The sequence below is a fragment of the Loxodonta africana genome, chromosome 2 (genome assembly GCF_030014295.1).
Source record: "Loxodonta africana isolate mLoxAfr1 chromosome 2, mLoxAfr1.hap2, whole genome shotgun sequence".
NCBI classification, from domain to species: domain Eukaryota; kingdom Metazoa; phylum Chordata; class Mammalia; order Proboscidea; family Elephantidae; genus Loxodonta; species Loxodonta africana.
This window is the reverse complement of record NC_087343.1, coordinates 47,384,585-47,672,942: the sequence shown is the minus strand read 5'-3', so window position 1 is coordinate 47,672,942 and position 288,358 is coordinate 47,384,585. Positions and strand designations below refer to the sequence as shown.

Here is a 288,358-nt window from a genome sequence, read left to right as displayed (position 1 = left end):
TTTGGTTGGCAGCCAAGTTCCTTAACCCTAGATCTCCATATGAAGGCTTAGGGCCTGGTGATTATGTGTCTAGAAGAGCTTAATTTGAAATGAATAAAGATTTTCAGACAGAGAGTTTCCAGTCTATGCCTTAAATTCCTGGATCACTTGAAGTAAGAAAGCTTGTGCTGAGAATATAAGTAAGCCTGAGATCTTGAATACCAGAGACCCTTGGAGAACAGTTTGCTTATTATACTCATACTTCTGACTGATGGATTTACCACACTACAACCTTTCTCATTCACAATCAAAGTTTTGGGCCCCTGTTATTCTCTTTTATTTGAGAAAGAATAATGTCTTTTGATTGCCACCAGGAAACTTTCTTGATTATCTTCCGGGCTAGAATGGCCAGGTACAGAAGAATCTAGTCAAGTGTATCATTTAACCCAAAACTATGAATCTCCCCAGAAATTAGTAACTTATTAAACAAAAATAGACTGACCATACTTTTTTTTTTGCAGATTGAGCTGAGGTATTAAAAATAATAAATCTAAGCTGAAAAGCAGTACTACTTTTCCTTGTGATTTTATTCTGCATTCTTTTTTGATGCCCTTTTATCCCTTCCTCTTAGCCTTTTTTTGTAAAGTCAAGCTTACCTACAGCCTGTACATACATCAGTTGGCAGCACACTTTAATATGTTGCTTGGATACAGGTGTTTGGAAATATAGAAGCACAATTTATACTTGATACTGTTGCTAGGGAAGCTGGGGCAACTTTGGGACTTTCCTTTGGGAATCATGACCACAAAGTGGAAAAAAAAAATCTATTAAGAGCTTTAGGAGAAGAAATATATGTAAAATAGGATTTAACTGTATTTCTGCACAGCCAAGTTAATATTTATAAGCTTCTGTAGCCTTTTTCTGCCTGTGGTATAAATATTGTTTCACAAGTCTTTTCCAGTAAGTTTGATCACATTACAAGGCATGTGGGGGTGTCCAGAGTAATGAAATATAAACACAAACCACACTTGTAAAACATTTCACAAACAATCTATAAATAGCAACTGTGGTGTTTTCAGGGGGTACGGCTTATATAATACTTGTAGGATTTTAGTTCTATAGCCCTTCCTTTCACAATCAAAGAATGAGATTTGCAGGAGAAAGGCTTTGCTTATGTCAACCTGCTGGAAAATTGTCTCCAGGAAGAGCAAGCAAGAAGTTAATTTGCGGCATCTATTTTGTTTCTCCAGCTATGAAAAAACATTATGAGTGCCTGAGATTCCCTTCAACCTGAGCCCTGACAGGCTTGCTTTATATAATGGAGGCTGACAGTGAGAGAGGTAAGTTTAGCATAGCAGGAAAACTCTTCCTGCCCAGGTGAGCTGACAGAGCCTTTTTACATATGTATATAATTGTATGCTGAGAGATAGCTACTCACGAAAGTGAGAATATTCTCTCCCAGACGATGTCCTTAACAAAACTTGGTGTTCTTGTTATAGCTCAAGTTGTCTTCTAAAAACTTCTGCAGCCTGACTAGGAAGTACCTTGTCTGTGTACACAGAGCCCAAACAGTGCTAAAAACGGAAATGGAACATATGGTAATAAAACTCTCTGAAGCTTTGATGCCAGCTTATAATCAGCAACTAGGGCCAGTTCGGCACTGGAAACCACGGACTCTCCCTCCAGGGCTTCATTAACCAGGCCAACTGTGCCGCAGTGGAGGAAAACAGTATCACATAGTACTTGAGGGAGATGGCAGCCTTTCCGGAAGAAGCCTCGATTTTCCTTTGGCTGGAAGGAGAAGGAATTGGAAGGAAAGAAAGCTTCAATGAGAAAATTAAAGAAAAGCACTGCCCAAGTAGCACCTAAACTACAAGTGTCTCTGATTATGTGGAAATCAAATTTACAAGTGTTTGAAAGCTTATTTTGGTTAAATGTTGCATGCAGAGCACTGACAATATCGGTTATGAAATTGGCTTTTTGGCTACTTCTCTCTCCGTCCGTAATGGTGGCAGCGAGATGGGGATGCAAGGTTTAGACATGAGAAGTGGATGTATCTGGCCTCAGTGTTCTCTAATACCATTCTAAGATCTCCCCAGGATTCCCCTGTATGCAAGAACACTGACTTACTGATATTTTTTTTTTCCCCTGTATGGATTTTATGGGCACTGCCATAAACTGTATTTTGTTTTAAATTTCCAAAAGCTACCTTATGTATAAGTAGTTCTGGGGACCAAGATAAATTCTCAAAGTTCTTGCTAAAATGTGTGTAAAATACCCCAGGCAAAGAATTAGTTATTTGTAACATGGAAAGATATTATGTGATGGAGAAGGCACTCAGGGCTGTCACCATCAACAGCAAAGTCATTTATGTCTATGATGGCAATCATCTTTCTAAGAATAAAGTTGTATGAACCCTTGGGGGAAAAAATACCCTACCAGAGTACAATATGAAAGCATTCCAGATTGGATAATATCTCCGGTTCTTCCAACTGTCTTAGTCACAGTAAATTCCAGTTACTCATTCACTATCTTATTAACTTACCCATTTGTATCCAGGTTGGTTAGTTGGTTGGTTGAATAGGTGATTGCTTTTATTTTTACCATGCAGATCATAACTGTATCTTACCTCTTTGTCAACTTGTCACTTTATTTTGCAGCTCTTCTTCTTAAAGTAATAATCGTTGTTATTATTCGGTAGTTATTTAATCAATGTTTGCTACATTCTTTACATACAGCATTACATTTATTCCTCACAACAAGTCTTTGGTGTAGATACTAGCATCCTCATTTTATAGATAAGCCTCATAAAGTCTTAGTCAATCGCTCTAAGTCACAGATTTGGTGTGGGACAGTCAGGATTCAGAGACAGCTGCTTGACTTCAAAATTTGTGACCTTCCCATTATATTAGATTACTTTTCTTTCAAAGTGTCTAGAGATATTTTTAAGGCCTTAAGAGGATTTTATTGTAATTTTTCTGGAGCCATAGGACCACCAAATTTCCCTCCAGAGATAGAGGTTGGTGCTGTGAGTGTGACAATTATTGGAGATATTGGCAGCCATAATACTGACAGTGAAATATTGAGTAGGGTATGAAAAAATGGTTAAGAAGTCAAGACAGAGGCAGAGCCAAGATGGCAGAATAGACAGACATTTCCAGTGAGCCCTCTTTACAACAAAGACCCAAAAAACACGTGAAACGAGTATATTTATCACAAAGTAGGAGCCCTGAGCATCAAAGGCAAGCTTTAAAAATGAACTGAGGGGCAGGAGGAGGAAGAGACTGTTCAGAAGCAGAGAGGAGTTACTGGACCTGAATTGTGGGGAGCCCTCAGGTACCATTCCGGAGTGGCGATGGCAGGCTGGTACTAGCTTTTGGCCGCAGTTTGCTCAGCGGGAAGCAGCCAGCCACATAGCCTACTCACACATCTGGAATCAGAGAATAACGGCGCCCACAGCAAAAGTTAAGTACTTGCATATATTTTACTGTGCCCCCTCACCCCCGAGCCAGGTTCAGCGGCTGAATTCCCTGGGCCTGAGATAGGCACTGTTGAGCGCCTAGAGCTATCCTTCCAGCCTTTGAAAATGAAAAAATTTGCATTTGGGGGAGAAGATAATTTGCCAGCTCCACTAACTGGGGGAGCTCAGGACATAAGCGGCTCCTGTCCAGGCATGAACTGCCTGTGAACTTTGAGCACCTTTCCCCTCTGCAAGGATCTGTGTGGGCCTGTTTCAGGAGAATAGGCCCTTGTTGGCAGACTCCAACCATTTCAGCTGTGCGGTGGAGAGCTGGGTGTTTGATGTTTGACATTGCTTTGCCTATTAAACAGGGTCCTCACCTACCCACATCAAGGGCCTAAGGACTGGTAGCTACACTCAGGTCACCCAGCCACCCACGACAGGGGTCCAAGGATAACTGGTACCTCCCAGTCCTTACAACCAAAAATGTTGGGTGCCCATGGTCCATCTGCAGAATCCACCCCCCTGCACACTCTAGGGAACAGGGATGCACTATCCTCAGAGACACTTGGGGGTTGGTTTTCACCCCCGTCTTTGTTCAGAGAGTGACCCCCTGCTGCAATCAGATACTGGTACGTACACCAATCACTCCTGCAACTCTAAGACTGTAGGACAGAGCCTGTACCACATACTTGATGATCAGCTACCTGGACACCTGAGCTGAATTCATACAAGAAAACTGAACGGACTCCTAGACTGATATACCTGATAACAGCTCTAGCCATCTGGGGACAGGACATCAGATCTCCAAAGGTGAAAATAATCAAGCTAGCTCACTCAAGCAACCCATTTGGGCATATCATAACAAAACAAAGCAAGAAGCTACAACACAGCAAGCAAATATAAACTAATACAATAACTTATAGATGGCTCAGAGACAACAGTCAATACCAAGTCACACAAAGAAATAGACCATGATTACCTCAACAGGCTCTCAAAACAAAGAATTCAGGGATCTTCTAGATGAAAGTGCATACCTGGAATTACCAGAGCTGGAATACAAAAGTTTAATATACAGAAACCTTCAAGATATCAGGAAGGAAATGAGGCAATACACAGAACAAGCCAAGGGACACACAGATAAAGCAATTGAAGAAATTAGAAAGATTATTCAGGAACATAATGAAAAATTTAATAAGCTTTAAAAAATCCTTAGACAGCAATCAGAAATTCAGAAGATTCACAATAAAATTACAGAATTAGATAACTCAATAGAAAGTCAGAGGAGCAGAATTGAGCAAGTAGAAGCCAGAATTTCTGAACTTGAAGATAAATCACTTGGTACTAATATATTTGAAGAAAAATCAGATAAAAGAATTAAAAAAAAATGAAGAAACCTTAAGAATCATGTGGGAGTCTATCAAGAGAAATAACCTACGAGTGATTGGAGTACCAGAACAGGGAGGGATAACAGAAAATTCAGACAGAATTGTTGAAGATTTTTTGGCAGAAAACTTCCCTGATATCATGAAAGATGAGAAGATATCTATCCAAGATGCTCATTGAACTCCGCATAAGGTAGTTGTTAAAAGAAAGTCACGAAGACATATTATAATCAAACTTGCCAAAACTAAAGATAAAGAGAGAATTTTAAGAGCAGCTAGGTATAAATGAAAAGTCACCTACGAAGGAGAGCCAACAAGAATAAGCTTGGACTACTTGGCAGAAACCATGCAGGCAAGAAGACAATAGGATGACTTATTTAAAAAATTGAAGGAAAAAAGCTGCCAGCAAGAATCATATATCCATCAAAACTGTCTCTTAAATATGAAGGTGAAATTAAGAAATTAAGACATTTCCAGATAAACACAAGTTGAGGAAATTCGTAAAAACCAAACCAAAGGTACAAGAAATACTAAATGGAGTTCTTTGGTTAGAAAATCAATAGTATCAGGTATCAACCCAAGACTAGAACACTGGGCAGAGCAATCAGAAGTCAACCCAGACAGGGAAATCCAAAAAAAAAAAAAAGCAAGATTAAAAAAAAAGCTCAAAACAGGGAAAGAGTTATGTTATTATATAAAAGAAGACAAAATTAAAGCAATAAAGAAGGACTAAGAAATGTAATCACAGACCTTCCATATGGAGAGGAAGATACTGTGCTACAAAGAAATAAAAGCTAGGTTTATATTTAGAAAAATAGGGGCAAATAATAAGGTAACCACAAAGGTGTTAAACTATCCTACTCATCAAAATAAAATAGAAGAAAAAAATAGAGACTCAGCAAAAACAAAATCGACAACAACGAATATGAGGAAAGGACAATATATAAAGAAAATCTACTCAGCACATAAAATTAAGTGGGAAAAAGAAACTGTCAACAACACACACAAAAAGGCATCAAAATAATAGCACTAAATTCGTACCTATCCATAGTTACACTGAATGTAAATGGACTAAATACACTAATAAAGAGACAGAGAGTGGCAGAATGCATTAAAAAACAAGATCCGTCTATATGCTGCTTACAAGAGACACACCTTAGACTTAGAGACACAAACAAACTAAAACTCAAAGAATGGAAAAAAATATACCAAGCAAACAACAATCAAAAAAGAGCAGGAGTAGCAATATTAATTTCTGACAAAATAGACTTTAAAGTTAAATCCATCATACAGGATAAGGAAGAACACTATATAATGATTAAAGGGACAATATACCAAGACAATATAATTATATTAAATATGTATGCACCCAATGACAGGGCTGCAAGATACATAAAACAAACTCTATCAGCATTGAAAAGACAGCTCCACAGTAATAGTAGGAGACTTTGACACACCACTTTCGGTGAAGGACAGGACATTCAGAGAGAAGCTTAATAAAGACACGGATGATCTAAATGCCACAATCAACCAACCTGACCTCATAGACATATACAGAACACTCCATCCAACGACAACCAGGTATACTTTCTTTTCTAGTGCACATGGAACATTCTTTAGAATAGACCAAATATTATGTCATAAAGCAAGCCTTAAGCAAAAACCAAAACATTGAAATATTACAAAGCATTTTCTTTGACCATTAGGCCATAAAAGTGGAAATCAATAACAGAAAAAGCAGGGAAAAGAAATCAAACACTTGGCAACTGAACAATACCCTTCTCAAAAAAGACTAGATTATAGAAGACATTAAGGATGGAATAAAGAAATTCATAGAATCCAATGAGAACGAAAACACTTCCTAACAGAACCTTTGGGACACTGCGAAAGCAGTGCTCAGAGGTCAATTTATATCAATAGATGGACACATCCAAAAAGAAGAAAGGGCCAAAATCAAAGAATTATCCCTACAACTTGAACAAATAGAAAGAGAGCAACAAAAGAAACCCTCACATACCAGAAAAAAATAAAAATAAAAATTAGAATAGAACTAAATGAAATAGAAAACAGAAAAGCAATTGAAAGAATTAACAAGACCAAAAGCTGGTTCTTTGAAAAAAATCAACAAAATTGATAAACCACTGGCCAAACTGACAAAAGAAAAACTGGCGTGGAAGCAAATAACCCAAATAAGAAATGACGTAGTCAGTATTACAATAGACCCAACTGAAATTAAAAGAATCATATCAAATTACTATGAAAAATTGTACTCTAACAAATTTGAAAACCTGGAAGAAATGGATGATTTCCTAGAAACACGCTACCTACCTAAACTAACACAAACAGAGGTAGAACAACTAAATAGACCCATAATAAGAGATTGAAAAAGTAATCAAAAACTCCCAACAACAACAAAAAAGCCTTGGCCCAGAGGGCTTCATTTCAGAGCTCTACCAACCTTTAAGAGAAGAGCTAACACCACTGCTACTAAAGGTATTTCAGAGCATAGAAAAGGACAGAATACTTCCAAACCCATTCTACGAAGACAGCATATCCCTGATGCCAAAACCAGGTAAAGACACCACACACAAAAAAAGAAAATTACAGACCTATATCCCTCATGAACTTAGATGCAAAATCCTCAACAAAATTCTAGCCAATAGAACTGAACAACATATCAAAAAAAATAATTCACCATGACCAAGTGGGATTCATACCAGGTATGCAGGGATGGTTCAACATTAGAAAAATAATTAATGTAATTCACCACATAAATAAAACAAAAGACAAGAACCACATTTTACCAACTGATGCAGAAAAGGTATTTGACAAAGTTCAACACCCATTCATGATAAAAGCTCTCAGCAAAATAGGAATAGAAGGAAAATTCCTCAACATAATAAAGGGCATTTACACAAAGCCAACAGCCAACATCATCCTAAACGGAGAAAGCCTGAAAGCATTCCCCTTGAGAACGGTAGCCAGACAAAGATGCCCTTTATCACTGCTCTTATTCAACATTGTGCTGGAGGTCCTAGCCAGAGCAATTAGGCTACATAAAGAAATAAAGAGCATCCAGATTGGCAAGAAAGAAGTAAAAGTATCTCTACTTGCAGATGACATGATCTTACACACAGAAAACCCTAAAGAATCCTCAGTAAAACTACTGAAACTAATAGAAGAGTTCAGCAGAGTATTGGGATACAAGATAAACATACAAAAGTCAGTTGGATTCCTCTACACCAACAAAAAGATCATCGAAGAGGAAATCACCAAATCAATACCATCTACAGTAGCCCCCAAGAAGATAAAATACTTAGAAATAAATCTTACCAGACATGTAAAAGACTTCTACAAAGAAAACTACAAAACACTTCTGCGAGAATGAAAAGAGACCTACATAAGTGGAAAAACATACCTTGCTCATGCACAGGAAGACTTAACATTGTAAAAATGTCTATTCTGCCAAAAGCTATCTATACATTTAATGCAATTCCGATCCAAATTCCAATGACGTTCTTTAATGAGATGGAGAAACAAATCACCAACTTCATATGGAAGGGAAAAAAGCCCCGGATAAGTAAAGCATTACTGAAAAAGAACAAAGTGGGAGGCCTTACTCTACCTGATTTTAGAACCTATTATACTACCACAGTAGTCAAAGTAGCCTGCTACTGGTACAACAAAAGTTACATAGACTTATGGAACAGAATTGAGAATCCAGACATAAATTCATCCACATATGAGCATCTGATATTTGACAAAGGCCCCAAAACAGTTAAATGGAGAAAAGACAGTCTTTTTAACAAACGGTGCTGTCCTAACTGGATATCCATCTGCAAGAAAATGAAACAAGACCCATTCCTCACTCCATGCACAAAAACGAGCTCAAAATGGATCAAAGAACTAAATATAAAATCTAAAATGATGAAGATCATGGAAGAAAAAAATAGGGACAACAGTAGGAGCCCTAGTACATGGCATAAACAGTATACAAAACATTACTAACAACGCAGAAGAAAAACTAGATAACTGGGAGCTCCTAAATAGCAAACACCTATGCTCACCCAAAGACTTCACCAAAACAGCAAAAAGATTACCTATGGAATGGGAAAAAGTCTTTAGCTATGACATTTCCAGTCAGTACCTGATCTGTAAAATCTACATGATACTGCAAAAACTCAACTACAAAAAGACAAATAACCCTGTTAAAAAATGGGCAAAAGATATCAATAGACACTTCACTGAAGAAAACATTCAGGTAGCTAACAGATACATGAGGAAATGCTTAGGATCATTAGCCATTAGAGAAATGCAAATCAAAACTATAATGAGAATTCATCTCACTCCAACAAGGCAGGCATTAATCCAAAAAACACAAAACAATAAATTTTGGAGAGGTTGTGGAGAGACTGGAACACTTCTACACTGCTGGTGGTAATGTAAAATAATACAACCACTGTGGAAATCTATTTGGCACTTCCTTAAAAAGCTATAAATAGAACTACCATACAATCCAGCAATCCCACTCCTTGGAATATATCCTAGAGAAATAAGGGCCTTTACACGAACCGATATATGCACACCCATGTTCATTGCAGCACTGTTTACAATAGCAAAAAATGGAAGCAACCAAGGTGCTCATCAACGGATGAATGGATAAATAAATTATGGCATATTCACACAATAGAATACTACGCATCGATAAAGAACAGTGATGAATCTGTGAAACATCTCATAACATGGAGGAATCTGGAAGGTAGTATGCTGAGTGAAATTAGTTGCAAAAGGACAAATATTGTATAAGACCACTGTTATAAGAACTCATGAAATAATTTAAACAGAGAAGAAAATATTCTTTGATGGTTATGGGGGTGGAGGGAGGGAGGGTGGGAGCGGATATTCACTAATTAGATAGTACATAAGAACTACTTTAGGTGACAGGACACAAGAGTCGAGGTCAGCACGAGTGGACTAAATTAAAAGCAAAGAAGTTTCTGGAATAAACTGAATTTTTCAAAGGCCAGCATAGCAGGGGCAGAGGTTTGGGGACCATGGTTTCGGAGGACATCTAAGTCATTGGCATAATAAAATCTATTAAGGAAACATTCTGCATCCCACCCTGGAGAGAGGTGTCTGGGGTCTTAAACACTAGCAAGCAGCCATCTAAGATGCATCAATTGGTCTCAACACACCTGGATCAAAGGAGAATGAAGAACACCAAGGACACAAGGTAATTATGAGCCCAAGAGATAGAAAAGGCCACATAAACCAGAGACTTCATCAGCCTGAGACCAGAAGAGCTAGATAGTGCCCAGCTACAACTGATGACTGCCCTGACAGTGAACGCAACAGAGAACCCTTGAGGGAGCAGGAGAGCCATGGGATGCAGACCCCAATTCTCATAATAAGACCAGACTTAATGGCCTGACTGAGACTAGATGGACCCCGGTGGTCATGGCCCCCAGACCTTCTATTGGCCCAGGACATGATCCATTCCCAAAGCCAACTCTTCAGACAGGGATTGCACTGGACAATGGGTTGGAGAAGGATGCTGGTGAGGAGTGAGCTTCTTGGATCAGGTGGACAGTTGAGACTATGTTGGCATCTCCTGCCTAGAAGGGAGATGAGAGGGCAGAGGGGGTTAGAAGCTGACGAAATGGACACAAAAAGATGGAGTGGAGGGAGAGAGTGGGCTGTCTCATTAGGGGGAGAGCAATTGGGAGTATGTAGCAAGATGTATATAAGTTTTCATGTGAGAGACTGACTTGACTTGTAAACTTGCACTTAAAGCACAATAAAAAAAAAAAAAAAGAAGAAGTCAAGAGACTTGAATTCTATCCTTACCTCCATGGCTATCTAAATGTAAGAGTTTAGCAAGTCAGTAGCCGGGTTGTCCTCTTATTCCCCCTCTGTGAAATGATTAGTGATCTTTTTGTAGACAGATTTCATAAGTGCTTTAAAAGAGAAGTATAAACATTTCACTAAGCTGTGGCATAAAGAAATCAACTAAGGTCTGTATAACATTTTGCATTTTTCCAAGTATCGTCACCTATTATCAAAATTAGTTACTTAAATCTTCATAAACCAAAAACCAAACCCATAGTCCCTGAGTTGATTCTGAATCTTAGCGACCATATATATATATATATATATATATATATATATATATATACATATAAACCAAACCCAGTGCCGTCAAGTCGATTCCGACTCATAGCAATTGTATAGGACAGAGTAGAACTGCCCCATAGAGTTTCCAAGGAGCGCCTGGCGGATTTGAACTGCTGATCCTTTGGTTAGCAGCCTTAGCACTTAACCACTACGCCACCAGGGTTTCCAGCAACGCTATATAGCATCTCTTAACTCAGAACTGTGTTCTACAGAAGATGTGTGTCTACACTGAACAATTCTCCTGTCTTCCCTGTATGGTACTTTAAGTTCAGCGGAGAGAAAAGAAACAAGTTCATGGTTGAAAATGCTCCAAACCCCAAACTTGGACCTGAAAGTCATGATGACTTTCTATCAGTTTTCATAGATCATCAGCATGGGAGAGAAACAGTGAAAGTATAAAGGGTGTTATGGATTGAATTTTGTCCCCTAAAAATATGGGGTGTAAATCCTAACTGCTATTGCTGTTAGGCACCATCTCGTCAGTTCCGACCCTTAGTAACCCTGTATACAACAGAATGAAACACTGCCTGTTCCTGCACCATCCACATGATCGTTGTTATGCTTGAGACCATTGCTACAGCCACTGTGTCAATCCATCTCCTTGAGGGTCTTCCTCTTTTTTGCTGACCCTCTACTTCACCAAGCATAATATCCTTATCCAGGGACTCATCCCTCCTGATAACATGTCCAAAGTATGTGAGTCGAAGTCTCACCATCCTCGCTTTCGAGGAGCATTCTGGCTGTACTTCTTTCAGGACAGATTTATTCATTCTTTTGGAAGTCCATGATATATTCAATATTTGTCACCAACACATAATTCAAAGCCATCAATTCTTCTTCAGTCTTCCTTATTCATTGCCCAACTTTCTTATGCATATGAATCAATTGAAAAGGCAGACACATCCTTAGTTCTCAAAGTGACATCTTTGCTTTTTAACACTTTAAGGAAGTCTTTTGCAGCAGATTTGCCCAATGCAATCCATTTTTTGATTTCTTGACTGCTGCTTCCATGAGCGTTGATTTTGGATCCAAGTAAAATGAAATCCTTGACAACTTCAAACTTTTCTCCATTTATTATGATATTGCTTATTGGTCCAGTTGTGGGGATTTTTGTTTTCTTTATGTTGAGGTGTAACCCATACTGAAGGCTGTAATCTTTGATCTTCATGAGTAAGTGCTTCAAGTCTTCTTTGTTTCAGCAAGGAGGGTTGTGTCATCTGCATTTTGATGGCTGTTAAGGAGCCTTTCTCCAATCTTGATGCCATGTTCCTCATATAGACCAGCTTCCCAGATTATTTGCTCTGCATACAGATTGAATAAGTATGGTGAAAGGATACAACACTGACACACATCTTTTCTGACTTTAAACTGTGTACTATCCCCTTGTTCTGTCTGAACAACTGCCTCTTAACCTATGTACAGATTCTGCCTAATTACAGTTTAATGTTCTGGAGTTTTCATTCTTTGCAATGTTATTCATAATTTGTTACAATCTGCACAGTTGAATGACTTTGCAGTCAATAAAACACAGGTAAACATCTTTCTGGTATTCTCTGCTTTCAGCCAGGCTCTATCTGGCATCAATAATGATATCCCTTGCTTTACATCCTCTTCTGAATCTGGCTTGAATTTATTGCAGCTCCCTGTCAATGTATTGCTGATACCACTTTTGAATGATCTTCAGCAAAATTTTACTTGTGTGTGAGATTAATGATAAAAAAAAAATATATTGTTCGATAATTTCTGCATTTGGTTGGATCACCTTTCTTTGGAATGGACACAAATATGGATCGCTTCCAGTTGGTTGACCAGGTAGCTGTTTTCCAAATTTCTTGGCATAGATGAGTGAGTACTTCCAGGACTGCATCCGTTTGTTGAAACATCTCAATTTGTATTCCGTTAATTCCTGGAACCTTTTTTTTTGACATCTTCAGCGCAGCTTGGACTTCTTCAGTATCATCGGTTCTTTATCATATGCTGCCTCCTGAAATGATTGAACATTGACCAATTATTTTTGGAACAGTGACTGTGTTCATTTCTTCCATCTTCTTTTGATGCTTCCTGTATCGTTCAATATTTTGCCCATAGAATCCTTCATGATTGCAACTCCAGGCTTGAAGTTTTTCTTTAGTTCTTTCAGGTTGAGAAATACTCAGTGTGAACTTCCTTTTGGTTTTTCTAACTCCAGATCTTTGCATATGTTATTGTAATATTTTGTGTTCTCGAGCTGGCCTTTGAAATCTTCTGTTCAGCTCTTTTACTTCATTTTTTCCCTTCATTTATATATATATTTTTTATTTACTCGACTTTCAAGAGCAAGTTTCAGAGTCTCTGTTGACATCCATTTTGGTCTTTCTTTCTTTCCCATCTTTTTAATGGCCTCTTGCTTTCTTCCTGTATGATATCCTTGACGTCATTCCACAGTTTGTCTGGTCTTCAGTCATTTGCATTCAATGTAACAAATCTATTCTTGAGATGGTCTCTAAATTCAGGTGGGATTTACTCAAGGTCATACTTTTGCTCTTGTGGACTTGCTCTAATTTTCTTTAGCTTCAACTCGAACTTGCATATGAGCAACTGATGGTCCTTTCCACAGTCTGCCCCCGGCCTTGTTCTGGCTGATGATATTGAGTTTTTCCATTGTCTCCATCTACAGATGTAGTCAGTTTGATTCCTGTGTATTCCATCCAGCGATGTCCACATGTACAGTGACCGTTTATGTTGTAGAAAAAAGGTGTTTGCAATGATGAGATCGCTGACCTTGCAAAATCCTGTCAAATGATCTCTGGCATCATTTTATCACCACAGGTATGTTTTCCAACTACTGATTCTTCTTCTTTGTTCCCAACTTTCACATTCCAATCACCAATAATTATTGCTGCATCTTGATTGCATTTTGATCAATTTCAAACTGCAGAAGTTGGTAAAAACCTTCAGTTTCTTCACCTTTGGCCTCAGTGGTTGGCGTGTAAATTTGAATAATAGTCATTTTAACTGGTCTTCCCTGTTGGCATAAGGATATTATCCTATCACTGACAGCATTGTACATCAGGACAGATTCTGAAATGTTCTTTTTGATGATGAATGCAATGCCATTCCTCTTCGAGTTGTCATTCCTGGCATATTAGACCATATGATTGTCTGATTCAAAATGGCCAATTCCAGTCCATTTCAACTCACTAATGCCTAGGATATCGATGTTTATGTGTTCCATATCATTTTTGATGATTTCCAATTTTTCTAGATTCATACTTAAGTTCCACATTCCAATTATTAATGGATACTTGCAGCTATTTCTTCTCATTTTGAGTTGGACCATATCAACAAATGAAGGTTCATCCAAGTCATTAATGTTGACTCTGCTTTGAGGAGGCAGCTCTTCCCCATTTGGATTTTGAGTGTCTTCCAATCCCAGGGGCTCATCTTCCAGCACTATATCAGACAGTGTTCTGCTGCTATTCATAAGGTTTTCACTGGCTAATTTTTTTTTCCAAAGCAGACCTCAAGCTTCTTCCTAGTCTGGAAGCTCAGCTGAAACCTGTCCGCCATGGGTGACCCTGCTGGTATTTGAATGCCGGTGACATTGCTTCCAGCATGACAGCAACAGGCAAGCTCTCACCATACGACAAACTGACAGATGTGCTAACCCCTATAAAGATGGTTATAATTCCATTTGGAAATGGATTTTCTTTGTTATATTAATGAGGCAGTATTAGTGTGAGATGTGTCTTATCTCAATCTTTTTTGAGGTATGAAAGAGCAGATTAACCAAGAAAGTAAGCAAGCACAGATGGAGAAGATAGATGCCACCCTACATGAGATCTCCAAGAAACTAAGAAACAGAAGCTGAAAAGAGACAAGGACCTTCTCCCAGGGCCAAGAGAGAGAAAGCTTCCCCCTAGAGCTGGTGGCCAGAATTCAGGCCTCTAGTCAATATACTGTGTGTAAATAATCCCAGAAGTTGGACTATATGAACAAGAACGGGGCATCAGGATTGGAGGAAGACTCATTAAAAACCTGTGTTATGCAGATGACACAACTTTGCTTGCTCAAAGTGAAGAGGACTTGTAGCACTTACTTATAAAGACCAAAGACCACAGCCTTCTGTATGGATTACACCTCAACATAAAAACCAAAAACAAAACCAAACCCAGTGCCGTTGAGTTGATTCCAACTCATACTGACTCAACATAAAGAAAACAAAAATCCTCACAACTGGACCAATGAACTACATCATGATAAATGGAGAAAAGATTGAAGTTGTCAAGGATTTCATTTTACTTGAATCCACAATCAATACCCATGGAAGCAGCAGTCAAGAAATCAAAAGACGCATTGCACTGGGCAAATCTGCTGCAAAAGATCTCTTTAAAGTGTTGAAAAATAAAGATAACACTATAAAGACTAAAGTATGCCTGACCCAGGCCATGGTGTTTTCAATCACCTCATATGCATAAGAAAGCTGGACAGTGAATAAGGAAGACCAAAGAAGAATCTACACCTTTGAAATGTGGTGTCGGGGAAGAATATTGAATATACCATGGACTGCCAAAAGAACAAACAAATCTGTCTTGGAAGAAGTACAAGCAGGATGCTCTTAGAAGCAAAGATGGGGAGAGTAGGTCTCACATAACTTGGAGGAATCAGCCCCTGGAGAAGGACAGCATGCTTGGTAAAGTGAGGGTCAGTGAAAAAGAGGAGGACCCTCAACAAGATGGATTGACACAGTGGCTGCAACAATGGGCTCACCCATAGCAAGTATTGTGAAGATGGCACAGAACTGGGCAGTGTTTCTTTCTGTTGTACATAGGGTCGTTATGAGTCAGAACTGACTCCATGACACCTAACAACAACAGCAAACTGTGAGAAAATAAATTTCTGTTCATTAAAGCCACCCACTTGTGGTATTTCTGTTATAGCAGCAATAGATAATTAGGATAGAATTTGGTACCAGAGACAGGGGTGCTGCTCTAACAAATACGTGAAACATGGAAATTTTTTTGGAATTGGGTAATGGGTGGAGGCTCGAAGAGTTTTAAAGTGCCTAGTAGTAAAAATCTAAATTGCTTTGAAAAGGCTGCTCATAGAATTATGGATGTCAATGGTGATTCTGGTGAGAGTAGAAGGAAGTGAGAAGAGCAATAGAGAAAGTCTCTGTTGTCTTAGAGAATACATACGGTGCCGTCAACAGAATGTTGCTAGACTTGTGGACATTAAATGTGCTTCTGGTAAGGCTTTAAAAGGAAATGAACATGTAATTGGGCCATGGAGGAAGGGAAATACTTTTTATGCAGTGATAAAGAACTTGTCTGAATTATGTTAAAATGTTTGGTGGAAGGTAGGACCTGTAAGTGATAAATTTGAATATTTGGCTGAGGAGATTTCTAAGCAAGATCTTAAAAAGGCTGTGTGGTTTCTCCTTGCTGCTTATAGTAAAATGAGAAAGAAAAGAGATAGACTTAAAGATGAATCTTGCAAAATTAAGACAAAACTTAACGATTTGGAAAATTCTATTTGTACAAACTCAGTACATGTGTCCCAGAATTTTCTCCAAGGATGTGGCTATACAATCTTTTGTTAAAAGAGATTAGGCCTGTAACTGAAGGATCTAACAAACTACAAAAGCAGAAAACCCATTAGCTTACACTGAAGGGAACACAGGCAAGACAAAGGGAATGAAAGCTTTCTACCTCTTAGAATTCTATAAGCAGGAAACAGACCAAAGGAGGTATATCTGTTGTCCTCCAAGAAAAGAAAAGGACCACCCTGGAGCAGCTCAGAGATCAGTGGAACTATTGGAAGGGATGCAGGAAGCAGAGCTGACTAGCTTTCAAAGGGTAGAGCCAAGGTTTTCCTAGGTCTCAAACAGTGGAGCCACAGCCTCTTAGGTTGCAAAGTGTAGAGCCATGGTCTCTTGGGTTTCTAAGGTTAAAGCCAAGGCTTACTAGGTTTCAAAGAGTTAGATCTCCACCAACTCGTTTCAGAGTGTAGGTCTGTCTTTCAGGCTGCCCAAGAGGATGGTGCTGCTGTGAAAAGCAGAGGGGGTACAGCTGCCGCGCTGAAGGAGAATGAAGCCTACTGCGATTGAGGGAATGGGGTCGCCACCCAGGTAGACTAGCAGAACAGGGCCACCCAAAGCCAAGGGGCCAATATTTCCATACTTGTATGCGTGGAAGGTGGAGCTGAAGCCCTGGGCCAAGGGGCCTTCACCCAGAATCCAGAAAGTGTGGCTAACACCCAGAGTCTGGAGGGGAGGGCTGAACCTTTGCCCAGATGGTCATAGAGAACAGAGAATTATTTTCAAGTCTTGAGAGCTAAAATAATTTCTTCTGCTGGGTTTTGGACTTGCTTGGTGCCTGTCTTCCCTTCTTTCCCTCCAACTTCTACCATTTGTAATGGATGCAACAGAAATATCTACCTTGTGTCTGTTCCATCATTGTACTTTGGAAGTAGATGACTTGTATTTAAGATTTCACAGGTTCACAGATGAAGAGAAATTTTGCACCAGGATGGAATGCACCTAAATTCTCACCCATATTTGATTTAGAAGATTCAGAAGATGGGATTTTGGACATGGAGTTGAATGAAGACTTTGGGGATGATATGATGGGGTGATTGTGTCTTGCGTGTGGAAAGGACTTGAATTTTGGGGAGCCAAAGAGTGAAATGCTATGGATTGAATTAAGTCCCCCCTCCCCCAACTCCAGCATGTGTTATAAATCCTAACCCCATTGGTTAGGATTTACAACACGTATTTGGTTAGTCAAGTGATTATAATTCCAGTTAGGAATGTTTTTTCTTTGTTATGTTAATAAGGCAGTATTACTGTAGGATGTGTCTTAAGTCAAACTCTTTTAAGATATAAAAAAACAAATTAAGCAAGAAAGCAAGCAAGAACAGAAGGGGGAAGACAAATGCCATGCTACATAAGATCTCCAAAGAACCGAGAAACAGAAGCTGAAGAGACAAGGACCACCCCCCCCCCCCCGCCCAGCCAGCAGAGAGAGAAAGCCTTCTCTTAAAGCTGATTCCCTGAATCCCTGAATTTGGACTTTTAGCCTCCTAAACTGTGAGTAAATAAATTTCTTTTTGTTAAAACCACCCACTTTTGTTATTTTTTGTTATAGCAGCACTAGATAACTAAGACAGAGGGAAACATGCAAATGCACTAAATATTTTCCCTGAGCTAATTGCTTGATTGCAGCTCCACCCCACAGACCTACACATATGTACTTTCTGGTAGAATGAGATATTGTGATCATCAGTGCTATTGATGCCCCAGAGAACAGTCAGTCTTGCTGGAGAGCATGTGCTGGTTGGTGTATCTATCTTATCTTGTCAAGAGAGCTACTGTTTCTTGAGCCCAGGCAAAGCTACATTTCTGTCTCAAATTGAGGACAGGTCCCATATCAGGGCTAGTGTCAGTGCTTCATGAACATTTTTATTTGTTTATTGTCTGTCTCCTCCTTCCATGCCAGAGCCCATGGTGCCCTCTTCCATGTAAGGGATAAAGGTGAGCCTCCCACCACTACCCATTAAGGAATCACACTTCCTTCTTCCTCCATGGATATTTGGGCTAAGCTACTTCTGTCTTCTGCCTGAATCATCTCTCTTATCTATAATTTCTTATTCTAATAAAATACCAAGATCCTTTTCGTTATGCGCGATGGTTTAAGGTTTTTCATGAACTTGGCTAGGCCATGATTCTCAGTGGTTTGGCAGATATCATGTAATCATCCTCCATTTTGTGATCTGATGTGAGCAGCTAATCAGTTGAAAGGGGAGTTTCCTTGGGGGTGTGGCCTGCATCCAATATATATAGATGTTTTTGTAAAACTTGCTTTCTCTGGATCCTGCATCTGACTCGTCATTTTCTGACCTCTGGTTCTTGGGATGTGTGCCAGCAGCCTGCATCTGACCTGCCGATTTTGGGTTTGTTAGCTCCTGCAACCACGTGAGTCAGGAGATGCCTCCAGTCCTGATGTATGACCCCCGGATTTGGGATAAGCAAGCTTCCAGAACTGCATGAGCCATTTCCTTGAAATAAATCTCTATCTCAATATACATATTCACACTTCCCTGATTTTGCTTTTTTAGAGAACCCAGACTAAGATATTTGGTACTGAGAGTGGTTCTAGAACAGAATCATAAGGATGAGTTTTTTGAATTGGTTCTCAAGTCTGACATGTCTTAATGGCACTGATGACTCTGCCTCCAGTACTAAAGGGGGCACTGTTAATCCATGACATCAGGTGACAATAGAAATACACAAAATATCACCAGCAATGGATTAAAATTTGTGAGAAATGAAGCTCTGATTCTTCTTCTAAGAGCCTAATATCTGCACTGTGGTAATGAGAAGCAAAAAATAAATAAATAAGTAAAAATTGCAATCTACAAATAGTCTTAAGAATCTCTTGACTTTTAGATGATAGCTTAAATTCTCTGCCAGAATAACATGCCGCCTATTTTCTACCTTGTCTTCCTCACCCCAAGCAGAAGGGAGACGGGTTGAGATAGGTGAGCATCAAAGAGTAAGGGAATGATGGGTACTGGGTGTGTTAGGGATGGCAGCAGCTGGGTGAATGGCAGGTGGTGAGGTCTTCTCAGGTGGCTAGTGGTAGTAGAATGATCCAGTAACAACTGACTTGCTCTTCAGTTCTCTGTGACTCTGACCCTCCTTTCTCAGTCTTAAACCTTGCTTGAACGTTCTTCCTTTGTTTTTCTTTTTTCTCAGTATCGTCCTTTCCATCTTGCCTTCATAAATGGAACAGAAGACGATGCAGGCTCCCTGTGATAGAAGTCAGAGGTTTGGAGCTAAGTGACAGGGAAATTAAGTGACATATCTACATGGCTCACTCTTTACCTGTGTCTTATTTATCTAGTGCTGCTGTAACAGAAAGACCACAAGTGTATGGCTTTAACAAACAAATTTATTCTCTCACAATTTAGGAGGCTAGAGTTTGAATTTAGGGCACCAGCTGCAGAAGAAGTGCTTTTCTGTCTGTGGGCTCTGGGGGAAGGTCCTTGTCATCAGCCTTCCTTTGGGGTTAGGAGTTTTTCAGTGCAGGGACCCTGAGTCCAAAGGAAGTGCTCTTCTCCTGGCTCTTTTTTCTTGGTATGAGGTTCTTCTACTCTCTGCTGTCTTTTCCTTTTTATACCTCAAAAGAGATTGACTGAAGATATAACTTAATCCTGTAGATTGTGTCCTGCCTCATTAATATAACTGCCTCTAATTGTGCCTCATTAACATCGTAGAGGTTAGGATTTACAACACACCAGATCACAAATTGGAGAACAATGACACAATACTGGGAATCATAGCCTAGCCAAGTCAACACACATTTTGGGGGACATGACTCAATTCATAGCAACCTGTTTCAAGACTATTTCATATGTTACCTTTAGTTAGATCTATTCTCTTTTTTAATTTAATTTTTTGTTGTTGAAAATATGCACAGCAAAACATATACCAATTCAACCATTTCTACATCTACAATTCAGTGACATTGATTATATTCTTTTTGTTGTACAACTATTCTCACCCTCCTTTTCTGAGTTGTTCCTCCCCCATTAAATAAATTCACTGCCTTCTAAGGTTCCTGTCCCTAAGGTTCCTGTCTAATCTTTCGAGTTGCTGCTGTCACTTTGATCCCATATGGATAGTTCTTAAAAGAGGATAATGCTCAAGGCAGACATTTTTTACTAGTTATGCTAAACTGTTGTTTGGTATTAAGATGACTTCAGGGGATATTTTTACTATAACTTTTAAAGATTATTTCAGGGCAATAATTTCAGGGGTTCTTTCAGCCACCATGGCTCCAGAAAATCTAGAGTTCATGAGAATTTGAATTCTGTTCTGTATTTTTCCCTTTTTCATCAGGATTCTTCTACAGAATCTTTGATCAAAATGTTCAGTGATGGTAGCTAGGCACCATCCAGTTCTTCTGGCCTTGTGGCTACGAAGGAAGTTATTCATGTAAGCAATTAGCCGCACATTCCATATCCTCATCCTATTCCTCACTCTTCTTCCACTGTTGCTCCAGGTGAATAGAGACCAATCGTCATGACTTCAATGGCTGCTTGCAAGCCGTTAACACCCTAGGCACTAGACAACATACTAGGTGGTAGAACAGAGGCATTAAACATGTAATTGGTCAGTTAACTGGGATGTCTCATGAAATCATGACCCTAAACCTCTAAACCAAGGAACCAAATCCCATGAGGTGTTTGCTTGTGCATAAACAGCCTCAGCAGCTATCCTTTTTTTTTGTCATTGTTGTAAATATATGATACAACTTTTGCCATTTCAACTTTTTACAGGCATACAGCTTATTGACAGTAATTACAATAATCGGCTCTGCAACCCTACCCTTAATCAATGTGATTTTTCCATCACCATTAACCTCCCTCTCTCCCCTGGTAACCACTAATAAACCTTTATCTCTATACATTTGCCTTTTCTTGTCTTTTTATATAAGTGAGGTTAGACAATATTTGTGTTTTTGTGATTGACGTATTTCACTCAGCATAATGTCTTCAAGCTCCATCCATATTGCAGCATGTATGAAGACCTCATTTCTCTTACTGTCTGAGCAGTATTCCATTTTTTTTTTGTACCACATTTTGTCTATCCATTCATCTGTTATGAGCATTTAGATAGTTTCCACCTTCTGGGTATTATAAATAGTGCTACAGTGAATATTTGTGTACAAGTCTCTGTTTGAGTCTTTGTAAGACCTATTTTGATCATCTTAATGAAAATGAGAGGCTGCCTTCCCAGTCCTATCTATCCTCCTTATCTTGCCTTATGTTTTTTATTCTATTTTTTATATTTTATAGTATTTATCACCCTCTAGAGTCTCTGCGGAAACCCTGAACTTTTTTTTTTAGAGTCTCTGTGGAAACCCTGGCAGCATAGTGGTTAAGAGCTACGGCTGCTAACCAAAAGGTCAGCGGTTCAAATCCACCAGGCACTCCTTGGAATCTGTGTTGGGGCAGTACCACTCTGTCCTATAGGGTCTCTATGAGTCAGAATCGACTCGACGGCAATGGGTTTGGGTTTAGAGTCTCTGGGGAAACCCTGGTGGTGTAGTGGTTAAGAGCTATGGCTGCTAACCAAAAGGTTGGCAGCTCCAATCCACCAGGTGCTCTTTAACCCTATACTCAGTCGTATAGGATTGCTATGAGGTGGAATCAACTCAATGGCAAAGGGTATAGAGTCTTTGGGTGGTACAAACTACTAACCGAAACTAGTAACTGAAAGACCAGTGTTTCAAACCCACCCAGAGGTGCCTTGGAAGAAATGCCTGGTGATCTACTTCTGAAAGTCTTGAAAATACTATGGAATGCATTTCTACTCTGCAACACATGGGGTTGTCCTGAGTAAGAATTGACTCAATAGTAACTTTTTATTTGTTCTCATATACTATGCAATGTACTTATATATTATGATATTATGCATATGTCTGTGTCCCCACTAGAATTTAAGTCCATGAGGACAAGAATGCTTATTTATTTTTTTTGCTACTGAAACCCTAATGCTTAGAATAGTACCTGACATACAATAAGTATTTAATAGTATTTTTGAATGAATGTGTGACTCTATATAAAGCACTTAGCATAGCTGTGGAGATATAGTACATGCCAACGTATGGTAGTTATTTTACAGGACTGCAGGCTAATTCAATTAGAAACCTGATGGTTGCCTTGTTCTTCTGTTGTAATGAGAATTTATCACAGATCTAGGAAAAATCACCTGATGCCTGGATCCTGAGCATTTTTTGTCCTATACCCTAATTGTAGAAAATGGAGAAGTGGGCATGTTTTTGAATGTTATATAATTTAAAATAAGTAATGGCCTCAATAAAGTATATCATCATCATCGTATAATCAGATTATTGGATGTTGTTGATTGCTGTGATGGTTAATGTTGTGCGTCAGCTTGGCCACGATTCTCAGGGCTTTGGCAGTTATGACGTATTGTGGCAGTTAACTAATGATGTAATCACCTCCATGATGATATCTGATACAATGTAATCTCCATGATGACATCGGTTATGAACCAATCAGTTGAAACAGAGTGTCCTTGGGAGTATGGCCAGCATCCTTAGAAGCAAGGATGGCAAGGCTATGTCTCACATACTTAGGACATGTTAATCAGGAGGGATCAGTCCCTGGAGAAGGACATCATCCTTGGTAAAGTGGAGGGTCAGCAAAAAAGAGGAAGGCCCTTAATGAGATGTATTGACACAGTGGCTACAACAATGGGCTCAAGCATAACAATGATTGTGAGGGTGGTGCAGGACCAGGCAGTGTTTTCTTCTGTTGTACATGGGGTCACTATGAGTCAGAACTGACTCGACAGCACCTAACGACAACAAGGTGGCCTTCATATAATATATATGGACTTTCCCGCAAAGCTCTCTGGCTTTTGCTCTGCTCTGGATCCTATGTTCGGCTCATTATCATCTGAACTCTGATTCCTGGGACCTGCGCCAGCAGCCTGCCATCTTATCTGCCAATTTTGGGTTTGTCAGTCCCTGCAGTCATTATACCAAAAAGAATTAGTTGATGTTCGATCATTTCAAGAGGTAGCATATGATCAGGAACCGATGGTACTGAAGGAAGAAGTCCGAGCTGCTCTGAAGGCATTGGTGAAAAGCAAGGCTCCAGGAATTGATGGAATATCAACTGAGATGTTTCAACAAACAGATGCAGTGCTGGAGGTGCTCACTCATCTATGCCAAGAAACATGGAAGAGAGCTTCCTGGTCAACTGACTGGAAGAGATCCATATTTACACCTATTCCTAAGAAAGGTGATCAAACCGAATGTGGAAATTGTAGAACAATATCATCAATATCACATGAAAGCAAAATTTGCTGAAGATCATTCAAAAATGGTTGCAGCAGTATATCAACAGGGAACTGCCAGAAATTCAGGCTGGTTTCAGAAGAGGATGTGGAACCAGAGATATCATTGCTGATGTCAGATGGATCCTGGCTCAAAGCAGAGAATACCAGAAGGATGTTCACCTGTGTTTTATTGACTATGCAAAGGCATTCGACTGTATAGGTCATAACAAATTATGGATAACATTGCAAAGAATGGGAATTCTAGAACACTTAATTTTGCTCATGAGTAACCTTTCCGTAGATCAAGAGGCACTTGTTCGGACAGAACAAAGGGATACTGATTGGTTTAAAGTCAGGAAAGGTGTGCTTCAGGGTTGTATTCTTTCACCATACCTATTCAATCTGTATGCTGAGCAAATAATATGAGAAGCTGGACTATACAAAGAAGGGGACATCAGGATTGGAGGAAGACTCATTAACAACCTGCATTATGCAGATGACACAACCTTGCTTGCTGAAAGTGAAGAGGACTTGAAGCACTTACTAATGAAGATCAAAGCCTTCAGTATGAATTGCACCTCAACATAAAGAAAACAAAAATCCTCACAACTGGACCAATGAGCAACATCATGATAAAAGGAGAAAAGACTGAAGTTCTCAAGGATATCATTTTACTTGGATCCACAATAAACACCCATGGAAGCAGCAGCCAAGAAATCAAACAACACAATGCATTGGGTAAATCTGCTGCAAAGGACCTCTTTAAAGTGTTGAAAAGCAATGATGTCACCTTGAAGACTAAGGTGCACCTGACCCAAGCCATGGTATTTTCAATCGCATCATGTGTATATGAAAGCTGGACAATGAATAAGGAAGATCGAAGAAGAATTGACTCCTTTCAATTGTGGTGTTGGTGAAGAATATTGAATATACCATTGACTGCCAAAAGAACGAACAAATCTGTCTTAGAAGAAGTACAACCAGAATGCTCCTTAGAAGCAAGGATGGTGAGACTGCGTCTTACATATTTTGGACATGTTGTCAGCAGGGATCAATCCCTGGAAAAAGACATCACGCTTGGAAAAGTACAGGGTCAGAGGAAAAGAGGAAGACCCTCGACAAGGTGGGTTGACACAGTGGCTGCAACAAAGAGCTCAAGCATAACAACGATTGTAAGGATGGCACAAGACTGGGCAGTGTTTTATTCTGTTGTGCATAGGGTCGCTAAGAGTCAGAATCAATTCAGTGGCACCTAACAACAACAACAGCAGCCACGTGAGTGAGGACAAGCGTCCAGCCTGATCCCTGACCCACAGACTTGGGACTTTCCAGCCTCTACAAATGCATGAGCCATTTCCTTGATATAAATCTTTCTCTTTCTCTCTATATACGCTTCACTGGTTTTGCTTCTCTAAAGAGTCCAGTCTAAGACAAGGACTTAGATATTTTTACATTAGCCACTTAATCATCATTCTTTAGTTAATTGTGTGACTTTAGGCAAGCCATTAATGTCACTGAACATCAGTTTGCTCTTCTGTAACATAAGGATCATAGAGGTGACAGAAATGAGTCCCAGCAGATTCAGACACAGCTCTGGGTGTAGTCCCTGCAGGGCTAGAAGTCGTGCCATCTCATAGTTTCATGGTGTAACAAGATTAAAGATCTTCACTTAGATGCATTCTGGAAAGGGTTAAGGTTTGTGAATATAAATAAGTACAAAGTAACAGGTAAACTATGCCTGCCAAGTCAACCGTCATCTCAGCTAAATTTAGCCTCATGTGTTGGCCTTCTATAAACTTGTTCTGTGTGCTATGCTTTATTTTTCATTATTTTTCTCTCCCTCTCTTCTTTCCTTCCTTCTTCCTTCCTTTCTTTTCTCTCTCTTCTTGCTTCTTTTTGAAGGTGTTGCACTGGCTGTGTCTAGTAGCTCTAGCCCTTGGGGACTCTACTCCCCAAGATGTGGAAATTCACATTCTTATCTAGCTCTAAGTATTATCCTATGGACAATAAAATCTTGATAAGAGTATATTAGGTATACTTTCATGCAAGTAAATTTCCCAGCTTAGATGAAATAGATAAAATTTTTTAAAAGCACAACTTACCAAAACTGACACAAAATGGATGATCCGAATAGGCCTGTGTTGGCCCAAGAATTTGAATCCATAATCAAAATCTTTACCACAAAGAAAACTCCAGGCCTAAATAGCTTCGCTGGTTAATTCCATCACAGATCTAAACACGAAATAATATTGTATTTATACAGAATTTTTCAGAGAATAAAGAGAAAAACTTCCCAATACACTTTATTGTCAGCATGACCTTAATACCAAAACATGATAAGGACATTATAAGAAAAAGTAATATCCCTTTATCTCCCATGAACATAGACTTATGATTCTTAAGCACAATAGTAGCAAATAGAATACAACAATATAGGAGCAGCATGATGCCTCCCAACCAAGGGAAATTCATTTCAGGGGTGCAGTGATGGTTTAATATCTAAAAAACAATTAATCATATTATCTCAATAGATGCAAAAAAAAAAAAAAAGCATTTGACAAAGGTTAACATCTTTGATAGTTAAAAAAACAAAAACTCTCAGCAAACTAGGAATAGACAATCCGAGGTTCCTCGGAAGATAGGCCTGGTGATTCTACTCCTGAAAGATCACAGACATTGAAAACCTTACAGAGCCCAGCACTACCCTGAAGCACATGTGTTGTCATGAGTCAAAACCAACTCAACAACATTTTTTTAGTAATATTCTATGCCTTGTTCCTGGTGGTGATTACTCAGGTAATACATATGTCAAAACATATCCAGCTATACACTCAAGATTAGTGCACTTGTTGCACTTTAGTGTATGTATGTTATACTTCAATTAAAAATTAACTTTTAAAAATAGTGAAAGTAAATAGAGCCCGTTAAAAGAACATAATGAAACAGAGTAAGATAATGAAAGGGAAGTTGACAGGTCAAAGAACACAAATTCCACCTTACACAGAGATGGACAGACAACCAGGTTATGGTAGCTGCAGTGAAACAGGAGCCAGCGTGTGCTGAGTCTGTGCAGGACTGAGGTTCACTAGAGGTCTGCTAATTCCCTGAGCTGCAGGCTTCAGAGCCAGGTCCCTTCAGCTCTTGCCATAGCCTCAGCTAATACCAAAGAGGCATTAACGCCTCAGAGAAAAGTGCTCCCAGCCTCAGGCAGTCCAGCTGAACTCTGCAGTTCAGTAGCTTCCAGAAACCAGAAAAAAGCTTTTGACATTCGGCCCTCCTCCCCTTTGCTCACAGTAGACCCAAGGAGGATGCCTCTGGCATAAACTGACATAGTACCTTTACCTTTTGTCCATTATCCACAAAAAAGCAAGTCTATTCTGTGCATCCCTTCTTAAGGCTGTTTTTCAGGACATGGTCAATAGACTAACACCAGGTAACAGATTTAAGGGTATTGGAAAACTATCTGTAATCCATCCTGATGGAAGAATTTGTTTAAGATTTGAAGGAGCAATCCAAACCTGCATTTGGATTTCATATCACATCCTTAAGCTTTGTTGTGTAAACACGTAGATGGAAATAACCATCACAGAGCCCTGTCTCAACCATGCCTTTCTGTTGCCCTGTGCTTGCTCGGTGTGGATGCTGGCCCAGATGCCAAGCTCTACTGAGCACATCATCATAAACTTCTAATCTTCGGTGTCATAAACCATGATGACTAAAATAATAGCTCTGTGTTGATGGTGGCCATCTTGATCTCTTTTCATCTCAGGCAGTAAAAGGCAGCACATTAGTATTTGTGGTCACATATTGACCAGTTGAAACCTCATAGATTGCTTCCAAAAGCAAACGAAAAAGTGATTTTTAGAGATGAGGCATTATGAAGAGCACTGTTGGCGTTGTTAGTTGCCATGGAGTTGATTCTGTGAATCCCATGTGTTAAAGACTAGAACTGCTCCATAGGGTTTTCTTGGCTGTAATCTTAAGGGGAGGAGCCTTGATGGTGCAATGGTTAAGCACTCAGCAGCTAACTGAAAGTTTGGGGGTTCAAACTCATCCAGTGGCTCTGGAGGAGAAAGACCTGGAGATCTGCTTTCCTAAAGATTACAGAAAGAAAACCCGATGGAGCAGTTCCACTCTGTCACATGAGGTCATTATGAGTCAGAATGGAAGCAGATCACCAAGCGTTTTCTTCAGCAATAATGGTGGGTGAGTTTGAACTGCTAACCTTTAGGTTAGCAGTAGAGTGCAAACAGTTTTCATCACCTAGAGACCTTGCAAAGAGGATTACAACATTCTAATTGGTATTGCTGTGCCCAGCGCACGTTTGTACTTACTAATATTATATTTGTAGGGAGCTTTAGAATTTCAACATTGTCTCATGTGATCCTCAAATTTCCATAAACAGGTACCATATTCATTGGACAGATGAGGACGCTGGGTCTTAGAAATTGTGAAGTTCACCCAGTAAGTGGAGGAGTCTGCACTAGAACTCACACTAATGTCTGCGGTTGGAAGGCTGGACTTCCACAGGTGAAATCTGCTCTTCAAGCTTAAATCTTAGACCCTGAGCCAGGAAATGTCCTTTCCTCTTCTGTCTCATGTTGACACAAGACTTTGCAACTCCTGACCTGGACATAGGGGACTTTCGTCATACCATTCTATGAGACAGGTCATGTAAGGAACATGGACCACATACAGATTTGTTATATTTCCCAATTTGATAGGCACCTATGATCAAAGTAAAAAAAAAGAAGTAGGGGCCTGTAAAAAAAAAAAGATAAACATAAAGCCCCATATTTTGTTTTAGGTTTAAAGAGTGTCAGAAACAGTTCTGTTTAATCATTAGAAAGGGGAGATAAAAGCATACCCGACATTTGAAACACCTGAAAAGCAACCCTGGTATTTTTAATAAAGTGTAAAATACAGCACTTCATTTTAAGGAAGAAATGACTTAAGAAATTAAGTTTTCTGTAAGTTCATTCAACATCTGAAGTGATTAATAATAGATATAATTGGTGAACTATCATTACTTCTATACTGTTATTCTTCTCTGTTGTTTTATTAAAGTAAAATTTACAGAGAGCAAAACTCTTCCTTTTTAGTGTTCAGTTCTGCAAAGTTTGATCAACCCACAGTTGGATATCCACCATCAAACTCAAGATAAAGGATAATTTTGTCATCCCCCCAAATCTCTGCACTATCCATGTTTTATGGCTCTCTAAAACTACCTAAAACGTGTTTTATAAATGACATCGACAAGCAGAGAAGTTAAACTATGTATGTATATGGCAAATGTGCATATCTGGGCATTGTCTGTCCTAAATTTATAAGGAGCCCTGGTAGCACAGCAGTTAAGCCTTCGGCTGCTAACTTTAAGGTTCGTGGTTTGAATCCACCAGCTACTCTTCGGAAGAAAGATGTGGCAGTCTACATCCTTAAAGATTACAGCCTTGGAAATCCTGTGGAGCAGTTCCGCTCTGTCCTATATGGTCTCTATGAGTCGAAATCAACTCAGCGGCAGTAAGTTTTGGGTTTTTGCCCTAAATTTACAGCTTTAAGACCCCAAAACACTTATCACTTTTCCAGGGTATGTACTGTTGAGATCTGGAGCTGTAAAGCTAGGGACTACTCTGGTTTTTATAGCTGGAGCTGAGAAAGACCCTAAATCAGGAAAGTGGGACTTCTTGGAGGAGAGCCGTGGCTCCCTGGTTATAAAAAAAGATGATGCTCTCCTTTTTCTTTGACAACAACTCAAGCCCTTCTTCATGAATAATTTTTGACTTAGCCCAAAGAGACTTTTCTTCTCTGTGTGAATACAGTTCTGATCTTACAGGTGAAGTTTGCTAGAAAACAGAATATACAGCACTGTGCTGTAGTTTTAGAAATGGTAATTCCACAATTCTATAATTCTAACTGCAAATTGAGCTGGCATGTGCACAATACCCTGGAAACCACACAGAGGAAGAGGAGATAATTAATGAGACAAGTAAAAAGTTGCTTCTTAGGGTATCATCCAGCTGTGGATATAGCAAGCATTATTATATTTTGACATGCTGGGAACTCTAGTCCTCATTGAATCTCAGTCAATAAAAATTCCCTTTTAAAGAATTGCTGCTGTGGGGTCTGCTCTTATTTCCTGAAGCTACAGACACACACTGAGAACTCAAAGAAAAACATATTGTACAATACTTAATAAAGTGTTGTGAAGTACTGAGGAAGCAGTCTCTTGTCCATTAAAAGATGCAGTCAATTTTTCTGAAAATTAGATTTAATATCATGGGTTATTTTTCTTTTTTCTTCAAGCCATGGGTTACTTAAGTATTTTCATTAGCTCCAAGATAGATTGACATGAAGAAAATAATTAAATGAAAAAGTATAGCTATCCATTAGATATCAGCTAAAAGGAGATAGAGAGATTTATAATAAAAATAAAACTCAGAGGAATCCAAACTCATTCAATTTGCAATTAAAGCACACACTTAAGTCACTAGGTTATTCACCTTGGCAGAGTACCTAAGCTAATTTGTGGATATTTAACTCCACAGGTGGAGTCTCTTCTTGATGGGTTTTTCGGATATAATATTTTTATTGATAATTACAAAACTGATTTAAAATATTCAAGGAGACCTAACTGAATACAATAAAGCCCACTTTCTCTTAGACCCCTAATGGTTCATATCAGGTTGCAAACACTGACAAAATATTCAGCAAGAGTTTTTCTCAGGTTGGTGAGACAGGGGTGGAGTGAGAGAGAAGGAAAATGAAGCAAGGTACAGAAGGTCAGTGAAAAAGAGGAAGACCCCCAACGAGATGGATTGACACAGTGACTGCAACAGTGGGCTTTAACATTGCAACGGCTGTGAGGATAGTGTGGGAGCTTTTCGTTCTGTTGTACTCATGGCTGCTATGAGTCGGAACTGACTGGACAGCACCTAACAACAGCAACAGCCTTTCTTTTATGGGGTATTGGTGGTTCAGTGGTAGAATTCTTACCTCCCATGTGGAAGAACCTGGGTTTGATTCCCTACCAACACACCTTATGCAAGGCCATCCCCTGTCTCGCAGTGGAAGTTTGCATGTTGCTATGACATTGAACAAATTTCAGTAGAGTTTCCAGACTAAGACAGACTAGGAAGAAACTGTTGGTGATCTACTTCCAAAAATTAGCCAGTGAAAACCCTGTGGATCACAATGGTCCAATCTGCAACTGACCACGGGAATGGTGCAGGAGCGGGTAGCATTTGGCTATGTTGGCCATGAGGTCGCCATGACTTGGAAGGGTCACCATGAGTCAGCTAATATACCACCTTCCTTTTGTTTTCTTTTGTGCAGGGGGGAGGAAGAGGAATCTAAAGAGCGTCCTGTTTTCTTTTGGTGTCTTGCCTGAAAGGAACATAGGACACACCATAGGAAACGCCACCTCCTTTAAAAGATACCCAAACCAATCAACCAATCAATTAGTATTTATTCAATGTGTTTTTTTACTTGTCTCTCATTTCCCTCACTCTCTAAATAACCATATTTTTTTCCCCAAGTTAAAAGAAATCACATGAGTTTTGTCCCCTTTCTCTTTAATAACTGACTCAATTCTACAGTTCCCTCAAGAATCAGCCTATATAAGCCAGGGAACTCAGGGGATTATGGGAATGTCTGTGTTCTCCCAACAGCAGTGCACAACACTGTCAAGTGTTTTGGGCAGAACTCTCCAGACAAAGAATCCACTAAACTCCAACTTCATAGAGGAAGTAATGGGAATGTAAACAGGGACATTAGCTAGTTGACATTGTTTACTGAGCACTTAAGGGGTACAGCACAGCCAGAGTCTGACAATTCGCTCTAAGCTCCATCCTGTTTGTCCTTGGAAAGAAGAGTGGAAAGTGTTCATTTTTCTAAATTGCCTTGAATTTAAACTGTGATTGATAACAAAAATACTAGAGAAATTGCGTAGAGAAAGTATGTTCCTAAAAGAATAAAAACTCAGAAGTGTACACTTAAAGTCCAACATTTTATCTACTGCAATACCCAAATCAGAGAAGGCACAAGCAAAAACTTCCAGTTATTAATAACTAGTAGTTCTTTTTTTTAAACTAAAAATCAGTTTCTTAGCCTAACATTTAATTGAACCTCAGCTGAATTTCCCAGACTCATTTTCTCCTTTTTTTTTTTCAGTGAAAACAGAATAATAAAAGCCTACTTTTTGAGAAGAAATGGAAGTCAGAAATATGGGAGGCCATTTCAGGAGGGAATTAATTCTATTCACCTGTAACAGGAAATTCTGGAGCAACCACTTCAAAATTTGTTTATCCAGGTGCAGTGCAGTAGGTTCCAAAATAGTTATAATAACTGGTGCATGTTAGAGCCCATTGGGTAGATTCATTAGGCCAGTATCAATTGTCCCAAATCAGATTGGAATTCTTTATACTTTGCTCTTTTTTGTGAAATTTCATCAACCCTTACTTTTCTGACACTCAAAGTCCAATAAGAAGATACTATGCTTTCAAATCACTAATCTTTCCAAATATGCACAGTATCTATATTATATATATTTTAGATTTTCTGTAAGGAATGAAGAAGTAACTTCTAACAAGCAGCTTGAGAATGGTAGAGACTCAATAAATTTTCCCGTTGTAATAATAATTATCCGGAATATGTAATAGGTCTAGCTGCAATACCAAATTTAGTTAATTGGCACTGCTGTGTGTGTCTCAGATTAGAATCATGTAACTTAAAATTATCTTCTCCTAACGTATATTTCACTTAGAACACATCCATAAAGATCAGATTAAAAGTAACTCCCAGTTAAAACAGACACTGCTATCCAACACAAATTGTTCTCTACCATAAATTTTATTTATCATTCTAGCTTATATAAAACGAATCAATTCTGTATCTCCGTATATATGTATATATAAATAACCAGTAATATTTTTTGCTTAATTGTAAAAATTTTTAGAAAATATTATTAGTGACTCTCAAAGAACTGAAGAGTTTTGAGTAATAGAGAAAAAGTACCAGCAATTATGCTTCAGTAAATAACTAGTAATTCTATAAAATATATTTTCATCACCAGGTAAATTCTAGCATGTCAGAGCATCACAAGTCTCATGGTCACCATCTGCTCTAGGTAAATAAACACTCAAAGGCAGATAACTTATGCCACGGGAAGGAGAGCCAGGGCCTTCAGCGAGAGCCCCTCTGGCTTTTCCTCTTCCTTTAAAATCAGAGCTTAACCTTCAGCTATTTACACAAGATGAAGTGGAACAGATGAGTTCAGTGCTGTAAGGACCCTTCTAATACAAGGAAGCTGACATTTATTTGTGTGCTCACGATATGGCAGGCACAATTCATTTCATCCTCACAATCACATGATGGAGTCTCTTCTATTACCATCCCATTTAATTATCATCCATTTTATAGGCCAGGAAAGTAAGTCAAAGAGAGGTTAAGTAAACTGCTCAAGTCAGAGAAACATAAAGCAAACAAAAAACCAAACCAGTTGCCATGAAATTGATTCTGACTCAAGGCAACTTCATGTGTGCGTAATAGAACTGCTTCACAGGATTTTCATGGCTATACCATTTTGGAAGCAGATATACAGGTCTTTCTTTCAAGGCACCTCTGGATGGGCTTGAGCGGCCAACCTTTTGTTAGTAACCTTGTGTTAACCATTTATGCCACCCAGGGACTTCACTCAAGCTGTTGGTGTTGTTGTTAGGTGCCGTCGAGTGGGTTCCTACACATAACAATCCTATGCACAGCATAATGTGCCGTCCTCATGGCCCTTGTTCCGCTTGAGCCCATTGTTGCAGCCACTGTGTCAGTCCATCTTGCTCAGGGTCTTCCTCTTTTTTGCTGACCCTCTACTTTACCAAGCATGATGTCATTCTCCAGGGACAGATCCCTCTTGATAACATGTCTAAAGTATGTAAGGCATAGTCTCACTATCCTTGCTTCTAAGGGGCATTCTGGTTGTACTTCCTCCAAGGCAGTTTGTTCTTCTGGTAGTCCATGGTATATTCAATATTCTTCACCAACACCACAACTCAAAGGTGTCAATTCTTCTTCAGTCTTCCTTAATCATAGTCCAGCTTTTGCATGCACATGAGGCATTTGAAAACACCATGGTTTGGGTCAGGTGGACCTTAGCCTTCAAGTTGCTTTTTCACACTTTAGTGTCATTTGCCTAGTGCAATAAGTTGTTTGATTTCCGCACTGCTGCTTCCATGGGTGTTGATTGTGGATCCAAGCAAAATGAAATCCTTGATGACTTCAGTCTTTTCTCCCTGTATCTTGATGGTCCAGTTGTAAGGATTTCTGTTTTCCGTATATTGAGGTGTAATCTATACTGAAGGCTATAGTCTTTGATCTTTATTAGTAATTGCTTCAAGTCCTCTTCACTTTCAGCAAACAAAGTTGCGTTATCTGCATAATGCAGGTTGTTAATGAGTCTTCCTCCAATCCTGATGCTGTGTTCTTCTCCACAGAGTTCAGGTTGTCGGATTATTTGTTCAGCATACAGAATGAATAAGTGTGGTGAAAGGATACAACACTGACACACACTTTCCCGACTTTAAACCACAAGTATCCCCTTGTTCTGTCTGAACAACTCTTTCTTGATCTATGTACAGTTAATTGATTAACACAATTAATTGTTCTGGAATTCCCATCCTTCACAATGTTATTCATAATTTGTCGTGATCCACACAGTCGAATGCCTTTGCATAGTCAATAAAACACACGTAAACATCCTTCTGGTATTCTCTGCTTTCAGCCAGGATCCATCTGACATCAGCGATGATATCCCTGGTCCCACACACTCTTCTCAGTCTGGCTTGAATTTCCGGCAGCTCCCTGTGGATATACTGGTACAGCAGCTTTTCAATGATCTTCAGCAAAATTTTACTTGCATGTGTTATTAATAATAATGTTCGATAATTTCTGCATTTGATAGGATCACCTTTCTTTGGAATAGGCATAGATATGGATCTCTTCCAGTCGGTTGGGTTGGCTAGGTAGCTGTCTTTCAAATTTTTTGGCATAGACGAGTGAGCATTTCCAGCTCTGATCTGTTTGTTGAAACATCTCAGTTGGTATTTAGCCAATTCCTGGAGCCTTGTTTCTCACCTTTGCCTTCAGTGGAGTTTGGAGTTCTTCCTTCAGTACTGTCAGTTCCTGATTATATGCTACCTCCTGAAATGATTGAATGTCAACAATTTCTTTTGGTGTAGTGATTTTGTGTATTCTTTCTATCTTCTTTTGATGCTTCCTGTGTCATTTAGTATTTTCCCTGTAGAATCCTTCACTACTGGAACTCGAGGCTTGAAGTTTTTCTTCAGTTCTTTTAGCTTGCAAAGTGTCAAGCATGTTCTTCCCTTTTGGTTTTCTAACTCCAGGTCTTTGCTTATGTCATTATGATACTTCTTCTCCTCAAGCTGCCCTTTGAAATCATGTGTCATCCAAGATTGTAGCAATTGATGAATAGAGACGAAAGATGTCTTCCAATAGGCTTTATGTAATGTCACCTAGGACTCTTACCGTGTTATTAGAATAACGAAGAAAAGTAGGTCACAATCCTTGTTCTCAAGGCAATGATAATCTAACTTGGAAGACAGAACATTGACCAACATGCACAGAACAACTAGAGGAAAAGTAAATACTAAGAGTGCAGTAGTGACTATGATTGTATTAAAAATGTTGTAAAATATGTGTGATTAATATTTGGAGAGAGTTCATAAAATAGATAATATTTGTAATGGAGAATTACCAGAATTTAGATGTATAGAAGAAAGTAAGATGTATATTCCCTCTATTGGTCTCTTTGATATCAGTATATTATATATTACCTTAAAAGAAATGTATTTATTTACCTGGGACAACTCTACCAGGCGGTAAATGATGGAACAGCTTGCTGAGATACAGAGCCTACATTATAAAAGAAAGAAAGATATGGACAATTCCACCAGCAGAGGCCAGTGAAACACAGTCCATTTTTTATTCGGTGATGTTGGCAAATGTTGAGAAAAGCACTTATATTTGAAACTTACGTATTATTTACTCGGATTCTTCCTTTTTGTACCAATTACACAGCTTGAAGTGTTATGAAGGTGCCTTTGGTTTCAGTGATCCTAACTGATTCAAGGCTCAGATAAAATTCACTTGCGGTTTAAGCAGAGTCGTTCTGAAGAAATGCTCACGGCATGCAAGCATGGATTCTGAACAATTTCTGCTCTCTGAGACTAGAGATTGCTGAAATGTAAAAGTAGCTCATAGGTTGCTCTTCCCAGCTACAAGTGTATGCGTATTAAACAGCCTTAGATTATTCCTAAGGAATGAATCTCATGGCAGAAATTTTAAGTAATATGACTGGCTGGTGGAGGAAACATTTTGGAGTCAGGTCTTTTATCACCAGCTGCCTACTCTGCCTTTTTCCACTCTTCCTATGAAAAACCAGGAGGCCAACTGCAGGATTGATTCAGTCAACTTCAGGTTGGTTGCTTGGCTATGCAGAAACTCTATCAGCTAGGTGTTCTCAATCCCATCTGATTTAGTTTTGTGCTCCCCAAAGCAGAACCAGAGATGTGAACTTGGGTGCATATAGTTTATTTGGAAGGTGATCGCAGGAAGCCAAATGAGAAAGAATGAGAAAAAGGTAGGGAAGTAAGAAAAAATAATAAAAGGTACATTTTTGAATTGTTTACCACAGTGGGCAACCACAGAAGAGCAGAGTGAGCCTCAGAATTACCCCTCTGAAAAATGAGACACTAGGGTATTTATCTACCAACTCCTGCTCTTCACTGGTTGAGGGTTGCCCCTGGGGCATGTACTAGCCCATACTTCAGGCTTTGCCCTGTTTGCCACAGAAAAAGCTGTAAGGCATAAAGACAGTGACCTTGTAGCTTGGACTTAATACAGAATTCTAGCAGTGTGCAGGGAATTGTCCATCACAGCTGTGCTAAAATCAAGTGGCCAGAGGGATGTGGGACAGGCATAAGAAGCGTCTGTGACACATGCCATTTTCATAGATCCTGTCATTTGCAGATATACACCAGCCACTCTTCTGACTTCTTGATTAAAGTCAGGATCCACAAAGGAGGAAATCAGCTTAAACCTAGGCTTTCTCACATTCCAGGAGAGTGACTATTATATCTGCACTGAAAGAAAGAGACGCTGCTACACACATTACCATGGACCGTCAAATGATTACAGCAATAAGTGCCTGAACGAAAGTGTTAAAGGTCGCAGTTATTGGCAGTCAAAATCACCAAAGCTGATGGAAGGGGAGGAGAGATGTAGTGAAACGCACTCCCTTTTAAAGGGGCTGGCTTCTGTCAGGACTGTGCTCTGCTTATGAAGGCTGTGGTAGTGAAGTGATTAAGCCCGGATGAAATGAAACAATTCCACAGTCACTGAACCTCAGCTTAGGGTTTGTTTTGTGTGTGTGTGTGTGTGTGTGTATGTGTGTGTGTTAAAGACTAAACTACTTTTGCTAGACGTGTTAGTCTAGTCTATTTGTTTCCGCATATGCTTAGAATAGATGGAAGCATTTCAACAAAGGTAAGGTTGAACAATTTTGGTTGGAAGGAATATAACGTAAAACAAAAGGCTCTGGACTAGGAGTCAGGAGACCTAGTTCCTGATTCCGGTTCCAGGAATACCTCTACTTAGCTGGTGACTTCAGGTGAGTCACTTAATTCTTCTCGTGTCCTTGTAAAATGAACAAATAAATGGACTTAGAAGGAACCTAGTATCTTTTCTATCTTGATATTGAGGTACAGTGAGTATACTGTGAAACACACAGATCTTCAGTGTACAGTTTAGCAAATTTTGACAAATGTATACTACATTTTGACAAGGGTGTAACCATCACTAACATCAAGATAAAGAACATTTTCATCCTATGACGTTTCCTAAGGACTTTTTACAGTTCATCTCCCCACAGGATAGTAATCACTGTTCTGGTTTTCATCCCCACATTTTAGTTTTGATTGTTCTTGAACTTCATTAGTTAACTTCTGCATAAAAAGACAGCTGCAAAACTTAGTAACTTAAAACACCGCTTATTTAGTTCGCGAATAAATGGATCAGCAATCTGGGCTGGGTTCGCCTGTGTGATTCTTCTAGTCTCAGCTGGGCTTACCCATGTATCCATGATCAGTTGCTAAGTCTGCAGCTCTAGGATGGCCTTGGCTACGACAGTTCTGTCCATCACATAGTGTTTCATCTTCCAGCAGATTAGCCCAGACCTGTTCATATGGTGGGGTCCCTGGGTGGTGTAATCAGTTAACACACTTATTTGCTAACTGGAAGTTTTACGTTTCGAATTCACCTTGAAAGAAAGGCTTGGTGATCTAATTCCAAAGTATCAGTCATGGAAAACCCCATGAGGCACAGTTCTACTCTGACACGTGGGGTCACCAGGAGTTGCAACTGGTTTTTTTTGTTTGTTTGTTTGTTTTTTCCGGTTCACATGCTGTTCGAGCAAGATTCAAAGACAGAATCAAGATTCAAAGAAAGTGCACAATCTAGTCTCAGAACGTGTATACCATAATTTCCACAAAACAAGTCACAGTCCAGCCCAGATTAATGGGGATGAATAATTGACTTCCTTTTGTTGAAAGGTGGTGCAAAACATTGCAAAGGACGTGAATATAGAGAGGAGTGGTATGGCCACTTTTGCACTCTATTGCATTTATGTAACAGAATCAAACAGTATGTACTCTTTTGTGCCCAGCGTTTATCTCTCAACATAAAGTTTTTGAGCGTCATCCTAACGTTAGATCAATGTTTGTTCATTTTTATTGATGAGTAATATTTCATTGGAAGAATATACAGTGATGTTTATTCATTATTCAGTTGACGGTCAGTTGGATTGTTGTAGCTTGGGGGTAGTGTAAGTGAAGTACCACTGACATTCCTGTGTCTTTTTTGTGGGCACATGCGCTCATTATTTTGGAGTATATACCTAGGAGTGTATAACAGGGGAAGGGTATATTTAACTTTATTTGAAGCTACCGAACTGTTTAGAAAGGTGTAAAATTTATTAGTTTACACTTTTATTAGAAATGCATGAGCGTTCCAATGACTCCATATCCTCCTCAAGACTTGGTATTACCAGTCTGTTAAATTACAGACATTCTGTTAGGTGTGTAGTGGCATCTTATTTGCTTTTGAGTTTTTTCTGATGACTAGGAATGATAAACACTTTTTCATGTGTTTGTTGGCCATTTGTACGCTTTCTTTTGTGAAGTGTCTGCTTAATTTTTTTTTTTGCCTTTTTTTTTTTTCAGGGGAGGGGGAGGAAGGGTGTTTATCTCTCTGCCTTCAAAAGCTATAATTCAATGCCATGCTGTTTTGTTTTCTATTGCTGCTGTAACAAATTATCACAGACTTAGTGGCTTAAAACACCATGATTTTATTCTCTTACTGTTCTGGAGGTAAGAAGTCTGAGACGGGTCTTGTGGGGTTAATGACAATGTGTTGGCAGAGCTGTGTTCCTTCTGGAGGCTCTAAGGAAGAACCCATTTCCTTGCCTTTTTCTGCCTTTACAGGCCACTTGCATTCCTTGGCTCATGGCCACTTTCTCCGTCTTAAAAGTCAGCACTGTAGCTTTTGCCTCTTTAAATCTCTCTCTCTCGTCTTCTTTCTCTTCCTTTCTCTCTCCCTGACCTCTGCTTCTGTCATCATATCTCCTTCTCTGCCTTGTACCCTCCCGTTGTTGTTGGGTGCCTTTGAGTTGGTTACGACTCATGTACAACAGAACGAAACACTGCCCAGTCCTGCCACCCTCGTGATGGTTGCTATGCTTGGGCCCATTGTTGCAGCCACTGTGTCAATCCATCTTGTTGTGGGTCTTCCTATTTTTTGTCGACCCTCTGCTTTACCAAGCATCAGGACCCTTCTAATGGCATGTCCAAAGTTTGTGAGGCAGAGTCTCATTATTCTCATTTCTAAGGAACATTCTGGCTGTACTTTTTCCAGACAGATTTGTTTGTTCTTCTGGCAGTCCATGCTATATTCAATATTTTTCTCCAACACCACAACATGAAGGCATCAATTGTTCTTCAGTCTTCTTTATTTATTCATTGCCCAGCTTTTGCATACATATGATGTGATCAAAAACACCATGGCTTGGGTCGCGTACACCTTAGTCCTCAAAATGACATCTTTGCTTTTTAACACTTTAAGGAGGTCTTTTGCAGTATATTTGCCCAATGCAATGCATCTTTTGATTTCTTGACTGCTGCTTCTGTGGGTATTTATTGTGGATCCAAGTAAAATGAAATCCTTGATGACTTCAATCTTTTCTCCGTTTGTCATGACGTTGCTTATTGGTCAAGTTGTGAGGATTTTTGTTTTCTTTATGTTGAGGTGTAATCCACACTGATGGCTATAGTCTTTGGTCTTTGTCAGTAAGTACTTCAAGTCCTCTTCACTTTCAGCAAGCAAAGTTGTGTCATCTGTATAATGCAGGCTGTTAATGAGTCCTCGTCCAATCTTGATACCCTGTCCAGCTTCTCGGGTTTTTGCTTAGCATACAGATTGAATAAATCTGGTGAAAGGATACAACCCTGACACATACTTTTCCTGACTTTAAAGCACACAGTATCCCCTTGTTCTGTTTGAATAACTGCCTCTTGATCTATGTACAAGTTCCTCAGGAGCACAATTAATTGTTCTGGAATTCCTATTCTTTGCAATGTTATCTATAATTTGTTATGATCCACACAGTCAAATGCTTTGCAAAGTTAATAAAACACAGGTAAACATCTTTCCGGTATTCTCTGCTTTCAGCCAGGATCCATCTTCAATAAGCAGTGATATCCCTTGTTCTACATCCTCTTCTGAATCTGGCTTGAATTTCTGGCAATTCCCATCAATGCACTGCTACAACCACTTTTGAATGATCTTCAGCAATATTTTACTTGCATGTGATATTAATGATATTGTTAGATAATTTCTGTATTTGGTTAGATCATCTTTCTTTGGAATAGACATAAATATGGATCTCTTCCAGTCAGTTGGCCAGGTAGCTGTCTTCCAAATTTCCTGGCATAGATGAGTGAGCACTTCCAGTGCTGCATCCATTTGTTGAAACATCTCAATTGGCATACTGTCAATTCCTGGAGACTTGTTTTTTGCCAATAGCTCTATGCAACTTGGATTTCTTCCTTCAGTACCATGGGTTCTTCATCGTATGCTACCTCCTGAAATGACTTAATGTCAACTACTATTTTTGGCATAGTGATTCTGTGAATTCCTTCCATCTCCTTTTGATACTTCATGTGTTGTTCAGTATTTTGCCCATAGAATCCTTCAGTATTGCAATTCGAGGCTTGGATTTTTTTCTTAAGTTCTTTCAGCTTGAGAAATTCCTCTTCTAAGAATTTTCATGATTACCTCGGTTTCACCCAGGTAATCCAAGATAATCTCCTTATCTCAAGACCTTCAGCTTAATCACATCTGCGACGTCTCTCTTGCCGTGTAACACATTTGCAGGTTTTGAGGATTAGGATGTCGTTACCTATGGGGAGTCATTATTCCGTTTACCTTGCATGCCAATTGATAAGCTGTTTTTCTTTGGTAATGAATTCACTTTTCTAAACTCTGATTTGTGATACTGGAACTCTACAAACTACATTTCTGCTTTACAAACTGGATCCCTGCTAGATTCTTACAATAGGGGACACTAAAGGATGCCAGAAGGGAGAAAGAAGAAAGGAATTAATCCTTTCTGTTTAGATGTTCCTGCTGGCATTATTGTCTCAGCAATGGTCCTTCTCACTGGCATCAGCAGATGGTGGAGTTTCCAACTTTTTTCCACATTCCAAGAATGTCCACAGTCCCAGGAAGAATCTCATTGCAAGCCCTCAGAGGTACGCACACATGCTAGTCAGTGACTGTTCTTCAGAGGTCTGAGTCCCTGCTCCTCAGAGCCACTCCTCCAACCATCTTGGTTCAGATAATCTCAAATTATTTTCTTCGTTTTTCCAACCCTAGTGATGATAGCTTCTTGCTATTATTACCATAGCATTCATTTTTTATTTTTTTCTATTCTCCTACATCCATTTAAACCATTTTCCTACATTAAAATCTCTTGGTTGAAATACCTAGTGTACTTTTGTTTTTCTGGTTCATGTGGAACCTGATGCATACAAATGCCTTTTAAACCTAAGACAAAAAATCAGCTAGGAGAAGCCTGAAAAAGTAGAGATGGGAGTGGAGGATAAAGGTTGCTGTTTTGATCAGTTCCCTAACCCCCGATCAAAGGAGTACAGAATTAAAGAAGTGGGATAGTAGCCTAAACAGAAACAAATAGATTAGCTGTGAGGGAAGAGAAATTATTTCAAGTCTGTCTGATGCTGGTCCTTTTTCAGGAAACATCATGGCATAGAAAGACGGGTCTGTTTTCCCAACAAAACCATTTCACAAGACCATGAGGTCAAATTATTTTTCTTGTGGAGCCAACAAAATCCAAGACATTCACATTGTTTTTTATTATTGAAACAGAAAAATCACTTAAAGAAAAAAATTGAGGATTATTAGAATGTTTTAATCCAATTTAAAGTTAAAACTGCTAAAGACAGGTTTAGTTTGGTCAAATTTGAAATATTTGCATTATTTTTAATATCAGGAACTTAATAGTCTTAACGGTAGAAGTGGTGGTTCTATGGTAGGATTCTCACCTTCCATGCGGGAGATCTGGGTTTGATTCTGGCCGATGGGTCTCATGTGCATCCACCACTTGCTGTCATTGGAGGCTTGTGTGTTGGTATGACGCTGAAGAGGTTTCAGCGGAGCTTCTAGACTAAGATGGCCTAGGAAGGAAGACCTGCCGATCTGCTTCCAAAAAGCAGCCACTGAAAACCCTGTGGATCACAATGGTCCAATCTGAAACTGATCGTGGGGATGGCAAAGGACTGGGCCGTGTTTCATTCAATTGTGCGTGGGGGACACAATGGCAGCTAACAACATCAACAACAAAATGGTCCAATAGTCTTCTCAGTCAAGATCTTAATAAAATTGCATATGCATATGTGTGTATATATGTGTGCGTGCATATGTGTATGTGTGTGAGAGATTTATAAATTATATACAGTCTTACAGTCTTCAAATAAGCTGTAGAAAGAAGCTGTCCATTTATATTTCTAAATGTATGCTATAGTGAAACCACACTCACAATGTATGCACTCATTTATTATGTGTTTCAACGTCTTTAGACGACACTCTTGCCAGAGACAAAGGCACTCAGCATAAAATAATAACATTTCAATTATGGAAATGTGATCTTAATCATATTTAAATCTACTTTTTATATGCTGACATTAATTAGCAACCCAGATCCTCTTCTAAATTTCCACACCCAGCATTTGAATAGGTTATTCATCGGATAGGAATGATGTTTGTCTAGGAGTGCACTCCTCTTAATGGACTTAATATAATTACTTTTAAAATGTCCAGATCTGTATCACTCCCCCTCCCCGTCCTAGTTACATTGCCTCTATAGCTCTTCAAAGTCCTTGAGACACTGGAAGGAGGGAGGTGATATGAATCTCCCAGATGTCAAAGCAATCAAGTACATATGCATTTAAAAAGACAACTCCTTGGGAGTTGGAGGGAAGAGTTGGGGACATAGAGAAGTCACACTGAAGGTTACTATATAACTGAAGTTGAATTAAAATGAACAAGGGCATTTTAATGGAAAGGGTAATTCACCAAAAAGAAAACTGAAGTGTCCATGAGTGTGTACCAGTGTGTGTGTGTGTGTGTGTGTGTGTGTGTGTGTGTGTGTGTGTCTGGAGTTGTTGTTAGGTGCCTTTGAGTCAGTTCCAACTCATAGAGACCCTAGGTAAAACAGAATGAAATGTGACCTGGTCCTGCACCATCTTCAAAATCACCACTGTGTGAGCCCATTGTTGCAACCACTGTGTCAGTCTATCTCATCGAGGGTCTTCCTCTTTTTCCCTGACCTTCTGCTTTACCAAGCATAATGTCCTTCTCAAGGGACCGATCCCTTCTGATAACATGTCCAAAGTACATGAGATGAAATCTTGCCATCCTCGCTTGTAGGGAGCATTCTCGTTGTATTTCTTCCAAGGCAGATTTGTTCATTCTTCTGGCAGCCCATGGTGTCTTCAATATCCTTCACCAACACCATAATTCAAATGCATCAATTTGCCTTCAGTCTTCCTAACTCCACCACTTGTTTGTCAGTTTGCTGTGCTGTGGCGGTTTGTGTGTTTGGAGTAGAAGGCAGGTAATATTGTGTTCTAGTCTGAGGTCTGGTGCTAGTGGTAATGGGGCCCAAGGAATGTAACAGAGGGTGAGGTGGGTAAAAAGAGCTGGACAACAATCGTACTCTTTTCCATCTGCTTCCTCCTTGAATCATCCATTGGACTCTCTGCCTCAAAGCATTGAGCCTAGGGGTTATCACAGAGCTTTTCCATACCCTAGGAGAGCTTGTTTACTGAGAACTTAATGAAGGCTTATGATGAGATTAGTTATGCCATTGTGTAGTGTGTTAATCAAGTACTTGCATGACTTTTAAAGTCTGAATTACTTTTCAGTATAAGATATTCTTAATGTATGATAGAAAAGAAAGAAGCAGGTCTGTGGAAAAAAAGATTAATTTATTCAGGCCTATACTTGTTATGTACTACTCTGCATGTGAAATATTCACTCTAGTTTTAACTCATCCCAGCAATACATGTAGATGGAAAAGCCTACCACATAGAGCTGTTATGAAGCTTAAATTATATAACAAATGTAAAGCCCTTAACACCATACCTGAAACACAGTAAGTACTCAAAAGTATAAACTATTATCATTATTATTTTAGATCTTGTGGTAAGGCTTGAAAATAGAGAGGCGAATCAGACATACATAGTTTTGTTTTTAGAGTTTAAATTCTAGAGGAGCAATGACAAACCTAATGGCATTTGGATTAAAAGGAAGACCAAAGGAGGAATCAGATGTAAGCAGAACAAAGCCTACCTATAATTAATTTCAGGACTACTAACCAGGTTAATGATTCAAAACTAACAAAGAAGTTCTAACTAGCAACCTTGACCAGAATCCCACACACCTTCCCACTTAGTATCACAAGGTAGTTGAGCATGGAGGAAAGTGAAATTATTGGAAAAACATATTGCTGTTGTTGTAAAGTGCTGTCGAGTAGTTTCCGACTCGTAGTGACCCTGAGTACAACAGAACATAATACTGTCTGGTCCATACCTAGAAAGTGGGCCTTAGGCACTAAGAGTTTAATACATCTTAATCTCTGTGCTTATCCTAGAGCCTATGGTACATTGAAGGAGCCCTGGTGGCACAACGGTTAAAGTGCTCACAAGCTAACCAAAAAGTTGGCAGTTTGAACACACCAGCTTCTCCATGGGAGAAAGATGTGGCAGTTTGCTGCCATAAAGATGAAGCCTTGGAAACCCTACAGGGAAGTTCTACTCCATTCTATAGGGTCGCTTTATGGTTACTATGAGTTGGAATCGACTCAACTTCTATGGGTTTGTGGTACATTGTAAGGACTCAGTAAGTGCTGCCTTATATTATTAGTGATATATGGCAGTGAGTCTGGGCCACTAAGGGAAATGTGGCTGATTAATTTTTCTTTTAATTATTATGTCAGATGAAGGTATATTTTCTGGTACTATTCAACAATATTTAAAACTACTTTTAAAATTTATTTTTACCCTCTTTTGGCCCAATGTATGTCCCTAGAGATTAGACAAAAACATACTACTTTCTGTTGAAATGATGTATAGTGCCAATACCTGAATGAAAAGAGAAAAAAATTCAGGCCTTACTTATATAGACAAGGCATATAAATAACTGAACAAATCGCCCCATTGTCATCTGGGTGTTTTGTTAGAGGTAGCTTTAGACAGTATCTATACAACAGAAAGTAAAGTGAAGGGGAACAAGCTAATTAGTGTTGTCAAATAAACAAAAGTCTGCACTCGACCATTGCTGTTGAGCCGATTCCAACTCATAGTGATCCTATAGGATAGGGTAGAACTGCCCCATAGGGTTTCCAAGACTAATCTTTACAGAAGCAGACTGTCATATCTCTCTCCCTCTATCGACTGGTGGGTTTGAACTACCACTGGCATTGCTAGGGAGATGTGGGAGGTGTGGACCTCACTGGGTGACACTGTCAGAGGTGGTGACAGCAAAATGATGGTCTATAAATTTTTTGTGCAATGTTTGAGCATAAATTTATTAGTTTCTATAAAAATATACCTGTAGTTAGTTATAACAACAAAAACATTTTTCATAAGCCCAGATTACATGTATCAATATACCTACCATCCCAAAACTCTATGGTAATTTACTTTTTGAAACTTCTAAAACCCTGGTGGCGCAGTGATTAAGAGCTTGGCTGCTAACCAAAAGGTTGGCAGTTAAAATCCACCAGGCGTTTGTTGGAAACCCTATGGGGCAGTTCTACTCTGTCCTATAGGGTTCTTATGAGTTGGAATTGACTTGACGGCAACAGATAATGCCCTCCAGTCATAGTTGTCATCATTACCCAATTACAATGACTCTACGAATCACGTGGTTTCATCTGCACACGCTACAAGCACACACCGTTGTTTTTGTTGCTGCTGGCGTTTTTATAGTAGCTGATTTTGTCAAATTTTCTGGTGTTTTAGCTACAATATTGTGATAATTAGTATTTGTGAACCTACAGCAATAACTTTTTTGAGAATGAAGTAATAAAAGGGAAAGAAGGAGTGATATATGGAAATTACAATTTATGAATTACATTAGTACAAAAAACATTACTGAGAATTCTGTATGGTCTGGTTTGGGAAGAGGTCCATGGGGGCGGCGGTGACACTATGAGTTACTGCACCGGGTGACACCAATGCTAGTGAGGCCACTGCGAACAACCAACCTTTCAGTTAGAAGCCAAGTGCTTAACCACTGCACCACCAGAGCACCTTAAAAAAGAGTTTAAAAAAAATACCCAAGAGTCTAGAGGTGCCGAATTTGGTATTTTGATCCAATTTAACCAGTCAAGTTTTCTACAATAATTGTATTAACTGAATAATTGCCAACTTTCTTTTTTTTTTTGAGTGTGTTGCCATTGAATTGTTCCAACTCATGGTGATCCCATGTCAGTCAGAGTAGAACTGTACTCCATAGGGTTTTCAATGGCTGATTTTTAGGAAATAGATTGCCAGGCCTTTCTTCTGGCTGTCTTTAGGTAGACTTGAGCCTTCAAACTTTCAGTTAGCTGGCAAGCATGTTAACCATTTGCACCACCCAGGAAATCCAAAGGAATAGTAAAAAAAAAAAAAAAAAAAGAGTTTAACATTTATTTCATAATCGTTCTATTTCACCCATTAACATATTTTTCCTATAACTTGTGGGATTTTTTTTCTCTCTCCTTGGCTTTCATTACTTTCATCCCTTGTTGGTTTCTCCATTTCTTCTTCTGCATTGCTTGTAGCATAGATGATGTGGGTATCTGTTTATACTAATTTTAAAATGGTTAATACTTATCAGTGACAGATACTTAAAATTATTCTTTGTTAATCTGAAAGCAATATCATGAAAATGATCTATAACCATTGCATCGTATGGCTAATCAGCTGACCTACTAATACTTGCTTTACACAAAATCTGTCCACATAATTTTTAAATTGTTTATATTTTAATTGCTCCTGTAGCCATTAACTTTAGCAAATATCCTGCCACTGAATTGCATCATTAAACATACTGCATGTGGAAATGTGCCTCCTTCACATTGCCTTTTTATTGTTTCCAACAGCTATTTAGTAGAATTTATTTTAAAATGGTTTCTGGCTGGGTGAAGGTCTCCCAACCCCCTTTAGAGCCATTGTAATGGCGGCAGTCAACTCCAACCCACTCTTTCTAGCACTGAATTTACCAAACCCTGTGTCTTTTAGGGATAAGCCAAGAACCACATCTCAGCCTTTTCAATGCCTGTGAAAGCAAGCAAGAACTGCATGAATAATCATAATAGTAGATGTACTCTTTTTCAATCTCACTAATCAAAGTTAATTATGAGGTATAATGAGTAATATATTTGTGGAAAATTATACCAACAATTGTCATGTATGAAGAAACCAAGTTTTATAATCACACAAAGCATATGATAATGCTGGATTATAATTTTCTTGCTATAAATTATTTTAAATAGAAAATAATTTCCCTGTCATTAGCCAGTGCATACTGGAACATTCTTCTTCAGTTGCTTAACAGCCTGCGGGTGGTCATATTACTAAGCCGTAACTTTAAGTATTGTATTTTTGATTTTCTATGAAAAATGAAGATTAGTTTTGTGACCCTTTGTGCCTGCAAACTAGCATTATTCATTTTGAGAAGTGTGCCATTTTCAGTGCCTTGACCACATGGGTTTTCTGCCAAATCATTAATGTGGAGGTTTCAGACTTACTAATTTTTCTGTTTTAGGGAGGTAGCTCTGTAATTTCCTCATGCCACAATGATGTGGGAGGGTGTTACCTCTTACATTTTCTTATCTTTCTTATTATCTCCCATGATGCTTAATGTTGAACTGAAACACAAATTAGAGTCACTCATCCAGTAAAATAAGCCATTTAGGCATTTGTCATCTTCTTTTGGACCTTTCTATCAGTTGCCCTGTGACTTATGATAGGCTTTGGAATGCATCTTTTCTGGGTCCAAAATTGTCTTTGCTAGGGCCAGGAAAGATGCTTCTAAGTCATCTTGTTCTAATGATAATTTGTTCTTATTGCTGTAATCTAAATTTTATAACACTTTCTACAGTGCCTGTAAAGGAAATTTTATTTACAAGCTCTTTACATAAACTTTTCAAAGATATTTTGATTCCATATATAAAATTCAGCACTCAATACACCAAAAATCGAAGTCTGTTGCCATTGAGTCGATTCTTACTCACAGTGACCTTATAGGACAGAACTGATCCATAGGGCTTCCAAGGAGCAGCTGGTGGATTTGAACTGCTGACGTTTTGGTATGCAGCTGAGCTCTTAAGCACTGTACCACCAGGGCTCCACAATCAAAACAAATATATCTTAAAAGTATGTGACTTCTCTGTAATTGTAAAAAAGGTATTTTCATGTTTTACAGAGACATTAAGCGAAGGGATTATTAGTAGTTTGTCAAATGTTATTTTCAAGCTGTTTGCAATAAATAAGTTATTCTTTCATTATACTTGGATCCACAATCAACGTCCATAGAAGTAGCAGTCAAAAAATCAAAGGACACGTTGCACTGGGCAAATCTGCTACAAAAGACCTTTTTAAAGTGTGAAAAAACAAAGATGTCACTTTGAGGACTAAAGTGCTCCTGACCCAAGCCACGGTGTTTTCAATCACCTCATATGCATGTGAAAGCTGGACAATGAATAAAGAAGACCAAAGAAGAATTGATGCCTTTGAATACAGCGTTGGTGAAGAATACTGAATATACCATGAACTGCCAGAAGAATGAACAAATCTGTCTTGGAAGAAGTTCAGCCAGAATACTCCTTAGAAGCAAGGATCGCAAGACTTCATCTCATGTACTTTGGACATGTTATCAGGAGGGCCCAGTCCATGGAGAAGGACATCATGCTTAGTAAAGTAGAGGGTTAGCAAAAAAGAGGAAGACCCTTAATGAGATGGATTGACACAGTGGCTGCAACAATGGGCTCATGAATAACAATTGTAAGGATGGTGCAGGACCGGCCAGTGTTTCGTTCTGTTGTACATAGGGTTACTGTGAGTCAGAACTGACTCGGTGACACCTAACAACAATATGCAAAAGTGTAAGAAATATGCCCTATGTAGATGGAGTCACCATGTGTCAGAATGAATTCAACAACAATTAACAACAGCAACAACAATGCAAATGTGATACATAATAAAATAATTTAGCAGTCATGAGTTACTTGATGTGTAGGAGGGGAAGGCAGGCGCGTTTTCTTATGCTTTTTTTTTTTTTTTACAAAAGGGGCTGACATTATGAAACCTCATCATTTTAAAAGAGAAAGGGTTTAGATTATTCAAGGTAAATGCAACGATTATGACACACATCAGAAAATAAAAACCAAACTCACTGCTGTCGAGTCAATTCTGACTCATAGTGGCCCAGTAGGACAGAGCAGAACTGCCCCATAGAGTTTCCAAGGCTGAAATCCTTATGGAAGCAGACTGCCATATCTTTCTCCTGCAGAGCATGGACCTTTTGGTTAGCAGCTGTGCCACCAGGTGAAATTCAACACATGCCCAGAGCAGTTATATAACCAGAGTATGTGTGGTTACTTTGAATTTAGGGTGGCCTCTGTTTGTAAATTTGTGTGTGTGTGAGTGTGTATGTGTGTGTTTTATTAAACTTTAGATGAAGGTTTACAGAACAAACTAGTTTCTCATCAAACAATTAGTGCACACATTGTTGTATGACATTGGTTAACAACTCCACAACCTGTCAACACTCTCCCTTCTTAACCCTGGGTTCCCTATTACCAGCTTTCCTGTTCCCTCCTGCCTTCCAGTCCCACCTAGGGCTCGTGCTCCCCTTTAGTCTTGTTTTGTTCCATGGGCCTGTTCAATCTTTGACTGAATGGTCAACCTCAAGAATGGCTTCATTACTGAGCTGAAATGGTGTCTGGGGGCCATACTCTCAGGGTTTCTCCGGTCCTTGTCAGGCTAGTAAGTCTGATCTTTCTTTTTTGAGTTAGAATTTTGTTCTACATTTTTCTCCAGCTCTTCCCAGGACCCTCTATTATGATCCTTGTCAGAGCAGTCAGTGGTGGTGGCCGGGCACCATCTCTTTGTACTGGACGCAGTCTGATGAAGGCCATGGTAGATGTGGTCCATTAGTACTTTGGACTAATCTTTCCCTCGTATGTTTAGTTTTCTTCATTCTTCCTTGCTCCCAGGAGTGAGACTAGAGGAGTATCCTAGATGGCTGCTCACAGGTTTTTAAGATCCCAGATGCTACTCACCAAAGTAGAATGTAGAACATATTCTTTATAAACTCTGTTATGCCAATTGAGCTAGATATTCCCTGAGACCATGGTCCCCACAGTCCTCAGCCCAGCAATCTGGTCCCTCAGGGAGCGTGGATGTGTATATGGAGCAACCATGGCCTTGCCTTGTATGGGTTGTGCTGGCTTCCCCAGTATTGTGTACTGTCTTACCCTTCACCAAAGTTACCGTTTATCTATTGTTTTTCCATCCCCACCCCTTCCTTCCCTTGTAACCATCAAATATTTCTTTTTGTATGTAAACATTTTCATAAGTTCTTACAGTAGTGGTCTCATAAAATATTTGTCCTTTTGTGATGGACTTATTTCACTTAGCATAATGTCCTGTGCTGAGTTCCTTTTGTTTGTGGATTTATTTTTCATTTGTTTTTGTAGATTTTGTTTTTATTGAGACTACATGTTTTTCTTCTTTATTTTGATGAGTAAATTTGTTAACTTTCTTTGTAGTTACCTTGAAATTTACCCTGATCTTCCTAGGTTTGAACTAGTCTATTATTACTTGGTATCTCCTTGCCTTCCTCTCCATTAGTGAGTTCTATACCTATACCATTTATTCCCTTTTTTATTGTTCTGACATTGTTGTCATTTACAGATTAACCTCTCTGGTTCCCTGTTGCAATTGTTTTGGTTTTGGATAGTCCTTGAGAGTTCATTTCCTAGGTTGGTATCTGGCTGGTACAATCTTGTATCCTAGGTTCAGGCTGTGGTCTGATGTTGTTTGTGCTCAGACTGAAGGACTCCCTTTAATAATTCTTATAACTTTGGTTTGGTTTTTACATATTCCCTCAGTTTCTGTTTATCTGGAAATGTCCTGATTTCACCATCATATTTAAATGAAAGTTTGGCAGGCTATATTATTCTTGGTTGGCAATTTTTTTCTTTCAAGGTTTTATAGATGTCATCCCATTGCCTTCTTGCCTGCATGATTTCTGCCAAATAATCACAGCTTAGTCTTATTGTTTCCCCTCTGTATGTGACTTTTTGTGTTTCTCAAGCTGCTCGTGGGATTTTTTTCCTTGTCTTTGGTTTTAGTGAGTGTGATTATGATATGCCTTGGTGTTTTTCTTTTGGAGTCTATTGAGCTTCTTGGATGGTCAGATTTTCATCATTCATGATATTAGGGAAGTTTTCTGTCAGGAATTCTTCAATGATCCTCACTGTGTTCTCAGTTTTCTCTCCCTGTTCTGGAACTCTGATCACTTGCAAATTTTTGCTTTTGACTGTATCCCACATAATTCTCAGGGTTTGTTAATTTTTCTTCATTCTTTTTTCTTATTTTCCCTCAGACAGAATTGTATCCAAGTGTTTGTCTTAAATTTCACTGATTCTGTCTTTCATTGTTTGAAACCTACTCCTTAGCCCTTCTATGACACTGTCCATTTCTGAAATCTTGTTCTTCATCTTTTGGATTTCTAAGTGTTGTTTTTGTATGATTTCTAGTTGGTAGTTTATTTTGGCATTTTGTTCCTGTATTGCTTTCCTGAATTGTTCCATTTTTGTGTGTGTATTTTCTATAAATTTCTAGTTTTTCCTCACTTATGTCTGCTTTTTGCTTCAACTTTTGGATTGCTCTGAATATTAGAGATTTGAATTCCCTGTCAGGTAGTTCTAGTGCCTTTTCTTTTACTGGAAAGTCATCTGGTATTTTATTTTGGACACCAACTGGACCCATCCTGTCCATTTTTTTTTTTTTTTAATGTTTTGATATTGTCTGCTGTCTTTGGGACATTCAGTAGTTATTTTCTTCGTTTCTTGATTGTAAGTTTGTTTTGTCCTGCTTTTTTGTTTTATTTGGTTATGTCTGATCAGGTGGGCTGTGAGTTCTTTGTTGTTTGCTCATCTGTAGTCACGATATTTTTTACCCCCTTGTCCAATGGGCAGGGCCAGTCATTCAACTATGATGTAGCAGGGCAGGTCCAGCTAAAGGGGAGGGTCTGGGATGGGTTGTTTAAGGTATGTACAAGGCCAACAGGGCGGGCCAGGAATCAGTGCTGTGCAGGTTCCAGTAGGCTGTGCCTGTGCTGCTTGGGGGTGTGATTTTCAGTGTATGGTGTTGGTAGGCAGGAGGGGGGAGGTTGTGATGTGTGGAGCTAATAGAGGTGTGGGAAAGAGGAGAGAGAAGAGAGAAAAACAGGAGCCAAAAACAAACAAGCAAAGAAAGAAAGAAGAAAAAAAGAGTTCTAAGGGAGCTTGCCATTGGAGTGGAGAGATGAGAAATGGAGAAAAGCAAAAAGAAAAAGGAAAAAGAGAGAAAAAATAACTAGATAAAAATTTGGAAAAGAAAAGCCCCCAGGGATCCTGGAGTCCCACCGCTGGGGCTGCTAAGACCAGGGAAGTGACTCCGAGGTTGCACAGTAGAGGGGGTATAGATGTCACACAGCACCAGGTATTCAGGAGACAGGAAAAATACATAGGTGTAGAGGCAAGAACTGAGAAATGAAGACAGAAAGCGAAAGGGAGAGAGAAAAGAAAAGAAAAGAAAGAAAGAAGAAAAAAAGAAATGCCCCCAGGCATCCCACCTACAGGCTGTGCACTTGGGGGAGTGGCTCCTAAGCCATGCAGTGCAGCCCAGCTACAAGGGGCTCCCAAGCTGCAGAAAGAAAAAGAAAACAAAATAAAACAAAGCTAAATGGGGGGGGGGGGGGCGGAAAGCCCCCGGGATCCCACCAGCTTGGTGTCGGGGACGGAGGAGTGGTTCCCCAGTTAAGCGTGTCTTCCCAGCCTTTCAAGAAGAAGCAAAGATGGCACACAGTTCCAGGCGTTCCAGAGAAAGGAGGGGGAGGCGGTAGAAGGCACAGAAGAAACAAAAAAAGACGGAAAGAACCAACACCAATTCAGAGGCCCAGTCAGTGTGGGCAGGGTGAATCCAAGCAACCTGAGGCCAAAATAGTTGCCTCCCAGCCAAGAGGCTGCAGCTTGCGGGGAGCAGAGGAGGCAAAAGGGAGTGGAAGAAGAGGGGCTCTTAGGAAAGCATATATGGCTCTTTACCCAGTGCTCAGTCTCCTCCTGGGAACTTCGCGAAGCTGCTTTCCCATGCTCCCTGTCCACTGATCTCCGATGTGAGCGGGGTGAATCCAAGCAGCACAGAGGCTGCACTTTCCGGCCAGCCGAGCCACCGCAGCCAGTAAGGAAGCTCGGAGGTACAGCAGCGGGGAGAGAATTGGCGGGTAGGAGAGCCTGTATTGCTGGTTACAGGGTGCTCCATTTCCTGTTGGGAGTTCTGCAAAGGTGCTTTCCCGTGCTCCCTGGCTGCCTATCCCCGACTGGAGTCCAAGATGGCAGATCTATGCTATTACCTGATGGGGCCCTCCAAATGTCTCTCTCCTCCGTTCTCCTTCCTCTGTCAGTTTCTTACTCCATTTGGTGCTTGGCTGAGTTCTCTCTCTCTTCATTTGACACTTTAGTTCCCAGGAATGTTTGTCTCTGTTTTACTTAGTTTTTCAGGTCCCTGCTGTGGAGGGAGAGCATGGTGCTTCTGTTTATGGCTCCATGTTAGCCGGAAGTCTCTGGTTGTGAATTTTTAATCTTACTTTTTGCAGTTTGTGTGGCTACTTTGAATTTAAGGGGGTCTCTAAAGTTTAATTTTACTTTTTGCAGTTTCCCTATACATACAACTGGAGTTAAATAAGAGAGAATTTTAAGCTTCACATTTATGTTCTATCCATGTTATAAATCAGTCAAGCCAGAAAAATCTCAGTCACTTTATTCAAATGATCATTGGTAATTTTTTCATACTGAGTTAAGTGATTGCTTGATTAATTTAAATAGTCAACAAGTTTATATATTAAAATATTGATAAATATTATATCTGGAATTTACTTAAAAATAATCCAGTTAGGAATGGAAGTTGCTCATGGGGTGATAATTATTGGATATGTGGAGACTTATTAACTATTCTCACCACTTTGGGTTTGAAATTTTCATAATAAAATGTTTTAAAAGACAAGTCAAAAGTCAGCTGTGGCTGTCAACCACAAAAAAATCATTTGGTATTTGCTCCCAGAATAGTACTGCCACAGACTTAAGACAGCAGGCATGATAATCATATGTCTAGAAAAAATTATTAATCTTTTTGTGTTCAGCACTAGAGTTATGGACAGTAACTCAGAGATTCTGTAGTTTATGATTTAGCTACAAGGTCCCCCAAGTTTATGGATTTTCTTAAAAAATGTGGGATCTGGGCAGTTTTATTATATTTCTTTTTGTGTTGAAAATATAAATAATACACCTATAACTTTCTTCACGGAATGAAGAAAAGATTAAATGCATTCCTCTTTGACAATTTTTAAATTGTTTATATGATAAAAACAAAAGGAAAAAAAGAATCTAGGCTTAGGAATCAGGCATTACATTAAGTTGTAAAGAAATGTTTAATGCTTGAAGGAAGATGACAGTCCAAACTTTAGAGCAAACCTTTATTAAATGATGCTAGACTGATAGCCAGAAAAATGAATAAGCACAAGTAGTCATTGTCTCCACTTCTGTTGCCCATGTTTGTGCATTTCCTGTATAGCCAGACGCCTGTCCTGCCTCTTACACTGTCCCCAGATTTCTGACACACTCTTTTATAGACTGATCTGCAGTTCTAGAACTAAGACTAGTCTGAGAGCTCATTATCTGACTTTTCGTCTCAGAATCTCTTTCTCTAAGGTGTTACTGGTGTCCCATACCATTACATGTGCCTGTCAGACAGCCCTAGACATAGATGATTGCCTTTGGGATTTGCAAGAAGACATTGGAAAGAAATGCAAATTGGCTGAGTTACCCTGCAGCAGGGATTATCTTTGCTTCAATGTAGTTGCGGGACTGTTTGAGACTAGCAGGAAGATACAAACGGTTTTGCAGGGACATACTTGTGCAAGAACACCCATAATTTTGCACACATAGGCATATAATTTACTTTATTGTATCAAATTGTTCTTGCCATAAGGTGTAAGTGAAAACCTCACTGATGAAGGGCACATGTCAGCATTATGGGAATATGAAAAAAGGTTGTAAATTACAGCTAACATTGACAAGGGCTAGACTAGGTCTTTTGGAACCCCAGATAAATTAGAGTGGGCTGTGTCCTACTTGTTGAGAAAGAGAAAAGTAGCTCCAATGTTTAGGAGCTGGCCTGGTACTATCAGCTTGGCCTTGGTGTTGCTACAAGCTGACCTGATACACATAACCAGGCAGAATATCTTCACATTGGTCACTCCGTGACTATGATGAATCAAAAAATAATGCAACCCCTTTGTAATCATGTCTGAAAAGAGACCAAACATGAATATTGTCCCAGTGACAAAAATTACCAACCATCCTCCTACTCTGGCTAATATGAGTGACTGCTGCTTCTTTACCCATTACAGCTTTAGCTTCAGTCTAGTCTTTCTTCCTTCCAGATAAGATTTATCAAGATACTCAATCATACCCTCACTTCCTAACAGCATGTAAATAAGAGCAAAACGCTGTTTCCCTATCTTCTCCCGCAAATCACCTAATGCAAGCCCAAATTCTATTACTCCTTTCTCACTCCTTCTTACTGGCCTGTCCCAAGACTCCCCAGTGGTGTGGTGTGCATTCTCCCTCACTCAGGTAAAAAAAAGCAATTTGCTCAAACAATTATAAAATGGTTACAATGGAAAATTTATAATGGACAAAACAAGCACTGTCCTTCTATCCAATAGGGTCATTGGCCATAAAACTTTATCAGTGATGAGTGGAATAGTTCCAGGATTGTGTTGATTCTGCATAAGATCAAAAAACAGTATCTCTTTTCTTTCCGGGTCTACCCCTACTCCTACCAAATCCCATTTTATGAAAAACCAAACATTTTCATAGTAATGAGCCCTGTACATCATGTTATTTCCAAGTGTCACTGCTGATTTTACCAAGACACCAGTAAGAATGGGAAGGATTAAGGGAACCAGCATAGAGAGAAAAATGATTCTGAATCAATTGTTCTTTCAAAATATATTTTCAAAGTTAAAAGTCTTTGGTGCTCTGCTACTTAGTGAAGTGCTAAAAAAATAGGCATTCTAAAGGAGGGCTTGTGACATTGAGATGGGAGCTACAGTCAAGTCATTTATTTATTCAAGTGTTAAACTATCATTTTCCTCTTTCTACCTGGAAGATAAACTCAATGAGGTCAGGGACTTGCTGCTTTATCTTCTCTCTGCAGGTCAGAGCTTGGCACATAATAATTATGTGAAAATATGATTGACACTCAATAGATAGTTATGAAACAAGTGAGTAAGTGAAGGAATAGATTGAGCATTTATTATGTCTTAGGCATTGTCAGAGGAATTATAGGGTGTCAACACCATCCCTGTCCACATGGAGCTTTAAAACCAGCTAGGGAATTAGAAACACTCTACAAGATAGAAACTAAAAAAAGAAAAAAACAAGAACACAATGGATCTTGTTGTTGTTGGGTGCCATCCAGTAAATTCTGACTCATAGGCCCTTTGTACAACAGAATGAAACCCTGCCTGGGTCCTGTGCCATTCTCATGATTCTTCTTACACTTGAGCCCATTGTTGTCGCAGCCACTGTGTCAGTTCATCTTGTGGAGGTTCTTCCTCTTTTTCGCTCACCCTCTAGTTTACCAAGCATGATGTCCTTCTACAGAGACTGGTCCCTCCTGATAACATGTCCAAAGAATATGACATGAAATCTTGCTATTCTTACTTCTATGGAGCATTCTGGCTGTACTTCCTCCAAGACAAATTTGTTCAGTCTTCTGGCAGTCCATGGTATATTCAATATTTTTCACCAACACCACAGTTCAAAGGCATCAGTTCTTCTTTGGTCTTTGTTATTCATTGTCCAGCTTTCACATGCGTATAAGGTGATTGAAAACACCATGGCTTGGGTCAGGTGCACTTTAGTACTCAAAGTGACATCTTTGCTTTTAAACACTTTAAAGAGGTCTTTTGCAGCAGATTTTCCCAATGCAATGCTTCATTTGATTTCTTGACTGCTGCTTCCACAGGTGTTGATTGTGGATCCAAGTAAAATGAAATCCTTGATGACTCCAACCCGTCTGATCTTTGGTCATTAGTGTTCAACATGCTAAATCTGTTCTTGGGATGGTTTTTAAATTCAGGTGGGATATACTCAAGGTCATACTTTGGCTCCCATGGACTTGCTCTAATTTTCTTCAGCTTTAACTTAAACTTGCATGTGAGCAATTGATGGTCTGTTCTGTAGTCAGCTCCTGGCCTTGTTCTGACTGATGATACTGAGCTTTTCTGTCTTCTCTTTCCACAGGTGTAGTTGATTTTAACTCCTGTGTATTCCACTTGGTGAGGTCCACGTCTGTAGTCACGATTTATTTTGTTGAAAAAAAGATATTTGCAATAAAGAAGTCATTGGTCTTGCAAAATTATATCATGAGATCTCTGGCATTGTTCCTATCACCAAGGCCATATTTTCCAAATAACAATCCTTTTTCTTTGTTTCCAACTTTCATATTCCAATCACCAGTAATTATCAATGCATCCTGATGGCACATTTGATCAATCTCAGACTGCAGAAGCTCGTAAAAATCTTCAACTTCTTCATCTTTGGCCTTAGTGGTTGGTGTGCAAATTTGCATAATAGTATTAACCGGTCTCCCTTGTAGGTATATGTATATTATCCTAGCACTGACAGGGTTGTAATTCAGGACAAATTTTGAAAAGTTCTTTTTGATGAGGAATGTGATGCCATTCCTCTTCAATTTGTCAATCCTGGCATAGTAGACCATATGTGTGATTCAAAATGGCCAATACCAGACCATTTCAGCTCTCCAATGCCTAGGATATCAATTTTCAAGTGTTGCATTTCATTTTTGATGATCTCCAATTTTCCTAGATTCATACTTTGTACATTCCATGTTACTATTATTAATGGACATTTGCAGCTATTTCTTCTCATTTTGAGTTGTGTCATATCAGCAAATGAAGGTCTTGAAAGCTTGGCTCCATCTAAATCATTAAGGTCAGCTCTACTTTGAGGAGGCAGCTCTTCCCCATTCATCTTTTGAGTGCCTTCCAACCTGAGGGGCTCATCTTCTGGCACTATATCAGACAATGTTCTGCTGCTATTCATAAGATTTTCGCTGGCAAACTTTTCAGAAGTAGACTGCCAGGTCCTTCTTCCTAGTCTGTCTTAGTCTGGAAGCTCTGCTGAAACCTGTCCACTATGGGTGACTCTGCTGATATTTGAATACTGGTGGCACAGATTCCAGCATCACAATAACATGCAGGCCACCACAATGTGACAAACTGACAGATGTGTGGAAGAATGGATATGGATAGCAAGAAAAATTTCAAAGAGGAATTGGTTAGAATTGGAAGGATTTCCAAATGAAGGCATGAAAGCATAGTCTATGTAGAGCCAACAGCATGAACAAAGGTATGGTGGTAGCAAGAGGCATAAAAATGAACTATAATTCATTGAACTTTCATTCTGTTCAATAAACTTGAAATTAACTGGTAAAGCCTGGATTTGTATCCTGGCATTTGAATCCCTAGAGATCCGGCCTGTGATCCCAACCACTAGATTAAATTCAGTAAGTGCTAGCTTATTTTTGGTTTCCGTATAAGGTGTAGATACAGGGGAGGAGAAGAGGGATAAGGCTGAAAATTCTGCAGGTTTAAAATGGTGGAGGAAAGAAGAGGGCTGCACTTTTTTCTAGTTTAGAATTCAAGTAGGATTTTCCTAGTATCACTCAGTAAGTGTGCCAAAGCTAGCAAGAGGAAGTTGGAGAAACTGTTGTTGTTGTTAGGTGCCATCCAGTTGTTCTTACTCATAGCAACCCTATGTACAACAGAATGAAATACTGCCCGGTCCAGTACCATCCTCACAAGTGTTGTTATGTTTGAGTCCATCTTTGCAGCTATTGTGTCAATCCAGGTCATTGAGGGTCTTCCTCTTTTTTGCTGATCCTATACTTTATCAAGCATGATGTCCCTCTCCAGATACTGGTCCCTCCTGATAATATGTCCAAAGTGTGTGAGACGAAGTCTTGCCATCCTTGCTTCTAAGGAGCATTCTGGCTGTGCTGCTTACAAGACAAATTTGTTAGTTTTTCTGATAGTCCGTGATATATTCAATATTCTTCACCAACACCATAATTCAAAGGCATTGATTCTTCTTTGGTCTTCCTTACTCATTGTCCAGCTTCACATGCATATAAGGCAATTGAAAACACCAACCATGGCTAAGGCAGGCTCACCTTAGTCCTTGAAGTGACATGTTTGCTTTTTAACACTTTAAAGAGGTCTTTTGCAGCAGATTTTCCTAATGCAATGCGTCGTTTGATTTCCTCACTGCTGATTGTTGATTGTGGATCCAGGTAAAATGAAACCCTTGACAACTTCAATCTTATCTCCATTTACCATGATATAGCTCATTGGTCCAGTTGTGTGGATTTTTTTTTTTTTTAATGTTGAGGCGTAACTCATACTGAAGACTATAGTCTTTGATCTTCATCGGTAAATGCTTCAAGTCCTCTTCACTATCAATAAGTAAGATTGCGTCATCTACATAATGCAGGTCGTTAATGAGTCTTTCTCCAATCCTAACGCTGCATTCTTTCTCTTATGGTCCATTTTCCTAGATCATTTGCTCAGCATACAGATTGAAAAAGTGTGATAAAATGATAAAATCCTGATTTTAAACCATGCACTATCCCCTTGTTGTGTTCGAAAAACTGTCAATGTACAGGTTCCTCATGAGCACAATTAAGTGTTCTGGAATTTCCATTCTTCACAATGTTATCCATAATTTTTTATGATCTACATAGTTGAATAAAACATACATAGTCAATAAAACATAGGCAGACATTTTTCTGGCATTCTGTGCTTTCAGCCAAGATCCATCTGATATCAGCAATGATATCCCTCATTCCATGTCCTCTTCTGAATCTGGCTTGAATTTCTGACAGTTACCTGTAGATGTACTGCTGCAACCACTTTTGAATGATCTTTAGCAAAATTTTACTTGCATGGTGGTGTACTGTTAAGTGCCAAGTCTGCTAACCAAAATGTCAGCAGTTTGAATCCACCAGATGCTCCTTGGAAACTCTATGAGGCAGTTCTACTCTGCCCTATAGGGTCCCATCATATATTCCAGATTCTGATTATTAATGGATGTTTGAAGCTGCTTCTTCTCATTTTGAGTCATGCCACATCAGCAAATGAGGGTCCCGAAAGCTTTACTCCATCCACGTCACTAAGGTCAACTCTACTTTGAGGAGGCAGCTCTTCCCTAGTCATTTTTTGAGTGCTTTCTAACCTGGAGTGGGGGGGGGGGGCGGGTCATCTTCCAGCACTATATCACTGTTCCATTGCTATTCATAAGGTTTTCACTGGCTAGTTTTTTTCAGAAGTAGACTGTCTTAGTCTGGAAGCTCAGCCGAAACCTGTCCTCCATGGGTGACCCTGCTGGTATCTGAATACTAGTGGCATAGCTCCCAGCATCCTAGCAACACCCAAGCCCCCACAGTACAACAAACTGACAGACATCTAGGAAAATTGGAAATCATCGAAAATGAAATGGAATGCATAAACATCGATATCCTAGGCATTAGTGAGCTGAAATAGACTGGTATTGGCCATTTTGAATCGGACAATCATATAGTCTACTATGCTAGGAATGACAACTTGAAGAGGAATAGTGTTCCATTTATCACCAAAAAGAACATTTCAAGATCTATCCTGAAGTACAACACTGTCAGTGATAGGATAATATCCATATGCCTACAAGGAAAACCAGTTAATACGACTATGATTCAAATTTACACACCAAACACTAAGGTCAAAGATGAAGAAATAGATTTTTATCAGCTGCTGCAGTCCGAAATTGATTGAACATGCAATCAGGACGCATTGATAATTACTGGTGATTGGAACGGGAAAGTTGGAAACAAAGAAGAAGGATCGGTAGTTGGAAAATATGGCCTTGGTGACAGAAACAATGCTGGAGATCGAATGTTAGAATTTTGCAAGACCAGTGACTTCTTCATTTTAAATACCTTCTTTCACCAACATAAACAGCGACTACATACATGGACTTTGCCAGATGTAACACACAAGAATCAAGTTGACTACATCTGTGGAAAGAGACAATGGAAAAGCTCAATATCATCAGTCAGAACAAGGCCAGGAGCTGACTGTGGAACTGACCATCAATGCTCATATGCAAGTTCAAGCTGAAACTGAAGAAAATCAGAGCAAGTCCGTGGGACCTTGAGTATATCCCACCTGAATTTAGAGACCATCTCAAGAATAGATTTGACACATTGAACATAGTGACTGAAGACCAGACGAGTTGTGGAATGAAATCAAGGACATCATACATGAAGAAAGCAAGAGGTAATTGAAAAGACAGGAAAGAGAGAAAAGACCAAGATGGATGTCAGAGGAGACTCTGAAACTTGTCGAGCAGCTAAAGCAAAAGGAAGAAATGATGAAGTAAAAGAATTGAACAGAAGATTTCAAAGGGTGGCTCGAGAAGACAAAGTATTATAATGACATGTGCAAAGAGCTGGAGATAGAAAACCAAAAGGGAAGAACATGCTTGGCATTTCTCAAGCTGAAAGAACTGAAGAAAAAATTCAAGCCTCAAGTTGCAATAGTGAAGGGTTCTATGGGGAAAATATTAAATGATGTAGGAAGCATCAAAAGAAGTTTGAAGGAAAACACAGAGTCATTATACCAAAATGAATTAGTCGATGTTCAAACATTTCAAGAGGTAGCCTATGATCAGGAACCAATTGTACAGAAGGAAGAAGTCCAAGCTGCTCTGAAGGCATTGGCAGAAAACAAGACTGCAGGAATTGAAGGAATATCAATTGAGATGTTTCAACAAATGGATGCAGCCCTGGAAGTGCTCACTCGTCTATGCCAAGAAATATGGAAGAGAGTTTCCTGGCCAACTGACTGGAAAAGATCCATACTTATGCCTATTTCCAAGAAAGGTGATCCAACTGAATGTGGAAATTATAGAACAATATCATTAATATCACACGCAAGCAAAATTTTGCTGAAGTTCATTCAAAAACCGCTGCAGCAGTATATTGACAGGGAACTGCCAGAAATTCAGGCTGGTTTCAGGAGAGGACATGGATGGAACCAGGCATATCATTGCTGATGTCAGATGGATCCTGGCTGAAAGCAGAAAATACCAGAAGGATGTTTATCTGTGTTTTATTGACTATGCAAAGGCATTTGACTGTGTAGATCATAACAAATTATGGATAACATTACGAAGAATGGGAATTCCAGAACACTTAATTGTGCTCATGAGGAACCTTTACATAGATCAAGAGGCAGTTGTTTGGACAGAACAAAGGGATACTGATTGGTTTCAAGTCAGGAAAGGTGTGTGCCAGGGTTGTATCCTTTCACCATACCTATTCAATCTGTATGTGGAGCAAATAATCTGAGAAGCTGGACTATATGAAAAAGAATGGGGCATCAGCATTGGAGGAAGACTCCTTAACAACCTGCGTTATGCAGATGACACAACCTTGCTTGCTGAAAGTGAAGAGGACTTGAAGCACTTACTGATGAAGATCAAAGACCACAGCCTTCAGTATGGATTGCACCTCAAAATAAAACAAAAATCCCCACAACTGGACGAATGAGCAACATCATGATAAACGGAGAAAAGATTGAAGTTGTCAAGGATTTCATTTGACTTGGATCCTCAATCAACACCCATGGGATCAGCACTCAAGAAATCAAGGCATGCATTGCATTGGGCAAATCTTCTGTAAAGGATATCTTTAAAGTGTTCAAAAGCAAAGATGTCACCTTGAAGACTAAGGTGTGCCTGACCCAAGCCATGGTGTTTTCAATTGCCTCATATGCATAGGAAAGCTGGACAATGAATAAGGAAGACTGAAGAAGAATGGATGCCTTTGTATTGTTGTGTTGGTGAAGAATATTGAGTATACCATGGACTGCCAAAATAAGGAACAAATCTGTCTTAGAAGAAGTACAACCAGAATGCTCCTTATAAGTAAGGATGGTGAAACTGCATCTTACATACTTTGGACTTATTGTCAGGAGGGATCAGTCCCTGGAGAAGGACATCATGCTTAGCAAAGTACAGGGTCAGCGGAAAAGAGGAAGACCCTCAACAAGGTGGGTTGACACAGTGGCTGCAACAATGAGCTCAAGCATAACGATTGTAAGGATGGCACAGGACTGGGCAGTGTTTCGTTCTGTTGTGCATAGGGTTGCTTTGAGCTGCAACTGACTCGAGGGCACCTAAAAACAACAACAATATGGTCCCTATGCGTCAGAATCAACTCCACGGCAGTGGGCTTGGTTTGGTGATGTTAATGATACTGCTTAATAATTTCTGTATTTTGTTGGATCACCTTTCTCTGGAATGGCACAAATATGGATCTTTTCTAGTCAGTTGGCCAGGTAGCCGTCTTCCAATTCTTTTGACATAGATGAGTTAGCACACTAGCGCTGCATCCATTTGTTGAAACATGTAAATTGGTACTCCGTGAATTCCTGAAGCCTTGTTTTTCATCAATGCTTTTGTGTAGCTTGGGCTTCTTCCTTCAGTACCATGGATTCTTGATCATATCCTACCTCCTGAAATGGTTGACTGTCAACTAATTCTTTTTGGTACCGTGACTCTGTGTGTTCTTTCCATCTTCTTTTAATGCTTCCTGTGTTGTTTAATGTTTTCGCCATAAAATCCTTCAATATTGCAACTAGACGCTTGAATTTTTTCTTCAATTCTTTGAGCTTGAGAAATGACAAGCGTGTTCTTCCCTTTTTGTTTTCTAACTCCAGGTCTTTGCACGTCATTATAATACTTGACTTGGTCTTCTGTTCAGCTCTTTTTCTTCATCATTTCTTCCTTTACCTTTAACCACTCAGCGTTCAAGAGCAAGTTTCAGAGTCTCTTCTGTCATCCATTTTGGTGTTTTCTTTCTTTCCTGTCTTTTTAATGACCTCTTTTTATCTAATGGTCTTCGGTCATCAGTGTTCAGTGGGTCAAATCTGTTCTAGAGGTGGTCTCTAAATTCAGGTGGGATATACTCAAGGTCGTACTTTGGCTCTCATGGAGTTGTTCTAATTTTCTTCAGCTTCAACTTGGACTTGCATATGAACAATTGATGGCCCATTTAGAGTCGGTGCCTGGCCTTTTTCTTATTGATGTAATTGAGCTTTGTCTCTTTCCACAGATGTAGTCTATTTGATTCCTGTTTTTTTCTGTCTGGTGAGGTCCATGTGTAAAGTCGCCATTTATGTTGTAGAAAAAAAGATATTTGCAATAAAGAAGTCATAGGTCTTGCAAAATTCTATCATGAGATCTGTGGCATCATTTTTATCAGCAAGGCCAGGTTTTCCAACTACTGTTGCTTCTTTGTTTCCAACTTTTGCAATCCAATCACCAGGAATTATCAATGCATTTTGATTGTATGATTGACCAATTTCTGACTGCAGAGGTTAGCAAAAATCTTCAATTTCTTCAACCGCAGCCTTAGTTGTTGGCGTGTAAATCTGAATAATAGTCATGAAATTATCTCCAATATTGATTACAAGGCAGGGAATGGAATTAAGAACTATCAGTTTTCAGCCCTGTCTTTTTTTTTGGAGGGGGGGTTGCACAGAGAACTTCAATGTTTTATGCTAAACCAATAGAAAGAATATCCTGAAATTCAAAACAGATAAATTGGAGAAGGGATTGTTTGGTTGCTTTACCAACAGTTTCAGTGTAGGATTCTTTACAGGGAGAACTTTCCTCCACATTTAAGGTGGATTCACTTTTAATAAATCCTTTGTACACTTTCAGAGACACATGAGCTAAACATACTTGAACAATGCATGCTTTTTTGTGGCCATCGTATTAAAAAAAATCCCAAGATTCAACAATTATTTCACCCTCTTGAAAATGAATAGCTTATAATAGGAAAGGGTTGTGAGCAAGGGGAGGGTTGGGGATGGAAAAACACTAAATAGGCAATAGATAAGTGGTAACTTTGGTAAAGGGTAAGACAGTACACAATACTGGGGAAGCCAGCATAACTTGTACAAGGCAAGGTCATGGAAGCTCCATATACACATCCAAACTCCCTGAGGCACCGAATTGCTGGCCTGAGGGCTGTGGGGACCATATTCTCACGGAACATCTAGCTCAATTGGCATAACATAGTTCATAAAGAAAATGTTCTATATTCTACTTGGGTGAATAGCGTCTGGGGTCTTAAAAGCCTGTGAACGGCCATCTAGGATACTCCAGTAGTCTCACTTCTTCAAGAGCAAGGAAGAATGAAGAAAACTAAACATACGAGGGAAAGATTAGTCCAAAGTACTAATGGACCACAACTACATGGCACCCACCAGACTGTGTCCAGTACAACTAGATGGTGCCTGGCTACCACTGACTGCTCTGACAGGGATCATAATAGAGGATCCTGGACAGAGCTGGAGAAAAATGTAGAACAAAATTCTAACTCAAAAAGAAAGAGTAGGCTTGCTAATCTGACAGAGACTGGAGAAAACCTGAGAGTATGGCCCTTGGACACCCTTTCAGCTCAGTAATGAGGTCACTCCTGAGGTTCACCCTGCAGCCAAAGATTGGACAGGCCCATAAAACAAGATGAGACTAAAGGGGCACACCAGCCCAGGGGCAAGGACTAGAAGGCAGGAGGGGCAGGAAAGCTAGTAATAGGGAACCCAAGTTTGAGAAGGGAGAGTGTTGACATGTTGTGGGGTTGTTAACCAATGTCATAAAACAATATGTGTACTAACTATTTAATAAGAAACTAGTTTGTTCTGTAAACCTTCATCTAAAGTACAATTAAAAAAAATAGGAAAGGGAGAGGAGGGAAGGGAGAGAGAGAGACAGGGAGAGAAAGAGAGAGAGATCCATTCATCCTGATATCTTAATAAACCTCATATGTTGTAGATGCCTTACTGTTTGTAACGCATTTTCATATACACTGTCTGGAAGCTTCATCACAGATTTCTGAGTTACTATCACCAATTTATAATGGAGAAAACAGGCTGACAGAGACTAGGTGACTTGTTCAAACTACTGAGAGACAAAGCAGCTGACTCCCAGATCTGAGCTCTCCTCATTGCCCTGCAATGATGCCCCCAGAGCACCAGCATTAACCAGAGAAGGGGTATTTGTACATCTTTTGACCAAGAGTCCTATAACAATATAAATCCTTATCCCAATCAAAAGGATATTTGGATTCTACTGTGCTCGCATGAATATTAAGAGTTACCATGGGAAAAGTTATCAGTACATCTCTTTCTCATCCTTAAAATTAATCCTGTCATGTTCTTTTGAAGCTGAGAATTGATTTGATGGGGGAGTAGAACCTTTGGTTATAAGGATGAGGCATTATCTCTCCTCTCTCCATCTTTTCCATAATATTCCCCATTTAAGGGCAACAGTTTTTGGCTTCAGCATCCTTGTGTAAAATAATCCAGGCTTTACTTGTTAGTTTTTTTTTTTAATGTTAAATGGCTTTACTAAAATAAACGATTATTCCCGTATTTCACAGTGCCGTCTTCTACCTTGATTTTCATTTCAACAACCTAATAGCACTTACTTTAGGAAAAGAAGGATTTACACACCACTGGATCAAGGAAAAAAAAAAACACAAAACAACCAAACTAGTTGCCATCCAGTGGATTCTGACTCATGGTGACCCTGTGTATGTCAGAGTAAAAATGTGCTCCCTAGGGTTTTTAATGACTGTGATTTTTTGGAAGTAGATCGACAGGCTTTTCCTTTGAGTTGCCTGTGGACAGACTTGAACCTCCAAACTTTCTAGTACTTGAAAGCTTAACCATTTGTGCCACCCAAAGGACAAAGGTATCTTCATTGCACCTATATTTCTTGGGTTGCAAAGATCAAGTACACTTTGAGCTCATCACTTCTACGTTCCCAGTCATACCACCAGTGGACTGACTGCCTTTGTAAGACTTGGTTTCTCTCCTCTTTCTTATGTGAGAGCAGGTGTACCCAGACAGCTTTTTGGAGGCGCAAAGAGTGATTTCTCTTGAGAGAGCCACATCTCCCTAGTCTGCCAAGGAATGAAAATTCAGACAATCACATGGATCATTTTGAATGGTGCCAAATAAATTCCACCAAATGCTACCGGCAATGATGACAACATGTCACTGGGAGATGTGGTGATTTTTTTTTTTTTTTTTACCATCAGGCTTGATCCTTTTCCTGAGTGCAATAAAAATGACAGTGAGGGGACATAGGCAGCTTTCGCCATAGAAATAACAGAATTTTCATGATTGGAGAAATGAAGGGACTAAAGTGCTTCCTTACCTGAAATGTCTGGAGCAGGATACCAGGGATTAAGTAAGAACTATCTACAGTTCACTGCCTTTGCAGACCCCACACTTGTCAGTTATTCTGAAAATTAGACAAAGTAGTGAATAAAGACCACCATTTTGTCATAAGCAAGACCGTGGGCTGAGACTGAGGAAAGGTATAACCTGTTGTAGCTTACAAAAAGGAAAGCTCTTTGGTAGGAATGGCAAGTCCTGAATGCCAGCCTAAAACTAGGCTTCCCAGGACGTACTGGCATCCCAAAGTCTGCTAGGATTTGGGTTTCAGCCACAAAACTGTCTTTTATACAAGCAGGACCAGGGAGTCGCATCAAAGGGCAGAGCAAGACCTCGGGCAAAGCAGCTGGGTGAAGCAAGTTTTTTCGTTTTTTTAATTTTTTTTTAATTAAAGAATAATAATACGAAGCCAAAGAAAGCCGAAGTATGGCGAGGAAAGGCAGAGATGCCAAGGACGGCTAAGAGGGGAGGAGTGAGTCAGGAAGGGTGGGAAGAGAGGAGAGAGCTCAGCGCGGACGTCAGGAACAAAAGCTCCAGCGAAGTCTGGCGGAGGCACTCAGGGAGCATGGGGTGTTTTGAATAATTATTAAAATTAGCATGTGTCTGCGCCATCCTGTGGGTGTGGCGCAGAGCGGAGTGTAAACTCTAGCGGGGCTGGAGCAAACATTGGATTAGCGGCAGCAGCCTGCCAGCCAGCCCAAGGAGTGCGGGGACCAGCGCGCGGCACGCCGACAGGCACGATGGCCTCATCTCAAGGGAAGCACGAGGTGAAATTCGCCGACTGGATGGCAACTCTGCCGGAGAGCATCCACAGCATCCCCCTCACCAATTTAGCCATCCCAGGTAGGCGCGCGAGGCTGCCGGCGGGGCGCCGGGCTGGCTCCCGCTCCACCTGCCCCGCCCTGCCTTCTCTGCCGCTAAGTGGGAACTTGCCCCGGCGCCCGCGGGAGGGAAACTCGTCTCCGGGGTGGGTCTCGGGCCAGGCGAGCGCGTGCCTCCGGCTTCCCGGCGTTTGCCCTGCCTCTAGGGACCCTGGCACCAGGCGTCAAGGTGACTGCTTTCCTCCTTCCCGGCTTAGGAAGCAGGACGTATGCGCAGGGCTGGGGCGTGCGAGGGGCTTCGCTCCTGGCTGGCGCCTGGTGCCCCCTCTCACGATTTTTCCGCAGATTTTAGGGATGCAGGGCGATTTCTGGGTCTGTGGGGTGACTGTGCGCGGTGAGCGCAGGTCGGTGTCCTGGAGGCTCGTTTCCGGCAAGAGGACCCCGGACTCCATCCCTGACATGGAATTGAGCGGATTTGGTAGATTTCTCGGTGGGAACCAACTGGAGTCATTAATATTCGTCCCTATTAGTCTCCTTTAAAGAGACAAAGCGCTTCCCGAAGAGTGATAAAGTTCAGGGACTGGCGGCGGCGTGATCGCTGCCCTTGACTGGGAGCGGAAGGGTGCGCGGGGCGGAGGGCAGCGCTTCCTGGTGTCCCTGGCCCCGGAGGGCCTGGCCGAGTGGCTACCGGCCGGAGCCCGGCCCCAGTGCGCGGTAGCAACGAGTAGCGCCCGAGTCTGGAAAGCAAGCCCTTGGCAACAGTGTGTTAGCTCTTCGGGACAGAAGCCAGGTGCGTGAGCAGCGGCAGAGGGGTGGGATTAAGAGGCAAAGGGTAGGGAAAGGTGATTGCGCTAGTGTCCAGACAGCCTACACGGAAGGAAGCCTGGACAAAGCGAGGAAGAGAACGAGGGCTCAAGAGACTTCAGCATGCCGCACGCGACTTGGACCAAAGGACTGGGCAGGTTTCTGGGGCAGGAGTGAGTGCTCAATGGCCTCTAGCTCAGGTGGCCTGGAGAGAGGGTCGTTTCAGGGCAGCCTACGACGATGACAGCTGGCAACACATCCATACCTTGCTACCAGTTTGGCTGTGTGCTTGGGCTGAGGGAACAGATAACTTCCAGGACCAGGTTGGAGGGCAAATTACTGATTGGTAGCCGGCCCCCTACCGCAGCTGAGTCTGGTTATCAAGTTTAACCTCCTGGTTTGATTCTTCTTGATCTACCCCATCCAGCCAGCGCCCCCTCTCAGCCACCGGGGAAAACATAATAAAGAAACAAAATCTCAAGAGGCTCCAACCAACAGCGCTGGACGTGATCAGCAACTCAAATCAGTGGTCCTTAGTCAATTAGATGCTTGGCAATAATGGTAGGCACAGGCTGCCTTCTGAGCACTGACCCTGAGAGGATTTGTTTCCTTTTACCCTTATTCAAGAGGTAGATTCCCAAAGGCCCCGGGTTTTCCAAGGAGAAGAACAGCCCAGGTTCTCCACTCTGCGCTTGCCCTGCTACCTGGGTGAGCCTGGGGATTGCTCTTTTGAAGGAGACAGTAGAAAGTACACAACTTTGCTGGCAAAACTCCACTTTCACTTCCATAGATGTTCCCATTCTCTATTCGTCATTCATTTGTGATTTTTAGACAGTTGCTTTCACATGGTATCATCTGAGCATTTGTGTACACATAGAGGGTAAGAAGGGCAAAGGCTGTTGTCAGCCTTCTGGTAGGTGACTGACTCTCCAGGGACACACGGAGTTCAAAAGGCCTAAGTTCACATAGTTCTGAGATGCATGCCGTATCTGAGTCTTACATTTTTATAACACTTCACCATTTTTTTTGTGTGTGGTAAATATATATCTAACAAACTCTTTTTCCATCGTTCTTCATGTGTGCAATTCAGTGATAATTGGTTATATCATGTTGCTCAACCGTTACTATTATCCTCTTCTAAATTCTCCTGTCACTTTTAGCAGAGGTCAATGTCCCCTAAGCAGTGACACCCCCATTTCTCCCCCTTCCCGCCTACCCATGGTAACCAGTAATAAACTTTGGTCCCTATGTACTTGCTTATCCCAGACAATTCATGTAAGTGAGACTTCACTTTTAAAGCCTGGCTAGGTACGCTAACTCATGGCTCAGATAATCCTTCCAAAAATCTTCTGAAGCAGCCAGTGCTGATATGATTATTTCCAATTTATAGATGAAAAAACTGAGCCTCAGTAAAGGCAAATGCCCTTCAGTTAGTGATCTGACCCCTAAACCAGACCTTAGGGAAGATCCTCTAGGAATTTTGGAGTGAAAGGCTTTGGGGTTCGTATATGGATGATTCAGCAGCAACAAGTACTAACCAGGGTGAGGGGACAAGAAACTAGGCATTAGCAAGAGCAGGACAACTTTCCTTTTCTCCCCGTGGATTTGCTCTTGACCAAGACCTCTAGTTTCCAAACTGAGTATCTGAGATCAGCAACTTTGATATTCTGGTAGTCTTAGAGCAGAGATGTAAAGATGATGACATTGGGACGCTGTGGGAATTTTCACTGCCTTTCCAGCCTCTCTTAGTATTACACACAAAGTTGATCCCCTACAAAGGCTCCCCTTCTCACCCCCAATGCCACTGAGTTAAAAAAAATAAATGAACATATTTCACCAAATATAACACTCCTGAACTCCGTCATGATTCTGTTAAATAGGCTTGGTAGATCAATACATGTAAAGCTGGGTTTGAAAACATCTTCTTTGGCACTTTTCTGCATTACTCAACATTGAGAATTTTGGGAGGAAAAAGAGTCAAACTTTGATCGTCGGAGAAGACTAATTGGAGACTATTAAACACTAATGGAATAATTGCCTTAAAATCATGCTAATAGCTTCCTGGCTGCTACATGTTTACTTGGCCAGTTGCTACAGTTTGAATTAAGTAATTATCTCCACCATTTAAAACCACTCCTGGTGCACCACACAAGTGTTTCTGTCCAAGGGGAACTGCTGCTCCATCATTCTCAAAGCCTCAGGCTTTCTTAGGCTTCCTTAGGTGAAGTGACTGGGGAGTGAAGAACTGCCTTATTATGAAGACACCCACTTGGGGTGGGTGACCCAGATTACCTAGGGCTAGTAGAAAGAACAATCTGCAGGTGTACGATATCTCCTATCACCTATGCAGTTCTGGCAACTCTAAATAGTTCTCAAGTGTCTGTATCCTGAATGCTTTGAGAACCACGTTGCTCTGCGGCTGCTTTGCATTTAAATAGCCTCATGATTTGGTATTGACCGGGCTGAGAAATTAAGTTAATCACTGGTATTACTTGTTATACCTTCAATTAATTTTTCAAAACAATGACACTGGCAGAACACATTGACAATAACTGTGATGTCAGTCTCGTTTATCATTTCTTCCTCTCTCTGATGGCACCAAACTAAGTTTTTCTTCACACAGGGGTGGATTAACCAGTAAGCAATGTATGAACAGGTTTATTTGTGCTTATTTACTAATCTGGGTAAACAATTTCACATTTTTTCACCGCATGAAAGATTCTGCTTGTAGGTATGGCTGGCATCTGTCTCCCAACCCCACAGCACCTTCCTACAGAATTAAAGCCTTTTTTCAAATTTACAATCCCTGACAGGGGCAGATTACCCAGTAAGCAAGGTACACACAGGTTTACTTGTGTGTATTTACTAAGCTGTAGTGAACAGTTTCACATGTTTTTCAACACGGCTCAGATAACCCTTCCAAAAATCCTGTGAAGCAGCCAATGCTGGTATGATTATCTCCAATTTGTCAGTCAAAAAGCTGAGCCTCAGTGAAGGCAAATGCCTTTCGGTACAGTGATATGACTGGTAAACCAGACCTTGTGGTGAAAAACATGTGAAACTCTTACACTAGATTAGTAAATGCACACAAGTAAGCCTGTGTGCGCCTTCCTTTTTGGGTAATCTGCCCCTACCTTCATACATGTTTGGTTAACAAGATCCTGGTATTTGGATAATGAATAATGCTTCTTTTCACCGAAGGCAGGTAAGAGAGAATAAATAGAAATGAAAACGGGAAGACAAGGCATACAATTCGGGTAAAGTCTAATCTAATGAATTTTCAGCATCTTTGAGGCAGAGTTCTAACTGTATAATCATGGAAGATACAGGACCATTTTAAAGAGATCCATCATGGAATCAAGCAAGAAATTGCTTGACCTGGGCAAAGTGTTGGTAACCTGGCTGTGTTCAAAATGTAAATAATCATGAAGGGTTTTCTGATGCATGATGAAAATCTTCTTCACATATTGCAGTTGTTGTTGTTAGGTGCTGTCGAGCCAGTTCTGACTCATAGCGACTCTGTGTACAACAGAACGAAACACTGCCTGGTCCTGCAGCATCCTTACAATCATTGCTAGGCTTGAGACCATTGTTGCAGCCACTGTGTCAACCCATCTCATTGAGGGTCTTCCTCTTTTTCACCAGCCCTCTACTTTACCAGGCATGATGTCCTTCTCCAGGGACTGGCCCATCCTGATAGCATGTCCAAAGTACATGGAGACAAAGTCTCACTATCCTTGCTTCCAAGAAGCATTCTGGCTGTACATCCTCCAAGACAGATTTGTTCGTTCTTCTGACAGTCCATGGTATATTCAGTATTCTTCACCAAAACCATGATTCAAAGGCATCAATTCTTCTTCCATCTGTCTTATTAATTGTCCAGCTTTCACATACATGTGAAGCAGTTGACAATACCATGGCTTGCGTCAGACATACCTTAGTCTTCAAAGGGACATCTTTGCTTTTCAGCACTGTAAAGAGGTCTTTTGCAGCAAATTTGCCCAATGCAATACATCATTTGATTTCCAAGTAAAATGAAATCCTTGAAAACTTCAATATTTTCTCCATTTATCATGTTGTTGCTTATTGGTACAGTTGTGAGGATTTTTGTTTTCTTTATGTTGAGGTGCAATCCATACCAAAGGGTCTTTGAGTGCTTCAAGTCCTCTTCACTTTCAGCAAGCAAGGTTGTGTCATATTCATATCCCAGGTTGTTAATGAATCTCCCTCCAGCCCTGATGCTGAGTTCTTCATCATATAGTCCAGCTTCTCAGATTATTTGCTCAGCATACAGATTGAATAGGTATGGTGAAAGGATACATCCCTGATGCACACATTTCCTGAGTTTAAACCATGCGGTATCTCCGCGTTTTATTTGAACCACTGCCTCTCGGTCTATGTACGGGTTCCTCATGAGCACAATAAAGTGTTCTGGAATCCCCACTCTTCACAATGTTATGCATAATTTCTTATGATTCACCCAGTTGAATGCCTTTGTATATAGTCAATAAAACACAGGTAAACATCTTTCTGGTATTCTCTGCTTTCGGCCAAGATCCATCTGACATCAGCAATGATGTCCCTCGTTTCAAGTCCTCTTCTTAACCTGGCTTGAATTTCTGGCAGTTCCCTGTCGATGTTCTGCTGCTGCAGTAAATTTTGTGGGGCTGCAACTTCTGAGTTTTTTTTTTTTTTCCAAATAGGGAATTGCTTATTCTTTGAATGGTTTAGAAAAAAAGAAGCGCTTTAGAAACCAATGATTATACCTGTGAAGTTTGTTCATTTCCTTCAGAAAATGTCAATACCAATGAAAAAGAACAGTTTTACTTTGGAAAACTAGATGTTTATACAGCTCTGATTTCTTGTGCTCTTGTGTCTGCTTTTATTAGTTTTTAATTTCTTCCCTCACAGCAATCCCATCTTGTTGTTGCTAGTGTTTGAGGAGCCAGATCGCTTCCTCTTCTTTGTAATTTACTATTTCAATTTTGATCAAGTGGACATAATCTTCAGGTTAAATCTGGGGCTGGATCAAACTGTACAAACTTCTTTAAAAAGGCAGTCTACCCCCCCCCCCCATCTTTTTGGTCAGGATAGTGATATAGAAGTTACTCTTTCAAAGAAATCAAAAAGCAATAACATTGTCTGGGATGAATATCCCCTTCCAATGCTCAGTTTTGTTTTTGATTTTGTTTAAAAGGAAAAGCTGAAGAATATTTGGCCACATTTGTTCTAGTGCACATTTGAAAATCTGCAGTCTTCAGCTCTCCAGTGGATCCGAGGAGCAGTTTCTCTGGTTTAATGTCTCTATGTATAACTTTCTTGGAATGACAGTAAGACAGGGTGTCTGCCAATTCTGTGATACAGGTAGCAGTTCTCTACTCATCAAAGTTTGAAATCTAGGGACTTTTTTCTTGATGAGCTGAGTTGAATCCCCAACTATGGTTAATCATTTTAAAGTGATATTTGTGCCACCTAACAGTTTGCAAAGTGTGCTGCCATGCTTTGCTTTTCACATGTTCTATCAAAACTCCTCTAAGGCCTGGCTACTCAGTCAGCCCAGGGTCTAGCAACATAGGTATACCTGGGATCTTTGGTAGAAATGCAGCATCTCAGCCTTTGTTGTTGTTGTTAGTTCCATTGAGTCACTTCCAACTTATGGTGACCCCACGTATAACAGAATGAAATGTTGCCTAGTTCTGTGCCATCTTCACGATTGTAGATATGCTTAAGTTTATTCTTGCAGCCACTGTGCTTTTTGTGTGCCTTCCAACCTAGGGGGCTCATCTCTCAGCACTATATCAGACAGTATTCTGTTGTGATCCATTGAGTTTTCCTTGGCTAATTTTTGGATGTAGATTGCCAGGCCATTCTTCCTAGTCTTTCTTAGTGTGGCAGCTCCTCTGAAACCTGTCCACCATGGGTGACCCTGCTGGTATTTTAAACACCAGTGGCATAGCTTCCAGCATGGTAGCAACATGCAACACACTGCAGTAAACAAACTGATAGACAAGTGGTGTACTCCACTCCTTAGACTTATTTAATCACAGTCTGCATTTAACAAGATCCTGCGATAATTTTCATACACACTTAAAGTTTGAGAAACTCTGCTTTAGGAAGAATAAAATTTAAAGATACATCTATCTACTAGGCTCTTTCTCTTATGCCCTAGAGTCTATCCATGACTGTACAAATTTACAATCAAGCTAAAAGCCAAAACTCCACATTTGACTCAAGGTTAATGGCCCAGGTTGGGAACATTTCTGATAATGAACATTACAGTTCATCATGGACCTTGAACAACAAATGTGATTTAATTGCTACTTAAGTGTTCAAATTAGGTCACTGTGATAAATGTAAACCCTTTCTCCTCATTTCCTTAAAGTCCTGCTGTTCTTTGTATCAGCCATCAGCAGAGCTTCAAATCAGCCCATCTGGTGCTACTGGTCACTACTGCCAATTTAGAAAGCATCCCTGTATTGGTTCTTTGTCCATTTGGTCTCATTCTTTGTTGTATACAAGCCCAGCTACTTTTGTTATATTTATAAGTTGCAGGTTGATTCAATTTATAAGCTAGAGCTTTTCGATATTGCTCTTGAGTAAAAGTGGCATCATGAATACGTAATGTGGTGACAATCAGCAGCAGCAAGCCATCAAACAGAGGGAAACAGTAAATTGGTTTCCGATAGAAAGATAAGGATCGATCTTGTTTGTATTCATAAGCCAAGCTCCATTTTTTTGAAACATGACTTATGTAGGAACAAAATAAGAATAAATACGGTTATAACTCACTTGTTTTAATTTCAGTTGTTTGGCTTCATCAATGTTCTAAAATAGTTAAGCTCCAGGAAGAAAACCCTCAAATTGCTAAAATGCATACCCCGCCTCAAAAAACCCATTGCCCTCGAGTCCATTCTGACGCATAGCGACCCTATAGGACAGAGTAGAACTGCCTCATAGAGCTTCCAAGGAGCGCCTGGCGGGTTCGAACTGCCGACCTCTTGGTTAGCAGCCATAGCACTTAACCACTAAAAAAAAAGAAAACGAAAAAAAAAATTTTTTTTTTCCTACCCCATCCAAAAAAAAAAAAAAAAAAACCCATCAGCGTTTCCTAAAATGCATACCACCAGTTATTTTTGTTTTGTTTTGTTTTTATTGTGATAAATACATAGGTAACAAATGATTTGTAATTTCGACATTCTTCGCATATATGATTCAGTGATATTAATTATCATGTTGTTCTACCATCGCCATTATTCCAAATTTTCCCACTACCTTTAGTAGATGATCAGTGCCCCCTAAGCAGTGAGTACCATTTTCCGCTCCCTCCTGCCCACTCCTGGCAACCATTAATAAAATTCAGTCTGTACACTTGCTTATCCTACACATTTTATATAAGTGGAATCATTCAATATATGCTTAATCATGTTGTAGCAGTATCAGGGCTTCATTTCTCTCTACGACTGAATAATATTCCATTGTATGCATATTCCACATTTTATATATCCAATTCATCTTTGATGGACATCTAGGCTGTTTCCACCTTTTGGCTATTGTGAGTACTGCCGCAATGAACACTTGTTATAAGTATCTGTTTGCATTCCTGCTTTCAATTCCTTTTGTTATATACCTAGGCGTAGAATTGCTGGATTATATGGCAACTCTAGGTTTAATTTTTGAGGAACTGCCAAACTGTTTTCCACAGTGGCTGTACCATTTTGCAGTCTCACCAGCAATAAGTGAGTGTTCCTTTATCTCCTCACCCTCACTGTAAAAACGATGTGGAGTCAGTGTCTGAACTCCTGTCACTTCACAAGGGTGAAAAAGAACCAAGATCAATAGCCCAGGGCTGATTCCTATGAGGTGGAGGTCAGACACACCTCCTCTCTCTGCCATCTTTACCAATTCTGACATCAAACATCCGTTGCACAGCACTCTGTAATTCTCTGCTGGGTTCAATAATTCATTGCAATGGCCACACAAAACCCACAGACCATACTCTTGATTATGGGATTCATTAGGTAAATAACCGTTACAGTTTAGGCTCAGGAACACTCAGGGTATCTTTCTTCCATCAGGACACCCTTTTTCCAACTGTGCTCACAGGCGCACTTCTCCCTGGCCCTAAACCTCTCCCCAAAGGCACTCAGCTTCCTGTCTCTGTGGGCTGGGTCTCTCCTGCCACCACTTCTCACTGTGTTCAGTTTTACAGCTTGCTCTCTCTCTTGGTCTCCTGCTTCTGGGAGCTTCTCAGTGCAGGGATCCTGGGCCCAAAGGACTCAGTCTATGCTCCTGGCTGTTCTTTGTGGGTGGTGGTAGGATCCTCCTCTCTGCTCTGGAACTGGCTGTCTGTTAAGGCAAAACTGACCAGTCCCCTTGGTAGGCCACAATCACCCTATCACACAGTCCCACCCAGTCATCTGGGTGGGAGTTACAAGACCATGGCTAGAAAGGCCATACAAAAGTAATCAATCACACACTGCAGTCACCAACACTTGTTGCTTTCTGTGCATTTTTTTAAAAATCCTAGCCATCTTAGTGGGTGTGAAGGATACCACAAAGTTTATGTGTTAAGGCTCACATACTTTAATAATAAGAAAATTTGATATTTGTGAGGGAAGACTACCTGAAACAGATACATGAACTCAGCACTCTATCAGCCCAGAAGAAAAATCAAAGTCATAATTATTGCTAGTTTTAACTTCTCTCCAATGCCTTCTTAATGGTCTTCCAAATAGTTCTAGAAATTTCTAGAGGGGTTCTTTGGGCTACTATGTGTTATCTGCTATTTTTCTTCTTTCCTGTTTTGTGGAAGCTTTGGGAAGCTGTCACCTTTGCTGCTGTATTGACAAATAGTAGAACTGGTCTCCTATATATCTATGCCCAAAACATCCCTGCTGCTGGTTGTCCCCACCAGAGCTGGTGCTGTGGCTGCAGAGCCCCAACATTGAGGATGCTAATGTGTAATGAAGGCCCTGTATTCCACTGTGGTCAAAGGCCCTGGGTCCTCTCACTGTGGAAGCCACCAATTCTAACTTCTATCACTGCTGATTCTGTTTCCATCACTGCTGAAGCCATGAATACCAACACTGCCAATACCTTTCAGCCTTAATACCTGGTATGGATGTCAACAAATGAGCTCTTTGAGTTTATATTGATTCTTTTGTCATTGCCCAATCACCTGGGAGTCAGATAGGAGCTTATAAAGGCTTGACAGAGGACAATCTGTGGCCCACGGACTGTGGGATGGATTTTGTGCTATTTTCTGCATTACTGTCAATGTTAGCTCACTCTGTGTGTGTGTACCAACTTTATCTTGGGATAAATTCTTTTCCAGGCAGCTTCTTGATTTCTCCTATAAGTAGATCTCTGGTGAGCTTCCCTAATCATTCCTCAAAATAATCACCAAGAGACCTCAGTCCTAGTAGGAATATAGCAGGGGTCCATATTGCTCCCACCAAGCAGTCCAGGATGATGTAAAGAGAATGATATAATCTGACATACCTAAAGTCATTCCCAAGAGCTCCATTGTATTAAAGTACATTAGAGTTATTGATGTGCTCTGAGATGTTAAGAAAAGGATATATTATATACACACATACGTACACACACGCACACACCCCTTAATCCTTGTTGCTTGAACGGGTAGGCTCTGTTACCTATAAACTATGCCTATTACCACCAGTGAGGCTGCCTCTCTCACATACAAGCATTAGTTAGTTTTTAGAAACTGGAGAACATGCCACCATGATGGGCAAGAAACTCCTGGACATAGTCATAGGATTTGACGTCCTCAAGAAACTTCTGTATCCTATTACCTCTCCTGGCTTGCACAGGGTTAAGATCAGTCTCAGAAGACTGGGAACCAGAGAAGTATCTAAATTATTTATTTCTGAAAGAAGGGAAAAATGAGAGAGGAACTTAAGGTGGCTGAGATGGAATTCTGTTGCCAGAAGCTTTCTATGGTACCATATGCTTTTATTATGCTCTATTAGGTCAGGAAGATAGGGGCAGTAGGAGATGGTTAAACATTCTTGAGAAAGAGCCAGGATTAGTCACCTCCAGAGACCAGGTCCTGAAACAGATGCCCATTGATTTGTTCCTATATTTCATTACAGATCCCGGGAGTGGACCGCTCTTACACCACTCTATCTTAAATGTCATCTAATATTATGTTTCACATAGAAGAATTCTCCCTGTGAGTTAATTTTTATGAAGCAGCCATGTTTATCTTTAGTCAACATTATAAATAATGGTTTTGTTCCTCAATTCACTAGGAGAATTTTAATTTGTGAAGGAAAATGGGTTATGATGAATGATGATCTTAGTTGCCTACTAGGCTTCCCAGGTACCTCTGTCTGGCTTGTTGGGTGGTAAAGAGGGAAATGCATGTGATGGCAACATTTTGGACCAGTGAGAACTTATTCCAATGCATGTCTCAGGCCATATGACCCTGTTGCCATTTGAACAAGGAGGATCAGGGCTGCTTCACTGCAGATTTAACCCTAAACACACACCTGCCATCACGTACCCCTTAGCTTCCTCAGTGAAAGAGGTGGTCAGGAGGATGTAAAGCTGATACAGGGAAAGGCTGCAACTACAATGTTTTGTTCAGTCTCCATCATCCCCTCATCCTCCACACTCATCCTCACAACTCACTCCTTCACACAAACTATCTTTCAAAAGAGTAAATCAGGTCACATGACTATGTTGTTGTTAGGTGCTGTCAAGTTGGTTCCAACTCATAGCAACCCTATGCACAACAGAACGAAACACCGCCCAGTCCTGCGCCATCCTTAAAATCGTTGTTATGCTTGAGCTCATTGTTGCAGCCACTGTGTCAATCCACCTCGTCGAGGGTTTTCCTCTTTTCCGCTGACCCTGTACTCTGCCAAGCATGATGTCCTTCTCCAGGGACTAATCCTTCCTGACAACATGTCCAAAGTACGTAAGACGCAGTCTCGCCATCCTTGCTTCTATGGAGCATTCTGGTTGTACTTCTAAGACAGATTTGTTCATTCTTTCGGCAGTCCATGGTGTATTCAATATTCTTGGCCAACATCGCAATTCAAAGGCGTCAGTTCTTCTTCGGTCTTCCTTATTCATTGTCCAACTTTCACATGCATATGATGCGGTTGAAAATACCATGGCTTGGGTCAGGCACACCTTAGTCTTCAAGGTGACATTTTTGCTTTTCAACACTTTGAAGAGGTCCTTTGGAGCAGATTTACCCAATGCAATGCATCTTTCGATTTCTATGTTTATATAAAAACTGTCTTATTAATTTAATATCCCTTTCTATCACTCTGATTTCATCTTCTTCCACCCTTTCTTCATTCACTGATGCCACCCAGTCTTTCTGGTGTTCACACCTCCAGACTTCTTCTTGTCTTAGGGCTTTGCTTGGAATCTTCCTTCAGATTGTCACCAGCCTGCTTTCTTCTCTGGTCTCTAGTATAACACCTTCTCCTCGGGAGACATTATCTGACAACACTAGCCAATGCAGTCTACCCCTGTCTTCACTGCTTTTCTAACAATTACTGTGGTTTATCTTCTACACCAGTACCAACACTTAACTACTTTATTTGTTTATATACTGAGTAGAATATAAGCTCCTTGAGGGCAGGACTTGTCTGGAGTGTTACCTGTGCCCAAAATATAGCTGGTCCAATAAATATTTGTTGACTATCAAACAACAAAGCCTGTATAAAAAGAGTCTGACCTTGTCCAAAGGCTGCTATTGATTTTTGAGCACAGTGACCCAAAGAAAGAGGTCAAGTAAGCTCCATTATTTGAAATTCTTAAATGAGTCCTGACTGAAAATAGGTTAACTTGAGCACAGTGATGATACAATGACCTCCAATACAGATGATACTGGGGTCCAATATATAACATCCAGTTTTTTTTCCCTTTGGACTGAGGTCATGGGACTAGGGACCAGAGTGCTAAGGCAGGGGCAGTACGAAGTGATAATATTGTGTTTTCTGAGTTGGCGCCTCATGGTTGAGAAGTTCATTTATTAATCCAGAAATGTTTATTGAGCACCTACTATGGATAGGCACTATTTGAAACACTAGAGGTACTTCAGAGGGGGAAAAAAAAGAAAGAATTAAAAAATACCTGTCATTGAGCTTACATTCTTGTGAGACAGAACAGACAAAAAATAAATTAATAAAATATATGTCGGATGGTGATGGAGTTGTTCTATGGAGGAAAATAAAGCATCCAAGTGGATTAAAATTATGAACAGAGTGGTTAATGAGAGTCTCATTGATAAGGTGATATGTGAATGGAGACTGAAAGAAGTGAAGGAGGTAGCCATGTGGACAATCTGGATCAAGAGGGTTCCAGGCAGTGGGACCAACAAGTGCGAAGGAACTCAGGTGGAAACATACTTGGGATCATTGATTTGTTGTACTTATCAATTGTATGCATTTGATATACTAATGAGCTTGGGGAAAGTTTAAATGGTTTATCTAAAGTCACACACAGCAAGTCAGAGGCATACCTGAATTAGAAATAGCTCTTCTGACTCACGACAGAGTCTCTGGGGCAGGAATCCATTAACTATCAAACTGTGAGTTCACTGTTAGAAATTCTGCATAATGAACAATCCGGAATTCAAATAACCAGAAATCTTACAGTCCCCAATGTGTTTGCGTATGCGTGATTTTGTTGTTGTTGTTTTGTTGCTTATTTTGCGCTTTACTTTTTGAATGAAACATGACAACTGAACAAAGTGAAATAAGAATTTGTTTTAAACAGAAGCTTTTATCCATTGCAGTACTAGATGTTCAACCAATTTTCTGATAATTTCTATGTTTATATGCTTAATGATGATTGATCATAATGATGACTTTGATGAACTCTCAGGTTTGACTATACCTTCAGAAAAACTTTAGAACTGCTTTATTTTTTAAGTTTTGTATTTTAGTTATCTATAAATTGACAATTCGAGTATGATATGCATTGTCATTGTTGTTAGTTGCTGTTGAGTCTATTCAGACACACAGAGACCCTACGCACGACAGAATGAAGCACCTCCCAGTCCTGCTCCATTCTCACAATTGTTGCTATGCTTGAGCCCATTGTTGCAGCCACTGTATCAGTCCATCTCATTGAGGGTCTTCCTCTTTTTCACTGACCTTCTACTTTACCAAGCATGATGTCCTTCTCCAGGGACTGATCCCTTCTGATAACATGTCCAAAGTATGTGAGACATAGTCTTGCAATCCTTGCTTCTAAGGAGCATTCTGGTTGTACTTCTTCCAAGACAGATTTGTTCATTCTTTTGGTAGTCCATCGTATATTCGAAATTCTTCACCAGTACCACAATTCAAAGGCGTCAATTCTTCTTCAGTCTTCCTTATTCGTTGTCCAACTTTCACATGCATATGAGGCAATTGAAAATGCTATGGGTTGGGTCAGGTGCACCTTAGTCTGCAAGGTGACATCTTTGCTTTCTAACACTTCAAAGAGATCTGTTGCAGCCGATTTGCCCAATCCAATGTGTCTTTTGATTTCTTGACTGCTGCTTCCATGGGTATTGGTTGTGGATCCAAATAAAATGAAATCCTTGACAACCTCAATCTTTCCTCCATTTATCAAATTGTTGCTTATTGGTTCAGTTGGGGGTATTTTTGTTTTCTTTATGTTGAGGTGCAATCCATACTGAAGTCTGGGATCTTTGATTGTCTTCAGTAAGTGCTTCAAGTCCTTTTCACTTTCAGCAAGCAAGGTTGTGTCATCTGCATAACGCAGGTTGTTAATGAGTCTTCCTCCAATCCTGTTGCCCCATTCTTCTTCATATAGTTCAGCTTTTTGGATTATACAGATTGAATAAGTATGGTGAAAGAATACAACCCTGACACACACCTTTCCTGACTTTAAACCATACAGTATGCCTTTGTTCTGTTCGAACGACTGCCTCTTGATCCATGTGCAGATTCCTCACGAGAACAATTAAGTCTTCTGGAATTCCCATTCTCTGCAATGTTACCCATAATTTTCCACAATCTCTAGAACATGACTATTTTGGTTCTGTAATATTATGTTAGGGTTTTTTCCTCTAAGTATGATGGCAACTAACAGCAACAACAGCAACAACTTGGGGGTATACGTTGTCTTGGTACAAAAGCTTGAACACATTTGAAAATATTTTTTTCTTATTTTCTCACCTATCTTTCTTCTGAAAATTATTTGTCCTGGTTAAAACTCATAAGTGAAGTGTTAATACGTAACATTTATTGAGATCCATTCTGTATGCCAGGAGGTATTAGGCACCTTACATGTACTACCTCATTTAATCCTTACAACAACCTGTGAAATACTATTCCTAAAAACTACTTATAACAATCTGTGAAGAACTGTGAAAAACTTCCTATGAGATACTATTATTATCCTCATTTTTTAGTTGAGGAAATTGAATTATAGGGAAGTTAAATAATTTGTCCAAGGTCACACAGCTAATAAATGGCAAAGCCAATCTTCAAACCCAGGTGTTTGAAACTAGAGCCGGTATTCTTAAAGGGAAGCCTACATGAACCCATCAGGAAAACACTAATCTGAAATACTTTGGATTAAAAGAAAACCTGAAAAGCAAGTATAAAGTTAACAATCAGCACAATCAACGAAAAATAATTCCAGTCACTTGAGAAATCAGGCAAAAACAAATGAGCTGGCTTTGCATCACGTATGGGATTAAGCAAATCACCTCACACTTGCAGGACAGAACATTGGACTGACAGTCAGATGCCCTGAGTTCAAGTTCTAGCTCTCCAACTAACTAGAGGAGGTAAAGCAAATCACTAAGCATCTCTGAGCCTTCATTCCCCACCTGTACAATGGGGAATTAAAACCCCATTTCCTTACAAGACTGTTGTTGTACAAATAAGAAAATATCTTTAGATATCTTTGTAATATCTAAAGTGCTTTACAAGTTATTATTTTAAAAGTAATTTTGAAATATAATAGTACCTATATCTTGAAAAATGATTGCTGAATCAGATGACATATTTTGGAGGTAGAAATTCACATTATTTTTCTATTTAAATTAATAGTCATGTATAAACGCTTAACTACCAGCTGAAAGTTTGGAGGTTTGAACCCACCCAAAGGCATCTCAGAAGACAGGCTTGGCAATCTGCTTCCGAAAGGTCACAGCCTTGAGCCCTATGAACACATACCCTACTCTGCACACATGCAGTTGTCATGAGTCAGAATCAACTCGATGGCAATTAACAACCACAACCACCTAAGTATTTCAAATTGAATTTCCATTTTTTGCCCTCTCCTGCCCCAAAACAATATATAAATTAGAAGGTCTAATTTTACTGATCTTGGGAATATCATACATGTTTTTTAAAGGCTCCATATGCATTGATATAGAATCTCCGGTCATTTTGAGAAAGCAATTATTGATGTATTTTTCTGATTTAAGTAAGTAAGTGCATATTTGGGCTTTTTTTTTTTTTTTTTTTAAGGAAGAAACGGTATTTATGTATTTTAAAACATTGACTGACTTTTCCATTATGCTGTAACCTTAAAAATGGACTAGATATTTTTGTAAATCCTTAAACTAGTAAAGCACCAAACCTAACAGTACTTAAATTCAGCAAAAGTGAGATTAAATGCCTAACCTAACAGTACTTAAATTCAGCCAAAAATGAGATTAATAGTTTGCTGTATGCTGTAAACCCTGAATTGTGTTTTTTCTCTGCACCCTACCTCTGGCTGCAAAATGTCATCATACCATTTTCTATCAGACGAGAAAAAAGCACATGTAATGAATGAGAAAAATGTTCAGTGCAGCTATATCAGCCTCACAAGTACCTAAGTGGAACTTTAAATCCCAATGTTATATTCAAAGGGACGTTGCTGTGCGATGAAGCTCAGAGAGCCTCTCAATGGATGACGCATTGGTCCTTGACCCGGGGAGATGGCATTTTGATTTTGATTGCTTTTTTATCGAGAGTTTAGAGCCTTTCCTAGAATATTGCTTTCAGGGGATTTTTTTGGGCTAAGTTAGGGCAAAAATCATTTTTATTCCTGCTGAAAGGAATCTTTTTTTTTTTGCACCAGAATTTAGAACAGAATATGACAAAGGATTGGCTCATGACTCTAGAAAGGTATGGTTTCAGTTGTGATATTTGTGGACAATCAACAGATACACTGTCCCAAACTTTAAGACAATGGAAAATTAATTGAAAAAACAATACATTTTACCAATTTTTTTTTTGGCTGTCTCAAACTTATTAGTAGCAAGTCGAAGCAGCATTTAAGGACTACTTTCTATATTCCACGCAGTTTGTTAGGTGTTTTGACAAATGTTACCTCACATTTATATGTAATAAGCCTGTGAGGTCATTTTCCGAATTATAGAATTTGCCCGTTTAAAGACAACACTATGATTAATTCTAACACTTTTGAACATCAGATTTAAAAAGCGTCATTCTTAAACTAATTCCCGAGGTCACCTTTTAGCAAAATAAAAAAAAAGGGTAATGGTCAGTGTTTACTCTAAAGCAAAGATGAGAAGATAAGGTGGCAGGGAGACTAGAGTACTGGAAATGGAACAACTACAACACAATTAAAGAGGATGTGACACATTGTGAAAAATGTAACTAACGTAGCTGGACAATTTGTGTGGAAATTGTCAAGCTAAGGACCTAACTTGCTATGTAAACTATCAGGGAAAATACAATAAAATATTATTAAAAAAAGATTATTGAAGAAATGTGTATTTATGTGTTAAATTAAAACAAAATGTTTATGGTAAAAAAGAGGGGGCCATGTTTTCTGTCTCACTCTTTTTAGCAGACTACCAAGGACCAATATAATTTAATCAATTTTATGACACAGAATTTTTATTTGCATTTTATTAACATCAATTCTTAAACTATACACACTACAGAGATATTTTTAAGGAGCTGTTTGTATCGCAGAGCTGTTTGTGTTTATACTCACTGGCCTAGATATCTATGTTTTTCAGTTTTTGTGCTTGATGATGGTCGCTACAGAGCCGCTATGAGTTGGAATTGCCTCAGTGGCATCGGGTTTGGTTTTTTGTTGTAGTTTTGATCTCTCCTCTCTTTTTGCGATTTCTTTGTACTGTTAATGCGCTTGCCTTCGGCAAACTCTCCCTACCCAGCTGTACCTCTTTATAATTTACTATTCACTGTTTTTTTCTTACCACCACTCATCTGTTAGTTGGTCATACTGTGGTGGTTTGCGTGTTGCTGTGATGCTGGTAGCTGTGCCACCGGTATTTCAAATATCAGCAGGATCACCCATGGTGGACAGGTTTCAGTGGAGCTTCCAGACTAAGACAGACTAGGAGAAGGACCTGGCTATCTATTTATAGAAAAAAAATTGGCTAGCGAGAACCTTATGAATAGTAGCACAACATTGTCTTATACAGTGCCAGAAGATGAGTGCTTCAGGTTGGAAGGCACTCAAAATATGAATGGCAAAAGCTGCCTCCTCAAAAGAGAGTCGACCTTAATGACTTGGATGGAGTAGAGCTTTTGAGACCTTCATTTTCTGATGTAGTGCGACTCAAAATACCTCTTTAAAGTGTTGGAAAGCATAGATGTCACTTTGAGGACTATGGTGTGCCTGACCCAAGCCGTGGTATTTTCAATCACCTGATATGCATGCAAATGGTGGACAATGAATAAAGAAGACCGAAGAAGAACTGATGCCTTTGAATTATGATATTGGCAAAGGATGCTCCTTCAAAGCGAGGATGGGGAGACTTCGTCTCACATACTTTGGACATGTTATCAGGAGGGACCAGTCCCTGGTGAAGGACATCATGCTTGGTAAAGTAGAGGGTCAATGAAAAAGATGAAGACCCTCAGTGAAATGGATTGACACAGTAGCTGCAATGGTGGACTCAAGCACACTAGTGATTGAGCATGGCTCAGGATCCAACAATATTTCATTCTGTTGTACATAAGGTTGCAAGGAGCTGGAACCAATTCGAAGACACCCAACAACAACAGTTTTCTCTTAGGAAAAATGATTTAGTTAAACTGATTATAACTGCACTTAGAATAAGAGTAAATAGGCTCTGAGTGAGGCCTGAGGGTAAAGTACACCAGCTTTAATATGTACATTCTGTTAAACCTGTTGTAATGACTGAAAGGCCTGTTTGTTTTATATGCTTTCAACTCATTGATGGTATTTTAGAGAATTGAGATTGTAGGAGTGGTGACTTCTAGGTAAGTAAAATATTATAGGTAATGGAATTCAGTTTCCTTAATCTAGATTTTAGGAGTCCCTGGGTGTTTTAAACGTCTAAGCGCTCAGCTTCTAACCAACAGGTTGTCAGTTCAAATCACCTAGAGGTGCCTTGCAAGATAGGCCTAGTGATCTACTTCCAAAAAATCATGGCCATTGAAAACCCTGTGGAAGCACAGTCCTACTCTGAATCATGTGATTTTGCCAGGAGTTGGAATTGGCTCAACAGCAAATGGAGCTGGAATCTAGATGTTAATTGTGTGTGATTGTATTCTGGTTATGAAATAAACATTGGGTTACGTAAATAACAGAAAAATTGAAAATTCGTGGGTTAGAATTAGTTATAGATTCTTATTATGTATCTCTGCCAGACCCTAAGCACAGTTTTTGATTACCATGTGGAAGTACTGAGTAGTCTGGATCATCGCTATGAAATTCAAATAAAACCCATTGTGCAACTGCCAAAAACCAAACCAAAATAAAACATAATTTACTGGTGGTACAAATGGATTTAATAATAGCCGACAATGTTTCAAAAAATAAATAAATACCAATAATAATGTAGCCATGTGGACAGGGGATTTAATAATCAATTTGCTATGATTATTAAATATTAGATCTCTATCCATGATATATGCAAATCATTCTTAGAGAACTTCTCAGTGGTTCTGTTTTTATCTTCAAAATTGGAAGAATTATCAATACTACTGTAGCATTTCAACAATTGCCTTCCCTGACTCCCTGGTTTTTCTAGGCAAGCCAAACTACCCAGCCAGCACAGGGAACATCACACAGCAACTTGGATCAAGACGGTTATCTTAGACCCTGGTTCTTTTTCTTCACTCCTATTTGTGTTCTGGGTTGATGTTTCCATTCTGATGTCTATTTGGCTTCTAACCCATTTAGCTTTGCCTCTCATGTCCACTTGCCTCTGATACTTGATAATAGAAGAGAAAAATAGTGTTCGGGAAAACAAAATAGGGAGATTTAACTACATCAGAAATGCCTTGAAAGATAAAAATTCCTTTTCCTGAAATGGTGACATTAGAATAGTTTACTGAGGATGACTAATAGGAAATCAATAGGTCTTTCCTCCCTTCTTCACAGTCCTCTCTCCCTTTTTTCCTTTATTAATTATATTATATATATCTTATATTCATTCATTATTTATCTTATATATTTATCCCATAGAATGTATTAGACGCTAGTAGATTCTTTGCTTACAAAAAAGCACAAATGTTAAAAATTAATAATATGGTAAGATCAAAATCAAAATAGAGTTTGCCTAGCGCTAAGGTGCCCCTAACCCGAGCCATGGTGTTTTCAATTGCCCCGTATACGTGCAAAAGTTGGGCGATGAATAAGGAAGATCAAAAAAGAGTTGATGGCTTTATGGACTTTTAAAAGAATGAACAAATGTGTCTTGGAAGAAGTACAACCAGAATGCTCCTTAGAAGCAAGGATGGCTAGACTACGACTCACATACTTTGGACATGTTATATAGAGGGATCAGTCCTTGGAGAAGGACATCACACTTGGTAAAGTAGAGGGTCAGCAAAAAAGAAGAAGACCCTCAATGAGATGGATTGACACAGTGGCTGCAACAATGGGCTCAAGGATAACAACGGTTGTGAGGATGGTGCAGGAGCAGGAAGTATTTTGTCCTTTTGTACATAGTCAGAACCGATTTGAGGGCACCTAACAACAACAACAACAGCATCTCTGTGAATATATAGAGGAAGAAACCTGAAATTATATAGGCAGTTAAGGAAGGAGGTAGGGAAAATTTCCCGTAAGAGATAATGCTGAGGTTGAGTCCTCAGTAATACTGAAGTTGGTAATGAGTTTTCTAGGTGAAAACAAGGCCCAGGGCAATTTCAGGCAGAAGGGCCAATATGTGCAATAAGCATTGAGGTGTCAAAGAATATGGCCGCATTCAAGGAATGATTAGTTGCTTGACACATGGATGCATATTTGGAGATGAGACAGAGCAGTGGGTAACAGCTAAAGGAGTGTGAGACAGAGTTTCAGCTGGAGCTGACAAAGAAACATCCTTGAATCTACACTCGGAGAATAATTCTAATTTTTTTTTTTTAATATATAAAATAGCGCACAGTGAGAAGGACTGCCAAACAACACTTCATATTAGAACAGAAATTTCATGTCTTTGTATCCCTTGATCTGTGGAACTGGGCCACTCAGACCTCACTTTTTAGGGTACCCAGCTCCAGGTACTGCATCCAAGACTGTCTCTGGGCCATGGGACTATATGCTCAATTTCTCCTAATAGCTCAGTCAATTAACATTAGTTTAGCCTCATTTCCCTGGACTCTGGTTTCCAAATGTAAAAGAGACTATTGGACTAAATTCTCAGTGAAAGTGGTGATCTCACTGAAATATTTTGTACAAGGTACAGCATTGTGCCTGGAACCTAGGCTTCATGCCCTACGTTATAATTTTAACCATTTGACCATTGTGATTCGTGTAAAAACTGGTCCAACTACAGGGCCTAAAAATAGCACTTTATTTGTAAATACATTGAGATGCTTTTGGAAAAAGAGGATTATGTTTGGAAAAAGTAGGCAAATGGGCTTTCTTAATACAGAATCCGAGAGTTAGATTGGCTTATCCTTAGAGGATCTAATTTTCACCACCTGGCATAGAGGGGGAGCAGAAGATATAAACAGAAACCCTTTGATTCTGACTCATAGGACAGTGTAGAACTGCCCCATAGGGTTTCCAAGGAGTGGCTGGTAAATTCAAACCTTTTGTTTAGCAGCCAAGCTCTTTTTTTTTTTTTAAGAGGGAAGCATAGCTACCAAGAGAGGGGAATGCTAAATGTGATCAAGTCATTTCTTTACCCTTAATGGGAAAGACTGAGAAAGTAGTCAGAGAAAGTCCAGGGAGGCTGAAGAAGGAATTTTCTCCCCTCAAACACTCTCTGTTCATGTTTCTACAGGACTTGAGCTTTACCTTTCCCCATACTCCCCCCCACCAAAAGCCTTAAACTCTGCCTTGAGCCATAGTTCTCATGACTGATCCTGCTATACAGCTGGACACTAGGATGCTGTTTTTCTCTCTTTGCTTTCTCTTCTTGCCTCCTGTTTAAACTTCTCCTAATTGTCTTCTGAGTTCATGCCGGCTCCACACCTTATGAACCAAGCCTAACAGCCAAGTATTGTTTATGATGGATGTCTTAGTTATCTAGTGCTGCTATAACGGAAATACCACAAGTAAAGGGATTTAACAAACAAATTTATTTTCTCACAGTTAAGAGGCTAGAAGTCTGAATTCGGGGTGCCAACTCCAGGGAAAAGCTTTCTTTCTCTGTAGGTTCTGGGGGAAGGTCCTTGTCATCAATCTTCTCCTGGGTCTAGGAGCTTCTTAGCACAGGGACTCCAGGTCCAAAGGATGTGCCCTGCTTCTGGTACTTCTTTCTTGGTTGTAATGAGGTCCTCTCCTCTCTGTTCGCTTCTCTCTTTTATGTCTCAAAACAGATTGACTCAAGTTACAGCCTAATCCTGTAGATTGTTTCCTGCCTCATTATTGTAACTGCCTCTAATCCTGCCTCATTAACATCATAGAGATAGGATTTATAACACAGAGGAAAATTACATCAGATTACAAAATGGAGGACAACCACGCAATACTGGGAATCATAGTCTAACCAAGTTAACACACATTTTGAAGGGACATAATTAAATGCATAACAATGGGCAACTTCACTCAATCTTTCTAAGCTCCTATTCCTTCAGAAGTCAGATTTATTCCTTCAGAAGTCAGACCATGGTATCTGTGATTCATCATGATGCAAAAATATTTCTTCTCACTAGCTGTCCTTAAATTTTTTTGATATTCAGAGTTCTCATCTTTAATGTTTGAGGGTCGAACTAGATGATCCCTAGATTCCTGGAGACTATCTTGTCCTATGGCTTTGTTGTTGTTGTGTGCCTTCGAGTCAATTCTGACTCATAACAACCTTATGAGACACAGTAGAACTGCCCCATAGGGTTTCCTAGGCTGTAATCTTTACAGGAGCAGATTACCAGGTCTTTTCTCCCCAATTCTTCACTACCCTCTTCTAACCCCTTGCCATGACCTCATCGCAGACAAAGGATGCTTCCCTACTCCTTGACTTTGGAATTGACCGTGTGACTTAGAATGCCGCAGAAGGGACTTCTCAGCCTAGGTCATAAAGAGGCCTCCCTCTTGTACTGCCATTGTTACAAGACTAGGATTTCCACGGGCAGCATGCCAGTCCCAGGTGCCGGGTGAGAGAAATGTGCAGCAGAGTCACCCGAGACATTGCTGTCTGAAGTTGAGCCTCTCCAGCCACCTCAAACTTGTGAATAAGAAATAAACACATAAGCTGTGGGCCAGTGAGATTTTGAAGTTGTTTGTTGTTTTTTTTGTTGAGCAGTATTGTTTAGGAATACCTACCTGATACAGCTTCGTGGCTAAAGTGTTTTGCACATAGTAAACCAAAAAATAAACCAAACCCAGTGCTGTCGAGTCAATTCTGACTCATAGCAACCCTATGCACATATTAGACTTGATAAATATTGTTGAGTGATTTTATTATGGATCATTGTTTTACTGTAACTGTGTTTTCATGAGTCACAATGGTCACATTAAAATGTCCCCTGAAGTACAGTAAGCTTCTTAAAACCTTTCTATAAGGGAGGGTGGAGTAGGAGTTACCCATTGCTACACTTTGTCAGGCATTTTTAAAGCACCTTTTTCCCTGCAACTACCTGCAGCCCCATACCCTCATACCTACCCTGCCACCAATCTTGAGAGGCCCCACTCCTTGCAAGCTCCCTTTGGAAGGTTCTTGAGTGACTTTGTAATTTTCCTATCTGGTTGTATTGGCCCATTCTGACCTAGATCATTTGGGGGAGGAAAGAGAGGCTGCTAAAGAGATGAAGGCTTTTAATGAGCCTCTTTTCACTGGAGTCTTCACAAATTAGGTCAGTTGCAGTCTGATGAAAGCAGGGGATAGTTTATAGTGGATAAGTAGGAAATTGCACTGAGATACAGGACAGCCTCTTCAAAATGACTTCTAATGCCTGGGTACGTTTTTCTGTGGCAGCCTGCAATGCTGAGAAATTCAGGTTATTGTGGTACAAGGGGCCTGGATCTTACAGATCATGGAAGGGGTATCTTGATCTCAGGTACCATTGCAGACCAAGGATCTGAGAAAAGATGTACCTGATTCTTTGATGTGGCCTTCAATGAGTAGCTAGGCTGATGTCACAGACCTGACAATAACAAGGACACGGAAACTCAGAGAAGTGAAAAAAATGGCTCAAATTCTCCCAACCACCAAGTGACAGATCTGGGAATTATATCTACATCTTCTTATTCCAGAATCCTTATTAGTTTCTATAATAACCAAACCCACTACTGTCGAGTAGATTCCAACTCATAGAGGCCCTATAGGACAGAGCAGAACTGTCCCACAGGGTTTCCAAGGCTGTAAATATTTACAGAAACAGACTGTAATCCCTCAAGTTATACCTTATTGGCCAAATGGATATTTACAGAGGTCCACACACAAGAGACCTAGTACCTATTTGTTAATTTGTTGTACTGTGGTGACTTGAGTGTCGCTATGGTGCTGAAAGCTATGCCACTGTATTTCAAATACCAGCAGGGTCACTCATGGTGAATAGGTTTCATTGGAGTTTACAGACTAAGACAGACTAGGAAGAAAGGCCTGCTGATCTATCTCTAACAATTAGCTAACAGATAAAACAAAATATTGTCTGATATAGTGCTGGAAGGTGGACCCCTAGGTTGGAAGGCACTCAAAATACACAGCGGCTGCAATACTGGACTTGAACATGCTAGTAATCATGAAGATGGTGAAGGACCAGGCAACATTTCGTTCTGTTGTATGTGTGAGGTTGTCCTGAGTGGGAGCTGACTCAACAGCAACTAACAGCAACAACAACAACACAAAAGGCAATGTCATCCTGAGGCTTAGGAATCCCATGCGGGTGGAGGATACTCCCGCTCATGGAAATCCTGAAGATTTTCAGATCTGTCTGAAATTAACAAAGAAGAAGGGACTTTTTCTTTTAAGTTTCCACTGAAGGACAAATTCAAGTCATTGAATAATAATATTAGCAATTACCTCTGTGGACTGGTCTACTACATGATTTTTTCTCCACTGAGGAAGCCTGAATATGGAGTAGTTCTACCACCTGTTCAGTCATTGTTTTGCTCACAGTTGACTCCAAGAAAGGATGATAAATGTGCTATCCATTTGTATGCAAGAGCAAATCGTTACTTTGTTTTGTGCTGTAGAAATCTCAGTGGTTGTAAATTGATTCATTAAAGGCTCAAGATGTCAGAGTTCCTCCTTTATTCTGTTGAGAGTCTGTTAATCCTCAGTTATTCACCAATGGATTTTCCACTTTGTGGCTAATTTAGATGCAGATTTTTTAATAATGAGGAAAATCTCCCCTGTCATCGAGAATATTTTTCTTCATGCGCAGATTTTTCTAGACAATAAAAACATTTTTGAGAGTAAAACAGTTAAAAATAAATCTTCTGCATCATTAGAAGGGTAATATTATTGTTTCTACTTTTATAAGTGTCACATAAGATGTTAAGAGGATAGAGTTTTTTACAGTGGCCACTGAGTTGATTCTGACTCATGGTGACCTCACATGTGTCAGAGTAGAACTGTGCTTCATAGGGTTTTCAGTGGCTGATATTTTGGAAGTAGATAGCCAAGCCTTTCCTCTGAGATGCCTCTGGGTGGACTTGAACCACCAACCTTTGGGTTAGCAGCTGAGCACATTAACTATTTGCATCACTCCAGGACTCCAAAGGAGATAGATCCAAACCAAACCAAACCTGTTGCTGTCAAGTTGATTCTGACTCATAGCAACCCTACAGGACAGAGTAGAACTGCCCTATAGAGTTTCCAAGGAGTGCCTGGTGGATTCCAACTGCCGACCCTTTGGTTAGCAGCCAAAGCACCTAACAACTACACCACCAGGGTTTCCAAAGAGATAGATAGGAAATGCTTATTAATTTTATTATTTTGGATTATCTACACTTTTGATACAGATATCTGAGTCAACTGAGAGTTTTCTGTAAAAACATATATTGTCAAAAAAAAAGCAAATAGATGATTATTCTGTTCTGTATACATAGTAAAATAAGTGTCCTTTTATAATAGATATGTAATTTAGGATTTATATTAGTATCTCGAATGAGCAGTTTTTCCTTTGTTGGTCAGCTAATGAGTTTCCAGAGTGTTGAGGAATTGAAACGAAGTTAAAGATCATCAATTCTCTAATAATCCAGCCATTATCTAACAAATATCACAGCTTCCAAACCATCGTTACTTCTTAAAAAGCACTTCAAGCTACTGCAATGCCATCTCTGAGAAGGAACAACCTGGCCTGCCTATTTTGAGGTTAGATTTCATGTTATTTTATCATATAAAAATTATAGTCTAGATTATTTTTTTCTCTTCTTAAGAGACTGCTTTAGTTATTTAAGGACTTCAAAAGGAATGCACTTGGGTGAAAACTCAATAATGCAGCCATTTTCAATTCTATCATGTACAATTTAATGTAGTTTATATGCTCCCCTTTTGTCGTCGAGGTTTTTTTTTTTTAATTGTTGTAAAAATGTATATGATATAACATTTGTCAATTCAGTGTTTTCCACACGTACAATTTAGTGATATCAATTACATTGCTCACGTTGTGCAACTCTTGCCAGTAATTATTGACCAATTTTCCGTCACCATAAGCAGAAACTCACTGCTTTCTAAGCAATGACTTCCCCTTTTGTCTTCTCTTCTGCCCCCCGTAACCGCTAATAAAACTTTACTCTCTATACCTTTGCCTAGTTTATACGCTTCTTCATCATCTTAAATCCCTCACTGGGTTTTATAAGCCAGGAAATCTTAAGAAATGAGAGAAACTGTTCAGTTAGACAATGAAGAGAATGAATGGTTTACCCAATTCTTAGGCCATACTCTACTTACCAAATGGTCCAGAAACCAGGCAGGGCAGATTAGATGCAGCCACTGAGGCTTACAGAGTTAACTGCCTATTCCTGGAATAGCAGAAGCATTGCAGTTTAAAAAATTAAGACACAAACTGCCTAAACGATAAATTTGCTGTAGCCAGATGGGGTAGCCTTTATGCTGTAGGCCTGCTTGAGTAGATGATTCAATTTGAAGCTTTAAATTATAAACGCATTACGTTTGGCAACCTTTATTTATTTTAACATTTTCAATGGCTGATTTTTTGGAAGTAGATCACCAGGCATTTCTCGTGAAGTACCTCTGAGTAGACTCCAACCTCCAACACTTCAGTTAGCAGCCGAGCACATTAACTGTTTTCACCACTCAGGGACCTGTGATGATGATACTAATTACCATTTATTATTTGCCAGGCACTGTTTACATACATGGACTCACTGAATCCTGATATGTTCATGATTATTATCACTGTTATTGCTATTATTATCTCCATTTTACAGATGAGAAAACTGAAGAAAATGGAGGTTAAATACCTCCCCCAATGTCACACAGCTAGAAAGTGAGAGTCATAATTCACATCCAGCAATTGGCCTCTAGGATCCATGTCTTAATCACATTAATAAACTGCCTCTTGAGGATACATCTTCATTATATATGAAAAGGTATTTAGGAGGTAGAATTTTGAGTATTCGAATGTCAGAAAATATACTCGTATGATTGGCTAAGTATAAAATTCTAAGTTGAAAATTCATTTAGACTCAGAATTTTGAAGGTATTGAGACAGTGTCTTTTAGAACCGGTGTTAATTTTAAGAAATAAAATGCTGACTCCCTAGACAAGACCTGTTCGTAAACAACCTCTGTGAACTCTTAGGGTCTCCTGTTTATTTCTGGTGTTTTGAACTCTGACGATGACTCATTCATTTTGTTGAGTGGTTGGTGACCCTTTCAATCTATGTTGTTGTTAGTTACCATAGAGTCGACTCCAACTCACCGAGACCCTATGTATAACAGGACAAAGCATTGCCCAGTCTTCTGCCATCTCTGTGATCTTTGGTATGTTTGAGCACATTGTTGAGGCTATTGTGTCAATCCATCTCATTGAGGGTTTTCCTTGTTTTTGGTGACCCTCTACCAAACTTTCAATCTATAGACTAATATTTTTAGCTTTTAGAAATGTTCCCTCATTACTTCTTTGCTGATTTCCTTTGCCCTGTAAGTTTTTTTTCCCCCCTCAGAAGCTGTTCAAGTTATCCAGAAGAGAGTACTGTATTCATCTTTTGCCTGGTCAGGCTTCCAGCATTAGGGAAACTAGGCCAAGTAAGGGATCTTGGGTTTTTACTTTTTAGTGGCATTTGCTCACCTTAAATTTACCCTGGCCATCTCAATTCTAAGTCCTCCATTCTCCTGTTCTAGTGTGGATTGCTTCTAGATCTCATCTCTAGATCACCCCTTCTAGATCAATTTCTTCAGAGAAAAACTTCTTTATCTTTCCAGTTTGAAGGGCAGAATCTTTACCCAGTTGTATAGGATGGAAGAAGGGATGTGTGTGTAACTGCTGTCACTGACTTTTGACTGTACCCTCCTTCATTTTCAGTTTGTCTCCTCATTCCGTCTTCCATGGTCCTTCACACCTCTAAATCCCTTGCTTTTTTAAGTTTCTGTGCAATGATTGTCTTTTCATTAGTTCCCTCCTCTTCAGGCCATTGGGTTTTCACGTCCTCTGCTTTGCTAAGTCTTTTATCATTTATTCTCTCATCTACTTTCTATTTTACAGATATTTTTTGATGTTTTCTTGTCTCCTCCCATGTTTTCTTCATTCTTGCAATTTTTTAGTCTTTTTTTGGGTTTGGGAAAGGAATATAAATAAACACTTCTAAATATGTTCCACATTGATCCTTTGGGTGGCAAAAATCGTTGGACAGAGCTGCTTGTCTGAGTTCCACTAGGGAGACCTCTTTTGACTTTTTCCCGATCTCTTACTAGGCCATTCTCGCTTTTAACTCCTCTCTCAATATTAACCATAATATGCAACGTGTTTAAGAAAATAGAGACTATAGATAAGTTCTGCTGATGCCTAAGACTTTTCATTTGGGTAAGAGAAAATGGTAGATGAATTTATGACTCACAACTAAGAGAAGTAATGAAGACATCACTAGCACAAATTATGATACAGAAAAAGCATTTTCCTACCAAAATGATATATAACTGTGGTGTAGATGAAAATACACCCAGATTTTTATCTCATTCATTATTTCATTGATGGTAAGTTCAAAAAAAATAATTACTGCTGCTTTATAAAGATGTAACTATGATGCTCACATTTTTATAGTACATATGATTTTTCTTCCCACGTTGCTAGTTTAAATCATCAACTTTAGAAGCATTTTTAGATGTGCTTTTTCTATCCAGTGCTCAGTTTCCTTATTATTTAAAAATACCTTTCAATGAAATCTTTAAAAGCAATTTCTCTGACCCTTAAAATCTGTTTTTATTAAGTATTTATATAGTATTTTAAGGTCAAATTCTCAATATAATTTTTATTCTATTTTGGGACTACAACGCTTTAGGAGATTGGAAAAGAGGGCATGAAAGAACAGTATTTTTTTAAGTGGTGGTTAATGAGATCTAGTGGAAAAGATGAAAGGATTAGTTTTTCTTTTGCATTTGCAGAAGGATAAATGGGGGGAGAAAAGATTTAATTAGGTATTCTTTTTCTCAGTCAAGGTTTTGTTTCGTGGGTTAGGAGAATTAGGGGTTTAAAAAGCCAATTTCATGAGAGAGGTATATTTTCAAATTGCATTGAGGGGAAAGGTCTTGTGAGGTTAGTGAAAAGCATTGATAAGGAAGCTGAGACAGCAGCTTTCAGAAGTTGAGCAGAGCTAAGAACAGATATTCGTAATGGCCAGCGGAATTTTCAGACCACAGACACAGGCTCCTTGGTCCCTAGGTTTGCTTAGGGCATCAGATTATTATAATATGCTGGAGTTGGCATTCCTCTAGACACACCTTGAGTCATTTCTTTACTCAATCCAACTTTTTTCTTCCTCTTGCTTCATCACTGGATCGAAAGCAAAGCTGAGACAAGGACCAAGGAAAGGCTTCCAGTTTAAGAGAGTGAATTGAGAATTAAGCACATGCTGAATCCCATCTGCTCCAAACTCATAAAAAATACTGCACAAATTTACTTATAATAATCGAGAAAACACATAACTGTATTCATACTGTAGGAAAAAGAAATCCATCACGACTACAAGTAGAGAGGCCTTAAAAAAAAGGGCGGGGGGGACAAGAACTCCAGGGGATAGGTAAGAACTGAAGGTTAGGGACATAAAATGATGCTCCTAAGCTGAAATTCTGTAACAAGACCTGAGTGCTAGGCATTGCATAGCCAGTGCTGGGCCACCATGAAACTACTGTGGAATTACACAGAAGACCACACAACCAAGAAACCCAGAGTAACTGAGAAAGCCAATGCTGTGAAAAACGTGCAATAAATATAGCAAGCTTAGGAACTGAACAATCTGAAAAGTACCTGTAGTAAGTGTTTGTAATAGTCTTTAAGAGATAAAGAAAGGAATGACAACACTAAGGAACTACCAACCCCCCCCTCCAAAAAAGACATAAACAAAAAGCAAAGCAGCTGCTGTGGAGTCGATCAAACTCAGGACAACACTATGTACTGGGGATAATAAAATAAGAACGGTGATAGTGCAACCAGAAGATGTATTGAAAATACCAATAAGAAGTTTAAGAAATTTAGTAAAATAGTTAATGAAATAAAAATAATAAAATATACTTTGAATAGATGTTTGCACAGCTAGGAGAGAAGAGTGAACTGAAAGAGTATCAAGAATCTCTTGTAACATAGTACAAAGATATAACCCAAACCCAGTGCCGTCGAGTCGACAAAGATATAGAGATAGAAAATATTAAAGAAGAGTTAGAGACATTTTTTTTTTTAAGAGACATAGAAGATAAAATTAGAACATCCAACATACATAAAATACAAGTTCAGGAAGGAGAAAATACCAAGAATGGTAGAGAAATGATGTTTAAAGAGATAAAGTCTAAGGAATTATCAGAACGTAAAGCATTTTTAAAGCATAAATCTCCAGATTAGAAAAGTATTCTGAGTACTGAACACTGTAAACAAAGACCCCAAACCATTGCCTTTGAGTCAATTCTGACTCATAGCGACTCTACAAGAGGGGTTAGGACTGCCTGGTAGGGTTTCCAAGGAGTGGCGGGTGGATTCAAACTGCTGACCTTTGGTTAGCAGCCATAGCTCTTAATTACTGTGTCACCAGGGCTCCAAACAAAGACCAGGGGAAGCCAAAGTAGTAACATTTTGAAAGTGGAGACTGGAAGTAAGTGTAATTTTTACCCACTTTTTAAAATCTCACCATCTTATCTCTATTTTTAGCATATTCATTGTACTGTTAACAGTATACAAAGTGGTAGTAAAAAAATTAAAAAAAAAAACTAAACCTGCTGTTGAGTCGATTCCAATTTACGGTGACCTCATGAGTATTACACGTAAGTAAATTTTTGTAAAAGATTGCAGTGCACAGTCAAAAAAGTTGGAGCTTGCTGATATTTATTTCCTGGCTCCTGGGAGTATAATCTTCTTAGGAATTCTTTACTAAAGAATTAAGCTCAACCAAAACTGGGGAACTAAATCTTCTGAAACGATAGTCCACAGAATTCTTCAGATTAAAGCAGATTAGTAATAGAAGACAGTTGAGGCAGACTGAGGGATACAGTCAGACCAAAAAGATGGAATAATAATAATTTTGTGCTTAGTGTGGGGCATGATGCTGGACTGGCCTGTGAATGGCAACTGGACAGCACAATTGTGGTAGCCAGGCGGTCAGCAAGAACCTGATATTGCCTAAAACAATGCTAAAATACTGCCAACAAAATATTTAAATTAAAAAGTGTTGTCACTGATGTTTTATGGCTGTGATGCCAAAGATAGAGTGTTTCTAAGGGTTTGGAAAACCTAATTCTCTTTATGAGGATAAATACCTAAAGAAGAAGGTTAGCCCTGAAAGTGAATGCTTGGAATGATTGGAAAAAAGAGGAAAACATAAGAAAAGCCAACCCGAATGGTTAATGCCAATGCACAATACAGAGAGGCTTAGGGATAGTAGTGCAACAGCAGTATCAGGACACCTGCCATGGTCAAGAATACAAGCCTGTGCTCCAATAATTTAGCACCACAGAAAATATGGAGCCTTTGTACCCAGTCAACAAGGTCTGGAATGATCCCTAAGAAATTACAAACATGGATTGGAGCTGGAAAGCAAACACACAGGCAAAGACCAGAAACATGAATCTCTCGTTGATAGAAACAAGTATGTACAATATGATAAATTCTTATGAAACGGAATTGGTGGTTAGATGAGATCACTGCTGTTTTATACAATTGGATATAAAATACGTACCGTATACACTTTCCTCAAAGACAGGCTTACCCAGAGTTCTACGCATGCTGTCTCCACTTTCTTTCTTTCTTTTTTGCGTTTGCTGCCTCCAGTTTCTTACTTCTCATTCATTCACCATTCACCTATGCAATTCAATCTGGCTGCTGCTTTCACCATTCTACTAAAAATGCTCTAAGTCAGCAATAATAACTCTAATTTGGCAAAGCCAATGAACAATTTTTAATACTCATTTTAGCATCATTTCACAAAGTCAAGCGTATCCTCTTTATTTAAAAAGACACTTCATTCTATAGGCTTCTGCCACATGGCACTCTCATGGATTTTTTTTCCAGTTTCAGCCCTCTTTTACTATAAGATCTCCAAATACCAGCATTGGGCTTTGTCCTGGACCCTTTTCTCTTCTCACGGTATGCTCTGAGGCTGTGAAGTCAAGGTTGATTCCACAAACACTTTTGTGATCCTTGCCTTTCGGCTGTTGTATTGCTTCAAGGTCATTCATTGAATAAGTCACTCCCCGACCCTGCACTGCTAACAACCTGTGCTCCTTCGTATATCTTGCTGACTAGATTGGGACCAACTGTAGCATATGATAGCCTCAAAAATTTGAGTATTTAATTGACGATGGCTTTTAAGAAGACTACCTGGTAGGCATTTTACCCACTAAACCTCCTACTGTTTCTCTCATTTAGCAATTAATTCCAAACCTAGTTCTGATGGCTTTCCTAACTCCTAAATAATATCCCAAACCAGAGAGTTTCTCAAGACAAAAACCCTACCCTGCATACCTGAAATTCTGTGCGACTCCTCCCTCTCTCTCACCATACACAGCCAATCCATCATCATGGATCATGCTGGTTCTCCCTCCAAAAAAAAAAAAAAAAAAAAAAATTTAAAAGTACGCCTCAAACCCTTCCACTTTTCATTTCCTCTACAACCATTTTATCTCAAGCCACCATCAACTCTTACCTATGCTAATGTCCCCCTCCCTGACAATGATCTCTCTGCTCATTCTTCACAGAGCAGCTAGAGATCAATCATGTCATTTTCAGGCTCTCAGTCCTTCAATGGCTTCCCATTGCACTTAGGATAAAATCCTCCATATGCCTAAGGCTTCCCATGGTCTGACTGCTGCCTGCCTCTCTAATTGCATTATGTGCCACTGTCCTCATCGTTCTCATCGCTGTAGCAAACGTGCCTTCTCTTGGTTCCTCAAACTCACTCTCTCATTTCCACTGCAGTATTTTTCAGTGAACTTCCTTTTGTCTAGAATGAGCTTCTCCCTATTCTTGTGCAGTTAAGTCCTACTCATTCTTCTTTAAAAATGTTTCTCTATCTCTCTTCTTATTGTCATAAATCTATATGTAACAAATCATTTGCTATACCAACATTCTTCACATATACAATTCAGTGACATTAGTTATGTTTATCATGTTGCCCAACCATTATCATTATCATTATACAATAACTAAAATAAAAAACTCAGTTGGAAGGACTTAAATCCTGCTCATTCTTGGTGTCTCAGATTAAATGTTGCTTCTTCAGAAAGATCTTCCTGGTCCCTAGTCAAGGCCAGTCTCTTGTACTGTACACCTTGTGCTTCTCCTTCAAAGCAACTGATCATGATTTGTAATAACTATGTATTTCTTTAATATTTATCTCACCACAAGATTATGGGCTCTGCACAGGAAGAGGACTGTTCTGTTTCCATTCCCTCAGGATTGTATTCCCAGCTCTGACACGTTGCCATGTTACTGGAAAACAATAGCTTTATATGTGTATATATATATATATATATATATATTTAGAAGTTACTTAGTATACTATAAGGAGTCCTGGTGGTGCAGTGGCTAAAAACACTCAGCTGCTAACCAAAAAGTCAGTGGTTCAAACCCACCAGCAGCTCCTTGGGAGAAACATGTGGCAGTCTGCTTCTGTAAACTATTACAGCCGTGAAAACTCTATGGGGCAGTTCTACTCTGTCCTATATGGTCTCTATGAGTTGGAATTGACTCAATGGCAGTGGGGTTATAATACATTCTCTCTATATATAGAATAAAACAATGGAAACAATTAATTGTGATGTCGAAGTTAAATATTTAGTACACCTGTGAAATTATTATTTTGGTTCTTTTCTCATACTCCTTTTTCTTCCTTTCTAAAGTTCTGAGTTAGATCCCTGTAAGTGCTTAAACCAGGCATACTTGAACTGAGTGAATTCAAGCAGCTATTCAGTGTGACCTCAGGGCCAAGGGAGAGAATGCTGGTATCCAACCCTGTCGGACCACCTGTTGAACAGACACCCAGTCACTATTGCTAAGAAGGGACTTGGCTGGATTTCACCAGGTAATACAGCAGTATGCTTGTAGAAGAGATAGATTGCTATCAGGCCTGTGAGGGAATATATGCAGCATGCTTATTAATACATGCAAATCAACCCAGTGACAAAGGTCACCACCTTGTCTACCAGGGCATAATAACTCACTAAAATGAGTAAAAGTATCTCTTTGCTTCTCAGGTCACTTACATTATATTCAGCTTAGGTGAGAGGCTATTGGCAAAATTGGTATTTCACACGTGCTATTGGAGGGTTGTTGGGTATAGGAGGGCTGTTGGGTAGATCAGACCTTGGTCCCAAGGCAGAGTACATGACACGAGGTAGGTGGTGATGGACAGACAGGAGGTGGAGCTGAGTCTAGGGATAGGCCAATAGTTGGGGCCAAAGCAGACAAGACTCAGCAGCACTGGTAGTTCCTGGCTATCCCTTTAAAGCAGAGCATCAATGTGAAGCTGGCTGTGGGCATCTCTAGAGATGAATCCAGAGGGAGAGCCTGAGACATGCAGGTGAACCCGACTTCTCACTGAGACAAGGACAGAGGTGCTCCAAATACTGAGCAGTGACCACAGCTGAGCTGAGGGTTATAACCCTTTGAGCAAAGATACAATGGTTCATTTCATGTGGCAAGTTATCACCACTTCCCTGACTGAACGCCTCTGAACTTGCTGGTGCTTCCTCTCCTGGCACTGTGTGGATAAGTGCCAGAAGCCAGGGGAGGTGGAACTAGGAGACAGGTGGAGAGGAAGAGGGAGGGCAATCTGGCTAACTGAAGTGGACAGCCACTGGCTGCTTTCTACAAGAGGCTTCTGGGAATATAAAAGGCTGTGACGGCTGCCATCTGGGCTAAATGTCCTGCTGAAGAACTAGCCTGGGAGCACATATGATCTTGGGGCTCTCTCTAGCTACTGGGAGGGTTTTAATACAGTGACTTCTTCAAGACTGTGGATAGAACAGAGCTGTCAATTGGGAGCCTCCTGCTTCTTTAGTGGATTTGCTACCTAAATTAAAATTGAGTCTGTTAATGGAAAACATTAAAATCTGGAATGAAAAGATCACAAACTGATTTCTAAAGTGTTGTCCCTGTGATAGGCGTGGGAGGCTGAAGCACTGGTGTGGCACCCATGCAAGTTCTCAACATGACACTGAACTGGTCTGCTGTCCTGATTTGGAAGTGAGATAAGAAGCAGCCACTGTGATTCTTTATCCCACTCTCTCTCTGGATTGTCTTATCACCTCATCATTTGATGGTGATCAGACACCTCTGTAATGCTGTAAAAATAAGGCTAAAAGTAGAAATATCAGTGTAGATTAACAACTGAGACAGTGATGACAATTGCTACCGTAACCCAGTGTTGTAGAAAGAAAGAAACCACCACAGTTTTGCAGCGTGCTGTATGGAGGAGAGAAAAAGAAATTCCCAAATGTATGTGAAACAAATTGCAGTGACTTAGTGGGGAGTTATTACTTCCAAAAATCACATATTCCTCCTCCTCTTTTACATATTTTTGAGGTAGGAATGATAATTTCCTGATCTTTTGTAAGATTCAGAAAAAAAGAAATTATTTCAGTCTGGTTACACTGCTCCTATAGGCTTCTTTAGCTTAGGATCCTGTTCCCCTCATTCCCAAAACATAACACACTGATACAGCCTTTAGGTTTTATCTACTGAGTCAGGTTATAGATTACACATACAAGTCAGCTCCAATACTTCAGAGGAATATTCTGGTTTGCTTTATTTATCCCCAAACTGTGTTATATAGTTTGATTGCCCTTTTCATTCACTGGGTGTAACTCCAGATAACTTTTGGTCCTTTCAGGAAATAACAAACTAATTCTTACAGGACAAGGATTTAACATTACTGAGGATATTCTGAAGGCATTTGCTGACAAAATGCAGAAAATTAACCTTATACTAAATTTGGAAGCCAAAACTTGTTATAAGCCCTTTGAGCAAAGATACAAAAACCTTTTGGCAACAGCAAGACCAATAGCAACAAGAAAAAGCCTTGAGAATTCCCAAATAATCAAAGGATAGGTTCAGTGGTATATACCTTCATAAATAAGAATTTTTAAATTACTTACAGAATGCAGACTGTAAGCTACTTGTTAATGATAATACATGAAGTCTAATTACCAAAGATTTCATTTGAAATTGCATTTTATAAATATATAACAAATCTGTCAAAAGTAAGGCAATGACTCTTGCAATTCTTGCAGATTAACGAGAGTCTCACTAGGTAAAATAATCTGCATGGAAACACAATTTCCTGTCTGCCAACGGTTCAAAATGCAATAGAGTAGAAGTCATATGTGAACTGCTTGGTTTCTTCTAGCTTTCCAAGCACTCTGTGCGAAGTGCTAATGAGCTGCAATGGACCCTAGGATTTCCATGCTGGGATTTGATCTCTCTCACTCCAAAATCTCTTCAATTAAAAAAAAAAAAAAAGGTCTTGTAGTGCACCTATGCCGGCAAATGATGAGGAGCACATTTGTATTAACTGTTAGGTGCCATTGAGTCAATTCCAACTCATAGTGACCTTATATTTAATAGAAGGAAACATTTCCGAATCCTGTGCCATCCTCACATTAGTAGGTATGTTAGTGCCCGTTACTGCAACCACTGTGTCAATCCGTTTTATTAAGGGTCTGTCTTTTTTTCCCTGACCCTCTACAAAGCATAATGTTCTTCTCCAGAAATTGGTCCCTACATCAAAATTAGACCATACACCTGAATACCTCTATTCACCCACATTTTGAATGGTTTAAGCTAAATTTAGCAGGAGCAAAGGTGAAGTGCATTGTAACTCAGGCAACATTATTGAGAACTAACAATGTGGTCACTAGTGTAGTAGGCACTGGAGTGCTAAAAAAATCCCAAAACCTGTTGCCATCAAGTTGATTTTGACTCATAGTGACCCTGTAGGACAGAGTAAAACTGCCTTATAGCATTTCCAAGGAGTGTCTGGTGGATTTGAACTGCAGGCCTTTTGGTTAGCAGCCAAGCTCTTCATGACTGGACCTTCAGAGCTCCCTGCGGTGAGTGCTAGAAAGAAAAATTCCCTGCCTCTGAAAGATTTCCGACATAAGGAGGGAGATCAAGCACACATCAAAGCACATTTAAGAGGATACTGAGGACCGTAGTGTTATATTCCATATGTACAAATCTTTGTTGGAAAATATTGTTGTTGTTAGGTGCCGCAGAGTCACTTAAGACTCATAGTGACCCTGTGTACAACAGAACGAAATACTGCCCAGTCCTTCGCCATCCTCACAATCATTGCTATGTTTGAGTCCATTGTTGCAGCCACTGTGTCAATCCGCTTCGTTAAGGGTCTTTCTCTTTTTTACTGACCCTTTACCATCATACCAAAGTATGATGTCTTTCTCTAAGGACTGGTCCCACCTGATAACATGTTCAAAGTACATGAGATGAAGTCTCGCTATGCTTGCTTCTAAGGGGTATTCTGGCTGTACTTCTTCCAAGACAGTTTTGTTCACTCTTCTGGCAGTCCATGACATATTCAACATTCTTCACCAACACCATAATTCAAAGACATTAATTCTTTGGTCTTCCTTATTCATTGTCCAGCTTTCACATGCATATGAGGTGATTGAAAATATTATGGCCTGGGTCAGGTGCATCTCAGTCCTTAAAGTGATATCTTTGCTATTTAACACTTTAAAGAGGTCTTTTACAGCAGTTTGGCACAATGCAATACGTCATTTGGTTTCTTGACTGCTGCTTCTGTGGGTGTTGATTGTGGATCCAAGTAAAATGAAATCCTCGACAACTTCAATATTTTCTCTGTTTATCATGATGTTGCTTATTGGTCCAGTTGTAAGGTTTTCTTTATGTTCAGGTGTAATCCATACTGAAGGCTGTGGTGTTTGATGTTCATCAGTAAGTGCTTCAAGTCCTCTTCACTTTCAGCAAGCAAAGCTGTATCATCTGCAGATCGCAGGTTATTAATGAGTCATCCTCCAATCATGCCCTGTTCCTCTTCATATAGTGTAGCTTTTCAGATTATTTGCTCAGCATACAGATTGAATGCGTATGGTGAAAAGATGCAATCCTGACACATACCTTTCTTGACTTTAATAGGTTAATGAAGTCTTCTAGATTGTAACTTCTTTTCTCTTTGCAGTGCATAGCTAAGCCCTTTGTTACAGATGGTCTTGATTTGGGATTGTTTCTTGGAGTTGCATCTTGGACTCCAGCATTAGCTTCTTGCAGGATTTGTGTTTGTATAGCTAATCATACCTGTTTCTCTTCTCCTCCATGACACCTTCGCCTAATGATGGCCATAGGATATTGCTCAGTAAATATTTGTCACATACTTGATTATCTGCTTAAATGGAGATAAGCCTTAAGTTGGGCACAAATAATGTTGGTGAGAAGAGGTCAGAATGAGACAGGAAGACTGCCAATACTGACTGATGATACTGGTGGAGAAAGAACATAATGGTGGATTAAGCGATCATTGTAGGGAAGTGTCTCTGATGGGATGGAGTATGTGCTAAGAAGGAGTAAGAGATAAGACGATCTAACCAGCTGGCAGTCTTGAAGCCAGGACTGTGAAAATTTGTTATTGATCTTACAAACATGGTATTGTAGGAATGTTAACTTGACCTTGATCTGCAGTGGGGCTAGTTTGACATGCCTGATACATTCCATGCACATGAATTTACCATTCTTTCAAAATTAGCAAGATTAAACTGACTTGTGATGTAGTCTTTATTCATCATGGTGAGTTATTTTTTGGTCTCCAGGTCGTGTTGATTGATTTTTACCTCCATTTATAGCAATGAGATCTAATTGAAGGGCTTTTAAGCTAGCTACTCTCCCACACTGAATTGTGGGTGATATTTAAAATAACATTTCTGAAACCATGGAAGCTTTTTTTTTTTCTTTTGTCTAGTCTGAATGCCATTTACATCGAGAAGAATCAAGACATGAAATTCTTCTAACCTGTTCAAACACGAAAGTGGCTACAAATGTGTTTTTGTCGTTTATCTTCCAAAGCCATATCGTCTCTACAGCTTTGAACCTTGGTGAAGAGACTCAGAGAGAAAGGGGAATATTTAATCAATAACTTTACTATTCTTCTATTTAGTCATTTAAAACATTACTTGGCATTTAAGGGAAATATTTTCTTAGGGAAAATAAAGAAGAAAGAAAAAAATCAAGCAGTACTCTGTGGTAATGTCTAGACAAAGATGATGCTTTTCATAAGGAAATAAGTAGTAGAAACAGATATTCTGAATAAATAGAAATGTTGTTTTTTATTTGAAAAGGTACAATTAAAATGTAGCATATGTTCACATAACACCACACAATATTTCCGTGTAAAGCATTTTACAGGGTCTGATAGAGAATTTTTCCTGTTAAATGTGTATATAGCTCCTAAAATAAAGGCAACTTATTTGGGTACTGTGTTAGGGTTCTCTAGAGAAACAGAACCAATGGGATATGATATCCAATAAACTATGAGGAGATATATATATGATATATATGTATGTGTGTGAATATATATATATACACACACCTCTCTCTCTCTATATATGTATACATACACACACACCTCTCTTTTTCTCTTTATATGTTTATATATATAAAATTATAAATGTTAAATACCTTCATAACAACACACATACACAGGCATACCTCATTTTATCATGTTTTGCTTTATTGCACTTCACAGATACTGTGTTTTTTAGAAATTACAAATTGAAGGTTTGTGACAATCCTGTGTCAAGCAAGTCTACTGGCATCATTTTTCTAATAGCATGTGCTCACTTCATGTCTCTGTGTCACATTTTAGTAATTCTCGCAGTATTTCAAAATTTTTCATTATTATTATATCTGTTATGGTGATCTGTGATCAGTGATCTTTGATATTACAATTGTAATTGCTTTGGGGTTCCACGAACCATGCCGATATAAGATGGCGAACTTAATGGATAAATGTGTGTGTTCTCACTGCTCCACCGACTCACCTCTCCCTCTCCTTAGGCCCCCCTATTCCCTGAGACAAAACAATATTGAAATTAGGCCAATTAATAACTATAAAATGGCCTCTAAGCGCTCTAGTGAAAGGAAGAGTTGCACGTCTCTTATTTTAAATCAAAAGCTAGGAATGATTAAGCTTAGTGAGGAAGGCATGTTGCAAACTGAGACAGGCTGAAAGCTAGGCCTCTTGTACCAGTTAGCCACGTTGTGAATGCAAAGAAAAAGTTCTTGAAGGAAGTTCAAAGTGCTACTGCAGTGAACACATGGATGATAAGAGAGTGAAACAGCCTTATTGCTGACATGGAAAATGTTTTACTGGTCTGGATAGAAGATCAAGCCAACCACAATATTCCTTTAAGCCAAAGCATAATCCAGACCAAGGCCCTAACTCTTTCAATTCTATGAAGGCTGAGAGAGGTAAGGAAACTGCAGAAGAAATGTTTCAAGCTAGGAGAGGTTAGTTCATGAGGTTTAAGGAAAGATGCCATCTCTATTATATAAAAAGTACAAGGTGAAAGATGAGGAAAACTGGGCAAATGGAAATGGAGAACCCAGGGTGGAAAGGGAAAGGGCAAGAGTACTGACACATTTCAGGGATTGCAACCAATGTCACAAAACAATTTGTGAATAAATTTTTGAATGAAAAACTAATTTGTGCTGTAAACTTTCACCTAAAACACAATAAAAATTAAAAAAAAAAAAAAATGAAGCAGCGAGTGCTGATGTAGAAGCTCCAGCAAGTTATCCAGGAGATCTGTTAAGATAATTGATGAAGGTGGCTACACTAAATAACAGATTTTCAAACCAGATGATACAGCCTTATATTGGAAAAAGATGCCATCTAGGACTTTCATAGCTAGGGAGGAGAAATCAATGCCTGGCTTCAAAACTTCAAAAGGCCAGGCTGACTTCCTTGTTAGGGGCTAATACAGCTGGTGGCTTTAAGTTGAAGCCAGTGCTCATTTACCATTCCAAAAACCCTAGGGCCTTTAGAAATTGTGCTAAATCTACTCTGCCTGTGCTCTGGGAATGGAACAACAAAGCTGGAATGACAGCACTTCTGTTTACAACATGGCTTACTGAATATTTTAAGCCCACTGTTGAGATCTACTGCTCAGAAAAAAAGATTCCTTTTTCAAAATATTACCCCTCATTGGCAATGCACCTGGTCACCCAAGAGCTTTGATGGAGATGTTCAAGGAAATTAATGTTGTTTTTATGCCTGCTAACACAACGTCCATTCTGCAGACCATGAATCAAGGAGTAATATCAATTTTTTAATCTTATTATTTAAAAAATACATTTCGTAGGGTTATAGCTGCCATAGACAATAATTCCTCTGATGGATCTGGGCAAAGTAAATTGAAAACCTTTTGGAAAGGATTCATCCTAGATGCTTAAGAACACCCATGATTCATGAGAGGAGGCCAAAATATCAACATTACCAGGGGTTTGGAAGAAGTTGATCCCAACCCTCATGGATGATTTTGAGGGGTTCAAGACTTCAGTGAAGAAAGTAATTGCAGATGTGGTAGCAAGATGTGTAGCAAGAGAACTAGAATTAGAAGTGGAGCCTGAAGATGTGACTGAATTGCTTCAATCTCATGATAAAACTTTAACAGCTATGGAGTTGCTTCTTATGGATGAGCAAAGAAATTGTCTTCATGAGATGGAATCTACTCCTGGTGAAGATGCTATGAACATTGTTGAAATGACCACAAAGCATTTAGAATATTACATAAACCTTAGTTGATAAAGAAGCAGGAGGGTTTGAGAGTACTGACTCCAATTTTGAAAGAAGTTCTACTGTAGGTAAAATGCTATCAAACAGCATCACATGCTACAGAGAAACCTTTCATGACAGAAAGTCAGTTGGTGTGGCAAACTTCATTGTTGTCTTATTGTAAGAAATTGCCACAGCCGCCCCAACCTTCAGCAGCCACCACCCTGATCAGTCAGCAACCATCAACATCGAGGCAAGACCCTTCACCAGTAAAAAGACTGCGACTCACTGAAGGCTCATATGACAGTTAGCATTTTTTAGCAATGAAGTATTTTTTTTTAACTAAGATTTGTACTTTTTGTTTTAGACATAATGGTATTGCACACTTAATAGACTACGTGTAGTATAAACATAACTTTTGCATGCATTGGGAAACCAGTGACTTGCTTTATTGAGAATATTTGCTTTATTGTGGTGGTCTGGACATATATAAGTATATGTATATATGAGATATATATTTATTTTATAAGGAGCCATGATGGTACAATGGTTAAGCTCTGGGCTACTAATGAAAGATTGGCAGCTTGAACCCACCCAGTGGCTTTTTGGGAGAAATACCTGGTGATTTCCTCCTGTAAAGATTACAGTCAAGAAATCCCTGTGGGGCAGTTCTACTCTGTTCTGTTGGGTCGCTTTGAGTCAGTCAATAACAACATTTATTATACATCTAATATTTATATGTATTATTATATATATATGGAGCCCTGGTGATGTGATGGTTAAAGTGCTCGTCTGCTAACCAAATGGTCTGCATTTGAACCCACCAGCTGTCCCGCTGGAGAAAGATGTGGCAGCATGCTTCTGTTAAGGTTTACAGCCTTGGAAACACTGTGGGGCAGTTCTACTCTGTCCTATAAGGTTGCTATGAGTTGAAATCACCTTGACAGCAGTGAGTTTTGGGTATTGTATATATATAGATTTATTTTAACAAATTGGCTCATGTAATTGAGGGGGGCTGGCAAGTTCAAAATCTGCAGGCCAGGAGGCAGACTGGAAACTCCATCAGGATTTCTTATGCTTTGGTTTTGAAACAGAATCATTCTTTCTCAGGAAACCTCAGTTTTTGCTGTTAAGGCTTTCAACTGGTAGAATGAGGCTCACTTACATTACGGGTGCTTTACTTAAAGTCCATTGACTATAAATGTTAATCACATGTAAATACCTTTATAACAGGTATTTATAACCTGTTGTTTTTATAACAACACCCAGACTAGTGTTGTTAACTAAACAACTGGGTGTCTAGCCAAGGCAACATATAAAATTAATCATTACAGATGCCTTTGAGTGTTTTCCCTCTGAGCCCTTGTTTTTCACTTCAGCCTATTCCTCCTGCCTAAGTTTTCTCTGGCCTCACAGTGCCAAGAAAAGCATTCAGATTTCCAGCGGGGGTTCAGCATTAGTTTGAAATGATCTGCCCCTGTGCCCTGGCCACTTGTTTTAAATCTACTATCTTGTCCACCACTTGATCCCATCACTTGGCATAATTCCTGGCACGAGGTATGCATTCAATTAATATTTACTGAATAAAAATGACAAAACTTTCTTAATGTTGCCTCATCTTCTCATTTATGTATTTTTCTTTCCTTGTTACTGACAAACTTTTGCTTATCAAGGTAAATAGCTTTTTACATCTCTTATTCATCCTGGTTATTATATATCTCCTTTCAATACTGAGAATTGCATTTGATTAGTTAAGGTTTTATATTGAACATTTCAGGTTCTGTTTTTAAGCTTTTATTTCCACTGGAGATGCTCAGGCTGTTCATTGTGTCCTTTTATTTCTTCTATATCTATTTCTTTAATTATTGAATCCCAAAAGTTTTAGCAACTTGGATCTTACCGGTGTCCATTTTTTAAAGTATTACACTGACCATTTCCTACCCTCTCACCTCCAACCCAATTAGTCTTTACCACTACGGAGGTTATGTGGAATGCAGAGAGGAAAGGAGAAAACAATTTACATATGTTGGTTAAACATCTTTCCAGTGACAGCTCCCATTTATTCTTGTGTCCTTCGAGTGTTAAGGAAAATCACTTTTCTTTAAAACACTGTTGTGTCTCAAATACATTCTGTATTATGGTGGTTGATTCTCCCTTAAATTAAACTTGATGTTTCTATTGATTCTTTCCCCTCATGTCTACACAGTTTTCCTTTGCATCCACAGACAAACACCCTATGTTTCTGTGATCCATAGAACTGTTTCCTTTCTTAAATCTACAGAGCATCTTTTTTGGGAAAGTGAACTGAACCACAGTGGTGTTCAGAGATGGGGAAGACCCAGTCTTTTTGAATTTCTTCGAAGCTCTTCTGCTTTCATAGCCCTGTCTCAATGGGCATCCTGTTATGTTTTGAGATTTCAGGTGACTCTGAAGCTTTAAGAGTCCATGGAAGTGTTCTGAAACAAAAGCAGCTAAAAGGAGTTTATGTGAAATACTTTAAAAGGCACCGTTTGAATGAAGTCTTACTTCTCTGAATGCAAAGGTCAGTTGAACACAGCCAGCTATGGCTGTCTCTCTAGTGTAACATCTGAGGCAATGGTCGGAGGTATAAGTCCCTTAGGAGTGGGCCATTCTCCCCAGGTAGGCCATGCTGGGAAAGGCATTCTCCTGAGTTCCAATATCTTGGGAGGGACCTGGGCACTCCCTTGACCAAGACCGAGCATTGATATCTATTTCTCTGAGTGACCCACCATCTCCAAGTTATGTAAGCTTCATGTAGATTGCTGGCTGTATCTACCCTAGTCATTGAAATGTATAAACATTTCCCTCTATAATTACTATGCTATTGTCATGGCTGTACTTTATATTCTTATCATTTTAAAAAGAAAGCATAGCATTTGCTCAATAAAAGGGCAGAGGGAACATAGCTTCATGCCAGTTGCTTTCCAGTGTCTGCCAGATGTGAGAATAAACGTGGATACCAGGCCATGGGGGTGTCAACATCTTCTATTGGTTTTCCAGTGAAATTCAGTTATATATTTCAAGTGTTTATACTGGCTTAAATTTTTTTTTCATATTTACGAAATGGCAAAAACATTTCCAAAATATATTTTTGTAGAGCGCTCTTATGCCCCATTGATTTGTACGGGCTGGGTATGTGCGTTTTCCCATTAGTGCTAATGTGTTCTCATAAAATACCACCCACACTGAAAAGAGTGAACAGACAATAAGAGAGTGATCTTCTGTGATGAAATAGGTAATTCCAGAGTTTGTGAACTTAATTCTTCTTTCCCAACATGAATGGCCATTTTATTCCTCATTCATCCTTTTAAAGATATTTTCATCCTAAACCCTGGTGGCATAGTGGTTAAGTGCTACGGCTCCTAATCAAGGGGTCGGCAGTTCGAATCTACCAGGTGCTCCTTGGAAACTCTATGGGCAGTTCTACTCTGTCCTGTAGGGTCGCTATGAGTCAGAATCAACTCGATGGCACTGGGTTTGGTTTGGTTTTTTGAAACATACCTCTTAAAAAAAAAAAAAAGCCAGTCATTATATATACATATTTCATACTTAGAATACATAAAATATGTTGGAATAATAGGTTTTAATGAAATATTATGGATATCTAGTCTTTATTTGTTATGTGGTTGTACAAAGATTATAAACAGGTTCAGATAACTTCCACAGAACTGGACAGACTCCATGATGCTAGGAGAATTACAGGATTCTTGAGAGTAATAAACAACTGTCTGTTACCTATGGACATGGATAAATTCCACAGTTCCTTGAGATCTCTGTTCAAATGTCGCTTTCATTATGAGGCCTACCCTGACCAACCATTTTAAAATTGAGCCACTGTCCTCTCGGCGTTAGTGATCCCCTTTACCCCACTCTCTGTAGCTGAGAAGTGTACGGGTGGATTTGAATCTCTATTTGCCTGACTCTAGACCCCATGTACCGCGGTACCAGGCTACCTAATTACCTAGAAATAATGCACTAGACAATGGCAGTAGTAACATCTTGTATTTTAAATCTTTACTTTCACATGCATTACTCTTTAATAAATTGTGGACATGGGAAAATAACCTTTCATGTTTCCCTCAGAACCTGCATGGCCATACTTGAAAATGTGGTAGGAGCAGCATAGGTTCCTGAAATTCCCTCTTGGGCCAATTATAGGATCAATAATGAATCTAAAACCTTTTGAGAGCCTGCTAGAAAGAAAAAAAAAATTCTAGAACTATAAGCAATTCTTTAATAGCAGCTATTCCATCTTTTTAAAATGCATGCATTGGTCCTCATATGGAGGAATCATGCCCTTTTTTATTTAGTTCTATTTTCTGTGGTCTTATTCCTGTACTTTATTCCACTTGGATTCATGCCTTTTGTCCTTCCCATTTCCTCATCCCATCAGAACTGATATGTGTTTTCTTTCTGTTCAATTTCTGGATTATCCATTGCTTTTAGCCATTTTCTCTGGGTTAAGGTCCCTTTACTCTGGCTGCCCTCTGGCCTCCCTTTTGACTCATTGTCATTCTAGGAGAGCTGGATTGGGCATCCTTCTTACATGTCACTTACATTTATCAGTCATATTTAGACTAAGAAAATAGTGGTTAGGCTGTTGAGATTGGGAAGAGAGAGTTAAGTCAATGGAAAAAAGATACGAAAAGATTTTGTGATGTTTCTACCTTTCAAAGGAGCGCTGGTATTGCAGTTTCCTTATATATTTTAGCAGATCCCTGGGAGGTCTAAACCTATGTCAATAAAAGTACAATAAAACCTGTGAAAGCCAGAGCTGTGTAAGGTAGAAACCTGTGAAAGAAGGAAAACTCAAATATTTTCCACTAATAGAGGTGAAAAATGGTAAGAATATACCCTGTCAAAGGTGGAAAACTTGAGACCCAGAAAAACAAGGCAGTTCCGTCAAGTTCTGACTTTCACAGGGTTCAATGTATTTTTCTCCTGTTGATGAAAATAACTTGTGAAAAGTTGGGTGTTTGGAATATGGAAACATAAAAACTTAAATAGGCACTGTCATTGTTTTAGATAGAATCTAAAAAGAACACATAATTGAGCCATAGTCCTACGTATTATAATTCAATCTTCTCATCACTAGCATCAGCTCATATTGAAAAGTCAGGAACATGAGATGCTGGTCTCAAAGGATGCCTGGCACTAGCCGAGTGACTCAGGACAATTCACTGGCTGTACTTCTTTGGAGAAATAGACTAGGACAAAAACTTCCTAAGCATGAACCTATTCTCCTGAACAAATATTGGAATCTGAGGTTATACAACTTGATGCAAAGAAAGCTTTCATGTTCCATTAAAGAAGTATATTAGCCACTACCATGTGTTTGGTGCAATGCTAGGCTCTCTATAAAATAGCAAAACCAAACCTGTTGCCATTGAGTCAATTCTGTCAGTTCTGACTCATGGTGATCCCACGTGTTATGGAGCAGAACTGAGCTCCGTAGGGTCTTCTTGGCTGTAATCTCTATGGAAGCAGATCACCAGATCTTTCTTTCACAGAGCTGCTGGATGGGTTTGAACCACCAACCTTTCAACCTTTCAGTTAGCAGCTGAGCTCAAAACATTTGTACCACCAAGGGACCTTTCTATAAAATATAAATACCTCACTTATTTCTCAAAACAACCCTGTAAGCTATCTGGTATTAGTACCATTTTACAGGTGAGGAAAAGATATTCAGAAGGTTAAATAATTTACCTAAGGGGAACAGCCCAGAGTCATTGAGGATTTGAACCCATATATGTCTATATTTATGCCATACAGCAGAAGCAAAACAAAGTGGACAAACTCTAGGTAAGTGGTTGACTGAGGAGACATGCCTATGAAAAAATAAAGGCATCAAGAAAATAAATTATCCTGTGGTAGGAAAAGGAAGACAGAAAATAGGCCATAAGCATAATAGCAAAACATTAGTAGATTCTCAGGCAGAGAATGTAATGGCATAGGGTATTTGGAAGTGGAGTTATCTATGGGAGCTCCACAAGTATATTCTTTGTAAGTACAAATCCTCTTAAATTTCTTGAACTAGTTGGACTTGTCAACTGTAATGGTATTGCATCCCCTGGGAACACGTGTTGGATTCCTGGCCTTTGTACCTCTGGATGTGATCCTGTTTAGAAGTAGGGTTTTTTTTGTTTTTTATGTTATTGGGGCCATAACCAGTGTAAGGTGGATCCTAAACCTAATTCCTTCTGAGACATTAAAAGACAGACACACAGACACAGACACAGACACAGACACAGACACAGACACAGACACAGACACAGACACAGACACAGACACAGACACAGACACAGACACAGACACAGACACAGACATACACACACATTGGGGAAGGCAGATGCCGTGTGAGAATTGTCTACAAGCCAAGAAATACCAAGGAAGCAAGGAATGTCCAGGACTTCCAACAAGGAAAGAATTGACAGGGCTGGGACCCTGACTTGGACATTCAGCCTCCAGAATTGTGAGAAAATAAATTTTTGTTCTTTAAAGCCACCCACCTGTGATATTTGTGTTACAGCAGTACTAGATAACTAAGACACTAGCATTACTCAAGAAAATCTTTAATCATTGTTTAAATAAATATGCCTCTTCCCATTCTGACCTTGAAGCAGATTATACAGAGATGCCCTTGCGTGGGGCAGCTTGAGTACATGTCACTGCCTTGTGTGTCTGTTTTGTGATTTTTCATTTGGAGGTCATATGTGACACTGTTTTTGTTGTTTGTTTCATTTGTAATTGATGGCATATCTCCTTATCAGCAGTTATGCAGGTCCCTTGCACTAAGTTTCGCCTGCTCTGGGAGATAATTACCTACTCTTTTTAGGTGCTACCCAGAATGAATGCCTTAAAACCTTTATTTATAAAGTTTAGACTGTTTCAAATATACCTTCTGTCTTAGTCATCTAGTGCTGCTATAATAGAAATACCACAAGTGGATGGGTTTAACAAAGAGGAATTTATTCTCCCTCGGTCTAGTAGGCTAGAAGTCCGAATTGAGGGCACCAGCTCCAGTGGAAGGCCTTCTGCTTCTGTTAGCTCTGGAGGAAGGTCCTTGTCATCAATCTTACCGTGTTCTAGGAGCTTCTCCATGTAGGAATCTGCTCCCAGCGCTGCTTTCTTGGTGGTATGAGGTCTCCGCATCTCTCTGCTTGCCTCTCTCTTTTATACCTCAAAAAAGATTGGCATAAAACACAACCTAATCTAGTAGATTGAGTCTTGCCTCATTAACATCACTGCCTCTAATCCTGCCTCATTAACATCTTAGAGGTGGATTTTACAACATATAAGAAAATCACATCAGATGACAAAATGGTGGACAATTACACAATACTGGGAATTGTGGGCTAGCCAAGTTGACACATATTTTGGGGGAGACACAATTCAATCCATGACACCTTCCAAATGTGGTAAAAATATAACCAGCTCCACTTTATGTACATAGGTTTTTTAAGTCACTTCACCTTTGCCTTTCCTTAGTATTTAGTAATGTTCTGCCCTTTTACAATCTTGATTCTATGATACTAAGGAAAACCAAAGAATATGGTCTGGTCCAAACTCAGACAAGTACTTTAACAGGAGACAGCCAATCAGTTGTCATCAGCTGAGGTAACTTTGGGTGAACTCAAATCTCCAACCTTTCAGTTAGCAGCTGAGCATTTTAACCCTTTTCATCAACAAAGGGACTCCGAACAACACCAGCAAAATCCAAAAGAAGAGAACACCAAGGGAAGCGCAAACTTGGGAGACAAAATCAGGATGCTCTGCCTGCTTTCCACACCAAACTCTTCTTAGGCACCAATACATCGGGATTCTTAATTTTATTTCAATAAGGAAAGCAATCTCTTTGTAGAGAAAAGCAAGACTTTGCTGACAGTGTGGCTATCAAAATATCAGTGTTTTTGTACAGAATTATCTCATCTGATAGTTGGATAAATATATTCCAAGTGTCAGGCAAGAAGCCTCTAAACCAACAGGAAAATATTTTATCCTACTTTGCAGTGAATCTGTTGATAATATTCTTTAAAGAAAATTGCCATCTGAAAGCTCTAGAATAAGGTGACAAATGTGAAACAGGAAGAACCTCATGGAGAGCAGATTCTTAGGGTAAAGTGTCCCTCCAAGGTCTTTTATTAGTTGAGTTCATCTGGTCTTTTGCTGAAAACAGAGGACGAGGTGTTGACGCTTAATGGAAAATAAAGAGCCCAGCTCTACCAGACAACATAATAGTTCTGTTCTTCCTGTAGGGTGTTTCTGAAATGTCTTTGGCAAAGCAGTGCTTTTTAATCTCTGTGTTAGTGGTTGGGGGATACCACCTTTGTTACCACAGTAATCTACATCCATATTTTCTGCTACAGTATAACCTTATTGACACCAGGGACAACTTTGTGTTCACTTTGGCAATAATAAATACTTAAATATCCATCAAATTGAATTTTAAATACAACCCTACCAACTCTCCCCTCAAGCATTCCTCAAAGACAACCCTGCCATCTCTCCTCCTGTAACATTCCCCAGAGATCATCATACAGAAATATTCTACATATTTTTGATAGCGATGAATTCACTAGCTTACAAAATATTCTACATGTGTATCTCAGAGACAAAAAATAATAAAATGAATTTGGATGTGCATCTTCTCTTTTAACTGAGATGCTCAGAATGCCTTGAGGTGTGTTGAACCCGTTGAGCTTTCAGTGTACTATGAAGAGTCTGCTCAAGTGTAAACCCATTGCCAAAATGTACCAAAATAATATTCATACATTTCATCCAAAGTGTACTCCACTTGGAAACCTCCTCCAGACCAGAGATGAGGACTCAGGGTTGCACCCCAGTGTTTTTTTTTTAATTTGGTGTGGAGATAGCAGGAGGCTCCAACTCTAGTGTTGCTAATCGGCCTCTTATTTGTTTTCCTCCTCATTTCTGCTTGTGTCCTCCCCACTGTCTGTGATGCAACACATCTCCTTCCCTTTCCCCTTCCCACTGCCCCTTTCTCTCTGTTCATCTCTGCTTGTGGAATTCCTTGAACTTGGAGAAGACAATGAGTTAACGTTACCCCTCTTTTTATATCTCTTAGAGGAGAATGTACGTAGGCATCAGAGACAAGACAGCCTAAGGACTCAGAATATCTGCATTCAGAAAATGTGTCACTGATAAGGAACTTCTACAGAAAGCCTTAAAAAGTAAAGTGTTCTTGGAAATGTGAGAGTTAAATAGGAAAACAATAAATTTACCTTTCTCTGCTGCTGGAGAGAGCTGAAGTCAGGTGTATCTCTGGGAGAAATTTTCAAGCTGCTTCTATCGGTGTTGTCAGTCTTATAAAATAGGTGTGAGCTGTCAGCAGGTCTTCTGACAGCCTCCTTTCCCAAGCTGTACTCAGGAAACTTCATCTTTAAACTATTGATGAATAGAAGGTTAAATTTTAATCCTGTCAATAGAAACTTGCTAATTAAAATTCCATGTTCTTTTATCCTAGAGACATTTGAAAAATGAGGTATGGAAGTTTGTCTAGAGATAACATAACGACCACCTGGCTTGATGCTTTTGTGTCTAGGATGCTATAAATGTTAATTTCCTATCAATTAAGACTTGCAAGAAAATCAGCAGGGTCTCTGCTCTCTTATGTCAGTCTTTTATATGGCCTCTTCCCAGGTGTATCCTGTATCCCAGTTTTCACCAGGCCCCTCAACATCTTGATCCTGGGGAAATCAAGCTAAAACCAAGGGTTGCCTTGAAAAATGGGAGAAAGGATGAAATGCTATCTGACAGAGTCACCTTCTTTTCTTTTGGTTTGTTTTCAGAGCACCATTTAGGTATGTAGATATGTTTATATATTTTTGTTCTCTTGTATACTCCCTCCAAAAAGCCATTGGCATCTCCTTTGAATTAAAAATTATAAAAGTGTTTGGTGTCAATAGGATTTCTCTGATAAGGGATGAACTAGGCAATGTCTTCAATGCACTTTAAGATACAGGGTATAGCAGACACTACTGGTACCCTACCCAGAGCCCCTCAGTACTCACCATTCCTATGCTCACAACTTTTTAAAAAAAAATTTTATTGTGCTTTAAGTGAAAGTTTACAAATCAAGTCAGTCTCTCATACAAAAATTTATATACACCTTGTGATATACTCCTAGTTGCTCTCCCTCTAATAAGAGAGCACACTCCTTCCCTCCACTCTCTATTTTCTGTCCATTGGGTCATATTCTGAGCCCTCTGTCCTCTCATCTCCCATCCAGACAGGAGCTTCCCACATAGTCTCATGTGTCTACTTGATCCAAGGAGCTCACGCTTCACCAGTATCATTTTCTATCCCATAGTCCAGTTGAATCCTTGTCTGAAGAGTTGGCTTTGGGAATGGTTTCTGTCTTGGGCTAACAGAAGGCCTGGGGTCCTTCTAGTCTCAGTGAGACCATTAAATCTGGTCCTTTGATGAGAATTTGAGGACTGCATCCCACTGGTCTTCTGCTCCCTCACAGGTTCTCTGTTGTGTTCCCTGTCAGGGCAATCATCAGTTGTAGACAGGCACCATCTAGTTCTTCTGGTCTCAGACTGATGTAGTTTCTGGTTTATGTGGTCCTTTCTGTCTCTTGGGCTCATAATTACTTTGCGTCTTTGGTGTTCTTCATTCTTCTTTACCCCAGGTGTGTTGAGACCCATTGATCCATCTTACATGGCCGCTTGCCAGCATTTAAGACCCCAGACACCACTCTCCAAAGTAGGATGCAGAATGTTTTCTGAAGTTTAGTGAAGTGCCTGTTCATATCCTTTGCCCATTTTTTAAATTGGGTTGTTTGTCTTTTTGTAGTTGAGTTTTTGCAGTATTACGTAGATTTTAGAGATCAGACACTGATCAGAAATGTCACAGCTGAAAACTTTTTCCCAGTCTATGGGTAATCTTTTTACTCTTTTGGTGAAGTCTTTGGATGAGCATAGTGTTTGATTTTTAGGAGCTCCCAGTTATCTAGTTCTTCTTCTGCATTGTTAGTAGTGTTTTGTATACTGTTTATGCCATGTATTAGGGATCCTAACATTGTTGCTATTTTTTCTTCCATGATCTTTATCATTTTAGATTTTATATTTAGGTCTTTGATCCATTTTGAGTTAGTTTTTGTGCATGGTGTGAGGTATGGGTCTTGTTTTTTTTTTTTTTCAGTTCTGCTGGAACCATTTGTTAATTTTCCCCATTTAACTGACTTTGGGCCTTTGTCAAATATCAGCTGCTCATATGTGGATGAATTTATGTCTGGATTCTCAATTCTGTTCCATTGGTCTGTGTATCTGTTGTTGTACCATTACCAGGCTGCTTTGACTACTGTGGTGGTATAATAGGTTCTAAAATCAGTAAGGCCTCCCACTTTTTTCTTCTTTTTCAGTAATGCTTTACTTACTCAGGGCCTCTTTCCCTTCCATATGAAGTTGGTGATTTTTTAATGTCATTAAAAAATGTCATTGTAAACAACTTCTTAATGCAAAGCCCTGTGATAAAGGGGTTTGGTGGATGCGATATAAACAATGACAAAAGGAAGTTGACAGATAAATATCACTGTCTCTTCAACACCCAGGTAAGACAGCTCTGAGGCAAGTACTACATCATATCCCAGATGTCCCCAGGGGGATGGGGCCTCAGTATTCACAATGGTATCCTGCTCATTAACACACCTTGCGTTGGCTTCTTTCCCTTCCCTGTCTCACTTCCCCACTCTCCTATTGGTGGATTGGATACATTTCCTAACTAAACTACTTATAGTAAAATCTTAGTCTCATGGTCTGCTTCTGGGTAACCCAAGCTAGGGAATGCATTTTATTTTTTGAAAATGAAAAATCTATGGTGTCACTGATAAAAACAGAAACATTTGCATATCATTTAGAAACCTAGAAATTTACCTTAAAAATATTCCAGAGTCCTTGTTCTAAGATTTCTGCTTTTCAATTTCAGTAAAATCTTTTTTAATCACTGTCTTAGTTACTTAGTGCAGTCATAACAGAAATAGTACACTTAGGTGGTGTTAAAGAACAGAAATTTACTTTCTCAGAGTTCTAGAGGCTAAAAGTCCAAATCAGGGTCTTGGCCATGTTGATTCCTTCCTTGTAGGTAGCCATTCATCAGTCAGTTTCCCCTGCTTTAGAGGCTTGTGTGTTGCTGTGATGCTGGAAGCTATGCCACAGGTATTTCAAATACCAGCAGAGTTACCCATGGTGGACAGGTTTTGGTGGAGCTTCCAAACTGAGAGTAGGAGGAAGGGCCTGACAATCTATTTTCAAAAATTAGCCTAGGAAAACTTGATGGATAACAACGGAATGTTGTCTGATACAGTGCCGAAAGATGAGCCCTTCATGTTGGAAGGCACTCAAAATACAACTGGGGATGAGCTGCCTCCTCAAAGTAGAGTTGACCCTAATGATGTGGGTAGAGTAAAGCTTTCAGGACTTTCATTTGCTGATGTGGCATGACTAAAAATGAGAAGAAACAGCTGCAGACAGCCATTAATAATAGGAATGTGGAATGTCTGAAGTATGAATCTAGGAAAATGGAATTCATCAAAAAAATGAAATGGAACACAAAAAGATCAACATGCTAGGCATTATTGAGCTGAAATGGACAAGTATTGGCCATTTTGAATCAAACAATCATATGGTTTACTATGCTGGGAATGGCAAATTGAAGAAGGATGCATTCATCATCTGGAAGAACATTTCAAGATCTATCCTGCAGTACAGTGCTGTCAGTGACAGGGCAATATCCATCCACCCACAAGGAAAATCAATTAATACAATTATGATTCAAATTTGCCTACCAACTACAAATGTCAAAGGTAAAAAAATTGAAGATTTTTACTAACTTCTGCAGTCTGAAATTGATTGAGCATGCAATCAAGATGCATTGATAATTACTGATGATTGAAATGCAAAAGTTGGAAATAAAGAAGAAAGATTAGTAGTTGTAAAACATGGCCTTGGTGATAGAAATGATGCTGGAGATCACGTGATAGAATTTTGTAAGACCAACGACTTCTTCATTGCAAATACCTTTTTTAAACAACATGAATGATGACTATCCACATGGACCTCGCAGGATGGAATACGCAGGAGTCTAATGGACTATATCTGTGAAAAGAGATGATGAAGAAGCTCACTATCACCAGTCAGAACACAGCCAGGGGCGGACTGTGGAACAGACTATCAATTGCTCATATGCAAGTTCAAGTTGAAACTGAAGAAAATTAGAACAATTTCATGTGAGCCAAAGTATGACCTTAAGTATCTCACACTTGAATTTAGGAACCATCTCAGGAATAGATTTGACACATTAAACACTAATAACTGAAGACCAGGCGAGCTATGGAATGACATCAAGGACATCACATGTGAAGAAAGCAAGAGGTCATTAAAAAGACGGAAAAGAAAGAAAAGACTAAAATGGATGTCAGAAGAGACTCTGAAAGAAGTTCTTGAATGCCAAGTGGCTAAAGCAAACTGAAGAAATGATGAAATAAAAAAGCTGAATAGGGTAGCTGCAGAAGGCAAAGTATTACAATGAAATGTGTAAAGACCTGGAGTTAGAAAACCAAAAGAGAAGACCACACTTGACATTTCTTAAGCTGAAAGAACTGAAGAAATAATTCAAACCTTGATTTGCAGTATTGAAGGATTCTATGGGCAAAATCTGGTGGCATAGTGGTTAAGTGCTATGGCTGCTAACCAAAAGGTCACCAGTTCAAAGCCACCAGGCAGTCCTTGGAAACTCTATGGGGCAGTACTACTCTGTCCTATAGGGTCACTATGAGTCGGAATCAACTCAACGGCACTGGGTTTGGTTTTTTTTGGTTTATGGGCAAAATATTGGAATGCCACAATGAGCATAAAAAGAAGATGGAAAGAATACACAGAATCACTGTACCAAAAAGAATTGGTCAACGTTTAACCATTTCAGGAGTAAGCATATGATCAAAAGCTGATATTAGCGATAGGAATCCAAGCTGCACTGAAGGCATTGACCAAAAACCAGGCTCCAGGAATTGATGGAATACCAATTGAGATGTTTCAAGAAACGGATGCAGTGCTCAAGCTCTTACTCATCTATGCCAAGAAATTTGAAAGACTTGACCAACTGACTGGCAAAGATACATATTTGTGCCCATTTCAAAGAAAGGTGATCCAGTAGAATGTGGAAATTATTGAACGATATCATTAATATCATATGCAAGTAAAATTTTGCTGAAGATAAATAAAAAATGGTAGCAGCAGTACATCAACAGAAAACTGCTGAAAATTCAGGCCAGATTCAGAATAGGATGTGGAATGAGGGATACCATTGCTGATGTCAGAGGGATCTTGACTGAAAGCAGAGAATACCGGAAAGATATTTACCTGTTTTATTGACTATGCAAAGGCATTCTACTGTGTGGATCATAACAAATTATGGATAATGTTTCCAGAAAACTTAGTTGTGCTCATTCAGAACCTGTATGTAGACCAAGAGGTAGTCATTCGAATAGAGCAACTGTGTGGTTTAAAATTAGGGAAGTTTGCATCGTATCATTTCACTATACTTATTCAATCTCTGTGTTGAGAAAACAATATATGTGGTTGGACTATACAAAGAAGAAGGCAACATCAATATTGTAGGAATACTCATTAACAACCTGAAATATATAGATGATACAACCTTGCTTTCTGAAAGAAAAAATGACTTGAAGTACTTATTGAAGATCAAAGACTACAGCCTTCAGTGTGTATTACACCTCAACGTAAAGAAAACAGAAATCCTCACAAACTCACCAAAAAACAACATCATGATAAATGGAGACAAGATTGAAATTGTCAAGGATTTCATTGTACTTGGATCCACAATCAACACCCATGGAAGCAGCAGTCAAGAAATGAAAGGATGAGTTATATTGGCAAATCTGCTGCAAAAGACCTCTTTAAAGTGCTGAAAAGCAAAGATGTCACTTTGAAGGCTAAGGTGTGCCTGACCCAAGCCATGATATTTTCAATCACCTCATATGCATGTGGAAGCTGGACAATGAATAAGGAAGATGGAAAAAGAATTGATGCCTTTGAATTACGGTGTTGATGAAGAATATTGAATATACCATGGAGTGCCAGAAGAATGAACAAATCCATCTTGTAATAAGTACAGCCAGAAAAGTCTTTAGAAGTGAGGCTGATAAGACTTCATCTCATATACTTTGGACATGTTATCAGGAGGGACCAATCCCTGGAGAAGGACATCATGCCTGGTAAAGTAAAGGGTCAGCAAAAAAAGAGAAAGATCCTCAATAAGATGAATTGACACTTGGTTGCAACAATGGGTGAAATGTAGCAATGATTGTGAGAATTACAAAGGACCAGGCAGTGTTTCATTCTGTTGTACATAGGGTCACTATGGGTCAGAAATGACCCAACCTCATGTAACAACAACAGATAGCCTTCGGTGTTCCTTAGTTCCTTGGTGTTTCTTGGCTTATAGTGATCCTCATGTGGTGTCTGTCTCCCCCTGTGTATGTCCCTGTGTTCATTCTGCTCAGAAGTGATTAGATTTGGAACCCACCTTACTCAGGTATAACCTAATTAACATAAAAAACCCTATTTCCAAACAGTATCATATTGATAGGGGTCAGAATTTCAATACATGTTTCAGGAACACAATTTAGTTCATAATAGTCACTCATTTAAAATATTTTTTGAGCTCCGATATAGACGGCATTAATGCAAATTGCTATTAAGGTATTAATATGTATACTATCTTTTCCCTATTTCCAAAAATAATAGATTGTACATTGGGATAGAATTGGAATGTACATGAAAATTAAATAATAGATAAATAGTCTGAGGAAATGTTAGGAAGTAGATGATAAAATGTCACCCAAAAATACAGACAATTCCTACTGCACTGTTCACAGAGGATACCATGGGTGTGGAACATGACCTGGAAAATATGGAAGACGATCCAGGTTGGGGATAGAGCAGGTTTCACAGGTTTGGTGAGGAGAAGGTAGGCATGTGCCATGTTGAGTCTGGCTGAAACGGAAGATTCTTTTCGGGGAGTACTAAAGTTAAAGGTATGTAGGTAGGTTGTCACTAGGTTAAGAAGGATCTGAGTATCAGGCTAAGAAGTTCGGATGGCAAGTACGTTTTTATTTTTTTTTAACAAACTGGTAATATTTATTCATTCTCTTGTTTATTCATTTATTAAACACTCACTGAACACCTGTTCTATTTAAGGATTTATACTGGGGCTTATTACCTGATCAAATAAAGAGGAAGAAGAAAGGGGAAAGGATGTTTGAGATGTTAAGAAAATTAAAAGAGGGAATCAAGTTTGATTTTAGACAAATTAAGTATTTACCTATTTATTGTTGTCTTTTCCAGAAACATTTAAGGCCAGACACACCCATCCCTTGCATAGTTCCTGTGTGGTTTTACGATGTCAGAAAGCTTACAAATTTATCCCAGTCTCTGATTCTAACCATTTTCTCAGTTACTTTTGGAAAACCTGATTGGTACCAGTTCCCAAGGATTACAGCATTGACTAGTGGCCAGTTTGCAATATGGAAAGTAAGGAGGCTCCAGCCAACATAATTCTGCCCTAAGCTTGGCCCCAGACCCCTCATATTCAAAGGCAGGTAGCTTTTTCATCCCTCTCAGCTCATTGAAGTCAACAGGGTCCCTGGCTTGGATCAGCTTTGCAGGCTCCAGTAGTGATGGGAAAAATGGGCTTCCAGTCCCAGTCAAGAGCACCTTGTCAGATGCATTGATTTCACAAAACCTCTCATGTCTGTTTTGGTCCTGGAGATCTGGGAAAATATTATCTATAGAGTCGATGTCCCAACTCTTTTTGGCATTTTAAGAACTGCTTTGAGGCCGGTGCCTACAGCTGCACCAGTGCCTAAGGGCAGGCTTCTCTTGTTCCTCATTTCTCCCCTGTAAACTTGGTGTGTACTTGATTGGTGGTGTTTGTACTGTTATATTGCTTGTCAGCCAACAACAGCCAGAATGCTTCTGAATCCACATTTAATTTATTCACAGCACAGCATGCAGCCAGATGATGATGGCAAGTTAATGGGCTTTGTCTTAATGAGATAACTGTTTGCCTCCCAGGTTTAGAGGTTTGTGCTAGTTTTATTTGTCAGCCTTACCTAAATGCACGCATGAAAAAATTGCAGCTTTATGCTGACATATTAACAGGTCCATTTGCAGAGAGAGAGAAAGATATTATGGCCTCCTCTTGCTCTGTTCCTTGGGCTATTTCAAGTATTTATATTTTTTCCAATCTTGGCAATTAAATGCAAAATTCTTTGGTGTTTACCCATGTGGCTTAGATGAAGAGGCTATTCAAGTTGTATGTATTCATGAAGCTGCATCTTAATCCCAATGTGTTGTTATCAAACAGGGTCTATAAATGTACTGATGTCTATTGTCCCATTTCTGTCTCTGTCTCTGTCTTCAGCACTTTCCTTTCTCCTTCCCTCTCACTTTAAATCTAGCAGGGTTTAGTATCCTGGAAATAATATGACTTGAAAACCTAACATCTTCCAAAGAAAGAAAAATTGACAAGATACTTGGCCTTAGTCTTTTAAACATTTTGGCTTTATCCTTTTCAAGCAGCCAAATGATTTTTCTCCATTCACTTCAATTTGTACTAAATCTTTAACCCTGGCTGACGACCACCTCTTTCTCAGTCTGCTTTTCTGGTAACTTATTAATGCTTAGTAATGAGAAGAAAAGGGCAACAGCTCTAGTAACACAACCAAATTGGTTATATAATCAGACATGAACCAGGAACTGGGTAAGAGTTTTATAAGTGCTAAAGGTTAATAGAACCATTCTCCAGCCCATTTTCCAAATCAACCTCCGTGAGATTATCTGACCTCCACCTTGAGACACATAGCCATTGCATAAGAGCTTTTGGCATGGGTAGCATGTAGGTGGAAGTTATTTCTGAGCATTAATAGCTTGTTCAGATATTGAACAATTATTAGAGCACCCCTACGTGTACCCTTAGCTAGGTTCAGAATAAAGCAATTACATAGTTAATTTAGCATTTATCTGGAAGATGGGCTTCCAAATTAAAAACATTGTTCAGCGGAAACTAGCACTTATTCATTCCATAGGGATTTTTACACAGGCTCTATTTGCCAATATGAAACACCCATGTGAAGCTCTTTTTCGGAATTGACTAGTTGAGTCAGATCACAGTCCAATCAATTTTAGTATGAGCAGCCAGCTGGATAGAAGCCATACCTTCCATTACTGGTTAAATGCTTTGGTAGGAATGTGATTGACTAATCCATTCTCCAAGGCCAAGGAGGCTTGAAAATAGCTTGTAAATGGCAATTCACTGGTAGAAAGGAACCAAAGAATGGCACACCCTTCCCCCAATACACAATTCTCTGATTGTTCTCAATAATAGTTTCACCTTCCTGTCTCTCACACAAAATATATGTTGCCTTGTATCTTTGGCAAACTTACTTCATTGCTCTCTCCCTCAAAAAAGACTCTGCTAACCATTTTCAGAAAAGGACTCAAGGAAGTCTTTTCAAGCGCCGCTTCCCAGTGTGAATGAATGGCGTCAGTGCCGTATTCCCATACGAACAGTCTCCAAGACTTTAATAATTCTTTCATCTGCTGAATGCCCCACTTGTTGAAATGCTATCATGTACTGAGGTGTGTTATTAGTTTTGTTTGACTCTCTGGGTAAAAGGTGGTATAATAAGGATGTCCCAATCAGCATCATTCCTGTGTTGGGAGTCAGGATGATCTAATTTATGTGCTCTTCCTTAATGAGAGATCCTGAGCACTGGATATAAATAAATTGGTATTTGAAAATAGTCTGTCACCAGGAATGACTCCCCACAATGTAATAAACCAGCCTTGTTATAAATTCTGCTGGCAGGATCCTCAAATCACAAATCAAAATTGACCTTCCCCCTTGTCAACTGTGCTCACCAGTTTAATAAAAAGAAACAGGCCTATAGACTTAGAGTCTCATCAATGGGGGATTTTTTTTTTTTTTTTGAGATATGTCCAGAGAAAGGATGCAACGTATTTATACATTGTTACTAGATGTTTATGTGACAAAAGTTTATTCCTTCACCTCAAGAATGTGAACAAATTAGCATTTCCCTCTCCCCTTTAAAAAAAAAAGTAACACCCAAAAGTACTCTACTACTATTAATGTGAAAATTAATGCCCATGCTAAGAGCAAATCCATAGACTGTGTAGCGTTTACTATATCCTACCATTACCAAAAAACACACCAAACCAAAATCAAAACCCACTGCCATGATTCCAACTCATAGTGATCCTATAGGATGGAGTATAACTGCCCCATGGGCTTCCAAGGCTGTCAATCTTTATAGAAGCAGACTGTCACATCTTTCTCCTGTGGAGCAGCTGGTGGGTTCGAACTGCCTACCTTTTGGTTGGCAGCCGAGCCCTTTAACCACTGTGCCACCAAAACTTCTAAAAAGGACACCAGGTACTGATAAGACACTGCCTGTTCCTTGGCACAGCTTTGGTCCAAGTAATTTGCTTTGTCTCTTTGCTTTGATATAAAGCAGTTAATGGCTTCAGCCTATGGTATCTGTTTAAAATGAAATTGACCATCTGATTATTCATTTTTATTAGTATTTTTATATGCAGCTATGAAACTGCTGCTTAAGTGTGTCCTCTTTTATTAAGTCATGTACTATTAGCCCTCCAGCATATATTGCAGCCTAACTGGTATTATAGGACCTGAGTCATTTGTTTAAATAATAAGGACAAAATAAGAAAAATTAGGCTTATATTTCAGCAGGAGGAATTTAGTTCAATTGTAGATAAACAGGCTATTCTTGGCAGACAAAGCTGATACTACTGCCCAGGTGGAAGACATTGGCTGATGCCATCTGCAGGGCACTGAATGAGGCCCTCACCACAACCAAATATGTGACTTTGTTTCTTGTGGCACCCGAAGTGTTATTGTTAGTATTTCTTTCCTGTGATTCTAATTTTGCTATCCTCAGACAGAACTGGTGAAAATATTAATACTCCTAAGAATGCTTGAGTCTTGAAGGCACATGTGAGGAAATTTTTACTCAAGGAAAATATCCGTGGTCAGACTAGAGGACAGGATGTTTCAAACACTGAACAAATAATCGAACGACTGTTAATGTAAGAAATGCTCTGTTTACCTCTAATTAAGGCCATCAATTATAGCATGAAACCCAGGAAAACTATTGTCCTAGAGCTGAGCAAGAAGACCCAAGAAGAAGGTATATCCATAGACCAATTCGCATTTCACTAATTTTTCCATGTCTATAGAAGCAGCAGTCAAGAAGTCAAACCATATATTGCACTGGACAAATCTGCTACCAAAGACCTCTTTAGAGTCTAAAAAGCAAAGATGTTACTTTTATGACTAAGGTGTATCTGACCCAAGTCATCATGGTCTTTTCCGTTCTTTCATATACATGTGAAAGTTGGGTAATGAAAAGGGAAGACAGAAGGAGAGTTGATGCATTTGAACTGTGGTGTTGAAAAGAATATTAAATATACCTTGGGATGCCAGAAGGACAAGCAAATTAGTCGTAGAAGAAATACAACCAGAATGTTCCTTAGAAGTGAGGATGGTGAGACTTTGACTTGCTTACTTTGGACATGTCATGAGGAAAGACTAATCTCTAGAAGAAGACATCATGTATGGCAAAGTTAAGGGCCAAGAAAAATGAGGGAAACTATCAATGACATGAATTACACAATAGCTACAATAATGGACTCAACATACCAATGATCATGAAGATGATGTAGGACGGGCAACGTTTCTTTCTGTTATACATAAGATTGCCATGAGTCATATCCAACTAGCAACAGGAACAACCATTTTTCCATTGAAAATAGTACCTGTAATAATTTATCTAGAAAAAAAAAAAAGCAGATTTCAAACTTTAACATCAAAATAATTCAGGAAAAATACAGTAACAGAACAGGGTTAAAAGAAAAAAACTAAAAAACACAATAGCATACCTGGAAAACACAGAGAGGATCATTGAAGAATTGCTGACAGAAACTTTCCTAATATCAAGAATGATGAAAACCTTACCATCCAAGAAGATCAACAAACCCCATAAAGAATAGACCCCAAAAGAAAAATACCAAGGCATATCATAATCACAGTCACTAAAAGCGAAGACAAAGAAAAAATTCTTTGAGGAGCTCCAGAAAAACAAAAAGTCACATACAGAGGAGAAACAATAAGACTAAGCTCTGACTATTCAGCAGAAACCATGCAGGCAATGGGATGACATATGAAACCTTGAAAGAAAAAAATTGCCAACCAAGAATACTATATTCTGCAAAACTTTTGTTCAAATATGATGGTGAAATTAGGATATTTCCAGATAAAGAGAAATTAAGGGAATATGTAAAAACCAAACCAAACTTACAGGAACAAACAATGTCAGACCACAGTCTGAATCTAGGAGGCAAGATTGTACCAGCCAGATAGCAACCTAGAAAATGAACTCTCAAGAACTATCCAAAACCAAAACAATTGCAACAGGGAACCAGAGAGGTTAATCTGTAAATGACAACAACATCAGAACAATAAAAGAGGGAATAAACAGTATAGGTATAGAACTTTCTAATGGAGAGGAAGGAAAAGCAGTACCAAGTAATAACAGGAACCTATTTTTTTTTTTTTTTATTACCTAGGAAGACAAGGGTAAGTTTCAGGGTAACCACAAAGAAGGTTAACAAACCCACTCATCAAAATAAAGAAGAAAAACATAAAGTCTCAATAAAAACAAAATCTACAAAAACAAAAGAAATCCACAAACAAAAGGAACTCAGCACAGGAGAGTAAGAGGAACAAAGAAAACGTTAGCACCATGAAAAAAAAGCAGAACGACAATGGATCTGTGAAACATCTCATAACATCTGGAGGACATTATGCTGAGTAAAATACGTCAATCACAAAAGGACAAATATTGCATGAGACCACTACTGTAAAAACTCATGAAAAGGTTTACATACAAAAAGAAGCAATATTTGATGGTTAAGAGGGAGGGCGGGAGTGGGGGTAGAAAAACACTTAATAGACAAAAGATAAGCACAACCTGTACAAGCCAAGGCCATGGTAGCTCTGTAGACTCATCCGAACTCCCTGAGGGACTGAATTGGTGGGCCAGGGGCTGTGGGGACCATGGTTTCAGGGAACATCTAACTCAATTGGCATAACAGAGTTTCTAAAGGAAATGTTCCATATTCTACTTTGGTGAGTAGCATCTGGGGTCTTAAAAGCCTGTGAGCGGCCATCTAGGATACTCCACTGGTCTCACCCCTTCAGGAGCAAGGAACAATGAAGAAAACTAAAGACACAAGGGAAAGATTAGTCCAAAGGACTAATGGACCACAACTACCACAGCCTCCACCAGACTGAGTCCAGTACAACTAGATGGTGCCTGGCTACCACCACTGACTTCTCTGACAGGGATCACAATAGAGGGTCCTAGACAGAGCTGGAGAAAAATGTAGAACAAAATTCTAACTCAAAAAGAAAGACCAGATTTGCTGACCTGACAGAGACTGGAGAAGCCCTGAGAGTATGGCCCCAGACACCCTTTCAGCTCAGTAATGAGGCCACTCCTGAGGTTCACCCTTCAGTCAAAGATTGAACAGGCACAAGGAACAAAACAAGACTAAAGGGGCACACCAGCCCTGGGGCAGGGACTAGAAGGCAGGAGGGGCAGGAAAGCTGGTAATAGGGACCGCAGGGTTGAGAAGGGAGAGTTTTGACATGTCGTGGGGTTGTTAACCAATGTCATACTACAATGTGTGTACTAACTGATGAGAAACTAGTTTGTTCTATAAACCTTCATATAAAGTTCAATAAAAAATATATATATATATGTAGAAAAAAATAGTATACCTGGCTTCTCAGATGAAAATTTGTTATTTTCAGCACAGTTACAGGCTGTCCTAGTGCTTATACTTGGTCTGTCTGTGCTTCACCCAGCCTACCTGAAATGCTTATCAGAAAAATGTAATTATTTTGTTTTATCAACACATCCTAAGTTTTCTTAAATGGAAGCCTCGTTCAGATATCTTCTCTCACAGTTCTAACCTACCGTTCTTGCAAAAGGTTTGCACAGAATTTTCACCCTTCATGCTGAGCCATTCCTCATAATAATAATAATAGTACTAGTGACAACCTATTGAAAACTTGCTAAGTCACAAGTCCTTTTATGACTGATATGATATTACTGGAAAAAATATTATGTAATCTTTGAGGATTCAGTATGTCTCCTCCTTCTCCTCACAATAAGGAGACTTTTGTCTTTGCCATGTTTAATTTTGAAACTGATTGGAGTAAAGGGTGAGTGGAAGGACTAAAACAAAGCATACCAATTTGATTGAGCCACATTGGAAAATACCTATAGAGAAGATGAGAGGAGGAGGGACAGGAAAGACAAGAGTAGTACAATCAGGTTAGTTTTGAAGTGTTTGGGTAAAGGAAGGGGGTTTAGGGACAGGTAACGAGGCCTAGAAACCCTGGTGGCATAGTGGTTAAGTGCTACAGCTGCTAACCACAGGGTCAGCAGTTCAAATCCGCCAGGCATTCCTTGGAAACTCCATGGGGCAGTTATACTCTGTCCTATAGGGTCACTATGAGTCGGAATCAACTTGACGGCACTGGGTTACTGGGTTAACGGAAGCCTGGTGGTACAGTGGTTAAGAGCTCAGCTGCTAACCAAAGGTCAACAGTTCAAATTCACCAACCAATCCTTGGAAACTCTATGGGGCAGTTCTACTCTGTTATGTAGGGTTGCTATGAGTTGGAATCAATTTGAAGGCAATGGGTTTGGTTTCTTTTTATTGGAATAAGAAGCTAACAAGTCAGGAAATATATGTGCCATGGTTGTGTCCTTTCACCATACTTATTCAGTCTGTATGCTGAGCAAATAATCTGAGAAGCTGAACTATGTGAAGAAGAACTTGGCGTCAGGTTTGGTGAAGACTCATTAACAACCTTCGTTATACAAATGACACAACCTTGCTTGCTGAAAATGAATAGGAAGCACTTACTGACAAAGATCAAAGGCTACAGCCTTCAGTATGGGTTGCACCTCAATATAAAGAAAACAAAAATCTTCACAACTGAACCAATAAGCAACATCCTGATAAATGGAGAAAATATTGAGGTTGTCAAGGATTTCATTTTAGTTGGATCCACAATCAACACTCATGGAAGCAGCAGTCAGGAAATCAAATGACATATTTTATTGGACAAATCTGCTGCAAAAGACCTCTTTAAAGTGTTAAAAAGCAAAGATGTCACAATGAGGACTAAGGTGCTCCTGACCCAAGCCACAGTATTTTCCAATCACCTCATATGCATATGAAAGCTGGACAATGAATAAGGAAGACTGAAGAAGAATTGATGCCTTTAAATTATGGTGTTGGTAGAGAATATTGAATATACCATAGACTTTCAGAAAAATGAACAAATCAGTCTTAGAAAATATACAGCCAGAGTGCTCCTTAGAAGCAAGGATGGCGTGATTTTTTTCTCACGTACTTGGGACATGTTATCAGCAGGAACCAGTCCCTAGAAAAGGACATCGTGCTTAGTACAGTAGAAGGTCAGGAAAGAAGAGGAAGACCCTCAACGAGATGGATTGACACAGTGGCTGCAACAATGGGCTCAAGCATAACAAGATTGTAAGGATGGCCCAGAACTGGCAGTGTTTCATTCTGTTGTACATAGGGTTGCCATGGGTTGGAACTGACTTGATGGCACCTAAAAATAACAACAAAAATAATGAGGAGCCCTGGCAGCACAGTGGCTAAGTGCTTGGCTGCTAAGTGAAAGGTCAGCAGTTCAAACCCACCAGCTGCTCCATGGGAGAAAGAAGTGGCAGTCAGCTTCTGTTAAGATTACAGCCTTGGGAACCCTATGGAGCAGTTTTGTCCTATGAGTCACTATGAGTTGGAATCGACTTGACAGCAATGAGTATTTGGTTTTAATGACATGAGGAAAGAAGTCTTCATGAAATTTTTACTTGTGTGGTGAACTAAATCCCCCTTTGGCATTGTTTGCCATTGCAATGCAATTTTCAGTCTTGTTTAGTTTAATTATTTGTGGATGTTGGAAAAAGTGTTACTTCTGAATGTGACTCTGTGCATAGGAAACTATAAAACACCTCAAAGGTAAATTGTATCTGGTTTATACTATCTCCTTACAGCATCCCTTTGAGGTTAGCTTTTATTATTGTTCCACTTTACAAATGAGGTAACTGTGCCTTGGAAACATGGTGACTTGGGCAAGTTGGCACTAACTTGGTCCTAATGTATATTTAGTATCATTTCAATTTGTGTCATGATATGTAGAGGCTTAGGATGAACTGACAAGCTAGAACATATTAAAAACACCTTTAGTACTGAAAATAGTCTAATTAACTTGGAAGATTCTAGATTTTTGTCAACTAAATCATGGAGGCCCCAACACATCTGTCAGTTTTTCGTACAGTGAGGGGCTTGCATGTTGTTGTGATGCTGGAAGCTATGCCACTGGTCTTAAGATATCAGCAGGGTCACTCATGGTGGACAGGCTTCACCTGAGCTTCCAGACTAAGACAGATTTGGAAGAAGGACCTGGCGGTCTACTTCTGAGAAGAATTAACCAGTGAAAACCTTGTCTGATACAGTACCAGAAGATGAGCCCCTCAGGTTGGAAGGCACTCAATATCCTACTGGGGAAGAGCTGCCTCCTCAAAGTAGAGAGTCGACCTTAATGATGTGGATGAAGTCAAGCTTTTTGGACCTTCTTTTGCTGATGTGGATCAACTCAAAATGAGAAGAAGGAGCTGCAAAATCCATTAATAATTGGAACATGGATCATACGAAGTATGAATCTAGGAAAATTAGAAATTGTCAAAAATGAAATGGAAACTATAAACATTAATGTCCTAGGCATTACTGAGGTGAAATGGACTGGTACTGGCCATTTTGAATCAGACAATCATATCATCTACTATGCAGGGAATGACAACTTGAAAAGGAATGGCATCACATTCATCTTCAGAAAGAACATTTCAAGATCTATCCTAAAGTACAATGCTGTCAGTGATAGGATAATGTCCATACATCTACAAGGAAGACCAGTTAAAATGATTATTATTCAAATTTACATACCAACCACTAAGGCCAAAGGTAAAGAAATTGAAGATTTTTACCAACTTTTGCAGTCTGATATTGATCGAACATGTAGTCAAGATGCATTGATAATTACTGGTGATTGGAATGCGATATTTGGAAACAAAGAAGCAGGATTGGTAGTTGGAAAATATGGCTTTGGTGATAGAAACAATGCCAGAGATCACATGTTAGGATTTGCAAGACCAATGACTTCTTCATTGCATATACCATTTTCAACAACATAGTGACTATACACGTGGACCTGGCCGGATGGAATACATGGGAATCAAATTGACTATAACTGTGGAAAGAGATGATGGAAAAACTCATTATCAGTCAGAACAGGGCTAGGCACCAAGTGCAGGACAGGCCATCAATTGTTCATATGCAGTTTCAAGTTAAAACTGAAGAAAATTAGAACAAGACCACAAGAGCCAAAGTATGACCTTGTGTATACCCCACCTGAATTTAGAGACCATCTCAAGAATAGACTTGAGGCATTGAACGCTAATGACCGAAGACCAAAAGAGTTATGGAATGACATCATCCATGAAGAATGCAAGAGGTCATTAAAAAGACAGGAAAGAAAGAAAAGACCAAAATGGATGCCAGGAGAAACTCTGAAACTTCCCCTTGAGTGTTGAGTAGCTAAAGTGAAAGGAAGAAATGATGATGTAAAAGAGCTGAAAAAAAAATTTGAAAGGGCAGCTCTAGAAGACAAAGTAAAGTATTATAATGACATGTGCAAAGACCTGGAGATAGAAAACCAAAAGGGAAGAACACGCTCAGCCTTTCTCAAGCTGAAAGAACTGAAGAAAAAATTCAAGCCTCAGTTGCAATATTGAAGGATTCTATGGGGAAAATATTAAATGATACAGGAAGCATCAAAAGAATATGGAAGGAATACACAGAGTCACTATACCAAAAAGAATTGGTCAATGTTCAACCATTTCGGGAGGCAGCATATGATCAGGAACTGATAGCACTGAAGACATTGGTGAAAAACAAGGCTTCAGGAATTGACAGAATACCAGTTGAGATGTTTCCACAAACAGATGCAGTGCTGGAGGTGCTCGCTTGTCTATGCCAAGAAATTAGAAAGACACCTACCTGGCCAACTAACTGGAAGAGATCCATACTTATGTCTATTCCCAAGAAAGGTGATCCAAGCGAATGAGGAAAGTGTTGAACAGTATCATTAATATCACATGTAAGTAAAATTTTGCTAAAGATCATTCAAAAATATTTGCAGCAGTATATAGACAGGGAACTGCCAGAAATTCAAGCTGAATTCGGAAGAGTATATGGAACTGGGGACATCATAGCTGATGCCAGATGGATGGTGGCTGAGGGCAGAGAATATCAGAAAGATGTTTACCTGTGTTTTATTGACTATACAAAGGCATTCAACTGTGCAGAGCATACCAAATTATGGATAACATTGTGAAGAATAGGAATTTCAGATCACTTAATTGTGCTCATGAGGAACCTGTACATAGATCCAGAGGCAGTTGTTCAAACAGAACAAGGGGATACTGTGTGGTTTAAAGTCAGGAAAGGTGTGCATCAGCATTATATCCTTTCACCATACCTATTCAATCTGTATGCTGAGCAAGTAATCTGAGAAGCTGGACTATATGAAGAAAAACAGGGCACCAAAATTGGAGGAAGATTCTTTAACAACCGGTGTTATACAGATGACACAACCTTGCTTGCTGAAAATGAAGAGGACTTGAAGCAGTTACTGATGAAGATCAAAGACCACAGCCTTCAGTATGGATTACACCTCAACATAAAGAAAACAAAAGTCCTCACAACTGGACCAGTAAAGCAATGTCATAATAAACAGAGATAATATTGAATTTGAAGTTGTCAAGAATTTCATTTTAATCAACACCCATGGAAGCAGCAGTCAAGAAATCAAAAGATACATTGCGTTGGGCAATCTGCTGCAAAAGATTTCTTAAAAGTGTTCAAAAGCAGAGGCATCATTTTTAAGGACTAAGGTGTGGTAGAACCGAAGCCATGGCGTTTTCAGTTGCCTCATATACATACGAAAGTTGGACGATGAATAAGGAAGACCTAAAAAGAACTGATGCCTTTGAGTTATGGTGTTGGTGAAGGGTATTGAATATACCATGGACCGCCAGAAGAATGAACAAATCTGGAAGAAGTACAACCAGAATGCTCCTTAGAAACAAGGATGGCAAGACTGTGTCACACATACTTAGGAAGGATCAGTCTCTGGAGAAAGACATCATGCTTATGAAAGTAGAGGGTCAGCAAAAAAGAGGAAGACCTCAGTGAGATGGATTTGACACAGTGGCTGCAACAATGACCTCAAGCATAATAACGATTGTGAGAATGGCACAGGAATGGGTAGTGTTTTGTTCTATCTTACGTGGGGTCACTATGCGTTGAAACCACTTGACAACACTTAGCAACAACAACACAAATCTTGTGGAGCGCTTACTTTTTGTATGCACTTCCGTTTCGGTTAATGCCTGTCTCAGTTCATTATTACATATGGATTTAGAAGGGAAATTCACTATTATCATGGCATATAGAGGGTTGATCTTTTTAATAGTAGTTGTTTTCTTTCCATATGTGGAGTGATTAAAATTCCAGCATGATCATCTAAAGAGTGTGGAGACCTTTGCTGATCTGCATAAAAGCTCTTTAATGGGCATTGACAATTGATTTCACTTAGAGGAGAATCTAAATTATTGTTACTCAAAATTTGAATTTTTTTTTTTGCAAAGTCAGTAAGAGTTTTTTTTTAAATAATTTAAGCCCAGATATTAAGGCTTCCACACACAAAAAAGAGACCTTATATAGACCTACATTTTTTTCCTGTTTGTTTTGAAAAGTAAGCATCTGTATCTTTTGTGCACAAAGAAAGGAAAAGAATCAATAAATCACTTCAAAAGTTTTAAACTAACTTAAAAGTGAATGGCGGGGCCCACAACAGGTAAACCTATGTAGAGAAGTGATGATGCATGTGGGCAAACGTCTATGTTCTGGAGAAGCCTCTTGGATCCACTTCATGCTCCCCACTAGAGGGAGATTCCCCTAGTGCTCTCACAGGAGAATGCTTAGAGAATTTGTCCTGGGAAATTCTCCTGGTCATATAAAGAGAAACTCACTTCTCATGAGAATGAGGACAAGGGTGCAAATGGGAGCAGAACTGATGGATTCTGATACATTTGTACCTTTTACCTATGAGAAGTGATGAGCCTGCAAAGTATTCCTTTTCTCTGCTAGAGTTGCATCACATTTAGTATTAACATTGCATGAGTAACTTTTTTAAAACAATTCTCTTTCTTGTCTTGGCTATTACTCTTTGCTAGATATCTACTGCCCTTTTACTGGCCCTATCTTCAAGATTTTATTATGAAGGTATCTCATTTTTTCAGGTACCAAAAACAAAGCTTAAACTATCTTATTAAATAAAACAAACAAACCCAAATGAATGAGTGAACAAATGAGTAGGATTTACTGTCAAGATGTTGGAGTGGTTCATAAAATTAAAAGAAGGTTGCAGAAATGAGTATCTTTGATTCTGTGGGCCTGAAGCACCAACAGAACTGTATCTGTATCTCAGTGTATTGGTTTTCAGGGTTACCACTAGGCAGCTCATTCTGGCAGCCCAGTCTTGTGGTATCCCATGAAAGAAATACCACACTCGGCAGTAGGAGAATGGAACTAGGACCTGGGCATGAGGCCCTGGGATGACCAAATAGGCAAAATCTTGAAGCCCTTTGGAGCATCTGGTCAGCTATATGTGTAGGGATAGAAGTTGAAGTGTATGCGAAAGAGAAGAAACAGGGACCGGGGCCATGTGGGTCCCTATCCAGGCTCAGGGGCCGCTCAGATGGCACCACCAGACCTAGCCAGTTTCAGGCACCAGAGGGAGACTTAAACATTTCCAGGAAGGCCCTCCAAAGTGATTGGTCCCTGAGGCACAGGACCCAGGGCAGTGGCCCTGCTTACTCTTGACCATAGGCTCTTCCCTCTTAAACAAGTTCCACTGTGAATTTAGGCCTATGGCTGCCAGGTCCATTTCTTTCCAGTCTTCTCAAGAGGGAAGAATCTCTTCTCCTCATTTTCAGCTCTAAAAATTCCGGGGATCATCCTGCCTATCCTAGATAATCAAATTTGGAATAATCAAAATGGCTACGAATTGAGATATTCTTTGGTCCAGCTTGGGTCCTCTTGTTCATCTTTGAGGTGGGGGGTGGGGGAGAGGAGTAGCATGGTTATCATGGACTCTGAGCAGTATTCCAAAATGGAGAAAGTGATGTACCAGAAGAAAGGTCCAAATCAGAATCAGAATCATAATAGCTAATGCTTATAGAGTACTCGTTGTATGCCACATACACTTTAAGTACTTATATGTATTGTCTAATAAAAGCTTTACTTTATAAAGTAAATATTATTTCTCCCATTTTATGGATTAAAAAACTGAAGCATGAACTTATTCAAGCCACGACTCAAAATGAGAAGAAACAGCAACGAACATCCATTAATAATTGGAACATGGAATGTATGAAGTATGAATCTAGGAAAATTGGAAGTCATCAAAAATGAAATGGAATGCATAAAAATCAATATCCTAGGCATTAGCGAGCCAAAATGGACTAGTATTAGCCATTTTAAATTGGACAGTCATATGGTCTATGCTGGGAATGACAAATTGAAGAGGAATGGCATTCCACTCATCGTCAAAAAGAACATTTCAAGATCTATCCTGAAGTACAATTCTGTCAGTGACAGGATAATATCCATACACCTACAAGGAATGACTATTATTCAAATTTTCCAAGCCATGGTATTTTCAATCACTTTGTATGCATGCAAAAGCCGGCTAATGAATAAGGAAGACTGAAGAAGAGTTGATACCTTCGAATCACAGTGTTGGTGAAGAATATTGAATATATCATTGACTTTAAGAAGAACGAACAAGTCTGTCTTGGAAGAAGTACAGCCAGAGTGCTCCTTGGCGGCAAGGTGGAGAGACTTCATCCCACGTACTTTGGACGTGATATCAGGAGGGACCAGTCCCTAAAGAAGAACATCATGCTTGGTATGGTAGAGGGTCAGCGAAAAAAAGAAGACCCTCGATAAGATGGATTGGCTCACTGGCCACAACAATGGGCTCAAACATAACAATGATTGTGAGGATGGTAGAGTCCTGGGCTGTGTGTTTCCTTCTGTTGTTCATAGCACCACTATGAGTTGGAACCAACTCAACGGCACCTAACAACTACAACTGTTGTTATTCAATTCTTATTCTCTAAATTTTGCCTGCCCAACTAGCCTGATTGAATGTATGGAGAGCAACAATGTTATGTAGCTCTTTTGTGTCTTAGAAGAATCTAGCACTTGATAATTCAGTAGAATCTTGAGATACTACAAGGCTTAGGAAATGGGCTTAAATAAATGGGATTTGCCAATTTTGGACTGAGTTTCACTGTATATAACAGAAAAAAGTCTAAATAGTAGTAGCTTAAACAAGAGTTTTTCTTTTTTTTCTCTCTCTCTCTTGTAGAAGAAGTTTGGAGGAAGTTAATCCAGAGCTGGAATGGTGGCTCTATGATATGATATTTCCAGAGACCCTTTATACTCTGCCATTCTCAGCACATGACACCCATCCCAAGTCACCCCTTGGTCAGGTATTATACCCTCATTCCGAGCAGCAGGAACGAAAAATACTCTTCAATGGAACAGTATTTTTTAGGGTGAATTCCTGGCAGTCCCAAAGAATACAGTAGCTTACACTTAATTAGATAGAACTTCTCTTGTGGGTACTCCTAGCTGCAATGGAGGCTGGGACAGTTAGGTTTTTACTTAAGATAATAATGTGCCCACCTAAAATTCATAGTTCTAGTACTAAGTTGGAAGGGAAGAATGGATATTAGTAAACAGTAAGCTTTGCCTCAGAGAAGAACAAAAATCATCATCTGTCAGGTTCTTTTGGTTCAGCAACCTTTTGTTTTTTATAAAAGGACAAATTTTACCTTCATGACCCACGGTGGAAATGAAAATCTTCTCTGGGTGGCTGATGAGAAGTGCAGGACACCTGGAGAAAAACCTGGTCCCTTTTCTATGGAAATCCCTGTATTTCCCTGAATGCCACTGTAAAGCACCAAAAATGATTTTTTCCTTTGCTTAGATTGATAAATTTGGGGTTCTCCTCCGTTAAAAAAAAAAAAAAAAAAAACCTCGAAATTATACTCTGATAAATATTAGAGTGATAAGAATAAATAAATGTAAATATTTGCTTTATTTGGCTCTTTTCCAAGGAGAGAAACATTTGGCTGATCCCTTAGTTTTTTTATACTCAAATTTTAGTTAATACAGGTAGCTTTTAAAGTTCCTTCCTAACCCTAGGATCAGTACTAAATAATAAGTTCCAAAATGACATTACCGAGTTTGACAACCTTGGGTATTTCTAGTGGAGAGACGTTCACATGTGTTACCCTCATTTTCTTGTATATTAGTTAAGCTAAAAGGATTAAGCTGTTGAAATAGAAACTCAAGAATACTTTGACTTGCGTTTCCCTCTCACACAACAGTCTGATGTGAATGTTCTAAGTTGGCCGGCAGTTTTGCGCCACATAGTCATTTAGGAATCCAGTCATGATTTCTCTAGTGGGCACCTTTCCAGCCAATTTAAGCCAGAAGTAAACAAAGTCCAGGTTTTTGTTTCCAAGCAAATGAGGAAGAAATAACATACATTACTTTCCTCAGTTTCCATGATGAACATTACAAATGGCTAAAAGAGAGGTAGGGAAATGTTCTCTAGTCTTGTGCCCAGGAAGAAGGAAAAAGTGGATTTGGGTGGACACAAAAAAAAGAAAAAAAATTCATTGTCATTGAGTTGTCTCTGACTCATAATGACCCTAGGACAGAGTAGAACTTCCCCATAGGATTTCCAAGGCTGTAAATCTCAACTGAAGCTGACTGCCACATCTTTCTCCCAGTGAGTGGCTGGTGGGTTCTAACTGCCGACCTTTTAGTTAGCAGCTGAGGACATTAACCACTGTACCACCAGGGCCAGTTACATTCTGGTGGACAGCTAGCTGTATTTATCACACATTGATTGACAGAAGTCTCCCTTTTTCCATTCTCTGCACCTCATAATCCAGTCTCCACCAATAGCAAAGAGGTCTTTTGAAAAAGTAAATTAGACCATACTATTCTCCTTTTCCAAGCCATTAGTGCCCACCATACTTGAATAAAGTCCGAACTTTTTGCCAATACCTACCAGACATAGCATAATCTGACCTATGATTCTTTTTCAACCCAATCCCTCCTTTCTTGCCCCATATACCACCTGGGTTCAGCCACATTGGCTTCTTTCTAGTTCTTGAACTCACCAAGCTCTTTCTTTCCTTAAAGCTTATAGATTTGTTGTGTCTAGGTCTGAAATGGAGTACCCACATATGCTTATATTGTTTTTGTCTTTTCTTTTTATCATTCTTATTTTCCCTGAAATATCATTTCTTTGAAAGAAGGCTTTCCCCAACCACTTCCCACAGCCACCAGCCACTATCACAAGACTCTTTAATATTTAATATTTTTTCGCCAACCCCGTATATAGGACAGAGGATTGAAAAGTACCCCAAAGGGGAAAACAGGGACCAGGGCCACGTAAGTCCCTATCCAGGCTCAGGGGCCACGAGGATGACACTGTCAGCTCCAGTGGTTCCCAGACACTAGGGAGGGGACTTTTAAAAAATATATTATTTAAATGTATTTACTTATTTACAGTGTTTGTTTATTTGCTAAATATCTATTGCTACTTAATAGAATGAAAGATTATTGTGGCTGGAATGTCTCTGACTGGCTCATTGCTCTATACGAATCCGTAGCTCTTTTCAGTGGGCCTGGTGTCTCAATATTCCACTTTTCTACTGATTTCATGCATGGTGTCTTGTCACCCTATTAGACTGTAAGCCCCACAAAGACAAGGATTATGTCTCCTAGTTCACTTGTATCTCTAAATTCCCACTGTTGTTGTTGTGTGCTGAGGAGCCGATTCCGACTCATAATGAGTAGAACTGTCTCATGGGCTTTCCTAGGCTGTAATCTTCATGGGAGCAGGCTGCCAGTTCTCTTCTCCTGAGGAACTGCTGGTGGGTTCAAATCACTGGGTTAGCAGCTCAGTGCTTAAACATTGCACCACCAGAGCACCTTAAAACCTCCCCCAAAACATTGCACCACCAGAGCACCTTAAAACCCCCAGGATGAGTTTATTAAATGAAATAGAAAATGGAAGAAAAACAGAAGGCTTTTAAAAAGAGAAGGTCAGATTTTACATCACCTCCCTTCCGAACCTCATAAGAGCTGTTAAAGTTTGATCATATAATGCTTAAGTAAAAGACCTTGTAGAAAGCACATTTTCTTTTAAGTCCATAACTTACCCTTAACTGTACTAAGTATCCCAATATATAGAATCCATGAAGTAAAAGAACTGAACTTTAGGCGAATTCTACAGATGAGTTATTTTGGTTTTCAATACCTTAAGCTCAGTTTTGAAAAATCTGTTCAGAATTAGGTTCCTATCTTTTGTCTAGTCCTGATCATGGAAATGTGAAGTAGTTTTCTGCTTTCTGCAGACACTGGACTGTCCCTCTTCTCTCTCTTTCCGTGCACCTGATAAGTGCTTAGTAAGTGGTGGTTGTGTTGAATTGAAACGGTTCGTGGCTGCTTGTCATGGTGGGTTGTGCTGGAGGGCAGTAACCTTCTGCTGTTAAAATTCCATAACAGAATGCTTGCTGATGCTAGTACAAAGAAACAATAAGAACTTTTCAAATAATTTAGCAATAGTAATAGCTATCATTTACTGAATTTATCAAATAACAAACACTAAACTGTTCTTGCGTGTGTAATTTAACTATTCCAACAATCTTTGAATGGAGATGAGGCAACTGTCTTAGTTATCTAGTGGTGCTATAACAAATATCACAAGTGGATGGCTTTAACAAACAGAAATTTATTCTCTCACAATCTACGAGGCTAGAAGTCCAAATTCAGGGCACCAGCTCCAGGGGAAGTCTTTCTCTGTTGTCTCTAGGGGAAGGTCCTTGTCATCAATCTTCCCCTGATCTAGGAGCTTCTCAGCACAGGGATTCCAGGTCCAAAGGACGTGCTCTGCTCCCAGCACTTCATTCTTGGTAGTAGAAGGTCCCTCTCCTCTCTGCTCACTTCTATCTTTTATATTTCATAACAGATTGATTTAATATACAACCTAATCCTATGGATTGAGTTCTGCCTCATTAACATAACTGTCTCTAATCCTGCCTCATTAACATCATGGAGGATAGGATTTATGACACACAGAATAATCACACTAGATCACAAAATGGTGGACAACCACACAGTACTGGGAATCATGGCCTATCCAAGTTGACACACATTTTTGGGGAATACAATTCAATCCATAACAGCAACCAAGGCTTATCAAACCAAGACCAAACCCGTTGCCATCAAGTTGATTATGATCCATAGCAAACCCATGTGTTACAGAGTAGAACTGAGCTCCATAGGGTTTTCTCAGTTGTGATCTTTATGCAAGCAGATCACCAGACCTTTCTCCCATGGTGCCACTGGGTAGGTTTAAGAAGCCAACACTGTTAGTAGTTGAGCACAAAGTTTTTGTACCACAAAGTTCTAGAGATATTAAGTAATTTTAAATAATCACACAGCTAGTAAGAGGCGAAGCCAGGATTTGAACTCAACTCATGCTAATAACAGATTCCATTCTCTTAAGTAATGCTAAGTTTTTTCACGTTGATGGGCATTTACAGGGCTGATGTTCAGTATACATATCTTAGAAAATACTATACTAGACAGTTGCTAAGATACCTTCCAGGGTTGACATTTATGAATATATGAATGTTCTGTCTTAATTTGTATAACCAGAGGTGATACTCAAAGTATTTATCAATCAGTGTGGCACAGGCATCAACCAGTCAAAATGGATACCTAATCAATCCGAATTAATACTGGCTGAAACACCTTACCTGGTGCAAATATTTGTGTCCAAATATCAGTCCTAATTCAACTACTCTTTCAATATTCACTCCTTCTTCAGAAGATATACCCAGGAACTGCCTACCTCCACCAAATGTGTTAGGATTGAGTGGTATCCACAGGGCCAGTCAGGCACAGAAATGCCATCCAGCATGAAACTATTTTCACTTTGCAAAACAAAATATTAGACCCCTTTCTTCCCTGTTTATCAATTCTAATCCTATCTTCTTTTTCTTTGTCCTCAATACCTACTAATCCCAGCTCCAAGCACAACCCTTGGAACCCTCTGGAAACAATCCCTCCCATCCCCACTCTTACCAGGCTCTCTTTTACCCAAACCAAAACAACCCGTTGCCATCAATTCCAACTCATATATAGGACAGAGTAGAACTGCCCCATAGGGTTTCCAAGGAGCAGCTGATGGATTCGAACTGCTGACTTTTTGGTTAGCAGCTGAGCTCTTACTCTTTTACCCAGGTCCTTGTTAACCTGTTTATTGCTTTCTACATAATGCCTGCCTCTTCCCCTTTAACCATACTATCTCTATCTGCCAAAATCCTATCCGTACTTCAAAGCCTATTCTAAGCTTCACCCCTGGTTAACTCAGTCTTGAAGCTCTGAAATCATCTCAGACAGTTGTGCTATTATTGTGCCTATTCAAGATTTCACATCACAAGGTTGGATGCCCATTCTGCCTTGCATAAAGGCACATGACTGAGGGAATGAGTACAGAACAAAATCCAGGCTGGAGACTCACCAAGATAGGCTCTGTGACCTCCTTGACTAAGTCACAGCCCTGTGTTATTAGCCATTGCGCCAGCTGTATTATACAGCACCAGTGCCATCTCCTCATTACCCTATCAGGAGAGGGGCCAGGTCTGCCTTTGCTCACTATCACACTGTCAACACCTACTACAGTAACATAGAAGGTTGTTGTTTTTATTAGTTGCGATCGAGTTGGGTGTGACTGCTAGCAACTCTCTATATAACAGAACGAATCATTGCCCAGTCCTGCACCATCTTCTTGATCGTTGCTATGTTTGAGTCCATTGTTGAGCCTACTGTGTTGATCCATCTCATTGAGGTTTTCTTCTTTTCACTGATCCTCTACTACACCAAACAGGATGTTCTTTTCTAGTGATTTGTCTTTCCTTATGACATGTCCAAGGTAAAAGATCTGAAGTCTCACCATCCTCACTTCTAACAAGCGTTCTGGTTATAATTTTTCTAAGACTAATCGTTCTTCTAGCAGTCCATGATGTATTCAGTTTTCTTTGCCAACACCATAGTTCCAGTGTGTCAATTCTTTTTTTCTTTTTTCATTATTCAGCTTTCACACGTATATGGGGCAATTGAAAAGGACCATGGTTTGAGTGAGGCACACCTTAGTCATCAAAGCGACATCTTTGCTTTTTAAAACTTTAAAGAGATCTTTTGCAGCAGAAGGTACTCAACAGATATTCATTGAATGAATCAATAAATGAATGAGAGGTTAAGTGTCTTGCCCAAAATCGTGCACAGAAATCAAATACAGAAACTTGGGTAGTAGCTATCAGGGCACATGGAGTAGCATAGATATATAGAAGAACCACAAGTGTCAGCAGGTAGCAAGTAGTCCCTGGGATCCTTTCTTTAGCAGTTGTATGAGCATCTCTTGCTGTTTCCCTGTGCAGCGCGATAGGAGCTGCTTCTGCTCAATGTGTTTTCAGTGTGTGTGCCACCCAGGCTGAAACACTCTGTCCCATCGTCTTCACTCAGATCGTATCACATCACAGCCAAACAAGTAACCCATTCTTTTTCCCTTCCCACCGCTAGGCTTTTGATGAAAAGAGATTGGGGAGAGGAAAAAAATCAAAATCACTGCAAGGGTGGAGTCATTTTATGTTTTTGTTTCTGTTCATTTAAAGATCGATAAGGTTTTTTAATGTATTGATACTGCATCAATCTTCTCTCCCTATTGTGATGTGCTGATTAGATCAAATGAGATGAGCAAAGCTGCGTTCACACCACTTTAATTGTTCTTAGGACGAGCATTTTATTTCCTGATTTCCTCTGTCATCTTTATGAATCAGTCATAGAAGAAACACTTAGGCACCAAGAGCTCAGGTCTCATTTCTCCTGTGCCTGAGCAAACATGGAAAAATCTATAAAATTGCTCTCAGGACTTACTGAGAAATTAATCTGGTTGCTTCCATCTTGAGACTGAGGAAAGGGGTATCTTGGCGATGACTGAGTGGGATACTTTGTAATAAGGTTTTCGAGAGCCAGTATCAGTCCACTTTTCTGGCTTTTTCTTTAGCACTGCTTAGGTGCATAATGAATGGGGAGAAGGGGGCAAAGGGGCAAGATATAACTATCATTTAGTGAACACTGACCATATTCCAGGTTATAAGCATTATAATCCTCAAACAGAGAGATGAGGTTGGTGTGATTATTTTCACCAAGGATGTGGACTCTGAGGCTCAGAGGAGCTGAAAAATTTGCCCAAGGTTACCCAGTTGATAAGTTTTGTGGTTAGTTGCCATTGAGTCAGCTCCAACTTAGGCAGCCATATGTATAACAGAATGAAACATTGGCAGGTCCTGTGCCATCTCCATGATTGTTGGTATGTTTGAGTCCATTGTTGCAGCTATTGCATTGCTCCATCTCATTCAGGATTTCCCTCATTTTTGCTGACCCTCTGAAGTCCAATTCTTGTCCTGGTCTGACTCCTGTGGAGGAGGGGCCACAAAGGCAAAGCAGTTAGGCTTGCACCCTTCTTGTTTCCTTTGAGCACTTCTTCCATGGAGTGGAGAGAGCTATCCTGATTGAGGAGAGCCTCAGGTCTGCAATGTTCTGACCTCACTGTCGGTACCAGGTGCTGCTCCAGGACCTTGAACAAAAGGTTAAGTTCCTTGTGGCATAAGAAAATAATTTCAAGCTGGAAGAAAACTGCAGGCAAGACAGAGTGAGATCCATGAATAAATGCCTCCTTTTTTTTTTTTTTTTTTTTTCCATGAGACCAGAAGAATGGGATGGTGCCTGTCTACCATTGCTGAATATTTTGATCTGAGTTTCTATAGGAGTGTCCCGATCAGTAGGGGAAAAAATACAGGACAGAATTCCAAATTCTCATGGATTTCAGAGTTTCCGGAGTTACTGAGGCTAGATGAAGCTCTGAAACTATTGCCCTGGGATAATCTTTAAATTTTAAGCCAAAAAATCACCTAAAGTCTTTTTTAAACCAAACACTGAGTTAGCTTACTTAGTAAAGAATGTTTGTCTTGAACATTGTGCTCTTTTGAACTACCTATTTGGAATCAAATTTACAGCAGCAACTCAAAAGATCAGATAGGACGCTTAGGAGACAGTGTGTTCATGTTAATGTGGAGAACTACAATGTGGAAAAGGAGGGCAAGAATGGCTGCACAACTTGAAGAATCTAATCAGTGTCACTGAACTATACATGTAGGAATTCTTGAATTGGTGTATGTTTTGCTGTGCATACTTTCAACACACACACACACACATGAAAAGGCAGAGTGAGATGTGGACAAAGTAGGCAGCCCTCTGTGTTCTTTCACAGGAAAGGAAAAGGCCCTGCAGTCGATTCAACCTGCAAACAGGTTGAAAATACCAAGGAAACCAGTAGAGTATGGCTAATGATGTATTTGAGGCAAAACAACTGGTCGACTATGTTTTCTGTTTGTTCTGTTTTTCATCTGTTGCATTACTATATCAAAATAAACGGAATATTCTTGCTCCTGTTTATTTAAACAGCAAATAATCTATAAAGGTACTATGTGCCCAGCTCTGCTTGGATGTTCAAGGCCTCACAAACACCTACTCTTCCCTCTTGGAACTCGGCTCCTACTTGCTTTTCTCTGACAAGAATACATTCCCTTTCATTTCACTCGTAATCTTGGCTTGTTTATACTTTATGGTATCTTGGAAAGGACAGTCTTAACTTCTGAAGAAGTAGACATTAACAAAATGACATTTGGTTTATCACTAAATTATTAAGAATCTATCAAATAAGTAAGGAATAAACACCATTGACTCAGTACCGTTTCTCCCTTATGTCTCCATCCCTTCTATTTTTATTTTCCTTTATCTTTTGAATAAACTCATGTTTGAACATCAGAAAACCAGTGGTAATAAAAGAAATGAGAATGATTCAGATTTAGCTAGGATTTCACCATTGGAACATTTAGAAAGAAGCTCCTCTAATTTTACAATTTTAGCTTTAAAATTATTTTTATTTTGAATTACATAGGAGGAGGAAGGGAGGTCTGTAATATTCCTCAGGCTGCAGGGAGGACTCTAAAAGTCTTAATCTGCTCTGGATTGTAAAGTCACTTTAAGCAATCTCACTGTATCCACTGGCAGGAGATAAGGGACAACTGAATCCCTCTTGGGGGGACACTGGGTAGTTGGAAGAAGTCTTCTGATCTCCCAGACAGAGTGCGTTCTCACCTCTGCTTATCTTTCTGTCTTCTTGGTTCTCCCCTTTCCCCTGAGTTGTTCCTTCAGCTCCGTCATCTTGCTCAAGATCCCATGTGGCTGGCTCCAGCTCTTCTTCATACAATGAATCTCACCAGTGTAACACTCATCATGGGCTAGTTGGATGTAATCACAATACTATTCCCCTCCTAAATGTCTAAAAATAAAGTGTCATCTGAACTCTGAAATTATGTTTCTCACCTTCAAAAACTTGGTTCTCTGTGAAACATTTCTAAGTAATGGCTCAGCATGACGGGTAGCTCTACAAGACCTCCCACTGTGGTTTTTAATATAAGATATTCCACATTTACTATGAAAACAATCAAACCAAACAGGTGATTCAATTTTGTTCTTCTAATTTTCTTTTTGAGTGAAGAACATAAGAGGGAAATATAGAGATAGATCAGAGCCAGCCATTTCATATAATATCTAAGTGAATATTTTCCCTTCCAATTCATATTGTATAATCTCTAGATCCTCTGTATAAAATCATCTACCTTGGCATGAAAATTTAAGATACATTTATCATGAAAGTGATTGGGTTATATGAATAAACCTATAACCCAATACAAAAGTCACAACTGAGTAAAGTGTAAGAATTTGTAAGTCTAAATATCAAGAATTTTGTATATTCACAGTATTTTTTAACTTTGCAAATGCTTAGCATGGTTTCTAATGTATACTCAGGGGAGTGTACATAAATAAATAATTTTCTCTTTCCAGCGTGAACAAGAGAGTAGGGCGGCAATCCTAGGGCGGCAATCCTATTAACACTCTTCAGTGAAATAAAAATGTGAGGAATCACCCAAAATCAGAATTGAAAATTGATATTCCTCAGTTAGAGGATATCCCTATATGTATATAGTTGGTAATTTCCAACCCACAGAGTTGGCATTGCTCTCTAGCTGTGATGCTTTGTGCATCTGCTGGGTGATACTTGCCCACCATGTAATGAGTTCCTCAGTGGAGAATTCCTTCCTTGCTTGTTTCCAAGTGAAGATAATTTAGTCAAATACTCATTAGAGAGCAACCAATTTGTCAGCCCAAAGCTGGGAGAAAATAGTTGCTTCTAGAGCCAGTTTGGGTAAGCAGCAGATGGAAGTGTTTTGATGGTCCAGAGATCTGAGGTGCCAAAATTTCTTTGTCTTTCATTTTAACTTTTTTATTTTCTTAACACTTGGCAATACGTTTTAAGGATGATTTTATGAATTAAATATTTCACGTTCCTCCAAATCTTTTGGATAATTTACATCTTCAAATTATGCTACTCTAACCCTCTTGAAGGTGTTCTGGAGAAAAACTAGGGAAGGATATGAAACAAATGATTGCACTCAGCACACACTAGGTCAGAGAATTCTCTTTCTGGCTTGTTAATTGTGGACAAGAGAAGGCCCTAGTAGAGAAGCAAGTGTGAACCCAGTTAAGCTTGTGAAGCACTTTCTGTCTTTCCAACATATTCCTGCTTCACTTAAGCCCCATTATCAAAAGAAGATGTGGAAATGTTGGCTGCTTCAAGCTGTAACTATTTTCAATAAATTGGATTAGTGTTTTTAGGGTTTAAAGTTAACTTTACCCAAAGAATTTGTTCTTTGTCCTTGGTTCCTGAGAGATAGCCTCTAAAACCTTGGAAATACCCCAGTAACTTTGATGAGGCCTCCAGACCACACCTGAGGGTTTATGGTAATGAGGTGACTCAAGTGGAGGCTGGGCAGGCCAGAAAGACCATACAGTAGCATGATATCAACTGACCTCGGGGGAGGGGCATGATCCAACCCACAATAAAGGCCGTGGACACAGAAGCTCATGGGTTTCCTGGTTGATGAAAGACATTGATGCACATGGGAGGGTAGTGCATCATTTTTTGGGACATGGAAGTTCTACATTGGGAATCCTCCCAGACTTGGCACTATGTGCCTCTTCATTTGTGTCCTTTGTACTGTAACACAACTGTAAGCCTAAGTATAGCATTTTCCATGAGTTCTGTGAGTCATTCTAGCAAATTATTGAGCTTGAGGGAGTAGTGGGATTCAGCAGATCAGAAGCAAGAGGGCTCTGGGGATACCTGAGCTTACAGCTGACATCCTGAGAAAACAGAGGGAACCCTGAATTTATAGTCAGCAGATCAGAAGTGAGGGTGCCCTGGGGACTCTCAAGGTTGCAACTGGCATCTGAGGTCTTGGGTAGAGTTGGCGGTCTGGAGAAATGTGCCTTTTACTTGTGAGGTCGGACCTAACTCCAGGTGGTTAGAGTCAGGGGAAGAAGTGCTGCAAGTGTAGCTGATGTCAGAACAGAAGTGGAACAGAATTGTATCGATTTGATTGATCGTGGCATTTTGATGTGGGAAGTCGGATTTTGATTTTTCTCAGTAGTTTGGTGGCAGAAATTGGCAATTTGTTATATACTAGTGGTGCTGTTTCCATATTTAACCTTGGAAAATTACTGACAAATTCTTTAGGATTTCACTACTATACTGGGAGCTTTGCCACCAATATTTCAAATAGCAGCAAGATCACCCTTGGTGGATAGGTTTCAGTAGAGCTCCCAGACTAAGACAGACTAGGAAGGACAAGGTAGTCTACTTCTGGAAAAAATGGCCAATGAAAACCTTATGAATAGCAGCAGAACATTGTATGATATAGTCCTGGAAAATGAGCCCCACAGGTTGGAAGGCAGTCAAAATACAACTGAGGAAGAGCTGCCTCAAAGTAGCCAAAATCCAAACCAAACCCGCTGCCATTGATTCCAACTCATAGTGACCCTATAGGACAGAGTAGAACTGCCCCGTAGAAATTCCGAGGAAAGCCTGGTGGATTCAAACTGCTGACCTTATGGTTAGTAGCCTTAGCATGTAACCAGTATGCCACCAGGGTTTCCCGTCAAAGTAGAGTTGACCTTAATGATGTGGATGGAGTGAAACAGTTGGGACCTTCATTTGCTGATGTGGCATGACTCAAAATGAGAAGAAACAACTGTAAACATCCATTAATAATCAGAACATAAAAACCCATTGCCGTCGAGTTGATTCTGAAATCTAGGAAATTTGGAAATCATCAAAAATGAAATGGAATGCATAAACATAGATATCCCAGGCATTAGTGAGCTGAAATAGACTGGTATTTGCCATTTTGAGTCAGACAACGATATGGTCTACTATGCTGGGAATGACAAACATGAAGAGGAATGATGTCGCATTCATTGTCAAAAAGACCATTTTAAGATCTATCCTGAAGTACAAAGCTGTCAGTGATAGGGTAGTATTCGTATGCCTACAAGGAAGACCAGTTAATACGACTATTATTCAAATATACATACCAACTACTAAGGCCAAAGATGAAGAAATTGAAGATTTTTACCAACTTCTGAAGTCTGAAATTGATCAAACACACAATCAAGATGCACTGATAATTACTGGTGATTGGAATGTGAAAGTTGGAAACAAAGAAGAATCAGTCCTTGGAAAATATGGCTTTGGTGATAGAAACGACACAAGAGACTCCATGATAGAATTATAGAAAATAGCTTTTTTCTACAAGTGGCAACTCTACATGTGGATCTCCTCAGATGGAATACACAGGAATCAAATTGACTAAATCTACGGAAAGAGACAATGGAAAAGCTCAGTATCATCAGTCAGAACAAGGACAGGGGCCATCTGTGGAACAGACCAGACCACCATGCTCATGTGCAAGTTCAAGTTGAAACTGAAGAAAATTGGAAAAATTTCATGACAGCCAGTATACAACCTTGAATATCTCCCGCTTGAGTTTAGGGACCATCTCAGGAATAGATTTGACTCATTGAGCACTAACATTGGACGACCAGACAACTTGTGGAATGACATCAAGGGCATCATACATGAAGAAAGCAAGAGGTCATTAAAAAGACAGGACAGAAAGAAAAGACCAAAATGGATGTCAGAAGAGACTCTGAAAGTTGTTTTTGAACGTAGAGTAGGTAAAGCAAAAGGAAGAAATGATGAAGTAAAAGAGCTGAACAGATTTCAAAGGGTGGCCTGAGAAGACAAAGTATTATAACAAAATGTGCAAAGACTTGGAGTTAGAAAACAAAAAGGGTAGAAAATGCTCAGCATTCTCAAACTGAAAAAACTGAAGAAAAAAATCAAGCTTGAGTTGGAATATTGAAGGTTTCTAGGGGAAAATGTTGAATGACGCAGGAAGCATCAAAAGAAGATGGAAAAAGTGCACAGTAACTATACCAAAAAGAATTGGCCATGTCCAAGCATTTCAGGAGGTAGCATACGATCAAGAACCAGTGGTACTGAAGGAAGAAGTCCAAGCTGCACTGAAGGCATTGGCGAGAAACAAGGCTCCAGGGATTGACAATATCAACTGAGATATTTCAAAACACAGATGCAGCGCTGGAGGTGCTCATTTGTGTATGCCAAGAAATTTGGAGTACAGCTGCCTGGCAAACCACCTGGAAGAGATCCATATTAGTGACCATTCCAAAGAAAGGTGATCCAACAGAATGGAAATTATCAATGTTGTTAATATTACACATAAGTAAAATTATGCTGAAAATCATTGAAAAGCAGTTGCAGTAGTATATTGAGAGGGAACTGCCAGAATTTCAAGCTGGATTTAGAAGAGGACTTGGAATGAGGGATATCATTCCTAAGGTCAGATGGATCATATCTGAAAGCAAGAGACTACCAGAAAGATGATTACCTGTGTTTTATTGGCTATGCAAAGGCCTTTGACTATGTGGATCATAACAAATTATAGATAACATTGCAAAGAATGGGAATCCCAGAACACTTAATTGTGTTCATGAGGAAACTGTTCCTAGACCAAGAGCAATTATTGGAACAGAACAAGGGGATACTGCGCGGTTTAAAGTCAGGAAAGGTTTGTGTCAGGGTTGTATCCTTTCGCCATGCTTATTCAATCTGTATGCTGAAGAAATAATCCAGGATTGGAGGAAGACTCACTAATAACCTGTGATATGCAGGTGACACAACCTTGGCTTGCTGTAGTGGAGAGGACTTGAAGCACTGGTGAAGATCAAAAACTATAGTTTTAGTATAGATTAAACTTTAGAGAAAACAAAAATCCTTACAACTAGACCAATAAGCAACATCAGGATAAACAGAAAAAATACTGAAATTGTCAAAAACTTCATTTTACTAGGATGCACAGTTAATACCCATAGAAGCATCAGTAAAGAAATCAAATGAGGTATTGCAGTGGGCAATTCTACTACAAAAGACCTCTTTAAAGTATTCAAAAAGCAACGAAGTCACTTCAAGGAGGAAGGTACGCCTGACCCAAGTGATGGTATTTTCAGTGGCCTCATATGCATGCAAAAGCTGAAGGAAGACTGAAAAAGAATTGATGCCTTTGAATTATGATGTTGGCAAAGAAAACTGAATATACCATGGACTGCCAGAAGAACAAACAAACCTGTCTTGGCAGAAGTACAGCCAGAATGTGCCTTAGAATTAAGGATGTCGAGACTTCGTTTCACATAATTTGGACATGGTATCAGAAGGGATCAGTCCATGGAAAAGGACATGATGCTTTGTAAAGTCCAGGGTCAGTGAAAAAGAGGAAGACCCTCAGTAAGATGGATTGACACAGTGGCTGCAACAATGGGCTCAATCACAACAAATGATTGTGAGAATGGCACAGGAATATGTAATCTGATCCTACCTGAGTTCCAAGTAACTATTCGATTCACTTTAATCAGCAAATCTTTATTGGATTCATTCCTACCAAGTAGCTTGCTCTTTTCTCATGGAAAGCAAATTAATTAAATGTATGTATTTCTTTCCCCCACGTGTCTGTCAATTTCTTATACTCTGGGGGCTTGTGTGTTGCTGTGATGCTGGAAGCTATGCCACTGGTATTCAGATACCAGCAGGCTCACCCATGGTGGACAGGTTTCAGCTGAGCTTCCAGACTAAGACAGACTAGGAAGAAGGACCCAGCAGTCTACTTCTGAAAAGAATTAGCCAGTGAAAACGTTATGAATAGCAGCAGAACATTGTCTGATATAGTGCCGGAAGATGAGCCCCCCAGCTTGGAAGGCACTCAAAAGACAACTGGGGAAGAGCTGCCTCCTCAAAGTAGAGTCGACGTTAATGACATGGTTGGAGGAAAGCCTTCGGGACCTTCATTTGCTGATGTGGCATGACTCAAAATGAGAAGAAATAGCTGTGTGAATCTAGGAAAATTAGGAATCGTCAAAAATGAAATGGAATGCATAAACATTAATATCCTAGGCATTAGTAAGCTGAAATGGACTGCTATTGGTCATTTTGAATTGGTCAATCATATGGTCTACTATGCCAGGAATGACAACTGGAAGAGGAATGGTGTCACATTCATCATCAAAAAGAACATTTCAAGATCTACCCTGAAGTACAGTGCGGCGAGTGATAGGATAATATACATACGACTACAAGGAAGACCAGTTAATATGACTAAAATTATTCAAATTTACACACCAATCGCTAAGAAATTGAAGATTTTTACCAGGCTTTGCAGTCTGAAATTGACTGAACATGCAATCTGAATGCATTGATAATTACTGGTGATTGGATTGGGAAAATTGGAAACAAAGAAGAAGGATCAGTAGTTGGAAAATATGGCCTTGGTGATAGAAATAATGTTCAATCTGTGTGCTGAGCAGATAATCCAAGAAGCTGGACTATATGAAGAAGAACAGGGCATGAAGATTGGAGGAAGACTCATCAACTACCTCTGTTATGCAGATGACATAACTTTGCTTGCTGAAAGTGAAGAGGACTTGAAACACTGATGAAGATCAAAGATGACAGTCTTCAGCGTGAATTACACCTCAACATAAAGAAAACAAAAACTCTCACAACTGGACTAATAAGCAAGATCATGATAAACAGAGAAAAGATTGAAGTTGTCAAGGATTTCATTTTACTTGGATCCACAATCAACACCCATGGAAGCAGCAGTCAAGAAATCAAGGGACACATTGTGTTTGGCAAATTTGCTGTGAAAGATCCCTTAAAGTGTTGAAAAGCAAAAATGTCACCATGAAGACTAAGGTGCACCTGACCTAAGCCATGGTATTTTCAATCACATCATATGCATAGGAAAGCCGGACAATGAGTAAGGATGACCGAAGAATTGATGCGTTTGAATTGTGGTGTTGGAGAAGAACATTGAATATACCATGGACTGCCAAAAGAATGAACAAATCTATCTTGTACAAGTACAGCCAAAGTGTTCCTTAAAAGCAAGGATGGTGAGACTGCATCTTACATACTTTGGACATGTTGTCAGGAGGGATCAGTCCCTGGAGAAGGACGTTATGCTTGGTAGAGTACAGGGTCAACAAAAAAGAGGAAGACCTTCAAGGAGATGGATTACACGGTGGCTGCAACAACAGGCTTAAGCATAACAACGATTGTGAGCATGACGAAGGACTGGACAGTGTTTCTTTCTGTGTTACACGGGATCACTATGAGTTGAAAGTGACTCGGTGGCACCTAACAACAACAACAACATCATGTATTTATTTATAAACACTTGCAAAGCTTTAAAAATGCTAACTTATTTAATTCATAACAAACCCGTGATATAAGTACTATTATTATTCCTATGATAAAATGTGAAAACTAAGACACGGAGAGGTTAAGCACTTTGCTAGTGGTTGCACAGCTGGTAAGTGGCAAAGCTGGGATTCAAACTCAGGCAGTCCAGGTCTAGAGTTTGCCTTCTTGCATTTAGTCACTATGAGATTCCTTGTGACCATGGTATTAAGCCCTATCTTTGGCATTTCCTTCCCTCTGATATATAAATCAGTATTTCAAAAGGTATCAAAGATGATAAGAAGCAAAATGTTTTTCTAATTCTTTGATACTTTAATTATAACACTTGTAATTAATTGATGTTAAATAAGAACATTGAACATAAATTAAAACATAAAGTCCTCAAATGACTTTCACAGATTTTTGGATTAGTTTGGATGTGAATATAAGTTATCTCTTACAGAAAAGTCTCAGATCTGAACTCCTTCCTTCCTCATTTCCTTTTTTCTGTTTTTTCCAACCTCCTTTCTTGCCATACTTCCTTGTTTCTCTTCTTCAAAGTGATTTATTTCCCAAAGCAGCCACAAATTCACAGCATCCACTCCCAATAAGCCTGACTGTGCTTCCATTTATTTGGAATCGTATGAACTCGTCATGTTTAAGATGTTCCAAGCCCAAATTCAGAGGCATAGAAATTCTAGTCCTATAATTTGCCAATCCACAAGATTTTCCATTAATCATTTGGCATTCTTGTTTAATCAAGCCTTTGCAATTCGATTTGGTCAATATATTACTAATAGTAACATGAGGTAACATCATTAGTTTTTTCTCTTCCTCTCTTCTTCCCTCCCTCCATCCTCTCCCCATAGTAGATTATCTCCAGATACTAAATGTATCATTTTTATTTCCTTCTGCCAGTAGAAGTGTCTTCTTTGTCCCATACCATCTAGTTTTCAGTCTCATCCGTTGCAGAGTTCATCATTTGGTCTTCCCTAGGCAGGCCCTGATGGCACAGTGGTTAAGTGTTCGGCTGCTAACCAAAAGGTCGGCATGCTTTGGAAACCCTATTGGGCAGTTCTACTCTGTCCTGTAGGGTTACTATGTTTTGGGTAGGTGAGCCCTAGTGGAAAACAGATCACAGGTCCAGTGGATTCTCTCAGTGGTCTATGTTTTCACTAGATAACATCCCATTTTTGTTTCAGTGACTGACAATATGCCTAGTGTGACAGGATGAGTAATCCCCTATTTGGAGATTATTGTAATTACCTAGTGCTGTTGTAACAGAAATTCCAGAATCAGGTGGCTTTAAAGAAAAGAAATTTATTTTCTCATGGTTTTGGATGCCAAAATTCTAAATCAGGTTCTCTGTCGTATAGACTCCTTTCTTGAGTGTTCCTTGGTCCCTAGGCATCCCTTAGCTTGTAGACAATCCTCATATGGTGTCTGCCTTCCCCTGTGTGTATGTCTCTGTGACTATTCTGGTCTTTTTATAACTCAGAAGTGACTGGGTTTAGGATCCACCCTATACTGGCATGACTTCATTAACATAACAGAATAAAAATCCTATTTCTAAACAATATGGATTCACATCAATGTAAAGAAAACAAAAATTCTCACAACTGGACCAATAAGCAATGTCAATGTATACAGAGAAAATATTGAAGTTGCCAAGGATTTCATTTTACTTGGATCCACAATCAATGCCCTTGGAAGCAGCAGTCAAGATATCAAATGATATATTACATTGGACAAATCTGCTGCAAAAGACGTCTTTAAACTGTTAAAAAGCAAAAATGATGCTTTGAGGCCTTAGGTGCATCTGATCCAAACCATGATATTTTCGCTCACCTCGTATGCATGTGAAAGCTGGACAATGAATAAGAAAGACCAAAGAAGAACTGACATCTTTGAATTATGGTGTCGACCAAAAATATTGAATATATCATGGAGTGCCAGAAGAATGAACAAATCTGTCTTGAAAGAATGCTCCTTAGATGCAAGAATGGCGAGACTTCATCTTACGTACTTTGGACAGGTTATCAGGAGGGATCAGTGCCTGGAGAAGGACACCATGCTTGGTAAAGTAGAGGGTTATTGAAAAAGAGGAAGACCCTCAATGAGATGGCTTGACACAGTAGGCTGTAGCAATGAGCTCAAACATAACAACGATTGTGAGGATGTCTCAGGACTGGGTAGTGTTTCCTTCTGTTGTACACAGCGTTGTTATGAGTTGGAACAGACTTGACAGCACCTAACAACAACATTTCCAAACAAGATCACATCCACAGGTAAAACCACCAGGAATTCAACCCATATTTTGGAGGAGACACAATTCAATTCATTGTAGAGGTTGAGTAGTCCCCAGATTTGGGCTGCTTCCACTTAGGTACAGCCTGAGTGATGCAGCTATTGAGAGAGATCTTCCAGGAAGCTAGAATAATTCAGGACTTCTCCAAAGCACATACCCTTTCTTCTAAAAAAAAAATTTTTTTTTTTTTTTTTTAGCTCCCCCAAATTAGTCCAGAGTCTCTGGAAATAGTCTGAGCTCAGAGAAGCTTTGGAATATTGAGTGGATAAAACCAACAGTCCTTTTGACCCATCCCATTTATCTCACTATGATAACCAATTTTTTAAAGCTACCTTTCCTCACCATCTGGTTTATCATTATTATTATTATTATTAATAGTGCATGAAGCTTCCATAAAGCATTTTCTTTTATAGAAATATGTACTAAGTGTTACAGGGTGGAAGGAGGAAGAAGACAATGATTTTAAAAATTGAATAATTTTGGCAAAATGTCAGTCCAGACTGTGTTGGAAACTCTTGTCATAAAACAACTAGGGATGCTGATGAAAAGATTATAATGTTAATATCTGTCCAAAGCTTATAAGAAAGATATAGAAATCCCTGTATGCTAGAGGCAGAGGGAGCAGAAAACCAGAAAAAGTGGCTTCTACTTAAGCCATTGCAGGTTGGGACATGAAGTGTGGAGCTCAGGTTTCAATGTGTCCACAGGGATAAGGGACAAGATATCTTATCCAAAGAGGTTCCACAAAAGGTGGGAAATGGGAACTGAAATCCCAGACTAAAGACAGGAATCTTGAAGGGCTCTGTGATGGTTAAAATTGTATGTTACCTTGGCTGGGCCATGATTCTCAGTGTTTATATGTGCTAACTCCCACGATTGAATCCGCTGTGAGTAGCCAGTCAGTTGAAAGGGAGTTTCCTTGGAGGTGTGGCCTGCACCCAAATATAAGCAGAGTTCTGGGTTCTTTGCTCACTCTGGATCCTGTGCTGCCTCCTTTTTGTCTCACCTCTGGCTTTTGGGACTTGAGAGCTTTCAGCTTATCTGCAGATCTTGGAATTAGTCGATCTTCACAGTCCAAGAGCAGGAATCCCATGCTCCGACCTGCCAATCTTGAGTTCGCCAGCCCCTGCAGCTACTTGAATTGAGAGAAGCGTCTGTCCTGATACACGGACTTGGGACGTTTCAGCCTCTACAACCACTTGAGCCATTTCCTTGATATCAATCTCTCTCTCTATATATGCTTTACTGGTTTTGGTTCTCTAGAGAACCTAGCCTAAGACAGGCTCTATCCCAGGAAAAGCAGGACTGAACATATTCACCACCTGGCCTTGGGAAAAGCACAAGTTATTTATTTATGTTCTGGTTAAAAAAAAAAAAAAAGTTTCCCATGTGCCTTCAATATGGTTGGAGCCCAAATTCATCATACTTAAGTAGTACTGCAAAGCTCTAGAGCCCTAGTGGTATAGTGGTTAAGAGCTTGTCTCCTAACCAAAAGGTCAGCAGTTTGAATCCACCTGCCTTGGCTGAGAAATTAACATAAAAACTTTCAAACAAATGGTACCCCTAGGATGAATGGAGTAAGCAAATGCTAAACTCTTTGGGAGCAACATTTTAACAATCCAGACTGTCAAGTTTCTCTTAGGAAAAACAATCCTTGCTTAAAACTACCTCCCAATAAATAGTTCCAAAACACATGAATGACTTACCATGAATATGAGGAAGCAGACACATATAAGGTTGTATAGAGGATTAAAAAAACAATCCTTGCTTAAAACTACCTCCCAATAAATAGTTCCAAAACACATAAATGACTTACCATGAATATGAGGAAGCAGACACATATAAGGTTGTATAGAGGATTAGCAACCACAAAATTTGAGGTAATAGACAAATAATCTGAAATTCATATATTATATATGTACATGTATATAATTATTATTATTATGTGCCATCGAGTTGGTTCTGACTCATAGCGACTCTATGTACAACAAAATGAAACACTGCCTGGTCCTGTGCCCTTCTCATGATCATTTGTATGTTTGAGCCCATTGTTGCAGCCACTGTGTCAATCCATCTCACTGAGGGTCTTTCACTTTTTCACTGACCTTGTACTTTACCAAGCATGATGTTCTTTTCCAGGGAATGGTCCCTCCTGATAACATGTCCAAAGTATGTGAGATGAATTCTCAACATTTTTGCTTCTGAGGAGCATCTGGCTGTACTTCTTCCAAGACAGATGTGTTTGTTCTCTTGGCAGTACTTGGTATATTCAGCATTCTTCGCCAACATCATAACTTAAAGCCGTCAATTTTTTTTCAGTCTTCCTTATTCATTCATTGTCCAGCTTTCACACGCATATGAGACGATTGAAGACACCACGGTTTGGGTCAGGTGCAACTTAGTCCTCGAGAGACATCTTTGCTTTTTAACACTTTCAGAGATCTTTTGCATAAGCATATGAAATTCACATAAGTATATCTAAAATTATTAAAGAGAGTAAAATAAAGCTTAAAAACCAAAAGGAAAGAATAAAGCACCATTTAAAAGAACAAGGAAACTATGGAAAAAATAAGAAATAAAACTTCTATACATAGAAGTATTCTGTACTGAATTTAAAAATACAATAGCCTGGGTAAAAAGCAGATTAGACACATCTGATGAAAATAAATGGCCTAGGAAACAGAGCTGAAAAAACTAACCAGATAAGTCATTGAGAGAAAGAGATGGAAATATGAAAGAGAGGCTGAGAGTCACAGAGGAGAGAGTGAGAAAATACAAAATAAAGCTAATAGGATTTCCAAAAGGAGCAAATAAGAGAATAGGGAATGGGAAATATTCAAAGAAATTATGGCTGAAAATTTTCCAAATTTGGTTAACCCCATGAATCACCATAACAACTAAACCTAGTGGTTCCTGAGAAAACCAGAAGAATGGGTCCTGAGTAAGAAAGCAAAAAGCAAAAAAAAAAAAAAAAAACAGGTAAACATATTGTTGTGAAATTGCGAAACAACAAAGAGAAAGGTCTTAATAGCAACCAGAGAAGAAAGATTTGTACGTTACAAAGAATAAGATCAATTAGCATAATTCTCAATAAAATCATTAGTGATCAGAAAAGAGTAGAATAATACCTTAAAAATACTGATACTACTAATAATGTCTATAATTCTACAGTCAGCTAAAATATTACTGAAATGAGGGCACAATAAAGACATTTTCATAAAAACAAAAACCAAGAGAACTGATCACTCAAAGACCCTCATCAAATGTATTACCTTAAAAAGAAGGAAACAGATCCTATAAAGAAGGAATGGGATGCAAGAAATATGGTGAGCATAGAAATTGGTAAATATGGATCTAAATTTAAATTAATGTTAACTGTAGAACTAAATAACTACAATAATAATTTGTGCAGAAGATTAGAAACAAGGTAGAACTAAAATTCTAATATTCTAACTTACAACAATAACTTGTGAGATGGGAAGGGATAATCAGTTTTCTGATGTTCTTATATTTTTAAGAGGAAGGTAGAGATATTAATGTTAAATTATCAAAATAAGCATGTGTTAAAATTTGAAGGATAATGACTAAAATACAAATAGAATGTACACCTTCCAGGCCAGTAGATGGAAAGAAGGAAATAAAGAAAACGTGGTTAATACAAAAAGAAGGCAGAAAATAATCAAATAAGACACAAAGAAAAAGTATGGCAAATAGAAGGCTCAAGTAGATGGTTAGAATAAATGTAACTTCATTGATACAATAAATATACTCATATTAAGAAGATAAAAAGATTCAAAGTATCCTGCTTTTATGCTCTTAACAAGAGCCATATCTGAGACATGTTGCCGTTGTTAGGTGCCATCTAGTCAATTTTGACTTATAATGACCCTGTTTGACAGAGTAGAATTGACCCATAGGGCTGTCCAGGCTGTAATCTTTATGGAAACTGATCTCCAGGTCTTTCTCCCATGGAAATCCTGGGTAGGTTCAAACCACCAGCCTTTCAAATAGCAGTGAAGCACTTAACCACTGTGCCAACGGGACACCTTATCTAAGACATAAAACCCATTGCCATCAAGTCAATTCCAACTTATAGCGACCCTATAGGACAAGGTAGAACTGACCCATAGGGTTTCCAAGGAGCGCGTGGTGGATTCGAACTGCTGAATTTTTGGTTGGCAGCAGTAGCTCTTAAGCACTATGCCACCAGGTTTTCCATGTGAGACATAAAAATATGAAAAAGTTGAAAGTAAAAGGATGGAAGGGATATGCTAAGTAAAGACAGAAAATTTGTGTAGCTGTAATAACATCACATAAATTAAACTGAAGGTAAAAAGCATTATTGTGAGATAATGATGGTCACTATAAAATAATTAAAAGAACAATCCATCAAGAAGCTCTAACAACCCCAAAGCTGTATACACTCAACAAAACAGCCTGAAAATATACAAAGCAAAAATTGGCTGCATTTCAATAATTCAATCCACAATTGAATAGAGGATTTTTAAGCATAATTCTCATATTATGTGCTAGACAAATCAGTTAAAAATTAATAAGGATATGCCTGAGATTTGACAAGACAATAAACAAACTTCGTATAATAGATATATAGAATCATGTGCCCAGCATTAAAGGATATTCATTCTTTCAAGCATACATGGAATGTATTTAAAAATTGACTCTATACTAGATCACATATAAAATCCAACAAATACCAAGTAATAGGTATTATACACCCTAAATCCCTTATTTACGACATAAAACATTAGAAATAAATAACAAAAAATAAAAGTAGGGAATTAAAAACTTTAAATATTTCCTGGTCAAATAAAAAGTAATGGAGAATAAAAGTAATATCAAAACTTGTGAAAAGAAACCAAACTGATCCTTAGAGTACAAGTCACAGTCTTTTATGTGAAAAAAGAAAAAATGAATTGATGAGTTAACCATCTAACTCAAGAAGTTAGAAAAAGAAAAAAAGGGATTAAACCTAAGTAAAAAGCAGGAAAAAATAATGAGTAGAAACTGATTAAATATAAGTTAGAAAATATAGAGTCAATAAAATCAAGATTTATTTTTTCTAATAAAATAGGCAGACCTCTAGAAAAATTGACCAAGAAAAAAGGAAATATAAAATAAACAATACTGGAAGAGAAGGACATAACTATTAGTGCAATAGAATTTTAAGAGAATTTCATGAACTACTTTATGTCAATAAATTTGAAAAACTGTCTTTTAGAAAAATAGAACTTACTGAAAATGAAGGGGCCAAATCACTATTAAGCATAGAAAACAAGTATTTAACAATCTATTCTAACTCACAATTACAACTTTTGAACCAGGCTTTGTTCTAAGCAAAATCTACCAAGCCATCAATGAACTTCATATTCACTGTTCCAGAAAAGAGAAAAAAAAAAATTAAATAAGTCAAAATCAGGTAGGACTTATGCAAACAATGCAACAGTAGTTTAAACCCATTAGTATAATTTACCACATTAACAGATTTAAAAAGAAAAAAATGTATTTGATCATCTCACATATACAGAAAAGGCATTTGAAAAAAATTCTACCGAACCCATTGCTATCGAGTCAATTCCAACTCAAAGCGATCCTATAGGACAGAGTAGAACCGCCCCATAGACTTTCCAAGGAGTGGCTGGTGGATTCAAACTGCCGACCTTTTGGTTAGTGGCTGAGCTCTTAACCACTGCGCCACCAGGGCTCCTAAAATCCTATATCCACTCATAATTAAAAACAACACTTTTAGCAAACTAAGAAGAGAAATTTCTTAACCTGATAAAGTGCATCTACCAAATACAGAAACCCTGGTGGTTTGGTGGTTAAGAGCTATAGGTGCCAACCAAAAGGTCAGCAGTTCAAATCCTCCAGGTGCTCCTTGAAAACTCTGGGGGGCGCTATGAGTCGGAATTGACTTGACAACAATGGGTTTATCATTGTATTTAACAATGAAAGAGGCTCTTTAATTTTAGAAGCAAGATAAAGATGCTTGCTATCATTACTGCTACCTAGCACTGTGTTGGAGAGCTAGTGGAAAATAAGTAAATAACATACATACTGGAGAGAAAAAATAAAACTGCCATTTTCTTTTCATAGCAAACTATAAGATGCATGGAAATAAATGTATCAAAAGGGCCCTAGGAACTTTATGGATAAAATTATACAACAATCCCAAACAAAATCCCAATAAGTTTTGTCAAAGGACTTGAGTAACATATTCTAAAAATTGTATTACAGTAAAACTCCAAGGTAATTTTGACCAAAAAAGAAAAGAGGAGTAAAGCCCATGCTAGCTAGATATGCAAAGATGGGGTTGGTAAATTTCTCAAGGTTCCAGAACCTAGTAAAAGGAAAAACCAAAAAAAACCCAGAAACCCATTGCCATCAAGTCAATTCCGACTCCCAGTGACCCTGTAGGACAGAGTAGAACTGCCTTATAGGGTTTCCAGGGAATGGCTGGTGGATTCAAACTGCTGACCTTTTTTGATTAGCAGCCAAGCTCTTAACCACTGTACCACCAGGGCTTCTGTAACAGGAAAACCTAGTGTTAAACCCTGGTTCACATTGCTGCAAAGCCCACATTCTTACCTCTGCCCAGTGTTTCTCAAGGAAGTTTAAGTCTTATTTTAAAGCCATATCCGGGATTGGTAAAACAGAGAATGTGCACGTAAAAAAACAGTCAGGAGTAAGGAAGTTAGATATAGGGAAGAGCAAGCTGATTATTTTTTGACAAGTTTGAATCTGCTCCATGAAAAATCTTTCACAAGTATGGAGTCCTAAAAACCTTTAAACAATAATAAATAATTTGTATTATCTACAAAGACTCAGACAAGGATGAAAAGTACAATAAGCATGTTAAAATGAATACATAAGTAATTCTTAAACCAAGATTGGTACTATTTACATGCATTACAAAAAATATTTTTGGAAGAATCTGCGTTGTTTATACTTTCAATGAGTTCTACTGAGAATTGTAATATATAGAGAGATAGATAAGATAGATGGATAGATAGATAAACAGATAGATGCCATCACATCAAAATTGTGTTATTAATGGGTAAACTAGAACATGAGATCTCACTACTTTGCCTCCTAAGAAAGTTCTTTAGAACACCTCAGTTGAGGTGAATAAGATTTTTTGTTGAAAGCAACTGAAATTAGAATGTACATTTATTTAAATTTTCTATTCATCTGATTTCTACCAGCTAGTTTATTTTAAAGATCTACTAAACACCCAAAAGCTCTGTGGCACAATGGTTAAGCACTCTACTGTTAACCAAAAGGTCTGTGGTTCTAACCTACCAGCCATTCCGTGTGAGAAAAGACCTAGCAATCTGCTCCGGTAAAGATTACAGCCAAGAAAACCAATAAGGCTGTTCTACCCTGTCATATAGGGTCTCTGTGAGTTGTAGTTGACTCAACAACACACAACAGTAACAACCACAACTAAACAATCGACAAGTCCCTGGGTGGATCAAACTATTTGCCCTCAACTATTAACTTAAGGAGACCCTGGTGGCGTAGTGGTTAAAAGCTACGGCTGCTGACCACAAAGGTCAGCAGTTCGAATCCACCATAGAAAACTTATGGTTCAGTTCTACTCTGTATTACAGGGCCAGAATTGACTCCATGACAAAGTTTTTTTTTTTTTTTTTTAAATTTAAAGTACAACCAGAATGTTCCTTAGAAGCAAGGATGGTGAGAGAATGTCTCACATACTTTGGGCATGTTGTCAGGAGGGATCAGTCCCTGGAGAAGGGTATCATGCTTGGTAAAGTAGAGGGTCAGCAAAAAAGAGGAAGACCCTCAATGAGATGGATTGACACAGTGACTGCAACAGTGGGCTTAAGCGTAACAATGATTGTAAGGATGGTGCAGGACCAGACAGTGTTTCATTCTGTTGTACATGGGGTCACTATGAGTCGGAACCAACAACAATTAACTTAAAGGTTGGCAGTTCAGACTCACCCAATAATATCACCAAGAAAGGCCTGGTGATCTGCTTCTATAAAGATTACAGCCAAGAAAACACTATACAATAGTTCTACTCTGTAACACATGGGGTCGTCATGAGTCGGAATTGACTGGATGGCAACAGGTTTGGATTTTTGGTAATTAAACATCCAACACTAGGATACTCTACAGACTATTAAAATGAACGGACCCTACAACCCAACCAACCCAATGCTGTTGAGTCAACTCCAACTCATAGTGACCCTACCAACTCTCAAATTCCTTATATTTTAATTAGTGATCCAGACACAATTAAAAAAAAAATGGATTAAGCAATGTTGTTAAAAAAAAAAAAAAGGAACATAAATTTTATAAAAGAGATAGATGAAAAGAAATGTAAGCAAAGAAGAGCTTTACAGACATTGTTTTGGTGTTTGGAGTCATGATATTAAGTATATTTTTCAGTTTTGATATGACTGGAAAATGTCTCTGGGGCTGCAGAGAGCACATTGTTACTGGGGTCTTCTGTTCACTTTAGGAGAGTAGGGGAGTATCAGGGCTCTACTCATGGGCAGAATTCAGTTTAAGGAACACAGGAAAGAGCAGGGAGCAAGTGTCCCAATCTCTGAGTTTAATGGTTTAAAAAGAAAAAAAAAAACCATTGCCTTCAAGTAGATTCCGATTTATAGTGACCCTAGAGTATAACTGCCCCGTAGGGTTTCCCAAGGAGTGGCTGGTGTATTCAAACTGCCGACCTTTTGGTTAGCAGCTGACCTCTTAACCACTGTGCCACCAGGGCCCCAAGAGCTTAATGGATAAAAAAAAAAAAAATTTTTTTTTTTTTTTTTGGTTTTATTAACCATAGCCTCACATAATGAAGTAATCTGGCCACGTGATTGCAGAAAAAAGCTGCCTGAAAGAGTAAGAGTGGTGAAAACAACCAATAATGGACAGACAGTGTAGAGGTGATATGACAAAACCAGGGAGTGGGGGAAAGACTAAAATGCTGAAATAATGTCATTTTGTATCCGTATTGTATGTTCTGCCATATTGTCTGCAATTAACCTGCTGTGCAAAGATAAATTTTCTCTCTGAGCCTTGGAGCTGCTGCTGCCCCAGAGGAAACAGAGGGAATTGGACTGGTAAGCATGGCAGGTTTGGCAGAAGCCCACCCTGAGAGATGTGGCTCCTTTGTTGATGAGCAAGGGAAGGAGTTTGCTGGCAGGGCACTGACAGTCTAACTTCACTGCATCTTTTCTTGTTACCATTTAAATTCACAAAAGAAAATGTGGTTATCATAATCTTGTGTTATGTGGCATCTGAAATTGCCTGTTTTGGAGGGGTGAGGAACTCTGAACTTGCTCCCAAAAGATCATTGGATTATTGTAGAGCCTAGACTAGGGTTTCCATAGGAATAGCTATATGACTTTAAAGGATCTTTACTACTACTGGCTGAAGAAGAGTCAACCAGACATAACAGAGTCATTTCAAATATGTCTTCTTAGTGACATTCATGTCTTTTTGTCTGTTTCTTTTTTCATATCCTGTAATTAATGTATATGCAAAAGTTCTTTCTTGTTCCGTGAGTAGGAATTAAGAGGTAAACAGAAAAAAAAAAAGAATTTTTCTTTGAAAAGTCATAGATGAGATTCTTGATATAGATACAATCATGATCTTTATTTTTATTTATCATTTATACCTACCCATTACAGCAACAAGACAGTTAGCAGAATAATTAAAATAAAATAAATTTAAAAAATAAGTAATTGTGGGAAAGAGTTAAAAAGAATTCCACATGCTTATATCATGGAATTATTTAGTTACTAAAGGAGCTTGCTAAGGAAGCTCAGAGCAAACAAAACCATAGTATAAAGGAAATACCTTTCTGACTGTAATAAGGTGTTGATAGTCAGTTCTTTGGAACTTAAGCTAAGAACTGTGCCGAATGCTTTACTTGCATTATCTCATTTAATTCTCACAACAGCTCAATGAGTGAGGTTGTTCTATATTATACCAATTTAACAGCCAAGGAAATTGAGACACAAAGAGATTAAGTAATTTAATCTGTGTCCCATAGCTAGAAAGTAGTGGAACTGGGTAGTTTAATTTCCGAATCTGTGTCATTGTCTCCAATATGACTTTTGATGTAGAATGACTCAGACGATAGGATTAGATTTTTCTGAGAAACAGTAAGATTTTGCACCATGACCTCCGTGGACAGTCTCGGGTTTTTTTTTGTTTTTTTAATTACTTCATGGTGACATGGAGCAGAAATGCTTACCTTCTCCCGAAACTTAAACTATGTCTTGCCATCATGAAGATTTGCCTGACTTGCCATATGATATATTGTCTTCTATTTGAAAAAAAATACCCTGTCCTAGGAAATCTCTTAAATCTCTCCCATCTCTTTGATCCCAATATTCCAGAAATTTATTCTAAATAATGAACGCATTGCAGAGGACAAGGATGCTAATTTTTTTAGTAATTTTTAAGGTAGACTTTATTCTTTAGAGCAGTTTTAAGTTTATAGAAAAATTGTGCACAATATAGAGAGTTCCCATGTGCCCCCTCTTCCTCCTGTACGTTGTTTCTCCTATTAACATCTTGCATTCATGTGACACATGTGTTACAGTTGACCAATACTGATACATTATTATTAACTCGAGTCTGTAGTTTACATTACGGTTCTCTCTTTTTGTTGTATGGACCCTACATTTTGTGAGGTCTTTTTTGTTATCAAGAGAGCTTTAAATTGCTTAGGGTAGGGAGTTTTGTCTCATTTGGGAGAGATGATGACTGTAAAATCTTAAGCAGAACTGGAAAGGGAGAAGCTATTGCTATTAGCTGCATTCCTCTATCCTCTTCTCTCTGGAAACCTCATCATAGGGCATTTTCTCTCAAAATGATGATTGTCTTTCCCAGAGACAATATATATATCTTCCAACTTTTACATTTCTAATCTATACAGAGTGAGAAGAAATGAAAACCAAACCAAACCCATTGCATCAATTCAATTCCAACTCATAGCAATCCTATAGACCCTAGCAGAACTGCCCTATAGAGTTTCCAAGGAGTGGCTGGTGGATTCAAACTGCGAACCTTTTGGTTAGCACTTAGCTCTTAACTGCTGTGCCACCAGGGCTCCAGAGTGAGAAGAGGCAACTACTAATAACATAGGGTAAGACCCATTGTCTCTCAATCAAGAGCTGAGGCCCCATTAAATCCTCCAAGATGATACAACCTTGAACTCTTTATTGCCAGCTTCTCAGCCTTGGCTTTCCTTCTGGTTTCTACTGCTTCCCATTTACAAGGAGACTTCTGTGATGAACAGCGTAACCTTTTGCGGTATAATGGCTCATCATTTCATTGTGAGTCATGAGAAATGGCAAAATATTTTTGAGATCACTTTCTTTCAAAGGTAGGGCAGGTGGTAACCAAATGATTCAATTCAGTGTCACTACGGGATTAACAATTGAGTAGGAGAGTTTATGAGTGAATGTTTTCTATTGGTAGCTGGATAGGAGGTGTGCGGAAGGGGTGTAGCAGGAAGAAGAAAAGTAATCGAGAAACTAGCTGTTACCTCCACTTCAGGAAACCTTGTTGTTGTTGGGTGCTGTCGAGTAGATTTTGAACTCATAGCAACGCAATGTGGCAGTGTAGAAATGTGCCGTAGGGGTATAGGCTGTAACCTTTATGGGAGCAAATCACCAGGTGTTTCTCCTGTGGGGCTACTGGGTAGGTTCAAACCACCAACCTTTCAGTTAGTAGCTCATTGCTTAACTATTGCTCCACTCGGGCTCCCTAGTTTTGTCTAATTGATACACTTGTAGGCCTTGCAAGTGAGGTTACATATTATTCAGCTTTACGTTTGACTCAGTGTCTAGGATATCACCAGGGACCTGTGAGATATTACACAAAATCTACCAAAAAAAGTTAATATAACTCATATATATATATATGTGTGTGTGTGTACATATATATACATATATTTTTTTTGTCTTCACATTCCAGGTTTGAAAAAGACTTTAAGAACATCCTCCACTGTCTGTCCCTCAGCTTCCACATAGACTATACATTACCAGAATTCCTTAGAATTTTCTACCCAAGTACTGCTAATGGCTGTTTATGAACAATAGTCCACAAACAAGGAGTGGATGGGTCTGTGTCTCATAAAAAGTGGCCTGCCACAAGGGACATGTCTTTATTTTTTATCTTAAATGCAAAGGCAAGTCTTGCCCTCTTCTCCCGAGTGTGTATATTTTTAGATGAAAATAATCACTTTCCCCTCCTAATATCAGGTAAAATTGATGTTCTAGAAATATATGTGATGCTTATGCATTTGCTTGCAGAGCACAACTCTGCCATGTACCTCTATGCAGTTTGAAATGAGTATCCGAAACTATCCTGGACACTTTTTTTCCCTAGTAATAAAGAGAATATTACACTCATTGTCACATTATTTGATGGTGTTTAAGTTCAAGTACCATAATATACCATTTGAATTCTGAAAACCAGTAGTAGGTAATTCCAGCCTGTTAGTAAGTACTGAGATGAACCACCTGAGGGTATTTTCTTTTTAATATCCCATATATTCTAATCTCCAAAACTCTGCTCAGTCTGCTCAGCCAATCTCACACATGCTCCCGGTCAGACCAAACTGTAGGCAAGTTGCCCTGGCTGTGCCTTCCTGGTATCCATGGCTGCCCTCCCCAGGTATTCCTGGCCTCCTCAGAAAGTCCCATCATCACAGATTTGAACAGTATAGCTCTGTGCCATGGTATGACAGCTTTGTGATGGCAGCACTCTCCTAATTGTCAGGGAAAAGGTTGATAAACTCATTTGCAACAATTAGCTACTAATCAGAAAATAGTTAATATTAATGTGTTATTCTGTTGGAAGATTTTTTTCTTTTCGTCCCTTGGGAATTCTCCAAGGGTTTCGCAAAGGCCTGATTGCCCCCTCCTATTGATCCTCCGGAAACTGTGGTGCATAGTGGTTAAGTGCTATGGCTGCTAACTAAAAGATCAGCAGTTCAAATCCACCAGGTGCTCCTTGGAAACTCTATGGGCAGTTCTACTCTGTTATATAGGGTCACTATGAGTTGGAATCAACTCAACGGCAGTGGCTTTGGTTTTGGTTATTGATACTCCAGTCACTGGCTCTACTTTCTTTCCTTGCTAGGTAGGACAAGAGGCATGGGAGTGCTTTTTCATGGTCTGACAAACAGCAACCTTGTCATCATTAAGGTTGTGGATCAAGTTGGCTGGGTCATGATTCTCAGTGGGTTGGCAGCTATATAATGATGTAGTTTGGCAGTTATGTAATGATGTAGTTAGCCTCCATTTTGTTATAAAATGTAATCACCTCCATGATGTGATATGATATGATCACCCAGTCAATTGTAAAGGGAATTTCCTTGGAGTTATTGGCCTGCATCCAATATATGTCAATGTTCTGGAGAAATTTGGTGACTTTTGCTTGCTCTGAATCCTGCATTTGGCTCAGCATCATCTGACCTCCAGTTCTTGGGACTTGAGCCAGTGTCCTGCCATATTGCCTGCCAATCTTGGCTACGTCAGCCCCTGCAGCTATGTGAGTCAGGAGAAGCCTCCAGCCTAATGCCTGACTCATAGACTTGAGACTTGTCAACCTCTACAACCACATGAGCCATTTCCTTGAGGTAGGTAGATAGTTAGACAGACAGACAGACAGACAGACAGATAGATGATAGATAGATAGATGATAGATAGATGATAGATAGATAGATAGATGATAGATAGATAGATAGATGATAGATAGATAGATAGATAGATAGATAGATAGATAGATAGATAGATAGATAGATAGATAGATAGATAGATAGATAAATGCTTCACTGGTTTTGCTTCTCTAGAGAACCACGCCCTCTTTCCCTCTTTTGGTATTGAGACAAGTGTCATCATATGCTTCCAGCTTCCAGTTCTGGGATTAGAAGGGGGAAGCTGACCCAGGAATTCAGCTGGTGCTTCTGAGAAGACATGCTCCACCATTTTATCTACCCAACTGCAAGGGAAAAACTCTTGTGACACAGGCATCAGCAATGAAACCAGGAACTCCAGACAACCATCCTCCAGGATAGTAGCCATGCTAAAGGGTGAAAGTGGGTAATTCCAAAATAGGTAATAATAATTGTCATATGTTCAGAACCCTTCAGTTTACAAAGTGCTATTTCAATATTTCATTTGATTATCACACTGGTCCAGTGAGGTATGTTGTTCTAGGCAGCACCGTTAGTGTTAGCCACAGATGTGAGGAAACGGAAAGAGAGAGGTCTAATAGACACCTACTATAACATCCTGAAATGTCCCCACTATTTTTCTTGTTAAGTCCATGGATGCCAGTGTGCTGGGAATGGTGATTGGTGCTGGGAATGGTGATTGGTCCTGGGAAGTCTTTTGTTCATATTAGATTAATTGCCTTCTCCCTCCTGCTCTCAAGCTTTTCATCCCCATATAAGGTGAATTCCTCCTCTCCTATGTTCTGGGGCTCTGCTGCAGTGGGAGTTTAGGAGAACTGCCTGGATGCCCACAAATAGGTGTGCATCTATTCTTATCTTCTGGAGTTCAGTTCCTCATCTGACTGGGGCAGCAGTCTTAGGTATGGACAAAAGGACGCTGATGGATCTTGAACTTTTTCAACTTGCTGGATCTATTCTGTCATGGAAAGATCTTTCTCAGAGTTAACTTTTCAATTCTGAAAACTACAATAAATGTCTCCTTTAAACCAGACCAGACCTGCCTTTGGCTATGGTCCCACACCTCACACAATGTCCGGCCAGCCATATGCTGGACTGTGTCACTGTTTAGCAAAAAAGGATGCTGAGTGAATCTGGTTGTTTGGAACATTCCACTCACTTGGCCCTGAGCACTACACTAGCTTTCCATCTGCTTCTGAGTACAGCTCTTGGACCTGATTCCAATTCTGGAAGTAGGAGATGGCCTGAGACCCACTCTCACTGGGGTCTGACTCAACATTAGGTGCCCACAGCTTCCTTCTTGGTTGGGAGCTTTCATTCAGTTCAGTCAACTCAACTCAATTCATCAGGCATTTTTTGAGCCATATGAGAAGAATCATGTTCCCGTTGACAATGGAATTAGAGTTAGGAGACCTACATTCCAGGTGAAGCTATATGTCCTAGATATTCATCTATTTTTCCCTCCAGATCACTCCATCCTCTTTCACCTTGCCCTTGGTCTTAGAAGACTGACTGTCATAGAATTCATTAATGGGCTGTGTTCTCAAGCTTACACTTGTGTTTGACCAATGGAGGAGCCCAAGTGGATATAGCATGGAGAGAGGAGAGTAAGTTCAGAACACTGATTCCTCTGGATTCTTCTCTGTGAGGTTGCTTTGAGATGACTGATTTCCTTGACTGAAATTTCTTGTCCCTCTCAAGATAACCTTCATTACAGGACTCTTCTTCCAGGTTCTGGTAACATTCCTTATTCTTATCCTTTGGTGCCTAGCAGTGGTAACAGCTCTTCAACTGTTACTAGACATGAGACACTACATTATAACATGTGATTTCCCTAAACCCCATCTACATGGTCCCATTATAAGTAAACTGTCCTTGAATTATCCTAATTGGATTTTGCCATATATTTTTTTGTTGATCCCCTGACAGATACACTGTGTGATTTTGGGCAAGACACTTCATGGGAACAGTTACTTCAGATGTAAACTAAAAGGTTTAGAGCAGACAATTGCTCATATCCCTTCCAGCTCTAAATTTGCTTGGCAGTTTAGGGACTGCAAAACAAATCTCTGCTCTGGGAATTTAAGGTATTTTTGAATAGATAAGCCATGTACCTTTGAAATGCAGAATAGGACCAAGTATCCGATGGATTAGGACACATAATAAGTGCTCTAAGAATTTAGAAATGGGCAAGATCTATGTAAACTGAATGGTCAGAAGAAGCATACGGATCTGCCAGTAAATTTGGCTCCAACACCAAAGAAACATTTGTTGATGGATTTTATAATCTACATCCAGAATGGCTGTTGTACTCAAGGTTGTACCAAAGCCAATGGCCTGTCTTGGAATATTCAAAGAGCCCACACAGTATTGCTGATCTTAGATAGGGCCTTCTGGAAATGATTTATTCCTGAGACTGGACTGAGCCACATTCCACAATAAAATATAAAACTTCTAGGATTTCTCGTGTTGAAATATTCTTTTTTAAAAAGTATATAGAGAGAACAGAATTAAGAGTTAAGAACCTGGAGTTCTCATCTTACTGTCATTAACTAACTATACTTTAAATGATTGTTAACCTGAAAATAATCTATTTTATCTTATTTTATTTGTTTTAGGCTACTTTTTTTTTCTTGTTGATTCAGAGATATTAAAGGCATTCACAATGATCTAAAGAAAAATACAAGAACCACCCTTATATCTATCATATAGTTTGAGAAAATGTTCCCAATGCAATTGAAGCCCACAGAGTATCCTTTCCCAATTGATTACTTTTCTTTTCCCACAAAAGATAATCCCCAATCCTTCTCTACTCCCACTCACCCCAATCTGGAACCAAAGCCAAGAGAGAAAAATTACTTTGCCAACTCCCTTTATGTTGAGGCAACCTCAATGTCACTGAGGGTATAGGACAATCCTATAGCCTTCCGAGGGTCTTGGCTTTATGGGAATGCTGCTTGCTCAGGCCCAGGCCTTTCTCTTGTACACCTCATAAAACTCAAATGCCTAGGTTTTTGTTTTAGTAATGCCCTCAGAACATCCATGGCTTCAGGGATGGCTCAATCCACTGGATTCCACCTACCCTTGACTTGTTTTTAACCCTTGGAGATTTTCCTTATTTTATTACTAGCTCAGCTATGCATTTTTAATAAAATATATTAAAACACATTTTCCTGCATTTCTCTTAAATCAGGAAACTTTTTAAAAATCAGTCTACTAGTGGGGGTTTGAGAAAGAACCTATCCAGTCTTCTCTGCTCGTAGACAAGATAATCATTGCATACATTAATCATAAAAAGAGAGGAAAAAAAAAAACTTATAGCTAACCTAAATCTGCCACAATTTAAGCACATTGAGTCTCAGAAATGGAAAAATGAAATGATAGCCTCTTTGGCAATCCTCTCCAGAAAATTCTTCATTTAAAACTCCTTAAAGGTAGAGATTGTTCTTTTAAAACATTCATTTGTGTTTATCAGGATCAAAGATTGTCTTATTTACTTTTACATCTTTCATGATGTTTACCATGATGCCTTTCACATTTCAGGTGTTCAATACATATTTGCTGATTATATTGGAATTGATTCTTCCAAGGCCAACGCAAACACGTAATGGCCTTAATATTTCCTATTGCTTTGCCTGTCCTGACACAGAAACTGAGCCAGCTCATGTTCCAAAAAATTTTGTGAAGTTCGTGATCTAATCTTGGGCTCATTCACTTTAAAGTATTGGCTTGTATAAAAATGAATACCTGGTAAGTAGGTAGCTTTTAGTTAATTGCAATCTTGTGTGGTCGTGTCAACTCACAAATTAAACATAAACTTTCACAAGTGTAATACAATAAGCAGAAAGATTTTTTTGTTGTGTTTTGTTTTGATCTCAACCTGGCATCATTAGGAAATGACTGGCTGTCCTGGAAGATCATTCCACCCCTTACTTCTTTACCCTGAAGAAACCAAAAGTGAATAAGAATATTTGACTTCAATGTAAACCCAGTCTGAACAATTTCTACTGAAAGATAATACAAACGGTGTGATATAATAAAAAAGACTTAAAAAAAAAAGAATATTCAGAAAATTAGAACTATTGTTTTTTTCTTTTCAAAGAAGTAAAACGATCATTTGAGATGTGTTCATTTCTGTGTGTATGCTTTAAATGGTGTGTTCCCAAGTCCTGATATCAAGGCCTTCTGGTGCAAAGGGAATCTCTGAGGGAAGATCGTGAGTAACTAAACATAAGAAATAAGGACAGGCAAAAAAGAATATAAGTAAGTAGAGATAGGAGGCATCAGGGCTGAAACAAGGGGTTGAAATAGAAATGCCTATTGTCTGGGAGGAGCAAACTAAAAAATGGTGAAATGATCAGGAATGCATGGCAAATGAACCCATTGCCACTGCCATTTTCCTCACTCCCAGCCCCATGGCTTCCACAGGCAGTCTTCCACAGTCTTTTAAGGTAGTTATACAATTCTGAAAGGAGATAGGAAGAAGTAATAGAATAGAGGAGGAGCGAAGAGTATATAAAGTCTTTTTTTCTCAAAACTAGGACTACTCAGTTTCTGAGAATTTATTGTAAAAAAAAAAAGAGAGGTGAAGATGTTCATTTCAGTATAATTTATATGAGAAGAAACTCAGAAATGCTTATTAATAGAGGAATTGTTAAGCAAAGTATTTACTAACATATGCAGTAGGATCCAATCATTTAAACAGTGTTTGAAGACTGTAATACTATGATATACTCCATTGTGTTTGAATGGATTCTGATTCACGGGGACTCATGTGTTGCAGAGTAGAATTCCACTCCATAGGTTTTCATGGCTGTGTCCTTTTGGATGTAAATGATCAGGCCTTTCTTTTGTGGTACCTCTGGGTGAGTTTGAACTGCCAGCCTTTCAGTTAGTAGTTGTATGCTTAGCCATTTGTGCCACCCAGGGACTTCTACACAGTGATCAAACTATGTAAAATATGAATGCTTATAGATACTTACTGAAAGGAAATATGAGTAAATGGCTGGTTTTATTGAGCATAACTGTCTTAGGGTAAGAAAATTGCATATTTTCTTTATTTTTAAGCTATCGCTAATGTTATCACTGGAAACCTCGGTTTCATGGTGGTTAGAGCTAAGGCTGATAACCAAAAGGTTGGCAGTTCAAATCCACCAGGTGCTCCCCGGAAACCCTATGGGGTAGCTCTACTCTGTCCTGTGGGGTCGCTGTGAGTCAGAATCCACTCAACAGCAACAAGTTTGGGGTTGTTTTTGGGGGGGGAGTGGTTAATGTTATCACATTTGCTTTTTTGCGGGCAATATAAACTACATATATGTGCTGGAGTTTGGGAGAGGGGGTGGGGAAAAGTTAGTAGAGAGCAGGATCACAAAACCCTGAATGAGATTGTTGGTATCACGGTTTCCAAAGTTTCCTTTGCTATCTTATTTTCATCCTGAGAGACTAAGAAAGATCTTAAATGGAAGAGAAGAGCTCTTTTTTTTTTTTTTATTAACCTAGTCTACTGTTGGAAACCCTGGTGAAGCAGTGGTTAAGAGCTACAGCTGCTAACCAAAAGGTCAGCAGTTCGAATCCACCAGGCACTCCTTGGAAACCCTGTGAGACAGTTTTCCTCTGTCCTATAGGGTCACTATGAGTTGGAATCAATGCAATGGGCTTGGGTTTTTGTTTGTTTGAGTCCACTGTGAACCTAGTACTGCACACACACCAGGTGCTCATTAAATATTCACTAACAAAAAAACAGTATTCAATTAATACATTTTGGATGTCATTGCATGGTTTTTCATTTCACAAACAGCAACATCCATTATTGACTTTAGATACAATGTAGAGTCTGTTTTTTATTTGAAAGTGAGATGAATATAGTATAGACTCATGGTTAATGCTCTACATTACCAACTCCATTGCAAGAAATAATGCTTAATAACAAATATGAACTTTAGGATGAGTGGTTTGGGAATGGGTGTGTCACGTAACACGTGTGTGTGTTCTTGGATTTCTGGAAAATATCATGTAGCATTAAGGTAAGACTATTCAGAATCTCTTTATGATAGGTCCAAGAGTGGTACATATGTTCTAGTTTTCAGAAGCCAGTCTGTATGTGTGCACTCATTCTACAGACATTGCTTATTATCCCAGCTTTGCTATAAGGTTGGAAGGCAAGAGGAAGTATGCTGTTCTGTACATATTTGAACTCAAATCCCAAGGCCGGAGGAAAGGAAAGGGAAATTGGGGAAAGACCAAGGGAATAAATAATCCACAAGCCTCAAAATACTTCTTTGATAAAATCCAGCGGTTGGCAAGAAGTGGTGTTTTGTGAGGGCATCATAGAATCAAAGGGTTGTATTTCAAGGAGACGCTCTTTCTGTAGCACACACGTGATTAAGGGTAACGTTGTGTTATTTAAGATTTTCATTATTTATGAAAGGAAAACCAGTAGTGTCAGGCATGCAAGAACAAAGCTAAATAGTTGGGCTTCAGAGGACTTCTTGTCCTCAAATATAAGAGAGTTTAATAATTGGCCTGTTTATTTGCCACGTTTCATATTTGTTTTATGCTTAGAGGAAAAATACAATGGAGTTTTTAGTTCAAAATAGTTGGTTTTAGTGATATGGATTTGGTCTTGCCTAATCTGTCCCCCTTGGCAGTGGGTTTGGTTTTTGGTTTTTTAATCTATCCCCCATCATTCCCCAGGCCGTTCACTCTGACTGCCTCTGGGTGGACTCGAATGTGCAGTCTTTGTTTTAGCAGCCGAGCGTGTTAACCATTTGTACCACCCAGGGACTCCTCTTTCTCATTACCCAACAATTAAGGCTCTCCTAGGGATTTTCCTCTTAAATCTTTGTAATTTGTATGTAAGTTCTTCCTGGATTCAGTGTTTTCCAATTCTGGAAGCTGCTGTCACTGATCCTGTGTTGTTAGGTTAACAGGGTTGTGGTGCTGTTATTGCTAGAGTGATGCCGTGGTGGAAAGGGAGAGTTCACAGCTGAGCGGCTTCTAGGAAGTAATTTAGGTGTGTTCCATTTCCTAGGGTCTCTTTTAACTATTTTTTTACGCAACTCTGTTGATAATTCTCTAAGAAAGAAATTCCGATTTAAAAAGGAGGCTTAATAGTTTCACTAAGGGTGGCATTTGAGGCAGATTTGCTTTTCTGGCTCTTTGCTGGAATACTGCTGCTCCTCGGTGATTCACTGTCACCTCAGCTCTGGGTTTAAGGCAATGACCCAGCAAGTTTACAGAAATTGTGATGAATATTGAGCTTCTTTACTCCTGAGAGGCAACAATGCATTAGGGCTTCTCAAATTTAACATCTGGGATCCTAGATCAAAAGCCGTAAGAAGCCAACCTCTCTTTACTTCAGCTTACTGTCTCTTAGATAGGCCAAGGAAGCAGGCTTTACACAAACATGAAAGACACAGATTTACCCAAAGAGAAATCACAGCATGACTATTTTGACTTTTTCCCCTCCAAAAGCTGAATCTCAGTATTTCATGAGATATGCCAATTTGATTTAATATTAAAAAATATGATTTCTATACATTTGTTATGTCACATTAAGTATGCATATTAAATTACAACTCTGTGGTTTTTACTTATCTGTTCAATTCTTTCTTGAAGTGCTTTGGTTTGTGATGCATATTGTACATTATCCCCAACGATGTAAGATCCCCTGTTTTGCCCACAAAGATCCTAGTTATGTGCTGGAGGACTGCAGCAAGGTTATTACATGCTAGGCATAAGGAGTGACCTTTTCTGCTCAAAGTTTGCTCTGTGTCTCCAACAAACCCAAATAACTGATCATCTTAATCAATGAAATATGTAAAAATTAATGAGACTAGTTGTAGGTTGCAGATAGTCATAAAACCAAGTGATTAATTTTGATTTTTTTTTTTTTCCGTCAGATTGACCATCATGTAGTCACAATTAAAGTGAACTGGTTGTCTTCCAAACCAAGTACAAGTGATTTGTGAATTAATACTGTTTTGATAATCTGTATATTTTCTCTCCTCCATTACAATTAGAAACCGGAAAGGAATTCTAATTTTTATAAATACCATCAGGAATGGGGCAGTACAGATCCATCCACAAAGACAAGCATGTGCTGAGGTCAGTTTAATCCATCAGGCAGGTTTGCAGCCTCTCAAGGCTAGAGTCTACACACAGGGTAATGTGTAGGGATTTAGTACAAAGTAACAGGAAAGGAGCAGGCTAATTAGTGCTCCGGAGAAAGTGGTATCGAAGGAACATGGCACAGACAAACTCAGCAGATAACTAGTCTCTAGATACCGGTCTAGCATTTAGAGATAGGGTTTTAGTCTGTTGGGGGCGGGAGAGGGTTATAACAGCAAATAGTTCTCTTAACTGGTTGCTGTTAACTTGATTCTGACTCCTAGCGACCCCACAGGACAGGGTAGACTCATTACAGAAGCGCACCTTGCCACGTCTTTCTCTGTGGAACCGGTGGTGGGTTTGAACCACCGACCTTTCAGTTAGCAAGAAACGCTTAACCACTGCGCCTACCAGGGCTCCATACTAGATACGTTATCAACTCAGAAGTCCTGTTCATGAAAACAGACAAAAAACAAAAAATTACCCCTTAGGAAGTTTACAAATGTAGTGTACATATGTGGGGGCGGGAGGCGGGGAAGTTTTGTATGTGGAGAACAACATAAAAATACAGGTAAAAAGTTGATGAACATGACAAGTGTTAAGTAACAGTATCTAGTAACACTTATTAGTCGATGAAGGGGAGCTGCAGACCAGACAAACTGAATTGAGGGGAAAGAAACACACTCATGAGTGGAAAAAGGCTTTGCCACAGAAGAGAGAGAACATGTGGGCTATAAAAGAAGACTAAGATTTTCGTAAACAGAAGACAAGAGGATGAGCTTCACTCTAGACTTCTGTCTCTTCCCAGGGAAAGTAGAGATAGTACCAGCTGCTTACTTTCCATTCTGGAAAAGGGCCTCAAAAAAACAAATCTGCCCTCCCAGCTCCTCACCCAGCAGTATCCTTTAGGTTGACAGATGGAAGGTACACATGCTTCCCCACTCCTGTGGTGTTGGCCCTATTCTCACAAAAGGTATCAAGGTATCAAATATGCAGAAAAACTGTTGCCAGAAAGCAGGAGTCTTGAAACCCCCAGAAATGTGCCAAATGACAAGAATACAACAGGCAAGGAGAGGGAAACGCATTGTGCCACACATAAGCTGTCACAAGCAAGCTCAGTGATCTGAGGCAAGGAGAGAGGCGGTTGTTACTCTATAGGTCAGAACTTAGTTCTAAGAACAGGATATTAGAGATGGGAATGACACATTCCTGAGCATGGGGAGCCTTAACCCAGCAGGTGATTTTGGCCTGGAGTTCGTGTATGTAATTGACTTGATACATTTTCTTTGATGTTTATTAAATCCATAATTTTGTAGAATTTGAAATGGAATTAGTGGCCAAACTGAGAGACCAACCAAAAGTTCATCTCAAAGAGCTATTTTTTATAAATATTACTTGAATGGAGGAGGGTCAGTACTTAGTGTATATTACAGATCCATTTCCATTGCATGGCAAAACGTACATCTTTAGTCATTGTTTAAAGCAACAAGAAATGCAGTAATTTTGATTGTTCAACATGTGCAACATCTTAGAAAAATGATGGATAAAAATCTTGTATTTTTATTATATATGTATACCGTATTTTCCGCAAATAATGTATGCCTTCTACGTTTGTTTGCCAACCACTCCCTCCCTGCATGAGAGAGTTTCATAAGCATGCTATGTTAATTTTTTTTTTTTTTCCGCAGCAACACATTAAAAAAAAAACAAATTGGCAGCGGTGCTTCTGACAATACCTCTCAGGGGGAGGAAGTGGTTGTCAAACATAGAAGGCCTGGGTTATTTGTATAAATTATGATAAACCTAAATCCTTCAACTTAAATCATCTCTCTTCCTGCTCAGACACTCCAGTGTGTATCTGTCTATGTGGAGATGTTTTCCTAGCCTCAAGTGGATAGATGTTTGTAACTAATAATACAGTGAAACCTGTGAGAGCCAGAACTTGATAGAACTACCTTTTTTTTTCCAGGTCTCAAAAGTCTTCTGCCCTTGACAAGGTGCCTCTTACCACTTTTGTGTTGCTGTCTATTAGCGGAAAATATTTGGGTTTTCCTTCTCTGACAGGCTTCCACATTACCCAGGTTCTGGCTTTTGCAGGGTTTACTGTCTCACCATAAGAAAATAACAATAGTTTAAGTTTTATAGCTTTTTATGGGTCTTTCATGCACATGGTTTCATTTGTTCCTTGTAAAAATTCTGACAAGTAGGTGTGGAAAGTATTTTATTTTAATAAATTATAAGGCCCAAGCCAGAATGCTTAATGATTTGATGATCCTCCAGCATGAAACCATGAGTTAGTGACTCAGCTTCGATTTCACTCTAGACTCCTGACGCCTGCTTCAATGCTGCTTTTAATGTACTGCATTGTCCAATGTGCTCTTACCCAAAAAGCCAATTTAAGTGAATCATTTTCTTGGCAGATCAAGCTAGCAAATTAACACACTATGATAGCTGACTGTATGTATCTTTTTTTTTTTTAATTCATATGTTGCCCTTTTTTTAAAACAAAAAAGCTAAAAGATAAACATGCCCTATTATTTATATTTACAGAGTAACTGTTTAAAAAATTATTCTCTGGTAACATTGTTCTTGGTTTGAGAAAAACATAAATTGAAATTTAAAATTCACATGGAAATGCATTTTATATTATACCACAAAATAAACTCTTTTTTTTTTCTAGTAAAGTAAAAAAAGTAGAGGACCTAGCTAATAAGCCATAAGTAGTTATAAGATGGAATATTAAGAATTATTCAACTAATCCAAAAGAAGGAAGGAAAACAGGAATGAAAAATAGATGGGACAAATAGTAAACAAATAATAAAAGTGTAGATTTATCAAACCATACAAATAATTACTTAAATGTTAATAGTCTAACAACCCAATTCAGAAGCAGACATCGTCGACTGGATTAAAAAGCAGCTTTCAACCGCTTACTGCCTACAAGAAACCTGCAAGTAGGTTCCTCAAAAAGCTAGTAATAAAATTACCCTGTGATCCAGCAATCCCACTCTTAAGCATATACCCTAGAGATCTAATAGCAGTGACACAAATAAACATGCACACCTATGTTCATCACAGCATTATTCACAATAGCAAAAGGAGGGATAAAACATAAGTGCCCATCTGCAGAAAAATGGATAAATTGTGGTACGTACATACAATGGAATACTATGTAGCCATAAGGAATAATGATGAGTTCTCAAAATATAATGTAGATGAATCTGGTGCATGCTATGCTGAGTGAAATAAGTCAATCACGAAAGGACAAATATTGTATAATCTCATTATTATAAAAAGACAAGGATAGGTACACATATAGAAAGCAACATTCTTAGGTGGTTACCAGAGATGGGAGGGAGAGAAAGGAAGAATCACTTTCTAGACAGTAGATACTTGTTAGTTTTGGTGACGGGAAAAGCAATACCAAATAAGTGGAAGCACAACTTGACCAAGGTAAATGATGACAATAAGGTGAACATAAGAATGAGGGACAATTTTATAAATGCTTTAATATATACAATTTTGCAACAATAGTAATAAGAACTAAAAAATATGTTTGTGGTTACATAAAAAGATACTACCTACTACCTGTTGCCTTCAAGTCGATTCCAACTCATAGCGACTATATAGGATAAAGTAGAACTTCCCTGTAGGCTTTCCAAAGAGCAGCCGGGGGGTTCAAACTGCCAACCTTTTGGTTAGCAGTTGTAGCTCTTAACCACTGTGCCACCAGGGCTCCTCGTAGATAGATACGTATGCATATATGTGTGTAGGAAGGCACATATGAATATACGGATGTGCATGTATAGGTGCATCAGTAGGCATATGTATAGACATGTTTATGTGTGCTGCATATATATACATTCATGTATAAAATAAAAAACATAGAGGGCACAGTTATGGATACTTCCTAGACATAACCAAATACCTCATAGGATTGATTTACTGGGTTTGAGGGCTTAGGACCATAGTCTCATGGGGCAACTCAGTCAATTGACACAATATAGTTCATAAAGATAATGTTCTACATCCGAGTTTGGTGAGTAGCATCTGGGGTCTTAAAAGCTTGCAAGTGGCCATCTAAGATGCAACTCTCAGTCTTTACTTGTCTGGAGCAAAAGGGAAAGAAGGAAGCCAAAGACTTAAAGAAGAAACTAGCCTGCAGGACTAATAGTCTACATGAACCACAGCCTCACCTACCTTAAAAGCAGACGAACTAGATGGTGCCGGGCTACCATTACTGACCATTTCAACTAGGGGCGCAATAGATGCTCCCAGATAAAATGGGAGAAAAACATGGGACAAAACTTAAAAAAAAAAAAAGCCAGACTTAATGGACCAGTAAAGACTAGAAGAACCCCTGAGACTATCACCCTGGGTCACCCTTTAAACTTGGAACTCAAACCACTCCTGGAGGTCAACTTTCAGCCAAAGGACAGATTGGCTGATAAAATAAATAATATCACCCTTAAATAACATGCTTCTCTGAACAATCACCTAAATGAAACCAAATGGTAACCATTTATCCTAGGCCAAAGATGAGAAGGTAAGGGGGCACAGGGAATGTAGATTAATGGAAACAGAACAAGTGGAACAGAAATAATGCTGGCATGTTGTGAAAAATGTAACCAATGTCACTGAAAAATATTTATAGAAATTGTTAAATGAGAACCTAATTTGCTGTGTAAACTTTCAGCAAAACACAATAAAATATATATTTTTAAATTTTTTAAATATATTTTTGTGGTATCATCAGTTTATCATGAGTTAGTATTTCAAAGGATGATATATACTTGGGGTGAGTTAAAAATAGTAGTGAATCCAAATGTCAGGTAGTTTTCTTGATAATTTCAAAATTTTGGTTGCTCTTTTATTAAATACAATTAGAACACATTAATGTAACTAACGAAGAATTCATAGTAAAATTCATGGTGCCGTCTAGTTTTCTTGTTTGCTTATTTGAATTGTCTTCATCCAAGCTTTTTTTTTACCCCCAAAATATTTTAAAGCTACTTGTCTTTTGTGAGCATTTGGCTAATCAAACTATACAAGCCTAAAATCTACGTGACTAATCATGGTTAAGCAAACTATAATACAGTCCAATATGACTATTATGAATTGAATTACACCTCCCAAAAATGCATGTTGACTTGGCGAGGCCATGATTCCCAGCATTGTGTGGTTGTCCACCATTTTGTCATCTGATGTGATTATTCTCACCTTCTATATGGGAAACCTGGGTCTGATTTCCAGCTGATGCACCTTATGCGCAACCACCACCCATCTGTCAGTGAAGGAGGCTTGAGTGTTGCTATGATGCCAACTAGGTTTCAATGGAGCATCCAGACTAAGACAAACTGGGAAGGAAGGTCTGGTGATCTACTTCTGAAATCAGCCAGTTAAAACTCTATGACTGAACAATGATTTTCTCTTCAACCAGTCATGGGATGGTGCAGGACCGGTCAGCCTTTCATTCAGTCACATGTGGGGTTGCCATGAGTCAGGGGCTAACTCGATGGCACTTATCAACAACAGCAATGAAAGAACTAGAAAAAGGGGTGTCTCAAGGAACCTAGATCAGGACTGGAGCAACAGAGTTTGGGAAAGCCTGAGTATAACAGACAGGAAATGATAACACTGGGGCAAGGGCATGAAAGGTGAAAAGATATAGGGGTGAGGTACTTACCTCACCACATTTTCTTACCTTGGTATGTGTCACCTCCACAGTTATTGACAGTTGAGCATTTTGAAAATCAGAATTTGAAGTATATTTTCCCTTTCTAATATGTGAAGCATCCAGGATGTATTAATTTAATTTTAGCTATTCAGCATGTTAGGTTCAAGAATTAAAAGAGGCTTTAAAAAATAAAATTTAAACCTGAAATAATTTTTTTTTATCGGGTCCAAGTATTTTTTAAATGGCTCTCTGTACTTGCAGGCATATCATACACATGCCCATTACTGCATTTCTGCAGTTTTGATACGTATAGCAGCCAACATAAATGGTCCTTGTCCTTCCTGGGAAGGACGTCTTCTACATTTAGAAGCCAACTTCAAAGAAGCTTTCACTGTTGAGAGGATATACCTGTGAAGAAATATTCTATCAATTAATTTTTAAATGCTGTCGGTTGTGTTAACTTGTAAGAAAAATTCATCGTTTCTTTAATATCTAAAAGCTACTTGACCTCATTTAAGTTTCCAGTTGCCCAAATGCAAAGCCAGGAATGACACCAGATTTATCAATATTGTCCCCCCCCCCCATTTCCTTATTTCTACCCTGGTGGCCTAGTGGTTAAGTGCTACGGCTGCTAACCAAAAGGTCAGCAGTTGGAATCTGCCAGGCACTCCTTGGAAACTCTATGGGGCAGTTCTACCCTGCCCTATAGGGTTGCTATGAGCTGGAAACAACTTGACGGCAGCGAGTTTTTTTATTTTATTTTTTGGTCTATCCCTTGGACCTCTTTGTACTTTCTAAAGTGTATGCAGAAACAATTTGTACACCGATTGTCTGCCTGCGAAAGGGCTTCTTTATTCAGATGAGACAAGCCCCTTAGGCTTAAAATCAATCAGAATAAAAGGAAAGGCCAAGACTGAAAGCAAAATATTTCAGAATGAGTGAGTCTGGATAAATTCCACTTTGTAATGGAAAACCATCTATATGGAAAGCCAGAGCCCTAGTATCACAGTGGTTAAGAGCTGAGGCTGCTAACCAAAAGATCAGCAGTTCAAATCTACCAGTGGCTCCTTGGAAACCCTATGGGCAGTTCTACTCTGTCCTATAAGGTCACTATGAGTTGGGATCAACTTAGTGGCAATGGATTATAAGGGTATGGAAAGCCAATCCTATGAGTGCATTAAATTGTTGTTTCACGGAAATAGAAGTGGTAGTTAAAAAAAAAAAAAAAGTTAGAGGTTCAAAATATTGGTCAAAAGGAATTTTCCTTATCATTGCACAATCAATTTTGAACTATTGAAGTGATCTGTGTACCATAAACCTAGTTGCCTTCCAGTCAGTAATGATTCATGATGACCCCATGTGTGTCAGAGAAGAGCTGTGCTCCAGAGATTTTTTAAAATAATTAATTAAATTGTGGTAAATATACATGTAACAAAACATTTGCCATTTAAAGAATCTTCAAATCTTCACATATAGAGTTCAGAGACATTAAATATGTCCATGATGTTGTTCCACCATCAACATTAACAGTCTCCAATATTTTCTATCACCCTTAACAGAAGCTCAGGGTTCCCTAAGCATTGTGTCTTTCTCCACTCTTCTGCCCCAGAAACCACCAATAAACTTTGCTCTCTATATACTTTCCATTCTAAATATTTCATATAAATGTTGTTGTTAGGTGACTCATAGCGACCCTCCATACAGCACAATGAAACACTGCCCAGTCATGAACCAACTTCAAAATCGTTGCTATATTCAAACCCATTGTTGCAGCCACTGTCTCAATCCATTTCATTAAGGGTTTTTCTCTTTTTCACTAACCCTCTGCTTTACCAAGCATGATGTCCTTCTCCAGGGACTGATCTCTCCTGATAACATGTCCAGAGTACCTAAGATGAAGTCTTGCCATCCTCTTTTCTAAGGAGCATTCTGGCTGTACTTCTTCCAAGACAGATTTGTCATTTTTTGGGCACTCTGTAGTATATTCAATATTCTTCGCCAACACCATAATTCAAAGGCATCAGTTCTTCAGTCTTCCTTAGTCATTGTCCAGCTTTCACATGCATGTGAGTCAACTGAAAATACCATGGCTTGGGTCAAGTGTGCCTTAGTCCTCAAAGTGACACTTTAAAGAGGTCTTTTGAAGCAGATGTGCCCAATGAAATATGTCATTTGATTTCTTGACTGCTGCTCCCATGATGTTGATTGTGGATCCAAGTAAAATGAAATCCTTGAGAACTTCAATATTTTCTCTGTTCATCATGACTGCTTATTGGCCCAGCTGTGAGGATTTTGTTTTTTTTATGTCAAGATACAATCCATACTGAAGGCTGTAGTCTTTGATCTTTATCAGTAAGTGCTTTGAGTCCTCTTTACTTTCAACAAGGAAGATTGTGTCACTTGGATATCACAGGTTGTTAATGAGTCTTCTTCTGATCCTAATGCAGCATTCATCTTTACATAGTCCCATTTCTCAGATTATTCATTCAGCGTGTAGACTGAATAAATATGGTGAAAGGAACAACCTGGAAGCACACCTTTCCTGATTTTAAACCACACAGTATCCCTTGTTCTGTTCTAATGACTGCCTCTTGCTCTATGTACGGGTCCCTCATGAGCACAATTAAGTGTTCTGGAATTCCCATTCTCCACAATATTATCCATAATTTGTTATGCTCCACACAGGGAATGCCTTTGCAGGTAAACATCTTTCTCGTATTCTCTGCTTTCAGCCCAAATCTATCTGACATCAGAAATGGTATCCCTTGTTCCACGTCTTCTTCTGAACCTGGCTTAAATTTCTGGCAGTTCCCTGTTGACGTACTACTGCTGCCGCTGTTTTTGAATCATCTTCAGCATAGTTTTACTTGTATGTGACATTAATGGTATTGTTTGATAATTTCCACTTTCTGTTGAATCCTTTCTTTGCAATGAATACCAATATGGATCTCTTCCAGTGGGTTGGCCAGGTAGCTGTCTTCCAAATTTCTTTGCATGGATGAGCGAGAGCTTCCAGCATTGAAGCTGTTTGTTGAAACATCTCAAATGGTATTCTGTCAAATCCTAGAACCTTGCTTTTCACCAATGCCTTCAGCGCAACTTGGACTTCTTCCTTTAATATCACTGGTTCTTGATCAGATACTACCTCCTGAAATGGTTAAACATTAACCAGTTCTTTTTGGTACAGTGATTCTGTGTACCCTTCCATCTTCTCTTGATGCTTCCTGCATCATTCAATATTTTCCCCACAGAATCCTTTAAAATTGTCATTTGAGACTTGAAGTTTTTCTTCAGTTCTTTCAGTTTGAGAAGTGCCAAGCATGCTCATCCCTTTTGGTTTTCTAACTCTAAGCCTTTTCACATTTCCTTATAATACTTTACTTTGTCTTCTCAAGCTGCCCTTTGAAATCTTGTTTTCAGCTCGTTTACTTCATCATTTTTTTCCTTTTGCTTTAGCTACTCTATGTTCGATAGCAAATTTCAGAGTCTCTTCTGACATCCATTTTGGTCTTTTCTTTCTTTCCTGACTTTTTAATGACCTCTTGCCTTCTTCATGTATGATGTCCTTGATGTCATCCCACAACTCATCTGTCAATTTGTCCTTCTACGGTGACTTGCGTGTTGCTGTGGTACAGAAGCTATGCTACCAGTATTTCAAATGCCAGCAGAGTGGCATTTGGTGGACAGGTTTCAACAGTGCTTCCAGGCTAAGATAGACTTGGACGAAGGACCTGGCTAACTACTTCTGAAAAAAGTGGCCAGTGAAAACCTTATGAATAGCCTCAGAACACTGATGTAGTGCCAAAAGATAAGGCCCTCAGGTTGGAAGGCACTCAAAACACAAATGGGAAGAACTACCTCCTCAAAATAGATTTGGCCTTAATGTTGTGGGTGGAGTCAAGCTTTCGGGACTTTCATTTGCTGATGTGGTACAACTCAAAGTGAGAAGAGACGGCTGCAAACATCTGTTAATAATTGGAATGTGTGAATTACTAATCTAGGAAAATTGGAAGTTGTCAAAAGTGAAATGGAAAGTTTGAAGATCAGTATCCTAGGCATTGGTGAGCTGAAATGGTCTGGTATTGGCCATTTTGAACCAGACAATCATATGGTCTACTATGCTGTGAGTGAAAAATTTGAGAGGAATAGTATCGCATTCATTGTCAAAAAGGATATTTCAGGATCTATCCTGAAGTACAACTCTGTCAGTGATAGGGTAATATTAATCATATAAATGGGATCATACAATATTTTTCCTTTTGTGACTTATTTGGTCATCATAATGTTTTCGAAGTTCATCCATATTGTAGCAAGTTTCAGGACTTCATGGTTCTTTATGGCTGAGTAATATTCCATTGTATTGTATGTACCACATTTTGTTTATCCATACACCTGTTGATAGACATTTAGACTATTTCTACTTTTTGGGCTATTATGAATAGTGCTGCAAATGAACATGGGTGTGTAAGTATCTGTGTCCCTACTTTTAATTCTTTTGGATATATACGTAGGAGTGGAATTTCTGAATCATATAGTAATTTAATGTTTCACTTTTTGGGGAACCACCAAACTTTCCCACAGTGGCTGAGCCATTTTACATTCCCACCAGCAATGTATAGGGTTCTGATTTCTCCACATTCTTGCAAACACTTGTTCTTTTCTTTTTTTTTTTTTTTTCTGTAGCCAATGATGGATATTTGTGTACTTACTTTTTAGATTTGTTATTGTATACTTATTTTAATTGCGTCTTACAGTAATAGAATATATTGGTTTCATGATTGAATCTTTTCATCTTTTTGCATTTATCAAAATTGCTAATATATTTTGATTCAAGTATGCCAACTTACTATGAACCCCCACTTACCCATATTGTTGTTGTGTGCTGTTAAGTCAACTTCAACTCAAACTCTACGACAGAGTAGAACTGCCACATGGGGTTTCTAATGGCTGACTTTTCAGAAGTAGACCACCAGGCCTTTCTTCCAAGGTGCCTCTGGGTACCTTGAACTCCCAACCTTTTGGTTAGCAGTTGAGCACATTAACCATTTGCACCACCAAGGGACTCCCTATACTAGGCTATAAAAAATGCTCTTCTATGACATGGGAATTAACTAGGTAAATATCGCTTAGTATTCCCTTTGGTTTCTACGAGGGAGTGGTATGGCCACTATAAAAGGGAAAAGAGAAGTTGGGAAGGACAAGGAAATAGTGTGCCTTTAAGGGCTCAGATATAACCATATTATATCTTGTTATTTTTCTAGGGTCTCATGATTCCTTCAGCTTCTACATTGATGAAGCCTCTCCAGTAGGACCTGAACAGCCAGAAACTGTCCAGAATTTTGTCTCTGTGTTTGGAACTGTGGCAAAAAAGCTGATGAGAAAATGGTTAGCCACTCAGACAATGAACTTTACTGGTCAGCTAGGAGCTGGGATTCGTTATTTTGATCTTCGAATTTCTACCAAGCCCAGAGACCCCGACAATGAACTCTACTTTGCTCATGGTTTGTTCAGCGCCAAAGTCAGTGAAGGCCTTGAGGAAATCAATGCATTCCTCTCAGACCACCATAAGGAAGTAGTATTCTTAGACTTCAACCACTTCTATGGGATGCAGAAATATCACCATGAAAAACTGGTCCAAATGCTGAAAGACATCTATGGAAATAAAATGTGCCCAGCGATTTTTGCCCAGGAAGTTAGTCTGCAGTACCTGTGGGAGAAGGACTATCAAGTGCTGGTCTTCTACCACAGTCCAGTGGCTCTGGAAGTACCCTTTCTCTGGCCTGGACAGATGATGCCAGCACCCTGGGCCAACACCACAGACCCTGAAAAACTGATCCAGTTTCTTCAGGCATCTATCACTGAGAGAAAAAAGAAGGGCTCGTTTTTTATATCTCAGGTGGTGCTGACTCCCAAAGCTAGCACTGTGGTCAAGGGGGTAGCCAGTGGCCTCAGAGAAACAATCACAGAAAGGTAAGTATTCTTAGGGTATCAGGAAAAACATTCAAGTAATTTGATCCAATTCATAGGGCTAGTAAGTGACGGAGCTAGAAATACATACCCATGTGTTTTAACTTCCTGTCCATCTCTCTTTTCATAGCATTCCTTTTCACTTTTGTGTAGTGCTTTATAGACTACAAAACCTGCCCTCTACGTTTTTCAGATTCTTTACATACCTAATTCCATTTTATCAGCATAACAACCCTCAAGTAGATACTGGTTTACAGATAACAAAATAAGGTTAAAAGAAGTGACTTGTTTTGCCTAAGGTCAGTTGGGCAGTGAATGATGAAACAGATACTTAAATTCCTTTTTTTTTCAGACCATATTCCATGCCCTGTAGACTACATCATGCTGATTTATAAGCAAAGGTAATCCTGCAGAGTAGACATTCCATTGGTCATGGTGGTTACCTTCAAGGTATAATTTGGGGGGCCACCAAAGGTCCCTGTAGCTCTTCCCCTCCACTGGGACAAAACATGTTGAATTGTACATATCATTTATCCTTTTGAGTTAAAGTATTATACAATGCAAACATTGAAGGGAACACAAATCCTTATCATGCCTTTAATCTTTGTCATTAATTAATATTTTGAGTTGAGGTAAGGAGACAGAGCATAGATGTTTTTCTGGGACTCAAGGTCTTTGTAAGAAAGAGCAAGAAGATGAGGAGCAAGGATTTAGAGGTGAAAATAGGATGAGTGGGCTTATAGCATAGGACATAGGGGAGGGAATGGCAAGAGATAAAGCTTATAGTGGGGGCAGGAATACACTCACAAGAAAGCTTTTAGCCAGGCTACAGGGAACTTCATCCTGTGAGCAATGGAGGGCTAGAAAATGACATTCAACAGTGCAGAGACTTGACCAGATCTGGATTTTGATAGACAATTGGTGTGGCCTAGAAGATAGATGGAGCGGAGGGGTAGAGCTTAAGAGGTCCTTAGAACTGTTTTTAGGTAGGTAATGAAAGCTGAACTGAGGAAGTGAGAAAACATAGAAGGAGATGATATGCAAGCAGTGATAATCAGGACGATTTGGCAACTAGTTACATATGTTGTAAGCAGAAGAGAAAGGAGTCAAGAAAAAAACAAAAAAAAAGCCCAAACCTGTTGCCATCAAGTCGATTCCAATTCATACCCACCCTACACCCTATAGGACAGGGTAGAACTGCTCCATAGGGTTTTCAAAGAGTGGCTGGTGGATTCAAACTGCTGACCTTTTGGTTAGCAGAAAATATGGGTGGTGGAGGCATTCACAGAGGTGGGGAATAAAGACAAAAGAAACACAGTGACCTAGGGAGGAAGTGGGGAAGGCACAATCAGGACTATGCTGGATTTAAAGTGCTAGCAGGACATCCAACTATATGTAGTCAATTGATCATTAGGAATATAGGCCAACTCATGGAGCGGGGGAGGGTATTGGCATTTTTGGTAGTGAAAACCACAGGCCACTGGAATGGAAAGATCCTACATAAAGAATTATACTCACCTTCTGTTTTTTTAGAATTTGACTGTGGCCACCCTATTAAGATTTAAATAAGATTACCAACCCTTCATTGTATACCCTATGTAAGTACAAGGCCCTTCTTATGACTCCTGCAAATGTCAAGATTGCTTATATTCTTGTGGTCTGAGCCCTTGTTGCTGCTGAATTACATCATTATATGGACAGATTACCCATGTGGCCTGTCCTTGTTCCACTCTGTGAAAATTGAGACATGGACTTGCTCCTTGCTCTAGTCTACAGTGGCTTTTAGACTTTACTAAAGAACTGAGGAGACTGGGAAGGTTTTATAATCACAATAATGCAGATAATTTAAAATTGAATTTTAGACTTCTCTGTTATTATAAATCTTCTGGCCCGGGGTGTCACCTCTGTTATTATAAATCTTCTGGCCTGGGGTGTCTCCTCCTGGTGACATCTCTACCACTTCACACCCTGGGCTCACATCCTCTGACTGAATCTTCTCTGCCTCCTTCTCCTCCTTGTCTTCTTTTTCTTTTTCTCGGCTATTTTTTCTGCTCTCCCCATATTGCCTTGGGGTCCCTACTCTAGATCAGTATGCTGAACTGTTTACCTCTCTCCAGCCCCTAAACCAAAACTCAGCTAGTTCCACTGAAGTATTCATCAGAACAAGAAGCCCTTCATCTTTTTATTTTAATTAATTTTTATTGTGCTTTAGTGAAAGTTTACAAATCAGGTCAGTTTCTCATACAAAAATTTACGTACAGCTTGCTATACACTCCTAATTGCTCTCCCTCTGATGAGATAGCACAGTAGTTCCTTCCACTCTCTCTCCCCATGTCCATTTGGGTAGCTTCTGGGCCCCTCTGCCTTCTCATCTCCCCTCCAGACAGAAGATGCCAACATGGTCTCATGTGACCACTTGATCCAAGAAGCTCTTTCTTCGCCAGTATCATTTTCCATCCCCTGTTCCAGTCCAATCCCTGTCTGAAGAGTTGACTTTGGGAACGGTTCATGCCCTGGACTAACAGAAGGTCTGAGGCCCATGGCCTCCAGGGCCCCTCCAGCCCCAGTCTGACCATTAAGTCTGGTCTTTTTACGAGAATTTGGGGTCTGCATCTCACTGCTCTCATGCTCCCTCAGGGTTTCTCTGTTGAGTTCCCTGTCAGGGCAGTCATCGGTTGTGGCCGGGTACCATCTAGCTGTTTTGGTCTCAGGCTGATGTAATCTCTGGTTTATGTGGTCTTTTCTGTCTCTTAGGCTCATAATTATTTTGTGTCTTTGCTATTCTTCATTTTTCCTTTTTCCAGGTGGGTTGAGATCAATTGATCCATCTTAGAAGGCCGCTTGCTAGTGTTTAAGACCCCAGACGTCAATCCCCAAAGTGGGATGCAGAATGTTTTCTTAATAGATTTTATTATGCCAATTGACTCACATGTCCCCTGAAACCCTGGTCCTGAAACCCCTGCCCCTGCTACACTGGCCTTTGAAGTGTTCAGTTTATTTAGGAAACTTCGTTTTTGGTTTAATCCATTTGTGTTGACCTCTCCTGTATTGTGTATTGTCTTTCCGTTCACCTAAAATGAAATTAGTGAATACCTCTCTCCTTCCCTCCCACCCTCCTGCCTCTCATAACCATCAAAGAGTATTTTCTTCTCTGCTCAACGGTTTCTCCAGTTCTTATAATAGTGGTCTTATACAATATTTGTCCTTTTGCAATTGACTGATTCCACTCAGCATAATGTCTTCCAGATTGCTCCATGTTATGAAATGTTTCGTGGATTCAACATTGTTCTTTATCCCAATGTTGAATCCATGAAACATTTCATAACATGGAGAAATCTGGATTCTTTATAGATGCGTAGTATTCCATTGTGTGAATATACCATAGTTTATTTATCCATTCATCCGTTGGTGGGCACCTTGTTTGCTTCCAAGTTTTTGCTATTGTAAACAGTGCTGCAATGAACATGGATGTGCATATATTTGTTCGTGTAAAGGCTCTTGTTTCTCTAGGATATATTCCAAGGAGTGGGATTGCTGGATCATATGGTAGTTCTATTTCCAGCTTTTTAAGGAAGCACCAAATCGATTTCCAAAGTGGTTGTACCATTTCCCATTCCCACCAGCAGTGTATAAGTGTTCCAGTCTCTCCACAACCTCTCCAATATTGATTATTTTGTGTTTTTTGGATTAATGCCAGCCTCATTGGAGTGAGATGGAATCTCATTTTAGTTTTGATTTGCATTTCTGTAATGGCTAATGATCGAGAGCATTTCCTCATTTATCTGTTAGCCACCTGAATGTCTTCTTTAGTGAAGTGCCCGTTCATGTCCTTTGCCCATTTTTTAATTGGGTTATTTGTCTTTTTCTAGTTGAGTTTTAGCAGAATCATGTAAATTTTAGAGATCTGGTGCTGGTCGGAAATGTCATAGTTGAAAACTTTTTCCCAGTCTGTATGTAATCTTTTTACTATTTTGGTGAAGTCTTTGGATGAGCATAGGTGTTTGATTTTTAGGAGCTCCCAGTTATCTGGTTTCTCTTTGGAATTTTTAGTAATGTTTTGTATTCTGTTTATGCAATATACTAGGGCTCCTAACGTTGTCCCTATTTTTTTTTCCATGATCTTTATCATTTTAGACTTTATGTTTAGGTCTTTGATCTATTTTTAGTTAGTTTTTGTGCTTGGTGTGAGGTATGGGTCTTGTTTCATTTTTTTGCAGATGGATATCCAGTTATGCCAGCACCATTTGTTAAAAAGACTATCTTTTCCCCAATTAACTGACACTGGGCCTTTGTCAAATATCAACTGCTCATATGTGGATGGATTTATATCTGGGTTCTCAATTCTGTTCCATTGGTTTATGTGTCTGTTGTTGTACCAGTACCAGGCTGCTTTGACTATTGTGGCATTACAATAGATTCTAAAATCAGGTAGAGCGAGGCCTCCCACTTTGTTCTTCTTTTTCAGTAATGCTTTACTTATCTGGGGCCTCTTTCCCTTCCTTATGAAGTTGGTGATTTGTTTCTCTAACTCATTAAGAAATGTCATTGGAATTTGGATCAGAATTGTATTGTATCTGTAGATGGCTTTTGGTAGAATAGATATTTTTACAATGTTAAGTCTTCCTATCCATGAGCAAGGTATATTTTTCCACTTATGTAAGTCTCTTTTGGTTTCTTGCAGTAGTGCCTTGTAGTTTTCTTTGTACAGGTCTTTTACATCTCTGCTTAGCTTCGTTCCAAAGTATTTTATTTTCTTGGGGGCTACTGTAAATTGTATTGCTTTGGTGGTTTCTTCTTCTATGTTCTTTTTGTTGGTGTAGAGGAATCCAACTGATTTTTGTATGTTTTTCTTGTATCCTGATACTCAAACTCTTCTATTAGTTTCAGTGGTTTTCCTGAGGATTCTTTAGGGTTTTCTGTGTATAAGATCATGTCATCTGTAAATAGAGATACTTTTACTTCTTCCTTACCAATCTGGATGCCCTTTATTTCTTTATCTACCCTAATTGCTCTGGCTAGGACCTTCAGCACAATGTTAAATAAGAGAGGCGATAAGGGGCATTCTTGTCTGGTTTCTGTTCTCATGCGGAATGCTTTCAGAATCTCTCCATTTAGGATGATGTTGACTGTTGGCTTTGAATGAATGCCCTTTATTATGTTGACGAATATTCCTTCTATTCCTATTTTGCTGAGAGTTTTTATCATGAATTGGTGTTGGACTGTGTCAAATGCCTTTTCTGCATCAATTGATAAAATCATGTGGTTCTTGTCTTTTATTTATGTGGTGGATTACATTAATTGTTTTTCTAATGTTGAACCATCCCTTCATACCTGGTATAAATCCCACTTGGTCATGGTGAATTATTTTTTTGATGTGTTGTTGAATTCTATTGGCTAGGATTTTGTTGAGGATTTTTGCATCTATGTTCATGAGGGATATATTGTTGTTGTTAGGTGCCATAGAGTCGGTTCCAACTCATAGCGACCCTTTGCACAATAGAATGAAACACTGCCCGGTCCTGCGCCATCCTTACAATCATTGTTATGCTCGAGCTCATTGTTGCAGCCACTGTGTCAATCCACCTTGTTGAGGGTCTTCCTCTTTTCCGTTGACCCTGTACTCTGCCAAGCATGATGTCCTTCTCCAGGGACTGATCCCTCCTGACAACATGTCCAAAGTATGTAAGACGCAGTCTCGCCATCCTTGCCTCTAAGGAGCATTCTGGCTGCACTTCTTCCAAGACGGATTTGCTCATTCTTTTGGCAGTCCATGATATATTCAATATTCTTCACCAACACCACAATTCAAAGGCGTGAACTCTTCTTCAGTCTTCCTTATTCACTGTCCAGCTTTCACATGCATATGATGTGATTGAAAATACCATGGCTTGGGTCAGATGCACCTTAGTCTTCATGGTGACATCTTTGCTCTTCAACAGTTTAAAGAGGTCCTTTGCAGCAGATTTGCCCAATGCAATGCGTCTTTTGATTTCTTGACTGCTGCTTCCATGGGTGTTTATTGTGGATCCAAGTAAAATGAAATCTTTGACAACTTCAATCTTTTCTCCATTTATCATGATGTTGCTCATTGGTCCAGTTGTGAGGATTTTTATTTTCTTTATGTTGAGGTGTAATCCATACTGAAGGCTTTGGTCTTAGATCTTCATTAGTAAGTACTTCATGTCCTCTTCACTTTCAGCAAGCAAGGTTGTGTCATCTGCATAATTCAGGTTGTTAATGAGTCTTCCTCCAATCCTGATGCCGTATTCTTCCTCATATAGTCCAGATTCTCGTATTATTTGTTCAGCATACATTTTGAATAGGTATGGTGAAAGAATACAACCCTGATGCACACCTTTCCTGATATAGGTCTGTAATTTTCTTTTTTTGTGGTGTCCTTAGCTGGTTTTGTATCAGGGATATGGTGGCTTCATAGAATGAATTAGGGAGCATTCCATCCTTTTCTATGCTTTGAAATACCTTTAGCAGTAGTGGTGTTAACTCTTTTCTTTGGTAGAACTCTGCAGTGAAGCCGTCCAGGCCAGAGCTTTTTTTTGTTGGGAATTTTTCGATTACCTTTTCAGTCTCTTTTTTTTTTTTGTTATGGGTCTATTTAGTTGTTCTACTTCTGTTTGTATTAGTTTAGGTAGGTAGTGTGTTTCTAGGAATTCATCCATTTCTTCTATCTTTTGAAATTTGTTAGAGTACAATTTTTTGTAGTAATCTAATGTGACTCTTTTAATTTTAGTTGGGTCTGTTGTGATATGGTCCATCTCATTTCTTATTCAGGCTATTTATTTCCTTTCCTGTATTTCTATAGTCAGTCTGGCCAATGGTTTATCAATTTTGTTAATTTTTTCAAAGAACCAGCTTTTGGTCTTGTTAACTCTTTCAATTGTTTTTCTGTGCTCTAATTCATTTAATTTTGCTCTAATTTTTATTATTTGTTTTCTTCTGGTGCCTGATGGATTCTTTTGTTGCTCTCTTTCTATTTGTTCAAGTTGTAGGGACAGTTCTTTGATTTTGGCCCTTTTTCTTTTTGTATGTGTGCATTTATTGATATAAAGTAACCCCTAAGCACTGCTTTTGCTGTGTCCCAAAGGTTCTGATAGGAAGTGTTTTCATTCTCATTGGAGTCTATGAATTTCTTTATTCCCTTCTCAACGTTTTTATAACCCAGTCTTTTTTGAGCAGGGTATTGTTCAGTTTCCAAGTATTTGATTTCTTTTCCTTGGTTTTTCTGTTATTGATTTCTACTTTTATGGCCTTATGGTCTGAGAAGATGCTTTGTAATATTTCAGTGTTTTGGATTCTGCAAAGGCAAGAAGCCTTTTATTTAATAGTGCCAACTTCTACAAAAGTTAATTGTTCTGGTAAATAGCAATTTACCCTCTCTTCCAGGCTTGTATAATAAGGGCGTTATATTAGAATATGTTGTTTTCAGCTTTACCCTCCCCCCTCCCGCCCCCACCATTGAGATCCCAGATTTGGGGAAATCTCTCAGGGGTGGTTAGTGGTGCGGAAGACACAGGAGAGGACTAAGGATAAACAGACCCCCCGTCTCTCCATTCTTTCTACACTTGCAATGAAAGAAGCTTCATTTGTAACTTTTACATATTGAACATGACAGGAATCTCCCCATGGCCTTTTCCAGCTTCACTGTAATTCTATGCATAGGAAAATACTCGTCCATATTAAATAACTGCTTTTTTTTTTTTTATGTATTTTGGCCAAGAACCATCGCCTGAGTTCTCTCATGTAGGGACCAGCCTTTGGGAAGTCATGAATCAAAATCTATTCACGGAATAAATGTCTTTTATTTTTCTTTCTTATGGCTTTTGATACTGTTCAGGACCTTGCAAATTATAAGTTGAATTGCTTTATAGTTATTCATGCTCTAGTACAGTATTATTTAAGTAGAATTTGAGGGAAAAAAATCAAATAAGTAAGGAAAGTGCTGAATACTATATTCTACACAACTCTCCCAAAAGATTTACAATGCACATTAGCATATTAAAGGTACTAACAAATATTTTAGTGAAAAGTTCTGTTTAAATTTAACTAATAACAGTGTTTCCCAAACGCTTAAAAAAAATTTTTTTTAATGTAATGCTTATTAACAGCCCATGAAATTAATTTTAAAAAACTGTCCTTAGCTAATCTGCTCTAATTCAAAACTTTTCGCTGCCTCTGGCTTGTATATCTGCAATAAAACCCCGTTGCTGTCGAGTCGATTCCGACTCATAGCGACCCTATAGAGCAGAGTAGAATTGCCGCATAGAGTTTCCGAGGAGCCAATAGTAGAGGTATATCACTGAAAAAGAGTCCTTGGGTAGTGCAAATGGTTAAGCACTCAACTACTAGCCTAAAGATTGGAGGTTCAAGCCCCCCCCAGAGATGCCTCAGAAGAAAGGCCGGCTAACCTGATTCTGAAAGGTCATAGCTTGAATACCCTATGGAGCACTTCTACTCTGACATGCATAGTGTCCTCCTGAGTCAGAATGTACTCAAAAGGCATCTAACAGCAACAAATCATTGAAAAGAGAATGAGAAGTGGGAGGGGAAAATAAATAAAAAGGAAGAAAGGAAGGTTCTGTAGGTATGATCAACTTTTTCTCTCTAGGATTATGCAAATTACATGCAAATGATTTGCAAATGTACCTGAACCTTGCCATAATATTTGTGCTATCAGCACCCATCTCCAGTGAAGTTTAGTGTCAAAAGTACTAGAAAGACCTCCTTTTTAACTAATTGCTGAGCCTATATTATGAGTATGGTGCTAAGGTGAAGCTCAGAGGTTCTTTTCTTTTGACATATTTCACCTATCTGGGTGAACCCTACAGGAAAAGGTCATTGCAAAGGTAATCTATTTTATCTCCAGAAGAGGAAGTGAAAGAGCACTTAAGTCCCCGAGAATGTATTGCTTCTCTCTTGTCACCAAGTGTTGAAGCCCACGAAGAAGACTAATTCTGCCAATATCCTCTTAGCTTTGGTGCCATAGCCACCTGTTCAGAAAATCCTGTGTTGGCACCAAAAGTCTTAACGAGATTTTTCTTCTGCTGCTAAAGAAGAAGTCACCAGGTAATTTTAAGACCTCTCTGGGTCTTAATATTTCCATCTGAAAAATTCAGGGTTTGTACTAGATTATCTCCAAGCTCCCTTCCAGTTCTAAAATCCTACATTTCTAAGATCCTGCATTTGACTAGTTGTATAATTTAGCCTCTCTAATTTTTTTTTTTTTTTTTTTTAATATTTGGGTTGGAGTCCCTGGAAGGAGGAAATAATTAAGCACTCGACTACTAATCAAAAAATTTGTGGTTTGAATCCACCCAGGAAAAAAAAAAAAAAAAAAAGAGGCACTTTAAAAGAAAGGGTTGATGATCTACTTTGAGAGATCACAGTCATTGATAACCCTATGGAGCGCAGTTGTACTCTGACACACATGAGGTCACCATGTGTCGGAATAGACTTAAGGGCAACTTTCTTTTTTTTTTTAATATTTGGGTTAACACAACTCTGAACACATGCATTTAGAAAATAGTGTTTGGAGGTGTGGGTGGCTTTCAGGCAAACTAAATCCTGCTTGGATTTAGGTACTGTAGCTTTCAATCTGGCCATGGGTTCCAAACACTGTATATGTGTTTTCTACATCTTAGCAATGCCAAAAGACACAGATTTTAATTTCTTTAAGATCTATTTTTAATTTCTTTTTCAAACACCAGCTTTTGCACCTCTCCCCCACGGAATTCGCACGTTCTTAAAAAGAAGGTGAGCAACTGAGTCAAGTCTTTCCCTGATTTGTGAAAGTTTATTAAATTATAGATTTTTCTAGTTGAAAGAAAAAAAAAACTACAGTAAGACCACCTGCCAGAATTTTTAAGGAGCAGTACATCTTTGCAAGTAAATTGATGCTGAATTAATTTAGACAATGTTTATATAGGCCAACGATTTAGATGATAATAAGAGTAAACCCAAAAACCCATTGCCATCAAGTCAATTCCAACCCATACTGACCCTATAGGATATAGTAGAACTCCCTCGTAGAGTTTCCAAAGAGCACCTGGTGGAGTTAAACTGCTGACTTTTTGCTTAGCAGCTGAACTCTTAACCACTAAGCCATCAAGGTTTCCAGTAAGAATAAAGGGCTATTTTGAGTGGTCTCTGGTAGGTACTATGTCAACTGCTTTATTTGGATTGTTTTATTAATATTAATAGTCATAAAACTCCCTAAAGTAGTTGTCATCACATCTTACAGATGAAGGAACTGAGCTTTAGAAAAATTAATAACTTAGCTGGATCACACAATTAAGAAAAGGTGGAGTCAGAATTTAAATCCAAGTGCTTCCACCTGTCTGTTTATTCATGAATCAAACATGTTTGAATGCCTACCCTGTTTTAGACACTGTACTTTGATTATGTGACCTAAGATATGGAGTGTTAAAACCATTACACAATGCTATCTCCCTGATAGCTGTGAGGATCTGAAGAAGTGACTGGATTTTTCTGTTTCCATCTCATTATGTGTCAGCATTTAGAGAAATCAATACTATGTTTGGGTGGACTAGATAGTTCAATTTAGTACTAATTTGTTCAGCATTTATAACTAGGGCTTTGTGTTAAGCGTTGTGAGGCATAGTAAAATCAGTAAGATGTCATCGTGCCCGTCAAACATCAGATGGGTTTAAAAAGACAAGAACATACATAAATGCACATGAACATACATGACCTAAATACAACTTGGAGAGAAGTAGAAGAACCACAAACCACACCCTATAGTGACTTAAGGGAGAGAAATTCCAGGAAAGATTTTGGTCAGCTTTGAAGAAAGGATAAGAATATGACAGACAGAAATGGGCAAGGGTGGCTTTCCAGGCTGAAGGAATAGCAAGAGCAAAGCACGGAGGCAGGAGACATTGAGAAATAGAAGTCAAAGTTGGCTGGAACAAAGTGAAGTACACAGGAACATGGGAGATGAGTCTAGGAAAAGTGAAAGGAGAAAGATTATGGAGGATCTTAAATGCTAGTCTAGGGACTCTAGGCTTAATTGTGTATTTGGAAAATATTGAATGGGTCAAATCAGAACTGGACCTCAGAAGATGAAACTGACCCAATTATATAGGTCAAATTAAGAGAAGGAACCTGAAGATGGAGCCACCACTTTCAAGGTAAGAAAAAAAGTAGGATGCCAGTAAATGGTTGGGTGGAAAGATGGTGATTTTAGCCCTGCTTCCCCTTTAGAAAACTGGGGATCCATTCACAGTATCATTCCATGTGAATGACATCCCTTAGGGTTGAACAATGTGCAGCCCTGCCATTTTCTCTCATGATCACAGTCATCTCCTTGAGGCTAAGTCAGTATTTACAGGTTAAATTTATTAATGCGAACAAAAATTAACAAGCTGGGGAAGGGAAGGCAGCTACATTTTATGCCACGTAAGGAGCAGGTTTACTCTATAACACATGGGGTTGCCATGAGCCAGAATCAACTAAACAACATCAGGTTTGGTTTTGGTTTAATGTACTAAATGCTTTACATGAATTGTTTCCATTTAATTCTCACCCCAGCCTTGCAAGGTAGGTATCATTAAATTTACTAGAGAGAGTGTAATTGAGGCTGAGAGATGTCTAGTACCTGGCTCAAAAACCCTATATTAATTTAGCAGAGTTAAGATTATAGTTGTTGTTGTTGTTGTTAGGTGCCATCAAGTCAGTTCCGACACATAGCAATCCCATGCACAACAGAACAAAACACTGCCCAGTCCTGTGCCATCCTTACAATTGTTATGCTTGAGCTCATTGTTGTAGCCACTGTGTCAATCCACCTTGTTGAGGGTTTTCCTCTTTTCTGCCGACCCTGTACTTTGCCAAGCATGATGTCCTTCTCCAGGGACTGATCCCTCCTGACAACACCTCCAAAGTATGTAAGACGCATACTTAGCCATCCTTGCTTCTAAGGAGCATTCTGGTTGCACTTCTTCCAAGACAGATTTGTTCATTCTTTTGGCAGTCCATGGCATATTCAACATTCTTCACCAACACCACAATTCAAAGGCGTCAATTCTTTGGTCTTCCTTACTCATTGTCCAGCTTTCGCATTCTTATAATGCAATTGAAAATACCATGGCTTGGATCAAGCACACCTTAGTCTTCAAGGTGACATCTTTGCTCTTCAACAGTTCGAAGAGGTCCTTTGCAGCAGATTTACCCAATGCAATGCGTCTTTTGATTTCTTGACTGCAGCTTCCATGGCTGTTGATTGTTGGACCGAGTAAAATGAAATCCTTGACAACGTCAATCTTTTCTCCATTTATTATGATGTTGCTTATTGGTCCAGTTGTGAGGATTTTTATTTTCTTTATGTTGAGGTGCAATCCATACTGAAGGCTGTGGTCTCTGATCTTCTTTAGTAAGTGCTTCAAGCCCTCTTTACTTTCAGCAAGCAAGGTTGTATCATGTGCATAATGCAGGTTGTTAATGAGTCTTCCTCCAGTCCTGATGCCCTGTTCTTCTTCACAGAGTCCAGCTTCTTGGATTATTTGCTCAGCATACATATTGAATAGGTATGGTGAAAGGATACAACCCTGGCGCACACCTTTCCTGACTTTAAACCACACACAGTATCCCCTTGTTCTGTCCGAACTACTGTCTCTTAACCTATGTAAATGTTCTTCATGATTATAATTAAGTGTTCTGGAATTCCCATTCTTCTCAGTGTTATCCATAATTTGTTATAATCCACACAGCTGAATGCCTTTGCATAGTCAATAAAACACAGGTAAACATCCTTCTGGTATTGTCTGCTTTCAGCCAGGATTCATCTGACATCAGCAATGATATGCCTGCTTCCACGTCCTCTTCTGAAACCAGCCTGAATTTCTGGCAGTTCCCTTTCACTATACTGCTGCAGCCACTTTTGAATGATCTTCAGCAATATTTTGCTTGTGTGTGATATTAATGATATTGATCTATAACTTCCACATTTGGTTGGATCACCTTTCTTGGAAATAGGCATAAATGTGGATCTCTTCTAATCGGTTGGCCAGGAAGCTGTCTTCCATATTTCTTGGCATAGACAAGTGAGCACTTCCAATACTGCATCCATTAGCTAAAACATTTCAATTGATATTCTGTCAATTACTAGAGCATTGTTTTTCACCAATGCCTTCAGAGCAGCTTGGACTTCTTCCTTTAGTACCATCAGCTCCGGATCATATACTACCTCTTGAAATGGTTGAACATTGACTAATTCTTTTTGGTATAATGACTCTGTGTGTTCCTGCCATCTTCTTTTGATGCTTCCTGAGTCTTTTAATATTGTCCCCATAGAATCCTTCACTGTTGCAACTCAACAGCTTGAGAAATGCTGAGCATGTTCTTCCCTTTTGGTTTTCTATCTCCCGCTCTTTGCACATGTCATTATAATACTTTACTTTGTCTTTTCGAGCTGCCCTTTGAAATCTTCTGTCCAGTTCTCTTACTTCATCATTTCTTCCTTTTGCTTTAGCTGATCGATGTTCATTAGCAAGTTTCAGAGTCTCCTTTGACATCCATTTTGGCCTTTTCTTTCTTTCCTGTCTTTTCAATGACCTCTTGCTTTCTTCATGTATGATGTCCTTGATGTCATTCCACAACTCCTCTGGTCTTCGGTCAGTAGTGTTCAATGCATCAAATCTATCCTTCAGATGGTCTCTAAATTCGGGTGGGATATACTCAAGGTCATATTTTGGCTCTCGTGGACTTGCTCTGATTGTCTTCAGTTTCAGCTTGAACTTGCATATGAGTAATTGATGGTCTGTTCCACAGTCGGCTCCTGGCCTTGTTTCGACTGATGATATTGAGCTTTTCCATCGTCTCTTTCCACAGATGTAGTCAATTTGACTCCTGTGTGTTCCCTCTGGTGAGGTCCATGTGTATAGTCACCGTTTATGTTGATGAAAGAAGGTATTTACAATGAAGAAATCATTGGTCTCGCAAAATTCTATCATTCAATCTCCAGCATTGTTTCTACCACCAAGGCCGTATTTTCTAACTACTGATCCTTCTTTGTTTCCAACTTTCACATTCCAATCACCAGTGATTATGAATGCATCCTGATTGCATGTTCCATCAATTTCAGACTGCAGCAGCAGATAAATTTCTTCTATTTCTTCATCTTTGGCCTTAATGGTTGGTGCATAAATTTGAATAATAGTCATATTAACTGGTCTTCCTTGTAGGCGTTTGGATATTATCCTATTACAGACAGTGTTGTACTTCAGGATAGATCTTAAAATGTTCTTTTTTGATGATGAATGCAACACCATTGCTCTTCAAGTTGTCATTCCCAGCATAGTAGACTATATGATTATCTGATTCAAAATGGCCAATACCAGTCCATTTCAGCTCACTAATGCCTAGGATATCGATCTTCATGTGTTCCATTTCATTTTTGATGATTTCCAATTTTCCTAGATTCATACTTCATACATTCCAGGTTCCAATTATTAATGGATGTTTGCAGCTGTTTCTTCTCATTTTGAGTCATGCTACATCACCAAATGAAGGTCCTGAAAGCTTTACTCCATCTACAGCATTGAGGTTGACTCTACTTTGAGAAGGCAGCTCTTTCCCAGTCGTCTTTTGAGTGTCTTCCAAGCTGAAGGGTTCATCTTCTGGCACTCTATTTAGACAATGTCCTGCTGCTTTCATAAGGTTTTCACTGGCTAATGCTTTTCAGAAGTAGACTGCTGGGTCTTTCTTCCTAGTCTGTCTTAGTCTGGAAGCTCAGCTGAAACATGTCCTCCATGGGTAACTCTGCTGGTATCCGAATACCAGAGCCACAGCTTCCAGCATCACAGCAACACGCAAGCCCCCAGAATATGGCAAACTGACAGACACGTGGGGGTTTGGATTATTGCTTGAGTGTATTTGACTCCAAATCCCATGCATACTACTGCAAATTATGTAAGTACTCACATTTGGTAGATGTAATACAGTACATCATCTGTCCTATTAGAAGGCAGAGTCAGGTCTAGGGGTTTGGGAAGGTAAATTTTGCTGGAGGTGGGGTAGGCAAGGCTATGAAAAGAGAAGGTCTGGTGTGTATGACTTTGCCTCAACAAAGGAAACCCAGGTAGAATGCTGATGTGCACCCCCTAGGAAAGCACTAAATCATAGAATAATAGAACAGGAAGGAGACTTAAAAGTGAACTGGCTTAAAGCTTTTTGCCTTGTGCCTATTTGACAATTTTCCATTTAGTGAGGAAACTGAGGCTTAGAGGAATGCTAAGAAATTGCCGGAGGTCACAGAGCTAACTGGCAGCAGAAACAGAGTTACAATTCACATTCTAGACTCCAAGTTTAGGGTTCTTTCCTTCACACCTCAGGGAGGCATGACTGGACAGAGGCTGGTCAGGAGGACCAGAAAGGGCCAGAGAGCATCAGGCTACAGAACCTTCATGGGAGGGGGCAGGGCAGATTAACCAGTAAACACAGTATGCACTGGCTTGCATTGACAAGGTACGTTAATTGTATTTACTTGCTAATCTGTGGTGAGCAATTTCACGCGGGTTTCACCACATCTTTGATGTGGTTGGGGACAGGTGAAATTATGCACTGCAGATTGGTAGGGAAGCACAATTGGGTCCATGCATACCTTGCTTTTTGGGAAATTGGCCCTGGGAGGGGTAGCCTAAATCTCAGCCAACACTGTGCTCAGCACAACACGGTGCCCATGAGTTGGTAGACTTCACCGTGAATCAGAATTTCAAATTTTAGAATTTTGCAGATTTCTAAAATTTGAAATTCTGATTCAGTAGCCTGCAGATCAAAGTTTTTCATTTCCAATAGACTCTAGGGGAGCTCCACTTTGAGTAGCACTGCTCATGCCTGCAGATAAACTGCACCTAAAACATTCCCATCAGCAGGTTAATACGGTTTTAGAAAACCTAGAGAGAGAGAGTCCCCTCTGAGAGTAGTCAGTCTCTCCCTCTGTTGTTGTTTTGTTAGTTGCCATGAAGTCAGCTCCAACGCATGGCAACTTTATGTATAATGGAATGAAACGTTGCCTAGACCTTTGCCATCTTACGATTGTTAGTATGCTCAAGTCCGTTGCTGTGGCCACTGTGTATTTTGACTGCCTTCTAACCGAGAGGGCCATCTTCTAGAGATATTCTGTTGTGATCTAATTTTCAGAACTAGATCTCCAGATCTTTCCTTCTAGTCTGTCTTAGTCTGGAAGCTCTGCTGAAACCTGTCTACCATGGTGATCCTGCTGGTATTCGAAATACCAGTGTCATAGATGCCAGCATCATAGCAACACATAAAACCGCCACGGTATGACAAACCGACAGATGGTAGTTCCCACCCTGCCCCGCTCTCCCCCACCTGCCGCAAGCTCAGATATTTTAGGCCCTGCGAAATTTAAGTCCAAACTTGCTTATTCTATCATTAAGATATAGCTACCCATTAGTGTTTTCCAAACAATATCCCTCTGCTTTTGGCTTCTTTCCTAGCTCACACAGCTGGATCCAGGATTACTGTGCTCCATAAACCCACCAAAGGCCCCTGGGAAGGGTGCTTTGTTCCCTGGGCTTAGAAGCACAGTCTCAGTAACTTCTAGAGTCTGTGTCTCCCACCAAAACCACTTACCATTATAGCACTTTATGTCCCAACTGGCTCCCGACCCTGATTTCAAACAGTGAAAAAGAAGATTTTGTAACTTAACTCCCAATTGTGAGGCTGAATGACAGAAGGGAGATTTCAGCCTGGGTCCGCTGGGCTGCCCTAGCTCTCTGTTTTAGCAACTTTGACTCAATAATTTTTGAAACACGAGTGCACGTAAAAGTTCTGTCTCCCTCTCCTTCATTCTGCTTATGTTGTAAGATTAAAGTATAGGCAAATAGAGGTAGCACATTTCACTAACTGTGTCAGTGGAGCCAAAGACTGGAGATATTTCTAAACTGTTGGGAAGTCAGATATCCATTCAGTACCTGGTGAGCGTGCGAGTGAGTGTGTGTGTGTTTGGGGGGATGAGGGAAGACAGGGGGGAAGGAGGAGGGGGAGAGAGAAAAAGAGCGGGAATACATTTACTTTTCTAAAGAGCATGACATAGCATAGAGGTTCACCCACTTTAGTAAACTTTAGATCTCAGTTTTCTTATGTGCAGTTGCTGGGTGGATTGAGCCTAATGTCTGAAAAGGAGCTAGCCCACTATACAGCTCACACAGAAACCTGCGAGCAGGAAGATCAATGCGGGTGGAGAGAATTTAGAGTGTCCAGGCAGAAGGGATGTTTAGCCAGGCGGGTGGTGGCACAATGGTTTGGGCACTTCAGCAAGTGGCTGGGGTGATAGGGAGATTTGTTTGGGATTTGAAATGAACCACAACGTGAATTGTCCATAGATGAGCAAGTAAGAGATGTCTGGTTCAAGAAGTAAAACCGACCACTTCTGGGTGGCTCAGGCTGTGTTCTGAGGCCACCAGGAGAAAGGCTTTGGTTCAGGTTTTCCTGTCCCTTGACAGCACGCCCCGCTGCAGGCAGGGCTCCTGAAGTGAGGCTGAAGAACTGTTTCAGGAGGGACAGCCCACTATGGAGAACCTTTTTTTTAAACTGTGAGGAAGAGGCTCAGAAAGACACAAGTGTTCTGTCGATGCCCTTTAGTCACAGACCACCAGGAACACATGGGTAGTTAAACACTCATTGCAGCAACAGAAAATATACCAAGGGCAGCCATGAGATGGACCAGTAAGATGTAGAAGGAACTTACAGGATTTCGGCTTTGAGGTCCAGGGAAGTGGGCATTCTCTCTAGACTGGATGTTGTCAGAAAGAGGAGGCATTTCTATAGTTGGTTATTTCAATCTTATCTATAGGGCTAAAAAAGACTAAACCAGTTGCCATCAAGTTGATTCTGACTCATGGCAACCCCATATGTTAGAGAGTAGAACTGTTCCAAAAGACCTTCTTGGCTACAATGTTTACAGAAGCAGACCATCAGCCCTTTATTCCGTGTTGCCACTAGGTGGGCTCAAACTGCCAACCTTTAGATTAGCAGTTGATTAAAAATTGTTTGCACCACTTAGGGGCCTTCTGTATAGCTAGAGAGAGGATAAGGCTGTGACTGGTAAAGACGTAGCAGTCACCTACTTTAGCCGAGAGGTAGATGTTTGATTATTTGTGGCACTGTGATCCTGGCTTTGTCTGTGCTTAGACAAAATTACGAAGTAGCCTTTTTCGACTCACTTCATTATGTTCTCAGAGTAGCCTTGTCTGATGTCAGTATTCTGTGAGATTATGTCCAACAGGAGAATAACATGGCCTAGCACTGGGTGTCAGGCCCGCTTCTGGATGTCAGGGGCTACTTTGTATTTTCTTAAGTAATTGTTTTCTTAATTTTTCCCTTTCTCAGCACAATGTAAAGAAAGAAGTATCACTTATTTCTGTATGGTTCGAAAGTCCCTGGTGCGTGAGTTAGGCTTTCCATGTGCTTTTTCTTTGTTCTTTTTCTAAATGAAACAATTACGGGTGTGTCTGTGCAGAAGCCCCACCATTTTGATAATGAGTCAAATCAGAGAGTTCATAATACTCTAGCCCCAGAGGTTACCTACTGAAAATGCAAAATCTTCCAATTCAGGCCATTGACAATCAATGACTTTCTTTTCTCTGTGTCCTTAAGGTCCTCCCTACTTTCTGCCTCATTGGGCAGCAGTTGGAATTGATAAGTATAGAGAATCCCAAGGTGGTAGGAATTGGAGGGGATGGCAGTGGGAAAAAAACATGAGAACACAGCTTTTTGTAAGAGAATTGCTGATTCTTTAATATTTTCAAACGTTCCAACTTGCCAAGGTTTCACAAATCATTCATGGCACAAAAAGAGAAGATGGGATGCGAGACTGTCATAATTTCATTGTTTTCTTGCCTTTTATGGCCATATTTTTATTGGGCTTGTTTGAATGGGTGTCCTGAGGCTTGCCATCCAGATCTCAGTATTGAGCGAACACCCCAGACACAGCTTTAGGTAAGTGATCTACTGATTACCAAGGATGACTCTGACAAGTATAAATGCTTATTTAAGTGAGATGATGTAAGCTAAATCCTCTGTGTAAAAGGATAAAAGGAGGAGTAGTTGCTTTAAGGGAATCCTGGTAGCTCAGTGGTTAAGAGCTCTGCTGCTAACCCAAAGGTTGGGAGTTTGAATCCACCATCCGCTCCTTGGAAGCCCTGTGGGGCAGTTCTGCTCTTTCCTGTAGGGTCACTATGAGTTGGAATCCACTTGACAGCACACAATAACAACAGATGTTTTAAGTGTGCCCTACCTAACCAAATTTTTCGGTAAATCTCAAATAACTTCTAAACACTCGAGGCATTGACATTTCAGCTTTTAACTTACTACTTGCTAAAATATTTTCTTCCATAATACTCTCACTGTTAACAACAATAAAAAGGTAGAAATATGAATTTTCCTCAGAATATCTGACCTTGGAGGATTGTAGAAGAAAAACTACATGCGGAGATGACAGACACTAATATTTGAGTTAGGTGTGTAGAGCAGAAATTTTCCAGCTGTTGCTCTGTATGTCTGGGGTTATAGCCTATTGCTAATGAGCTTATTCTAAGGCACTAAACATAATTAGACAAGAATAGCTAGAGACTTGCTTGTCATAATTGATTTTTTTTTTTTTTTTGTCGAAATCACAAGTATAGCTTGAATTCTTGCTTTAAAATATTTCCTCCCCTACCCCCTCTTCACTTATTTCCCTGTGGCCTCAGCTGTTAAAAGAAAAAAAGCCTGTTTCTGGAGCTGTGACATTCTATCTTGAAGAAGCAGTTTGAGGCAGTGAGACTGTAACGTGTGATTTTGTTAGTGAATGCTAAAAGCACAGGCTGCCCTTTGGAAATGTGTGTAAGATTTGGCCAATATGAAACCCTGCAAATTCACTGTGTAGCTGCCCCTTCTCTGAATACTAAGCAGAAAAGCTCTTGCCAACACGATTCAGCTCAGGTTAAAAAATGAACCAGTCAAGAAAATAACACCAGAATGCTATAAAAAGTTATTCATGGATGTACATCTTTCAGGTCTCATGGTTCATTTTTGAAGAGTTTAATTCAGGCTGCTTATTTCTGCAAATAAAATATTTGTAATAAATTGCTCATCATAAATAGCTGGTAGGGAAACTTCTGTTCCCTTTCGTTGAGTGTATAGTTTTATCTACATTCGATATGTAAACAGAGACCATATTGTGAATTCACAGGTGACATGATAGATCTCTTGTGAAACAAACAACCTGGAAACTTAGTTTTGATCCTGTCTCAGCTTTACCTTTACTGGCTAGTGGTTAACTGACCTGTTGCTGTCCAGTCGATCCTGACTCACAGTAACCCTATAGGATAGAGTAGAACTGTCCCATAGGGTTTCCAAGGAGTGGCTGGTGAATTCAAACTGCTGACCTTTTGGTTAGCAGCCAAGTTTTTAACCACTGCCCCACCAGGGCTCTGGCTAGTGGTTAAGGGGTTATTCTAATGAGCACCAGGAGAGCAAGCTGCCACAGGAATTTCTGCATTGTCTTATATGGCAGAAGGAGAATTTCACACCCTTGCACACGCACACACCTCACTGCTGTTCTGCTTACACTTCACCCATGTGTTCACAGGCAGAACAGCCCCTAAACAGGATGTGGATGAGGATTCTTGTATCTGACAAATAATGAGAGGATCCTTAATGCCATATGCCATGAGTAGTGCCGTTCCAATGTCTCCGTGGTATGGAGAGTGCATATAAGGGCTGTTTCAATGGTCCACCATTTTCTCCTCTAGTTAGCACTGGGTACCCAGCTCTAGATTGAAAATATTGTTGTTGTTAGTTGCCATTGAGTCCGCTCCATCTCATGGCAACTCTGTGTAGAACAGAACAAAATGTTGCATGGTTCTGTGGTTTCTCATTATCTTTGATATGTTTGAGCCAATTGTGGAGCTATTGTGTCAGTCCATATCATTGAGGATTTTCCTTGTTTTCACTGACCCACTACTTTACCAAATATGATGTCCTTTTCTAGTAACTGAAAATGTACATGTATGTTTTTGTATGTGTGTGTGTGTGTGCATGTTGGAGAGAGAGAAGAAGTAGATGTATTAGCCTCCTTTCTGTACCTGTGAGAGGATGTTGATTTCCTCCTGCTCATGAAGAAGCAAAGAGTTTCATATGACTTTATCTTCCAGTTGAGGATGGAGATGATGGTCTCCTGAAAGTGCTCAGGTACCCGATGTGGTACTTTCTCACCCAGGCCCATGATTGTCATGGGACGTGCATTTACAGTCTTTCAGCTTACCCCCAGCCTCATATTTGGTATTTTTCTTGAGGGATTTGTTTTGCACTTGTGGTTGTGATTTTTTTTTTTTTTCCAACAGTGAATGGTTTATCTATGTGATATTTTGGGTCTTCTGCCCTTCTATGAATCTTGTCAAGACTTCAGACAGGTATGGTGGAGTGGAAAAGGAAAGAAAGTGATTAATTTTAATATAATCCTCTTGGTGACTAAGGTACTATGTATGCTCTGACTTTAGAGAATTATAATTTCTTTTTTTTAAGGGACCAAAGTATTTCCTCTCAGGGTTCCAGAACACTTCAGATTACCCAAGAACAAAGATAAGAATCCATCCATTCATTGATTCAGCCAGTCACTTAACCAGCAAGAAAGTGTTAAGAACCTGCTATGGGCTGGGAATGGGGACAGGAGAGGCTACCATGCATCTTATAAAAATTTGCATCATAATCCTTGTCCTTGGATAACAGGACAATCAACTCGGACTGTGAGATTTATATGAAATACAATTTTAAAATGGTACAAGACATAGCTTGCAACCGAGTACCAAAATTTTGACCTGTAGCTTATGTATGCCATAGGTACTCAAAGGAAGGAAAGATAACAAAAATGACTTCTCTAATATCTCAGGACAATAACATGCTGGCCTTTCCTGCCTTTTACCTCTTCTCAAAACATTGTAATTTTATGTTCAAATATCAGGAATGAATCTATTTTCTGTTCTCAAATGTGATTTACTCTTGTGGTTGTCTGATCACTGGCCATTAAAAATTATAAAAAGCATCTTTTCTATGGTGGAAAATTATGCTTGGTTTTAGGAACATTTCCAGACAATGAAGTTCAGACCCGGTCAATGAGTGAGAATCGACAGAGGTTTGAAAGACCCAGCCATAGACATGCAACATTTTGTGTGTTTATTGGTGTTAGTGACTGCTGTATATGAGAGAGGGAAAGTAAAACCATTACGTGAAAGGTTTCTTGTTTGTCCACAAAATAAAGCAAGCTCACTGAGGAAATTTAATGACTATATGCTATACTATTTTTTTAATAGTTCATTTAAAGTATTTGAGGAGGAAAAATATGCTTTTGGGCTTGGCATTCTGTCCTGTAGTTTGTATACCAAGATAGATTCCTCAATTAGCAAAGAGTACCCATCAAATGAAGTGCATTCCTTCACTTATTGAATTAACATGACGCTAGGGAAGCCACTGTTGGGACTTATGAAGGACAGCTGAGAAGTAATCTTTTTGACAAGCGTGGTTGGCCTTTGCGCTGTTTTTTCCTCTCTTGCTTCTCAGTTTTATAGTGAAAAGGGACAATTGTATAGCAACTTGGCAAAACAATAGTGCAGGAGGTCCCAGCTGTTCTTGCCCCAGCTGACTCTGAGGTCTAATAATATAGGGTGGGAATAGCACATCTCCTGAAAGAGCACACACATTTTAAGTGGCTTTAATTTTCCTGACAATTAGACTTTGAAGATGCCAAATGCATCTCCAGGCAACCTCTGTGACAATTTAGTACCCTTTGGTAAAGGAGCCAAGTGGCAAAAGAGCATAGAAAAAATTTACTCTTTCATCAGCAAAGAAAAATACATGTGCACACTTTTGCTTGTGGAAACGTGAGGGCACAGAAGTATTAACACTGATCCTAGCGGAGGCTACTAGAAAGACTAGAAGTCAGATTTCTCAGCCTAGAACAGGGTTTCTCAACCTCAGCTATATTGACATTTTGGACAGGCTTTCTGATGTGGGCTATCGTATGCATTATAGGATGTTTAACAGCATCCCTGACCTCTACTCACTAGACGCCAATAGCAATCCCACTCTCCCAAGTCCTGACAATCAAAAATGCCTCCAGACATTGCCAAATGTTCCCTGGGGATAAAATTGTCCCATGCTGAGTGAGAATCACTGGCCTATAGCAGCCGCTGCACAAAAGATCTTGGGCAAGTTACTTCCCTTTGCTGGAGCTCAATTTCTTTACTTGTTAATCAGATGATACTAATGGCCCCTGGACTAGGGAAATATAAAATATTTTTTTATGGCTTTTTTTTTTTTTTGTAAACTAATGTGCCCAAACTTAGACATTTTCAGTGTCTGCTGACACCTTCATATTAGTCACCTTGGGAATTTATTCATCTACCCAAATGATGCTGAAGCAATTTTAAGAATAGCTTTCATGGGGGCGGGGGGAAGGGTGTAAATCTCCTTTCAAGGTGAGTTGGTTTTGGAAACAACATAAGCTCACTCAGAGCCAAGTTTAGTAAATAAGGTGGGTGAGCAAAGCTGATGAATGCTGTTTGGAGTCAAAAATCAAGTGGAAGAATAATGAGATAGCTTTTTCTTGTGTGCCTCATGAACAGGCTCTGACGGCAATTTCAAAAGAGAAGTCAGAGAAAAATTTTGAGTCATCCCGTCATAGATGGGATAAGTGAGCAATCATTTCCATGGGTAACAATTCTAAATGATAGCTCACCTCTCAGTGTGTAAGTTTTTGGGTGTTTGTTTTTTAAAAAAAAAAAATCTCACCACTTTATAGTCATACCTCAAAGAGTAAGATAATACAACAGAAAACATTTTGGGTTCTTGAAAAGATGTCTTTCTTTAAATAAATTTATTATTATTATGTTATTTGGATAAAACAATAGGTACTTACGGGACATTTCCTGAGTCTGTGCTAAGTGCCTGAGCTTTAATATGACTAAGACACAATCCCTGGTCCTCAAGGTGGAGGAAGTGGAGGAAGACAAATTTATGAACAGTTTATTTCAAGAAAATGTGAAAAGTACTAAGAAAAATCAGAATCAGATGTTAACTACCTGGTTTCTCAACCCAGCACTGCCATTTTCTAACTAATCCTGTAACCCAGAGGAAGTTGCTTAATTTCATTTGCCTCCAGTTTCCTGATCTGCAAAATGAAGGCATGCATGGGCCAGCATTGCTCCCCTCTTATAACACCAATACTCTGATTTTATCATAACAGTAACAATTTCTATATTTCATAAAACTATAATGTTTTATAACAGAAATCTAATCGTATGCTATCTAAATACTAACCATTATTTTCATTTGAATTATTGCCTAAACAGAAAGAGATGCCCCATTAGAAGTTAATGAAGACCAACTATTCAGAGATCTGATCTGTTACTGGTAGTTCATTATTGAAGAATGACAATAAACCAAATGAGTTATCCTTACTCTCTTCTTCCTGCACTATGCAGAGCTATAATGAACTACGTGTAGTCTTGGTTGGGTAGGAGTTGCTGATTCCTAAGAAAATGGCAAGTATTGGGAAGTGAAGTAAGATGTCTACATTTAAAACTTAACTCACAAATCCTTTGTCATTTAAATTAATGCATGACTGGAAAGTCTACAGGTGACGTAATAAACTTAGGTTCAAATTTGTATGACTTTTGGGAGGTCAGTTTCTGACCTCAATGTTCTCAACTGTAAGATGAAGGGATTGGAAAAGGAAATAGCATATTTTGAGGGACTATAATAGATGCTTTTTTAATACAGTTGTTCATTTTAATCCTCATAACAGCTGAAGGACGTAGATACTTTCACTCCCATTTTACATATGGAGCAATGAGCCTTAGCAAAGTGAAGCAACTCACCCACTCACACAACATCTGAATGGCTGCGCTGGGTTTCAAACATCAAGTCTGTCTGCTTTCAGAGTGTGTGGCTTTTTTTCCTCCTACATATCACTCTGGCTTTTGAATTCTCCCTGATGAAGCTCTGAAATTACATGATTCTTTTAACAAGTAACCCAAAGCAGTAATATGAAAGTCTCACATATTTACTAACAACTGCCAAATGAAAGAGAAGAAAATGTTTATATCTACTTCCAAATTCAGGGATTTTAAATAACAAACAACTTTAAAGTCCTGGCAGATGAATAGCTTTCCCCAACACGTGAAAATGGTTTCCAAGGAGTGTCATTGATTCCTTCCCAGAATATTTTAAAGTTTCCAAGCTTCAGGATATAGGAAAAGGCAATCCAATTTTCAGATTATCTCCTTTGGCCAATGTACTCACTGATGTGCTAATATAATAAGTGTAGTGTTCTGTTCCCCCACTCATCTGTCGGTTTGTTGTACTGTGGGGGCTTGCATGTTGCTGTGATGCTGGAAGCTATGCCACTGATATTCAAATACAAGCAGGGTCACCCACGGCAGACAGGTTTCAGGTGAGCTTCCAGACTAAGACAGACTAGGAAGAAGGACCCGGTGGTCTACTTCTGAAAAGAATTAGCCAGTGAAAACCTTATGAATAGCAGCAGAACGTTGTCTGATATAGTGCCAGAAGATGGGTCCCTTAGGTTGGAAGGCGCTCAAAATACTACTGGGGAAGAGCTGCCTCCTTAGAGTTGACCTTAATGACGTGAATGGAGTCAAGCATTCCAGACATTCATTTGCTGATGTGGCATGACTCGAAATGAGAAGAAACAGCTGCAAGTATCCATTAATAATCAGAACTTGAAATGAACTAAGTATGAATCTAGGAAAATTGGAAATTGTCAAAAGTGAAGTAGAACTCATAAACATCGATATCCTAGGCATTAGTGAGCTGAAATGGACTACTATTGGTTATTTTGAATTGGACAATCATGTGGTCTACTATACTGGCAGTGACAACTTAAGGAGAAATGGCGATGCATTCATCCTCGAAAAGAATATTTCAAGATCTACCCTGAAGTACAATGCTGTCAGTGATAGGATAATATTCATATGTTTACAAGGAAGACCAGTTAATAGGACTATTATGCAAATTTATGCACCAACCACTAGGGCCAAAGCTGAAGAAATTGAAGATTTTTAACAACTTCTGCAGTCTGAAAATATGGCCTTGGTGATAGAAACAATGCTGGAGATTGCAGGATTGAATTTTACAAGATCAATGACTTCTTCATTGCAAATATCTTTTTTCACCAACATAATTGGTGACTGTACACATGGACCCCAGCAGATGGAATACACAGGAATCAAATCAACTACATCTGTGAAAAGAGACAATGGAAAAGCTCAATATCATCAGTCAGAATGAGGCCAGGGGCCAACTGTGGATCAGACCATTAATTACTTATATGCAAGTTCAAGTTTAAACTGAAGAAAATTAGAACAAGTCAACAAGAGCCAAAGTATGACCTTGACTATACCACACCTGAATTTAGAGATCATCACAAGAATAGACTCGATGCACTGAACACTAATGACCAAAGACAAGATGAATTATGGAAGGACATCATACATGAAGAAAGCCAGAGGTATTAAAAAGACAGGAGACAAACAAAAGATCTAAATGGATGTCAGAAGAGACTCTGAAACTCGCTCTTGAATGTTGAGTAGCTAAAGCAAAAGGAAGAAATCATGAAGTAAAAGAATTGAACAGAAGATTTCAAAGGGTGGCTCAAGAAGACAAAGTACAGTATTATGATGACGTGCAAAACGCTGGAGATAGAAAACCAAAAGGGAAGAACACGCTCAGCATTTCTCAAGCTGGAAGAACTGACAAAAAAATTCAAACCTCGAGTTGCAATACTGAAGGATTCTACAGAGGAAATATTAAATGACTGAGGAAGCGTCAAAAGAAGATGGAAAGAACACAGAGTCACTATACCAGAAAGTATTGGTCAACGTTCAACCCTTTCAGGAGGTAACATATGATCAGGAACCGATGGTACTGAGGAAGAAGTCCAAGCTGCACTGAAGGCATTGGTGAAAAACAAGGTTCCGGGAATTGATAGAATAACAATTGAGATGTTTCAACAAATGGATGCAGCACTGGAAGTGAGCAGTCATCTATGCCAAGAAATTGGAAGACAGCTACCTGGCCAAACAACTGAAAGAAATCCATATTTATGACTATTCCCAAGAAAGGTGATCCAACCAAATGCGGAAATTATTGAACAATGTCATTAATATCACATGCAGGCAAAATTTTGCTAAAGATCATTAAAAAGTGGGTGCAGCAGTATATTGACAGGGAACCACCAGAAGTTCAAGCTAGATTCAGAAGAGGGCGTGGAACCAAGGATTTCATTGCCGATTTCAGATGGACCCTGGCTGAAAGCAGAGAATACCAGAAAGATGTTTACCTGTGTTTTATTGACTATGCTAAGGTATTGAACTGTGTGGATCATAACAAATTATGGGTAACATTGTGGAGAATGGGCATTCTGGAACACTTAGTTATGCTCATGAGGAATCTGTACGTGGATCAAGAGGCAGTCTTTCAAACAGAACAAGGGGTTACTGCATGGTTTAAAGTCAGGAAAAGTGTGCTTTAGGGTTGTATCCTTTCACCATAACTATACAATATGTATGCTGAACAAATCATCCGAGAAGCTGGACTGTATGAAGAAGAACAGGGCATCAATTGGAGGAAGACTCATTAACAACCTGCATTATACAGATGACACAACCTTGCTTGCTAAAAGTGAAGAGGACTCGAAGCACTTACTGATGAAAATTAAAGACCACAGCCTTTAGTATGGATTACACCTCAAAATAAAGAAAACAAAAATTCTCATGACTGGACCAATAAGCAACATCATGATAAATAGAGAAAAGATTGAGGTTGTCAACGATTTCATTTTACTTGGATCCACGATCAACACCCACAGAAGCAGCAGTCAAGAAATCAAATGAGGAGGTGGGGCCAAGATGGTGAAGTAGTCAGGCACTTCCAGTGATCCTTCTTATGGCAAAGACCCAAAAAAACAAGTGAAATGATTATATATATGACAAACTAGGAGCCCTGAACATAAAGGCAAGGTTATAAAATGGACTAAGTGGCAGGGAGAGGCAGAGACAGTTCAGAAGTGGTGAGTAGTTGCTGTACCTGAGTAGTTGGAAACCTTCAGGCACCATTCCCTGGAGCGACCACGGCACAGCTGGTGGTAGCGTTCCAGACACGGTTTCCTCAGGGAGAGACAGTGAGCTGCACAGCCTACTCACACCTTTGGAAGCAGAGAAGAAAAGTGCTCTCAGCAAAAGCTAGTACTTGCATTTATTTTACCATGGCCCCATCCTCCAAGCTGGCTTCAGTGGCTGTCGATTTCCCTGGGCCTGAGATAGGTCCTGCTGCACACTCTGAGCCATTCTCTCAGCCTTGGAAAAAGGAATAAATTAACAACTGGGGGAAAAGATAATCTGCCAGCTCCACTAAGCTGGGAAGCTCAGGACATAATCGGCCCTTGTCCAGGCACAAACAGTCCATGGACTCTGAATACATTTCACCCCTGCATGGACTTATGTGGGCACATTTCAAGAGAATAGGCCCTTTTTGGCAGATTGCAGCTTCCAGCTGTGCAGTGGAGAGGCAGGTGTTTGATGTTTGACACCACTTTGCCTGTTAAACAGGGTCCTCACCTACCCACATCAGGGACCTAAGGACTGGTAGCTCCAACTATGTCACCTAGCCACCTGCAACAGGGATCCAAGGATAAGTGGTACCTCCGAGTCCTTACAACCAAAAGCATTGTGTGCCCATGGTCCGGCTACAGAACCCACCCACCTGTGCGTTCTAGGAAACAGGGACACACTTTCCTCACAGACACTCGGGGAACGGTTGTCAGCCCCCTGCCTTGTTCAGAGCATGACCCACTGCTACAACCAGATATCAATACCTATCCCAATCACCCTGCCCCTCTAAGGCTGTAGGACAGAGCATGTACCACACACTTGATGACCAACTACCTGGACACCTTAGCTGAATCCATACAAGAAAAGTGAATGGACTCCTAGGCTTATATACCTGGAACATCTCTAGCCACCCGGTGATAGGACATTAGAGCTTCGAAGGTGAACATAATCAAGCTAGCCCACTCAAGCATCCTATTTGAGCATATCAAAACTAAACAAAGCAAGAAGCTAGGGCACAGTAGGCAAACATAAAATAAACTAATACAATAACTTATAGATGGTTCAGAGACAATAGTCAATATCAAATCACATAGAGAAGCAGACCATGGTCACTTCAACAAAGGTCTCAAAACAAAGAATCAAGGCATCTTCCAGATGAAGGTGTATTCCTAGAATTACCAGATGCAGAATACAAAAGATTTTAATATACAGAACTCTTCAAGACATCAGGAACAAGATCAGGCAAAACACAGAACGAGCCAAAGAGCACACAGAAAAAGCAGTTGGAGAAATTAAAAAGACTATTCAAGAGCATAATGAAAAATTTAACAAGCTGCGAGAATCCATAGAGACACAGCAATCAGAAATTCCAAAGATTAACAGTAAAATTACAGAATTAGACAACTCAATAGAAAGTCAGAGGAGCAGAACTGAGGAAGTGGAAGGCGGAATTAGTGAGAATGAACATAAAACACTTGACACCAATATATTCAAAGAAAAATCAGGTAATAGAATTAAAAAAAATGATGAAACCCTAAGAATATTGTGGGACTCTATCAAGAGATATAATGGGTGAGTGATTGGAGTACAAGAACAGGGAAGGCTAACAGAAAATACAGATAGAATTATTGAAAACTTGTTGGCAGAAAACTTCCCTGATATCATGAAAGAGAAGATATGTATCCAAGATGCTCATCGAACTCCACATAAAGTAGATTTTAAAAGAAAGTCACCAAGACATATTATAATCAAACTCGCCAAAACCAAGGATAAAGAGAGAATTTTAACAGTTGCTAGGGATAAAGGGAAAAGTCACCTACAAAGGAGAGTCAATAAGATTAAGCTCGGACTACTCGGCAGAAACCAAGCAGACAAGAAGGCAATGGAATGGCCTATATAAAGCATTGAAGGAAAAAAATTTCCAGCCAAGAATCATGTATTCAGCAAAGCTGTCTCTCAAATATGAAGGCAAAATTAGGACATTTCCAGATAAACAGAACTTTAGGGAATTTGTAAAAACCCAACTAAAACTACAAAAAATACAAAAAGGAGTTCTCTGGTTAGAAAATCAATGATATCAGCTATCAGCCCAAGACTAGAACACTGGACAGAGGAACCAGATGTCAACCCAGAAAGGGAAATCACAAAAACAAATCAAGATTAAAAAAAAAAAAAAAAAGCTCAGAACAGGGAAACAGTGATGTCATTACGTAAATAAGACAACATTAAAACAATACAAAGGGACCAATAAATATAGTCATAGTTCTTTCATATGGATAGGAAGCCAAGGCTATATAAAGAAATAAAAGTTAGGTTTAAACTTAGATAAATAGGGGTAAATATCAAGGTAACCACAAAGGAGACTAACAATCCTACTTATCAAAATAAAATACAAGAAAAATATAAAGACTCAGCAAAAACAAAATCAACAACAATGAATAAAAGAGGAAAGGACAATATATAAAGATAAACTACTCAGCACAAAAAAATTAAGGGGGAAAAAGAAATTCAACAACACACAAAAAAAGACATCAAAATGACAGCACTAAACTCATACCTATCCACAGTTATGCTGAATGTAAGTAGACTAAATGCACCAATAAAGAAACAGAGAGTGGCAGAATGGATAAAAAAAGATCCATCTATATGCTGCCTACAAGAGACACACTTTAGACTTAGAGACACAGATAAACTAAAACTCAAAGGATGGAAAAAATATATCAAGCAAAGAACAATCAAAAAAGAGCAGGAGTGGCAATATTAATTTCTGACAAAATAGATTTTAAAGTTAAATCCATCCCAAAGGATAAGAAAGGACACTATATGATGATTAAAGGGACAATATACCAGGAGGATAGAACCATATTAAACAAATATGCACCAATGACAGGGCGTCAAAATACATAAAACAAACTCTAACAGCATTGAAAAGTGAGATAGACAGATCCACAATAATAGTAGGAGACTTTAACACACCACTGTCGGTGAAGAACAGAACATCCAGAAAGAAGCTCAGTAAAGACACGGAAGATATAAATTCCACGATCAACCAACTTGACCTCATAGACATATACAGAACACTCCACCCAACAGCCACCAAGTATACTTTCTTTTCCAGCGCACATGGAGCATTCTCTAGAATAGACAACATATTAGCTCATAAAGCAAGCCTTAGCAGAATCCAAAACATTCAACTATTACAAAGCATCTTCTCTGACCATAAGGCCGTAAAAGTAGAAATCAGTTACAGGAAAAGCAGGGGAAAGAAATCAAACACTTAGAAACTGAACAACACCCTGCTCAAAAAAGACTGGGTTATAGCAGACATTAAGGGTGGAATAAAGAAATTCATAGAATTCAACGAGAATGAAAACACTCCCTATCAGAACATTTGGCACACAGCTAAAGCAGTGCTCAGGGGTCAATTTATTTCAATAAATGCACACACCCGAGAAGAAGAAAGGGCCAAAATCAAAGAATTATCCCTGCAACTTCAACAAATAGAGGCAACAAAAGAAACCTATAGGCAGGAGAAGAAAGCAAATAATAAAAATTAGAGCAGAATTAAATGAAATAGAAAACAGAAAAACAATTGAAAGAGTTAACAAGACCAAAAACTGGTTTTTTGAAAAAATTAACAAAATTGATAAACCATTGGGCAAACTGACAAAAGAAAAACAGGGAGAAAGCAAATAACCCGAATAAGAAATGAGATGGGCGATATCACAACAGAACCAACTGAAATTAAAAGAATCATATCGGATTACCATGAAAAATTGTGCTCTAACAAATTTGAAAACCTAGGAGAAATGGATGAATTTCTAGAAACACTAACTACCTAAACTAACACAAACAGAGATAAAACAACTAAATAAACCAATAACAATAGAAGAGATTGAAAGGTAATCAAAAAGCTCTGAACAAAAAAGAGCACTGGCCCAGACAGCTTCACTGGAGGAGAGTCCTACCAAACTTTCAGAGAAGAGTTAAAACCACTACTACTAAAGATATTTCAGAGCATAAAAAAGGATACAATACTCCCAAACTCATTCTATGAAGCCAGCATAGCCCTGATATCAAAACCAGCTAACCAAAAAAAACCAAACCCAATGCCTTCGAGTCGATTCCAACTCACAGCGACCCTATAGGACAGCGTAGAACTGCCCCATAGAGTTTCCAAGGAGCACCTGGTGGATTCAAACTGCCAACTCTTTGGTTAGCAACCGTGGCACTTAACCACTATGCCACCAGTGTTTCACAAACCAGCTAAAGACACCACACACACACACACACACAAAATTACAGACCTGTATCCCTCATGAACTTAGATGTAAAAATCCTTAACAAAATTCTAGCCAATAGAATTCAACAGCATATCAAAAAATAATTCACCATGACCAAGTGGGATTCATACCCCTTGTTATGTAGGGATGGTTCAACATTAGAAAAACAATGTAACCCATCATATAAATAAAACAAAAGAACCACATGATCTTATCAATTGTAGCAGAAAAGGCGTTTGGCAAAGTCCAACACCCACTCAGCAAAACAGGAATAGAATGAAAATTCTCAGCATAATGACAGTCATTTATACAACGCCAACAGCCAACATCATCCTAAGTGGAGAGAGTCTGAAAGTATTCTCCTTGAGAACAGTAACCAGACAAAGATGCCTTTTATCACCACTCGTATTCAACATTGTGCTGGAAGTCCTAGCCAGAGCAGTTAGGCTAGATAAATAAAGGGCATACAGACTGGTAAGGAAGAGGTAAAAGTATCTCTATTTGCAGATGACATGATCTTATACACAGAAAACTCTGAAGAATCCTGAAGAAAATTACTGAAACTAAGAGTTCAGCAAAGCATCAGGATACAAGATAAACATACAAAAATCAGTTGGATTCCTCCACACCAACAAAAAGAACATTGAAGAAGAAACCACCAAATCAATACCATTTACAGTAGCCCCCAAGAAGATAAAATACTTAAGGAATAAATCTTACCAGAGACATAAAAGACCTATACAAAGAAAACTACAAGGCACTACTGCAAGAAACCAAAAGAGACCTACGTAATTGGAAAAACACACCTTGCTCATGGATAGGAAGACTCAACATTGTAAAAATGTCTATTCTACCAAAAGTGATCTATAGATACGATGCAATTCCGATCCAAATTCCAAGGACATTTTTTAATGAGATGGAGAAACAAATCACCAACTTCATATGGAAACGAAAGAGGCCCCAGATAGGTAAAGCGTTACTGAAAAAGAAGAACAAAGTGGGAGGCCTCACACAGCCTGATTTTAGAACCTATTATACTGCCACAGTAGTCAAAACAGCCTGGTACTGGTACAACAACAGATACAGAGGCCAATGGAACAGAATTGAGGATCCAGGCATAAATCCATCCACATATGACATATTTGACAAAGGCACAAAGTGAGTTAAATGGAGGAAAAGACTGTCTCTTTAACAAACGGTGCAGGCATAACTGGATATCCATCTGCAAAAAAGTGAAACAAGACACGTACCTCACACTATGCACAAAAACGAACTCAAAATGGATCAAAGACCTAAATATAAAATCTAAAACGATAAAAACCATGGAAGATAAAATAGGGACAACGCTGGGAGCCCTAATACATGGCGTAAACGGTATACAAAACATTACTAATGATGCACAAACATGAGAGGAGAAACACCTATGCTCATCCAAAGACTTCACCAAAAGGGTGAAAAGATTACCCACAGACTAGGAAAATGTTTTTAGCTATGACATTTCCAATCAGCGCCTGATCTCTAAAATCTACGTGATACTGCAAAAACTCAACTACAAAAAGACAAATAACCCAATTAAAAAATGGGCAAAGGATGTGAACAAGCACTTCACTAAAGAAGACATTCAGGTAGCTGACAGATACGTGGGGAAATGCTCACAGTCATTAGCCATTAGGGAAATGCAGATCAAAACTACAATGAGATTTCATCTCACTCCAAGAAGGCTGGCATTAATCCAAAAAACAAAATAATAAATGTTGGAGAGGTTGTGGAGAGACTGGAACACTTATACACTGCTGATGGGAATGTAAAATGGTATATCCACTTTGGAAATCGATTTGGCGCTTAAGAAGCTAGAAATAGAACTACCATATGATCCAGCAATCCCACTCCTTGGAATATATCCTAGAGAAATAAGAGCCTTTACACAAACAGATATATGTGCACCCATATTCATTTCAGCACTGTTTACAATAGCAAAAAGATGGAAGCAACCAAGGTGCCCATCAATGGATGAATGGATAAATAAATTATGGTATAGTCACACAATGGAATACTATGCATCGATAAAAAAGAATGAGGAATGCATGAAACATTTCCTAACATGGAGGAATCTGGAAGGCATTATGCTACATGAAATTAGTCAGCTGCAAAAGGACAAATATTGTATGAAACCACTATTTTAAGAACTTAAGAAGTAGTTTAAACAGAGAAGAAAATATTCTTTGATGTTTACGAGAGTAGGGACGGAGGGAGAAAGGTACTCACTAATTAGGTAGTAGACAAGAACTATTTTAGGTGAAGGAAAAGACAACACACAATACAGGAGAGGCCAGCACAACTGGACTAAACCAAAAGCAAAGAAGTTTCCGAATAAACCAAACGCTTTGAAGGCCAGTGTAGCAGGGGCGGGGATTTAGGGACCATGGTTTCAGGGGACTTCAAGGTCAACTGGCATAATAAAGTCTATTAAGAAAACATTCTGCATCCCACTTTGGAGAGTGGCATCTCGGGTCTTAAACCCTAGCAAGCGGCCATCTAAGATGCACCAATTGGTTTCAACCCACCTGGAGCAAAGGAGAATGAAGAACACCAAAGACACAAGGTAATTATGAGCCCAAGAGACAGAAAGGGCCACACAGAACAGAGACTACACACCCTGAGGCCAGAAGAACTAGATAGTGCCTGGCCACAGCTGATGACTGCCCTCACAGGGAACACGACAGAGAATCCCTGGAGAAGCAGGAGAGCAGTGGGATGCAAACCTCAAATTCTCTTCAAAAGACCAGGCTTAATGGCATGACTGAGACTAGAAGGACCCTGGAGGTCATGGTCCCCAGTCCTTCTGTTATCCCAAAACAGAAACCATTCCCAAATCCAACTCTTCAGAGAAGGATTGGACTGGGCTATAAGACAGAAAATGATACTGGTGAGGAATGAGCTTCTTGGATCATGTAGACACATGAGACTATGTGGGCAGCTCCTGTCCAGAGGGGAGATGAGAAGGCAGAGGAGGACAGAAGCTGGCTGAATGGACTGGGAAATACAAGATGGAGACAATGAGTGCCTGTCTCATTAGCGGGAGAGAGACAAGGAGTATATAGCAAGGTGTTTATAAATTTTTGTATGAGAGACTGACTCGATTTGTAAACTGTCACTTAAAGCACAATAAAAATGAATAAAAATGAAAAAAAAAATCAAATGAGTGCTCCTTGGAAGCAAGGATGGTACGACTGTGTCTCACATACTTTGGACACATTGTCAGGAGGGATCAGTCCCTGGAGAAGGACATCATGCTTGGTAAAATAGAGGATCAGCGTGAAAAAGAGGAAGACCTTGAAAGAAATGGATTGACATAGTGGCTGCAAGAGTGGGCTCAAGCATAGCAATGATTGTGAGAATGGTGCAGGACCGGGCCATGTTTCATTCTCTTGTATGTGGGGTCACTATGAGCTGGAACAATCTCGATGGCACTTAAGGACAACAACAGTGTTCTGGTTGGTGGCTCGCCCAAAGAGTGGCGACCCCCATCTCAAGTTCTTAACTTTCATCTGTGAGAGTCTTGGTGATTCAATAGTTTGGATATTAAAATTGTGATAATTGAAGGTTAAAACAGTCAATTAAGTGAAATATCCATGTATGCTATATTGCTTTTGTATCACATATTTTAAAAAAGCAAAAGAAAATGCGCACAAAAAAAAATTTTAGTGGATTGTAGAGTTATAGATTAGTCCTGAGCTGCAGCTCAGCAGAGACTAGAAAAGCAAGCTATCCATTCATTTCTTCCCTCCTTCATTTATACCTCCCTCCTGAAAGTGAGTGAGGTAGCTCTCTTGTTCATTTCATTAGGTACTTAGTTCAGGTCTCCAGTGTAGTTTAAGTAGCTCAGGACATTATCTCTGGGCAGGCAGATCTGGGTTTGTTCTCACTCTGCCACTTACCATTGTGTGATCTTAGGCAAATTCCTTAAACTCTCTAAATCTCAATTTCTCCTTTGTAAAATGAAGATAAAAATATACCTCTCATAGGACTGTTGTCCACAACCCTTCTGTCAGTTTGTCAAATTGTGGTAGCCTACATGTTGCTGTGATGCTGGAAGCTATGCCATTGGCATTTCTAACACTAGCACGATCACCCATGGTAGACAGGTTTCAACAGTGTTTCCGGACTAAGACGACTAGGAAGAAAGACCTGACAATCTACTTCCAAAAATTAGTCAATGAAAACCCTATGGATCACAAGAGGACACTGTTTGACTTGCTTGTTTTGGATAAATCATAAAGAGGGATCAGTTGCTAGAGGATGACATCATGTTTGGAAAAGTGGAGGGACAATGAGAGATTGGAGATCCTCAGTGAGATGGGTTGGCACAGTAGCTGAAACAATGGGCTTGAATGTGCTGGCGATTGTGAGAATGACGCAGAACCAGGCAAAGTTTTATTCTGTTATACATAAGGTTGCCATGAGTTGGAGTTGACTCGACAGCAGCTGACAACAACAACGACAGGGGTATTGTGAAGCATAAATGTAATAACGCATGTAAGGTATTTTGCTCAATGCCTGGCACATAGTGAGTGATCAGTAAATATTGGCTTTCATTGATATTATGCATTCTTGTAAGTATATTCAGTGGTGCTCTACTAAATTAAAGAAGTAAATAATCTGCCCTGAGAAGCTCAATTCCTAGGAAGTTATTTAATTATTGAAAATAATTAAGTTTACTTTAAATAGAACCCTATGGTAATATAGCTTATTATTATGATTTAGGTATTTCACTACATGTGGTCACACATAACACTATATACTGTCAGATGTTATACAGCCATTTGGCAACAGATCTTAGAACTTTGTTTTTCTCTAATACCAATATTACAGATTTCTATTATTTCTATCATTTTTATTTTACGTTATATTATTTTTAGAACTAAGCTTAAATCTGTTACAGTGATTCTATGCATCAGAATTGTCAGTGAGGCTTTACAATCGGCACATGCTCAAGCTACATCTCTGGGGATTCTGCAGTGGACCTGGATTCCAGCATTATTTTGGTGTCAGGTCAAGCTTGAGAACCACTAGTTGACCAAACTGTGAGCTCTTTAAAGATAGGGATCACCATTTCCTCAGTTCTGCATTCCCTGAAAGACACATAACAGCTAATCAGCATTTTCTGAGTAGGCTCTGGAGATTCGATATCATAGAAAATAATAAGAGAGAGACTGAGTTACATATTCTAATCAAAAACCAAGTCTTGCATGTTTTAAGAAATGGATTATCTGAAGAATTTGTAGTTGGCCATTGCTGCCTTAAGTTATGATAATAACAGTTTTTTAATTGATAACTTTTTTGTATAAAATGCAATTTCTAGTATTTTTCTGACAGCTATAATGCTTTATACCAAGAGATAAAGACTAGCCACAATTAGCAAATAGTTTTAAATACCTATCCTTCAGGGAACTGTTGACAGGTTAGGCTGGGTGGGTAATGTTGACAAATGCTGAGAAAGACATGTTGTCATTAATCACATTTCCATTATTTAAATACATCAACCAACCTAGTAAATTCTGCAGCAAATGAGCATATGTCCATCTCAGTGTTAGGTCAAGCATATCTGTGTACACATGGTGGTTATAGTAAAGCTGAAAATGGTTCATTAAGTTGGTCTGGCTTCTCTGGTGTCTCTGAAGCAACTTGGGTGATGGGTAATTGTGCGGTTAATTCTAGCAGCTAATGGTGGAAACTTGGGCTGTTGAGTTCTCCACACCCCCAAGTAGCCCTCCCTGGTTGCCAGGTGGTTTAAGATAATGTCAGGCAACTCTCCAGATGGCATGAACTAGTGAAACTTACCCACTTTGTCTCCATCAGCCGAGAGATGGGAATGGAGAAAGATACCTCCTCTCTCTGGGTGTTTTAGCAAGAGCTCACGGCATACATTTCAGATAACCATTAAGAGCAGAAAGGTTTTTTTTCTCTTTATTGTTGTTGTTGTTGTTTTTTAGACAGAGTATCTTGTCAACAAAGCCCTGATGGCACAGCAGTTAAGAATTCAGCTGCTAACCAAAGGGTTGAAGTTCAAATCCACCAGCTGCTCCTCAGAAACCCTGTGGGGTAGTTCTACTCTGTCCTACAGTGTTGCTATGAGTCAAAATTGACTCGATGGCAATGAATTTATTCTGTAAACTGAATTATATGTAAACTGGATTATTGAGAAGCCATTGTCATTCTATGAAACAGGGATCCACATAGTTTGAAAATTGTCGATTTCTAATAATAAGAAACTTAATATTTTTGTTAATAAGGTACACTTAAAAGCAGTGAGCCAAAAGTCAGTTAATGACAATGGAATTTGACAGTTGATGGTGCATACACAGGAGGAGCCCTGGTGGTGCAGTGGTTAAGCACTTGGTTGCTAACTGAAAGATTATTGGTTCAAATTCACCAGCTGCTCCCTGGGAGAAAGATGTGGCAGTCTGCTTTGGTAAAGATTAGAGACTTGGAAACACTATGGGGCTGTTCTGCTCTGTCCTATAGTGTCACTATGAGTTAGAATCAACTTGACAGCAGTGGGTTTTGTTTTGGTTGGTGCCTACACTCTCTTTTATGGATCACTGGTGGCACAGTGATTAAGTGCTCAACTGCTAACTGCAAGATTGACTGCTAACCAAAAAGTTAACAGTTGGAACCCACCAGCTGCTCCCTGGGAGAAAGATGTGGCAGTCTGCTTCTATAAAAATTATAGCCTAGGAAACCCTATGCGACAGTTCCATTCTGTCCTATAGGTTGCTGAGTCAGAATCGACCCAACAGCAATGGGTTTTTTTTTTTTCTTTTTTAAATACTGTCTTTTAAAGGTCCCTGGTGGTGTAGTGGTTAAGTATTCAGCTGCTAACCAAAAGATTGGTGGTTCAAATCCACAGGAGAAAGATGTGGCGGTGTGCTTCCATAAAGATTTATAGCCTTGGAAATTCTGTGGGGAAGTTCTACTCTGTCCTATGGGGTCACTATAAGCTGCAATTGACTCAAAGACAATGGGTTTGGTTTTGGTTTAGGTGGCACAAATGGTTTGCACTCAACTTCTAACCTAAGGATTGGTGGCTCTAATCCACTCAGAGGCTTCACGGAAGAAGTCTTGTTGATCTGCTTCTGTTAAGATTGTAGTCAAATAAACCCTATGGAACAGTTCTTCTCTGTAACACATGGGATTACCATAAGTCAAAATTGACTCAACAGCAACTAACAACAACAATATTGTCTTTCACATCTACATACCTAAAATGATTTTCCAAAAGTCACCTTGATAATTTGCATCTACCATCAAAATCTCCTATGATTATGCCCAGTTTTCTCTCCACTAACACCACACTATCTCTGAATAGTAAGATTCACCATTGTAGTAAAAATTTGAGGGACATCAAGATGCTGAGTTTCTTTGGAGGAGAAGTGGTTGTGCAGTATAGATAAATGGCCTGGTTTTGCAATCAAACATTTCATGTAAGTTAAAATTGAAGCCAAAGGAAACCACTTGATGTCCAAAGAAAAATGATACACCACAGAGTAAATAAATAAGCCATAAGATGTGGTAAGCAGAAGTTACTTTCTCCTTTTCCTAATATTGTCTCAGTCCAAACTTCTGCCTAACCAACACTCCCCTGTGCCCACTCTCCATGAAGGCAGAATTATGTCTTACGTGTAGCCCAGTCTTGTGATTAGAACAGCTTAGATAGGGTGGAAGACATATTTGGTGCATGAAAGCCATGAAAAGATGTTCATTTCCTTTAAATGTATATAAACCAAAAACCCATTGCTGTTGAGTCTATTCTGATAGTGACCCTATAGGACAGAGTAGAGTGGCCCCATAGAGTTTCCATGGAGCGCCTGGTGGATTTGAAGTGCCAACCTTTTGGTTAGTAATTTTAGCTTTTAACCACTATGCCACCAGGGTTTCCTTAGAACCCATTGCCATTGAGTCAATTCCAACTCATAGCGACCTTATAGGACAGAGTAGAAATGTCCTCATAAGGTTTCCAAGGAGTGACTGGTGGATTCTAATAGCTGACCTTTTGGTTTGCAGCCATAGCTCTTAACCGCTGTGCCATTAAATTTATATAGTCTGTGTCAAAACAAAGAAAAATTCCTAGGCAGATTTTTCCAGCTTTCCTGGATGAAGTTGATGTCCTCTTTAGGAGTGACAGGGAAAGGGTTTATATGGGGCATAAATGGATATTAACGGTCCATGGCAGACTGTTAAGAATTCTCTAAAAGCTGGAGCTCCAGGCTGAAGAGTGTAGAGGTTGGTGTAGAGATGGATTGTGATGTTATTATTTCAGACAAGTGCTTTATTGCCTGAAAAAATAATCATGTAAGCTGAAAAGTGTACTGGAGTGCAGCATTCCCATTCTGGTTGGAAAGGAGTTGCTCTAGGTGCTGTGTGGTTCTCTGATCTTCAAAGACAGGAAGAGTCATTTACATCATGTAATCAAGATATCAGGTTAGGAGTTTTGATACCTAGAGCTCTGTGGGTATTTTCTTTTGATCATAGACCTGAGAGACTATCTGCTTCTACCACTCTTAATAGACTCCTGCCTGGTATCAGACTAGTGTTGAGGGAGGGAGGGATGGTGGTGCAATGAAGTTAGTCTTGGAGTAGACATGCATAATTGGGGTATCAGAAACTGAATGTGTGTGGCTGTGTCCTGATGGAAACATTTTAGACACATAGAACTGCATTACAAACACTTAGGAGTAAGGGAGAGCACACAGTGCGTTAGGGGAACTTCAACGATCTCTGCATACTATAATTTAGCATTTGGGATAAGAGCAAGAGAGGAGTCTATAGGGAGAAAAAGGGTGCAGATCATGAATGACCTTTCTTGTATTTTATCCAAAAAAAAAAAAAAAAGTGGGAACTAATTGAAAAATCTTCAGGGAAATGATTTGATTTTAGACAAATCACTCTACTTATCATACAGAGGATGGATTCTAGTGGGACAATGCTATAAACAGGAGACCAGACAGGATCATCAGTGCAAAATCTCAGTGAAGCAGGGACTTTGTCTATTTTTGCTCCCCAAGATCTAGAAACATAATGGGTAGTCAATAAATGTATGTTGTTGAATGAGTCTGTGGTACTAATCTAGATACCATATGATGGTAGATCAAACTAAGGTGGTTCCAGTAAGGATTAAGAGAAGTAGACAGAGATTAAAAATATGTTGGTGAGGTAGAATCTACAGGAAATAGACAATTGGCTTGATATAGGAAGAAGGAAGGGAAGGAGTTGGAAGAGTCAAAATAGAAACAGGTTTCTGACTTGGGACACTTGCGATGGTAGGAAACATTGGAGGTGGAGCAGATTGAGGGAAGGAAAGATGTTGGGTTGCTTCAAACATGTGAATTTTTAGAAGATAATGGGATATCCATGTCCTGGTGACCATAAGGCAACTTGGATAGAAGGATCTAGAGCTCAGAGAGAGATCTGCAGTGCAAAAATATTTTGATTGGTTACCATCATACAGATGGAAATTAAAGCTATGGGAATAATGGGATCACTAAGAAAGGAGTGGACAGAACTCTGAGAATAACCAGTGTTTTAGGTTTGTTGTTGTTGGGTGCCATCAAGTCAATTCTGACTCATAGTGACCCCACGTAATACAGTAGAACTTACCCCATAAGGTTTTCTTAGCTGTGATCATTATGGAAGGAGATCACACCAGTTCTTTTTCCTGCAGAGCCACTGGGTGGGCTCAAACTGCCAACCCTTCAATTAGCAGCTGAGAGCACTTAACCATTGCACCACCAGGGCTCCTTTTATTTTAGGTTCAGGCAGAAAAAAAATGATTGCTTAAACACTAAAATAAGGAGGGGTCAAAAATAGAAAAAAAGTACCTAGAGGAGTATGGCATCCCAGAGGCCAAAGGAGAAGGTTTCAAGAAGAAGGTGTGTATATTTTAGACATGGAAGATAATAAATATAAAAAAGAAACAGTCCTTCTCTGGTGAAGTTCAAATTCTAGTGAGGGAGACAGACAATTAAATAGATAATTGAAAGCCATTAATTGAAGCACCAGTCAAGAAATCAAGTGATGCGTTGCATGGGCAAACCTGCTGCAAAAGACCTCGTTAAGGTGCTAAAAAGTAAAGATGTCACCTTGCAGACTAACGTGCCCCTGACCGAGCTGTGGTATTTTCAATTGCCTCATATGCATGTGGAAGCTAAATAACGAACAGTAAGACCAAAGAGGAATTGATGCCTTTGAATTATGGTGTTGGCAGAGAATATTGACTATACCATGGACTTTCAGGAGAACAAACAGATCTGTCTTGGAAGAAGTACAGCCAGAATGCTTTTTCGAAGTGAGGATGGTGAGACTTCATCTCAAGCACTTTGAACGTGTTATCAGGAGGGACCATGCCTGGAGAAGGACATCACGCTTGGTAAAGTAGAGGGTCAGCGAAAAAGAGGAAGACCCTCAACGAGGTGGATGGACACAGTGGCTGCAACAATGGCCTCAAGCATAGCAATGATTGTGAGGATGGCACAGGACCAGGCAGTGTTTCGTTATGTTGTGCGTAGGGTTGCTATGAGTCAGAGCCGACCCAATGGCACCTAACAACAAGAACAAATATGAAAGTGACCTTGAGCATTTTAAAGCAAGGGAACTCAGCCATTGTGCTGTGAAACTCCATATTAAACTGCCAGATTTTGATCAATGTGTAAAATGTATTTAAATTTTTTATGAAAATAAAACAGACTGCCCCTGATGTTTACCACTAATCTGCATGAAGAAGAAAAGACAGCAGCTATTCAGCCCAGAGGAGAATGATTTGGCTTTCCAGGCTCCTTGATACCTCGAAGTTAAAAACGTTCTGTGTAGAACTACTTAAAAACTTGAGCAAGCAAGAACTGTGTGGACTGTGGTGTCTCACAGCACAGGGGACAGTGGAAGCTTCTGACATAAGAGGTACGAGTGAGGTCTTCACCATCTTCAGTGGTTGTGGTATCATCCGCAGGCAGATATTAGCTCAGCTGAACAGGTTGGACAAGGCAGCGTAAAGCCAAATATAGCTTCCTTTGGCAAAGAGGTGCAGAGCACTAAAAACAAACAAAAATAGCCGTGTTTACTGGGACATTCCAGAACTTTGTCTTCTTCAGAGTTTATGAGTACAGGCAGCACAGTAAGTACAGTAAGCAGAGTACGATGTTGTTGTTATTAGCTGTCACTGTATCGGCCTTGGATTTATGGTGACCCAAGCACACCCAAACGAAATGCTGTGCAGTCTTGCACCATCCTCTTGATCAGTTTTGGATCAGATTATTGTTGTGGTCCATAGGGTTTTCAGTAACTGATAATCAGAAGTAAGTCCCAGACCTTTCTTCCTAGTCAGTCTTAGCCTGGAAGTTCCACTGAAACCAGCTCAGCATCATAACAACAAGCAAGCCTCCACTGACAGATGGATTGTAGCTGCCCATGTAGTGCAGTGACAGGTGACTGAACGCAGGTCTCCCACGTGGAAGAAGAGAATTCTACCACTAAACCACCCGCTATTGCTTTGAAGTTGAGAATGATTCATAGACACTGTGATACATGTGACTATGTTATAATAATTACTGACTTGTTTTGTGCTGTTTTTGAGTGTCTCAACCTTCTCAAGTGTGCAGCAAAAATTTCTAGCATTGCGAAGTCTTCTTTACACCTCCAAAGTACAAGGACAACTGCTTTAAACTCTTAGATCATTTAATGTGGGAAAGTTTGGGATGCTTTTGACAAGCCCACACTCACGAGGAAGTGAGATATATTCTATCTCCTGCAGTTAAATGCATTTTGATTTCTCAGGGACATTGTCCTCCAAAAAAAAAATTATTTTGGTGAAAATATACACAACCAAAGGTTTATCATTTCAACAATTTCTACATGTACAGTTCGATGACATTGATTGCGTTATTTGTATTGTGCTATCCTTTTGATATCCTTTTCTAAGTTATTAAGGGATGGTGAGTTTAAGATAATGTTGGGACCATTATCTTAAACTCATTGTTGTCCCCTAAGTTTCCCACCCTTTTAACACAACCTGTGACAGGATATAGTGTAACAAAAGGCTAAGAAACTCCTTACTCTTCCCAACAAGACCATTTGACTCCTCTGGATTTGGGTGAAGTTATTTCCCTGGGGGTGGCAGCCCTCCTTAGGAGCTTTTTGATTATCAAATGGCATTTTTCATTCTGACATAATATTGAACTTCTTTGCTCCTAAAGCCGTATTTAGTATCCTAACTTCCTCTAAGAAGTCCAGCATTTAAAAATAAATCTTCTTTTGGAAACGAAGACCAAACATAAGAACAGTTTCCTGGTCATTTAAACAACTACTGGGTAGAAATAGGTGTCTTCACCTTGCATATGCAGAACTGATTACATTTGGGCATCTGGTATCTTTCTAATATTTTCGAAAGGTAATATAGTCATTATTTGTTCGTTGATATTGTCGATAAAACATTGAAAAGATTAGTAAATCACATTTTAATCATCTGGGAATTCTGAATTATATATTTTCACTCTGGCTACTGCATTATTAGAGCAAGTACTTGGTTATGTGATTATTATTTTACCTTGTTAAAAAAAAATTGTCATAAAGTTAATTCTGACTCATGGCGACCCCATGTGCAGCAGAGTAGAACTGGACTCCATACGATTTTCAATAGGTGTGATCTTTCAGAAAACTGAGCCAGATCTCACTTCCAAGGCACTTCTGAGTGAATTTGAACTCCAACCTTTCAGTTGGTAACCGAATCCTTAACCATCTGTACCACTTACAGACTCCAGATTCTTTCGATTTTTCCTGCCCTTGGCAGACTTTCCAGAGCTCAGTGTTTCTCTGTGTGCTCTGAAGGTGATGACTTGTTCTCGTTCCCAGGCAGTTTAAAAGTCTCTATTCTGGTTTGCCAAGGATTCTTTGATCAGCTGCAGGTCCTTAATCTCTCCCAATGCCTTTGTACTTAATTAGTCTGCATTTTAGAGACTGCCAAGAACCAAATTATTTGGCCTCGTATCTGGATTTGAGACTTATAAGCCTAAAACAAAACAAAAGCGCCAATAATTTCTTCTGTTTGTAAGTCTTTCTTTTATATGATGGTGATAGGATTTCTGAAAAAAGCAAAACAAAACAAACGTTTTCTAACTTGGAAGACATTTTGGCATTATATTATATTTGCAAAAGCCACTTTGTTTTGTCAGTTAACTAGTTAAGCTACTGTTTTACATACAGACATTGCAAAAGGCTACCAGGAATTGCTAGATTTTTTTTTCCAGCTTCTGACATCAACTCAAAATTCTATTCTCATTCTTATGATATCAGATATGTTATTGTCGTTAGTGCCGTGGAGTGGGTTCTGACTCATGGGAATCCTGTGTACAACAGAATGAGATACTGCCCAGTCCTGTGCCGGCCTCACAATAGTTGCTATGTTTGAGCCCATTGTTGCAGCCACTGTGTCAATCCACCTCACTGAGGGGCTGCTTCTTTTTCGCTGACCATCTACTTTAGCAAGTATGATGTCCTTCCCCAGGGACTGATCCCTTCTGATATCATGTCCAAAGTACCTGAGACAACATCTCGCCATTCTCAATTCTAAGGAGCACTCTGGCTGTATGTCTTCCAAGGCAGATTTATTTGTTCTGGCAGTCCATGGTATATTCAGTATTCTTTGCCAACACCATAATTCAAAGGCATCAATTCTTCTTTGATCTTCCTTATTCATTGTCCAGCTTTGTCATGCATATGAGTTAATTGAAAATATCATGGCTTGGGTCAGGTGCACCTTAGTCCTCAAAATGACCTTTGCTTTTGAACATGTTAAATAGGTCTTTTGCTGCAGATTTTACTAATACAATGTGTCTTTTGATTTCTTGACTGCTGCTTCCATGGGTGTTGATTGTGGATCCAAGTACAATGAGATCCTTGACGACTTCAGTATTTTTTTTCTCCATTTATCATGATGTCTCTTATTGGTCCAGTTGTAAGGATTTTTGTTTCCTTTATGTTAAGGTGTAATCCATACTGAAGGCTGTAATCTTTGATCTTCATCAGTAAGTGCTTCAAGTTGTCTTTGCTTTCAGCAAGCGAGATTGTGTCATCTGCATATCACAGGTTGTTAATGAGTCTTCTTCCTATCCTGATGCCACTTTCTTCTTCATACAGATTGAATAAGTATGATGAAAGGATACAACCCTGATGCACGCGTTTCCTGATTTTAAACCATGCAGTAATCCCTTGTTCTATTTGAGTGATTATATTTTGTTCTATGTACAGTTTCTTCATGAGCACAATGAAGCGTTCTGGAATTTCCATTCTTCACAATGTTATCTATAATTTGTTATGATCCATACAGTTGAATGCCTTTGCATAGTCAATAAAACACAGGTAAACATCTTTCTGGTATTCTCTGCTTTCAGCCAAGATCCATCTGACATCAGCAATAATATCCCTCATTCCACGTCCTTGTCTGAATCCAGCTTGAATTTTTGGCAGTTTCCTGTCGATGTACTGCTGCAACCACTTTTGAATTATCGTCAGCAAAATTTTACTTTTGTATGAAATTGTTTGATATATCTGTTATATACCAGGCATAAAAAATACAAAAAATTAAGTCCTGACAGGAATTCTAAGATATACCTCAGTTACTTCTTCTCATCCCCTTTCACTTTGGCTAGATATTACGTCATCTGTATTTTAAGATGATGCTACATTGGGGGTCTATTTGGAGCCTCTAGTGAAACTACGATACCTCACCAGCAAACATGCCTTTGTTTTGCAAATAGTATCCGGAACAGCCACTCTACTCACTCATTTAGAAAATGGGACTGATACTATTAACTTCTCTCATAAAGTGGGAAGCGCTTCACAATAGAGAGTCCTATGAAGTGTTAAACAATCTTTTGGAAAAAGTATTTTGTTTCTGCAAATACCTGCTAGAGCTGCCTGAGAACATCTCTAAAAAAAATCTCCAGTGAAATGTTTTAGTTAGGGCTTTGGAAGAGTAGTAGTACTGGCAGGATATGGCTTATATGCCCACTGTCATGGATTGAATTGTGTCCCCCAAAAATCTGTGTATCAGTTTGGCTAGGTCATGATTCCCAGTATTGTGTGTCACCCATCTCCTCCACTGATACAATTGAGAACAACGGTGTGGGCTGATGACCACCATGTATAGGTGCTGGACTGGGCACTGGGAAGCAGACCCAGATAAGTCATGCTCCCTGCCTTTAGGACCTCTAATTTCAGTGAGAATGACAGAACAATAAATTTTTGCAATGTAGTGTGACTAACAGGAGCCCTGGTGGCTCAGTTGTTAAGTGTTCGGCTGCAAACCAAAAGGTCGACGGTTCTAACCCACCAGCCACTCCATGGGAGGAAGATGTGGCAAATCTGCTTCCATAAAGATTACAGCCTTAGAAACCCTATAAGGCAGTTCTACTGTATCCAGTAGGGTTGGTATGGGTCGGAATTCAACTGAACAACAACAGTTTTTTTCTTTTGGTTTTTATATGATTAATATAAGCCTGTACAGGTGCTGCAAGTGTTCAGAAAAGAGATCACTTATTTTGTGTTGAAGAGAGAGGTTGGTAAAGGCCTATGAAACTGATCTAATAAATGTTCAGAGAAGACCTACCCTACTGGGTGACAAGATGTGCCAAAAATGAACCAGAGATCATTTAACAGGTAAAGCTTTTTATTTATTTTTTTTAATTCTTTATGCTGTACTGCCCCATGCATCTGTCAGGGTGTCGTACTATTGTCGCTAGCATGTTGCTGTGATGCTAGAAGCTATGCCACCAGTATTCAAATACAAGCAGGATCACCCATGGTGGACAGGTTTCAGCCGAGCTTCTATACTAACACAGACTAGGAAGAAGGACCTGGAGGTCAACTTCTGCATAAAATTAGTCAGTGAAAAGCTTATGAATAACAGTGGAATATTGTCTGAAAAAGTACCAGAAGATGGGACCCTCAGCTTGGAAGACACTTAAAGGATGACTGGGAAAGAGTTGCCTCCTAGAAGTACAGTTGACCTTAATGATGTGGATGAAGTCAAGCTTTCAGGAACTTCATTGGCTGATGTGGCACAACTCAAAATGAGAGGAAACAGCTGCAAACATCCATTAATAACCTGAACATGGAATATATGAAATATGAATCTACAAAAATTGGAAATCTTCAAAAATGAAATGGAATACATAAACCTCAGTATCCTAGGTATTAGTGACCTGAAATGGATTGTAATTGGCCCTTTTGAATCAGGCAACCATATGGTCTACTATGCCTGGAATGACAAATTGAAGACAAATGGCACTGCATTCATTGTCAAAAGGAACATTTCAAAATCTAACCTGTAGCACAGTGCTGTCAGTGATAGGATAATATCTATACACCTGCAAGGAAAACCAGTTAATATGACTATTATTCAAGTTTATATACCAACCACTAAGGCCAAAGAGGAAGAAATTGAAGATTTTTACCAACTTCTACAGTCTGAAATTGATTGAACATGCAATCAGGATGCATTGATAATTACTGGTGATTGGAAAGTGAAAGGTGGAAATGAAGAAGTATCAGTAGTTGGAAAATACAGCCTTGGCGATAGATATGATGTTGAATATCTCATGATAGAATTTTTGTAAGACCTGTAACTTGTTCATTGCAAATACCACTTTTCAACAACATAAATGGTGACTATGCATGTGGACCTGGCCTGATGGATTACACAGGAATCCAATCGACTACATCTATGGAAAGAGACAATGGAAAAGCTCAATATCATCAGTGAGGACAAGGCCAGGGCCAATTGTGGAATAGACCATCAATTTCTTATATGCAAGTTCAAGTTGAAGCTAAAGAAAATTAGGACAATTCCACAAAAGCCAAAGTACAAGCTTGAGTATATCCCACCTGAATTGAGACCATCTCAAGAATAGATCTGACACATCGAATACTAACGACCGAAGACTAGATGAGTTGTGTAATAACATCAAGGACATCATACATGAAGAAAGCAAAAGGTCATTAAAAATGCAAGAAAGAAAGAAAAGACCAAAATGGATGTCAGAAGAGACTCTGAAAGATGCTCTTGAATGTCAAATTGCTAAAGTGAAATGAAGAAATGATGACTTAAAGAGCTGAACAGACGATTTCAAAGGGCAACTTGGGAAGACAGAGTATTATAACGACATGTGCAAAGACCTGGAGTTAGAAAACCAAAAGGGAAGCACACACTTAGACTTTCTCAAGCTGAAAGAACTGAAGAAAAAATTCAAGCCTCAAGTTGTAACTTTGAAGGATTCTATGGGCAAAATATTGAATGGCACAGGAAGCATCAAAAGAAGAGGGAAGGAATACACAGAGTCACTATACCAAAAAGAACTGGTCAACGTACAGTCATTTCAGGAGGTAGCATAAGAACAAGAACCTATGGCACCGAAGCAAGAAGTCCAAGCTGCACTGAAGACTTTGGCAAAAAACAAGGCTCCAGGAATTGACGGAATACCAATTGAGATGCTTCAATAAACAGACGCAGTGCGGAAAGTGCCCACTTGTCTATGCCAAAAAATTTGGAAGACAACTACCTGGCCAAATGACTGGAAGAGATCCATATTTATGTCTATTCCAAAGAAAGGTGATCCAATGGAATGCAGAAGATATCAAACAATATCATTAACATCACGTGTAAGTAAAATTTTGCTAAAAATCATTTAAAAGCAGTTGCAGCAGTACATCAACAGGAAGCTGCCAGAAATTCAAGCTGGATTCAGAAGAGGACATGGAACGTGGGATATCATTGCTGATGTGTGATGGGCCCTGGCTGAAAGCAGCAAATACCAGAAAGATATTTGCCTATGTTTTATTGACAATGCACAGGCATTCGACTGTGTGGATAGTAACAAATTATGGATAACATTGCAAAGAATGGAAATTCCAGACTACTTTATCGTACCCATGAGGAACCTGTACATAGATCAAGAGGCAGTCTTTCAAACAGAACAAGGGTATACTGTGTTTTAAATTCAGAAAAGGCATGCATCAGGGTTGTATCCATTCACCATACTTATTCAATCTGTATGCTGAGCAAATAATCCTAGAAACTGGGCTATATGAAGAAGAACAGGGCATCAGAATTGGAGATTGACTCATTCACAACCTGAAATATGCAGATAACACAACCTTGCTTGCTGAAAATGAACAGGAGTTGAAGCACTTACTGATGAAGATCAAAGACTACATGGCCTACGGTATGGATTACACCTCAACATAAAGAAAGCAAAAATCCTAACAACTGGACCAATAAGCAGCATCATGACAAATGAAAAAAGATTGAAGTTGTCAAAGATTTAATTTGTATCCACAATCAACATCCCTGGAAGTAGCAGTCAAGAAAAGAAATGACAAATGCTAGGTAGACAATAGATAAGTGGCAACTTTGGTGAAGAGTGAGACAGTACACAGTACTGGGGAAGAAGGACAAGTTGTTCAAGGCAAGGTCATGGTAGCTCCATAGACACTTCCAAATTTCCTGAGGGACCAACTTACTGGGCTGAGGGCTGTGGGAACCATGGTCTCAGGGAACATCTACCTCAATTGGCATGATGTAGTTTATAAAGGAAATGTTCTACATTCTACTTTGGTGAGTAGCATCTGGGATCTTAAAAGCTTCTGAGCGGCCATCTAAGATATTCCACTGATCTCACCCTATCTGGAGCAAGGGAGAATGAAGAAAACCAAAGACTGATGAACCACAAGTACTCCAGACTCCACCAGACTGAGTCCAGCATAACTAGATGGTGCCTGGCTACCACCACTGACTGCTCTGACAGGGATCACAATAGAGGGTCCCAAACAGAGCTGGAGAAAAATATGGAACAAAATTCTCACTCACAAAAAAAAAAACAAAACACAAACTTACTGGTCTGACAGAGACTGGAGAAACCCCAGGAGTATGGCCCTCAGACACCTTTTTAGCTCAGTAATGAAGTCATTCCTGAGGTTCACCCTTCATCCGAAGATTAGACAGGGTCATAAAACAAAATTGAGACTAAAGGGCCACACCAGCCCAGGGTCAAGAACTAGAAGGCAGGAGGGGTCAGCAAAGCTGGTAATAGGGAACCCAAGGTCAAGAAGAGCAGAGTGCTGACATGTGGTGGGATTGGTAACCAATGTCACAAAACAATATGTGTATTAATTGTTTAATGAGAAGGTAGTTTGTTCTGTAATCTAAAGTATAATAATAAGTAAATAAATAATGCAAAAAGTAAAGGTTAAAAAAGAAAAGAAAAAAAAACGACACATTGCGTTGGGCAAATCTACTGCAAAAGACCACTTTAAAATGTTAAAAAGCAGAGATGTCACCTTGAAGGCTAAGGTGCACCTGGCCTGACCCAAGCCGTGGTTTTTTCAGTAGCCTCATATGCATGGAAAAGTTGGAAAATGAATAGGGAAAATAAAGAAATCGCTGCCTTTGCATTATGGTGTTGGCAAAGAATATTGAATATACCATAGACTACCAGAAGAACAAACAAATCTCAAAAGGAGTATAGCTAGAATGCTCCTTAGAAGCAAGGATGGCAAGACTTTGCCTCACATACTTTGGATATGTTATCAGGAGGGACCATGCCCGGAGAAGGACATCATGCTTGGTAAAGGAGAGGGTCAGCAAAAAAAGGAAGACCTTCAATGAATTGGACTGACACAGTGGCTTCAACAATGGCCTCAAGCATAACTATTGTGAGGATGGAGCAGGATCAGGCAGTGTTTCATTCTGTTGTACATAGGGTCACTATGAGTTGATGCTGACTCAGTGGCACCTGACAACAACAACAAAATATCCATTTGGATAAAGTTAAATAAATGTATAGCAAAAATTAAATGTAGAGTTTGCCAGGAGTTAAATTCAAAAACTGTAAAATTATTTGCTTTATCAACCTGAATATACACAGTTTGGGGTAAAGGATGAAACATGGCAATTGTTTGGAAATATTCCAGGATACTTGGCTGTATGCATAAGCTGTTTATTTTATTAAACAGTGGCTTAAAGTGAATGACAAGCTGTGTTCAGCAAATAATTAGTATCTCATGAATATGCTCATTCTCCATGATCTTTTATTGTATTTCGATTCCAGTTATTGCCTTCCTGTATAAGAGTTGATAACGTTAGGTAAACCAGATCCAGAGGGATATGGATGAAAAGGATGCTTTGGGAAGGCCTTTAGCTTAACAGATCTCAATTTCAATTCAGCCATTGAGTGACAACAATACAGGGGCAAACTACTCACCCGCCCCCATACTGTTTCCACATCTGTCCAATAAGAGGGTTGGACTAGATGTTCTCTGAACTTCATTCTTGCTCTCAATTTTTTTTTTTTTTTTGTCTTGTGTGATTAAAATTAGACTAAGACATAATTTGGAGAATCTTGAAGCAAACTCATGCTGAGATGATTTTATTTTGAGACAAATCTAATGTTTGACCTACTTCATCAATTATTATTTGGACTTTTAAAAAGTCCGTATCCTTACTGGGGGAAACCCTGGTGGCAGAGTGGTTGGGTCAAGTTGATATATATTCTTATGGAAACCCTGGTGGCATAGTGGTTAAGAGCTACAGCTACAACTGCTAACCAAGAGGTCGGCCGTTGGAATCCACCAGGCGCTCCTTGGAAACCGTATGGGGCAGTTCTACTCTGTCCTATAGGGTCGCTACGAGTCGGAATCGACTTGACGGCAACAGGTTTTTTCAACAGGTATAGAACCATTTAGCTCCCTTTCCTATCTCTTAGCAACGTTTGTAATCACATTCTTATTTTTCTGATTTCTTTGTCAATATCTACCCCTTTCCCTCCCACCACAACTAGATTGTGAACTCTATAAGGGCAGGGGATAATCTGATTTTATACACCATTAACTCTGTGGTGCCGAGAGCCCAGAGTAGTGGGCAATGCATAAGTATTGTACCGATAAATGAATGAATGAATAATTCAATATATTAGCTTAGTGCAACACAAATATAATTTTTAATTACATGAAGTAAATGAGAGTTATGATTTTTAAAAACATAGTTTATTCTGCATGAATTGGGAAACTTTTCCTAGATGATATTTAACTTCAGTTGCAAGTTTGAACTGAAAATTTTCCAACAGGAGTTTAGGAATTTTAATTTTTAATAATCAGTTAATTTCTTGTACATAAATGATATTCTAATAATTTATGTCACAGGTATCAATTGTATTTATATACTTCTTATCTAAAATAATTTCTAGACAAAATAACAAATTAAAGTTATCAGAGAAAGCTATTGGGGTCTATGATGACTATGTTTCTGGGTGGTACAAACGGTTAAGCACTCAACTACTAGCCAAGAAGTTGGCAGTTTGAACCCACTCAGAGGTACCTCAGTTCTACAGCTGAACTGTCACAACCTTGAAAACCCTGTGGAGCAGTTCTACTCTGCACATGTGGGATTGCCATGAGTCAAAATCAACTCCATAGCAATTAACAACATCTGACTATAAAGCTTGTAACAGAAATAAATGTTTAGGTGGCAGAATGGAAATGGATTTTTCCTTTTAGATTCAATTTTTTTTTTTCAGTTAATGACTTAATCATTTGGAGTTCAGAATTTCACTTTGCTATGGAAAAAAAAAAAATTTTATGGAAAAAGAAACTAAATGGGTAAAAAATCCTAACTTTTACTTGAATAAGAACTAAAGAAATCTGAAACCTTAATTATTGAATCTACTTTTTCTAAAATTAAAGTTGTGTTTCTGGATAGGGAACTGGGTGCTTAGTCTTGTGGTCAAATATATCAATAAAATATTGGGCAAACTATCTTTTGTCTTCTACTCTGTGTTATGGAGATGATTCTAAATGCCAGCTTAATGCTTGCCCTTTATGACCAATTTATTATTCATGTTTTATAAGTCCATTTGAAATCATTCCCTTTAAATGTGCTCATTAATTCAGAACATCAGTTTAGAAAGATTATTTCTTTGGTCTAAGATAATGTTTTATGGTGAATGGAGAGTCATAGATGCCATTTAAAATTTTGAGCAAATGCAAGATGGTAAAAAGAGCAATAGAGTTTTTTTTGGTTTTTTTTGGTTGCTTATCTGAAGCTGAAGTAAATGACTGAGATGTAAAGAATTTTCTTTTCATACAAATGAGTCATCCATATTTTACGCAAATACAAGCACCCCTTCATTTGTTTGCCAACTGTTCCCTCCCCTCTAGAAGTATTTTTGTGGACTCCCCTACATCAATTTTTTTTTTTTTTTTTACGTGTTGCTGTAAGAAAACTAGCATAGCATACTTACGAAAACATCTCATGGGGGGAAGGAACAGCTGGCAAACGAAAGTAGAAGGCATACATTATTTGCATAAAAATACAGTAACACATTTCATGGAATTGTTTGCCTTGTGTATAGTAAATACATACTTAGGCTTTCAGGAAAATGTTTTAATATGACTGTCTTGATATCAAACAACACTTTCACTAAGATCAGAAAAATGTCATACTTCATCACCAGCTAATGCCATTCTTTATTTTCTCTAGATTTAAGCATATTGAATTTTTATTGTGACTAAAAATGCTCTCAGTCTAGACTTTGTGTTATAGTTGTAAATTATTTCAATCCAATGCTCAGGATATAGACACAAACTGAGCCTAGGCATTTTTGTGGCAGTACAATGTGAAAACACCTGCAAGGACTAGAAATTTTGACTTACTTTAGAGCTGAATTGACCGTTTATTTTAGTCAAGAGGAAGGAACTTACTTTGCATATAAACAAACTAATTTTCTTTTTGCCTAAGAATAATTCAGTTTCATAATATTCACTGGATTCTTGGAAATACTTCATTTTGGCTTTGGATTTCTTTTTTTCTCTGTTTATGTAAGAGAGATTTTTGAAACAGAACAACTAGATTTCAAGTAAACATAAAATCTTCAGATTCCGTAAAGATAGTCCCTCCATTTGAAGGAAAAAAGATGCTTTGAATTTTCCCCCCAGTATTTTTATGTTATGTAATGCAATCTCCATGTACCCATATGTTAGAATCCCAGTATATGGGTTAGAAACCATGAAAGGAAGAGATGGAACTGCCTGGATTTAGCTCTGAGGATTCTACAGTTTGGTGAAGTTGCAGCTGCTTTGATGGCATAGTTGTGCTGAGGGTAATGAACTAATTATCATTTAACTTTTACATGCTTCTAATGAAAAGAAAATTAATTGCAGATAAATGTATATTTCTGAAGTTGGCAAATTTTCAGTTTTGAGAACATGCAGACTTCTAGACCTATCCATTATTCTTGATTTTGTCCATAAATTGCCCATCTTAGATAAAAAGCAAGAGACAGAAAGGAAGGAAGAAAGAAAGGGAAAGAACACACCATTGCTTATTAGGTTAGGTTAGAGACTTAATCACAGGGCTAAGGTCTTGAGCCTATGATTTGAGTCTAATGAAATAATTAAGTCAATTACAAATTCTTATATATAGTATTTTGAAATGACTCAACTCCTTTTCTATTGATTTGCATTTTTATTTATGCTGCACTTGAGGGTTTTACTTATATTTTGAAATTTTTTCTATAATATTTGCTGTTGACTATGGATATATTAAACCAAGACAGAGAAGGAAAGTTGTGACTGGTAATATAATATCCACAGTAAGTTTACAAAATATTTTATGTATTTTATTTTAGTGTAGAAGGTATCCAGTGGCATAATTTTGTAGATGCAAAAAGACATAACTTGGGAATGTTCATCTTAGGCATCAAGCTGTCTTTACAATGAAGCTGATGTGGGGTCCACATTTTCTCTGTCGTCATTGAGGAGTTTCATGGGCACAGTCAGTAACACCTAACTACTGCGCAGATGATGAAAACAATGCTATATCCTGAGTATATGTTCAAGTTTTCCAGCTTAATTAATTTCTCATTTTTATATGCTGTTTTGGGCTTGCTTTTCAAGACCTAGAACAGTACCTGCATTGCCTAACAAGTGCCTGGCATGAAATAGCCATTCAATTTAATGTAATTGAATGAAAACTATGGCATCATTAGCCAGAAGAGTCCCAGAGTGAGATACTCTGCCTAAGCTGATGGTATAATAGTTATTCTTAAAACCAAGGCAGGAGTTCACCAGAACTCAGCCCTATGATTAAAAAAGCAAATGAACAAAAAACATTGCTGTCAAATTGATTTTGACCTATAGCAACCCTATACGGTAAAGTAGAATTGCTCCATAGCGTTTCCAAGTTGTAGCTGGTAGATTCAAACTGCTGACCTTTTGGTTAGCAACCAAATACTTAACCACTGTGCCACCAGGAAGTCTTATTTATTACCACCATTGGAGCAAAGGCTTCTTGTGAACGGTGGAAACTCCAAACTGAGGGAGGGCTGTGTACTAGTATCTAGAGCAAGAAAACATGTCTAAGAGTGGGCTCGTATGCAACCCAGTTGAGTTGTTTGATCCCTAATGTCTTAGTCATCTAGTGCTGCTGTAATAGAAATACCACAAGTGGATGGCTTTAACAAAGAGAAATTTATTCTCTCATGGTCTAGTAAGCTACAGGTCCAAATTCAGGGAGTCACCTTTGGGGAAAGGCTTTCTCTCTCTGTCAGCTCTGGAAGAAGGTCCTTCTCGTCAGTCAACCCTTGGTCTGGGAGCATCTTAGTGCAGGAACCTCGGGTTCAAGGGATGCCCTCTGCTCCTGGCACTGCTTTCTTGGTAGTATGAGGTCCCCAACTTTCTGCTCGCTTCCCTTTCCATTTATCCCTTGAGAGATAAAAGGTGGTACAGGCCACGCCCCAGGGAAACTCCCTTTACCTTGGATCAGGGAGGTGACCTGAGTAAGGGTGGTGTTATAATCCCACCCTAATCCTCTAGACATAAAATTACAATCACAAAATGGAGGACAACCACACAATGCCGGGAATCATGGCCTAACCAAGTTAATACACACATTCTGGGGCGGGGGGGGGGGGGGTGGGGCGGGAGCAGACATAATTCAATCCATGACATCTAAATAGCAAACTTGACTCTCAGTTTATAACCTGTATGGAATTGACTCAACGGCACTGGGTTTGGGTATGTACATAATGAGTAAAAATGTAAAAAAGAAAGAGTGATAGAAACTCTCTTTTCTACCATGATCTTGACTATTTCCCTACCACCCTTTATGACCTCTTAAAAGGTTAGAGGAAGGATGCATGGTTGTGTCAAATTGGGTGAAAAACATCAAAACCCAATGCCATTCCAACTCATTTACAAATAAAAAGATTACCTGAGAGCCAGAAGGCTTTCTGGTTTGTATAATCCCAAATAACTCTTTTAATTTGAACAATTTAAATTTGTAGGACACTTTGCACTTTTCAAGGGATTTCACAGTCATGATTTCATCTGAGTTTCACAATAGTCCTGAGGTTGTTGTTGGGTGCCACTGAGTCAATTTTTGACTCATAGTGACTCTATGTGACAGAGTAGAACTTCCCCATAGGTATTTATTTCTAGGCTGGCTGTGATTTTTACAGAAGCAAATTGCCAGATCTTTGTCCCACAGCACTGCTGGGTGGGTTTGAACCACCAACCTTTCAGTTAGCAGCCAAGTACTTAACCATTGCACCATAAGGAATCCTGAAGTAGACATACTGCATAGGGAGGCTCAGTGACTTGCAGTCATGGCTCAAGGAGGGCCACATTCTTTGTTTCAAGAATGACCTTTTATAGTCAGGAAGGAAACTGTCCATTCTGGACATTGACATGGCAGGAGAGAGATGTTAATATGGACGGTGCTGTCTTCTATGACAGCCTGTTAGTGGCCGATCCAGATCTAGAATCAAGGACTTAAATTCGTAAGTCAATTTTCTCTCTTACTGATTTTGTTTTCCACTAAATTCCACTAGATGCAATGGCTTGATGTATCTAAGAAAAGTAAATCAGCACTGTGATTGTGATCTTTTCTTTGTCATCAGAAATAGTAAGAGCAGCTTTCAAAAATGTCAATTATTTTACCAGCAACACCTTTTGAATGCATTCAGAATACCTTATTTTGGTAGGATATTAACAAAAGTTTCTTTTTTTTTTTTAATATCAAAACCTTTTTATCTCCTGCAATGGAATTGAATACCAAGAATAATACCTGTGTAAAATATATAGAAACCCTGTTGGCGTGGGAGTTGCTAAGAAAGCCACACATTTGAAGATATTTTCAAATGCTTTCTACTTAATGACTTCCTATGGGACATGAATTCCTAATAAAATTAGCAGCAAAATTCTTCAGGTTTTTTCCTGCTGATTTCAAGTTTTAGTTGAAAAGTACTCAGTCATTTGTTCTCTTGAAGATCGTTCTGTGCCTCTAAAATGGTTTCCTGGCAGAGACTTAACACCTTGAGAGAAGATTCTTCTCAGGCTTGCACTCCTTGGGTGCAGGGCTGATCAAACTGAGTAGCTTCTGGAACACAGAGTCAGAGACAGTGTTCATCACTTAATGCTCCCATCTAGATTACCACTGACTTCCTGATATAGATTCCTTTTCAAAATTGAACTCAAGTTATTTGAAAGAAAAATTTTCAGTCTAGAGTGGTGAAAAACACAGCGGGTTTACAAAATATTCCGTCTCATCTATAGCAGAGAACCTGAGAACACACAGCATTTAAGTTATTTTTACAATTTTCAGTTAATTGATGAAACCAATATATTTTGTTACCACGAAGGTAATTTTTTTCCTTTTTTTTTTTTGTTTTATTGTACTTTAAGTGAAAGTTTACAGCTCAAGTTAGTTTCTCATAGAAAAATGTATACATACATTGTTATGTGACCCTAATTGGTCTCTCTATAATGTGAAAGCCCACTCCTCCTTTCCACCCTGAATTTCCCATGTCCATTCAACCCGTTCGTGTCCCTTTCTGCCTTCTCATCTCGCCTCCAGACAGGAGCTGCCCATTTAGCCTCATGTATCTACTTGAATTAAGAAGCACACTCTTCATGAGTATCATTTTATGTCTTATAGTCCAGTCTAATCTTTGTCTGAAGAGTTGGCTTTGAGAATGCTTTTAGTTCTGGGTTAACAGAGAGTCTAGGGGCCATGTCTTCTGGAGTTCCTCCTGTCTTAGTCAGACCATTAAGTCTGGTCTTTTTACAAGAATTTAAGTTCTGTACCCACTTTTCTTCTGCTCCATCAAGGACTCTGCATTGTGTTCCCTATCAGGGCAGTCGTTGGTGGTAGCTGGGTACCAGCTAGTTCTTCTGGTCTCAGGGTGATGGAGTCTACCACGAGGGTAATTTTGATATTTCAGTACATTAGTTATTTAATTAGTCATTTCACAATATCATGTTATCAATTTTCAGGGACACTCAGTACTAGCAACATACTTCTGAAAAATCAGTCATTGAAAACCCTATGGAGCATAGTTCTACTCTGACACATATGGGGTTGCCATGAGTCAGAATCAACTCAAAGGCAACTGGTTTTTTCTTTTAAGTACAGTCAGATTCAAAATTCAGTTGTAGGCAAATGCACTGAGGTAAGGACGACTTTGGTGAACGCTGGTCAACTCGTTCTCTGAAATTACCACTTAATTATCTCACAAAGATTTGTGCACACAGAAGGTTTTTTCTGGAGTTCCCTTGGGAGCAACACCTTTGGGAGAGTGCAGGAAATAGAATTGGATAGATAGTTAGCTTGTGATACAATCCTAACAAAGACTTCAGCCAATCCTATAGGGAACTTCTCACTGAGAGAAGGACCCAGAAGAACAGCATCTATGTAAAAACAGGCAATGACTTTATAGAATTATGGGAATTGAGATCCCAGAAAAAAAAAATCTTCTGAATTTTCAACTGTTCTTCCTTGTGCCCAGCAGAAGTTTCCTCTGGCCCTCTCAATGGCCAGTGTCTTTTCTTCTATTCCAGCCAGAACTAATCCTATAAAAAACTAATCCTATAGCAACTTTTAAAGGCCTATTCCTGCAAACCTCATTTAAATAAACTAGGACTGGGTATGGTCTGGAGCCCTGGTAGCACAGTGGTTAAGAGCTCAGCTGCTAACTAAAAGGTCAACAGTTCAACTCCACCAGCCACTCCTTGAAAACCCTATGGGGCAGTGCTACTCTGTCCTATAGTGTCACTATGAGTCGAAATTGACTCGACAGCTATGGTTTTGGTTTTGAGAGTATGGCCTGCTATGAGGAATCGTTTTATTTCACCTTTTTGGGGTCATTTGTATAGCATCAACATTAATGTGAAAGAAGATTTTAATTAAGAAGAAAGTATAACGAGTGTTCTTTCAGGACATTTTCAAACACTTCCCTAAAATATAACCAGGCGCAGTTGCTAGTAGTGCTTCTCTTTCATACAGCGCATTCTATGTTCACCGACTCAGAATCAATAGCTAGCTAATTAATGGCTTAATTAAAGCTAAGTGAGCACCAGCCTTGAGGAAGGGCAGCATTACTGTCATCATGTTACCTTGCAAACCCTGCTTCTGTATTTGCTAAGTGCAGATGGAATCAGGGAGCAGATGATTTACAGGACCAGCTATCCACATGCATACGTGCATCCACATTTTGAAAACAAATAAATTTACTTATGTAATTCCTTCATATCCTTTTGACACCTTTACTCTAAAATAATCCAGAGGGTACCTACCTGAATGGCTAACAACCCATGATAATGCTATTGCTACTGCCAGCTACCAACCCATTGTTTTTGCCTTCTAGTTGATTCTGACTCATAGCAACCCTATTTTACAGAGTAGAACTGCCCCCATAGGATTTCCTAGGCTGTAATCTTCAGCAGATCTCCAGGTCTTTTTTTCCCCCAAGGAGTGGCTGGTGTGTTCAAACTGCTGACCTTTTGGCTAGCATCTAAGGGCTTAACTATTGTGCCTCCAGAGCTCCTGGGAGCTATCAGCTAGAGGATCCAAACTCCATACTTCCCATATGCCCCCACCATTTAGTCTCCAGCCTCTATGCAGATTCTTGAGGGCTTTTCTTATCGTTCTCATGGGATGTCAGTGCCTACATGCTTTACAGCTTCTTTGGAAGTAGAGAGGAGATTCCCAGAGCTAAAGAGGGAGAAAAATGAGTAAAGCAGAAAGCATGTCTTGACTCTTTTGAAAGTGGCACTGCTTCCCATCTATCATTTTTCCAGTACTACCTAATACTTACCTTCTCCCTTCAGAAGGATGTGTTAAAGAATCCCAAGAAAAGAATGATTATAGAATGACTAATAAGTGTCAATAAAGAAATAGCCAAAATAATCTTTGACTGTAATAAAAGAACAATAGTACTCAGGATGAGGGTGGAGATACTTTGCTATACTCTACACACCAGTTATAGAATTGCATTTTTTTTCCAGTTTCCTCTTTTAGAGGATGTATAGAAAAAGTGGAGCCCTAGTGGTAGAGTGGTTAAGAGCTACAGCTGCTAACCAAAAGGCCGGCAGTTCAAATCCACCAGCCGTTCTTTGGAAACCCTATGGGGCAGTTCTACTCTGTCCTATGTGGTCACTATGAGTTGGAATCAATTCGATGGCAACAGGTTATAGAAAAAGTGGGGTATTCAGAAGAGTGTGACAAGGACAGTAAGAAGATTCCAAACTGAATTATCTAAGGAAAGGAAATGAAGATGTTTAAGATAAAGAAGGGAAGATATAGATGGTAGGGATAAAGGAATATTAATGATTTTTAAATATTTAAAGGAATAGAATATTGGAGATAAATAGACTTGTTCTGGATGAACCTAAGTAGGACTAGTGGGGGTCAGAAAAAAACTTCTAATTAGTGGGAGCAGCCCCAAAATGGGAAGGTCTGACTCAACAGGTTGTGAGAATTCCAAGTCCCTGAAGCATGTGGCAGAGTGGAGCCCTTGGCAAGGATGCTGTAGCATGATATTTCCAGAACTGTGTTCTGTAGAACATCAGGTCCACTAGATGTCCACTGGTGATTTGTAAGAAGAAATAAAAGGTGTGTGTGTGAGTGTTTGTGTGTGTGTGTGTATGTGTGTGCTGGCAGCGGCAGGGGTGTTCTCAAGTCAAATAAGTTTGGGAAACACCAGTTTAAAAACAGGGAAATAAGTTCTTTAACTTTAGGATATCTCAATATCCTTAATATGCTGATATTCATAATTTGCTAATATGTGTATTGTGAACATCTAAGAGGCTTTATCATTCCCCAAACTTATTTGGCCAAGGAAACCTTTTGTCTTAGGAATGCCTCTTAATATGTCATGAAGCACAGTTCCATGGAACTTAGTTTAGGAAACATTTTTATAGAGAAGGGGATCTGTTTAATAAATGTTTATAGATGTTTTATAAACTGTTTACAAATGTCTTAAAATCATTTTTGGACCTGATATTCTCTGAAACGTTTTTTAAATGTGGCAAAGTGGAAATATACAAGGAAGGGGAAGGTGTGTGAAGTCACATAAATGGCATCTATATGGTTTAGCAGAGTTTATTGTACTTTAAATTCCTAGGAATTTTCCTTGTTGCCAAAATAAGCTAAAGTGGTGAAATAATTTTAAGTGTCAGGTAACATAACTTCCCAAAGATACAACCAACATATAACACAACGGAGAGCAGCCTTCTAACCCAGGCTAATTGGCTTAAATTTTTGCACTCTTTTGGTACTCTGAAAAGACTCTGGCTTTGTAAAGCCTCTGTTAGAAGAAAATTACAGAATTAACAGCATAATGAATATTATTCTCTTGTGGAACAGATGACATATTCCTCTACCCTTTGCACCTGCAGTTGTCACTGATTAAAGGGGAAAAGGTCAAAGAAATCACCCTCATAATTGTGCATGATTACATGGGTCCACAGACACACGAACACACTAGCACCTGGGACATTATGTTTGAATTAAATTCAGTTTGTGTTCATTCTGCCTGTTAGCGTTTTCTCTAAGGAATGTGAAATGTCTGAATTTGGCTTTTTTTAACTGAACATCTGATGTGGATGTTATAACCACATTCATCTTTGAAAGGACATGCCAGTTATATGGAGTTATACAAAATACTGTGCGTAAGAGCCCATGATGTTGTAATAAATACCCTCCAGCTTCTGCCGGGCACTTTGAAGTAGAAAAGTTGCCCTTAAGAATGAATATGACCAACATTTTCTTTACAGTCAGGTTTAGATTTTCTGAACCTCTCATATTTAATGGTATCCACAGGGAAATCCAAGCAAAAGACTGTGATAAGACTATGTGGTCACTGTTTATAAACAGTCTAATAGTCTAATTTTGGTGGGTTTTCTGCTTTTCCAGGGAAGCAGAAGTACCCACCTGAGTCTGCCCAGTAAAAAAAAAAAAGCCCAGTACACTACAATAAATATAAAAAGGGGTCTTTCTTAGATGACCCCAAAAAAGGTGTCCTTAAAGCAGCCTAAGACCTATGCAGGTTGCCTTTGGGAAATGGAAATGTGGTTTTAATTTCTGTATCTCATTAAGATTGCCAAAGACCAGTCTTGATTCTTATGGGATAAAGGAAAGATTCTACTGATCACTCAATTTCATGTCATGTAAATTGGAGACTTGTAGGTTGGATTTCCTGGGAAACATACTCTGAAACACTGAGATTTGTGCACAGAAGGTTTATTCTGCAATTCCCTTGAGATGAAAATAAATGGAAGATTGAAGGAAATAGGATTGGATAGATAAAGAAAGTTGGGCTCTGATACAGTCTTAACTAAGGCCTCAGCCAACCCTATAGATCCCTGGAGCTGGGATGGGCCTTCAGAGTTGTCCCACCCTGAGGCAAGTGCTTTGACACATCCCTCGATAGAGATCAGCCATTCATTTCAGGCTGTCCCCAGGGAAGGTGTGTGACCTTGAGTGAAGTGGCTTTCTGGATGAGAGCAATTTTTGGATAGAAACTAAGCTGAGAGCTGACAGCCAACAACACACTTAGCAGCTGGGAGAATAAGTACCTCGATTCTTATGGGAGGGTCTGGGCAGCTCATCATAGCATGCACTACAAATCTGAATAATAAAGAGTAACTTTTTCAATCATTTACCTTAGAATAACCTCAAACTTGGAAAAAGGAAGTTATCTAACATTATTACTGTCCGACGGCACTGGGTTTTTTTTTGTATGTGCTTATATTTAATCCTATTTCAAAGAAAGCTGATCTAAAAGAATGTGGAAATTATCAATTTTGTTAATATCACACATAAGTAAAATTTTTCTGAAGATAATTCAAAAGCAGTGGCAGCAGTACATCAACGAGGAACTGCCGTAAATTCAAGCCAGATTCAGAAGAGGACGTGGAACCAGGAATATCATTGCTGATGTCAGATGGATCCTGGCTGAAAGTAGAGAATACCAGCAAGATATTTACCTTTGTCTTATCCACTATGCAAAGGCATTTGAGTGTATGGCTCATAACAGATTATGGATAGCATTAACACATAATTGTGCTCATGAGAAACCTGTACATAGATTAAGAGGCAGTCATTCCAACAGAACAAAGGGATACTGCGTGGTTTAAAGTCAGGAAAGACGTGTGTCAGGGTTGTAAACTTTCACCATACTTATAAGGTCACTGTGAATCAAAATTGACTCGATGGCAATGGGTTTGGTTTTTGGGTATTCAATCTGTATGCTGAGCAAATAATCTGTGAAGCTGAACTATATGAAGAACAATGGGCAATCAGTATCGGGGGAAAACTCATTAACAATCTGTATTATGCAGATAGCACAACCTTGCTTGCTGAAAGTGAAGAGAACTTGAGGCATTTACTAATGAAGATCAGAGACTACAGCCTTCAGTATGGATTACACCTAACATAAAGAAAACAAAAATCCTTACAACTGAACCAATAAACAGTATCATGATAAACAGAGAAAAGATTGAAGTTATCAAGGCTTTCATTTTACTTGGATCCACAATTAATACCTATGGGAACAGCAGTCAAGAAATCAAACAACATATTGCATTGGGCAAATCTGCTGCAAAAGACTTCTTTAAAGCATTAAAAAGCAAAGATGTCACCTTGAAGACTAAGGTATGCCTGACCTAAGCCATGGTGTTTTCCTTTTTTTTTTTTTTGGTGAGAGCTTACAGCTCAAGTTAATTTCTCATACAAAATTTATATACATATTATTTTGTCATTAGTTGCAATCCCTCCAATGTGACAGCACACTCCCCTTTCCACCCTGGGTTTTTTTGCGTCTATTCAACCAGTTCCTGTCCCCTCCTGCCTTCTCATCCTGCCTACAGGTAGGACTGGCCCATTTGGTCTTGTGTATATGATTGAATTAAGAAGCACACTCCTCACGAGTATTGTTTTTTGTTTTATAATCTAGTCTGATCTTTATCTGAAAACCATGGAGTTTTCAATCACCTCATATGCATGTGAAAGCTGGGCAATGAGAAGAAGATTGAAGAAGAACTAATGCCTTTGAGTTATGGTGTTGCCAAAATTATTGAATATACCATGGACAGCCAAGAGAACAAACAAATCTGTCTTGGAAGAAGTACAGCCAGAATGCTGTTTAGAAGCAAGGATGGGAAGACTGTCTCACATACTTTGGACATGTTATCAGGAGAGATCAGTCCTGGAGAAAGACATCATGCTTGGTAAAGTAGTGGGTCAGTGAAAAAGAGGAAGAACCCTCAATAAGACGGATTGACACAGTGGCTGCAACAATGAGTTCAAGCATAGCAACAATTGTGAGGATGGTGCAAGACCAGGCAGTGTTTCATTCTGTTGTACATAATGTCGCTATGGGTCAGAACTGACTCGATGGCACCTAATAACAAATTATGTGCTCGGCAATTAAAGCATTAACACCATAGAGCTAACATTTATTGAATTATTTTGATCTCTCAGGTATTCTGCTAAATTTTGCATGCATGTTATTTCACTTAACTTTCATAATCCATTAATTATATACTTTTATTATTCTCTTCCCCCATGCATCTGTCAGTTTGTTATACTGTGGGGGCTTGTGTGTTGCTGTGATGCTGGAAGCTATGCCACTGGTATTCAAATACCAGCAGGGTCACCCATGGTGGACAGATTTCACCTGAGCTTCCAGACTAAGACAGACCAGGAAGAAGGATCAGTGGTCTACTTAGGAAAAAAATTAGTCAGTGAAAATCTTATAAATAGCAGAGGAACAATGTCTGATACTGTACCTCAGGTTGGAAGGCACTCAAAATACAACTGTGGAAGAGCTGCCTCTTCAAAGTAGAGTTGAACTTAATGATGTGAATGGTATCAAGCTTTCAGGACCTTCGTTTGCTGATGTGGCACGACTCAAAATGAGAAGAAACAGCTGCAAACATCCATTAATAATCAGAACCTGGAATGTAAGAAGTATGAACCTAGGAAAATTGGAAGTTGTCAAAAATGAAATGGAACTCATAAAGATAGATATCTTAGGCATTAGTGAGCTGAAATGGACTGGTATTGGCCATTTTGAATCAGACAATCATATCGTCTACTATGCCGGCAATGACAACTTGAAAAGGAACAGCTTTGCGTTCAATGTCAAAAAGAACATTTCAAGATCTATCCTGAAGTACAATGCTGTCAGTGATAGGATAATATCCATACACCTAAGGAAAACCAGTTAATACGACTATTATTCAAATTTACCCACCAACCACTAAGGCCCAAGATGAAGAAATTGAAGATTTTTACCAATATCTGCAGTCTGAAATTGATGGAACATGCAATCAGTATGCATGTATAATTACTGGTGATTGGAATGCAAAAGCTGGAAACAAAGAAGATGGATCAGTAGTTGGAAAATATGGTCTTGGTTATAGAAACAATGCCACAGATTACATAACTGAATTTTGCAAGGCCAATGGCTTCTTCATTGCAAATACCTTTTTTCACCAACATAGACCAAGACTATACACATGGACCTCACCAGATTGGAGTTAAATTCACACAGGAATTTAACTTGGAATTTAATTCACACAGGTATTAAACCGACTACATCTGTGGAAAGAGACAATGGAAAAGCTTAATATCATCAGTCAGAACAAGGCCCGGGGCCAACTGCGGATCAGACCATCAGTAATTCATACGCAAGTTCAAGTTTAAACTGAAAAAAATTAGAACAAGTCAATGAAAGCCAAAGTACGAACTTGAGTATATCCCATCTGAATTTAGAGATATCTCGAGAATAGATTTGACACGTTGAACACTAATAACCGAAGACCAGAAGAATTGTGGAATGACATCAGGGACATTATAGATGCAGAAATCAAGAGGTTATTGAAAAGACAAGAGAGAAAGAAAAGACCTAAATGGATGTCAGGAGAGACTCTGAAAATAGCTCTTGAATGTCGAGTAGCTAAAGCAAAAGGAAAAAATGATAAAGTAAAAGAGCTGAACAGAAGATTTTAAGGGCAGCTGGAGAAGACAAAGTAAAGAGTTATGATGACATGTGCAAAGACCTGGAGCTAGAATACCAAAAGGGAAGAACATGCTCAACATTTCTTAGTCTGAAAGAACTGAGGAAAACATTCAAGCTTTGAGTTGCAACATTGAAGGATTCTATGGGGAAAATATTAAATGATGCAGGAAGCATCAAAAGAAGATGGAAGGAATACACAGAGTCACTACACCAAAAAGAATTGGTCGATGTTCAACCATATCAGGAGGTAACATATGATCAGGAACCAGTGGTACTGAAGGAAGAAGTCCAAGCTGCACTGAAGGCATTGGTGAAAAATAAGGCCCCAGGAATTGACAGGATACCAAATGAGATGTTTCAACAAATGGATGCAGCACTGGAAGTGCTCATTCATCTATGACAAGAAATTTGGAAGACAGCTACCTGGCCAACCAACTGGAAGAGATCCATATTTATGCCTATTCCCAAGACAGGTGATCCAACAGAATGCAGAAATTATCAAACAATATCATTAATATCACATGCAAGTAAAATTTTGCTGAAGATCATTCAAAAGCGGCTGCAGCAGTATATCAACAAGAAAATGCAGATATTCAAGCCAGATTCAGAAGAGGATGTGAAACCAGGGACATCATTGCTGATGTCAGATGGACTCTGGCTGAAAGCAGAAAATACCAGAAAGATGCTTATCTGTGTTTTATTGACTATGCAAAGCCATTCAACTGTGTGGATCATAACAAATTATGGATAACATTACAAAGAATGGGAATTCCAGAACACTTATTGTGCTCATGAGGAATCTGTTCATGGATCAAGAGGCAGTCATTTGAACAGAAAGAACAAAGGGATACTGCACGGTTTAAAGTCAGGAAAGGTGTGCGCCAGCGTTGTATCTTTTCACCATAGCTATTCAGTCTGTATGCTGAGCAAATAATCCGAGAAGCTGGACTATATGAAGAAGAACAGGGTATGAGGATTGGAGGAAGACTCGTTAACAACATGTGTTATGCAGATGACACAACCTTGCTTGCTGAAAATGAAGAGCACTTGAAGCACTTACTGATGAAGATCAGAGACCACAGCCTTCAGTATGGATTACACCTCAACAAAAAGAAAACAAAAACTCTCACAACTGGACCAATAAACAACATCACGATAAATGGAGAAAAGATTGAGGTTGTCAAGGATTTCATTTTACTTGGGTCCACAATCAACACCCCTAGAACCAGCAGTCAAGAAATCAAAACATGCATTGCATTGGGCAAATCTGCTGCAAAAGACCTCTTTAAAGTGTTGATAAGCAAAGACATCATCTTAAGGACTAAGGTGTGCCTGACCCAAGCCATGGTGTTTTCAGTCACCTCATCTGCATGGGAAAGCTGTACAATGAATAAGGAAGACCGAAGAAGAATTGACACCTTTGAATTATGGTGTTGGAGAAGAATATTGAATATACCATGGTGTTGCCAAAAGAATGAACAAATCTGTCTTGGAAGAAGTGCAACCAGAATGCTCCTTGGAAGCAAGGATGGCAAGACTTTGTCTCATGTACTTTAGACACGTTTATCAGAAGGACTCAGTCCCTGGAGAAGGACATCATTCTTGGTAAAGTAGAGGGTCAGTGAAAAAGACAAAAACCCTCAACGATATGGATTGACACAGTGGCTGCAACAATGGGCTCAAGCATAGAAACAATTGTGGGAATGGCACAGACTGGGCAGTGTTTTGTTCTGTTGTGCATAGGGTGGCTATGAGTCGGAACTGACTCCACGGCACCTAGCAACAACAACAACAACATTATTCTTTGAGGGCAGTAGTGGTTCATTGGTAGAAGTCTCAACTTCCATCCTGGAGACCTGAGTTTGATTCCTGGCCAATGCACCTCATGTGTAGCTACTACTTATCTGTCAGTGGTAGCTTGCATGTTGCTATGATGCTGAACCGGTTTCAGGTGAGCTTCCAGACTAAAACAGACTAGGAAGAAAGACCTGTTGATCTACTTCCAAAAATCAGACAATGAAAACCCTACAGATCACAACAGTCCTATCTGCAACTTGTTCTGTGGTACATGGGATGGTCATGAATTATGGGCTGACTTGATACATGGGATGGTCATGAATTATGGGCTGACTTGATAGCAGCTAATAATAACAACAACAACATTATTCTCCTACACAAGTGAGGAAATTAAAGCTGGAAAGATTAACTTGCCTAAAATAACACAAGTATAAATGAGAGTGCCAAGATTTGAATTCAAAAGTTTGCTCCAAGGTCCTCAATCTTAACCTCTAACCACCTATAAATATTGTATTGTTTTACTCTTACAAAAACACTGTGAAGAAAGTAGCCATTATTATCCCAATTTTATAATGAGGAAAATGAGTCCCAGGGAGACTGAGTCGTCTTCTCGGGGTCACCTGTTATTAGCAACTCAAATAGGACTCTCTCTGATTCCACAGCTCTTGCTCTTCCTACTTCCCCTTGTATTGATTGTAGGCAATCCATTAAAGCTCGATAAATACTCATTTCACTTGTGAGTCCATGGAGAGTAGTTTTTATTTAGCCTCATAAATCCTTGAGAATATATGGAATATTTTCACTGGAATTGTAATATGTGCTAATAAAGAGACCAAAATCTAGTTCGCGAGGCCAAAGGAGGCTTCATGGATGTCTCGTTTTCCAGTGATTCCGTGCAAGGGTATTCAGAGCAATTCCTATTTGTTGCCATTCAGATAAATCAGGAGTTAGTCCTATAGTAAAAGCAGGGATCATGTCTGATTCATCCCTGCATTTACTCCAAATTGCCACGTGGTAGGAACTCAACAAATCAATCAATAAATATAAATATCATGGAGACTGTAGTTCCCATAGTTTCACCATCAAGGACTTCTTTTACTATATTTCCTCACAGAGCCCTCTCCTCTTAATAAATGTATATGTTGTGAGTAACAATTTTTTTCCTCGTTGTTTACATTAAAGGCATACAGAATTCAGTATTATGTCCAATAAGCAATACTCATTGTTATAGAGTTGATTCTGACTCATAGAGTGTCCCATAGGGTTTCCAAAGAGCAGCTGGTGGATTTGAACTGCTGACCTTTTGGGTAGCAGCCAAGCTCTTAACCAGTGCACAGTAGGTACCAAAAACCCATTTCATTGAGTTGATTCCAACTCGTGGTGACCCCGTGTATTATGGAGCAGAGTTGCTCCGTAAGGTTTTTTTGGCTGTAATCTTTATGGAAGCAGGTAGCCTGGCTTTTCTTCCATGTTGACCCTGGCTGGGTTCACACCACCAACCTTTCGATTAGTAGTCAAACAAACAGTTTGTACCACCTAGGAACCTACAAGCAATAGATGTCGTTGTTAGGTGGTATCAAGTTGGTTCTGACTCATAGCAACCCCATGTTCAACAGAACGAGACACCGCCTGTTCCTGCACCATCCTCACAATTGTTGCTATGTTTGAGGCCATAAGCAATAGATAGACAATTCTGAAACTGAATTGATAAGATTATCCTGCCAACAGTAAAGAAAAATGTCATTTTAGTTAACTTTCGTCACCACAGAGCGTAACTAAATGACCTCTGTTGTGGCTTTCACCATTACTATCTCTGGTATCCCTAAGTCCAGAAGATCCAAGCTAGGATCCATTGAATGCCAAGGGATAAACCTAGATAGTCCTTGAGATGCTTGTTCCAAGAAAGAACAGAAATGTAAAACCTTCCTTCAGGACAAGCTCAGCAGCACCTCTTTCCTTCCAGAGAGGAGAAAAGAAGGTCAAGTCAGGTACCAGCAGATAGAAACGGTATGCTCTGAATAAAGTAAACTGCTTCTGAGCTTTGAGTACCCACATTCCCCAAGCATTTGTGCAGAGCGAGGAACTCCTTAGTGCTGAGGAAGAGACTGCGAAGTGAGAACACTTGATCCCACACAGAAGTGTTCATTTTAGTGAGACTCTACTCTTGAACGAAAACCCATTGTCTGCCTCCTGGCAATCTAATTCCTATTAATAGACTGAAGGGTCCCTTAGTTTTGAATTTACAAAGCTTTCTCTCTCCCTTCATTCCTTTGGTAAATTAGCAGAAAGAATGGTCCCTGCACACCAGGTGGCCCCACTGCAGGGCTGACTGTGCTCACATTCTGTCTCCTAGCAGGGTTCCTGACTCGTTTCCAAACACTGGTTTGGAGCTAACGACAAGCCTGAGGACATGGGACATTTTATGAACTCTTAACATCATTTTTCTTGTAGTTTATTTTAATTGAAAATGGATTTTTTAAGAGTTTTCTTCCTAGCCACAGCAAAAAGGGCTACTGTTGCTTTCATCAAAGGAAACGGATGGTGTCACTTGCTTTGATTTGACTGCATTGCTTTTTATCAAATGACAAAAAGCTCAAGTAAACTAACAACCTGCCAACATGGGGATGAGGTGAAATATCTCTCACTGTACTTCTGAGAACATGGAATTCTGTCTTTAGGGTGAGGATGAGGCTTGGTCAGTCCCTGTGCCCTGATATTCTTAGCGTGACAGAAGCTCTTGTGTCATCCTGCAGCTTCCAGAGGATGTCTAAACACATGGCCGGTGTTGTGGGTTAAGAACAACCCTGGACCTTTTTGTTGTTAGATGTCATCGAGACGGTCCTGACTTATAGTGACCCTGTCTGGGTACAACAGAATGTAACACTGCCCGGTCCTGTGCCATCCTCACAATTGTTGTTATGCTTAAGCCCATTGTTGCAGACACTGTGTCAATCCATCTCATTGAGGGTCTTCCTCTTTTTCGCTGACCCCTCTACTTTACCAAGCATGATGTCCTTCTTTAGGGACTGATCCCTCCTGACAACATGTCCAAAGTATACGGGACATAGTTTCACCATCCTTGCTTCTAAGGAGCATTCTAGCTATACTTCTTCTAAGACAGATTTGTTTTTCTTTCAGTTTTTCTTTAGTTTCAAATTGAACTTACATATGAGCAATTGATGGTCTGTTCCACAGTCAGCCCCTAGGCATTAGTGAGCTGAAAGGGACTAGTATTGGCCATTTTGAATTGGATGGTTATATGGTCTACTATGCCAGGAATGACAACTTGAAGAGGAATGACATTGCATTCATCACCAAAAAGAACATTTCAAGATCTGTCCTGAAATACGGCGCTGTCAGTGATAGGATAATATGCATACGCCTACAAGGAAAACCAATTAATACGAGTATTATTCCAATTTACGCGCCAATCACTAAGGCCAAAAATAAAGAAATTGAAGATTTCACTAACTTCTACAATCTGAAATTGATAGAACATGCCATCAGGAAGAGACGATGGAAAAGCTCAAACCCTGGACCTTACATAGTACTTTAGCAGATAATAGCGTGTGTGAATGTGTGTGTGCACACGTGTGTGATCCTCATAGTAACTCCCAAAGTACTATTATTCCTAATTTTATCATTAGGGAACACTGAGACTACTCAGATAGTTTCTGTACTTTAAGCAAGGTTATAAATAAAAAACATCACTAGAGTCAGGACCAGAACTCAAATCTCTCTCCTAATATCAATCCAGTTGATGTGATAATTTTATTTTATAACTCCATCTTTGCCCTACTGGAAACCCTGGTGATGTAGTGGTTAAGAGGTAAGGCTGCTAACTAAAAGGTTGGCAGTTCAAATTCACCAGGAACTCCTTAGAAACTCTATGGGGCATCTCTACTCTGTCCTCCAGTGTTGCTATGAGTCAGAATCAAATCGAAGGCAATGGGTTTTGGTTTTTTCTTCCCCTACTAGACTGTATTTACCAGGAGAGCAAGGACTATATCTGCTTCTGACCTTCATAGTGTCCTCAGCACACAGAATAATATTTAGCACACATCAAAAAAAAAACCCAGTGGCTGTTGAGTCAATTACCACTTACAGCAACCCCATGTGTGACAGGGTAGAACTGTACTCCAGAGGGTTTTCAATGGCTGATTTTTCAGAAGCTGATCACCAAGACTTTCTTCTGAGGTGCCTCTGGGTGGATCTGAACAGCCTTTCTTTCAGTTAGTAACTGAGTTCTTAACCTAGGGACTTTAGCACATAGGAGGTGCTTTATAAATATGTGTTGAATGAACGTCTTTATCAAACCACAAATGGTGTTTGGTTTTGATTGGAACAGAGACTCTGGAAAGCCAAGGAGAGAGGGCTTTCTTCCTTTTGAAAACACAGGGAGAAAAATTCAAATAAACTGTACATTTAGTTGTGCCTTTAATTAATTTATATTTTGCACCTATATAGACACAGTAATTTACTTGTGGAAATATATAGCGCGGGACGTAGGAATACGCAGGGCAACTTTCATCTCATATCCAGGAGAGCCTAAGACATCTAATATGTACCGAATTGTGTGTTAGGGCATTGTTTCACAGATAATTCATGTGGCTCAATTCTTCCTATGACTGAAATTTTGGGAGAAAAAAGATGTTAAAAATATGAACTGTTTTCATCAGACGTTCATCAGATATGATGCTTCCTGAAGAGAAACAGGTTTGGCATAAAATAATAAGTCTTGTGTTTATGGAAGTTATGTGATACACCCATCTACCTGAGGTTATTTTAAAACCCCTGACATTGCTCAGGAAACTCTGGTGGCATAGTGGCTAAGAGCTACAGTTGCTAACTAAAAGGTTGGCAGTTTGAATCCACCAGGCTCTCCTTGGAAACCCTACAGGACAGTTCTACTCTTTCCTTTAGGGTTGCTATGAGTTGGAATCAACTCATTGGCAATGGGTTCTTTGAACATTGTTCAAACCTGTGGATGAAAAGGCCCTGCCTATTATCCCTATATGTGTCGGTACCTGAAATGCCAATCTTTTGATCAAGAGTTTCTTTTTGTTTTATTTACATTTTCAAGTGAAATTTCTAAGCTTTCAGAAATGGCCAGATTGACTGGAAACTGTGTTTTAAAATGCTAGGCTTAATTTTAATAAGCTGGTCTTGGGTGAATTACTTGCTCAGGGGAAGAAAGGCTTATGATCATTATTCTAAACTCTGCAGATTAACCAAGCTTCCATTTCCCAGGAGAGGCTGGGTATGGGACAGGCGGTAAAGAGGCACTTACATTTTCCTAATAGTCTTTATCCCCAAGTGCATCACAGAGTTCTGTAAAAATGAACACATTGATGTTGGAAACTTTATTCCATTCCATAAAAGAAACACTTCATTGAAGATTAAATGCATTCAAATACAATTCACTGAAAGACAGAACTCTTTTGTTATCTATAATTGTTCATAATTGCAAAATACAAGTTTAGAGAAGTTAAGATGTAACACATATAAAATACATTTGGTGTTAGGTATTACATATACATTTATGTATATACACTTGAATATGAATTTGACATAGATTCATAATAAATTTAATTCTAATTAACTAAATAAAAATTATTATCAACTATAACTATATATGTATATACTACTATAACTAGTTGATAGTAAATAGGTAGATTAAAGAAACCTGATCAGTTAAATAAATGTTATTGTTACAAAGACGCTGATGATTACTGGTATCATTAGCATTGACGCTAAATCCCATGGCACTTTATGTAAAATTCAGCGAACGTCATTTTGCAAATTTTCAGGTTGACCTGTTGATTTGCAGGTGTGCCCTGCCAACTGCAGAAAAGTTTGGTTAATTTAGAGCTTAAAATCCTTCAGGTTAATTTAAAAAATACTTTTATTCAACTGAGTAGTGGCGAGTTCACAAACTAAAATCTGTGGCAATAGCCATAGTGAGAAAGGCTGAGTTAGCATTTTCATGAATTATGTTATTGCATCTACTTCCGTACTTGGACCTATGAAACATATTTTATTTCTGAAAATAAAACTCATTTATTTATTCAATGGATATTTATTGAGTGCTTGCTATATCTTGGTGCTCCTTGGAAACTCTATGGGGCAGTTCTACTCTGTCCTATAGGGTCACTATGAGTTGGAATAGACTTGATGGCACTGGGGTTTGGTTTTATTTTACTATATCTTAGGCACTGTGCTCACTACTGAGAATACAACATGAGAAAACAAAGTGTAGTTGTCCTCAAAGAGCTTGCAGTCTAGCTGGAGAGACAGGCATTAATCAAACTCGTAAGTATAATTAAAATTCAGATTAATGTTTTGAAGAAGTGACTTTAAACCATCACCTGAAAGATGAATGAGCTGACCAGGTAAAGGGGCAGGAGGGCAAGGCATTCTTGCGAAGTATTGGCAAAGTTTCCTGAGGAAACATAGGTTGTTCAAGATGAGCTAGACAGATGGTGTGACTAGAATTCAGGAAGAGGAAGAGTGACAGGCGATGAAATTCAAGAGCAGCTAGTGGCCAATGTTCAGGGTCCTATAGGCCAGCCAAGGATCTTTATCTTCAAAGCACAAGGAAGTAATTGAAGCTCAGACCCTGCAGGGTGTCAAGGAGGCCAAAACACCCTTCTGCTCCTGTCCATCTCCAGTCAGGACCCCAACTGGCCCCCACACTTCCATGGCCCCTACTAGCTGGTCACCTTGTCTTTCCTAATCACATCATCTCTTTCATGCCCATATGCTTTTTTTTTTTTGCATGTGCTGTTCTCTCTTCTTGGAATACCTTACCTCTCCTTCTTTATCTAAAGAGCACCCACCAAAACCAAGCTCAGATGACCCCTATTTTGTGAAATATTCCTTAAATCCCTCCTTAGTTTCTCCAAAGTAAAATTACTTCATCTTCCGTGTTCCCATCATATCCTATACCCTCCTCTTGTTGTGACTGATTCACCTCTATTTTGCTCATTTGACTTTGAGACTTCCCAGACCAGGATTCCTAGCTCACCATTTGAGTTGAACAAATATGTTGCTTTCCTTTTAGGTTTCAGAGATTATGGTAGGTACAAGGGACATTTTTACATCTATAATATGGCTTCTGATTTTTCAAAAGCATGCAGGCACTGATAGGAACAGGCATAAAAAAAAAAAAACAGGCATGGAAATGGATAAAGGGCAGTTATGTATTAAGGGCAGTCCTAGAGTTATGTTTAAGATTTACAAAGCATAAAGAAAAGGGTTCTTCACCTAGATTTGGGTGGGAGGGATTGAGATGATGGCTAGGCCAAATCTTGAAGAATAAGCAGAATTTAGTGAAGCCAAGAAAGATATGGGAGGGTAGAATGGATTTTTATGTAACAAAAAAAGCCTGCAAAATGCACAGAGGTATGAAACCAAAAGGTGTGTCTGGGAGAAAATACAAGCATTTCAGCATTATTGGAGAACAAATAGCAGGTAAAGAGTAGCAGTGAATGAGGCTGAAGAGATGTGAATAGAGTGGGGAAGGCATGAAGAGTCTTCGACAAGATAAATACTGTATACTAAAATATATAGTATTTACTTACTATGCTAGTAAGTAAATAGAATACTATAGTATTTACTAATATATAGTATTTATATTATATAAACATATAATAAAACAGGTTTTTTGTTTTCAATATAGTATTTAGTACCACTGTTGTTGTTGTTAGTTGCCATCAAGTTGATGATTCTAACTCATGGTGGCCCATGCCTACTGAGTAGAACTGCTCCATAGGATTTTCAAGGCTGTGACCTTTCAGAAGTAGATGGCCAGGCCTTTCTTTCAGGGCATTCTGAGTGGATTCAAACAGTCAACCTTTCAGCTAGTAGTCAAGCACTTAGTCATTTGCACTACTCAGGGGCCTTTGGTAATACTAAATACTGTACACTAAATTGCTGGAACTTTATCCCTTAGGTGAGAGAAGGCTTTGCCGTGGTTCATGTGGAGGAATGATGCTCTCAGATGCATTTGAGAGAAAGTGTTCTGACTGTAGTGTGGATAAAGCCCAAACACAACTATGGTAAAATCTCTCCAAGAGAGATATGAAGAAGTTCTGAATGAGGGAATTACTTTAGGGAGATACCAACTAGCACACTCTCTTCTATAGAGCAGGCATACAATACATGTTTGTTGAATGAATGAATGATTACAAAAGCTAAAATTCAACCAGTTTGTCTTATACCATGAAATTTTTTAAGTTGAGCCCAAATTTTATTACCACTAGAGCAGGTTTTTCAATTCACTGTAGTTATCTGCCAAGTATTAAATAAAATCAGGGGATTGTAGTTAAAATCATGAATTCTCCACAACTACATTGCCCCTAAAGAGGCAAAAATTGCTTTTTGGGAATGGGGAGAGAATGAAAACAATTATTATTTTTAAGTAAAAAAGATACACAAATCAGACATAGACAATTACAGTCTATGTGTAGTATTTGGAAACCCTGGTGGCATAGTGGTTAAGTGCTATGGTACTAACCAAAAAGTTGGCAATTCAAACCCACCTGGTGCTCCTTAGAAACTGTGGGGCAGTTCTGTTCTGTCCTATAGGGCTGCTATGAGTCAGAATCAACTCAATGGCAATGGGTTTTTTGTTTTGTTTTGTTTTTTTGTAGTATTACAATTTCATCAAGGAGGAGGCAGGTTAGGGAAAGAAGTGTCTAAAAAGGCTCCTTAGGGGAGCAATAATACAAAAGGTTAAGAAATCCTACTGTAAATAATTACTGCACTTCCAGTATCATTTGCTAGTCTTAATCCAATAGATTGAGTGCTTCTGTTTAACATAATTCTACTTAAAACTCTGAGCATTTGAGATTTGAGTTTATTGCTTGTTTTGCCTTTGGTATCATATTGACTTTAGGAAGTATGTCTGAGCAGAAAAGAAGAGCTATTCCCTTGGCTCCAAAAAATGGTATTTTAAATGTAAAACTCCTATTTCATCTGAGGACCACAACCTATTCTAAAAGGATGTTTCATGAATCCTCAGAGCAATCCCTTTTACAGAGAAACAGAAGAGGACTCTTGTGCTTTTCTTCCAGCCTCTTTCCATTGGATTAACAATTAGTTTGTCTGAATCCAGACCCAGGAATTTTAATCTTAGAGTAGTAGTGACATAAATGGTTAAGCACTCAGTTACTAACTGAAAGGCTGGAGGTTTGAATCCACCCAGAATTTCATCAGAAGAAACACCTGGCCATCTACTTGTGAGAGATCACAACCATTGAAAACCCTTCGCAGTAGACTGACTGAAACACATGGGGTCACCACGAGTTGGAATCGACGCCATGGTCACTGGTTTGATTTTGGTTTAGAGGGCATTTTAGGGGCTGTTTTTGTGACAGTTATGGCTTTAAGATGGGAATTTGGTTGCCTTGGAACCTCCCACAATGTAGTACTCCCAGAATCTGGTGAACTAGCTACTCAAGGTCAATACAGAATCCCACACTGGCCTCAGCATCGCTCTGACCCACGCCACTCCACCCCTCACCTCTCAAAGTGAATGTATCTGTTGAATAACAAGTCTTCCCAAGAAGTGCACTGGTTGTTCTGCCCTTTCCAAAGAGTGTTTTCCTTTTCTAAAATGAAGAAGTACTGTTGCATCACAGCAGAGCTATTTCATCTGCTCTAGCAAGTCCAGAAGAGAAAGTAATGAGATTCAGACCCGAGTCACTGCGCACATATTGCCACAGCACCTGTCTTTCTAATGAACTTGAATATACTTGTATTGTCCTCCAGGGACATTTTAAGATAGAATTCTCTTCTGAAACAGTTTCTGTGAGGACCAAATTTCCTCATCTGGGCCTTTTTTATCCATGTCATGCTCTTTTAGAAGCGACTGGATCCTCCTCTGTTTGTGTCTTAATACGAAAATGTACATGCAGAAAAATAAGAACCAGGGATTTTTAAAGTAATCCCAGAGGATGAGTGTAGACCAAGTTAGCTGACCCAAATTGCTGGACATGATACACTTGTTTAAATTAGGTGTATTTTCTGAGATCTGGAGAAATGCACATGTGTGGCACTCCATGTTTCAACTTCTCTCAACCCTTCTAAGTTTCCAAAAGGATGCGTGGCTTCCTACTTTCCTTGATTTTCAAGACACAATGTCTCCTGATTTTCCTCCTACTTCTATGCTTATTCCTCTTCCTGCCCATCCCTTAAATGCTGCTGGTCTACAAAGTTTCTCTTCTCTTCCCTCTCGACAAATCGTGTCCAGGTGATCTTATCTACTCTTATAGCGACCTTATGTACAACAGAACTAAACATTGCCCAGTCCTGTGCCATCCTCACAATTGCTATGTTTGAGCCCTTTGTTGCAGCCACTGTGTCAGTCCATCCCAATGAGGGCCTTACCCTTTTTCAGTGATCCTTTACTTTACCAAGCATGGTGTCTTTCTCCAGGGACTTGTCCCTCCTTATAACATGTCCTAAGTACATGAGAAGAAGCCTCACCATCCTCACTTCCAAGGAGAACTCTGGATATATTTCTTCCAAGAATGATTTCTTCAATCTTCTGGCAGTCCACGGTAATACTCTTTGCCAACACCATAATTTAAAAAGGCATCAATTATTCTTCGGTCTTCCTTATTCACTGTCCAGCTTTTGCATGTGCATGAGGCGATTGAAAGTATCATGGCTTCTCTCAAAGTGACATCTTTGCTTTTTAACACTTTAAAGATGTCTTTTGCAGCAGATTTGCCCAGTGCAATATGTCATTTGATTTTCTGACTGCTGCTTCCATAGACGTTGATTGTGGATCCAAGTAAAAATGAAATCCTTGACAACATCAGTCTTGCTCTGTTTATCGTGATTTTGCTTATTGGTCCAGTTGTGAGGATTTTTGTTTTCTTTATATTGAGGTGTACCCCATATGGAAGGCTGCAGTCTTTGATCTTCATCATTAAGTGCTTCAAGTCCTCTTCAGTTTTAGCAAACAGGGTTGTGTCATCTGCTCATCACAGGTTGTTAATGAGTCTTCCACCGGCCCTACTGCCACAGTCTTCTTCATGGTCCAGCTTCTGGGATTACTTGCTCAGCATACAGATTGAATGTTGTTGTTGTTAAGTGCCATGGAGTCGGTTCCAACTCATAGAGACCCTATGTACAACAGAATGAAACTCTGCCCGGTCCTGCGCCATCCTCACAATCATTGCTATGCTTAAGTCCATTGTTGCAGCCACTGTGTCCATCCATCTCACTGAAGATCTTCCTCTTTTTTGCTGATCCTCTACTTTACCAAACATGATGTCCTTCTCCAGGGACGGATCCCTCCTGACAACATGTTCAAAGTATGTGAGACATAGTCTCTCCATCCTTGCTTCTAAGGAGCATTCTGGTTGTACTTCTCCCAAAACATGTTTGTTCGTTCTTTTGGCAGTCCATGGTATATTCAATATTCTTCTTCAACACCACAAATACAAAGCATCAATTCTTCAGTCTTCCTTATTCATTGTCCACCTTTCACATGCATACGAGGTGATTGAAAACACCATGGCTTGGGTTGTGTGCACCTTAGTCTTCAAGGTGACGTCTTTGCTTTTCAACACTTTAAAGCGGTCTTTTGCAGCAAATTTGCCCAATGCAATGTGTCTTTTGATTTCTTGACTTCTGCTTCCATGGGTGTTGATTGCGTTTCCAAGTAAAATCAAATCCTTGACAACTTCGATCTTTTCTCCATTTGTCATGATGTTGCTTATAGGTCCAGTTGTAAGAATTTTTGTTTTCTTTATGTTGAGGTATAATCCATATTGAAGGCTGTGGTCTTTGATCTTCATTAGTAAGTGCTTCACGTTTTCTTCCCTTTCAGCAAGCAAGGTTGTGTCATCTGCATAATGCAGGTTGTTAATGATTCTTCCTCCAATCCTGATGCCCTGTTCTTCTTCATATCGTTCAGCTTCTCAGATTATTTGCTCAGCATACACATTGAATAGGTATGGTGAAAGGATACAGCCCTGAGGCACACCTTTCCTGACTTTAAACCATACAGTATCTCCTGATTCTGTTCAAACCACTGCCTCTTGATCTATGTACAGGCTCCTTATGAGCACAATTAAGTGTTCTGGAATTCCCGTTCTTTACAATGTTATCCATAATTTGTTATGATCCACACAGTGGAATGCATTTGCATAGTCAAAAAAAACACAGGTAAACATCCTTCTGGTATTCCCTGCATTCAGCCAGGATCCATATGACATCAGCAATTTCTGGCAGTTTTCTGTGGATACACTGCTGCAGCCACTCTTGAATGATCTTCAGCAAAATTTTACTTGCGTGTGGTATTAATGGTATTGTTGGATAATTTATGCATTTGGTGGGCTCACCATTCTTGGGAATAGGCATAAATATGGATCTTTGCGAGTCAGTTGGCCAGGTAGCTGTCTCCCAAATCTCTTGGTGTAGATGAGTGAGTACTTCAATGCTGCATCTGTTTGTTGAAACATCTCAATAGGCGTTCCATCGATTTCTGGATCCTTGTTTTTCACCAATGCCTACAGTGCAGCTTGGACTCCTTCCTTCAGTACCATTGGTTTCTGCTCCTATGATACCTCCTGAAATTGTTGAACATCGACTAATTCTTTTTGTTATACTGACTCTGTGTGTTCCTTCCATCTTCTTTTGATGCTCCCTGAGTCATTTAGCATTTTTCCTATTGAATCCTTCACTATTGCAACTCGAGGCTTGAATTTTTTCCTGAGTTCTTTCAGCTTGAGAAATGCTGAGTGTGTTCTTCCCTTTTGGTTTTCCATCTCCAGATCTTTGCACATGTCCTTATAACACTTTGTCTTCTCAAGCCACCCTTTGAAATCTGTTCAGCTCTTTTACTTCATCATTTCTTCCTTTTGTTTTAGCTATTTGAAGTTCAAGATCAAGTTCCAGAGTCTCTTCTGATATCCATTTTGGTTTTTCTTTCTTTCCTGTCTTTTTAATGACCTCTTGCTTTCTTCATGTGTGATGTCCTTGATGTCATTCCACAACTAGTGTGGTCTTTAGTCATTAGTATTCAACACATCAAATCTGTTCTTGAGATGGTCTCTAAATTCAGGTGGGATATACTCAAGGTTGTGTTTTGGCTCTTGTCGACTTGTTCTAATTTTCTTTAGTTTCAACTTGAACTTGCAAATGAGCAATTGATGGTCTGTCCTGCAGACCATATGGACTGAATAAGTAAGTATTGTGAAAGCATGCAACCCTGACGCACACCTTTCTTGATTTTAAATCACGCAGTATCCCCTTGCTCTGTTTGAAGGACTACCTCGTAGTCTATGTACAGGCTTTGCATGAGCACAATTCAGTGTTCTGGAATTTCCACTCTTCGCAATGTTCTCTATAATTTGTTATGATCCACACAGTCGATTACTTTTGTATAGTCAATAAAACACAGGTAAACATCTTTCTGGTATTCTCTGCTTTCAGCCAAGATCCATCTGGCATTAGAAATAATATTCCTCATTCCAGGTGCTCTTCAAATCTGGCTCAAATTTCTGGAGGTTCCCTGCAAATGCACTGCTGCAACCATTTTTGAATGATCTCCAGCAAAGTGTTACCTGAGTGTGATATTAATGATATTGTTTGATAACTTTCTAATTCTGTTGGATCACCTTTCTTTGGAATGGCACAAATATGGATCTCTTCCAATTGGTTGTCCAGGTAGCTATCTTCTAAATTTCTTGGCATAGATGAATGAGAACCTGAAGTGGTGCATCTGTTTCTTTGAAACGACTCAATTCGTACTCCATCAATTCCTGGAGCCTTGTTTTTCACCAATGCTTTCAGTGCAGTTTGGCCCTCTTCCTTCAGTACCATCAGTTCTTGGACATATGCTACTTCCTGAAATAGTTGTACATCGACCAATTCTTTTTGGTATAGTGACTCTGTGTATTCTTCCATCTTCTTTTGACGCTTTCTGCATCATTCAATATTTTGCCAATAACCAAAAAAACCCATTCCCATTGAGCCGATTCCAACTCACAGAGACCATACAGGGCAGAGTACAACTGCCCCATAGGGTTTCCAAGGAGTGCCTGGTGGATTCAAACTGCTGACTTTCTGGTGAGCAGCCTTAGCACTTAACCACTACACCACCAGGGTTTCCATTTTGCCTATAGAACCCTTCAAAATTGCAGCTGAAGCCTTGAATTTTTTCTTCAGTTCTTTCAGCTTGAGAAATGCCAAGCATGTTCTTCCCTTTTGGTTTTCTAACTCCGGATCTTTGCAAATGTCATTATAATGCTTTACTTTGTCTTCTCAAGCCTCCCTTAGAAATATTCTGTTTAGCTCTTTTATTTCAACATTTCTTCCTTTTACTTTAGCTACTCAACATTCAAGAGCAATTTTCAGAGTCTCTTCTGACATCCATTTTGGTTTTTCTTTCTTTCCTGTCTTTTTAATGACCTCTTGCTTTCTTCATGTATGATGTCCTTGATGTCTTTCCACAACTTGTCTGGTGTTCAGTCATTAGTGCTCAATGTGTCAAAACCACTCTTGAGATAGTCTCTAAATTCAGGTGGAATATATTCAAGGTCAAAAATTGGCTCTCGTGGACTTGTTCTAATTTTCTTCACCTTCAATTTGAACTTGCATATGAGCAATTGATGGTCTGTTCCACAGTCAGCCCCTGGCCTTGTTCTGACTGATGATATTGAGGTTTTTAATCATCTCTTTCCACAGGTGTAGTAAATGTGATTCCTGTGTTTTCCATCTGGTGATACAACGTGTATAGTCACCATTTATTTTGTTGAAAAAGGTATTTACAATGAGGAAATCGCTGGTCTTCCAAAATTTTATCATGCAATCCCCAGCATCATTTCTGTCACTGAGGCCATATTTTTCAACTATCAATCCTTCTTCATTTTCAACTTTCACATTCCAATCACCAGTAATTATCAGTGCACCTTTATTGCGTGTTTGATCAATTTCAGACTGCAGAAGGTGGTAAAAATCTTCAACTTTCTTATCTTTGGCATTAGTGGTTCTTGTGTAAATTCGAATAGTCATAGTAACTGGTCTTCCTTGTAGGTGTATGGATATTATCCTAACACTGACAGCACTGTACTTCAAGATAGATCTTGAAATGTTCTTTTTGATGATGGACACAAGGCCATTCTTCTTCAATTTGTCATTCCTGGCATAGTAGACCATATGATTTGCTGACTCAAATGGCCAATACTAGTCCATTTCTGTTCACTAATGCCCAGGATATCGATGTTTATGAGTTCCATTTCATTTTCAACAGTTTCCAGTTTTCCTAGATTCTTACTTTGTACATTCCACTTTCTGATTATTAATGGATGTTTGCAGCTATTTCTTCTCATTTCAAGTCATGCTACATCAGCAAGTGAAGGTCTCAAAAGCTTGACTCCATCCTGGTCATTAAGGTCAATTCTACTTTGAGGAGACAGGTCTTCCCCTGTTGTATTTTCAGTGCCTTCCAACCTGAGGGGCTCGTCTTCCATCACTATATATCAAACAATATTCTGCTATTATTCATAAGGTTTTTACTGGCCAGTTTTTTCAGCAGTAGACTGCTAAATCCTTCTTCCTAGCCTTAGTCTGGAAGCTTAGCTGAAATCTGTCCATCAAGGACGACCTTGATGGTATTTGAAATACTGGTGGCAAAACTTCCAGTATCACAGCCACTCGCCAGCCACCACATTATGACTGACAGATGTGTGGAAGAACCCCACTAGATGGCATCATTTTTTCTCAGTTTCTTTCAACAGTGTACACTGTGGTCACTGCAATTCCAGCTACCACAATTTCTGGCCTAGACTACTTCAACAGCCCCTAATCGTTACTCCTGCCCCTAGTCTTGCTATCTGCTATTCATTTGTCTACATCGAAGGCGAACTAATTTCTCTAAATTGTGAATCTAATCATAGCATTCCCCAGGTTAACAGCTTTCATTTGTTCTCCATTTTTCTAATCCCTCTGTCATCTGGTTTGTTTCTACCTCTCCAATGTCTTTAAGGCTTCCTTAGATTTTTATTATATAACCTCTGATATTCTTAAACTCATCATTCTCTCTTTTATTCTCTGTCTCTCTTTTGTCCCTTTCTTTCCTTCTTCTCTCTTCCTTTCCCACTCCTTCCATCTCATCCACTTGTGGTTCTCTCACTCTTTTTTTTTTTTTTTTTTTTTGCTCATGCACTGTCATCCTTTTGACTTCAGCTTACTTATTGCTTTCTCATGAAAATCTCCCCTTCCTACCCCTCTCCAGTCATGGTAGATTTTACTCCAATTGCTGTCATAGGAAACTGCACAACCTTATTGACAACGCCTGTATCTCTCTGCATCACCCCTTTACTCCTGCTTCTAAGTAAGCACCGTGTCTCTGTCAATGAATAAAGACATGATCTTCCCTCTGCCTCAAATTTCATTACATCATCCTTTAGCCCTCTTATCATCTTTACTTAGCTAACTCCTAATCCTTCGACACTCAGTTTAAGGAAAGACTTTTCTGAAAATTTTCTCTGCCTTCTCAGGCTAGGCTAGGTGACTCTCCTTTATACTCTCATAGTAATGAGTCATCTTTTATAATGTAAGTCAGAACACACCATTCCTTGGTTCCAGATCTTCCAAAGGCTCCCCAGTTCACTCAGAGATCCTTAAACTTATCTCAAAGTCATTATAATGGCCTACAGATGGCCGTCCTGCCTTTCCTCCTTATCCCTCTGACCTCACCTTTCATTACGCTCCCCTTCCTTTTTTCAAGCATAAGCATGCTATCCCCTTAGGGCTATGGCACTAGCTGGAATGCATTTCCCCAGATATCCACATAATTAACTCCTTTATCTCCTTTGCTCAAATGCCTCAGTGAAGCCTACCAAACCACCCTATTTTAATTGGCGGTCAGCACCACTCGTCACCACCTGTACACTCATAATCCACCTTTCTATGCTCCATTTTTATAGCACTTTTCCCTCCTATCAAACTATATAATTTATTTATGATTGTTATTTATAGTCTGTGTCTCTTTATTAGAAAGTAAAGTCCATAAGGCAGATTATTTTTTGTCTATCTGGTTAAGTGAAGTTTTCCAAGTGCCCCTAATGGTGACTGATGCATAGTAGGTGCTTAGTAAATGTATCTATAATGGGGACATTGTACAGCTTGAAAAATGATACCTTTTCCTCTGTGACTTCTCTTTTTCTTTCCCTTCTCAGAGCTCTTCCCGCCATGATGCAGTGGGTCCGCACGCAGAAGCCAGGAGAGAGTGGCATCAATATTGTCACTGCCGATTTTGTAGAACTTGGTGATTTTATCAGCACTGTCATAAAGCTCAACTATGTCTTCGATGAAGGAGAAGCCAACACTTGATAGTACCATTAGGAGTGTTCATGAATAAGATAGAGAAGACTCGTTGTATTAGACATATTATCTATAAACATGCTGATCTTCCTATTCCACTGAGTCTCTGAGGAATTTGGGGCTGGTAGTGGGTGGGAAAAGGGGGAAATCATTTTTTTCCCCCAGTGGCTATAATCATAACCTGCATTATTATAAATATTTGATTTTCCATTTGGTGAACAAAATCTACTTCTTGTGTTAGGGATTAAAAAAGATCAGTGAATTTTGTTTTTCAAAATTAGTCTTTGTGTAATGTATAACTCACGAGTGTTTACTTGATTGTATTTTCTAGTTTCAGTGTAGGGCTCCTACGCTGTCTATATTCTCTAAGTGCACCTTTCCACTCCCTCTTTTGCTCGCTCTTTTTAATCACATGTTGTATGGGACTCAAAACAATAGAATGCCTGCCATAAAGTGTACTATGTTGTTGTACTTAAGTTCATTTGCTTTGTGGGACTTAGTATAATCTGTAGTCATCTGTAATTGGGCAATCATAGCCTCACTTTTGGTCATAGGAAATATGCATTGAATTAGTTTCCCTGCATCGGTAATATTGGAGGCCATAATCGTTGATTTTTGTGTTACATGAAAAGAATAGTGTTTCACAGAATTTCTATTTAAGGCAGCTATAAATACTGGGTAAAAACTATTTTGGATGAACTATTAGTGCCAACTCCATAGTGAAGGAAAAACAAATGGTGGCAGAAGGGAGATGGGCACCCATTTCAATTCAGGAATCTCTTAAACAATGTCGCCCTGCAAATGCAAAATGCATTTGAGAAATCATGGCAAGTGAGTTAAAATCAGAAAGCTTGGAAGGGAACTCTTGCAAAAGCTGTCCTAATAATTGTCTTGATTAAAAACAAGAAAGAAAAGAGAAAGCAGCAACAAAAGATAAAATGAAAGAATGTGCAATCTCTCCTACCAAATTGGGATTTCCAAATACATAATTTTCAAAATCATCAAATTTTGAGGAACATTTTCCAAGAAGCTTCAAGTTTTTGACTTGAAGGGAGAAAGGGGAAAGGGCGGAAAAAAAGAAATTAGAGCAATGTTTTTGCAAACACATGTATGAAATTTCGAGGATCCATGGCGCATTTCTAGGGGCTTCTAGAAATACATGTGATCTGGCTGGCCTTGTTGACAATTGGCAATTACTCATTACTTCTGGGTTCCCTCCCACCTTAGGAGAGGGAGTGATTAATGCAGAGGCAAAAGTTTGGCAGAAAGTTTCTGTGGTCCAACATTTGATAGTCCAGGTATACAGGGGAAAACAATGATAAAGCAATTTCGAGCATGGCTTCCTCCTTGGTGTCTTTGTGAATTTGACAACTCTAAAAATAATCTATAAAAAAGCACAATAACCCTTGCTTATGTGCCTCATAGGAATATTGTGAGGAGTTTGGTGAAAATCTATACAATCTTCTGAAAATTTTACACTCATCTATTATCTTCATGTTTAGAAATCAACCCACCTCAATAGTTTCCCTGGAAAATATAGTCCACGCAAAACGGGACCATAGAGAAATAAAAGCATGCCATCAGCTTTTAATTCATTTAAGTGTAAAACATAGGTTTGAATCTCTTATCACTAAATTAGGGAATTGATTTCAAGATTATAAATACTTATTATCAGAAAATAACATTTACTGGCAACTACAAGGAGGGAATTGAATTTTTTTTTTATATTGAAGAGAATATTTTATGACCAGAAGTGTACAAGTACATATGGTAGAGCAAGTAACAAGCCTGTGAACATTATCAGCTGTGTGTATATATCTCTTCATACACAATATACCAAAATACACCCAATTCTGTGCAGGCAGAGATATACAAATAGACAGACAGACTCAGTCATGATTCTTCTTTTTAAATGAATACATTGATGACATTAGTTAAATTTTACATTGAAACCCTTAAAAGTGTGTGTAAAAGAGTGATAAGACTTTTGAAAGTGGAGTAGCAGATTGTATTCAAATATTTTTGTAAAAATATTCTAGCTTGTAGCTTGATTTACAAACTATGGTTTTTTCGTTCTTCCCTCCCTTGCAGTTTTACTGCCTTTCCATCTCTTTCACCTCTCTATGTGCAATTGAATATGTGTCTTTTTTAAAGAATTATAGAGATTATTGAAATTTATGTCGTGTAAACCTGCTTTGGGGGCAGATTTTCTCTCTAACATGCTATTCATTATGCATCCCTCAGGAGGATCTTTAGCCAAGCACACTTGTAATGACACAAGGATTTAGCTTATAAATATGACAGAAAACACATCTTTCAATGTATTAATGAAAAATGAATAAAATATAGAGGTAACTATGTTGTATTTTCTTCACCTTAGATGCTTTCTTATGATGTTTGCTTAGAATTAACTTTATCCTGTCATTTGGGTGCTGGAAAAACAAACATGCAGAAGCATTAGACTAATTGTATGGCCTCTTAGCTGGGGGAAAGCTTTTTGTTGTTATTAAGGATATGCACACAGAAACCTTGTTAGACAAAGGTATTTTCAAACCAATGCTATGGTTTCCATGTGGGTGTACAGTAACTATGTGGCAGGCAATGAGAGTCAATGGCTTTGCCTTAATTTCTAAAGGAAAAAGAGGTAGAGGTGAACCATGGGTCCTGAAGCGAGTATGAAAGAGTTCACTAGAAGGAACTTCTTAAGAAGGAAAATGGAGAGAAGGTGCTGTTGGCTGTCCTCTGTCCATTGGCGCTGCCCTAGAGAACACTTAGGGAGGCTAGTGGAGCTTAAATAAAGGGAGAGTGAAGGGGATAGGCAATCAGAACATACCCTCAGCCTGTGTTCCCTTGATCTTAACTAAACATTATCTTTCTGGAGAGCTTGGAACACAAGGGCTACTAACGGGCCCCAAGATAATAGGAGATACATTTTGGTGCACTTCTTATTTTGCTTGTTTCTTAAGACTTTATGTCATGAGTCCTGCAAAGCAAAAAACCGGAATTCAATTTTTACTCAGTCTACAGCAGGAAATCAAAGGATTGGGTGGGAGGAGGGAAAATACGCAAAGAGCATCACTTTTAGCTTCACTTTTCTGTCTATAATTTTGAAAGACCCATGTCATAAATACTTTTCCTGCTGTGATCATTTATGTCTCCCTATCACTGCACAGTCATGTGAATGCAAAGAATGAGGAGGCATCTTTTAAAAGCCTTAGGATATTCTATATAATGACCTCAATATTCACTTTCAGCCATACTGGGAAAACTCGCTTTTCGTAGAGCACCGCCTAATAGTGAATGTATTAAAGCATAAAGTGTTCGGCGTGTATGTACATACACACACACAAACACATGTACACACATAGCGTGCACATCACACACACACACGCAGACATATTATCCAAGCTGAAACTTCAATCACTCAACCTGATACCACCACCATCTTAACTCTTAAAATCTATATGTCCTGCATCGGTAGGCATAAAGATACTTCGAGTACTTAAATATTTAAGATAAAAAAAAAAACAAACCTCAGAAACTAATGAAAAACAAGGCCCTCAGAAATCATAAACGCCTCACAGTAATAGTCCAACTACTTTGTCAATTTTCCTTAAAGTTGGAGAATCTAAAATGGATGTGATATAAATTACAAACGGGCATCTTCACTTAAAGTTGTTTTATGTTCTTTAAGGCTCTGACATATTTTAGCCAGGGTTACCTATTCAGGTTCTCCCCTTCTGTTAGGATTCCAGACTGGGAAGTTGGAAGTCTCAGGAAATGCATGTTTTCATGAGTTTTTCAGTTCTATTTTATAGATCCAGTAGCATCATCTTCTAACTTTTGTTTGCTCATCCAAATGGGAGCTCCGTGGGTGGAGAGCTTTCATCCTGAATTGCTAATAGAAAATAATGCACAGTGTCCCTCAGGATATGCTAAACAAGGTTTTAAAGAGAATTTTATTTTACAGCACTTTAGTCTTTTCAGCCAGATTTCGGTGACACTATGGTGTAGATGTTGTATTTGCCATAGCTTATTGGTGGCTCCTGTGCTACATACAGTTTTAAATAATGCTCTTAATTGTTTGTTTTCCCAATGACAATGCTAAAATGTTCTGTAGAATTTGTAAAACGTGTTGATTGAGTCTGTTGAAAATAGTGTAATTTTTATTTCATTTGTGATACTATTTTGTAGGTATTAGTTCTAAATGTATATATGTATGAGTCAAAAGTATGTGCTTGTATGTGGTATGTGTGTGTAAGTATATTGTATCTTAATCAAACTTATCCTAAAGAAAAAGGGCACATTATGACCAGCCTTAATTCATTGCATTTTTTGTTGTTGTTGCAATTTGTGTTTAAAATTTAAAGCGATATTATGTTTCAGTTGAAGATTTTCTTTTTAATTTTGTGAGGTATGTGTTTAAAACATTCCTGAGTTCCCACAAGCAAGTGATCTAGCTTGTGAGCACCCCATGGTTCTCAAAATTAGTATCAAACTTCAATAAATTAATTAACTTTGTTATCATATAGACTAAATTCACATCTGTTTCTGTCAGCAACAGAACCAATGCACCTCTAAAGTTCTTATTCCAAACAAAGAACCCATTTCTCTTGCAGTGATGTTTTCCATGAAAATTGTGTTTCCCCAAAACATGACATTTTTAAAGTGATTTTTCTCAAATATAATAAATTGCCTTGTCTCTGTGAGAGTCACTAAAGGCCCATCAGTATTGGGTAGCTCCAGCATGGTTCCCTTCTCAAAAACAAGTATGCAACCCTCTTCCACACCTTTTGCTGTCTGCCTACATGTAGTCTAGCAAAACAGAACACATGACTAATCTGAACATCTGCATAGAGACACGTTTGAAGCAAAATCTCTGTAATCTTCTTTGAGCCTGGGACCTGGGCATGAAATATGAATTGACCTTCTCATATCCTCTCTTTCCCCATTATTATTTCCTTTCCATACTTAGGGTTGCCAGATAAAATACAAGACCACAGGTTAAATTTGAACTTCAGATAAACAATGACTTTTTTTAAATTATAAGTATATCCCAAATATTGCATGAGATACACTTTTAAAAAAGTCATTGTTTTATCTAAAATTCTAATTTAACTGGGTGACCCATTTTATTTATTATGTATTATTCTAAATCTGGCAATCCTGTGCATACTGCCTTTCTTCCTTTTGCAATAAGATCCTCCCTCCCTTCATACCTCTATGTTAAGATACCTCATGAAAACCTGTAGCCCCAATATTCCTTATGAAGGAAAATGTTAGTCCATGCCAGGTCCCACAAATGCTTTATGAAGGACCAACTCAGATAATTAGGAAAGTACCTTTATAAGGTTAATGCCAGCGTGTTCAAAATTTCCCTTCACTTGCCCCTCATGAGCCCCGAAGTCCCCTCATTAATCCTGTCAGTAGCACTCCCCAGTAACTGGGATGATGCAGCACATATCTACACATTTACAATGTCCCTGCAAAGTGGTAGCGCCTTCTAACCCAGGAACACTACTTCTTTTAAATTCAATATTTTTTCTTTCAGAGGGGTAACAAATCAATCCATGACATCCCCGTTAACACCTTAACACAAATTATTTTTTATCAAGTTAGAACTGGTCATCTATGGGATTGTGGAAACAGACATAGAAAGAAACTCTCTTGACTGTCAGAGAAGAGATAGGAAGAGTGGGAGGTAACAACCTGCCCTGTCGGTGCCTCCTCAGGAGACTGTGTGG

At 39.1% G+C, this 288,358-nt stretch overlaps 1 protein-coding gene across 1 annotated transcript; it reads left to right on the top strand.

The window, feature by feature from the left end:
* Nucleotides 1–68,928: 68,928 nt before the first annotated feature.
* PLCXD3 (phosphatidylinositol specific phospholipase C X domain containing 3) lies at nt 68,929–282,623 on the top strand. Its single transcript, XM_010588116.3, has 3 exons — nt 68,929–69,031; nt 194,915–195,623; nt 282,470–282,623. The coding sequence occupies exons 1-3, from the start codon at nt 68,929–68,931 to the stop codon at nt 282,621–282,623; spliced, it is 966 nt and encodes a 321-aa protein (XP_010586418.3).
* The last annotated feature ends 5,735 nt before the right edge of the window (nt 282,624–288,358 follow it).

What these genes read in the sequence shown, in the direction of transcription:
- PLCXD3 (XM_010588116.3), top strand. Translation starts at nt 68,929, where the DNA reads ATGGCCTCATCTCAAGGGAAGCACGAGGTGAAATTCGCCGACTGGATG. An exon ending in CACCAATTTAGCCATCCCAG is followed by an intron (nt 69,032 to 194,914) that starts GTAGGCGCGCGA and finishes TTATTTTTCTAG; the next exon opens with GGTCTCATGATTCCTTCAGC. An exon ending in AGAGAAACAATCACAGAAAG is followed by an intron (nt 195,624 to 282,469) that starts GTAAGTATTCTT and finishes TTCCCTTCTCAG; the next exon opens with AGCTCTTCCCGCCATGATGC.